The sequence below is a fragment of the Neovison vison genome, chromosome 2, assembly GCF_020171115.1.
Source record: "Neovison vison isolate M4711 chromosome 2, ASM_NN_V1, whole genome shotgun sequence".
NCBI lineage: Eukaryota > Metazoa > Chordata > Mammalia > Carnivora > Mustelidae > Neogale > Neogale vison.
In genome coordinates this window covers 229,700,387-229,988,744 of record NC_058092.1, presented here as the reverse complement: position 1 = coordinate 229,988,744, position 288,358 = coordinate 229,700,387, and the positions used below count along the sequence as shown (strand labels likewise).

General features: G+C 45.3%; 2 protein-coding genes across 5 annotated transcripts; one reads left to right on the top strand and one right to left on the bottom strand.

The window, feature by feature from the left end:
• Positions 1-142,593: 142,593 nt before the first annotated feature.
• PLPP4 (phospholipid phosphatase 4) lies at positions 142,594-262,563 on the bottom strand. 4 transcript variants are annotated; one of them, XM_044236689.1, is made up of 7 exons: positions 262,465-262,563; positions 218,268-218,376; positions 207,923-208,013; positions 202,934-202,997; positions 201,177-201,301; positions 152,847-153,017; positions 142,594-143,150 (listed from the first exon to the last, which is right to left on the bottom strand). In XM_044236689.1, exons 1-7 carry the CDS (start codon positions 262,518-262,520, stop codon positions 142,951-142,953), a joined length of 816 nt encoding a protein of 271 aa, XP_044092624.1. In that variant the 5' UTR covers positions 262,521-262,563; the 3' UTR covers positions 142,594-142,950. The 4 variants fall into 4 exon arrangements, with proteins under 4 accessions (XP_044092624.1, XP_044092626.1, XP_044092627.1 ...); XM_044236691.1 differs by lacking the exons at positions 201,177-201,301; positions 202,934-202,997; XM_044236692.1 differs by lacking the exons at positions 207,923-208,013; positions 218,268-218,376; positions 262,465-262,563 and having other exon boundaries at positions 201,177-201,266; positions 202,934-203,000.
• Positions 262,519-263,312, top strand: LOC122899298 (translation initiation factor IF-2-like). Its single transcript, XM_044236847.1, has 2 exons — positions 262,519-263,074; positions 263,221-263,312. Exons 1-2 carry the CDS (start codon positions 262,519-262,521, stop codon positions 263,310-263,312), a joined length of 648 nt encoding a protein of 215 aa, XP_044092782.1.
• Positions 263,313-288,358: the final 25,046 nt, after the last annotated feature.

The window sequence follows — 288,358 nt, the reverse complement described above, 5'->3', positions numbered from 1 at the left end:
TAACCTCCTGCACCAATGTTGACATGGCTACTTCTTTCCACTGTGAGAGGCATGGCTCATCTTCCCCTGGGTAGATGCTCAAGGTCGCAGTGAGCTGTCACTCAGGACAGTGGACAGCCCCCTTTCAGCTCCGACTGCCTGCAGGGAGAAGTTCAAGTCTGCCAATTTTGAACTCATGCTCTAGAGAGGAGGTATGGATGCTACAGAAACCTTACCTGTTCACCAAGTACTGTGAGCAACTACACTTGTTTCCCTGGGGTTGAGGAGACAGGGGACTTTCAGTTTTTGGGGTTTTCTGGGTTTTTTTTTTTTTTTAAAGATTTTATTTATTTATTTGACAGAGAGAAAGAGAGAGATCACAAGTAGGCAGAGGCAGGCAGAGAGAGAGGGGAAGCAGGCTCCCCACTGAGCAGAGAGCCCGATGCGGGGCTCGATTCCAGGACCCTGAGATCATGACCTGAGCTGAGGGCAGAGGCTTTAACCCACAGAGCCACCCAGGCGCCCCTGGGACTTTCAGTTTTAAAACCAGGACATGTTGGTTACTCTACTCCTCAGGGCCTCTGTTGGCCCCTCATGGTCAAGCTCTTCCCTCTTTTGGGCTGACATATCCATCAACCAGCTGTGTTTATTGAACCCTCCTTATGCTTCGAGTAAAGCACTAGGGGGCTGTACAAAGAAGGGGGATGGAGACTTCATTGCTGACTACACACTGTGTAGCCAGCCAATTCACACCCCAGGGTTACTTCTCGGGGAGGGGTCTAAGGGGGCGATGGCTCTCTCCTGTTCTCCTGCGTGTCTCCTGCCTGTATAGTAGACTCGTAGACTCCCTAGGGAAGCTTTTAAAACATAATGATTCCAATCTCATCCCCCTAGATTTTCTGATTCAGTCTGGGGTGAGGTGCTAAGCACTTTTATTTTCAAAAATTGCTTTTGGTCGATTCAGGATACTTTTTTTCTATGGATCCCTGATTAGACCTATAAGTTTCTCAATGCAAAATTCTAGACAGCCAATCCCACTGGCCTGTGAGAAAATTGGTTTGCGCAACTGACTTGCAAGGTGGGTTCCTTTGCATGGAGCAAGTGTGATGACAGCTTTGCCAATGAGGGACAAACCCACTGGTTTGTCTCAGGCAGTCTGGGTTTAAATGTCAGCCCTTGGCAAACTGCCCATCTCCCTTCCCACCACCAGGGAAAAAAGGAACCCTTGGTCCATCTGGCCCCTTGTTTAAGCAATCCCAGGGGAGCCCTTGTGGTCATTTTCGGATAATCTGGCTCGCTACCCCACACTCTTGTATGAAGAAGGGAAAACCGTGGAATACTCACCAAACACTCATGCCTTGAATAGAAGTTGGCAAACTGTGACAAATGCTCATGGGAATATAATCAATAATGTCAGACAGTTGATACCAAATGCCAAATGAACTATTTCCTCAATAAGCAATGGAGGAGTAAAGAAGTACAACTGAGTCCTTAGAGATGGGGTGGGCCCCGAAGGCTTCCTTGGGGAGGTGGAATGGAGAGGAGAGAGCAGGACTTGCTCAGAAGAGAACGGACTTCTCTGTTACCTCAGTCATTCATCTGGAGGAAAAAATAGCAGTGTCAGTTCATTTACATACCCTTGCATTTTAAGGCACTAACATTATCAGTGGCTTAGGAATTAAAAGTACAGGCCACTGAGATGAGTTACTTGGGTCCAAGCCTGGCTTCCTGGTTATGTAACCATAGTCATGATAGAGTCCTTCTCTGCAAAACTGGAATAATAATAACATCTGCCTAATACAATGGCTGTGATGGTGGTCATGGAACACACACAGAATGTGCAGTACTGGGCCTTGGGACATAATGTGTTCTCAATAAAGGCTGGTGCTGATTGTCACTTTTATTATTATTTTTAAAAGATTTTATTTATCCATTTGAGAGGGAGAGAGAGCACAGGTGAGGTGAAGGGCAGAAGGAGAAACAGACTGCCCACGGAGCATGGAGCCAGATGAGAAGCTGACCCCGGGACCCTGGGATCATGACCCGAGTAGAAGACAGATCCCCAACTGACTGAGCCACCCGGGTGCCCCTGTCACTTTCACTATTAATCAAAGTCCTGATCAGTTGCTCAAATTATTGGGATCACATGTCATCTCTCAAAATATTAAGGAAAGTTCTAAGAAAAGTGAAAACACTACTCACAGAGGATGGCTCTCCAATACTGGGGTGGGGACACAGCTGACATTGACCTTTAAGGCTTACCATGTTTTGAGAGTCATCAGCTTACCTTTAAATCTGTGTGCTCTCAAAGGATAATAGACTGATATCTTGGTGTGCTAAGGTGGCCACAGTTTCACAGTTTGGGTGGCTGAAATCACAGATATTTATTTTCCCACAGTTCTGAAAGTTAGAAGTTTAAGATCAAGGGGTTGGCAGGTTTGGTTTCTCCCAAGACCATTCTTGGCTTTCAGATGGCCATCTTCTCACCGTGTTCTCACATGCTCCTTCCCCTTCATGCATGCCCATCTGTGTCCTAATCTTTTCTTCTTATAAAAACACTCGTTGGATTGGATTGGGGCCCAGCCTTATAGCCTCATTTTAAGTGAATTACCTCTTAAAGACCCTGTCTTCAAAACAATTACACGATGAGAAGCTGAGTGTTAGAGTTTCAACATAGAGCTATGGGAGGACATAATCAACCCACAGCAGTTGAGTTCTAGTTTCTGCTCTACTTCTGCTAATACAGAACAGAAGGAGGTTCCAGTGGTTTTTATCATCCTCATAGGGAAGAGCCTGGAGTCCTTTAGGTACACACAACATATGGCTCCATGGGCCCCAGCGAGGCCGTCTAAGCATCCATGGGAGACGGAGGCCATCAACAGCCTTCAGCATAAACACAACCATCGTTTCCAAAGTGCTTCTCAGAAGTGGAAACGAGTTTTTAAATACAAATCTTTTGTCGAACATAGCCACTAATATATGTGGCCAATATTTCTCACTAATGGATGGGCTAAAAACAAAATTTATAGCCAGTCTTGAAATATGAGATATGTATGGTCTTTATAATTACCAGCGATTTAAAGCAGATCATTCCCTCAATTAGTAAATGGAGTTTTCACATCTTTTATCTGAAATTAAATAAAATGATGTTGATGATATTCAACCAAAATGAAAGGAAAAATACAGTATTTTTTTAAGAGACATTAGGGTGCACATGTATGTTTTTAACAGACTTTCTCTACTTTCATGTTGTAATAACCTAGGAAATTTTATAAGTTATTGGTGTCTGTGCTGTTCAAATGCAAAAGGAATCCCTAGTCAAAGTACCGAATTAATCAAAGTTTGTTCTTGTGGGCTCTTTTAGAAGTTTTTTTCTCTTCTTTCAAGTACTTGGATCTTCAAAATGTTTAATTGACATGGCTCTCTTCTTTGAGGAAGTACATGAAGCAAATTATATTCTTCTTAAATTTTTCTCCCCACTAATAGCCTGGAGTACATGCACGCACGTGCAAACACACACACACACACACACACACACACACACACACAGTTCCTCTATGAACCTTGGAAAGTTAAGTTTCAGTCCAGGATTATTTTGGAGATCCTCTCATGTTCTCCGGGCCTGAAAAGTCAGCACCAACAAAGACCAAATGGTGCAGGTTAGGTCTTTAGCTATTTCATTTTGCTTATTTTTGTTTTTCTTAAATATTTTATTTTATTTTATTTTGAGAAAGAGAGTGGGGTCAGGTGAGGGAGAGGGAGACAGAGAGAATCTCAAGCAGACTCTGTGTTGAGCACAGAGCCTGATGTGGGGCTCGATCCCAGGACCCTGAGCTGAAATCAAATCAAGAGTCAGACTCTTAATCAACTGAGTCTCTCAGGCGCCCCTCGTTTTACTTATGAAAAGTATTCATCATTGATTATTTGACTCTTCCATTTAATTATTTTTTTCTGGACTTGTATTTGAAGTGTTCTATTAACCAGAATTTAATTTGCTGTAATTTATGGCCAGCCATGAAGATTGGTGTCAAGAAAATAAAAAAAAAAAGCTTTTTGATAGACTTAATATATGTGGCTTTATTGAATTATAAGCTATAGATTACTCCTTAAAGCATGAATCTCCCCAGTAATGGGATGGCCATAAATAATTGTTGTGTTCATAAGAACAGTGATAACCCTTTCTTCTCATTTATATTCTGTAACTCACTTTATGCTATAACATCACTGAATACACACACACATACACACACACACACAGAGTAAAATGTTGTTGGGCTATTTAGTTAGGAACACCCCATTTTACTTGGCAAACACAATTCCAGTCTGATTGGCACGAGAGAAGCAGGAGAACGGGGTGAGGAGCGATGTGGGTTCTTGACCTTGGGACCAAGCCACGCTAGGAAGATGTGGTGATATCGCATCATTGCTGGTGAACTTTCAGGATCTCCAGATTCCGTGAACTTGTTGAATTTAGTGGGTCTGCAGTCACCGGTACAAGATGCCTGGGAAATAATGGAGTTTGTCAATCAGCTGCCTTCATTAAGGTCATTTGTCAGGAGAAAGACTGTACAGAGACGGGTTGAAGAAGGAGGAGTTTCCCAAGGGTGGTTCACTGGTAACAGGACAACGTCGTGGTCTCACACCTGGGCTTTGGAGTCAGGCAGATCGTGTTTGAGTCCTGGCTTTGTCACTTACCACCTTGATGGGATTAAAAGATGAGGCCGAAGCCACACAGACAATAAGTATCTACTGTGTAGGGTGAGGATAAAGGACACCCATTATTAGTGTCTGGCACATTCACTGATACAGCTACTATCGTCAGTGTCAGTTCTGAGCACAGCTCCATGGAAACTTCACTGTGGCTTGATATTACCAACATGGATGGAGGACTGAAGTCAACTGATTCGCGATCAACCTGACCTCTCTTGTCAAACTTCCACCTCCTTTTGTGCTGTGCAGATATGCTGAAGCACGAAGAACTGGAGAAGCTGTCTTTCACGAAATGCTTCAGAAAGCACAATTGCCCATGTGCACAAACTAAGCCTCCCGCTCTGATATTCACAGTCTGAAGAGCCTCACCTCTTGACTAAAGTAGCCCATCGGTGATTTACCTGGCCGGTGGCCACCTGCCGATCAATGCAGGGGTAAACACCTTTTCTCTGCTGCCCGCCATCTGAAGTCTACAAGAAATCTTGGTCTTCTATGGTTCGGTGAGCTCTGGATTTGGGGCCTCATCTCTGTCTTGGTCAGCCACTGAGAGAAAGCGTTTTTCTCTCCACCATGAGGAGTGACTAAAACAGGGAAACAAATTCCTTCTCTACCACACAGATGTCAGAAAGAATCTCAAGAGAGGAATGTAGAGAGCTGGGGACATTTGAGCCATAGGGCCCCCCAGCTTTCAACTTGGCAGGACCTCCTAACTTGGTCCTCCATGGAGCCCGCTGCAGTGCCTCAGTGGGCCCAGCAGAGGCTTCACACCTGCTTCTTTCTCCCTGCTGTGGGGTGGGTCCCCTACAGCCACTCCCACCATCTCAAGAGAGCCACCATGAAGAGCAAATGCTGATTATCTCTCTGGGTTCAGACAACCAGACAAGGTAGAGGCCACCTCTGTAGTAAAGGGGCTGCAGCTCACAGCTCTTGGCCTGGTTCCTGCTGAGGTTCAAGGGGCAGCTCTGGAACCCTACAGATTCTTCAAGGAGCTAGGCCTAGCTTCCTAGGCAGCTTTAGTGTCCCCAGCCCAGCTGTGCCTGCTATTCCTTCCTGTTCTGCCCCAAAGACCTTGCTGACTTGGTCTGCTGCTCTCTTTAGTGGGCTCCAAGTGGGATTTGGTTCTGGATCCTCCTGTACCTTGGTAGGTCACGTGGGAGCATGGCGTTTGGGGAAACTGAGAAAATGTCAACTTTTTATCATCTTTTCTTGGCAGTACACTTGTGTGTGCCATCGATCACACCAGGACAAGGGTGAGCAGCAGAAAGTCTCAGAGCAAGAGTGGGGGGATGGGAGGGTACCTTGCAGGATGCTTCTGACTGCAAGGAGCAGAATGTCAGAAAGCAGACTAGATGTGCTCTAACGAGGGCTGCCCCCCCATAATAAAAAGTTCTAAAAGTTGACTTTTAAAAATAGATTTATTTATTTATTTATTTGAGGGAGAGAGATAGAGAGAGAGAGAGAGAGAGAGCATGCATGAGTGGGAGGCATGAACAGAGAGGGAGAGAGAATCGTGAGCAGACTCCATGTTGAGTGCAGAGCCCCACGGTCCATCCCACAGCCCAGAGGCCACAACCAATGCTGAAACCAAGAGTCGGACACCCCACCAACTGTGCCGCCCAGGGGCCCCAAGGAGTTGATTTTTGGAGCTGGATCAACAACTCAGAGATATCTGGACACTGACTTGGTGCCTCTGCTCTTCTGTGAGTCCCAAAGTCCAAAAGCAAGAGTGAGGCTTCATCCTGAATCTCAGGGATGGAGAGCTTTCCAAGAAGACCCTCAGCATATTTCCTCTGAAGTCTCTAGACCAGACTAGGCCCCATGGCTTCCCGTGGATCAAGAGAAGCTAGAAAGTAAGTTTCTGGCATTTCTTGCTTCTGTCAATCATTGACACAGGCTTCAGCATTGGGGAGATATGGGAGGGTGGCTGTGGGAGCACCGTGCTTTTATTAATCTCCCACCCAGAAAACCTTAAAAAAATTTGAAATGCATATATTTTCAGGGCACCCTGGGTAGCACAGTCAGTCAAGCATATGCCTTCAGTTCAGGTCATGATCCCAGAGTCCCGGAATGGAGTCCTCATCAGGCTCCCTGCTCAATGGGGAGTCTGCTTCTCCCTCTACCCCTCACCCTGTTTGTGCTCTCTCTTTCTCAGTGAATAAAATCTTAAAAAAAAAAAAAGAAAATGCACACATTTTCTTCTCTTTACCCCCAATAGAGACAGTATGTATTAAATCATTCAGCACAGCCCTGCATGTATGAAAAGTCTGTGTTGAATGGGGGTTATATATGTGTACAAGAATTAGCTTCACTCTCAAAGCAGCAGCAAGATAACAACATAAATAAATGTTGGTAGAATATAAATGCCTTTATCCCCTTATTGAATCAGAGGATTAGGATCTGGGATCTGCTATTAATTTAAATGCCTTAGCAAATTAGTCATCACAGTGGTGAGAAACCCTAGTGTCTTTTCCTCATTCCTTTGATTCTCAGGCAAAAAGCCCAGCTTAAGATGGATATTTGTTGCTACCATATGTACCAGAAAATGCTTGAAAGGAAATATAGTAACATAGAAAATACTTCAAAGACTTTATAGGGCTTACCCCCTAATTAATGATACATAAGGTTGTCCAAGGGAAGAGAAAGAAACCTACTTCATGCCCATTTTACAGATGAACAAATTGAATCTCAGAGGACAAAAGTACTTAGCTTCAGAGCTAGCAAGCCAGTTTGCCTGGCTCCAAATACTGTATTATTATTTTTTTTAAATCACATCACTCAACAAAATCCAGCACTCTAAGGATTAACACAGATTTTCTTCAAATTCTCCAAGTGTGTAGGGAATGTTCTATTTTATGTAAATTATATTTTAAAATTAGATGCAGTAACACCTGCCGTTCGTGAATTTATTTTTTGTTTTGGTTTTGCCTGTGAGATGTAGTTTCCTATTTATGATCTATGCAAATTACAAAGGCATTTCAGTGCAAAGAAACTGTGTCTTGGTCTATATCATGGTGCCGGGACCATTCCCGCAGGCTCAGGCCTTGGCAGGTACCTTGGAACAAATAAGGACTCCGGGTGCGTGTCTGATGAGCGGCCGTGAGCCTCACACACCAGAAAGGAGGCGGACTCCAAGGAAACTAACTCATCTGAGAGGTGCAATTTTCACCTGGTAAACCAGGCATGAACGTGCTATGTAATAGCACCCGTCCTCTCGTGGCCGGGCGCAATTTGATAGCTCTTCTATCCGCCAAAGATTTCCAAGACTCAAAACATCTATCTATCACCCTTTCGCTTATTATTTCTGATGCAAGATGCATACAGTTGTTAATGAAATGTGTGATTTTTCTATGGAAAATTGTCTGGCTGTGCAGGCGAAAGCTTTTTTGAATGGGTGCCAATCTATTCCCTGTAAGTGAAATTTTCATCTCCCAGAATAATAGGGTTGTTCTGAGAAAGGCCCTCCTGTAGCACCTGTTTGAATTGCTTGGCTTTTCAAGATGAGAATCTGAGACAGTTCAAGGTGAAGGAATTGACATAGGAGCCCACACAAAGCTAGCAGTTAAATTGTCCTGTGATTATAACACAATTACTGGTTACCATTAACATACTGGAACTTGACGGTAGAAGGTTTTGATATGCGGAGAGAAGAAAGAAAATCTCATCTCTAATTCCTCCAGGCTTAAGTAATTATTTTGCAATGTTTTCCTTGGAACTTTTCCCCCCTATTTTTACTGGTGGGTTTTCTAAGACTCTCAATTCCCAGAATAGATTCTTACTTAGATACCAAATGCATTAAATATGAGGATATCTAGAGTAGCTACTAAAAAGCACTATAAATGGAATGATTTTGGTTTAGCAGTGTTGGATGTCTAAGCTTCTCTCCACCAGGTACAGGTGAGCTTTGGAAATTGCTTCTCCCAAATAAATTAAACCTAGTTGTGTGTTAGCATCTTGGCAGAACTTACTTTCGATGCAGAACTCTGTCGGGTCACTTATTTACTTGTGTTTCCACACTGGTGCCCTTCTCCCCCTCGAAAATGACTGGGTATGTACTGGGTCAGCACATAGACCCCGCTCAAGGGCACTGGGTCACAAGGCATCACTCAGAATCTGCATTACCTCTCTGAGCACACCACAATGATTGTGTCATTTTAGTCCCTTTCCAGACCCGAAGGAGGCTCCGTGGTGACCTTTTTCCAGATGGGGACCTGAGACACTGGGAGTAAGGGTTCAATGATCATAAGTATCTGGAAGCCAAGCCTTCTGACATGAGACTTGAGCTTCAGGATAAGGAGACCTGAGGTTGCCTTATTGAACCCCTCCCAGCAGAAGGTGGGCTAAGGGATGGTGGAAGTTCCCTGAATTAAGTGGGAGGCTAGATTGGATCATCTCTGATGTGCCTTCATCCTCTGAAAGCCCAAAATTCTATGTTCTCACCCCGTCTGACAAGCTCCAGTGCCAGGATGGTACATGGGCAAAGAGAAGTCAACAAATAAGATATTTGGTTCATAAAACTGGGACCCATGTGGACCTGTTCAGAGGAATTCCACGTTTGAAGAGCTGCAACCTTGTGGAGGATTTAATTTTAGTAGGGGGGGAAGGTCTCTCAGCCCATGCTGGTGGGCTCCCAGGGCGAAGTCCACAACAATACTTTGTAACTTTTTGTTTTCTTCCCTTCTCTGCCACCCAGCACCGAGGGCTTTCTTGCTCTCCTAAGCCATGGTGCCCTCCCGCTCATCCATTCAGGTCTGTCCCTGCAACTGTCCCCCCATCATGACCCATTTGACCAGTTGCATTTTTGCCTTTCGCATGAAGCTGTCTAGTCTCTCTTTGCATGGGTCTTGCTCTAAATCAGGCAGAGGTGCTGAGGACAAAAAAAAGCTGACTCGGCAGATTCTGGCATTGTTATTTATATGCAGGAAAAGATGGAGTCTGAAAATGTGCATGTTTCACAACTGTGTGTCCTCACACAGAAGGAAGCGTTGCTTCTTTATTCTGTGTCATGTACGAACTGTCCCATCCATGAGTGCCTGTGATACCCAAGACCAGTTCTCTTTAGAGGCCGTGCACCAACCCAAAGGCACGAGACTGCTTCCTCTCCACCTCTATGACTCCTTCCCGCTCCTTGACTTATGACTTCCCTATGACTCCTTGCTTTCCACTCCCAGTAGGTCTGCAGTGGCAGCCCACTCAGGGAAGCAGAAGGCACTTGTGAGCTTTGTGTGCAGAAGACCAGGGTCTGCAGAGAAGCTGAGTCTGTCCACACCACACTGGGGAGGGGAGGCTCTAGCTGCTTAGCTCCCGTGGCTGCAGGAGCGGGCTCTCCAAATCTTCATTAACCAAGGTATTAAGATAATGGGAAAATAATGACACACACAGGACAATTGCTTTCACTATAATGTAGGAATTAAATCAGAACATCTTTTTCCTTCCCCGCACCCCTGCCATGAAGTTCCGAGAAGATTCTTAGGGGGTTTAAGCTCGCTGGTGCTCTCTCTCTTTCTCCTCTCTCTCAGATGGAGGAATATTTAAATAAATCCCATGACTTCGGGTCACTATATCTAGTGCTTAGGACTTTATACATGTGGCAAGATCATCTGACTTTTCTTTCTGTCCCTTTTCCATGGATTTCCATCACCCCTGGCAGAGTTCCCAGGAGTCTCTGGCAAGACTGACGAAAAGGTGAGACACTTTTGAGGGGGGTGAGGGTGGGGCAGGTGGCAGGAAAGCACACCAGAGTTAAGCAGGTAGATTCATTTGTCCTCTAAAAGCTTTAGTTTGAAAATCAGAAGGAGCCGAGCTTCCGTCCACTCGGTGCCTGCCCAAGTCCTCTGTGGCAGGAACCCTAGAGTAGTGTTCAGACTCCAGACCCGACATCCGCTTCTGGTCCCCAACCAGGAACTCCAGGGTGAGCACAGCCCTCTGGTGACCGTGCTGGGAGACAGGGCAAGCAGGTTGCAAAGGAAAGGGGGCCCTGTTGCAGGGCTAGGGTCTCCATGAAGGATGGGGAAACTAAGTGTCTGCACTATCTTTGGACTCTTGGGAGGACAGTCAGCCAGCTCTGGGGCCGCATTTCAGATAAGACACCATACCCAGGGCCCTGCATAACATTAGCTAAGCATAACCATGTACAAGTGCTCAGTCATACAAAGTTTTCCTCCAACAAAATGCGAAACTAGAGGAGCAATGGTTTCCCTTCGAAGGGGCCGTGGGGATTACATGAATGCTTGGAAAGTCACACTGTTGGTGGCGGTCCTTATTTGATTTTGTTGATTGAGTCATGACTCTCTAATGGCAGCCCGGCCTCTGTTAGTTGACTGTGTGCCCCGTCGTGGATTGAATTGTACCCTCTCAAAAGTCATGTTCACGTCTTATCCCCTTTTGCCTGTGTATATGACCTTTTGGAAATAAGGTCTTGAGAGATAAAACCAAGTTAACATGCAGTCATACCAGATTAGGAATTCAGTGACTAGCGGCCTCATCCTGAGATGAGAGAAGGACACACCAGGAAGAAGGCCAGCTGGTGATGGAGGCAAAGATTGGGGCCGTGAAGACCCTCAAAGCTGGGAAGAGGCAAGGAAGGATCCTACCCTGAAGCCTTAGGGGGAATATGGCCCCACTGACATCTTGACCTCAGACGTCTGACCTCCTCAACGGTGAGGGAATAAAGTTCTGTTGGGCACATGTCAGTTTTACTGAACAAAGATTGATGAAAAGATATGCTTGAGAGAAAATAGGAAGTCATGGGATGAGCAGAGGGGTCTGGTCAGGACTCTTGGGTAGTACGGAAAATGTGAGAAGCTATGAAGTAAGTCCCTCGGGAGAAGCTACAAAGTAGGTCCTTCATGAGAGGCTACGAAGTGGCTCCTTCTTGAGCAGATTATGCTATGTGTTCACTGCAGGAGGGTCAGAGAGAGAGAGAGAGAGAGAAGGGAATTCCCTGAGTGTTAGGAGTGAGAGGGGCATCTTTTATTATCCACAACAACCACACCCGAGTTTATGTTACTGAGCAGACTCTTGGTGGGCTCCTAGAGCATGTTAGGGAGGGGTTTCTTGCCAGGAACCAACCATGTGACTAGACGGTGGGAACTTGCAGCCGTTAGTTACAGAGCGGGGAGAGGGGCTGGAGATGGAGTTAATCGCCATGGACAGTGATTTAATGAATCACACCCATGCCATGGAGCCTCCAGGAAACCTTCTAAATGATGGGAATTGGGGAGCTTCTCGGTTCGTAAACGCATGGAAATTCTGGAAGGGTGGCACACCCAGAGGGGACATGGAAGCTCCAAGCCCCTCCACGCTTTATCCTATGCATCTCTTCTGCCTGGTAGTTCCTATGCGGTTTCCTTTATAATAAACCAGCAGTAATCTCATTAGTACCTGTTAGTACTCCTGTTCTTATTTCCATTGTAGGGGCTCAAGATTGCAGATCTAATAAGGGACCTAGCCCAGGGTTTGTGACTCCAAATCTGTTATTCTCCTGCTGGTACCTCTTGAAATACTACCCCAACTCCCAATGGCTAACCCTCTCCTTCCACTGGACTGTGTCCGCTCAGTTCCACCAAAATCAGCGGCAAGATGGGACGAGCATGTGAGAGGTTGGTTCGGGAGATACCCGTGAAGAGCAGGGCCTGGGAGCGCCAGCAGGTCCCGAGGTAGGCCTGACACTTGTGAATGGGAGGGGAAAAGAAAGATGGGTGGCAGTCTTTAGCCCAAAACTGGTGTTCCCAGAGAGTTTCAGCGAGGCCAGGAGGAGTTCTCTAGCTCTGTACGTGTTATAGGAGCCAGGTACCTTGCAGGAACGTACTTGCCTCAGCGTCCCCGACATGCTCATTGGCATATAAAGTATAGCTTCCACAGACTTACAGCCACCTTCAGGGCCAGCAGCTGGGCCATCAGTTGACCTTGGTACCCACAAGAAGAGATCTGGGAGACCTTCCCTGGGCCGCTACGTTCTACTCTATAGAGAGACTAGAAAAGTGTCTTTACGGTATCCAACCTGGAGGCGCCTTTGAGAAGAGAACAGCAGGAAGGAAAGTGGATCTTTTCTGCAGGAGTAGGGGAGACCTCACAGTTCCCCAAGCCTGTGCAAGTCTGCAAAGGACCTCATCGGAAGGACAGAAGCCGCATCCCCGGACCCCACCCCCACCCCGCCGCCACCTGCCGGACACCCAGCCGGAGCTCATTTCTGTGGCCAGACTCGAGGCTGCAGCTTGGGAGAAACTCAGCTGTTCTGGTTTTCCTTCCTTGATGAAAATTTGGAAAGAAGAGCCCAGCTGAGCTGTTTCTTGTTTTCTCCCTGGGAATAGCCTTGAACAGGGGGGAAGGAAGAGACTGTGGACGAACTGAGAGCATCCACAGAAACGAATGACACTGATGGGGATGACATGAATCTCATTTCCAAAGCCAGACTTTGGAAAAGAGGAGTGGAACGCCCCCTGCATCTGCTTCCACCCCCGCCCCCGGCCCAGCCCTTTTACCTTGTCTTTGATTTCAGTTCCTCTGCTGACTCAGTCTCTGGAAGGTCGCAGACAGCATCCTGAGCACTGAGGAAACAGCCCTTCCCGGGGTGGCCTGTGTCCCCATGTCCTCCCACCCACAGCCACCTGGGTCCAGCCCTTTCCTGCCTGCCTTCTGCTTCTGGAGCGCTCCCTTCTGTCTCCTTCACTTGTCCTCTTCCTCTTCTCCCTGAATTTAGGGATTCTCAAGGCTGAGCACAGAGCCTTGTGTGAGCCTTGTGTGAGCTGTAACAATTATGCTTTAAAGTCCAAGAGGCTTGGGATTTTCTTCAAACTTCGGTCCTAGTACGTGGGACAGGGGACCCACAAGGCTGCGTCTGGCCAGGACTGTGAATAGGGACAGTCCCTTCAGAGCATGACATCCCCGTTTTGCCCCCAATCCCACCTGCTGCTTCACTCACCTGTGTGGCTGTCTGGTCCCTGGAGGCTTTTTGTTTCTCACCGTGGTCTTGCGGGTAACGTTGGGTTTCTCCTCCCTCATGCGCTGTCCCTTAACAGGATTCAGTCCCCAGGGACCTCACCCACGACGGGGTTCTCATTGACACTCGCCTTAAATCAAGGACTCACTTCCAGACCGGACTCCTCGTACAGCTCTGCTAACTCTCTCTTTGTGAAAAAGCTTCGGGTCACCCCCCCCACCTGGCAGCTGTGTTACAGCCTCCCCCGCTGGCCTTCAAAGCCGCCCCACCAGCACCTCGAGGCCTCTCTCCGCTTTTCTTTCTGTTTACCCTACCCTGCTCTCCGCAGTCCCCACGCCATGTAGGGGATGAGGAGTGGAGGGTCAGGGAGAGCACTGGGGTTTTGAACTTGAAGCCGAGTGGCGGAGGTAGAACCACATGAAGGGGGAAGGGGAGACTGGCGAGAGCCTCCCTGTACTTTGCTCATCACGCCGGCATCTAACTGGGAAGAGACCATTTTCTCTTGATTCTTTCTCTTGAGATTCCCCCTTGTTGCTTGTTTTTGCAATAGCTGCTGCCACAGAATGACCTAGATGCCCCCTTCCCAGTGTGCCTGAGCCACAGGCAGCCATTGGCCCTCAGGGCGCAATGTGGAAGGGGGACCCATGTTTCCAGCAGGGGCAGGACCCCTAAGAAGGCAGCCCCTTCTCTTCATCAAGCACCAACTCCAGCTTCTCTCTGAGGGTTCAGCCTCTCCCAGAAGGTGAAGCTCAAAGCCCCCTTTCTTTCCTGGGTCACGTGTGTAAATGCCTTTCAAACACTCAGCAACAGGGCACAGGGCTTTCCTGAGGGCGGCTGGGGAAGAGATGTTAAGTATTCATTTGCCTTTTTTGCGTTTATTTTAAAATAAATAACTCACCATGTTAGTGAAAATGGAAAGGAGAGAACTGGGTTAGGATCTGTGAACTTCCCTCTGCATGTCTCAGTTTCCCCACCAATGTGACGGGGGGAGCGTTGTGCCCCTCTCACAGGACCACATGAGTGAATATCTGTAGCACATTAGGAACAGTGCCTGGTGCATTGCGAGCACGGTAAGGTCAACAACTTACAGCTATTACTAGTACAACCATCACTATGGCACTGTGATTTTCTTGTTGTTCTTAAGAGGGAAAATAAGTCTGTCTCCTCCTCTTCCTCCTCCTCCTTCTCCTCCTGTCCTTCTTCCTCCTTGTCTCTCCCCTCTACAGCTAAAGCATCTTGGACTCTCAGGATTCCCCCAACCCCCACCCAGAGCTTCCTACCCCAGACTGCTCTGTCTCCCATTCCCTGCCAGGTCTCCAGCCCTAGGCTAGAAGTCTACTCCCTGTGGACTTGGCAAGACTGTTCCTGGGCCAGCACCAAGCTGCTCCAGGCAGGGAAGGACAAGATCTCTGCATCAAGATACCAGAAGCAACGTCAGTGACCATCGGGCGCCCTAGGGATGAAAGGCACAGTGTGAGTACCCTGCCAGAGAGGGTGCTGGGGATAAAACCATCATACAGTTCAGCAGTAAACAGAGGACCACAACCCACAGTGAGCCCTACCCCCACCCCAAGGAGACAATAGGAGTCCTTGAAGGAGACAGAGAAATAATGCCATGCCCCTCCAGCCTTCATGGTATGAATCTCCTGCCCCAGATTGCAAAGGCCCAGTGGCAACGGGAGGGTGTCCCCGGCCTCACCCCAGGCCTGGGCCTCCTGGAGAGCCCCCATGAGCATCCTTCTGTGTCCTGAGCATGTCTTTATGCAAGAGGGAAGAATGGGGCAGGCAGCCCATCTTTACTGGCTCCCCCCAGTTCTGTACCTTTGTTCTGATGCTCACCAGTAACCTCCTCTTGGGTGGTATGGGCCTTCCTTACATTTCCTCTTTTGAAGCTTTACTAGCTCAGTGTTAGAATTTCAGCCCCAGCTGTGAGGACACTGAGCATTAGGCACACACACAAAGATTAAAAAAAAAAAAAGAGAGCGCCTGCAAGATATAGCAAGGAGGAAAGATTCTGGGGCTAACCAAGGGAGCAAATTCAAATGAGGGCCTGTGACTCAAGATCAAAGATCAAAGAACCCAGGTTCCTGCTAGAGCCAAGATTCTTCCCAAACTTTGGGGAAGTGGAGCTCTGATACCCAAGGTAAGGCACACAGAGCATTTCTCAGGGAGGAAATGCAGGACTTCTGTGTATTGTGTACGTTTTGTGATTTTGCAGGGGATGGTCGGTGTGTGTTTAAATGTGCTCAAATCCAAACTCTCTGAGAGGACTGCAAGAGCTCAGCAGGGAGTTGAGCAGACTCAGACCCAGATCTGAGTTCCCATTCCAGTCCAACCACTTCCTTCCTGGTTGTGCCATCTTTGGACATTCAACTTTCTAAATGAGTGTTCCTTTAGTTGCAAAATGGGGATAATCCTCCCCTCACAGGATCTGAGGATGGTTTACTATGATGTGATGACATTTAACACAGTACTGCAAACACAGAAGACACCCAACAGACAGGACCATCATGTCCAGCTGCACAGGTTGTGCACTGTGCCAGGCTGAGGTGCCATTCACATTGTCTCTGAATAACCAACCTCCAGATGCCAGTTCCTTTCATCCCCTCTCCTCTAAATGACAGTTGATTAAAAAGAAAGAAAGAAAGAAAGAAAGAAAGAAAGAAAGAAAGAAAACAAACAGCCAGGGCATCTTTGTTGACTATACAAACAGCTCCCTTCCTTCACTTGACAAAAAAGTGAGTCCATTCATTCATCCACTCAATGTTCAATGAACACTTACTATGTGTGAGGCGTACTAGACTAGAGATATTTCTGCCTCATTTCTGTAGAGCTCACTTCTTCACACCATTTCCCCCTCTGTCCTTACCCAACAATGCAGCCAAACAGCTCTTTCCATCTAAGAACATGTTACTGGCTTCAAGGGTCCCTTCCAAAACTCTTGGTCTGTGCCTCTTCTCCAGACCTCACACCAACACCCCCCACTGTGTGCCTGGTCTATCAGTCATCAGGGAACAGTCCTCTGGTGAGGGTACTGGGAATTCAGCACTGAAGGACCCCAGCATCAGGACAGCCTGTGTATTCCACACTGCTCTTCTTCCCATCCCTCTCCTCAGAGCCTTGCCCCCTGCACTATACTCACATCTCCTCCAAAAGCTCTAGAGAGGTGCCTGCCATCAGCACCTTCCTTTTGGACATCCATCAAATACGTGAAAGTCAAAAATAAGTAATGTGTTTTGGAAGAGGTCTTCTATTCTCTGAGGGATAAACTATGAAATTTCTACCTAGACAAGCCTATGAGAACATTTTTATACACGCTTCGAAATCAGATATACGTTACTTTGCATCTTTGTCTCAAGGGTGGTGCACTTATAAGACCAATAATTGCTATTATTGATAGATATTAAGTTTTTCACTTCCACTTTTAAAGATTTTATTTATTTATTTGAGAGAGAGAGAGAGACAGGAGCAGAGATAGGGAGCAGAGAGGAGCAGGAGAAGCAGGCTCCCTGCTGAGCAGAGAGCTGGATGCGGAGCTCAATCCCAGGACCCTGAGATCACGACCTGAGCTGAAGGCAGATGCTTAACCTACCGAGCCCCCCAGGTGCCCCTAGGTAAAATTTTTAATGCCATAAATCACAACACTGATGTAGATAGTGCCCAAACCCAACCAGTGGTGGGCACACGGTGTCATCATGCTTGATCCTAGCCAGTCCTCTGTCAAACACTTGTGGTCTCTTACACAGCCATTAAAAAGGAAGAGCCATGCGTGTATGAAAACAGAAAAATCTGTACAATATGCTATTAAATTAAAAAATTGGTTGTAAAACAGTATCTATAATAAAATTCCATTTTAATTATATACCATCTATATATAATAAATAGCTCTATATATAATAAATAGGTATATAAAATAGCTCATATTTAATGAACACTTCCAAGGTACCAGGCACTGATTTAAGACTTTATACATATCTCCCTTGAACCTTCTAAAGAACTAGAAGGAAGCTACTGTTTTTATCCCAATTACGCTGATGAGACAAATTGAATCAAGTAAAGTGTAAGTGATTTCTCCAGATACCGAAGTCAGTAAGTAAGAGAGCTACCACACAAATCCAGTGATTCTGACTCTGTGGCCCTATGCCCTTCACCATCAGATTACACTCCACAAAGCCATAGAAAGGTTAAAGCAAGATATTAACAGTGGTTAGTTCTTAAAATGGGTCCTTTTCTTCTTTTAACTTATCTGGATTATAAATAATAAAAATAATATACATATCCAATGTATTTATACAATGACTGTCTCACATTGGAAAAAACAGCCATTCATGGTAATTGGAAAATCGTTTTCTCTGCCAATTGATTTCTGAGATGCATTGCAGAGCCCTTTGCCGCCCTGCTCATGGGCTTGTAATCTTTTTAAATATTCCAAGGTCTAATTGTTTAGTTGCTGAATGAAACCGATCCCTTCAAGAATCACTAATAAGCTTAATAACACCTTTCAAAAAAGAGCTGAATAACCAGTTAAATGAAATGACATAGGCAGGATTATCTGCTGTTATAAGTCAATTTTGATATTCTCAGACTTCCAAATGGGTTGTGCTTTTTCTGACTCTGGGGCAAACAAACATCTCCCACTTCCCAGTTTGTCAGCACAAAAGAAAATCATTGTCAAGCCCTACTTCCTCATATGTATTTCACTGGGAGATGTTAGAAAACATGCACTTTCAAACGCTGAACAGACACTTTTACAAAAGGTCATGCTGACCACTGGAAAATGAGCCAGTGTATATAACTCCATTCATCTCAGTGGTTCAATTAATCTTACAGTTTTTGAGTATTTGAAAGGTGGTGGAGGGGAGCAAAATCAATACGTTGCCTACAGCACCATTCATGCGACAGTGCAGGCTTCCTGGGATCCAAAGAAAATGACTAGCTTTGTGGGGAGACTTTATAGAATGTTTTCACTGGGGAGGTCTCTCCGGGGTCATTAACTAAGAGCCAGTCATCTCTCTTCATGCTTAGGGCTTTCATCTTGGGGTCAGGGCACCATCCTTGGGCAGGTTATAGTTGAAAACAGAGGCTTCTCATTTCCTGGTCCATAGCTTGAGCTCATTTTTCTTTAAAGTATATTGCTAGAGATAAAGAACTCTCGCATATCCGCAAACATGATGCTGGGACACAAAATCTCCATCCTAGTGATCACCCTCTTAATGTGGGTGGCGGCGGGGAGGGGCGTGGCTGGCTACCAGCTGGGCTTCCCAGGGCAGAAACCGGCACAGGCAGAACACCTGCCACCATGCACACCCTGCGGAACAGCCTCCACAGTCTGCCTGCTCTTGGCTGCCTGCAGGGCTGGGGGAGGGAGGGACCCCAGCGTTCATGACAGCAATCAGAGTGACCGTAACAATTTCCTACCGTGTGCCACATGCCAATAAGCTCTTTGCCCATGTTGTTTCATTAAATCCATCCCATCACCCCACGAAGCCGATTCCCCAATCACCCACATTGGTTCATGCGGGTATGGACGCTCCAAGAGGCAAAGTCATGGTCACTTAAAAGCTGCCTGTGAATTTTTATATTTCATGACTCTGGGCTACTTTGGGCTTCCTGAGTAGCAAGTGGAGTGTAAGTATATTAAAGGCCTCTCTCTTGCTTACTTCTTTTTGCCAAAGACGACAGAAGTGCTTAGAATGTTTCTCATATTTATGTTGGCTACAGAGTGTAAGTCTGAAGAGATTCTCTGAAGTAAGCGTTCTTTTTCTGCCTGTACTTGCTCTGTATGCCTGTAGGTATTATGAGATGCTTTACAGTAGGTATTATGAGTTGCTTTACAGTAACCATTCTGCTTTTCCATATTTTTTATGCTTGGTCCCTACAAACTTTTGTTTGGTTTGAATGCACACACGCATACACACACACCACTTAAAAGGACAGAGTATATTTTCTAAGACCTGCTATTTAAAGGCTATCAGACTTTCTGAGAAATCACTTTTTTTAGAGTATTTCAATGTGTGAATTATCATTTTTTTAAATTGGTTTCATGGGATCCACTTGTGTATGGTTTCACTTAATAAATCACAGGCATGAAGAAAAAGCATTAGGAGAGCATGTTATCCTTTGCCTGGGTCTCTCTCACAGTTTTGTGTTTTTTTTTAATTTAACTTATTTATTTGAAAGAGAGCAAGCACCAGAAGAGGGTGGCACCAGATGGAGAGGGAGAAACAGACTCCCAGGGAGCCTGGCATGGGGCTCCATCCCAGGACCCTGAGATCATGACCCAAGCCGAAGGCAGGTGCTAAACCAACGGAGCCACCCAGGCACACCTCTCTCCCAGTTTTGTTGAGACTCTTTGGGTTGCTAATATCAGATGCCCACTTCAAATTAGCTTAGACCCAGAGTGGAATTTATTGGAAGACACTGAGGCTGTGGCTCCTTAGGTCAAAGGAAAAGCCTAGGGAAGTTTAGGAAGAGGAGAAAGGTGGTAGGAGTCCATCCAGCCCAACTCTGTGGTCTTTTCTTCCAGAGCCTCATTGCCCAATCACTCAGCAATCTTTTCTCATTGGCATTGTGCCTTGATTTCACTTCCAGAGAAAGAGGAGCTGAGTAATCCAGTCTGAGTCAGGGGTCCAGTTCTGTTCCCACACCACCAATGGTCGGGAGAGCAGGGTGTCATTGTAGGACCATGACTGCTGGTGGCCCACACTGCACATTAGCCTATGAGTGTTTGTGTAGATGTTTATGGGTGTGTGACAAGGGGCACAGTGGTGGAGGGTATGACGCTCAGGGATCTGTGACTGAACTGACACCCCCAGATGTTTTCTCCACACACACTTTTGCTCCAGAGGGAGAGAGACTTCTGTTTTTCTTATATTTTAATAATATTGTTGCTGTTCACTTCCTGTCTCTGGACTTTGGTACCCAAACCAAGTTGCACAGATGGTACCTAAACGCCCTTTGAGCACTCATGATGCTTACCCATCACATGTCATCTGGTACTCAGGAGTTCATCTCAGTGGAAAATGCACCTGCTGGGGGGGGATGATAGGTTCCACTTAGAAACACCTACCGCCCTTTGTGATGGGACTGCCAAGAATCAATCATGTTCCAAATATGCTGCCCTCTGACACCAATTCAACAGGTTTTCATCTCTTTGGGAAGGGAATTTTCTTTTTCCTTGCTGTTTCATTAATGTTCATGAGCCTAAAGTGTGTGGTATGATCGCCCGCAGGCATGTGTCATGCCATCTTTGCTATAGTGAACTGCCCACCATTCACTAATCACTTGTACACAATGGGCTGGAGGGAGGTGAGACTCAGCCTTTGGCTGGGATCAGGGACTGAGAATTTGCCCTGGATCTGCTTTTAGTGCTGATGGAGACTTAGTCAAATAGTATTGACCATCAGGACTTTTCTCCCCTGATCTGTAAGGTGGTATCAGAATGCCCATCTTACCCAAGGCACTGGAAGAAGGCAGATGGATAACATGTGTGAATGTACTTTGGATATTATAAAGCTGTATGTAAATGTTAAGTATGGTCTCCATTTTAAAATCTGCAAGGGTGGTTCAACATTTGCAAATCAATCAATGTGATAGAACAAATCAATACGAGAAGAGAGAAGAACCACATGGTCCTCTCAATTGATTCAGAAAAAGCATTTGACAAAATAAAACATCCGTTCCTGATTAAAATGCTTCAAAGTATAGGGATAGAGGGAACAGTCCTCAACTTCATAAAATCGATCTATGAAAAACCCACAGTGAATATCATCCTCAACGAGGAAAAGCTGACAGGCTTCCCTTTGAGATCAGGAACACAACAAGGATGCCCACTCTCACCACTCTTGTTCAGCATAGTACTAGAAGTCCCAGCAACAGCAATCAGACTGCAAATCAGACAGCAAAGAGAAATAAAAGGTATTCAAACTGGCAATGATGAAGTCAAACCCTCTCTCTTCGCAGATGACATGATACTCTCTATGAAAAACCAAAAAGACTCCACCCCCAAACTACCAGAACTCATACAACAATTCAATAAAGTGGCAGGATACAAAATCAATGTACAGAAATCAGTTACTTTCTTATACAGAAAGGGAAATTAGAGAATCGATTCCATTTACTATAGCACCAAGAACCACAAGATACCTGGGAATAAACCTAACCAAAGAGGTAAAGGATCGGTACTCGAGGAACTGCAGAATACCCATGAAAGAAATTGAAGAAGACACAAAAAGATGGAAGACCATTCCATGCTCATGGATTGGAAGAACAAACATTGTTCAAATATCTATACTGCCTAGAGCAATCTATACTTTCAATGCCATTCCAATCAAAATTCCACTTGTATTTTTCAAAGAGCTGGAGAAAACAATCCTAAAATTTGTATGGAATCAGAAGAGACCCCGAATTGCTAAAGAAATGTTGAAAAAGAAAAACAAAACTGGTGGCATCATGTTGCCTGATTTCATGCTATATTACAAAGCTGTGATCACCAAGACAGCATGGAACTGGCACAAAAACAGACACATAGACCAGTGGAAGAGAGTAGAGAGCCCAGATATGGACCCTCAACTCTATGGTCAACTAGTCTTCGACAAAGCAGGAAAAATATACAGTGCAAGATAAGTCTCTTCAATAAATGGTGCTGGGAAAATTGGACAGCTATGTGTAGAAGAATGAAACTCTACCATTCTCTTACAGCATGCATAAAGATAAACTTGAAATGGATAAAGGAACTCAATGTGAGACAGGAATCCATCAGAATCCTAGAGGAGAACATAGGCACTAACCTTTTCGACATCGGCCACAGCAACTTCTTTCAAGATACGTCTCCAAAGGCAAAGGAAACAAAAGCGAAAATGAACTTTTGGGATTTCTTCAAGATCAAAAGCTTCTGCACAGCAAGGGAAACAGTCAACAAAACAAAGAGGCAACCCACGGAATGGGAAAAGATATTCGCAAATGACAGTACAGACAAAGGGCTGATATCCAAGATCTATGAAGAACTCCTCAAACGCAACACACACTAAAGAGATAATCATGTCCAAAAATGGGCAAAACTTGTGTTGGAGAGGATGTAGAGAAAGGGGAACCCTCTAACACTGTTGGTGGGAATGTAAGTTGGTGCAGCCACTTTGGAGAACAGTGTGGAGATTCCTTAAGACATTAAAAATAGAGCTTCCCTATGACCCTGCAATTGCACTACTGGATATTTACCCGAAAGATACAGAGGTAGTGAAAAGAAGGGCCATCTGTACCCCAATGTTCATAGCAGCAATGGCCACAGTTGCCAAACTGAGGAAAGAACCAAGATGCCCTTCAACGGACGAATGGATAAGGAAGATGTGGTCCATATATACAATGGGGTATTATGCCTCCATCAGAAAGGATGAATACCCAACTTTTGTATCAACGTGGATGGGACTGGAAGAGATTACACTGAGTGAAATAAATCAAGCAGAGACAATTATCATATGGTTTCACTTATTTGTGGAGCATAAGGAATAACATGGAGGACATGGGGAGATGGAGAGGAGAAGGGAGTTGGGGGAAATTGGAGGGGGGAGACGAGCCATGAGAGACTGTGGACTCAGAAACAAACTGAGGGTTTTGGAGGGGAGGGGAGTGGGAGGTTGGGTGAGCCTGGTGGTGGGTATTAAGGAGGGCATGTGTTGCATGGAGCACTGGGTGTGGTGCATAAACAATGAATTCTGGAACACTGAAAAGAAATTTTTAAAAAATAAAAATTAAAAATAAATAAATAAATAAAATCTGCCAACCCATGTTTCTTTTTTTTTTTTCATCACATATTATTTCCTTTCAGTGTTCCAGAATTCATTATTTATGCACCACACCCAGTGCTCCACGCAATACGTGCCAACTCCTATTTCTTAGATAGTTAAAGCACATGCATCCAAGCTTCCAATCAACCAGAGACCTTGCTTTCTCTGGGCCATGTGGCAGAGAAACAAAATCTGAATTATGTTGTTTGAACTGCTATTTCATTTTAGAAACTGTGGAGTCTCAAAAGAAAATAAATATTCTGTGATATTCACATCTGTACCCCTATGGGAGTAATTAGGAGAATCTCATAGGTAAAATTATACATAAAATATCTCCCAGGAGATCCATTTTTCTATGCAACCATTCCATAAAAAGGGGAATTGCTCCTATCCACACCCACGTTCACTCCCTGAAGACATAAAATCCTTGTAGTATTATCAGGGTTACTTAAGTGTTGTTGCAAATATAAATATTCCGTAGTTATCTAGGCTCTGAGGATTTATTATTTATACATGTAGGGTCATCTCAAATGCTTAGATACCATTCAGGAGAAGTAAATAATTTATTTTCCTGTAAAAATAGACTTAGACCTATAAAGGATCCTTCTCCCTCTAGAGATAATTCATTATCTCTTTATCCCTAAGGAAATTAACATTCTGGCTATAGGCTTCTCATGAATCCATTAGGGCTATGCCCATCTGCCCAGGACAGTCCCATCTCACAGCATGTCTGAATGACCACACAAATCTGCTTCCTAAGCCACACTGACTGGCATCTGGGATTTCAAAGACAGAACCATTGGCAGTATCAACAGCTACAGAGAAGTCAAAAAGAATCATAAAGGCCATTTGTTGAGAGAGAAGGTGGCTATTGGTAAGAATGGCAGAATGGCAGGGGAGAAGCCAGAAATGTAAGGACTTAAGGCAGGTTAGGAAGCTGGAAAAGTAGAAGCACAGAGATCCACCTGCTTGACAGATACATTAGCAGTGGAAGAAAGGAGAGGAATAGATCAAGGCCTCAAAGGAAGTCATGTATTTATTTTCTTAGTTACTTACAGTCAAAGCGTGTCATGTTTCATGACCACGGGGAAGGAGCGAATGAGATCTTACCAGCTGTAAGCTGTGCCATCTTGCTCAAGTGACTTGACTTTTCTGAGCCTGGAAAGTTTCTTCTGTAAAATAGAGATGATACCATATATTTTATTGGTAATGAAATAATTCATGAAATGCTTAGCTTCACATTGTGCAAGGCACCCATTAAGTGATGGATAAATAAGATGTTTATTAGCAAAAAGAAGGGGGAGGGAGAAAAAGACAGCCAAAGCACCAACAGAAGAAGAAAGAGGGGAAGGAGATGATAGTGGAGGAGATAGAAATGGACTCTCTGTCCCTTTGTGACCAGTATTTTTTTTTTTAAAGGGTAAATGGACATGCACATAGAGAGAGATGCTTTTGGGCAATGAGGTAGGAGGGGAAATCCTGATGGACATTTCCAGGCACCTCAGCAAAGGACACATGGTTTTTTTTTAGGAAACAATAACATGGAGGGGCAGTTAGGAGAGAGAGAAATGGGTCCAGGATTGCCCTAGTGAAACACTCATTAAGAGCTGAGCATGGAGAGCACCTGAGTGGCTCAGTCCACTGGGTGTCAGACTTCTGATTTCCAAAACCAGGTCATGATCTCAGGGTCATGGATTGAGCCCCATGTCTGGCTCCACGCTCACCGAGGAGTGTGCTTAAGATTCTCTCTCTGCCCCTCCCCCTGCTTGTGCAAGCACACACCCTTTCTCTCACTCCTCCTTCCCCCTTGAAGGGGGACACAGCAGTAGCAAGCGTTCCTAAGTGTTTCTTCTTCAGCGTTTTCTACCTTCCTGTGAGACTGAAAGAATTGATGTCCATTCTGTAGGCTCTTGTAAAACATTCTCAGCTCTTCTGAAGAAGGAGCTGTATAAAGGGGAATAATAGCACTAATGAATGTTGAAAGCCTTGCTGTATTCATGTAATGATATGCAGCCTAGAAACAGATCCCAGAGCCGGAGAAGCTTGGGTATGGGAGAGAAAAATGTAAACTTAATTGGAAAGCTCTCCCAGCCTCGTATCTGCTATGCACTATTTACTCTGTTTAGGGGCTTTCCTTGTAATTAGGTTATTAAAATGCAATCACTCTCCTTTTTTAGGCTACCTGAAGCAATATAATTTTTCTCAAGCAAAGCAGAAAGATAAAAGTCAAAATAAAATCATGGCTTTGCATAGCATGTAAAATACCTTTGAATGAATTTATCCATTTATTGAAGACATGTTTAGTGAGAACCTACTATGTGCTAGGTATTTTGCATTTAATGGAGCTATAACCCTCATGGTTTCCACAATCATAGATACACATAATCTTTAGAGGAAATTTCAATTCTGCATGCAATGGGAAATTAACATAAGCACGTTGTCTCCCTTCCTCAAACCCAACTTTGCAGATTTTAGAAAAAAAAGCCAAAGACCCGTGGATGTACCCCAGACTTAACATCAAAACCATGAATTATCCACAAGAAGACAGAAGGTGGTTGAGTCTCTGCGTGGAAGGAAAATGACAGCCTACATCAGAAGAAGCCGAGGGCCATGGGTGGGGGGCATGCTTGGCAGGACTGGCTGAGTAAACTTTACCTTTCCCCAACCCTGACCTCAGTGGACCACGGATCCTTGTTGATTCAGCCGCAAATCCCCTCCCTGACCCAATGCTCACCAGGGGCAATCAGGCAACTTTGGGAAGGAGCTAGAATCCCTTGGGATGATACATATAGGGAGGCTGGTCAGGCCCCAAGATGTCCCCTCACATCCCCCAGTCACAAAAGCAGGTAGAGAGTTTTTGGAAAAGAGAAGTTACCAAGGTTCTTTAAGGGGGAGAGTCTGGGGAGGTAGGGGTCAGGGGTGGGAGGCAGGAGCAGTAAGCCCACCGGGAGTGGTTGATTTTGAAGTGCAGGTTCAGAGCTGGGCCCGCTTGCAGTCCGCTCCCCATCCCATGAGCCAGTGCGTGCCTCTCTCTCAAGTACACAGGAGTCTCTACACCCGAGGGAAACATGCAGAATGGGGGTGCGGGGGTAGGGGTAATGAGACCTCTGCTCTCCACACACCTCCTGAGAGGCGAAACTGAGAAGCCTCTAGTGGAGAAATTGAAAATAAGCCCAATAAAGATCTTCAAACATTAAGGAGGCCTATCTGAAACGTGAAATAAGAGTGAGCCCTTATAAGTCAGAAACTGTGGGAGATCCTGGGCACGACAAATCAAAGTGTAGAAGTGGAAAACTCCATCGATGTGTCGAACTGCTGAATGGCTACTTCCAAAAAAGAGGATGACATTAGGAGAGAGAAATGAGGTGGAGGAAGTGTGGGGCAGTAAAGGAACTGGCAGGTTTTGTTTTTGTTTCAGGCAATGACGTCCTATTACACGGCCAGTGACAAGGGGAACAGGTATTCCAGGTGGGACCGCCAGGCCGGGCCGAGGTACCGTGGGAAGGATGAGAATGCGGGAATGCTCTTCTAGCGGGAGGAACGCCAGTGATAATAAAATGAAGAACCCCTAACCCCCAATAAGTTATAAAATAAAAATAATGCATTTTGGTAGGGGGGAGGGGAGCTGGGGTGAAGCGGGAGGTGGGCTGCTGTCTTCATAATCCTTGAAGTCCAGAAATATACCTCAGTCAAGTCCCTATAGAACATGCGATCATTCAGACTGTGACCCTTTGGATCAAAGAGCCCCCACTGGGACATCATTTCTAAAAATCCATGTTCAGTGTAAATCTTTTTCCCGATGGCTCCCCCCACCCCTTAAAATCTGACCATTCTGTTTTCAAGTCAGACCTTAGGGGTACCCAAATGCAAAATATAAAACACGTTTCTGGAATACTGTCTCTACCACTTCCCCCACCCCCAAAACCTCTCCCGGACCATTAGATTTTGGATTACAAACCGTCCTTGGGAAGTTTCCAGGCCTCTGGTGTTTCTGCGGCTGGCTCATTGAGTCAGTGGACGAGTCATTACCCAGAATGATAGAACTTCAACGTGGTCCTTACCCATCCTTTCTCCACAAGGGCTTTTATAGCAGCTTTTCATCTGCATTCAATTCACTGGTCCTCCCCTAATTAGCCCAAGTATTTCATTACTGGCCCCTGCCTGGTCGATTATCTGAGTACCGTGGTATCAATCAACGAGACATTTCCTCTGATTGAATCTGTAGGCTCACAGCCCTGGGATGTCACGGGGTCCTGTTCTGTCAGAAATATATTAAGGGGGTACGATTTACTGCCCGGTGGCCAGAGAGCTTCTTTCATTGTCATCAGCTTCTCCTTACGGTTGGTAAAAGATCCATCGGGATCCCTCCCACAGCGTGGACCTCCATGTGGGAAGGTATTCTGCAGTCCAGAGAGAGACAGACTCCCTGATGTCACCAGCCTCCAGGTGGTAACTTCAGGGCCCCTGTGGGAGAAGGTTTACCTACTAACAGGCTGGTGAGGGTCATGGGATATGTGAAGCATCTCCTGATGCTTTGGGTTAACTGAATTTAAGGATAGCTCTTTTGAGGGATCATGATTAGGCCTTGAAGTAACATTTCTCTATAGAAGTGACTTGGTCCGATTCCTAGAGACTTACATTTTTTGGTAGGAGCAGGAATGCAAAGAACTGAATCTTAAAAAACAGGCTCTCCCCCTGCCCCCACCACCATCACCAAATTGTGTTTCTCTGTTTTGGTAAATTTCTCTTCAGCTCAAGGTTGTAAGAACGTCTTTAACGATTCATTCAAATTTTACTGAGCGCCCATTGTATGCAAGGCCTAGGCTGGGCACTGGGGAGAAGTGGTAAAGCCGAGACAGCTAGCTGGGTTTGTTTACCTGAAGAAAGAACAGTAATGGAATTCTCTGGAGCTCTTCTAATATGTAAGGTCTTTGATTCTGACCATGCTTTGTATAAAAGGGTCAAAACAAAGCTGTAGTTTCTCTTGGAAAAAATTCTCTGAACAGATACAGGACTGAATTTCTGAGGATATGCTTTTTGCTTCTCTTATCCTATTACAACTAGAGAGTACCAGTAAGTGTTTAATGCAGACCCTGAATGGAATGTATTATTGCTCCCTCTTTTCCTCCGCAAAGGTACACACCCAAGAAAGAAACTGTAGTACTCTTTGAGGCATTCACTTTTCTATTTATCTTCTTGTTATGAACATATCTCTGTATTTAACTTTACAGGGAAAAGTATGTATGCAACAGCGGTTTGATTGCCCTTTTGTCTTTTCAAATTAGGTGAATGAGACTTTGATTAACAAATAACGTGGGATGCTCTTCCATCCTCTGGGGCGGTCGGGGGTGGGGTTAAGTTCTAACAGCAAGAAATCAAAGGCCACTTTCCAGGGGTCGAGCCAGCTCCAAGGACTAGCTCCCTGTTTGTAAGCCATGCAAGTTATCTTGAAGAACCTGCAGCTAGAATTTTAGGTACGTTTAAATGTCCCAAGCGCACCAATGGTGAGACTGTGAATGGATACATCCACTTTGGAAGACGGTCTGGCATTCCTGTTAAATTTGAGAACACACATACTTAATGATCCAGAAACTTTACCACCAAGACAAGTACCCCCAGAGAACCTGCTACCTGAGTACCCCAGAGTGCACGAGCAAGAATGAGCCCAGCAGCAAAATGTCAATAGCCTGAATGTCCATCAACCCAATGGTGGTAGAATGGGTCAGTTACCTCCCGTAATACTACAGCATCATGGAAATAGATTACAACTAGACACATCTGCATGAATGAATTTCACAGACAATATTGAGTGAAGGACACATCACGGAGACCATATGTAGTAGGACTCCGTTCATACGAAATTCTAAAACAAGAAAATTAAGCATATAGTCTAGAGATACACAGGTGCTAAAACTATAAAGAAGGTCAGGGAAATGATGACTATGAACATCAACATATCAACTGTGATTAGAAAAACAGTTGGGGGGTTAGGCAAAATCCTGTTTCTTGGTCTGGATAGCAGTAGCAAAATAGCAAAATAGCTTTTATGAGTATTAAACTGTAACTGTGAGGGCACCTGGTGGTTCAGTCAGTTCAGCATCTGACTCTTGATTTTGGCTGAGGTCATGATCTCAGGGTCCTGGAATGGAGCCCCGCCTCAGGCTCTGTGCTCAGCATGGTCTGCTTGTCTCTCTCTCTCTGCTCCTTTCCTCTGTCTCTCCCTCTCTCTCTCAAATGATTAATGAATAAAATCTTAAAGAAAATAAATAAACTGTCAGAGCTTCTCTACCACGATGTGCTCCTCTCTGCCCCAGATGTCTGAGTATCTCTGCACTGTCTTTCAGGGTCTGCTGCTGCATCGATCCGAGCCTCAGAAAGTAGAGCGATTCATTGATGATGCCCTCTCTGCCGTTAGCAGAGCACATTCCCTCTCCCAGAGTCAGTGCCTGTCCGTTGTGCCTAAACCTTCAGCATCTGCCAACACAGACCACAGCCACGGGCATATTCCAGGGACTGCTGACAAGGACTAGGGGGGCTTAGGACAGCACTTCTGGGGCAGCATAGGTTGGGGACAGTAACCACGTTTGTATTAAACTATGGACTCTGATTTCAAAACTCTGAGCCCAGAAATGGTGGGGAGTGGGGGGAAGAGTGAGGTCTGATTGAAGGAGAAGAGAGACTCTAGAATGTCAGAGGAGAGGCAGTCCCTCAGATCAAGCCCCACCTGTACGACCCTGACATTGCTAACTTCCCCAGGGTGATGAGACACATCAGAGCTAACGTGTTGGTGGGGTTACGTTAATGGAATTCATTTCCTTCACTGAACAAGTATAATTGATTTCGTGCTGGTGCCCAGAACAGATCCAGCCCTGCAGGTGGAGAGACTTAAATCAAAGGGAAAATCAAAGACAAAACACAGCCAGGTAAGCAGGTGCACCTTCTGAGGCATGGGATGAAATGTGGGCAGGGGTCAGGATGGGGGTGCACAGAGGTGGCGTGCCTCTACCGTGATGAAAGGGAATGTGGAGGGAGCATGGCTGTTTTGTTGGTCCACAGACACTTTGAACTCACTGTGGCCAAACCCTGAACCATCATCCTCTCCCTCAAATCCCTTTCCACCCTCTCCCAACCCAGGGTCACGCCTCCCCACCCTTCCACACAGAAAGCCCAAGCAGAAGCTGGGAGCCATGTACAGATGTGGCCTCTCACTCACCACCTGCTTCCATCACTGCCTGTGTTGGGCCGTTCGAGGACGGCCAGGGGAAGACAGCACTCTGCAGGACCAGGGGTTTGAACAAAAGGAGGCATCAAACAAAGAATAGCAGATGTCATGAAAACGTTACCTTTTCTTCAGGGAGAGACTCAGCGGAAGCCATAGCTTCAGGTCTGTGGACCAAGTAGACTTGCAAATACCGAACCTCACAATTAGGGTTGCCCATTTAGTCCTGGCAGAAGGGCAGGACATCGTGTGTCCAGGGGAGGGTGAAGGCATGGAGATGCCAAGAAGCTCTGGTGTTCTCAGTGGACCCACTCACTCCCCAGGGAGGAGGGCGGAGCTGCGCTGACTGAGTATGCCCAGTTATTCTTCCCGAAAATGCCAGGTCAATGCCACTAACTCCCGGAAGAAGGGATAGAACGCAAGAGGTATAAAAGTCCCCAAGTGTGCGTCGGGACAATTTCTTCCTCGCAGAAACCCAGAGGATAGAAGAGCCCAGTCCTTCTATTTTGTGACTGTCCTGAGCTTTGTCTACTCTTCGGCAAACCCACTGTTAGAACATTATCGCGTGGCTCTAGTCAGACTTTCTCTAATTCCTTGCTTGAATTATTGCTTCCTGCCCAAGCTGATCCCTGAATCCACATTGCGGGCTGACTAATCTTTATAAAAACCAACCCAGGCTCATCATTTCTACTTAAAATATGTCCATGGAAGTCTGCTTTCATGATCAAGCTCACAGCCATTATCCTGAGACATGAGGTTTTGTGTTATTTGCCAGCCTGCCCAGATTCCTTCTTGGACTCTTTGCCCACACGTACCCTTCATTCCCGCCGGCCCAAACTACTGGCAGTTCCTTAGACCAAGAGCCTTCCGTGTCCCCATCCCTCCTCCATCCCTCTGCCTGAAATGTCTCCTTTTCTCTTCTTTACCTGGTAACTCTTACTTAGCCTCAGAACAGAATCACTCCCACTAACTGTCACCCAGCCCCCTCCATCTGAATACATGTTGTCTATGCCCCACAACACCCTGTGCGCTCTCATGCAGGGCACAACCCCCTGGACTGCATGCTTTTTACTTGTTATTCTTTTCCTTGGACTGCAAACTCAAGGAGGACACTATTTATTTCTTGTGTAACAAGTACTAAGCCCCAAGTCTGCCACAGATGAGATGTGCAGAAAATGAACGATCAGATCATCTCTACAGGTCCTTCTTATTTTGATAGTCCATGGTTTAGTGAAGCCCTGCCATCCCAGAAGAGGAAGAGAACAACTAACAAGATGCCCAGGTGGAAAACAAGGGCAACTGGCACCCGTACATCCCTTTATCGTTGCCAGAACCTTTTTCATGGACTCCCTTACCAGTGCCCTCTGGGGTGAGTTTGCTTTCAACTCTGGAGCCATAGAAAAGGTAGAGAGAGCAATGGAGACACTGATGTCAATCACTTCAGCTTGCTGACAAAGGCACAAAGGCCGAGCTTCTTCAGTGAAGGGATGGCAACCAGGAGGAAGGGGAACAGGTGTCCCCAAGAACGTCTGAGTTCTCTGTGCTGAACTCAGGACACTCCAGCAGGATGCTGGACCCCACCCAAGATGCTCCTTATGGTGTCTCAGGACAGCCCTTGTATTGACCATGAGCCCCTTTCCCATGTGCTTCCAGTCAAGGTCCTTGACCCAAAGCCCACCCAGGTTCACCCATCTTTTCCTCAACATGGAGCTCTCTCAACCATGGGACTCTCGGGCCCTGATTACTGTGTGCATCATTTTCTTGTGACTTTCACTTCTCACGATAACATCAGTAACCTAGGAAGAGACCCGTGTGAGGAGGGTAACCAAGAGTGGGGGCTGACAAGGCCAGTTCAAGTGGGGTCTTCTGCTCTAGTGGCTTTTTCCACCCTGGATCACTCCCCAGTCTCCACCTCCTCGTCCTGTCTGTGTCTCCCCACCTCATGCTGACTTACATACACCTTCTGTTTCTACCAATAAACCACGAAGTACAAAATATCCCCAGTGCATTTACCTGTAGAAAATCTCTTACCAACACATAATATACACTTTACTCTCAGCCTTTAAAATCTGTATTTGCTGTAAAATCTGTAAATGCTGTATTTAATACAGCAAATTCTCTTTTCATCAACATTATGCACAATTCTGAACACACATGATCTCATTTAATCTGCTTCACAACCCACATTGTTTGTCTTACTATTATCCCCACATACAAATTTTTTAAAACTCAGGCTCTAACAGAGTACTGGCTTTGCTTAAAGTCTCCACGCTGGTTAGGAGTCAACGTGAAACGAGAAGAAAAACAACCCGAACAATAATTTGAGTAATGCTTCCTGTGGGCCAGGCCCACCCTTATTCTAGGCATTTGGGATATATCAGTAACCAAAACAGGTAATGTATAATATTGGTGAGAAGAGAATATATTGTAATAAAATATTGGAATCTAGAGGTTAAGAATCAAGTATATATAATGCATTTGGTAAGAGATCTTCTAAGTCTCACTCTAGAGGGAGAGAGAGACAAGAAACCAAGAAGTTGGGAGAGATTGAGAAGACAAGAAATAGAGCAGAATCAAGGGAGTCCGAGGTATGGGGCGGGGGGCGGAGGCAGGTGGTGATTTTAATGAGGGTGATCAGGGTGGGCTCATTGAGAAGGCAATCCTGGAGCAAGACCTTGTATTTCTGAAGGAAGAGTGTTCTAGTCAGAGGAGACAGTTGGTGTGCCTGGGACCTGAAGCTGGAACATGGCTGCCATGTTGGATGGAGACAGGAGGCCATGGGCTGGAGAGCATGGGCAAGGGCAGCAGATGAAGTTGGAGACGAGCTAGAGGTGCTGGAGGTGCTAGAATTAGTTTTACCTATCACGCAGAAGACATCAGAAGGATCTCTGTGCATTAAGAAATAGTTACTACACTTAAATAAAATATGGAGCCCAGGGTTTATCCTGGGCCACCGATCCATCCACATGAGAAAGTTAGGATGCCATTTCAATTCTAATTTCCACATCCCATTGGGTTCAAGTGATCTATGCACTGCAGATAAAGCACTAGTCACTTCTGAGTAACTTTTAATGAGCACGACCTAGAGTCGGCATATATATATATTTTTTCCTTACGGTGAAAAATCCATTTAAATCTTAAAGGATGAGTAGACCATATCTTAAAGCTTCCCCATCAGTCATTTGAATAGCTTTATTGGGACCTTCTGTTTTCTTCCCTGTGCACAAGTGATCTGAACCAATTTCTTCCTCTGTTGCAGAAGACAGGGAAACACAGTTTAATGGGGCCAGAAATTATAATTTTCTGTGACCTTCGTTAGAATTTCATTTCCCCCAGGGAAAGAGTTTGGAGGCACAAAACTTGCTTTATGATTGTGATAACAAACTGGCAGGAAGATTGTAGCTCCCAATGACAGCTGGAATGGAATGACGTTCATGGTATTTGGAGAGAAATGCCTACCAAGGTGCCCAGCCCCTGAAGGGAGAGATGACTGCAGATTCACCAGGAGCTGATGGCTGGGCGGAGAGGCTGCCTTCCGTTCCTTTCACTCTGTCGCCCAGACAGCCCTCATCCAGCCCCACGGAGGAAGTCCTAGATAAGCATTTGTACTCTTGGCGCATGGAGCTGTCACTCTCAGAATTGTCTTGCAAGTTCAAGAGGCTCCTAAACACGGATCAGATCACAGCACACAGACTCCAAGTCACTCTGTTGGAAAGGGAAGTGCATAGGACAATACCCAGGCGGGATAGATATAAAATTGTTTTTAATTTTGTATTGTTTTAAATATTTAATTTGTTTTGTTTTATATTGTTTTTTGTCTTGTTTTATATTGTTTGATTTGTTTTCTATTTTAAATTTTAAATTGTTTTCAATTTTAATTGTGTTCAAAGCTTACTCTCAGCTTCATTCTATGTAAAGGTGTCATCTTTCTTTCCAGGGGTATGAGCTTTGAATTTGGAAATCCCAGCTTTGCCTGGAGTATGGTTCCAACTTCTCTGTGGTTCTGTTTCCTCATTTTTACACCGCAGAGCTGTTGTGGACTTAAATGGGATAAAGTATGTAATGTGCCTAGTCAAGCATTTGGTACAGAGAAAAGGATCAGTGGCTGCTAGTGTTTTAAAAGGCTATTTAAAATCAGGTCTATGAAAATACATATCTTGAATAATTGTTAGTTAGCCTTTCTGAACCAAGAAATTATTCAAGATATGTATTTTATTGGTGATTTTTCCCTCTTAAGCTTTCTTTTTCCTACACATCAAAATCTAAAAGGTGGTATCACAAAGAGTGGTAATGAGGTACAGGGAGTATCTTATATTATATCAAAATCGCAATATAAACCATGAGCCCTTACTGCCCTGCCAAAGGGCAAACTTCTCATTTATAATCCAACAAGAGAATTAAGTATTTAGCAGCAAAGACCACATTGAACTTCTGTGCATGAATACTTTGTATTTGCAAACATTTTCTGATTTCCAAAGGGAAAAAGAGCAAGACATTTCAGCAGTAATTCTCGAAACTCTAAACAATATTTCTGAGCCAACGGGGTGTTTTTTTAGAATATATAGAGGATTCTTAATAACCGATAAGAAAAAAGACCAAAAAGCCTAATTAAAAAATAAACCAAAAAACTTCAAGTTCCCCACAAAAGATAGTTAATAAGAAAATAAAAGTTGCTCAATATCACTACTTATTAGGAAAAAACAATTAAAACCCTCAACTGGACAGGACTATACACACACCAGAATGGAAATTAAAAAGACAATACCAGGTGTTGTCACGGGCATAGTGCAATTGGAACATTTGTTGATACAGCTGTGTGATTTGGCCCAACCCCTCTGGAAAACTGTTTGGCATTTTATACTAAAGCTAAACATAACTTAGCTTAGATACCAAACTCTACCCAACTCCTAGGTATGTGTCCTAGAAAACTCAGAACATATGTTGATCAAAAAAACAAACCAAACCAAACAAACAAGAACAATGGTCCTCAATTGGAAACAATTCAATAGTCTTTTGACGGGAGGATGGAAAAATAAATGGTGGTACCTATATACTTGGGTGAAGAAGTCAGAATAGTGTTTCTCTTTCAGAGGTGAAAATGACTAAGAAGGCCTCAAGGCAGTTTTCTGGGATGATGGGAATATTCTATATCTTGAACCAAGTCATGGCTGCATGGTTGTAGCTACTCAAAGTCATCGAGTTGTACACTTAAAAATTGTATAACTTGGGGCACCTGGGTGGCTCAGTCAGTTAAGTGATTCTTGATTTCTGCTCAGGTCATGATCTCAGAGTCATGAGATGGAGCCCTGCATGGGGCTCTGTGCTGAATGTGGAGCCTGCTTAAGATTCTCTCTCTCTCTCTTCTTCTCACCTTTTCCCACCGCTGTGCACATACATGTGCTCATGCAATGCACTCTCTCAAAAAGAAAAAAAATTGTGTAACTTGCATCTCAGTTAAAAGAAAAAGGGGGGGGGGTTTAGGATGTGGAAGTGAAAAAAAAAGGGAAGGAGCTTCCCAGAGCTGAAAGCATGCAAGTGGAGCATGGAACATTATTATGATTATTGTAAAGATTTCTTTGCTTTAGGGCTTTAGGATGAAGAGATCTACATGCTTGGCTCCTCACCTTGGTAAACACATAGAGGTAATCTGGGTTGGAGCAGTGCTTCCAAAGCCACTGGTGTTAAGGCTGGGTGTTTCATGATGTAGAGTTCTGAGCAGGAAGTCTCTGTGATAGTCCAGTCCAGGGTTTCTTAGCCGCCACCATGTCGCTATTTTGGACCACAAAATTCCTCATGATGTAGGGCTGTCTGTGCACTAGAGGATGCTGGCCAGTATCACCCCTGCAGTCATAAGTCAGAATGCCTCTAGACATTGTCAAGCATGACCCTCCAACCAGGACTGGGGGCAAAACTGCCCTTCACTGAGGCGTAGGTCTAGAAGATCAATGACTCCTAGTTCACAGGACACACTTGGAGAGAAGCACACCAGAATCACCAAGAGAGCCTTTGAAAACTAAAGATACTACCCCTCTCTGAAATACAAGGTCAGCCAAATGAATCCTCAGTCCCCTTCTCTTATTGCTGAGGGTAGCATATGACACAATTGTAACCAATTAGATGTAAGTAGTAAGTTTTCTGGAGGTGCTTTTCTTTTTCTCTGCTGAAATATAGACATGATGGCTGGAGCTGCAGCAACGGTCTTGCAACCATGAAATTAAAACCAAGAGAATTCTAGACACTTTGGTGCTGATGTTGTTTGAGTGACTGGAGCCAGTGCCAGACACTGCCTACATTCAGACTTTCCAGTAAGTGGAACAATAAGTAAATACACTAGTGTTTGTTTGCATCATTCTGGCCAGGATTTTTGTTATTTGTAGTCAAAAGTATTTATGATCGTGTCACTTCCTTCAGAGTGTTTCCTTCATGTCCTTTACCACTGTGACCATAAGGATCCCTGAAGTGAGCCACCACTGCAGATGAAAATACAGCAGACTTTCCAGCAAAGGAAAAATGTTTGGTCTGGTTTGGAGACTCCTAACCCTGGCTGCAATCAGGATCTCCTAGGAAATTAAATAATAATAACAATAGTAGTAATAATAATAGCAATGCCCAGGCCCTGCCACAGACCGATTACCTGGCTGCTGAGGTTCCATGTCTTCTGTGCCCAGCATCTATAAGCTACATCTTCCCATCTGGATGTGTGGAAGGTACAGGAGAGGGTGAGGGCAGAAGCCCATTTTCCATGCCCCCAGCTCCACCTCTCATGACGCCCCAGCTTATCTGTGCTCTGGCCACACTGTTGCCTCCTCCTTGGTGGCCGGGTGACTTGTGGGCTTTACTGTACTCTTCTCCTTGGGGGTGTGATGGGGATCTCACTCCCCATCATCTTCTGCCGTACAGAACACAGAGAGTCAATGCTCAGGAACCGGGGACCACTGTGCGCATCAGTTATTACAAACACTGCCCTTAGCCCCGAGAAAGGTGTTCACAAAAGGAACCCCTGGGCACCAGTGATGATCCCATGAAACCTGACTACAGGGACCTGATTTCTGCACGCCAGTCGTGACGGCAGGAAAGCATGGTGGTTTGGGCAGGTCATGGCGTTCCTGACGTGAGCAGGGGTATAGCGATTCACAGAATAGACTGTGAGACTCCTTTTTGTCCTAGAACAAGCTACTCGAGCCTTCTAAGCCTCTCATGCTGAATGGGAATGATGGACAAGGTGAAGCACTGTGTGCCAGCGCCAGGCATGTAGGAAGTCCCGAGGGAGCTAGCACTCCAAAGGGGTGAAGAAAGGCATTCTCGGAAGGCACAAATCTTAGAGATGCCAATGGCTTGTGGCCCTCCAAAGGGCCACAGGACATAAAGAGATGTACAGTACATCCGTGGGATGAAAATTTCACAGGGAGGAGCAAGTAGGAAAATGCTGTCTTAAAAGATTCCTTAAAGGCTGGGAGGACTGATGGGGAAAGGGGCAAGCATGACTGGATCAGAGCATTTTGATGAATGGGCGGCTTCGTTCCCCTGCCATTCGGAGCCCCACATCCCACTCCCCCTCCCATGCGGGCCAAGTTCCAGGCAGCAGGCCAGGGCGCTGACTGTGTCTGGCTCCAGATTTCACTCTCGTTTTGTTTCTTGTTTCACAAACCAGTGACCCATGAACCAACAGAAAAGGCCTTTCCTTCAGTCCTGATGAATTGCAGCTTTTCTGGGATTTATTTCCAGCCCTCCACAACATCTTTAACTTTGTCTTCTATTAAGTTTTTTTTTAGCTTGCACACTTTTAATAGTTATTTTCTCCTGAAACTTCTTTTGATTGTTCTTCAAATGGCCTTTAAAAATCCCTACAAGTATTTCCTGTATATGGGGAGTGGACCCAGAGTGCTGTGGCACTGAGATTTTTCAACTCTTACTTCTCCCAGACACTCTAGCAATCAGGAGGAGGAGGAGGGTTGGGTGGTTTTAGAACTAAAAGCTTTTTCCAAAATGTGGCCCCCAGGAAAACCACCGGAGTCAGAAAGTACAAATCAAAATGATGCCCAAGAGTCATGAAGGGTAGATATACTATAGGGCAACACCTGTGCCCTTTCTATGGCAGGAATATGTCGATTTCAAACAGAGTTACAAACTCCCTGTCCCCAGCAGGGTCCCTGGAGTGCCTTGCAGTTTTCATGCTGGTGTGTGGCTTCATTTCTCTGTTTGTTGCCTTTCTTAGTACTTTTTCCGTGTACATAATAAATCACATTTATCCAAACCACTTCTCATCTCCCAGGCTCTGACTCATACCTCTTCAGGAAGATGTTAGCTATCTTCCCATGTGGGTGGATTTTTTTTTTTTTTGAAGATTTTATTTATTTATTTGACAGAGGGATAGAGAGAGAGCACAAGTAGGTAGAATGGCAGGCAGAGGGAGAGGGAGAAGCAGGCTTTCTGCTGATCAGAGAGCCTGATGCGGGGTTCGATCCCTGGACCCTGGGATCATGACCTGAGCCGAAGGCAGCCGCTTAACTGATGGAGTGACCCAGGTGCCCCTCCATGTGGGTGTTTTAAAATCCCGCATTAATTATAGTAATTCCTTCTCCCCATAAAAATAGGCACAGGCAGAAAGAAGTGAAAAGGTTTTTCTTTGTTGTTGTTGTTTTCGTCCTCCATAAAAAGCCTAAAGAAGTTTGTTATTTAACTACCAAATTAGCCAAGATTGAATATCATATTTTGGTTTTGTAGATTGCCTCAGTGCAAAAATGCCCAGCTGCTGAGGAAAAAGAGTCAATGAGATACATGTAGCCTGTCTACATTCTAATGAGCAAGGTCTCTTTGTCATCATTCAAGTCAAACACCAGAAATGGAGGGGGCACGATAGGACCATCAACCACGAACTCCGTCCTGGCCAGAGGGCCAAGTGGCAGAATACATGTTAAATTCTGGAGTGATGCTGTAAGTTCTTTATTCTTTATAGACCATATACGGACTGTTCTGAGAGATGCTCATCCCCCGTCCCCTGCAAACAATGGCTACTTTCAATTTAGCACCAGCAGTGTGTTAGGCTCTCTGTGGCCAAGCTCCTTGTATAAAGGATCACATTGTATCACACTCTCTGTAGGGCATGTGTACATTGTTACGATCTCTGCTTTCCGGATGAGGAAACGGAAGGTTGCAGAGTAAAGGCCTTGCAGGTAGACAGGGTGGGAAGGAGCTCTTAACCACAAAGCTACCACGTCTCAAAGTGCTGACTGCAGTCAATGGTTTGTTTTTAAAGGACAGGGCTGATGGGGATGGGGTTATGTTTTCTCCCTCTCTGGCCTCCCGCAAACCTTACCCTATCCCCCTGCTTTGGCACCCCCATGTAGCCAGGGAAAATGGCACAACCCTACTGGACAGATACCCACATCACTGGGCAGTGTTGAGCCCAAGCTTTGGGATCTCTGGTCTTCGGCCAGGCTTTCGCTTCTCGGATTCCCCTTCCAAGCCGCCTCCCAAGCTCCTGACGGCACTCTACTCTCTTCCTCCTCATTAAGAAAATAGAGATAATCAGGCAGAGCCTCCCAATCTGCTACTCTCTACCTGCCAACAAATTAGGGCGGCGGCCGTGGGCAAGGCAGCAAGACACAGTGGTTAGAGCCCCGTTCCCACCTCTGCCCCTGGGAGCCATGTTCCATCACTTGTGGTTATCTCATCCTGCAGAGTCCATCCATCCCCAAAATTCCTCACGGCATTCCCCATCCCTCCTCACTGCATGTCTGTAATTCAGGCCCTCACCCACTCCCGGCTGGACCAGGTCACCCGGAGCACACAGGTGTCCTGCCTCCAGCCTCTCCTTGCAGGACACCAAGCTATCTCAGCAACTCAGCTCTCTTCCCACCACGTCACTGCTTACACCCACGGTGGGCTCCTCATTCCATGCCAGACCTCAAACCTTGTAGACGTGACAGCGTCTTTCAGGGTCTGGCCAAGGCACCATATATGAACTCCTTCTGCAATCCCAGAGATGCTCTCTCTGTCCCTTGGTGGGGGAGGTGGGGTGGGGTTGGGGGTTCCTTCACTCTCTCTGGCCCTTGCCCACACCTTCCCTTTTGCCCTGTTCTGCTCTGTCTTCTAATTGGTAAAGTTCGGCCCCTCCCACGAGACCCAGTTTAATTAAACCGTCTTTGGCAGACAGGAAAGCAGTGCTAGAACAAGCTGATTTCTAGAAAGGGATGAGCTTTACGGGGACCCATGGATTTCAAAACAACTTCAAACACATACCACGTGAGAAAGGGGAATTGATTCTCTGGGAGAGGAAGTGTTTAGGAAGGCATCTAGATGAACTACTCCCAGTGCCAAGAAGGACCACTTTGATCACGGGGAAATCTCCACTCTGTCCACTAGATGGCGCATCTAAATTTCCAAGGCAACCTTCAGAGTGCACTTCTCTTAAAGCAGGTATTGTGACTAATTTTTTTTGTAGTGATCACAGTGTTGGTCCACACACCACTCGCTACAATGTAACCATGGGAGGCAAAAATCAGAGAGTAAATTCGTATATGCAGGGGTCAAGGATCCACATGATCATGATAAGATCTGAGACCAAAGTAGCCCCCTCCCCACCTCCTTCCCGCCCACTCCATCCCCTTGGGTCCTTAGGGGACACATTTCGCTTCTCAGTCACATAGACAAACAGCAGTCAGCCTGTGATATCCAAAGTTCATCCCATTTTTTCTAGCCAGTTCTAAGCAAGCAAATTGGAATCAGAAATGTGTGCGTGGCCCAGCTGCAGAGGAGGGCGTTGTGACGACATCCCTCCAGCTCCACTCTGAGCCCGTCCTCCACTCTGAGGGAGGACGGGCTCAGAGTGGAGTATTTACCCCAGAGTGGGTATTTACCCCATCCTAATTAGCAGTCCAAACCCTTCGCCTTTACAGAAGTCAATAAACTCTCAAAATGATACAAGCACCACTATTTTTACCGCAGGTTAGATGACATTTATGGAGCAACGCCCACAGGTGTTCCAACCCCAAAATCTTTTCGAGAGGTAATGAGACTGTTCCCTCAGAGGCAGAAACTCACACCCAGGAATTCTGGTCTGATTTTATCTTACTCCCTTCATTTTGTCTTAGGGCCTACGAGACTCTCATTGGAATTCACTCTTACCTTCGGCCTTAGCATGGACATAGAGGTGAGTATTTATTTGTGGTCGTTCTAAGAGGGAAAGGCAAGCATGGTCCACTGTAAGAACTTCACATATTCAATAAGCTAGGTTTGCAAACATCTGCCCCAAGACACTGGCAGTGGAATAGCCCCATGCAGTCAGTAGGATGTTGAAGGATATTCGTGGCTGAGACATTGATTTTCCTCAGTCATTTCTGGACGGAGTTAACCCTAAGGTCAGGCCATCGAGCCACTGTAATCCATAGACTTAGCTACCAATAATTATTTTTTTTTATGACTTAACTTAGATGTCATTTCTTCCAGGAAGTCTTCTGTATACCCCCTTCCTAGATAAAGGTTTCCTTAGTACAATGATATAGTACTCCACTTAACACAGTGGGTTATAATTATCTGTTTATGAAGTTGATTAGCCTCCTAAGGACAAAGATTGTGCATTTTTCCTCCTATAACCCAGCATAATGCCTGGATGTAGAAGGAAAGATAATAAGTGAATGGATGCATCATTCAATTAATGGATTTTAAAAACTACATTTTCTAGGGGAGAGGGATGGGGTCCCCATTTTTACGGTTTGGGACATTTTCCTTTTTTTCAAGCCTGATTTGTACACTAGTGGTTAAAGAAACCACTGGCTTCCATCTATGGGGCAAGAAATAACCAGGTGGTTTAGGCAGTTTAATAAAGAAACAACAATAAATAAATAAGTAAAAAAAAAATAAAAACCATCTGTGAGATCTTAAAACTTAATGATTTTTATATGACATTTGAATTTACAAAATGCCCTCAAATATGGTATTTCTTCCCTTCTCAAAACAATCCTATAGAATGGGTAAGATCAGGGTCATTTTTAAAGAAAGTGCAACTCAGAGAAGTTAACTGGCTTGAGTGAGTGAGAGCCGGAGTCAGGATAAGATCCAATTCCAAAGCCAGTATCTTTTCCATGACACGTTCAAGGTCATTGGCTTCCCTTCCCTTCAAGTCCTTGACCACAGACTGCTTGGCCAGTTTGGCTAGGATATCGACTGATTTGAGAACTTACTATGACAGTTCTGGGCAAATAAGTTCTACTCCTGGCTCAGCCATTTACTAGATGTTAGACCTTGATCAAGTCATGGAAATTTTGCCTAAGCCTTCAGTTTTTCTGAAGTTAGGAAAAAGGAGTAAAGTCAGGGTAAATATGTTTCTTGATACTCCAGTGGTTCGAGGGGCCAGCATGATTTTATCAACATCAGAGTGACAGTAAAAACTGCCATTCATTCTGTTCTGACCATGTGCCCTCACTGTTCTCAGCTCTTGATGTATGACAACTCATCGACTCCCACAACAAGACAAAGTAAAAAAGGAATATATTGTTCCCATTTTATAGATGCATAAACCAAGGTATAATAAGGTGATATAACTCAAACACAGTTACATATCTAGTTGGTGGAGGAGGAAGGATTAAAACTCAGTAGTTTAGCTTCAGAGTCTGTGTCCTATCGTATTAAGTAGATAGTCTGATGTTTGACACAGGAGGGCACAAGAATTATGACCATCATCATCATCATCATTATTGCTAAAGGCAATCTTACCAATTTATTGGGGAAGGGCATTAACTGCTCTCATATTCAGTGCAAAGGGAACCTAGAGCTCATTTCTTTGGAAAAATGAACACTCTGAGGGCTCCCTGGGGGCTCCCCTGGGGGCTGAGCCCCAGCTGAGTATGCCCAAGGCCAACGCCACAGTGCACAGTCCATGTAATAATTCCTGCCCCTGCTTGCAAAGCCATGCAAACAATTAGCTCATATCAAGCTGTTATTAAGAAGTTATTTTTGTAACAAAAATACTGTCTTCCTTTAATTTCTATGCAAATGCAAGGAAGCCAACACAAGTCTAGTTTATTTAAAGATGGTCTTGTAGAAACAAAAGCGAAAATGAACTTTTGGGACTTCATCAAAATCAAAAGCTTCTGCACAGCAAAGGAAACAGTCAACAAAACAAAAAGGCAACCCACAGAATGGGAGAAGATATTTGAAAATGACAGTACAGACAAAAGGTTGATATCCAGGATCTATAAAGAACTCCTGAAACTCAACACACACAAAACAGACAACCATATAAAAAAAATGGGCAGAAGATATGAACAGACACTTCTCCAATCAAGACATACAAATGGCTAACAGACACATGAAAAAATGTTCATCATCACTAGCCATCAGGGAGATTCAAATTAAAACCACATTGAGATATCACCTTACACCAGCTAGAATGGCCAAAATTAACAAGACAGGAAAAAACATGTGTTGGAGGGGATGTGGAGAAAGGGGAACCCTCTTACACTGTTAGTGGGAATTCAAGTTGGTGCAGCCTCTTTGAAGAACAGTGTGGAGATTCCTCAAGAAATTAAAAATAGAGCTTCCCTATGACCGTGCCATTGCACTACTGGGTATTTACCCCAAAGATACAGATGTAGTGAAAAGAAGGGTCATCTGTACCCCAATGTTTATAGCAGCAAAGGCCACGGTCGCCAAACTGTTGAAAGAACCAAGATGCCCTTCAACGGACGAATGGATAAGGAAGACGTGGTCCATATACACTATGGAGAATTATGCCTCCATCAGAAAGGATGAATACCCAACTTTTGTAGCAACATGGACAGGACTGGAAGAGATTATGCTGAGTGAAATCAGTCAAGCAGAGTCAATTATCACATGGTTTCACTTATTTGTGGAGCATAACAAATAGCATGGAGGACAAGGGGAGGTGGAGAGGAGAAGGGAGTTGAGGGAAATTAGAAGGGGAGGTGAACCCTGAGAGACTATGAACTCTGAAAAACAATCTGAGGGTTTTGAAGGGGCGGGGGGTGGGAGTTGGGGGGAACAAGGTAGTGGGTATTAGAGAGGGCACGGATTGCATGGAGCACTGGGTGTGGTGCAAAAACAATGAATACTGTTATGCTGAAAATAAATAAAAATAAATTTTTAAAAAAGATGGTCTTATAAGAATTTAATTCATCCCTTTGAAGAAGCTGCTGAAGAAAGGTACAGAGAGGATGAAGACTACTTGGAGGTGTTCTGAGCTCCTGATAAAGAAAGAGTAGCTTCTTTCTCCCTTTGAGTTCATCACTAAGCCCTCCTTTCCCCTTGACCAAGGGCAGTGCACACAAGCGATAACCAGGGACACTTGGAGATTATTTTTCAGGCATCTATCTGCATGACACAGTTACCATAAAGTAAATCCCAGCACATGCCTGATGGCCTCAGAATGTTAGAACTGTGGATACAATGACAGAGTGTGCTGGTGTTTTCAGTGCCCTGGAGTGGGGCTTCTTAAAACTAATGCGTAAAGAAACACCAAAGCACAATATTCTGAGAAGCAACATAGTAGAAACGAAAGATCACTGTCCTCGAGGGGCAGAAAACCCACGCCTGAGCCCAGCTCCACTCTTTGACTGTGTCCCTTGGACGAGTCATTAGCTTTCTGAAGCATCAGTGTCTTTCAGAAAACAGAAATTGCCTTGACCATTTCTTTGAGTTACTATTCATTTTGAAAAACATAAGACAGAGGTCAGGAGAGCTCTTGGCAAACTATAAAATGCTATTTGAATCTTAAGACTTTTTTTTTTTTCCATTCTTCATAGAAAAGGAGAGCTTCCTAATAAGAAATGTCAAAACACCTGGAGCGACCAGCACATTAATATTTGTATGAATTCTGCTGTCTCTTGCAAATATCCACTATTTCTTGTTATATTGATTGTACCGTAAACTTGAAATTACATTCAGTTTATGTCAGGCAAATTATAGTCAGTGACAAATATGTTGAGTAGAAAATTAAGTGATTTAATATTTACTCTGTAACAGATCTAAATCGGCAGCAAATAGCGTAAGGGCTGATTTAGGCTATTATGAGTTAGTAATGAAAAATGCTTCAATTCCTTTGTTGTAGTTCTGGGGGGAAAAATGACCTGCAAGCTTCTTAGGCGGGGAAAAAGGGAGTTTCCTAATGGCTTTTAATGGTTGGTCACTGTTGACTGATGCATTAAAAGTCAAGCTGTATTATGTGCATCAACTTTTATAAAAATTTGTTATATGGGATGATATGCAGAATCAGGAACTCCTTGGCTTCCCTTCTGAAATGCAAGGAGTCCAGGTTTATCGAGAGCAGGTGGGCACGAGATATTATGGATTCCTTCTTGCTCAGCAGCATGGTTTTTGTGGGAGATCAGCTGTGCTCTGGCGGAAATACCCATAGATTCTGAAAATAAACATGCATATGGGAAAACATGATCCATTGCAGATGAAGAGATTTATCGGCTTGCCTCTTGTGACCCATCTGGTAGCAAAATTAATGGCTGTTAAGAAGCTATAAATTTAGAAAAACCCTTTGTAGATGGGAATTCGTGTTTACCCATGCTGTATGTTAAGTGGCCTATGAAACAGCTGAACCATTGAGAAGCGTCCTCTCCTGAGCTAATTTGTACACAGTGGCCCTATTTATTTGGAAAGCCTCTTTACTTTCTAAAGAATATCCATTGCAAATACTCTAATAAACAAACAAAAAATACTACTTAGTCCCTGTAAGATGAACCAACTCCCATAGGACCAGCTCCTGGGAAAAGTTTAGAGGAAAGGGATTTATTTCCTATGTAATGGTTCTGAAAGGGGACCATCAGATTTGTCTCCCTCCTCAAATAAATTAAATGTGAAGGAATTTTTTAAAAATCTTAGGCAAAGAATAAGAACTTTTGGAACCTTTCTGTAAAGTATTTTCAATAGGCCATTTGGAGCCTTGCTTGGATTGACCCTCTGCAATAGGGCAAGAGGTTAGTTGAACTCTAGGTTTCCTTCCACCTCTGACATCCCACGATCCTATGAGGCCCAAAGATTTAAGTCCACCTGCCAAGTGCCAGCCTCCTAAACCCATGGGATTTAGGACAAGTTTCTGAAATTTATGTACTTGCTTATTTACTCACTTATTTATTATTTTTAAAATATTGTATGTGTTTATTTGATAGAGAGAGACACAGTGAGAGAGGGAAGCAGGGAGAGTGGGAGAGGGAGAAGCAGGCTTCCTGCTGAGCTCGATTCCAGGAACCTGGGATCGGGATCTGAGCCAAAGGCAGACTCTTAATGACTGAGCCATCCAGGCACCCCAGGTTCCACAAATTTAAATACCTTAATGGGCCAAGTAAGAACAGAAATGAATATTTAGATTAGATGGCAACTGTGGGGAACAGAGGAAGGCATGGCCCCTCTAAGGTGGGTTGAATTATGTCTCCCCAAATCCACATGTTGAAGTCCTAACCCCTAGTACCTGAGAATGCAATCTACTTGGAAACAGAGTTGTTGCTGATGTAATCAGTTAAGATGAGGTTCTACCAGGGTAGGGTGGGCCCCTAGTCCATATGACGTGTCTTTATAAAAAGAGGACATTTGGATACAGATAGGCACAGAGGTAGAATGCCATGAGAGGATGAAGGCAGAGATCAGGGTGATGGGTCTGCAAGCCAAGGAACACCAACAATTTCTAGTAAACCACCAGAAATCAAGCAAGGCTGGACCAGATTCTCCCTCCAGCCAACAGAAAGAAACAATCCTGCTGATATCTTGATCTCAGACTCCCAGCCTCTAAGAACAGAGATAATAAATTTCTTTTGTTTCAGCCGACCAGTGTGTGGAGCTGTGTGATGGCTGTCCTAGGAAACGAATACAGGTGACAACATCTCTTCAGCTCCAGCCCAAGCCTGTCATGTGACAAGTGCCAGTGCATGTCTTCCCGTTGTCTAAGAGAAGTCAGAAATAGGGGTTCTGTTCCATATAAAATCATCCAATTTAACAATGCTGGCAACAGATGCAGAAGACTTAAATGTACAATGAAAAGGCAAATATATCTGGTTCACAAGTTACCAGCTGAAAACCTCTGCTTTGAGGATTGCTGAATCTGCCCCAAGTTATCTTTTTCAGGATGGTTTCAGGAATCCTCTTAACATGCTCATACATCTCTACTTTGGGTTAAGGCCTGGGAAATCTCCCAGTATAATATTTGTGGGTTATTCAGTGTGCTAACACATAGAACCAAAATATTTTTTTTTTAATTTGGCTCTAGTTAGTGGGTTAGATTTGTTTCTTGTTTTCAAACGTCTGAGCATGGAAATCCTATCTTCAAAATTAATCTAATGAAACTCAAAAAACAAATTGGAGTCTTATCAGTATATATTATTTCATGCATTCAAACTTATGACATTATTTATTACAAAGGCTGTCAATGATAATAAAAAGACCCTTTGATTAATAAAAATGTCTGAAATGAGGATTTGTGTCGTCCTATAGGAATTTCATCATACAACCATTTAAATTCTGATTTGGTTTGCAAATCCTTGATTTGTAAAGATGAAATAGTTACAAAAGATGATGAAAACTTAAATGCTTCCCTTGAAAGCTTTGGATTGTTTTCAGTCTAACCGATTAAAAAGCTTAAAGGCAGAATAATAGGGGATTTTACCTGCTCGTACAATATCTCATACACAGAAATCAAAAGAGAAACACCAAACTTCCATTTCCACTAATAACAGCCAAAGTAAATGAGACAGACTCTCTTGCTGAGAACAATTTTAAAAAGTTGGACAAAATACTTTTTTTTTTTAAAGATTTTATTTATTTATTTATTTGACAGAGAGACATCACAAGTAGGCAGAGAGGCAGGCAGAGAGAGAGAGAGGAGGAAGCAGGCTCCCCGCTGAGCAGAGAGCCCGACGCGGGACTCAATCCCAGGACCCTAGATCATGACCTGAGCTGAAGGCAGCAGCTTAACCCACTGAGCCACCCAGGCACCCCGGACAAAATACTTTTTAAAACCTACTTGAAGGCAGGGGCGTCTGGGCGGCCCAGATGATTAAGCATATGCCTTTGGCTCAGGTCATGATCTCTGGGTCCTGGGATTGAGCCCCACATTGGGCTCCCTGCTCAGCAGGGTGTCTGCTTCTTCCCCTCACTCTGCATATAACAGTGGAGGACCCAAAAATGATATATTTATGCACTGAAAAAAATGAATTTCACCTTAGAATTCTATATGTAGGGAAAATATATTTCAAGAATAAAAATAATATAAAGACATTTTTAAAAAGATTTTTTAAAAATTTATTTGTAAAAGAGAGAGAGAGAGCACAGAGGGCGAAGGAGAAGCAAACTCCCTCCCTAAGCAGGGAGCCGATGTGGGGCTCACTTCCAGAACCCGGAGATCATGACCTGAGCTGAAGGCAGATGCTCAACAGACTAAGCCATCCAGGTGCCCCATAAAGACATTTTTAAACAAGCAAAACCTGAAAGAATTTGTCAGCAGATCTCCACTGAAAAGGACAGTGACTGCCAATGGAAGGTCAAAAGAAGCATAAAAGAAGGAAGTGCAGAGGAAGAGGTAAATATGTAGGCAGATTTAAATAAATATTAATTTTATAAAGGAAGATAATATTTTGAGGGATTTGAAATGAAGTTAAAATATATGCCAACAATGATATAAAAGACTAAACAGTAAAAGACTTTAGGTTAAAGGTATATGTTGAAATGCCTAGAGCACAGTTTGACTAAGTTTTCCGATAAGCAGCCAGATGGTAAATATGTTATAGACATTGTGAAACTCTGAGAGCCCCACACATGGTCTCTGTCACAATTACTCACTCTACCACTGTGGCGGGAAAGCGGGCATAGAAAATACCTGAATGAGTGAGTGTTCCAATAGAATTTTACTTAGAGTCAATAAATGAGAATTTCGTTTAATTTCTCCATGTCATGAATGTTACTCTTCTTACTCACAGGTTGTACAAAAACAGACGATGGGCTGGATTTTGCCCATGGGCCATCATTTGAAGGCTACTTCTCTAGGGTATCCTTTAAAATAATTGTTCACAAGTATATAACTGGCGAGCTAACAGGAGGGAAAATAGAACAATAAAAAACTCTTAATCAATCCAAAAGAAAGAAAAGTGAGAAAAGAGAGCATGAAACAGATGGGACAAATCACACTGAATACGATGGTAGACTTAAACCCAAATATATCTGGGGGCACCTGGGTGGCTCAGTGGGTTAAATCCTCTGCCTTCAGCTCAGGTCATGAACTCAGGGTCCTGGGATCGAGCCCCGCATCGGGCTCTCTGCTCAGCGGGGCGCCTGCTTTCTCCCTTCCTCCTCTCTCTCCCCGCCTGCCTGACTACTTGTGATCTCTCTGTCTCTGTCAAATAAATAAATAAATAAAAATCTTTAAAAAATAAAAAGCAAATTTATTTGTAAGTACTATTAAATAGAAGGGGATTAAATGATCTAATTAAAAGAGAAAGTCTGAAGCGAAAATAAACTTCTGGGACTTCATCAAAATCAAAAGCTTCTGCACAGCAAAGGAAACAGTCAACAAAACAAAGAGGCAACCCACGGAATGGGAGAAGATATTTGCAAATGACAGTACAGACAAAAGGTTGATATCCAGGATCTATAATGAACTCCTCAAACTCAACCCACACGAAACAGACAAACACATCAAAAAATGGGCAGAAGATATGAACAGACACTTCTCCAATCAAGACATACAAATGGCTATCAGACACATGAAAAAATGCTCATCATCATTAGCCCTCAGGGAGATTCAAATTAAAACCACATTGAGATATCACCTTACACCAGTTAGAATGGCCAAAATTAACAAAACAGGAAACAACATGTGTTGGAGAGGATGTGGAGAAAGGGGAACCCTCTTACACTGTTGGTGGGAATGCAAGTTGGTGCAGCCTCTTTGGAGAACAGTGTGGAGATTCCTCAAGAAATCAAAAATAGAGCTTCCCTACGACCCTGCAATTGCACTGCTGGGTATTTACCCCAAAGATACAGATGTCGTGAAAAGAAGGGCCATCTGTACCCCAATGTTTATAGCAGCAAAGGCCACAGTCGCCAAACTATGGAAAGAACCAAGATGCCCTTCAACGGATGAATGGATAAGGAAGATGTGGTCCATATACACTATGGAGTATTATGCCTCCATCAGAAAGGATGAATACCCAACTTTTGTAGCAACATGGACGGGACTGGAAGAGATTATGCTGAGTGAAATAAGTCAAGCAGAGAGAGTCAATTATCATATGGTTTCACTTATTTGTGGAGCATAACAAATAGCATGGAGGACAAGGGGCGTTAGAGCGGAGTAGGGAATTTGGGTAAATTGGAAGGGGAGGTGAACCATGAGAGACTATGGACTCTGAAAAACAGTCTGAGGGGTTTGAAGTGGCGGGGGGGGTGGGAGGTTGGGGTACCAGGTGGTGGGTATTATAGAGGGCACGGCTTGCATGGAGCACTGGGTGTGGTGAAAAAATAATGAATACTGTTTTTCTGAAAATAAATAAATTGGAAAAAAAAACTAGTGAAACATTACATTTAGTTTTAAAAATATATTATTTAGTGAAATGTAAAAAAAAAATAAAAAAAAATAAAAGAGAAAGTCTGTCAGACTAGACAGGAAGAAAAGCCAATAATGAGGGACAAGCGTAAATTATTGGTTTCCGAAAAGGATGAAAGTAAAAGATGTAATTTTTGAAAGATGTACTTTCAAACAGTACAAAAATAAAAAGCTGTATTCATATCAGATATGGCATACTTGAAAGCAAAAAAAATCACAATGATAAAGGGAGATATTTCATAATATTCTTCTTCAAGTCATCAGAAAGATCTAACTTTAATAATTTGCTTGTGCCTAATAGGATAAACTCATAAAATATAGAGCAAACTTTGATAGGGCATCAGAATGAAAGATAAATCCACAATTCCAGGGGAGAAATTAATATACCCCTTTTGGTTACTGATAGAACAAGCAGACAAAAATTCAGTAAAGATTTGGAAGACTTCGTAACTTCATCAGAAAACAAGATGAATGTACACATTTAGAAGATCACATGGAAAAATTGAAGAATGTATATTCTTTCAAACACACACAGAACATTTCTAAAAATTGCTACTAAGCTACACCATTAATCAAGTACCCACCAATTTCAAACAGTTTCAATCATATACTATGCTCTCTGATCAGAGTACAATTAAGATACAAATCTACAAATCAGTTATCAAATAGATAACTACAAAACGGTCATGTTTGAAATTTTTAAAGTACTCTTCTCAATAACCCACAGATGAAAGAAGAAATCCCAATGAAAATTACAAAATACTTCAGATTGTATAATAATTAAAAATGCATATAAAATTTGTAGGATAAAGTGATTGCTAGGCTCAGGGAATTTCATATTCCTAAACAGAGATATTATTAAAAACCAAGAAAATTTGAAAATCAGTAAGTTATATTTTTTGAAGATTTATTTATTTATTTATTTGAGAGAGCACAAGTTGGGGTGGGGAGAGGCAGAGGGAGAAGGACAAGCAGACTCCTCACTGAGGAGGGAGCCTGATGAGGGGATTAATCCCAGGACCCCGGGATCATGACCTGAGCTGAAGGCAGACACCTAACCAACTGAGCTACCCAGGTACCCTAATAAGTTCTATTTAGAAAAACAAAAATTAAAACTACAGAAGCATTACGTATAGCAGTTTTATAGGTAAACGTACACACATGTGTTACATAAACATGCTTATTTCCTTGCTCTGCCAGCTAAGAGAACTTAGAAGCAATTGAACCCCAGCAGCAACAAGCACACCTGGCTCCCAGACTTTGGTTTCTAATACCATTCTAAAATGAAAGGAACTAAGGGGTCCTTGAAGAAATGCTGATTCTAGTGCTGAGGCAAATATACAAGAGGAGCCTGGAGCATCCTGTAATGTCAAAATTTAAGGAAGGGCTAAAAAATAAAAAACCCCAAAAACCAAAAAACACAATGATGTCAAAGGGACACCAGGACCAGCGAAAGAGCTTTCAATGACCAGTGTAGAATGATGTGAGCATCAGAATAAAGGAATATCAGATTGTAACCCAAAGCATAAAATAAATACCCATGAGTCGGTACTGATATAAATGGTTGAATAAATAGACAAATAGGAGGGAATAGCCACATCTCACATGTAGGAGAATTTTGGACAATTTATGTAGTTACTCAAGCTTCAGGGAACATAATTCTTCACAGGGTGTGAAAATAGAGGAGAGTAACCTCACAGTGGAGGACCCTGATAAACATTTCCTCAGCCAGGCGATCAAGTTCATTGTCAACAGTGATAAGTCATGTTGGTAGTTTGTACCCTTGACATCATGTTATGAAAGAGGCACTTTACCTCTCTGGTCTCCATCTTATGATGCCCCATCCCCCTGAAGAGCTTCCAGAGTGCCCAGGGAAGAGAACACCGAGACTTATCCTCACTCTTCAGTGCCTTGGACTGGAAGGGACACATGCCATTTCCTCCTAGGGCCCATTGGCCAAACTTAGTCAGACGGTCCTAACCTACCTACACAGGACATCAGAAATGCCAGGGAACTCGTGGGGAAGCTGTTGCTTCTGCATCCTGCAGTTTGGGAGCAGATGTGAATCTTATACACGACCATCTTATGAAAATTGGCACATTCAAGCTAAATACAATAAGCTTAAATATTTAGGACTTCTAATCTCTCTTGGGGACAGTACTAAATCAGCCCAATAGATTTCTTTCCTCCACCAGGCTGCAAAATTTTTGCCTCTTCTTTACTTCATAGCCTCCTGGCAGTGATGTATGTCTTGCCACCAAGTAATGCTTGCCTGCAGGGGTATATGCCTAATGATGTAATTTGGAGCTTCAATTTTTATTCAAATTCTTATGTTCTGGTATTCTTCAGAGAGATCCTGAGAATTTTGAAATAGGATTGGTTTTCTTGGAAGCAAAAATCCAATTTTAAAACTGACTGAAGTCCAATGCTAAAATAAAGAATGTATATTGCCAATCAGCAAACAGCAAACATCACTATCATATTTCTGTAAGTTGCATTTTTTTAAAAAGTTAGAGGGTCATGGAGGGCTGAATTTCTAGTGTTGCAGCACCTTTTCAGAAATGGTGCTTCCTTCCCTTCCCATCTTCATATCTTTCTTTCAGAATAATACAGTCCAAAAGCCTGTTGGGTTGGGACCCCAAAAAAGGAAGATGTGCCTAGAGCACACAGTGGTTTCCAGGGCAGGTCTAGGGACCCTGTGAAGAAGGTGAAGTGGCAGGCTCCTGGAGGGAGGAGGGTGGCCCATGTGAGGAAGATGTAAGGCTCAGGACCTCATCTCCCTTTTAACCGCTACCTGGTCATAAGCAAGACACTTGCTCTGAGCCTTACCTTCTCTGCCAACAGAATGGATGACTGTCCAACTTGAAATTAACCAGCAACTAACACTATATGTTAACTAACTAGAATTAAAATTAAAACTTCAAAAAAAAAAAAAAAGCTAAAAAATACATAAACGTAATTTGAGAACTGCTGGGGGTAGAAAATGAGTACCGGCCTAGACGTGTGAGGTTCACACTATTTGGTGACCCCTCAGGAGCCCCAGAGGGCATCAGAGGGAAGACCAGGGCAGATTTCTGGCCGCCTACAACCCTGTTGTTCCAAAGAAGTTCCACTGTTCTGTGTTCTGTGGTTCAGAGGGATATTGACATGATTTTATATGACAGAAGTTTCCTTTGCTAAAAAATAAATAACATAAATAAAATTTGAAAGCCTACGTTTAAAAACAAAACAAAACAAGGTGACACAGTCGTTTTGTCTCTGGGGCTTTCGCTGTGATCTTTTCCTGAAATGTGTCACCACTAAGTGAACATTGCTGAGACCAAGCACAGGGTTTCTGTCTGTGCACAGGGACAATCAGGTAAGTTCATGACAGATCCGTATCAATGGCGTACACTTCCGCACGGCCTTGGGCAGACACTATTGATCACCAAAGGGAAGGTGCCGAAGAAGAGCAAATCGATTGAGCTGATGCCAGTGAAAAGAAGAGAGAAAATCAACTGAGGTGTCCAGAACACCGTAGACATCGCCAGCCTCCTGAGAACCTCACATCCGCCCTCGGATGCACGGACGCACATGCGCCCTACCGTAGGTGGAACAGTTAAAATCAACAGTTATCGATACGAACCTAGTTGAAAGTTAGGGAGAAAAAACAAAACAAAACAAAAAAAAAAACGCTATTAGAATTCAGGATGTTAACGGCTGGAAGTCGAACCAATCACAAAGTTGCAGCCACTAGAACTGAAATAAAAGGGCGCCTGGTGGCTCTGACGGTTAATGCTGACTCTTGATTTTGGCGCAGGTCATGGTCTCAGGGTTCTGGGATCAAGACCAGCACCAAGCTCCGCACTCAGCAGGGAGTCTGCTTGCACCTCTCCCTCAGCCCCTCCTCCCCCACACACTCTGTCTCTATCTCTGAAATAAAATAAAATCTTAAAAAAAAAAAAAAGAAAAGAAAAGAACTGAAGTAAGACTCCACACTCTTGTGCTGAGGTCCAGGAGCCCAATAGCTCCTGTTGTAACTGTACTAGGTGGGACTAGAGACCAGGGATCGGTCTTCCAGCCTGGTTCTCTCTTGACTGTGCTGCCCCCACCCTAAGAAGACTCATGGAGTGGGACCATCGGACTGTTTCAAGAACCTGGGTGAGAAAGCTTGGGCTGACGTCACAACTCAGAGTCAGAAACAAACAGTGGCCCAGATTCAAGTTTTTCTCTTTATTTTTCTCACTGCCAAATAAAAAAATCTGGACTTAGGCAAGGAGAGACTTAATTCAAAGACTATTGCAAAGGGCAGGGGTGCTGGTGCAGAAGGGAGCTATTGCAATAGTGAGACCTCTGACCAGGAGATCTACAGGCATCTCAGAGGGCAGCCAGAAAAGGGGTTTTTTTCCTCTTCTAGGGAGGAGTAAGCAAGTCTAGAAAGAAGCAGGTGTGGGGCAGTGGGGCAGTAGATCAGAGGTGAGCCTATCCCCCAGGAGGGACCATTTCAGAAGCCCTCAACAAGGGGGTCAGCTGTGACTTGGATCTAAGCCCTATGGAGAGGGAAGTTTCTGTGCAGTAAGCCTGTTCCAGAACACAAAGGAGGGGGAGGGGATTTCTTAACCACTGCCGTTTTCTGGGATCACGGTGGTCAGGTGCAGTCAGTGTCAGAGCCAAAGGCATTCACTAGTCCCTTCCTAATCACCAACTCTCGTTTTCCCACCCACAGCCCTCTCTAAAAAGTGTTTAAGAAAAGGAATTTATTTTGCAAGATTCCTCTTGAACCAAGTCTAAAAGTGAGCCAGGTGGCTGCAAGCGCCTCCAGATTAAGGAGGCAGGACACGGACTTCAAAGTATTGAGACCCAGGCCATCCTGTCCACCACTGCTTATAGCTGGCTATTTTAAAATCCCGTTTTTGGGGGGGGTTGTATTTTTTGTTTTTTTTCCAGGCTTCCCCTTTTCAGATGATCCCATGACAAAGCTAGTGGTAGAGTTTCCACAGAAGGCCATTTCTGTGGGACCTTAGCAGTCATCATCTACATTTGAGCTGGCATCGTCCCTCTCAAGTATTTTGTCTGCTTGTTTCAAACTCCCAGTTTCACAACTCTTATGAACCCCGATACCACCCCTCTCTCAATTTTTGTGAATTCTCAGGGACTTCTACCCCATGGCCATTTGCCCCTTCCCAAGCCCACCCGGGCTCTAAGCTTCATGCCTTTAAGGTTCCCATAAAAGTCTCACTTGCACGATGCATTGTGCAGGTCTAGTAACTTTCATGAAGTTACTAGAAGGGGACAACACAAATCACATAGCCTTCCCCCAGCTTGATGTCCCCCAGTTGGTTTACACCCAGATTTCTGTTTATTTTTTACTTTTTTAAAGATTTTACTTATTTGAGAGAGAGCGAGCATGTGAGAGAGAGAGGACACAAATGGTGGGGGGAGAAGGCAGAGGGAGAGCGATAAGTAGATTCCTCCCAGAGGAGGGAGCCTGTGGTGGGGCTTGAACCCAGGACCCTGGGATCATGACCATAGCCGAAGGCAGATGCTTAACCAACTGAGCTGCCCAGGCGCCCCTCTTTCTTACTTTTCAATCAAAAGCACTTGAAAGCTTATTTTCCCAAACAATTCATGGCCATACCAGCTTTATGGGGAGTTAGGTTAAGCCTGGCCAACTAATTGCACACATTTCCAAATACACACTGAGGCTTTGACCTTCAGAATGGTCCAGACCAGCAGCGACATCACTTGGGATCTTATACAAGTGCAGGTTTTCACCTACACCCCAGCACTACCCGATCAGAAAGGGCACATTAACAACAACCCCAGGTGATCACAGGCATATTAAAGTTTGAGAAGTGCTGGTCTAGAGTATGATGTAATCTGGATCAGCTCCTTGTACCTGGTGTAGTGGGTTGATTTGTGGCTCCTCCACCAACTTCCTGTTCACCTGGAATGCTGCACTATTACCTTATTAGGAATAAGGGTGTTTGCAGATGTAATTAAGGATCTTGAGATCATCCTATATTTAGGATGACCTTAAATCTAGCCAACGAGGTCTTTTTAGAAAAAGGAAAGGCACCCTTGAGCTGCAGAGCCGGGGGGGACTGCTGTGGCAGGTGGAGACTGGAATCATGATCTGTAAGCCAAAGGACCACAAAGGATTGCTAACTGTCTCCAGAGGTTAGCAGGGTCTGTGAAACAACAAGTCCTACAGACACCTTGCTTCGGGACTTCTTGCCTTCCAGAACTTTGAGTGGTAAATGTTTTTTTAAGGCACCCTGTTTGTGGTTTTTTGTTACAGTAGCTGCAGGAAACCCAGATCCCTGGCAAAACCTGGGGTTTAGCTGTATGTCTGCATCAGTTTTCTTTCCCCTGGGTGATAATGGTCCCCATTCTCATCAGTCCTGGGCTGATCCAAGCTTGGGGGTCTCCTGTAGGTGCACCAGACTTGTCACCTACTCTCCTGCCCAACTTGACCACTAGCTTTCTCTCCCAGAGCCCCTCCCACTTTCTGACACTTGTACTCTGTTTCTCCTCTTCCTCCTTGGCTCTTGGGTTACATCTCTCCCTCTGCTTCGGTGTTCTCTACCAGCCAGCTCTCACCTGCCCTGCATTTCCGTGTGGGTCTGTTAGAATCCGCCCCAGCCAGCTTCCTTTCTACGTTAGCTTTCCTGGGATGTTATCGTAGTTTTACAGAATCTCATTCACTCTTTTATGGATTAGAGTCTTTATCCGTCCTCCAGAAGATCTTACCAATTAGGCTGGAATGGGGCAATTCCTTGTAATACATTCCCCTTAACAGTCTCACCTCCAAATTTGGGTCAGAGAGAGGAGATCCTTTCTCTCTAGCACTTTCTGCTCCTGTAAGCAGGACTTGGGGAAACACACGAACACACACAGAGTAATTACAAAGTCCCCCTTCCGAGGTGAGCAGCAATCCATTTATTTGAATTACTTCTCTGCCATAGGAGTCATATTCATAGTGGAGTGAGCTAAAACCAGTTTTTAGCTCATTTGTATTCTTTTGTTGGAAGACAGTTTCTTGTTACCAAGACAACATCTTGTCTGGTCATATGAGTATTGCAGACAGGGCAAATTCACTCTCAAGATTAAGCAACTGAATATGGATTTATCCTAGTGTCTTGTGCTTAAAAATGCTCTTTGTTTTGGAGTTTATTGAAAAGTTCACTCTGTCATCTTGCTTCACTGAAAGTTCCATTTGATCTTGATGAATTGATCCTCTTATCAGAGAAAAATGTCCTTTTATATCTGCTAATATTCTTCTTCAAAGTTTGTTTAATCTAATATTAACAACCACACCAGCTTTCTTGGGCTTAATGTTTGCATAATATATTTTTCCAAATTTTAAAAGGAATTGAAATGTGTTTCTCATAAACAACATGTAACTGAGTCTTTCATTTTTTAATCCATTTGACAATTTCTGCTCTTTACCAAGTTTAGTTCATTTGCATTTAATGTAATTATTGATACTATTGAGTTTAAGCCGGCTATCTTGGGATTTGTTTTAATATGTATGTAATTCATTTGTAGATGGAATTTTTAAAATTTTTAAAAATTTTTTAAAGATTTTATTTATTTATTTGACAGAGATCACAAGTAGGCAGAGAGGCAGGCAGAGAGAATCCTTGTTGAGCAGAGAGCCTGATGTGGGGCTCGATCCCAGGACCCTGGGATTATGACCTGAGCCAAAGGCAGAGGCTTTAACCCACTAAGCCACCCAGTTGCCCCAAGATGGAGTTTTTAAAAAAGATTTTGTTTATTCCACTGTGTATTTTTTCCTGCTTTGTCAAAGATTAGTTTACCATAGAGTTGAGGGCTCACATCTGGGCTTTCTATTCTGTTCCATTGGTCTATGTGTCTGTTTTTGTGCCTGTACCATGCTGTCTTAATGATCACAGCTTTGTAATATAGCATGAAATCAGGCAACATGATGCCTCCAGCTTTGTTTTTCTTTTTCATCATTCCCTTGGCATTTTGGGGTCTTTCTGGTTCCATACAAATTTTAGAATTGTTTGTTCCAGCACTTTGAAAAATGCCATTGGTATTTTAATAGGGATTGCACTGAAAGTGTAAATTGCCTTGGGCAGGATTGACATTTTAACCATGTTTATTCCTCCAATCCATGAGCATGGCATGTTTTTCCATCTTTTTGTGTCATCTTCAACTTCTTTCATAAGTGTTCTGTAGTTTCTAGAGTATAGATGCTTTACCTCTTTGGTTAGGTTTACCCCTAGGTATCTTATGGTTTTTGTTGCTATTATGAATGGGATCAATTCCTTAATTTCTCTTTCTACAGTTATATTGTTAATGTATAGAAAAGCAACTGATTTCTGTGCATTGATTTTGTATCCTGCCACATTGCTAAATTGCTGTGTGAGTTCTAGTAATTTGGGGGTTGAGTCTTTTCAGTTTTCCACATAAAATATCATGTCATCTGCAAAAAGAGAGAGTTTGACTTCTTCTTTGCCAATTTGGATGTCTTTTACTATTTTTTGTTGTTGTTGTTGTCTGATTGCTGAGGCTAGGACTTCCAGCACTATGTTGAACAACAGTGGTGAGAGTGGGCATCCCTGTAATGTTCCTGACCTTAAGGGAAAAGATGTCAGCTTCTCCCCATTCATACTGATATTTGCTGTGGGCTTTTTACAGATTTTTTTATTGATGGTTTTTATGATATTGAGGAATGAAACTGGAATGTTCCCTTACACCATACACAAAGATAAACTCAAAAGGAATGAAAGATCTCAGTGTGAGGCAGGAATCCATCAAAATACTAGAGGAGAACATAGGCAGTAACCTCTTTGACATCATCCACAGTAACTTCTTTCAAGACACGTCTCCAAAGGTAAGGGAAACAAAAGCAAAAATAAACTTTTGGGACTTTATCAAGGTAAAAGTCTTCTGCACAGCAAAGGAAACAGTCAACAAAACTAAGAGGCAGCCCACGGAATGGGGGAAGATATTTGTAAATGACACTACAGATAAAGGGCTGATATCCAGGATCTATAAAGAACTTCTCAAACCCAACCCACAAAAAACAAATAACCCAGTTAAAAAATGGGCAGATGATATGAAGAGACACTTCTCCAAAGAAGACATACAAATGGCTAACAGACTCATGAAAAAATGCTCAACATCATTAGCCATCAGGGAAATACAAATCAAAACCACAACGAGATATCACCTTACACCAGTTAGAATGGCAAAAATTAACAAAACGGGAAAAAACAAATGTTGGCAAGGATGTGGAGAAAGGGGAGCCCTCTTACACGGGGTGGGAATGCCAGCTGGTACAGCCACTCTGGAAAACAGTATGGAGGATCCTCAAAATGTTAAGAATAGAGCTACCATATGACCCAGAAATTGCACTACTGGGTATTTACCCTGAAGTTACAGATACAGTGAAAAGAAGGGGCACCTGTACCCCAATGTTCATAGCAGCAATGTCCATAATAGCCAAACAGTGGAAAGAATGCAGATGTCCTTCAACAGATGAATGGATAAAGAAGATGTGGTCCATATATACAAAGGAATATTACTCAGCCATCAGAAATGATGAACACCCACCATTTGCATTGACTGGAGGGTATTATACTAAGTGAAGTAAGTCAAGCAGAGAAAGATAATTATCATATGGTTTCACTCATATGTGGAACATAAGCAATAGCACGGAGGACCATAGAGGATGGGAGGCAAATCTGAAGGGGGAGAGACTAGAGGGGGAGATGAACCATGAGAGACTATGGACCCCAAGAAACAAACAGGATTTCAGAGAGAAGGGAGGAGGGAGGGGGTAACAGGGTGATGGGTATTAAGGAGGGCACATGATGTGATGAGCATTGGGTGTTATATGTAACTAATGAATCATTGAACGCTACATCAAAAACTAATGACGACTATATAGTGACTAACTCAACATAATAAAAAAATAAATAAAATCAAGATTTTATTTATTTATTAGAGAGAGAGAGAGAGAGAGTGAGGAAGAGCACAAGCCAGGATAAGGGTAAAAGGAGTGGGAGAAGCAGGCTTCCTACTGAGTAGGGAGCCCAAGGCAAGACTTGATCCCAGGACCCTGGGATCATGACCTGTGCTGAAGGCACTTAAGCGACTGAACCATCTAGGCACACTATAGATGGGATTTTTTTTTAATGTATTTGGCTTCATTAAACATCACTGTAAACATCATATTAATTAGTAGACCTTGAAGAACCATAAAATCCAAGTTATAAAGGATCTTGAAGTCATTTAGTGTTACTTCAATTGGGAGAAGAAATACACATGGATATATCAAAGATGACAATTGAAATAAACCATCTCTCCTGATAAATTGTTCTCAAAAATCATGACAATGTGCTCCTAAATCTTTTTATTTTAAGTACTTTCTGGAGCCTTGGAACCCTCCAAATATAACAACACACCTTCTCTCATGGCCTTTTCCTACAACCCTAATTTGGATGAGATGATTACTTTCTCCACAGGCTCCTACCACTTTCTCTACCATTTCCTATTACTTAAAAACAAAACAAACAAAAAACCTCCAAGCATTCTGCATCTTCTATGTGCAGACACAGAGATGTGATAGAGGGGTGGAGACTTGGAGATGTTAAAACCCTGACCCTGGGCTTTGGAAATTCCAGATTAAATGAACTCTTAATTTATCGTATCAGACACTTGGCAAACTTCTTTCTTTGGTTTGAACTTAACTGTTTTCTTTTGAAACAAGCAAAGAGAAGGAAACTCCATGACACCAGGAGACCTAGAGAATTGCCAAAGGATTTTTCTGTTGTCCTCCCTCTTTTTCTTAATAAAAACACCTGAATACAATCACTAGAGATATTCACACAGGTTTCAGCCCTCTGATAGGAAGATTTTTTTCCCATGTCTCAGTAGAACTGGCCTTACTCATTACTTTAGGGGGCAGACAGAGGGTTGTACAGGTGCTACTGAACAGCATGGAACAAAGGACAGCTCTATTACCGCATCTGAGATGGTTAAAGGACATGTCCTGCTCCTTCTTTCCCAGCATAACTTTAGGGCAAAGATTTCTCCTAAGGGCTTTGCAAGCACCATGTGTTCCATTCGGTGCTGAGATGAGAAAGTCATACTTCAGGGCAAGGTGCACACAAGTCCTAGTGAGGCTTCCCTGAGAACTATACAGTAGCCACAGTTTACTATTTCAATTTGTCTCTCACTGGAATGAAAAACCCATCAACTTAACGAAGAGCATTGGGAGGACCATAAAGTGTAGCGACTGTGGGTCTCCTGGACCACTTGGGATTCGCTCTCGCTTCCCCAGAAATGGGAATGTCCGGCCTCGTTCATGGTTCTCTTCTGGAAGATGGTCATTTCCTTGTTCATGGACATTGGCTTCCAGTCTTTGGGTGATGTTGGAGGGTACTGGGGCTTTACAGTTCAGAGGGCACCCTCAAAGACACAAGTTAAGTCCTTTTCCTTGGACAGATGGAGTGTACTTGTAGGCCAGTCCCCTGAAGCCATGTGGCAATTCCACAGACCTTCTGGTAACTTACTTGAAAATGTCACTGAGGGGCTCCCGGCCCTGGTACCAGTCTGCAGAGTGCCGGCACATTCCTCGTGCAGCAAGACAGTCCTGTATATTTGCTTTCTCTTCTCCTAGAGTGATTCTTTCACAAATTCTCTGTATAATTAGAGGTTTCTCCCCCAGTTTAACATACACTGTCTTTGCTTTCTTTAGCGTTTTCTTGATTCAGTGAGATTCTTATATTAAAAAACAAAGTTTATCTGGACCCAAAAGATGTTTTCATGACATTGGTCATTTCATACTCTACTTCTGTTGGATTTGGATTGCCATTTCTTGCCCCCTTTTCTATGTCCCAGATTCCCAATTTCTTAAGGATTAAAGATCTCCCCTGAGGAATGCTAAATTGCCTGGAGTGTTTCCACCATGGAATCATAACTAGAATGTTACCTCTCTGAGGACTTGCAAAAACTGGAAACTTCAAGATTATGTAGTCTTTAGTCTCATATGCACAGGGATGGGATCCTGCTTGTTTATGCATCTTTCATGACCTCCTTGAATAATGTCAATGCTCACAAGTTTCCTGAAACAAATTAGTGTGACAACCTCCACACTAGTGTGACAATTCTCCATAAATGAGAATATTGAGAATATTGAGGTCCAAAAGATTGGCCGGCTTCATTCTGCGGATCAGTGATGGGCAAGCATGTTCAGTGTCCTCCCTGCTGATTCTGACTTTTACTCAAGACTTGGTTGCTGTTCTGCAGCCTGGAGAAGTCTCTACAGCTACCCCAAGTCTGCTGCTTTGCCCTTGAGATGAACTTCACAGGTTCTCCTAGAAGGAATATTTTCAGCCCTAAAATACAATATTTGCTAACCTATAAATGGTTTTTTGTCCTTTAAAATCATCTTTACTCCTTCCTACTAATTCAGCAAATACTCCATGAAAAGGGAATACCAAATCTCTGCCCTGTTTTGATTTTTTGACCTCTTACTGCCTGCCTTTTTGTGCCGCATACTAACAATTATTCTCCCAGGCCAGTGAACCCTGTTCCTTCTGGAAGAAAGAATGTGGTCTGCCTTCTGGTCAGCAACATGCCTCTTGTTCAGACTTTTTCTTCCAGAGTGACATCTCTCTTAGACAATCTCTGTGTCATCTCATTGCCTGCCAGCTGGCTTGCCACACCTGTCCAGCTAAAGGCTCTTATCAATCTTCATGCTTGTTTCCCCACAACGCTGTTCTGTGCTCTGACTTGGTCACAGCCCAACAAGCACCTGCTCCAAGGGCTTAGATCTTCCTGCCCTACTGCTCTCTGGGAGGCCAGGACCGTTTGGGAAGACAGGTTCATGTCATTAAGGCAGGAATTCTCCATCGTGGCCCAACTGACATATTGGGCCAGATCATTCTTTGTTGTGGAGGGCTGTCCTATACGTTGCAGGATGCTTACACACTAGATGCCAGAAGCACAAGCCCCCTCTAGCTGAGACCACCAAAAAATGTCCCCAGATATTGCCCAGTATCTCTTGGGGGCAATTCGTTCCTGGTTGAAAACTCTAGCTTTAAGGGACCATGTGAGCCATTCATTAAACCCAAATACAGAAGGCAGGGCCCTGTGATTTTCTACCTGTGGGGCAGTGGCTGGAAATGATGGCTGGAGTCCTGTCATAAGAATAAGGCTCTATGTTTCAGGACACCCACACTCAAATGTAAGCTAGCACTGTGGAAACGCCTGCGTATTTTCTCAAAAAACAAAAAAACCTCTTGTTAGTTCCTTCGTAGACACAGAAGCACATTGAAGAAGGCGGTATGACTCTGGCATAATGATAAGGTTTGCATTGATATGCTATATAGAGCGTAATAAAGCTTTCCACATTTATCAGCTCATTTTGGCTTCGATCTTCGAGGTACTAAAGGGAAAATTATGATGGTAATGATGATTATACTGCTTTGTTAAAATCATCCTCTGGCAACTCAATTCAGCCAGTTTTAAAGACTTCTCCACAGATATATCTTCTCATTGGACAAATTAAGGGCAAATACATATTTCCTTTGGTCAGAACCTATGCAAGATGGAAATAATTTCATGAAAACATTTGCAGAGTCTAGTAGGTTATATCCTGATTGTTTCTCACTCCCTCTCCTGTTTCCTACCCCAAATGGAAAAATTAATTCAATTATCTTTTATAGCTGGAGAACATCTCCTTAGCAGAGGATAGGCAAGAAATGGTTTCTGCTACTCCAGTTGCTTAAGAAGCATCCTGTACTCTTAATGCTTCTCGGTAACCAGTATACAAACAGCAAGGGACCCTGGCAGCCCAGCATTTCCAGTACTTCCTTAACATTCTCCTAGTTTTCCTGACCTTACAAGCTCATCCCTAATGCCCAGGACAGGTTCAATGTGTTCTTTCCCTCACTGTCTTAATCAGACCAAGTGATAGGCTTGACTGGATGCTTCTCACCCAGGAGGGGATGTTCATCACCACCATCTGTATTCCAAAATGGCTTATCTGTGGCCGGTGGGTCCATCAGAATTGTGGGAATGACAGACAGCTGTGAGCCATCAAGTTTTCTCTGGTTGTAGGAGCTATGCCTTTAGAAGAAATGGCTTGATTGGCAGGATGGATTGGTAAAGCCATAAGCGAATCATACTAGGGCCCAACTAAGCTTAAAACTATGCCTGAACAGCCATCAAAAGAAATGAAATCTTGCCATTTGCCACGACGTGGATGGAACTAGAGGATATCATGCTGAGCGAAATAAGTCAATCAGAGAAAGACAATTATTATATGGTCTCCCTGATATGAGGAATTTGAGAGGCAATGTGGGGGGTTGGGGGGTAGAGAAAGAAAATTGAACAATATGGGATGGGGAGGGAAACAAACCATAAGAGACTCTTAATCTCACAAAACAAACTGAGGGTTGCTGGGGGGAGGGGGGTATGGAGAGGGTGGTGGGGTTATGGACATTGGGGAGGGTATGTGCTCTGGTGAGTGCTGTGAAGTGTGTAAGTCTGACTACTCACAGACCTGTACCCTTGGGGCAAATAATACATTATATGTTAATAAAAAAATAAAAATTAAAAAAAACTATGCCTGAACATATTAATTGCTCATGCAATTTTGATAGGCATAGATTGAACACCTATAATTTGGTACTTGTCCAGTCAAGTTGGGCTGGCTGGTAGAGATTCAAGGACACCCAAGAGACGATGCTAAATATTTGATGGTCAGGGGAGGGGAGGAGTTATGTGAAAGATGTAGGAACCAGGAAACTGACACAAGGTTGCCCAGGATGGGGATGACCGTAGCCCAAAGCAGTGGGACTCTAGTGAACATGCAGTTTGTTGGCTCTTGATTCATTCTCACAGATTCTCGCTGTCCCCTCAACCCCTGACCCCAGAGTCCTGTCAACAACTTGTGGGGCAAACAGACACATCCCAACCATCCCATAGAACCACAAATCAAACTATAGAACAGTCACTATCCTCTACAGTGGACTCAGGATGGCGTGGAAAGTGGAGCTCGTGACATAATTGTCAGAACCTACTTTTGGAATTTGCAAAAAGTTCTAGCCTTAGGCATCCCAGAAATAAATTTTAAATCCCTTGTTGGACAGGAATCAGTTACGAATCCATTTCTTTCTTTTTAACAAAACTGAATTTGCAGACACCAGCTGTCCTAACATGGGGTTAATTTTCATTTCCTTTATTGTGTTCTCAACAAAGTGGCTATTAGGGGACTTTGGGTGACAATAATCCAGGCAGTTGCTCCACATGGTTTTAGAACTATAGGGATGCCCAGTCTCCAAGCCATTGCTGATCTATAGTGGGCCATCATAGCACACGTTGTACGGACAGAAATCGACTTGAAATTGACTCATCAGAGAGGCAAGAGGGTTTCCAGTGAAAGGAAATCAATACAGAGAGATCACAAAGATGCTGATCTAGGAACAGACAGTAAGTGAGGGGCTGCTTTCTTTGCACATCAGTCCAAGACAGAGGGACGTGGGTTCTTGGAGCTTCTGGAAGAAGGCACTTCTCATCAGTGCTTCCCATTAATCATGCTGCCAGCCGTCAGAGGCCCGACTGCAGCGGAGGAGCATGACATCCTCCCGCGTGAGATCCAGAGAACCTGGCATCTTAGGAATGTGCCCTCAGAGCTGCAATGCCAGCCGCGATCATCTTCCCCATTTACAAAGCCTGGTTTGGTTTACAGAGAGCACTCTGGAACACTCCATCATTTGAAATGTCATCTGGGGAGTTGGGCTTGATGGTGCTGTAGGTAAATGAATGGGCATCCTAAGGGGGGGATGGCGTGGGCTCTGTCTCTCTGGGGCAGAGTCACTGACAGCTAAAGCATCTGGAAGGTGGATGGATGAGACTCATTAGCAGCTTCTGCTCCAAGGCATAGCGTGGGAACAATTTGCCTGTTCTTTCCATCACTCTCTTCTGGAGGCCACTTTGTTTTTAGTTAAAAAATATTGTTCACAGGACAGGCGCTGGTGCTTCTCGGCATGGCTTTTTGAGGTCACCAGGTGAGGAAGGGAACAGCTGCACAGTGGGCTTCCTGACGTCAGCCCCCAGCAGTCTCCTTGCTCTGGAAGTAAGCAGCTCACAGGTGGATATTAACGCTCGTGGAGCCCGACGCCAGCTGCCACATGTGTATTTACAATCCAGCTGGCTCGCTGGGAGTCCTACCATGGAGGGAGGCAGGGCCCCTTTCCTGCCCACACTCCATCTGGCCTGCAGTCTGTGATGGGGTGTGAGTCCCTCATAAAGCAGGCAGGAAGGAGAGACGGACATTTCAGATCTGGGTCCAAGCCAGGCCTGGTGTGGTTGCCAGAGTGTCCCTGGGTCCCTTCTCCAGCAGCAGAGATGCAGAGGCCTCCAAGCACAGGACTTTGACCCTCGGGGGACAGCCACCCTGAGGGACATTTAGCCTAGCCTCCTGCATCTACTCCAAAAAAGAAGTGGGGGGGGGTGGAGATGAAAGTAGGTATCATAAGGCTATTTCTCTTCTTCTCTAATACATATGTTTAGCTGTTCTCATCTATTCATCTATTGGCTCACACAACTAAAGCAAGTTCACCATGGAAAAATTTTAAAGAAAAATACCAGTAGAGAAATCAAAAGAGAAAAAAAATGTGCTATCCTACTGCCTATAGAAAACACAAGTGGGGGCACCTGGGTGGCTCAGTCAGTGAAGCATCTGCCTTTGGCTCACGTCATGATCTCGGGGTCCTGGGATCAAGCCCCATGTGGGGCTCCCTGCTCTTCAGGGAGTCTGCTTCTCCCTCTCTGTCTGCCCCTCCCCCCACGTAAGCTCTCTTTCTCTCTTGCTCTCTCTCAAAGAAATAAAATCTTAAAAAAATATTTTAAAAAAGCACGACTGGATTTCCTTCCTGTCTTTTGTCTATGCGCATATTTATGTATCTCAGAAATCCTCTACCCGATACACGCTCATCTGACCCTGTTATTCACATTTTGTAAATCTTGGCCGTATTGCCATGTCATTAACTTTAGTGACCAGCATTACATGAAAACAGTACACAAAGTTGGGTGATATTTTGAGAGATTAATTTACATTTCTCCTCCCCAAATGCCTCCCTCCCATTCTTCCTACCCTCATTCTCTCCACTTTAAAGCAGAGAGTAAGCTCTGTGTTTCCCTGTCCCAGTAGGAGTCTACTGCCAGATAGAAACTGCCAGCAAAACGTCTCCTGTCCTGGGTTTTGTTTCTAAAAGTCTGAACTCAGGGAAGGGGTTGGTTCAGGCAAGTCTGGAAAACATCAGCTGAAAGGCTCGTCTTGGAGAGAAGCATGGAGAACAGAAGGGGTTGATGTGAAGAGGTCTCTGGTCCCTATGGGACAGGCCTCAGGAGGTGACTGGAGCTGGAAGGGGAAGGCGCTGACCATGGGTCCAGAAAAACAGGCTACAGAGATGGGCTTCCAGCTTTCCCCAAGAGACTGCATCCTGGGGTGGTCCAAGGTCAGTAGAGAGCTACCCCCACGCACCATCAAGGGGGCGTTTGTTCAGGACAGAGTATGTCCACCAGCCACTGCTATGAAATACAATTATGATCACTGCACCCCGCCTTCCACACTCTCCCCCAGCCATGACAGTGAAGATGGCATGAGCATCTCATCATGACCAGGAGGCAGGATCGGTGGTGCCATCAGAGGAACTAAGACCACTGGGACACCTGGGTGGCTTCATTGGTTAAGCATCTGCCTTCAGCTCGGGTCATGATCCCAGGGTCCTGGGATCAAGCCCTGCATTGGACTCTTGGACTTCCCACTCAGTGGAAAGCTTGCTTATCTCTCTCTCCCGACTCTTGCTCTGTCTCTGTCTCTCTGTCTCTCTCTCTCTCTCTGACAAATAAAATCTCCAAAAAAAAAAAAAAAAAGAACTGAGACCATTTTTCCCACCAGACCAGAAGTTTGGGAGACTTGAATCCAAAATTTCCAAAATTAGGAGGTGCTAGATTCCATAAAGGAATTGAGAATTCTTATAGAGCCGAGCTTAGGAAAAGTCAGTCTCCTTCCATGTGTTGAACCCATCCCGTTGGTGCTCAATAATGAAAACATTTTTAGTTTTTCCACCATTTGATCTTCTCAGTCTTAACTTTTTGTCAGATCATCAATTTGTTTATAAAATTTTATTGATTTTAGCTTTCTGATTTTTGGGGTCTAATTTTATATGTTTACTCTTATCATTTTGTACTTGTATCCAGGCTTCCTCTGTGCCAAGTGGGAGGTACAGGCATCTGGCAGCAAGAATGCAAGGTCTGCATCCCCTAAGCAAGTGAGCAAGGTCTTGTTCTCTCTCCAGCTGCTCCTGCAATGACCGTCCTGACCTCCTAGCAGAGACCATGCTCTCTGCCGGGAGGAAGAGAAGGGAAAAACACCTGAGCCACTGCTGAATCTGGCTGGCCCAGGCAAAGCTCAGATCAGAGTTCTCCCCCAAATTAACAAGTCCAGCCTTCCTCAGAACACATGGAACGTGTCAGAACAGTGGTGTTCTCTCACATTTCAAACTGTCTAGACTATTAACCAGGAAAGATATGATCGCAGGTACCCCCAGTCATCTCCCAGTCTGTTCTCTGAACTTACACGCAGCCAGACCAGAGGGTAGCAACACACTAATCACTGATCTCTGAAAGTGTCAGGTGGGGACAAATGTCCTTCCAGATAAGGGGGTCACAAGAGCCATCTTCTACTGAGAGATGCCCTGATGGGGGTAGAAGTCAGACTGTAGCGAGCTGGGGAGCCCATGGAGACTGAGGAAGCAAAGCCTCCCCTTTGGGGAAGATGAAGAGACAAGACAGAACTGCACCAGACCCAGTTCAAGAGAGGACTGATGTGGCACATGAGACCTTTGTGTTTCTAGGCTGAGAGCAGAAACACAGAAAGAAAGCCCGAAGCTTCCAGCAGGCGGGACGTCAGAGCAGCCAGGAAAGAGCTGGGCAGGTTGGAAGAAAGTGGAATCAAGAGACTCGTGAATCAGATTCACTCTTGTGTCTTCTTCATCTCGGTGGCTGCCAGTCTCTTGTGCTGCTTTCTCCTCCCCTGTGTGAATAGCATCATCATGAAGATGACAAAATAACATTTAAAAGTCAAAACAGAACCAGAAACCTATCTCTCCTCTCATTTTGGATTGCAGTGACACCAATTTGTACAAGTGTCAAAACTTTTTGAACTAAATACTTACTGCTGGTGCATTTTATTGTTTGTATCTTGATACAAAAATAAAAAAGAAACCCACCTCTCTTAGAAACTATAAAAAGATTAAGCAGGGGTTCTGTAGATAAAGATGTTTGCGGTATTTGGGGGGCAGTCAGAATTTCAAGGTTTGAAAGCAGGATTGAGAAATTGTTCTTATTTACTTATTTAAGAAGTAGGATTCTGAAAATACACATAGAAACTGGGAAATCACCATGAATACTGCCCTTACTGGTACACATTGGATGGAATCTCTCAGTCCATGCACTGGGCTGAAACAACGGACAGCTTGCATTTTGTGATCGATAATACTGATTATGAGAACTAACATTATTTACCATTTCCATAAGCCAGACTTTTTAGGAGTATCTTCTCCTTCTTCCCCACTATGAGTCTCTGAAGTAATGGCATCCTCCCCACCCCATTTTCCTAATAAGAACCTTGAAGCTTAGAACCCCTCTATTATTGGTCTGAGGAAAAGAGCAGACCCACAGTTCAAGTCCACCTCTGGCTGTGTCCAGAGACCAAGTCTTGAACCGCTGTCTAGCACTTAAAATCAAAAGCCTCTGACATCTTATTTTAAATGTAACTGAGTTAGAAATTGATCCGGATATTTAAAGAAACCAAGTAAGCAGTATCTGGGCTAAAATGAAACATTTTATGATGAGATGAGTCAGATCATCTGTTGTGTAAATTAATATTTTAGCATCTGTACATTTTCTTGTGATGAGATATGCCTGCATGGCCAGGGTTGAGGAGGCTCCGTGGTCTCCGTCCTCACCTAGAAGTTTTTCCTTAAGGAGCTGGGGATCCAACTACTCAGGAGGCAGGCCACTTCTTTTAAGAAACTTCACTAGAAAATCTACGCAATAACTTCTAGGTATATCCCATGAGTTAGGACTGTGGTGGCATCTCATCAGGGAAGTGGGCAAATGTCACTTTGGGGGAGAGTATATGTTGTCACTCTCAATTCAACCAGTGGCTACTGTGGCAGAAAGACACAGATAACCTTGACAGAAGTCCCTGCCAGAGAGAGAGAGGCAGCACATATAGGATACTAGAGACTAGACTCGGTAGGAGTCACCAGGACAAGACAGGCGGCAGGAAGTTCTGGGGTGTTCGGGCAGGAAGAATTCCTTCCTTGTCTCTTTCCCCTGGGTGCCAGTGCCAGTGCTGGAATGGCAGTCCTCGGCTGGCTCTGCCTGTCCTGGCATCACTCACGTGAGATGTCAGCAGCAAAATGAGTCCCAGTGCTCATCTCTGGATGAGGAGGCTGAGATGGACAGCACTTTGATGGAGCCACCAAAGTAGACAACACAAGGGTGGAAAGGGAGGATTCTCCCTCCTTCCAAAAACCCTCCATGGTGCTCTTAGAAAGGAAAAATGATGCTAAGTAGCCAGAAACCACAAAGAGTCACCCTTGCTGGGTACCCAGTTTGCTGGTGTGTTGGGGTTGGAGGGTGTGTACTTGTGTACTGTTACATGGGTGTGTCTGTTAGGGCAGAAGAGAAGGGGCCAGGACCCTACTCTTTTGGAGATTAACAGGATTGTAGCCCCTGCCCTGTGGTGCTGCTCAAAATGTGAGTTGAAATGGAGGGAATCCAGTTGAATTTAATGGAGGACTACTAATTTCAGAAGGGGACAAGCAAAAGTGTGGTCAGTGGACACTTGCATCAGAATTACAGCAGCAATAGCTTATTTAAAAACTTATTCATTCATTGAACAAATATGTATTGATTCCAGAGATGTGACCAGAATTTAAAAAAAAAAAAAAAAAAAGGAGTTGAGAACAAAATGGTAAACAAGGAACAGAACACATCATCCCTGACTTCTCAGAACATTGTTGAGTGAGGAAAACTGTGAAAATTTGAAAATTGCTATAATTAATAAAGTAAGTAAAGCAATGACACATGGTGATATTGTGAAAGCAGCAAATCCCAGCAGGACCACAAAGAACAGAAGTCTCCCAACTCCTTCCTGTTTTCTAGGCACCAGCTAAGTAAGCCCTTGAGTCCTTGTTAAGGCCCAGGGCAAGAATGACAAACTGACATCAGCTATCTCTCCTCTGTGGATACCTCAGAGTCAGTGTTCCTTTGATTTAGAAAACTAGAGGGACTTTTGCTTTAGCGTGACACACAAGTTTTGTTTCTTACCTCTTGCTCCCTAAATCCCACTAAACTCGCTAAAATTGTAGATATTAAGCCACAAGTTCCGAGAGATTAGGAGAGGAGAAAAATAGCTCTTACAAAATGTCCAAGTGTTTTCCAGAAGGTAAAACACAGATGAAATCATGAGCCTAAGGACAGGAAGTTGCGACCTCCATGTGCATTGCATTGAAGATGCACAGAGACAGGAGGTTACAGACCATATGAAAGTCAGGTCATCCTGAGAACCTTCAGGGAGTGGAACTTCATACCAGGGACTGTGGAAAGCAGAGGTAAGACTGGGAACCAAGAAAGGACGCCAACTATCTTTATAACAGAACAGTTGTCCCTTTCCCACCAACTCTTCCCATCATCCCACACCACCACAGCTGGACCTGCCTTCCTCCTAGAAAGTAGACTGTCCTGTAATTTAAGAAATGTGTCCAGAAATTTCCAAGATAAGGGACAATAGGAAGGAAGGAGTGAGACATGGGGATAAAAATAGGACAGAGATAGTTAAGTCAGAGTCTGCATTCTGAGCCTGGGAATGTCCGGGCCCCTTCCCAAATTCTGCTCTCATAAACGTAAAGCAAGACACACACTTCTCTAGGCAGAAGATCGGCATGTTCACTCAGGAAAATATTTCATGGTCCCAGAGAAAAGACCTAAACATACAAAGGTTCTGCATTCCCCACATTGGACCTGGCCAAGTAACCAGCCCCTCTACCCTGGCTCTAAGGCAGTCAGAGATCCAAACCAGTGTTTTTAGAGCTTAGCCCTTAAAAAACGGTGGACAAAGAAAAATCTGAGCAAGGCCTGCAACATGAAAAAAAAAAATCTAAAAAAAAAACAAAACCAATCTAAGAAAAAGGTGAATGGAGACAGACAAACAGAAGCAAAAGAAAGGTTTTTTAAAAGTAGTTATTACTATCCTCAAGAAGATGAAGATACTTTATTCATAAAACAAGAACATAATACTTTTCAAAAAGGACAAAGAGAATGTGAGATAAAGCTCTTAAAAATAACAAAGCTATTAACCTAAAGTTTAAACAAAATCTGAGAAAGGTTAGAAGATAATTTTGAAGAATTTACCCTGAGCTCACCTAGGAAAATAAAACAAAATGTGACTAACAGAAGGGATGGAAATGCAATTGAAAGATATATCTGTGAGAGACCAGGCAGTAGAATTTCGAAAATGAAAGGTCAGAGAAAGCAGAAAGAAATTATTAAGGAAATAACTCAAGAAAATTTCTTAGGACTATATTTGGGTCTTCAGATTGCAAAGGTCTAGTAAGGTATGCAGCCCAAGGACAGGCAGGACCCCCACACAAGGTGCATCATGATATACTAGATACTGAACACTAAAATAGAAGGAAAACCCTAAAAACTTCCAGGGGAAGGAAAAATAACACTTTGTATGCAAAGAAGCAGGAATTAGAAAGCTATCAAACTCTTCAGTAGAAAACTGGGTAGTAGAAAACCACAGGAAATTACTTTTAGAAGCAACAAAGGGAGATGATTGGACAACAAATGGAGAATGATCAATGGACATTGGAATAAGAACACAGAGAGCTACGGGAAGGTCACCAGGGAAAACTGGGACTGATAAGTATTATGGACTGAATGTGTCTCCTAAAAATTTCATAAAATCCTTCATAAAATTTCTTGAAATCTTTAATTCCTAGTGTGAGGGCATGAGGAGGTGGGGACTTTGCCAAGTGCTTAGGGCATGAGAGTGGGGCCCTCGTGAATGGGATTAGTGCCCTTATAAAAGGGTCCCCAGAAAGTGCTCCCTCCAGGTCTTTCCACCATGTGAAGACACAATAAAATTTGGCAGTTGGGGTGCCTGGGTGGCTCAGTTGGTTAAGCATCTGCCTTCGATTCCTGTCATGATCCCAGGGTCCCACTTCTCCCCTCAACAATGAATAAATTAAATTTTAAAAAAAGAAAGAAAAGGAAGTCTGTAGTCTATAAACTAGGAGATGGGTCTCACCAGAACCTGACCTTGCTGGCATGCGGATCACGGGCTTCCAGCTTCCAGCTGTTGTTTATAAGCCACTAGTCCCTGACACTTGGTTAAAGAAGCCCAAACAGTATTTTCAAAAAACAAGACAAATCCCGAACTTACTAGGAAATTAGCAATAGAATGATAGAAAACGATACAAATTACCCACTTCCAGAAAGACAAAACTCTGCACAAGGGAGAAAACGGTCATAGTGTATCACTTGGTACAGAAGTAAGCACTGTTCGTGGTCACAGTATAGACATCTTAAATATATGATTTTATCAGGAATTATAAATAACTTGATTGGGGCAACTGGAGTGGTGAATTGGGAGTGATGGTCCAAGAGCTAAATATCTCAACCACCACACCAAAAAGTAGGTACTGCCTAAAACTAGCAAATGAAGAAATAGTACTAGAAACATATTTGTTAGAAAAATGCAGATGAATATAAAAGAATATCGCTAGAATTGTTGAAAGTAGTTGCATCTAGGAGGAGAGCTTTGGAGACGGATGGTTGCGGGAGGGAGCTGGGGAAATATACTACATATAAATTCCGTGTATGTTTTACCACTAGTTAAAAAATGAACATTAACTTGAAAAAAAAAAGAGCGATGTGAAAAATTTTTACATCTGAATGCGTAATAAAATTCCCAAATGCCATTAAAATGCCTTGTAGGCTTAACGGTTTGAGAACTGTCTTCACCTGACAAAGACCACTGGTAAGTTTGAATTCAAGATTTTAAGCGGTCCTTGTAAAATGTCAACTTGCATTTTATTATGATCCCAACCAGCAAGAACCAGAGAATATAGCCGACCGCTGATTTCCCAAGTTGAAGCGGTAAAATCTAATTTTGCTAGTATTACGGACCACTTTACCAAGTGCACGATAACTGTGAAATGGTGATTTTATCTCATCCCCCCCAAACCAATTTCATTTTGTCCTATTCATACTTCTGGGTACAATTTAAAAGATCTTATAAACGGAATCACCCTGTACTATTTTCAGTGCCTATAAGGTTAAGAAAGAGGAGTATATACTTGATTCCTTTTATTTTATTTTTTGTTAGGAGAATGCTACACAATCGGAATGAGAATAGATTGAACATCAGTCCAGAGACTCATTTTCATAAGAAAGGTTATAATAGGCAGAAGAAATAGAGTAAAATTTACTCTGAGACGGTGCGATAGGAGGCTGACTCCTTCCTCAGGCTGCTTTGCTTTTGCCTTCTAGATGCCCTGGCCTGAAGGATCTTTTATGTAATTTAAACACATCCTCTGTTCTCAGAGCTGAGATAAACAATTTTGTATCTTCCATTTGCCAGCAAAGGGGAAGAGGGTCTGGATGGAAACGAGGTGAACATTTAGGCTGGGCAAACATAGAATTGCTCTGTTAGAAACACCTTCATCCAGAAAGATAAATTAATGTAACTCGTTTTGACAGCATCTTCTTGCACCAAATACATTTCAAAGCAGGGACAGGATAGGACACAAGCTCTGAAATCAAAATGCAGAGATATATTTGTATCAAAATTCTTTGTTTCTTCCACCCTCTGAAATAGGAAGCTGGTCCTGAGAACAGACCAGAAAGCCCTACCCCATGGAGGTGATGCAAATAGAAAAATCCACCATTTCACATTGGTATGCTGCTGCAGATTCCTTCTACACAGGTAGAAAGATCTATGTGGTAACCTGGACTCACCAGACAGAGGACCCTCCAGGTTATCAGCTCATGGTCCCATTTTCTGGGCTTTAATTAATGATTTGGAACTTTTTCTTTCCACTGGGGAAAGAACTTCATTAACTGAATATTCTAATGAAGTACACTAAAAGTTTTAATGACATTAAAATGAAACTTTTTATTGAAGACTATTTAATGCAACTAAAATACAACTGAAGACAAACTAAGGCTTTCTGAAAATAACTGGAAAACATTTATGGGGAAATATTTCCCAAGAGCAGGTGAGACCCACTGACAAAAAAGAAATACACCTTTCAGCAAAGTTTGAATGTCTTCATATGAACACAGTGAAAATGGAAATGATCATTTTTTAATTGCCATGATTTTAATTGTCATGAAAAAATGAACTGCTGAATTTGTTTAATTCAAGAGCTATTTGCCAGCTGAAAGTATTAAGTCTGTAGGCAGAAATCTCCATTTGGTTAAATTTTATTTTGGTTCTTACTGCTGAAAATATTGACTTTAAATTATACTACATCAAAGTTGATTAAAAACATCCATCAGTATTTCAGACAGGCATGTTGTGAATAGGTTTCTTTTTGGAAGGAGCTCACCCTTGAGCTTCAGGAGAAACACTGGCTCCCTTCTGTGGTAAAGCAGGGAGGACTGACAGCCCACTGACTATGGTGTCCCCCAGACCCGGGTTCCTGAGCACAAAATACCATGTGGTTGCCTGCCCTGCCTGCCCCACCTTATGGGGAAGGGCGTGCAGCCCACACACTGGAGCACTAGGATGAGGAGAGTGTTTCCAAAGGGGTGCCAGGAGGCAGGCAGGGGACAAAGATTCCAGCATATACCTGATGACGGGAAATGTCCTCCTTCCACTGTGCTCCACTGGTGACCTCTAACTTGAGTTAAGGAAGCTTCTTCCCCTTCCCACTTAATCCTAAGGCCCAGATGCCATTTTTGGGCGTAAAGGGATTTCTGCCCTCAGGTCTCTGTCCACCCACGTGTCCCTCCCAGCAGGCAACAGCTACTTGTTGTCTCTCTAACTGCCAGCCCTTCCAGCTTCAGAGAATCCTTGACCCAAAAGCTTTCTCCCCTCTCAGAGTCCTCTGGAACTAGGATACGTAGCCTTTGGCATTGTATAAACTGGGAGAAAGAGTCTTACAAACAGGAGGGATGAAAGTGAGACAAGATAGAAATCCACTTCACCACGTTCTGGGGCGGGGCTAGCTGATTGGACGGAGGAAATGGCTCTCATGAGCAAGTTTTGTTTCGGACTAAAGGCATTCACCCCATGGCCAAAGTAATCAGGAACCAGGGTCATGGTCAGCAATTGAAGAGCCAGTAAGGACCCAACCCCAAGGCATGGGAGACCACTTCCCGAGCATGCCTTGGGCTCATGGACATGGAGAGCATCCAAACCACCTGGGAATTTTCCTACCTAGTGATAAATTTTCTGAATCAATCCCAGCTTTTAGAACTGGAAGTCCTCAAGGTCCTCATTATTTTATGCTGCAAAAATGTAAGTGCCCACACAGCAAGAAATGAGCGAAGGGAACAAACTGGGAGGGAGGAAGACTGGGGCTTGGTGGTGAAGATAGCTAAGTGGTTAATACTACCGGGCTGAAGGGAGCTAGATACATTTAGAAACTGGGACACCTGTGTGTCCAGATCTCTTCTCAGAATGCAGAGGGCAGATGTGCATACAGAATACAGAATGAAGCCTCCTTTAGCCTCTGAGAGGCACTTGGGTCCAAGAGACAATGGAGTGGCTTACCCTACCGATCTTCATCCTCAACAGCCTCAGTAAGAACCCTCTCACCAAAGGGCATCTTCAAGAGCTCTCAACAAACCTGCAGGAAGTCAGCTGCCCCCTCCCCGCATGCTGAGATTTGCCTGATTACAATTTCCTTCCTTTCTTTTTTAAAGAAGTGTATCCAGTACATTAATATCCCAGAGAGAAAATGAGCATATTAGAGGCTATAAAAAGTACAGTAATAAAGAAATCTTCCAACTTTTCTTAAGTGTTTTCAAACTTATTTGAACATAGACTCTTGTATGTGCCATGTGCATAAAATCCCCATTAATACCCCACCTCTAGAGTACTGTGGTGTCCTGCCTAGGAGCAACTGCCTGGAGAGGGAGCCATCCATGTTGATACAAAGGCAGGGCTGGGCTCACTGTTGGTCACTATTAAGCCACGTTGGCTTACACCCCAGGCGTCATCCTGAGAATCACTGAGGCACAGAATCCCATACAAAGTACAATTCTAGCCCTAAACTGGTGCTTGGAGTCCATCTAACACAACTCAGAATTGTATAGATGAGAAAACCACCAGAATGAAAAAGCAAGTTGGTGGCTAAGGCAGGTATGAAATCTGGATCTCCCGAGTCTTAGTCAGGTGTCATTCTGACTGGTCTATTCTTTCTCTCACCGATCACCTACCTCTTGACAAGCTCGTTTGGGAGACCAGAAGTCTAGGTAACACTGGCCACATTTTCTGACTTCACCAGGCTCAATCTATTGCATTGCCTGAGATGCACGTCATCATTTCTCCCAAACAGCTCCACTTCCCCTTCCAGCCTACATCTTCTTCCCAGAGAATAGCACCACAATTCTTTCCGTGACTCACATATTGGGAACAAAGTGTCATCTGGGACCTGTCCCACCTCTAATTGGCACAAGATCATTTACTCACTGTGCCTCTCACATGACACATCTCCCCTCCAGACCCTGAGTCCTCGTCCTATCACTCAGCAGGGCCCTCATCCCCTGAGGTCAACAGTGATGGAAGGGACTTCTGTCCCTCTGCGTCAGTCCCTCCACTCCCCCAGCCACCCTGCACACTCTTACTGGAAGAGCTTTTTTTTTGGAAGATGTTATTTATTTATTTATTTGTCAGAAAGAGAAAGAGAGAGAAAACACACAAGAAGGCAGAGAGCCAGGCAGAGGCAGAGAGAGAGGCAGGCTCTCTGCCAAGTAAGGATCCTGATGCGGGACTCGATTCCAGGACCCTGAGATCATGACCTGAGCTGAAGGCAGTGGCCTAACCCACTGAGCCACCCAGGCGTCCCCGGAAGAAGCTTCTTAAGCAACATCTTCCCTCCCTGCTTCCTAAATGAAACCCATGCTGGTCCCAGTGAATCTATCCTCCACCTCCCGGCAAAACCTCCCATTTTCCATGTGTGGTGATGACTCTGCAAAAGAAAGACTCTGCCTTGATCAAGTTGGAATGGCCCAGAATTAGTAGAGAATTTCCCAAAGAGTGGGAGAAAGAGTCCACTCTCTGCAGGATACATTATTGGAGTTTTCAAAATCTCTGCTACCACCATTCCATGTAAAGACATGATGTGGCCAGCAGTCCCTGAGGCAGCCTCTCCCAACCTCTTGGTAAAAGACCAGGGAAAGCACAAGTGAAAAATGGAAACTTGTAACACACATTAAAAATGACAACAAAAACTGGCAGTCAATCTAACCGTAAGGATCTGAGAGAATTTCCTGCTATTTATAAGACATACAGAGATGAACGGATACCCACAATCAGAGCCGGCCTGTGCTCTGTGTTGCATTAAATGGAGAAAACTTACCAACCTTAAAAAAATATAGAGATATTTTCTTCTCTGCTGCAAGTGTAGAATTTTCTGTAATGACAGAAATGTTCTACAGTCTGTGCTGTCCAGCACACTAGCTACTTGGGACTACTGAGCACTGGAAGTGTGCCTAACATAAGGGAGGAATGGAATTCTTCATCTAATTCAAATGTAAGTTAATTGCATTTGAATTGTATCACCACATGTGGCCACTAAATGGGCAGCATAGATCTAGACCCATCAGAAAGTCTGGGGTCCTCTCCCTGGAGCAGACATCCCCGTCCTGCATAGTCAAGTGTGTCCCCTTTCCTGCGCTCAGCCTCAATATTCCTTATTTATGATCTAAGCATTAAAGGAAACTTCAAAAAAAAAATAGTAACAACAGGGCACAACATGTCAGAGAAAGGGAGGGAGAGGAAGAGGTGTTTGTATGCTGGGAATTATTTTTTTCTCTTGAATAAAGCATCGGGTTGGTTATAGACTGGAGCCCTGAGACCAAGGGATAATGGGAAACTCTAGGTCTTCCTGCCGTCTGTGCAAAGTGATAGAAGGCAAGTTATCAGAAAGGGAGAGATGAACAAGGGAAGCATAAAGTATGTTTTTTAGGGCAGTGAAACTGTTCTGTGGGAAAATATCATGGTGGACCCATGTCCTTATACATTTGTCCAAACCACAAAGTGCACAACATCAAGAGTGACCCTAAGGTCAACTGTGGTTTTTGGGTAATTATGTGTCAGTGTAGGTTGGTCAGTTGTAATAAATGTACCATCCTGTGGGGGAATATTGATCATGAGGGAGGCTGTGCCCGTGTGGTGGCATCCAGTATACCAGAAAGCTCTGTATGTTCCCCTCAATTTTGCTGTGAAGCTAAAACTCCTCTAAAAATGAAGGTGGTTGTTGTTTTTAATTCCACAGGCATCTAAAATAGGAAGACAAACCAAACTGTAGATTACCAAGAAAGGATTAAAAACTACGCTGTTGTGAGTTTTGTCCTCTATGATGCTAAAGGATGAAGTAACAACAAAAGACATGAGGGAACAAAACAAAACACTGTTTCCAAGGATTTTCCACACAGGTTGCTGCTTACGTGCAAAACTTACAGAAAGATCACAAAGTCAAGAGCAAAGAGAAAATACATCTTGGGTGCCTGTCTGGCTCAGTCAGTAGAGTGTGTGGCTCTTGATCTTGGGGTTGTGGTTTCAGGCCCCATCTGAGCTACAGGGATTATTTAAAAACAAATCTCTTTAAAAAGAAGAGAGAAAATACATCCTTACTTTTTTGGGAAAAAAGTACTTGAAGATGGACACAATTTCAAGCAAGAATGGAAAGTACTTAATATAGGGGAAATCTTGGAATAAAACTACCTGCAGAGAGTCTTAAAATTGGAAGTTGAGTAGAACTGCGAATCTGGTTACAAATGAAACTTTCAAATGCAGTTACTAAAAGGAAATGTAAAATTGTACATAACATAGATAATCAATCACAACATACATTAGTGGAGAACAGGAAGTAAGAAAGACAATCTAGTAAAAACATGCTAACTTCTCCATCTTACATAGAAGGGAACAAAAAGATATTTTTTTACAAAGAGTTTTACTTAAAGACCGAGAACACCTGCACGAGCAGAGGGGTAGGGGCAAAGGGAGAGAGAGAATCCCAAGCAGACTCCGTGTTAAATGCAGAGCCCAATATGGGGCTCCATCTCACAACCCCGATCAGGACCCGAGCCGAAATCAAGAGTTGGACACTTAACCAACTGAGCCACCCAGGTGCCCCAAAAGGATTATCTTTGGTATTTAAAGAACTGTAACTTAAAAAGGTCTTTTTAAAACATGATGGTAATGACCAATACTATTTAAATGAGACGGTAGACCCTGCAAATGACTACAGCTGATAAGAGGAAGGAAGCATGTCCATTTTTTCTCCCCTATGCTGCCTTTTTCTTCTGAATCTCTTTATTCTTGTCTTGTCTTCCACCAGTAGAATGTGAGCTCCTTGAAAAGACCGAGTTTGTTTTATTCACTGCTTATCTCTGGTACCTATAGAACCAAATATCTATTTATGTCTAAAGGTCTATATTTTTTGTATAGATAAAAGTATTTTTTTCCCTCTTGATTTCTTCCATTGGTTTAATTCTTAGTCTTTCTAAACCCTGAGAATTAAGGTCATTAAGATTTTATTCCAGTGCTTTTATGATTTCAATTTTTTTTAAAGATATTATTTATTTATTTGACAGAGAGAGATCACAAGTAGGCAGACAGGCAGGCAGAGAGAGAGAGGGGAAGCAGGCTCCCTGCTGAGCAGAGAGCCCAATGCGGGGCTTGATCCCAGGACCCTGAGATCATGACCTGAGTTGAAGGCAGAGGCTTAACCTATTGAGCCACCCAGGTGCCCCCTGATTTCAATTTTTAAAGATGTCATTCATTAACCCACCAAGAATGTGTTCTGCTGCCACACAGTAGAAGGTTAAAGTTTTCCAACAGCAAGTGCAAAATAATCATTTCTTCCCCACTGCTTTGAGATGCACTTTTTTGTGGCGGAGGGTGGTTGTACAACACATTACAGATATCAGAGACTTTTCCTTGGCTGTTTTTTCTATTCCATTACTCTGTTGATTTTTACAGAAGAGCTAGTATTAATTTTTACATATTTAAGTGTATGTTACTTGTAGGAAAGACAAGACCTAATCTGTTTCATTTTCATTTATAATGTTAAATAAAACATAGCAGTATTTATTTGCCGTGAACAAGTCCGAGGGCATGTAAATAACCAACAACAGGGGATGGTTAACAAGCTACATTCATGCAAGGGACAGTGGCGTGTTTGATCCATCAAGCAAATGCCTACCGCTGCATTGACACGCAGACTTCTGAACACACTTAACAGCAACACCACTCCCTGATCTGGAAATGACACAGTCCGCAGAGCAATGTTCTCACCCCGTGCCAGCTGCCGCCATGAGAGGGCCTTGGGATACATTTAAAAATCAGTTTCTGAAGAATTTTTAGTGACTTCGAAGAATGTGACATGATTAAGTACAAAAAAAAAAAAAATCAAGAGAGAAAACTAGAAACACAATGAGAGTCCAGTTCTGTTTTAAAATCTCCATACATATATATTTTAGACAGGGAGAGGGAGAGAAAGAAAAGAGGGGGTGGGGAGGAAGGGGCAAAGGAAGAGGAAGAGAATTTCAAGCAGGCTCCACGTTTAGCTCAGGGCCCAAAAGGGGCTTGATCTCACCACCCTGAGCTCATGACCCATGATCCAAAATCAAGAGTCAGATGCTCAACCAACTGAGCCATCCAGGCATCTTTCCATGTATTTTAAAGACTAAATGGAGAACCGAACAAAAGGTAAAGAAAATCCATAGTAATACAAAGGACTTTACTTTCGACTTCTCTGTAGTTTCCAAATTTTCTTCCATAAATTCTATTTTCATATGAACGAAGACACAGAAATCAAGAATCCAACAGTTGCAAATTTGCTGGTCTTTCCAGGACTGATCAATGGCATGGCCAGGTCTTCTGACTCCCCTTCCCATGATTAAACAATAATCCAGGCACTGCATAGCTGTCTCTGGATTAAATTTATTTGCTAGAGGCCAGAAGCCCCACTGTTTCCTCAATTATCTATCTTTCAAGATCCTGGTATCTGAGTTGGCTATAGAGAAGTCAGAAGCACTGCTCATCAGAGCCTTGACACAAAGAAAGGAAATCCCAAACTGGCACTTTGCAAAAAAAATCTCTAGTCTAAGTTTTGAGTTCTTTCCAAGGGCCATTTGCTAAGGTCAACCATAATTATAGGTCAATTTTAGCTACAGAATTGTAAAGATCATAAAGACAAGAAACTACTAAGATTGAACCTAAACCAAAAAAGAACACGAGAAGACACAATTTTTTATTAAGAATTTTAAAAGAGGAAAATCAAATAGGTACCTAGCCAATGTCAGGGGTAGATGATGGGGAAATGCCAGCAGGTGATTTTTTTTTTTTTCCATAAAAACAAATTACCTTGCCAGCAGACCTGTAATAGAATACCTTATGCAGTTTCATCTAGCATTTTTACATTTCTGCCAATCCTGATGTATACATATAAATACGAATAATGCATCCTAGTCCTTTTGAGTTAGTCTCCACAGCTACTCCTGAGCAGAAAATGCACTGAGGAATCAAACAGGACTTAATATTACACTGTGTCATGTTTATTCAGGCTTATTTAACATCAAACAAATCAAAGCTAATGGCTATAGCAAAATTAACATGCACGCACATGAATGGGTTAAAAATAAATGCCAATTCCCTGATTTGTAAACAGTGCTGCCCAGAGAATGAGCTGTTCCCACCCACCCTGCTGCCCTCCCAGTGAGATGCACAGAGCACTGCTCCAAGGTCAGGTCGGAGAGTGGCCAGCCTTGGCCGCGCCCCTCAGTCCCTCTGTTCTCATTGGTAGAATGGAGAGGACCACAGCTGTCCTGCAGACCTCACCTTGTACCTGGGGAAGGCCCTGTGAGGCCAGGGACCACGCCTGTGTGTTCAACACTCTGCACCCGACACCACCCTTAGGGCCTGCACATCATAGAGTTCAGTAAACAGCTGTCAGTGATGGCAGGAGATCAAGTCCAGGAATTATCTGGAGAAACGGTGAAACGCTTATTCAGATACCTGGTACAACACGGATCACTACCAGGGATATGAAGGAGACTGCAGGCTGGGCATTAGGTTAAGGGATTTATAGCTATTACTTCATTTAATACAACAACCCTCCGAGCTAGGTGTTATGTCGTCCCCGAGGTTTACAGACGAGGTAACTGCTGCTGCCCAGAGCACATGCGGGGGCGGGGCAAGGAGCACACATGAAGCTGGGGCCCAGGAGTGGGCAGCTCTCAGGCCCTTGTACTCAGCCCTCCTCCTCCCTACCCCTCACTTGGGGGGAGGGGCAGGTGGGGTTCCAAGGTTTGCACCTCATGCTTTCCCGACCTGGCTGTCCATTCACTCACTTGTTCGTTTATTCAAGGAACAGTGACCATCTCTCACACGGAGAGAGAAACATGCTAGACATCATGGGAAAGTAAAGACTCCTAATACACGGACTTTCCCCCAAGAAACTTACAGTCCCCAGTAGAGGAAATCAGCTGCACTGACATAAGAAATAAACAATACCTTGGCGGTTAATAACTGCATGGTGGCGGGTATCATATGCCCCATTATAACTGCCTCCTTACACACACAGTGGTGTCCTGATATTCAGAGAAGAGGATGGCCATGCAAGTCGGGTCATTTAGGAAATTTCCAGAAGGAGCATGGACCCAAGCTGGCCCTGGTTCTTTAATAGGGGTGTAAACTTGCTTTAGGAGGTGAGGGTAAAAGACACAGGAGGTTAGCAAAGGGATGCCTGTTATGCTGGGAAGAAAGATAACCAGGGTGCTAGGGGCAGGTGTGACCCTGAGCAAATTCTAACCCTTCCATCTTCATCCCCAGGATGGAGAGCGCCATTATGCCTTTCTCTTGAGTTGTGATAGGGGTGAAATGAGATAAATACCCTGCAGACCGATGAGCTCTGTGCTTGCTACAGTAACCATTCCATAAATGGTATTGATGCCAATTAATAATATAACACACTTAGGAGGGACAGAGAAAGAAAGAAAGAAAGAAAGAAAGAAAGAAAGAAAGAGAGGGAGGGAGAGGGAGGAAGAGAGAAAGAAAGAAAGATAGATAGGTAGGTTGTTTTGTGCTGAGCCAAATTCTCCAAAGGCAAAAGCTTTCCAAGGGGTGGGGGAGGGGGATGCAGGGAGGAATGAAGGGGGGAAACTCCCTATAGCTTTCCCACTTTCTTGCTAAAAAGGAATTATGTTAATTAAGCACGGAAAACAAACAGGAATTAGATTTTAAAATGCTGACTTCAACTCTTTCCAAGGCCAAGAGTAAAAATTGAAGTGCTTTTTACATCATTTTAAAATCATTTGTTGTAGAAAACAAATGAGTAACTTTTCTTAAATCAAAGCTTTGTTCTTGGCACAGTAATTTCTCTTAACAGTTTTCCTTACCAACTGAAATGGCTTATTAAAATTAAATAGAGAAAGAAACCATCATGTAACAGAAGAGTAGTAAATTTTAAGAGAACATGTTGGTGACAAATTAGAATGCATTTAGTGAGGAGATCTAGATCCCATGGCATACAAAACAGTTTTTAAGTTCAAGTGTCTAGTGTGAAAAGAGGTGGCTTTAGGGGACCATAAGCATCATTGTCCATAACTGAAAAGCTATCACACAGAAGGGGAAGGTGGTTTGTTCTGCCTTATCCCCAGGAAAAGGTATTAGATCAATTTTTTAAAAACTGAGACAGATTGGACTTAACATTTTCAAATAAAAAGAGCAAAATGAAGAAAATCAAAAAGTACCCCTCCCAACTTTCTAACAAATTCAGACCCATCGCTGGGTGCCATCATAGAGAGTAAAATGTCCTCAAAGGACACCGGTGACCAGCTGCCCATGACGTTCCTCCCTCCCCTCCCCCTCTGCCCTGCCCATCTGTTCTCTCAGGACAGCCAGACTGATCTCTCCAAGTGAAAATAGACGGCATATATGATGTGGGAAACAGAGGCAGAAGAAAAATTATTAAATTTCCTTACCTACTGACAAGCCCTTAAAACAGGCAGAGACTCTTCCCTAGGCACTCAACTACCCCCACCTTAAGGCTTTGCTAAGGGCAAAGGGCAGTCCTAGCCTGACCAACCCCCTACCCCCAGCCAGGATCCTGTAAGTGTACTATAACAGTTCCTTTGGAAACTTTATCTCTAAACCTCCAAGATCGTGCTGACAATCGTTCCCAAGCATATGGCCCACTGATAGACATCGAAAGGGTCTCACGAAAAGGTTTTATTACTGAATCACCTTTTCCCCAAACAATAGCTAGCCCCTCAAGGTCCTAGAAACCTTGCTTCCAAAATTCCTTAGGGACTTACACCATCCCTAATCCCCTCCCCGATTTACAAGTATCTAATAGACCACCCTTCACAACCTCGGGGGCAGCAGCTCTTCCTGCCCATGGGTCCTGTCCCCGTGCTTTAATAAACCACCATTTTGCACCAAAGGTGTCTCAGGAATTCTTTCTTGGCCATCGGCTCCGGACCTCACCCCACCGAACCTCACCTATATTCTAGAACTCCATCAATATAGGCACTTAAATATTTTAACCCAGTGTTTCACGAGCTTATCTTCACATGAGAATTACCTGACCATCTTTTAAAATCCCAGTTCCCAGGCAGGATTCCAGACCAATCCATCTCTGGGGGCAGATTTCAGAACTCAGCATTTTTAGAAGGTTCCAGTTTCCACGAATCTGTACCAAAGTTGAGACTCAGAGTTTTACTCCAAAGGCTCAAATCTTTCCATAGTTTAAGACCTTTGGAATAGCCCCCACCTGCCTCCCAGCTTCCTCTCCCGTCCTATCCTCCTTGCTCCCACTCACTTCCTTTCCGTCTCTCCATTCCCATCTCCCCTCTCCTGACCGGACACTGGCTCATGCATCTCCAGCTGCGGGAAGCATCCTTCCCTTCCCATCCAGACAACCCTGAGCTACAGCTCACTCTTCGGACCTTATCTTCAGAAGGTCTTTCGAGGTCCTCCACTCTAGACTGGCCCACCCCCCTTCCCACGTGTTACGATCTCAAAGCTCAGAAGGGCTTGACCTCAGAGCACAAGTCATGGTTTTTAATATAAACCTTGTTCGTGTAAGTATGTGATTAATGATTGAATCTCCCATTACCACGGAAGCTTTGGTGAGCGCTGGGGGGCAGCCAAACATGGTTTGTTCATTCTGAGTTTCTAGGACCTTGCGCAGGGCCTAGCATAGAGTAGAATGAATGAATTCATTGGGTGAATACATGAAGGAGTCCAGTCACATAATTTCTGCATCGTTTAGAAGGACATAATCTTTATGGTATAATCCTGCACTCAGGCATCGTTAGTCTTAAGGGCTCTGCCACTGGCGCCCCAGGGTAGTAGCTCTCCTAGCTCACTAGTGTCAGTGCCGCCATGGGCCGTACCACGGACCGTAAACCAAAGGGTTTACGAGCTCAGCCTTTGCTGAGACCAAGCGGATTCTTAGTCAGGACTTAGCTACTTCTTAGTAAATAGCGATTATAGACCAGTTGCTGATTTTCTCTGAATTTATGCATCACCTAAAGGCATTGTAAGGTTTAACTGAATTGCTTAACACAGTGCTTAGCACATGATAGGAGTTAGTATTAATAATGCTGCTGGGAATAACTATTATTTCCATGTTCTTCCCCTACTCGGGATCCTTCAAAGGCTCTCCCCTTGAGCACTGCACAGTAACTCAGCTGCCAGAGTGTCACATCCTCTGTCTTTGCTGCCCTCACCTTATAGCTTACACCCAAATCTACGGAGCTAGGGGACTAGATGGTTCTCTGCACCTTGGAAGCTTCCTCAGAGCTGATCCTTCCATCTGGAGCACCCTCCCATGACCCTCCTGCCCCTCACACTCCTCCCCTTGGAGGCTTGTCTTAGTGAAGCCTCCTGTTTTCCCCTAGGACGGATCCTTGTCCTTCATTCTGTCCCCACTAAGGCACCACCCACCCTTAGCAATGGTCACACCGGATTGTTTTAGTTTTGTTTTTTAGTCTTTGTTTTTGTTTTTAAAGATTTATTTATTTATTTGGGGATGGAGGAAGGGCAGAGAGGGAACAGACTCCCTGCTGAGTGGAAAGCCCAAGCAGGGGCATCACCTCTAGACTGGGAGATCATGACCTGAGCCGAAACCAAGAGTCAGATGCTTAACCAACTGAGCCACCCAAGCACCCCTGCATTTTTCTCATGTTCATGACTCTGTTTACCAACCAGACTGCAAGATCCCTAAGTCCAAGGGTCATCTCTATCCAGCTTTGTATCCAGAAGCCTTTGTGAAATCTTATCCTCTAGGCACTTGATAAGTATGTGTTGATGTAATGAATGCTCCTGATCTCGGGAACCAGAAAACAAAGATGCACATGGTTCTAGAGAAAGTAATTTTTCTCTCTGATATGTTTCATGATCCTTTCTGCAATGGTGTCCCAGCACCTGTAGGTGACGTGAAGAAGGTACTGGTACCAGCTGGAGCTTAGGAGCCTTGCAGCACATGTGCGTCCTGGCTCTGGCTAAGATTGGGGCTGAAGAACTGTGCCTCGGAGAACTTCTGGAGTCCTGATGGATCAGAGCAAATCTTCCAGATCTGGAGAAATAGCACAAAAGCTGTGCTTTTCTAGTGCATGGTCAACAGAGCACATCCAATCCTTGCAAGTGAATCACCACAGACAGCCAAGGCAGACCCAGGGGGAATAATTATATTCCTTTCCTGACATTACTTTTAAAATATCTCCTGTTGCAAATAATCGAATGGAATGAAGCTGCTTGGTTTTAGAGGCAGGTCTTCTAAAAGGCACTTTGAGAGAAAAACAGCAATTTTCAGACTTTTTCACTTGCATGCTGCTCAGAGGAAGGTCGCATAAAACCTGCCCCAGCATTTACAAATAAGAAAGAAATGGCTTTTTGGCCAGGACCCTAAGTCTGCAGGGTGAGGCTTCTAACTGTGCTCACCTCCTGATGGGCTTTGAGAAGGCCGTGTTCTAAGAACTCAAATGAACACAGAGTCATGGTTTGTTATTGTGTAGTTGTTCTAAAAGGATAATTTCCAGGTATTAAATCTATGTACAGATTTTAGTGATGGTAGCATTAAGATTCATTAAAGTTCAGTAATGGAACCAGCTCAGAGATGAGAATACACCAGCTCTAAAACAATCATCATCATCTCCCTGATATCATGTTATCAGGGCAGTGAGGACCTTTCCAGAGTGCCATAATTTGAAATATAGCCCACGTGCGTTTGTATTCCCTTTGGTACTTACCGGCTGGGAAGTACCAGAGGGCCTCTCTGGGTAAACAAATTCCATCCAACGTTATAGCCGCCACAAGCCCTTTCTAAAACCTTGGTCTTTTCATCCCTGCGCAGGCGCGGGTCTTCAACAAATCGGAGAAGGCTCTGCGTGGTAGAGCTCAGGGGTTTTCAAGCTAGAGATCGCCTCCGAATCACCAGGAAGACTTGTTAAAACAAGACTATTACAACCCCCACCGGAGTTTCTGATTTAGTGAGTAGAGTAGTGCCTGAGAATTTGCCTTTCTAGCAAGTTCTCAGGTGAGGACCACGGATGCCTTGCAATCTTCCCAGGTGATTCTGTAGCTGCTGCTCCAACTCGCAGACAACCACAGCTGGTGGGCACCTGGGTGGCTCAGTGGGCTGGAATCTGCCTTCAACTAAGGTTGTGATTCCCGGAGCCTGGCATGGAGCCTGCATTGGGCTCCCTTCTCAGCAAGGAGTCAGCTACTCCCTCTCCCTCTGTGCTTCTCCCTCCCCTCCACTTGTGCTCCCTCTCTCTCTATCAAATAAATAAAAAAAAATCTTTTTATTTTTAAAGATTTTATTTATTTAATTGACAGAGAGATAGAGATCACAAGTAGGCAGAGGCAGGCAGAGGGAGAGAGAGAGAAGCAGGCTCTCTGCCAAGCAGGGAGCCCAATGTGGGGCTCGATCCCAGTACTCTGAGATCATGACCTGAGCCGAAGGCAGAGGCTTTAACCACTGAGCCATCCAGGCGCCCCAAATAAATAAAATATCTTAAAGAAACAACAACAAAACCCCACAGCTGATACTCTGTGCATTAGAATCACTTGGGGATCTTTACCCTGGTAAACCTGAACTCCATCCCCGCATCTAATCTCACTGGGACTGAAGTAAAGTAAATCTAAAATTAAAGAGATACCAGAGCTTGTGACCACCATGTTTTCCAGGGCAGTTCCAAGGACATCTGAGTGCATCTACTCACTGGTCTTTTTTTAGCAGGCTAAGCCATGCCCTTACCAGGCCGTGCACGTCAAGAATAATGCCCTGCTCTCCAGAGGCTTATACTTTTTAGTAGGAATCTGTTGAATGACAGCAAACCTCTTCATTTCACAGGCCAAAAAGTAGTCTGTGTTTCTGCAGTACAGAGACACCAGCAACTTCAAGGCAAACCTCAGTTTTTTACGATACTCAGAGTAACTTTAGAGAATGGCTTATGGGAAGACTTTCAGAGACGTTGGTCGGCATGTGACTCGTGTGAGTTACCATTGCCCCCAAACGTGTAGATGTCCTTCTTTTCAAGTTTTCCAACAAATTTTCTCCTCCCGAAGTAATATAAGGCAGGTACACCATCTGTTTTGTTCCCCATATGTGTCAGATGCTCAAAAACCACTTCTTGACTCAATGAATTAGTCTTTGAGTCATCAAATCTGGCTTGCTGCCTGTTTTTCATACAGTCCAGTGGCAAAGAATGGTTATTACATTTTTAAACTGTTGGGGAAAAGAAAAAGAGTAATAGTATTTTGTGACTTGTAAAAATTATATGAAATTTAAATGTCAATGTCCATAAATAAAGTTTTATTGGAACATGGTCATCCTCAATTGGTTAGAATTGCCTATGGCTGCCTCCACACTACGTGGGTAAATTTGGTACATTAGAGCAAAACCTAAAATATTTATTATCTAGCCCTTTACAGAGAAAAGTCTGTAGATCTCTCATTTAGCCAATACATACCCATTATTTTTCCAGAAGAAACTTGTTTGTGTTTCACATTTTCAAAGAAATTAAACATTTTAAGAAGCTGCTTCTGAGCTGTGGCCAGAGAAAATTGCATTCCACACCCAAATATACGCAGCTGGGCATTGGGGGAAAAGCAAAAGCTTTAATGGAGTTATTAAAGTTGCAGCATAAGAAATAAAATTCTCCACAGAAATTCTTTTAAGCTCATGAAACTTGAGGGAAACAAAGAATTTAAGACCCTGTTTATTATTTGATTTCATAAAAATGCCTGGCGTGAAAGCAATTACCCATTCTAAATGCTTCAGCAGAGAAAAATATTCGCTTACTCCTCCCAGATTTGGGGAAAGGCAGAAATCAGCGAGTAGTGTCATAAATCTTTGAGAGGTCTGAACAAGCATCTTCTGAACGTTTTCAGACTTAACGAGAGCTAGACTTCAGCCCTGAAGAAATGAATCAGGGGACAGTTTCATCTTTTGTAAATCTCAGTTTCCATCTGGAGTCTTTCTTGCAGGGAGGGAAGTAAACATCCTCCTTTTTAAGAGCCGACAAGATCTTAATTGCCTGTTTGACCCTTTGCAGCTTTTCCCCAGAAGCAGAATTTAATGTATCCTGTTTTGATATTGATAGCATACACATGAATATTCCTTATAACATAAAATGAGGGGAGGTACATTAACACAGCTGAGTATTTGTAGTCTCTCTTTGGAGACAGAGAACGAGCTGTATTGCCAATCTATGTCCCCCAAATGACACTTCAACTTTTAAAGCTATATCAATAAAGATGATGGAAAATAATTAAATAAAGCCACTTATCATACAAATCAAGATAGAAATGGAGCCTTTGTTATTATATATATATATATATATATATATATATATATTTTTTTTTTTTTTTTTAAGGAGAGGGCAAGGTGCCTGGGTAGCTCAGTTGGTAAAATGTCTCTGATCTCAGCTCAGATCTTGATCTCAGGGTCATGAGTTCAAGCCCCACATTGAGCTCCACACTGGTCATGGAGCCTACTTAAAAAAAGAAAGAAAGAAAGAAAGAGAGATAAAAATAAGTAAATTAATTTTAAAAAAAAAGGAAAGGATTGCAGCATAGTGAGGACAACATAACCTAACATTCCGAGTTGGCTTGAGAAGGGTCTACTTGGAATCCATGTGTCCTACCCCAGATTACTGATAATGTGTTGGAGAACAGCTCTGTTTCTGCTACTTTTTTTTTTTAAGATTTTATTTATTTATTTGACAGAGAGAGATCACAAGTAGACAGAGAGGCAGGCGGGGGGGGGGGAAGCAGGCTCCCCGCTGAGCAAAGAGCCCGATGCGGGACTCGATCCCAGGACCCTGAGATCATGACCCGAGCCGAAGGCAGCGGCCCAACCCACTGAGCCACCCAGGCGCCCCTCTGTTTCTGTTTCTTTGGGGAAGGGACTATGACATGATTTGCACAATCTTCCTAGGAGCAAAATAGTGGTCCAGAGACAAACAATGCTTAAGGCAAAGGAGCAAGAACTAGAGAAGTCAGCTGAAGTCCTGTGGGATAATTTGCTGCAAATCATTGTCACAGCCAGATGGAGAAAGACATTTGGCTTATTTGGATGTGATAGAACCAAACGGGAATTATCAGAAAGTGATGAGAGGTGCCATAGCATGGTGCTTCAAAGCCTGTGCTCTGGAGTTAGATGGATTTGGGGTAGAATCTTTGTACCTCTTACCCACTGTACAGCCTTAGGCAAGTAATGTAACTTCATCCATGATATTGGGTTGGTATCTAACCCTGAGGGCAAGTGAGAATTATAAAAGATGGTGCTCATAGATGTTTAGCACTGAACTAATTTCATATAATTTTTACATGTCATTCCACAAACATTTATGACAGCCAGGATAATGCTGGTGACACAGTTACCATTCCAGGCTAGCGCCGGATGCAGTTTGGTAGGTGAGCTAGTCCTGTTTGGAAAGTAGAGACCACCTCACCTCTAAATCATTACAAATGAAGAACTGGGGAAGAAATTGGGGAAAGGGTTTACAAATAAAATTAGACTTATAACTTCAAAAGTAAATACTTGCAGTAGACTATTCTGAGGGACGAGAAAGAGGTTACAACATTAGATCAAGGATAGAGAATTCTGATTCTAGAAAGCCAGAACACATAAGGCTGTCTTAGGCATCCTGCGAGTGCAAGAGATAGAACAGCATCACTGGGGAGAGCAGAGGAGGCACAAAGCAATGCACGTCAAAAGCTCCATGGCTTGGTACAGAGAAGAGATGAGGAACAGACCAGAGAAGTGTTCTAACTGCCTTATTGGGGAGGCCTTGGGTTTGTTGGCATGAGTAGACCAGAATGGCTCTTGGAAACACCCACTGTCTTCATTCTTCCTGCAAACATCCCCAGTGGACATTCACTTATTTTTGTTCTTGGTTCTCTTTTTTTATGTTTCCATTTGGCCACAAGTAGGAAAACATTTTAAATATTTGAAGAAATGAGAAATGGAATTTTTGTTGGACCAAGGAATAACCAACCATGGAGATTAAAAAGGAAACTGTAAAAACCAGTGAAAAGTCAGCTTTTGGTTATATTACCTTTTACATTTTTCCTTCCCTCCTCTTAGGGAGCTATAGGAAACTTACTTCAGGAGCAAGGGAAGACCCTAGATGCGAAGCAGTCTGACCTCTTGTCTCTCCAACTCACAGAACCAACCCATTGCCACCTGCTCCCTTTTGTTAGGTCCTACACCATGGTGGGAAGCAGAACCATTTTGTTGTATAACCATAGGGGCCTGGGGACACCGGACTGGATAAGCCATTTCTGTGTCTCCCCTCTTTTCTTGAGTGATGACTCCAGTGTTATATTTCTGGCTTGTTTTCAATTATTTCTTTGGGCCAGTGAACACAATGGCAAGATTTCACCCTAGTCCCTGTGCTAGCTTAAGAAACAGGCTCTGAGGGGCACCTACGTGGCTCAGTCAATGGATCTTCCGACTCTTGATTTCAGCTCAGGTCATGATCTCAGGGCCATGGGATCGAGCCCCCCACTGGGTTCTAAGCATAGCTCAGAGTCTGCTTGTCCCTCTCTCTCTCTGCTCTGCAGCTCCCCACTCATGCTCTCTCTCTCTTTCTTTCTCAAGTAAATAAATAAAATATTAAACAAAAAGGGCTCCGAGCATCCCTTCCTTGGGAAGGTTGGAGTGGGAGGGGTAGGACTGGGACCAGGAAAGCTCAATCATTTACTAAACACCCATACACCTGCTGAGCTGGAAATGGCCCAGTTCATAGAAAGACTCAGGCTTATCCATATCCAAATGGAGATCACTAGACTATATAAGAGAGACTGAGAGTAGCTGAATGTCAAAGTATTTCCAACTGTCAAGTTCCTCCAAAGACTAAATGCCATGGGAAGGTGTTGGGGGGTGCTTTGGGAACTGGACGATAATGGGTATGGCAGAGACAAGGCACCCACAGAGCTAGGTTCGTTCTTCACTCACCCAATCTGGCCATTCTTGCAGCTTCTTTTCAGGGCTCTCACAACCGCAACTAAGTAAAGGTTGTGTTTATTAGTCATTAGGGAAATGTAAATTAAAACCACAATGAGAAGCCATGATGCACCTATTAGAATGGCTACCAGTGTAAAAACGGACTCTACCAAGTGTGGATAAGGATGTGGAGGAGCTAGACTTTCACGCTCTGCTGGTGGGGTATAAAAAAGGTACAACCACTTTGGAAAAGAGTTAAACAGTGTCTTCGAAAAGTATCCATAGACCCATCATGTGATTAAGCCATTCTCCTCCTCGGTATTTACCCAAGAGAAATGAAAGTGTATCTCTATACAAAGATTTGTGCATGAATGTTCATAGCAGCTTTGAAGTTTGACTTTGGCTAAAGTCATGGATGGCCTCAGTAAAAAAAAAATAAGGTAAATAAATCTCACATGAATCTAATAAATGTCACTACCAGGTATTTGACATCCAATTTTTTTTTTTTAAAGATTCCTCCTATGTATTTGAGAGCACGAGAGGGAGAGAGAACACATTTTGGGATAGTCAAAAACTAGGAACAATTTAAATGCCCACCCAAGGGGAAAGAATAAACAAATGTAGTATGTTCATGCAATGAAATACTCCTCAGCAACAAAAAGGACTAAATTATCAATATATTTAACAGCACTGATAACATTTGATACAATCATGCTGAGTGAAAGAAACCAGACAAAATAGAGTATATATTGTCTGACTCTACTTGGATAAAGTCCCCAAAAGTGCAAACTAATCTATAGTGACCAAAAAAAGAGACACGTGGTTGCTTGGGATGGGGAGGGGGAGGAATTACCAAGGGGAAAGAGGAAATGGTTGGAGGTGACAGATATGTTCAACGCCTTGATTGTGCTGATGGTGTCACACGTGTATACATGTGTAAAATTTTACCAAATTGAGCACTTTAAATGGGTGCAATTTATAGTGTGTCAATTATATGTCAATGATTTCTGGATTTTCTTCATTAAAAAATAATATTTATGTAATTATGTTCCCTGTCTGCCTTTCCTGGAAGCAAAAGCTTGTGGGTGGGACCTGGGGTGAACTAGTTCACTGATGTACCTACAACATCAAGTAGAATGCCTGGAATATAGTCAGCGTGAGAGAAATATTTGTTGAATAAATTAATGGATGAACTAGGGAAGGCAAGGATTTGATCTTACTACCTCAACTATTATCAAGTCCAAGTGATTGGTCCTAATGATTTTTTTAAGATTTATTATTATTATTTTCCTTTTTTTAGAGAGAGAGAGTGGGAGGGGAAGGGCAGAAGGAGATGGAGAAAGAGAATCTCAAGCAGATCCTCCCACTGAAACTGGGCCCAATGTGAGGCTTGATCCCACAACCCCACGATCATGAGCCCAGCCGAACAAGAGTCAGATACTTAACCAACTGAGCCACCCAGGTGCCCCAATCCTAAAGATCTGTAAAGAACCTAGTCAGTTATTCTCACTTGGGCACTAAGAGATGAATATTTTTTAAACAAGATTTTATTTATTTATTTGACAGAGATCACAAGTAGGCAGAGAGGCAGGCAGGGTGGGGGGTGGGGGGAAGCAGGCTCCCCACTGAGCAGAGAGGCTGATGTGGAACTTGATCCCAGGACCCTGAGATCATGAACTGAGCTGAAGGCAGCAGCTTAACCCACTGAGCCACCCGGGTGCCCAGAGATGAACATTTTTACAGCTCACGGCAAATACCTTATATGTTTGAAATCAAGGATGCTGATTTAAAAGGATGCTGTTTCTGATTCTGATCATAATATACTTAGCACAGAAAATTTGGGAGTACAGAATAATACAGGAACACTTTTTGAACTGGTGTGACCTTGTTTATTTTCCTGTAAGTGTCTTCTCTCTAATAAACATGGGACACCCTAATGCAAGCAATCATCCTGTCCACATGTTTCCTGACTCCATCATTGCCTCCAGCTACCCAGAGCCCTTGGACGTCTCTTTCATAAAGCATGACAGTCCTCCCCAGTGGGAGCTGTATTTATCTGACACTCTGATCATATGAGATATTTACTCCATCTTGTTTAGACTAGAAAGAGCCAAGATACTAGGGAATTTGATGAGCAGAAAAACTGTCTTGTTTTTGTGCTATAGCTTATAAACTTTTACAAAACAAACACTACACCCTTCTATGAGATTGCACACTTGGAAAGATCATCTGACTGATGATTGTGTCAATATGAACTCTACATCCCCAACACCCCAGATATATTTCATCCTGAGAGGCCGGGGAAATCTGGCCATAGAGTGTGGCTGACTTGTCTTACAGGGAGTCAAAGGTTACCTACTTTTGATTCCCAGAGCTTAGAGGGTGGTGCCCTTTGATTAGTCATTGGATGAAGCCACCATGTGGGGAATATTTATATTTTACTTTTTCCTCAGTTCAATAGCTATTTAGTGAATGCTTGTTTTCAAGGACTTTATTAGATGCTGTAGGGAATGTATGGGGTGAGCAGAAAATTCATGTGCTCTCAAAGAGCTTATCATTGAGCAAGACAGAAAACAAGCAAAAGGCACTATTTGCTTTTAAATAATGAAGTAGAGATTCTCAACCAGGAGGCTTCAGACTAACCTAAATATAGGGGGTGCCTTAAAATACCCAGGTACCAATCTTAGATCTAGTTGATCCAAATCTTTGGTTAAAGTCACCGATGGCCTCAATGCAAAAAATAAAGTGAATAAATCTAGCATGAATTTAATAAGTATGACTTCTGGGTATTTGACATCACGATTTTTTATTTATTTTGATTGTTTCTAAGATTTTATCTATTTATTTGAGAGAAAGAGTGCACACAAGCGCATGAGGGGAGGGGCAGAGGAAGAAGCAGACTCCCTGCTGAACAGGGAGCCTAATGTAGAGCTTGATCCCAGGACTCTGGGATCATGACCTGAGCCGAAGGCAGATGCTTAACCAACTGAGCCACCTGGCACCCCAACACCCCAATTTTTTAATTGGAATAAAATACACATTACATAAAATTTCCCATCTTAACCATTTGAGGGATGTAGTTAGTAACATGAAGTACATTCACCTGGCTGTGCCCCATGACCATCATCCACCCATAGGACTCTCCATCTTGTAAGAATGACTCCATCCCATTAAACAGGAACTCCTTCTATCCCCCTTTCCCCAGACTCTGGCAGCCACCGTTCCACTTTCTGTCACTATGAATGAGACTACTCTAGGCACCTCATAGGTCTTGGCAGTTTAAGGCTGCTCTACAAAAAATCCCCTAGACTGCCTGGCTTATCAACAACAGAAATTTATTTCTCAGATTTCTGGAGGCGAAAAGCCTGAGATTCTAGTGTGGGTATGGTCAGGTTCTGGTGAAGACCTTCTTTCTGGCTGCTGGCGGACTTCTCATGATACGCTCGCATGGCTGAAAGAGAGCTTCCTCGCTCTCTGGACTCTTACAGAGGCACTGACGCCATTTCACGAGGGATCTGCCATCATGACCTAATGAACTCCCAAAGGCCCCTCTCCAGATACAATCACACTGGGATTAGGGTTTCAAAATATGAATTTGGGAGAATGTGGGTGACTCAGTCATTGAAGCATCTGCGTTTGGCTCAGATCATGGTCTTGGGGACCTGGGATGGACCCTCATGCCCTTCTCCCTTTTGTTCAGCAGGGAGCCTGCTTCTCCCTCTCCCTCTGTAGCTCCACTTGTTAGTCCTTTCTCTCTCTCTTTTTTTCAAGTAAATAATAAATAAAATCTTAAAAAAAAATGTTTGAGTTTTGGGTGAACACAAACATTCAGTCTAGAACGTTATATACGTTGGGTCTCATAGTTGTAAGTGCCACAATTATTGTGGCTTAGATTTGTTCTTAAAGTCCTTTATTTATTTTTTATCTTCTGAGTGGATCTCAGTGTGGGGTTTGAACTCACAACCCCGAGGTCAAGACCTGAGCTGACATCAAAAGTTGGACACTGAGCCATCCAGGGACCCCTAAGAAATTCCCTTAAAAGGCAGGACAATACATACCTCCCTGGAGGAGATTGCAAACATACAGCTATAAGCTGAATGAACAGTTGAAAGCAACTATCCTAACACTATGTCACTGCGTTCTTGGGGCTGGGAATATATTTCCAGGGAAAGCAGGGTGCCCAGATTCCAAAAGTTCTTTACCTCAAGGACCTTAAAGAGAGGCAAAGACAAGGAGCTCAGGTAATTACCAAGACAACCTTTCTCAAAGAAGGAAGTGAGGAATTTAACTATGAATATATTTTTTAAGTAACAGTTCTCATCTCTAAGTTACATCATTAAAATGGATGGAATAAGTAAAAGTGTACTTAATTTTTCTTTTTATATTCGATCAAGTCAGAAGGCACTATTCCACTCTTGACTTTGATAATTATAGAAATTATAGCTTAAATAGTCTTTAAAAGACAAAAAACAAGAAGGACAACTTTCATTCCTACTAAAAAATAAAGGCAAACTGCAATGAAGATGCTCAAAAATAGAAAACCATGGTCATGACAAGAGGTAAAACCGAATAGAACTCTCCATCTAAAAATATCCCCCAAAGTACAGAACAAGAGATAACAGAATTATTTCAGCAATTGTAGATGATTTAGTGTCACCTTCACCTAAGAAAAACCAAGAACAAATGACGAGAAACTCACTGAGCCCATATGCCCAACACCTTCCCCCCCACCCCGTCACTTCTTCCTTCCCAGATGAAGCAATGGAGGAGGGTAAACTACCCTGTCCAGGGTAGGCTTGTAATGTAGGCAAATGGAGAAGGTTGCAAGTTCCCAGAGGCCTTTGTGCTGCTGGGGACTCTGCATGGGGAACCTTGAGATTACACAGAAATTCTACACCACACCATGAAGCGTGATCTCCCCCACAAAGACCAAAGTCCTTCCAGCACCTGGTAAATTCTGGAGGTAGTAAATGAAATTTTTGTAAGAAGCCAATAATCTGATGACGTGATTTGAGAAAGCAGAAACAGCATGCAGTCGCCTTGGCCAGAGGTTTGCAAATTAGGGTTGCACGAACAGGCCTGTCTGTAAATTTAAAATCAATCAGAAGAGTGTCGGTGAATGTGAGCAGGTGTGCTTTTTGTGGGTGCATGGGAGCGACTGTGACCAGCTGCGGTGTCATAAAGCTTGGGCATCGAGAGTGTATACACTGTGCACACATCAGATTCCTGAGATTCCAGGCACATGCAAGTTTCCCAGGGCCTGAAACTCACACAGTGTTTAAGAAAAAGAGGACAAAAAATATGATCATAAAGATGATTTGAAACGGGAAAAGGAATTACAGCAAATTTTAAATTTCACAAACACCACAGTCTCAATATCTAGGAAAAGAGCATGATAATTTTATTAATTAACTGCCTATCTTTTCCATTTTACCTATATTGCTCCTTTTTGTCCTTTTTTTTTTTTTGGCTAGTTACTCTCTAATCTCCTCTTCATGGAACAATGATGTTATAACATTTTCTACACAACAAATAGAATGAGAAATAGAAATAGACCTTTGGTCTAGCCCAGTTTATTAACATTTGCTTTTTATTTGCCAATCACAGAAATATTTCTTGTAGCTTTACAACTTAGCAGTAACATCATGCAATTTTTAGGATTGTTGTTAAGTTTGAATGAACTCCATCATGTTCCTTTTATATATTTGAGATGTACCATTTGGAAAAATTTCCCAGAGACCAGCCTCATCATGCAATTCAAGCTTCATTTCTCCACTTCTTACATAATTCTGTGCTGAAATACCAGATACCATGTCTCATGATTGCAGGTGAATTAACACAATCAATGACAAGAGCATTCCTAGAAGCCTTCTTACCTCCAGGAGGTGAACAATAATTTAACTTTAGGTAGATGTAACTGCAAACCACCAAAGGAAAAAAAAAAAAAAAAGAAAGAAAAGAAAAGAAAAAAAAATCCTGCTAACTACCAAACATTTCCTAAGTCACCAGTCCCTCGGCCAGATCCCAACCATGCCCACAGCCATTCCAACACCAAAGCCTTCAGGGTTAAGTGTGGTGCGTGGGAAGTTGGACTGGAAAGAGATAGTGGTCTTAACTGATTGCAAACAGCATATTTTACTTCTGCAAATTTTATTAAAAAGTTATGAACACATGAACACATTCCAGAGCTTTGGAAGCAGTGCCTGAGAGAGGAGACCCCTGCAGGTTAAGGTTCATTAGCTTTATAGGAAATCCACTTCTGCTACACTCAAATCCTGTCTTTGCCGCTCACTAGGGCCTTCCAACAAATTGCTTACCTACCCCATGACCTCAGCTGGAAAATGGGAAGAAAACATGGCTGCTTTCACCACCAGACTGAGTAATTTGTGGGAGATGATATGGTCTGCAAAGCCTGAAAGGTTTACTGTCTGCCCTTGACAGAAAGTTTGCCAACCCCTGCCTATTAAATGCCATTAGAAGGCCCTGATTACCAAGCTTCATCTCACTTCCCCACCTACAAGGTTGCAAAGCAGGTATGTTTCTCCCACTTGGTCGAAAAGCAAACTAAGATTCAAGGAAAGTCAGTGACTTGCCCCAGGTTCGAAGGACAGTGACGAGGCTCACCTCCAGTCTACAGGACTCCAGATTCCAGTGACCCCTCCATCACGCCACGCTGCCACTGAAGCGAACCAGGCAATGCTCAGGGTCTGTGGTTGGGAGGGGTGGGAAGAAGAAAACAGCTCCCTCCATCCACGTAGCTGGTTCCCATCTCCCTGGTGGGCAGTAATGCAAAGCTCCTGGAGTGGCTGGCTTGGCCTCCCATGGCAGTGTTGCCCGCCTCCCCGTTAGCAGCCTTGATCGCTGTAAACACACTATTTTATTTAAAGTGTGGTTTCAAACTGTGTGCTCGCAGGAGTGGAATATTCAAGTATAAAGAGTTTGATTACAAGTGTTTCTCAGATGATTTAAGTATTTAAGCCATTGTATCCATTGTAAAAGTTTATATTTTGAAAAAAAAAAAAAAAGCAAAAATAATTGGCTTCTTCTGTAAGCAGGGGCTCCTTTGAAGTCCATTGGTGGGGGGGAAAGGCCCCAGTAAGAAAGGGCCACATTTTGGTGACCAGATGGCCAGGCACTAGGAGCGGTTCTGGAAAGAAGGATGGCTTTCAGTGCCTGTTCCCAGAGAGAAATTCTCGGCTACCCCTAAGCCAGCAGGACAATCTGAGTTCCTCAGATCTCCAACACCCGCACTGGCCAAGGAATCCCCTACCCGGGGAGTGCTGTCATTTCCCTTCCTTCCCCCTTCCTCCTGTCCTCCATGGCCAGTTCAGAATTCAAGACAACCAAAGTAAACTGTGGACTGTGTGGCCGTGTTCTCAGCACAGGCGTCCTTTTCACCTCCATTTCTAAGGCGAGTCACTGAGAAGAGGGTCAAAGACTGGCAGAGGTGGACAGAATCCCAATTGTTTTACTACAGGTTTGTCCTGGAACCCACCTGACAAGAGACCCAGTGACAAGAGACCAGGAGACCAGGAGCACCTTCCCGGGAACATGAAAGAGGTGGAGGCCGCTTCATTTTTTTCTGTTTGGGGCACCCTTGGAGGGGTGTGGGGGTTGGCTATAGACCGAGGACGTCTCTGTGGTGAAAATGAACCCATCCGGGCTGGTTGATAGGGATGTGATCTTTATAGACACAAAACCTTTGAAGTTTCCCATTGATTGTGTTGATTTTTCTGTAGAACAAAGTAGAGGTAGTCGCGGTAAGAGAACGCGTGGGAACCAGTGGTGACAAGTTGAATCCCAGGTGCCCAGGACATCTAGACTGTCCCCTGGGGAGACTGGTGGGTCCGGGCAGAATGGGAACCTGACCTTACCCAGATGATGAAATTCTTCGTGCAAGGAAGGTACAGGAGCCCCCCACCCCCACCCCCAAGCCAGGGGGACTTGGCCATGTTTTCTACCCTTGTCCTCCCTCCCAAAAGGAGTCCCCACGGAGGTAAGGCCCTCAGGCAGGACTGGCAGGAGACAGTCCAGCCCTTCCTTCTCTTCCTCCATTCCCTAAAGGGCCACGACAGAGAGTGGTTGTAGGGTCCATGCCAGCCCAGGATGGGGAGTAAGGCATCTCTTGTCAGCACGGTCAGGGTCAGGGCATGTGGGAAGCCTCTCTTAGCCTAGTGCCTCGCCAACTAGTCTTAAATGCAGGTGCCTGGAAATGGAGCGCTGACATTCGGAAGCAGCTAGAAAATGCATTGCAGGAATTTAAGAAAACGGTGGTTGAAATCATCTTCATTGCCCACCGCTATTCTGGATGAGGGTTTTACAAAGCCGGTTCATCACACAGTATCTCGCAGTCCCCACTGTAATTCACAGCCTGGGTCGGCCTCCCTCCCACCGCGCTCCCTCCCACTCCTTCCCTGCACCGTTCCACTCCTTCTCAGCTCTGGTTCTTTGTCACTATTTGCTCATGAAATGACGCCCCAACGTAATAAAAGAACGTTCCTGCAATCTTCCTCTGGGCACACCCGTGAAGTGTAAAGAGCTCTCAACAGAGTGTCAGAAAACCTGAATTCTAAGCCCTATGACCTTGAGCAATTCACTTAACCTTTCAGGAATCCAATTAACTGGCATCAATATGGGAGTGGATTCTCTCTAGGATCTCTTGCAGCCCCCAAACCTATGGCCTTAAGTAGGGGAACAGAAATTGTCCACAAACAATAATGGCAAGGAAAACCGAAATTTATTCACGTGGAGCACTGAATGGACCATCGGGTACGAAGGGTCACTTAGGAGGAAGTATGCGCCCCCCGAGGCATCCATGAGCTATATGAATTATTATCTTGATAGCCTCCGAGGACAAATTCACACCACCATTCACCACCAAAACGATTAAACCAATTTAGAAATGTGCAAAGCTACAAGGGCAAACTTAATTTTGATAGAGAACAGGAAATTAGAGACTACACGCCCTCCACCCTGAAAAATGAAACAGATCTGGTTGTGAATTAACCTATTATTACTTATTATGAGGGGGGAGGCCAAAGAGTCTTGCTTCTAAGATACTGTAACGGTGTCTCATTTCCTGTTGGGGGTATGCATGGAAAGCTAATTCGTTCAGACTGATTTCTCCAGGGCTGTGTCACACTCAGCTTCTTCCTGCCTGGGTTACTTTTCTATGAGATTGAGATGAGGCTGTCATGTCTGCAGACTTACAGAGAAGAATGGCCCTAACCCATATGCCCACGGACCACTGAAACAGCAAGTCACGGGCTGATAAATGGGAAGGTTTATATAAAGTTTATGCCATGACTGAGCATTGCACTTGAAGATGCAAATGTCATGATAGATGTCAAACAGCTTTTCATCCTGAAATGTAGCATAGAAATGAGTTTAAACTCATCATCAGCTCAAAGCCCTTCTCACAGACCAAGAAACTCAAGTCCACGGAAGGGACAGATATGCGTGGAGTCACTAGGAAGAGAATGGCCGAGTCCCACCTGGACATTCGAGGCGAGCGGCAGGTGGCCAGACTCTGTCCGCTCTTTCTCTGTGTAAATCGTGTAAGAACATAGAGGGCAATTTACCTTTTTCATCAGCTTAAACGTGTTGACTTCAGAGTCTCAGAATGCTTTCTTTGTGATCCCAGTTTGTTTTGGAAGTTGCAAGTTAAATTCTAACAATTAAAACAAGTTAGAAAAGTAAAGGACTCATTTGCCGGAAATCTCATGAAAGGCGGAGTTCAGTCTAAGTGAAGTGTATGGCAGTTTTTATCTTATGATTAAAAGCTACCACTTTGGAGTATCTCTTTCATGCCAGGAGCCATAACTAACACGGCACAGCCTAACCTCCACGGGGTCCTCGCACAGACCCTCTGGACAGTTAGCAGTCCGATCCAAGCCCTCCAAGACCATAGCCTCCCACTGTCCTCTGCTCTCCGGGGTGACTGATATGGGCTGGGGCGCTGCCTCATTCCTGGGTGATGTCAGTGACCAAAGGAGGGACGCCTAGTTGGAGCCAAGCCACTGGTCCTCTGCCCCAGCTCTGAGGCAAAATAACACAAACAGGAAGCCAACCGGGGCCGAATCATTCCGAGGACAGGACCTTCAAGACAGTCACTGAGTTCCTGCTCCCAGACCCCTGGAGCTGGGCGTGGGTTTTGTTCTCCTGGGGGACTGTTTGTCTCACTATTCCTCCCAATGAATAGGGATCCCTACCCCATTCCTTCCTTTGTGTCACATTGTTTATTTGGTTTCTTTTACTTGTAAGCAAAGAATCCCAAACCATATCTCACTACACCATCACACAGAATGCCTTTGTTTTGCTTTTAAATACCAACCTTTATAACAAACCTTCTATAATCTATGCCGTCCCCATCTCTGCCTCCTTATGCACAACAATGAATACATCAAGATCCTGTATTAATGGGAGCATTTGGGGTGCCTTGAAATGAATGCAGAAGGCACAGTAAATTATGCCAATTTTTTGCTGAGCCCAAGACACAGAGTGGAAGATCTTCTAGGGGAGGGAATATTTGATTCTGTTTTTCTTTTCTGCTCAATCTCTAATATGAAACTCTCTGCTTTGCATCAGTCCTCTGGATCTCCTGGGGACCCCTGGACTCCCTGCTCTCAAGTCCTAGGCAGGTCTTCCCTTAACCCTTGTCCTCTCCCCCATCATCCTCTGTGCTCTCCAGCTGGTGCCAAGAATGATCTGCCTCCTTCCATCCACAGGGCCTCCATACTATTAACTTCTTTCTCATCAGGGTCTCCAGCCTCATTGATATACAGCTAAGGAGCCTGGCCTGGGCCCCAGAGGGTGGGGAGGTTGAGGGGTAGGAGGGGAGAAGCTCATGACTGATGCATGATTATTTTAGTATTGTGGACAGTGGCAGGGAGTTTGAGTAACAAATAAGAGGAAAGTTATGGAGGGTCCTTGAATGTCCTGTACCAGCCCTGGTGTCACTGGCCGAGCATGGGGCTCGGTCCTGGTTTACCCAGCCATCTCTGTGGACAGCTGAGTCCATTCACTTCCTGGGCTTTACACCCTTTTCCCGTAAGACTTTAGAAGCTGAGCTATCCCGGGGCTGCACAGCATTCAATATTCTCCTGCACGTGTGTGTGCATTCTCGCTCACGAATTCCTCTGGGTGGGCTGGAAGAGAACTTCAGAATCTGAAAAGAATGGGTTCCTTAGTCCGCAGAGCTCGCTCGTCTGGTGGGTCTGACTGCTTCATGGTACCTGTGGCCTGCCTCCACATGTACTTCATCCCTTCATCCCCATAAGAGGCAACCAAGTGGGCTCGTACCTGCTCCAGACCTTCGGGGAAACCCTGGGCCATGTGCCAGTCCCTGGACTGAGAAGGGAAGATGCAGAGTTTGATAAAACACAGTCCCTGACCTCCAGAACACCAAGACCAGGACCAAAGCTTGGCCAGTAAAGAGATCATTGCTTCTCTGTGGACCAAGTGCCATTCGAGAGGGGCATGTGGGGATTCTGTCCCATGGGCTTCGGAGAAGTAGAGGGGACTCTGGAAACACGGGACGATCCCTCCTTTTCTACTGCACCTGCCAGCGGCCAACTGTGCTGAGGGGAGAGCTACAACCCGCCACCGATTTCTAGCACTGTTCTGGGTTCATGCAAAATTCAGCCAAGATCTCAGCTCTTTGCCATTGTGATTACTTGGTCGATGCGTATTTATCAGTCACATCAACATGAACATCACTGGCTCTCCCTCTGAGAAGAGCCATGTGATGAGAGGCCTCATTTAGCTGCTGGGAACACGAGCCTGGCTTTCACGGCAAAGCATCCCCGGCTGCTCTGAAGGAGTCATTGGACCCAGTGAGGAACTGATGTGATGAACACCATTAACTGATTCATTTTCCCACTGCTACATTGGTTCCCTTTAGACGCCGGAGGCTAATGTTGAGTCTTGCCGTTCGATGCTATTTTCTGGTCCCTCACAGGCAGCTCACACGAAGACACTGGTCACACAGTTTCCTCAGTGAATCCACAGTGTAACGTTGGAAGAGATTGTGTGGCCTTTGCCTAAAAACGCAAGCCCCTGAATGAGGGGACAACTAGGCAGGGCCCCTCAATGGTCCCAGGCAGATCATACCGAGTTTCAACCTTCTCAGACTCCCCTTCTCTGTGTTAAAGTTCAGAAGAGTCCTGTTTTCCACAATACTCTGCTTGCTTGCTTTATTTATTTTGCCCCTAAAAATGGATGCTCTCTGCCTACCGTCCCTCTCCTTGTGCTTCCCTCGTCCAGATCTTCATACAACTGTCAGCGTAAGGTGAGTTCCCAACAGTGAAATGTAAGTTCCGCACAGAAGGGGTCTGCTTGGCTCCTCCCCCACCCCTGTCCCCAGCACTGCAGAGGGGCAAGGCCCAGGACAGGTCTGGACCAGACTGCTGCAGGAAAGAACCTTCTCCACTTTTCCACTTGAGCTCTCCGCTCTGTGGGGATGACTCCTGTCTCAAGTTCTCTCCTACACCGAGTCCCACATCTCAGCAGCTGGCCTGCGTTTCCCTCGGCTGCCTGCTCACACTCAATGCGATCGCAACAAACGGGCTTCTCTTTCTGTCCACACCAGCATCCCCACCGGACGCTCCTGGTCTGGCAGCAATGCCGCCATTCACCCGACCACTCGTGTACAAAGCCCCTGTGTGGGGCTGCCTCCTCACCTCCTTCTGTGGTCCTTCTTCCTTCTGCCTGTCCCTGAGCCTGCTTCCTTGTTCACTGCACAGTTGCCAGCCACCTTCCTTTTCTGGTCTATCCAGATCTCGTGGTCTAACTTGGAATCCCATTCCTCAGATGTACCCTGCAATGACAGCCCCTACCTGACGCGTCCTTTTCTAATCCATCGGTCACTCTTCCTCCAGATTACATTCCTCCAAAATACTACCTACGTCTGCTGCTTCTCTAACCTGATCAAGGCTCATCAGCTGCTCCCTAAGGCTGACTCTCTTGAACCTTGGCATTCAGGGACCTTCATGGTCACCCCTTCAAAATTTTGTCTAGTCTTACCTCCAGCAATCCCCAAGTAAGCACCTTCCTTCAATCTAACATTTTCTCCTGGACATGCCTTACGTCTTCCCTATTCTGGACTCGTGTCCTCTTTACCCCTTGCCTTGGGATTCCACTCAACTCTGTTCAGTGAAGCCTCACCCAGAGGTCAAGATCAGCCCAGATCACACCTCCCCCAAGAAACCTTCCCTTCCTGACCACAGCTCTCTCCCCCTCACCTGAGTTGCTATAGCTGTGTTCTCTGCACCATTGACTTGACCTTAGCATATAGTGCTCGGATCCTTAGTAATTTTGTCATGTGTCTTATCTCCCCAGCCAGCTTGTATACTCCTTTTGAACAGAGCTCACGGATCATGTTTTCTTACATTTCCTACAGCGGTTAAGCTGCTTGCTCCCCAAATCCAGGCCTTACACAGAGTAGGAACTCAGTGGATATTGGTTGATTTTAAAGGAAAATAAGACTTAAATAAATGAACATCTGGATAAGAATCAAACGATACACATCTAGGGAACAGCAGTTCCTTAAGGTATTTTTAAAGTGTTTTCCCTGAAAAAATTGGATACTTTGAACAGCACCAATATCCCATGTTAGATATGAAATAGGCAAGCTTACCTTAGGACGTTATTTCACTGTTACTAATTTCTAGAAGAAAGAAAATTAGAAAGCTCATTATATTCCAGTAATGAAAGTAGGTCATCTGAAAATCGATGTTAATTTTCTATATTTAAATCACCTCATTTCAGCAATAACATGGTAGACTTAGTAATAATGAAGGGTTCACAGCATAGCTCTTTTGTAGTGTTCGTGTTTTAAATCAACACAAAGGTGTTATTGTTTTATTCTGATTCAAATAGGTTAAACTACATCAGCTTTGGCGTTTAGGAACATTCTCCAATGTAGTTCTTGACTCTAAAGCCCTGGTTTGGTCCCCTCCCCTCCAACTTCCTTCCTCCTCTCCACCCCCAAGTTCATATGTAGAAGCCTAATCCCCAAGGTTATTGATTTAGGAGGTGGGGCTTGGGGGAGGGAAGTAGATCATGAGGGTGGATCCCTCACCAATGGGATTAGTGTCCTTATAAGAAGGGGCGGGAGAGAGCGTGCTTTCTCCCTCCGCTCTCTGCCACCGGAGGACGCAAGCAGACAGTCATCCGCAAACCAGAAAGCAGGCCATCATCACGCACCAGATCTACGAGCACCTTGATATCCTGGTCTTGGACTTCCTGGCCTCCAGAAGAGTGAGAAATAAATACTTGTTTGTAAAGTCCCCAACCTATGGTAAATTTTTACAGCAGCCTGAATTCAGACACTCCTCTGTCCCAAGCCTGTCCCCTCTGTGCCATCTACTTTCTGACAAATAGAGTCCCAGAGCTATGGCTAATAATCTACTGGGCTTAGGCCCAGGAACATATTTGTCAAAAATGTTCCTGTGGTGATTTTGAAGAGAAATAAGCATTGGGAATCTCCAATCTTCAGGCACAAGAAGGCTAAGTGGTCTCTAAGAGCCATGATGTGGCTTACGAGGCTCTGCCTTCCTCTGCCCACCAGTACAGCCTGAGGTAGACCACTCCTCTCTCTCTCTCATACACACACACACACACACACACACACACATATCTATGTCTTCTCTCACACCCCTGGGCCTCTGCACAGATGCTTCACCTGCCTGGGTCACCCCTTTCCACCTTGCCCATTCACCCAGTCCGTCTTCAGACACTTGATAAACACCACTTCCTCTGTAAAGCCTTCTGGAAAATTCTCCACCTGACTAGAGCCTTTGCTCCTCTGTATCACTGCTTCCCTGTGCACTATTCTAGTTGAACACCCTTCATTCATGCATGTATTCAATGAACATCAGGGAAGCACCAATTTTGTGCCAGGCCCTGCATGGGGACTGGTCATACAGAGGTAATGGAGGCACCATCTCTGGGACCAAGGAGCTTGGGGTCTCACTGGAGAGACCAACCAGAAAACCCAAGATGAGATTTTCAACTTTTAATGTCCTTCTGTCAGAGAGATCACGAGAGAGCAGCTCTTAGTCAGGTGCTGGGGTCAGAGTTTCCTCTTTGAAAAGCTGACTCTTTAACTGAGGTTTTGTATTATACTGTACTGGATCTTGTGTTTGTTTTCCTCAAGGCAAACACAGTCATACACTACAAAGAGTCAAACTTTTTTCAATATTTGTTGTGGAAAACGTAAGATCCTTCTCTTTTTCCACCCTTCCTCACTCATCTGAAGATGGCCACATCTATCCGCTTTAGCTGAGTGTTTTCGTTTTTATCTCCATGTCTTCAAATGCCATCTTGAATTGTTATCTTTTGATTTTTCGGCTTTGGGCATTTTTTTTTTATAGACATTGCCCTAGGGAAAATAAGACTTCACAGTCCCACTTCCCAGGTATGCTCCTTACATCTCCCAACTTCCCAAAGGAGTTTCATTGTGGTTTTGATTGGTTCAATAAACATTATGATTTGATAACATAGCTAACTCATAACGTCGTGTTTTTCCTGGAGTTGAATTATCCTTTTCTTTTTAAAAAGTCTGCAAAACATGCTCTATCCTTATCACTAACTGAAGACCAAATGGAAAATTGTCTAAACATCCTTTCCAAGAAGTCCAAATGCATTCAGTACTTTTTCAAGTTTATTTTGCTAAGGAAGCTCTCTCCCAGAGCCTTCAGCCATGCTCCAGGCTGACCTGGTGGCCCTGTGTGCCCAGCACCCAGCTATCACCCAGCTACATACTTCAGCACCCTCAGAGCCCCCTTCACCTCTCTCCTGCATTGAGTGCTGCTTTCTGTATCATGTCTTCCTCTTTTTTGATGTGTGGCCCCATTTTGGTAGACCACATTCTCCAATACCATCCTTCAAAATGTTCCTAGAGACTTTGCACATCTGGAAATGTCTTTATTCTAAAGTGACACTTGATTGATTATTTATGTTTAGCAGGTGTTTTCTTTTTTTTTTTTTCATTCTTTTTATTTCATTATGTTATGTTAGTCACCATATAGTACATCATTAGTTTTTGATGTAGTGCTCCAAGATTCATTATTTACGTACAACACCTAGTGCTCCATGCAACACATGCCCTCCTTAAAACCCATCACGGGGCTTACCCAGCCTCCAGCCCCCTCCCCTCTGAAACCCTCAGTTTCCCAGAGTCCATAGTCTCTCATGATTCGTCTCCCCCTCTGATTTCCCCCCTTCATTGTTCCCTTCCTTCTCCTAACATCCTCCATGCTATTCCTTATGTTCCACATATGAGTGAAGCCATATGATGATTGTTTTTCTCTGCTTGGCTTATTTCACTCAGCATAATCCCTTCCAGTTCCATTCATGTCAGTGCAAATGGTAGGTATTCATTCTTTCTGATGGGAGAGTAGTATTCCATTGGGTATATGGACCACATCTTCTTTATCCATTCATCTGCTGAAGGACATCTCAGCTCCTTCCAAAGTTTGGTTATTGTGGACATTGCTGCTCTGAACATTAGGGTGCATGTGCGCTTTTTCACTACATCTGAATCTTTGGGGCTAATACCTTCAAGGTGTATTGCAAAGCTGTGATCACCAAGACAATAAGGTATCAGCACAAAAACAGACACATAGACCAATGGAACAGAATAGAGACTCCAGAAATGGACCCTCAACTAACATTTGGCAAATCAGGAAAAAATATTTAATAGAAGAAAGTCTCTTCAATAAGTGGTGCTGGGAAAATTGGTCACCTACATATGGAAGGATAAAACTGGACCATTCTCTTATACCATACACAAAAATAAATGCAAAATGGATGAAAGACCTTAAAGTGAGACAGGAATCCATCAAAATTCTAGAGGAGAGCATAGGCAGTAACCTCTTTGACATCAGCCACAGCAATTTATTTCAAGACATATCTCCAAAGGCAAAGGAAACAAAAGCAAAAAATGAACTTTTGGGACTTTATCAAGATAAAAAGTTTCTGCACAGCAAAGGAAATAGTCAAAAAAAACTAAGACGCAGCCCACAGAATGGGAGAAGATATTTGTAAATGACATTACAGATAAAGGGCTGTTATCCAAGATCTATAAAGATCTTCTTAAACTCAACCCTCAAAAAAGCAAGTAACCTGTCAAAAAATGGGCAGAATACATGAACAGACACTTCTCCAAAAAAGACACACAAATGGCTCTCAGACCCATGAAAACATGTTCAACATCACTAGCCTTCAGGGAAATACAAATCAAAACCACAATGAGATACCACCTTACACCAGTTAGAGTGGCAAGAATTAACAAAACAGGAAACAAAAAATATTAGTGAGGATGTGGAGAAAGGGGAGCCCTCCTACACTTAGTGGGAGTGCCAGTTGGTACAGCCACTCTGGAAAACAGTATGGAGGATCCTCAAGATGTTAAGAATAAAGCTACCCTATAATCCAGCAATTACACTATTAGCAGGTGTTTTCATTTGGGATTCCCCTGGCAGCAAATCCTGAGATAAGTTATTGAGTGCAAGTAATTTATTTGGGAGATAATCCCAGGAGGCACCACGAGGGAATGGACACATAAGACAAGAAAAGGAAAGATACCTATACAGGTCACCATTGTGGACAACTGGACCTCTGTCCTGCTGGGACCCCAGGACACTATACAGAGCATGCCTAAGAGATGTCACATCTCAGGGAAAAGAAAGCCCATCAGCAGTTGAGAGCTGCCACTGAGGTAGAATAAGTAGTGGCCAAGGTCATGGAGACAGTCAATGACGGATTTTAGGAATGCTAACCTTGCTACCCACCCCAGACTCCTCTTCCCTGTTTTGTCTCAGTGTCTGAATGTAACTCATGAAAATTACTTCTGGACCATCACATCTCGAGAAGCCCCCTGGGAGTCTACAAAGATGCCCTCCCCTCTGGGATGACCCACTCAGAAACTGGCCTCTGCCAACATAGCCACGTGGCATCTACTGTACCAGCCCTCCAGACTGCAGCTGTGTCTCGGACCAGCCAGCGCTCTCAAAATGCAGTCCCTGGACTCGCGGCAGCAGTGGCACTTGGGGAATGTCAGGAAAGCAAATGATCAGACCCAGGCCACAGCTACTGAACCCAAAGCTCAGGAGGGGGAGTCCAGCAATGTGCGTTTCTACCAGTTCCCCAGGGGACTCTGGCCCACTTCAGTGCAAACACCGCTAGTCTGCAGTGTCTATCCCCGAAGGCACAGAGCACACGTTATATTTCCTTATGTCCTTCCACGTGCCTAGCTCTGTAGCTGTTCATATGTTCGTGCAATTAAATTTGATAAGTGACTTGAAGAGATTAAGATTAATCAGATAGAACGCTGAGAGAATAATTAAGCCACAAATCCCATATGTGTGTAAGCAAAGTAGGGAGGCGGGGCACATCTGTGGGGACAAGGACCTAGAAGGGCATGGGAGGAGCACTGGGGAGAGGAGGACAATACTAAGAGCAAACTCGGCCTGTTCACAAGTTTGCCTCTGATGCCCCAGAACACCTGTATGATTTTGGTTTGACCTCGTTAATAAAGTATGATGCAGATGGTGGGAAGAGCAAAAAAGAATTAAGCAATATGCGTTTTCTGTTTTCCCCCTGCTATCTTAGGAAGAAAGAACATGCATACATTTGTGCTCTAACAAACACCCAAAGACAAGGCAGCCATGCACACAGCTGGGCTCCCCAGCAGCTGCGGTCTGTGGGGTTTCCCACGGTGGCCTGCAAGACCCAGTCTTCCACACAGGCCACAGGCAGAAGGTGACCAGCACTCTGCTCCATTACCGTGTATCCTTAACATCTTTCAGCTGCCTGCGGGGACATATATTACTGACGGCCCCAGCAGGCAGCAGACCGAGCCAGACAGGAACACGTGAGAATAGGGCAAAGTTTCCTTTAAAGGGATGTAGGCTTGCAAAAGGTGTGCTGAAAATACTGGGACTGCCTGATCTGCTGTAGTAATGGGAGAAGCATTTATAACTGGGCATCTCAGCTCCCCCCAGTAGATACCCTTCTGAAGCCAGGGACACACAAACCACGGCACCTTCACTGTCCTACTGCAGAGAGAGAGGATTAACAGTGAGAATCAGGAGAGCTACAATTCAGTGAGCACACACGAACCACCAGGCACGGTGCTTACATACCCTGCTTCAATTTACCCTTATGAAGTCACAGGCTTGTTTGTAGATGGAGACCGTAGTCAAAGTCACAAGAACCAAAAGTGGAAAAATCCCCTGGATTTAATGTTGAAAGCTCAGGAAAGCCTTTTCCAAGCACTAGCTACGTGGAGAAGAAAGTAAGATACAGTTAAAGACCTCGGGGCTCTGGGGCCTGGCTTCAAATTCTGGCTCTGTGTCTCAGCCCTTCTGTACCTTGGTTTTCTTATCAGTAAAGCTGGATATGTCATATGGAAGTTTTGAGGATTAAGTGAGTCATATAAGGCACATAGGAAGCCCTCAGTGAAAAGCGACTACTGTTACGTGCACCTGAAATCTCGCATTCACATATATCCTTTGAATCTTGAAACAACTCTATGAAGTAGGTAACTTATCATCCCTATTTTGCTGATAAAGAAACAGGATTAGCTGGAGAGCAAGGCCAGATACCTTGTTCAAGACCACAGAGATGGAAGGAGCCAGGAAGGGGCGGTGAACTCGGGCCTTCAGACCTGCCAACCCACATTCCCAAATTAACCTGTTCCCACCTCAGCTCATAATCTCCCATATAAAGAACCTTATGCACAATCACATACCAAAGCAACAACAACAACAAGAAGAACAACAACAAGAAACAGACAAAAACCCCTGCTTTCAGAATGTATATGACCATGTTAATTCAGGTCCTCTGAGACACAGATGCCATAACCAGGATTAGCTGTGTAGAAGATTCTAGTGGGGGCAATGCCTAGAGAGGAAATAGGAATGGAGCCAGAGGAGGCTGAGAGAGCCCTCAAGTCTCTGGGGTGTAGAGGAGAAAAGTCCAAGGGGGCAGGGGAGGGAGAGTGTGAGACTGCAGACCCTTCTAGGAAAGATTTGCCAAGGCCCACGACAGGGAGCCCAAACTTCCTGCCACAGGACTCCGTGTCTCCCAGGAACTCCCATCAAGTTCAGCCACTGGCCAAGAGCACTGTGTGGGAAGCATTAGGCATCCAGGGTGATGGTCTTCAGCTGGGACCACCACCCATGAAGCTCCTCACTGTTGGTGATCTGAGGGGTGCATTTTCATGGCCGGCATCATTATCAACTGAAAGCGAAACTATCTGGCGAGAAATTTTGCAGGAAGGCCCTGAGCTCTGGCTGAGCCATGTTTTGAAGCCATGCTTTAGAAATTAAAAGTTAGTTACCTCAAAAGAGAAAAGCTCTCCACAACAAAAGCCTCTTCCTCCAGGGAGCCTTCCCAGGGAACACAGGCCAAAGCAGGTGCCTCGGAGTCCCCCCCCCCCCATCGGCCATCAGCTCTGCCCTGCAGTTCATTTTTTCCTGTCAGCCTCACCTCCTCACCTCCTCTGACTTAAAAAACCTGCGTATTCTCCCTTCTCTGAACTTCTTTTGTCCTTTTTGATGATGCCAGATTTGTTTCATCTTTTAAGAAAAATGTCCTGGTTCTCAAGGGACCCTCACTCTCCAGAGGGTGTTGTCAGATTCCTTGGCTGGGGGGAGGATTCACCAAAGAGGTTAAATACTGGGTGTTTTGTGAAGTCAGTGAAGGTTTTATTCTGCATGGTGCAAGCACGTTATCTCTACTCATTCCCACTCTGGGCCTCCCCTTCCTCATGCCCTCGGCACTGCGGCAGCTCGGAAGCGTAGTCAGGAGGGCAGGATGGAAGACGAATGGATGCTTCTAGGTGGGAGACGGATTCCGTGTGGTGTAGCCTATCCTGGTTATGGAAAACTGTCAAACAGAAGCATAAATCGATTTCCAGTGCCACAGTCTCTAGTAACTCAAGCTTACCACCTCAGCTTTCACTCAGTACTGTGAATTGTTATTTTATGTGGACTTGAACCTGGATCAGGTGGGCAAAACGGTATAAACAGCACGCTGTTACCTACCATTTGTCACAGAGGTCGTGCAAACGTCTCTTTCTGATCCAGTTCTTGTGGGTCTTTTGAATACAAGTTTCATGATTGCATAGAGCAATCCTCTGTTGCCAATCTCTGTTGCTTGACAGATATTGGGCAGACACCAGTTTTGTGCTCTTCCCTTCTCATTCTCTCTTCCTCATGATCCATTTAATAAGCCCAGAGAGCAATGGTCCAAAATGCTCTTGGGGAAATGTGCGTAGGGAGTAAATCATAATAACGTTATAATCTTGGGACAACCCAAATGTCCTCTTAACACTTAGATGTTAAAAAATAATGATAGAGGGACACCCGGGTGGCTCAGTCGGTTAAGCATCTGCCTTGGGCTCAGGTCCTGATCCCAGAGTTCTGGAATCGAGCCCGGCATTGGGCTCCCTGATCAGTGGGGAACCCACTACTCCCTCTCCCTCTGCCTCTCCACACTTGTGTTTGCTCTCTCTCTGTCTGACAAATAAATAAAATCTTTAAAAAATTAAAAATAATGCTAGATTCTTTAGTTGATCCATTTAATCATTCTTCCAACTCACACTGATTACCTGCTGTATGAGAAGCCTGGTTCTAAGCACTAGAGATCCAGCACCGAAGGAAACAGAAATTCCTACTGGCAGATTGCTTACACTGTCTTCTTCTTGTTGTTAAGCATATCTTTCTACATCCTGAGCATGAGCTGATTCTTGAATCTCTTTCAAGTCAAGACCAACTGGAACAAAACAAGTGAAGAGTCAACTTGATTTCCATTTTACAATGACAAGTTCTACTTCATCCACATTTTCATTTATATAGACCTATAATTTCAATAATAAAACAGCAAATACTGCTCTTCCTCAGTATCTTTTCAGGGTCAATAACTCTTCAATTACAGGAAGCCAAAGAATTGATAAAAGTTTTTTTTAAATATTTTTCCCTCATGTTTTTGGATAGGTTGACTATTCAAATTGTAGACTCAATTTTAGGTTAATTTCTAGTTGAGTTCACAGCAGAAAATCTAAGTATTAGTTTTTAAATGTTTTTGTTATTTTAACCTGCAATTTAGCAAAGGGCTTCTAGAAGTTTACAAAGATACATGAAGGAAAGAACTGAATGAGCTATCCTTGGAGGCCATAACTTTCAGGTTTTTCTTGGCTTTCCCAAATGAAATGTAGCCTTCTCACCAGAGGTAAAATCATTATAGTGGGGCAGGCATAAAGTTCAAAGATGTACAGAAAGAGGGGTTCAAACACTTTGTTCAGCAATATTTGTTAAAGTACCTCCTGATATAAACTTTTGCTATCACTTCCTGAAAAAGTATTTATTTTGTTTATGCAATGTCCAATTATGATTATGACTAATATCTGAACCAGGGTTTCTCAACCTCAGCACTATTGCTACCTGGAGCTAGATTTTTCCTGGTTGTGGGGCTGTGCTGTCTACTATAGGGTGTTTAGAGACCCTGGCCTCTACCCCTGGATGTCAGTAGAACCCCCACTATTCTCTCACCCCATCCTTCCATTGTGACAACAAAAAGGTTTCCAGGTACTGCCAAATGTCCCCTGGTGGAGGACCAAATCACTCCTGGTTGAGAACCATTGTTCTGAACAAAGACTATGACTCTTGTCTACTTGTTCTTTGCCACTGCATATCCTACTGGTACTTGGAAAACAAGACTGCCATGTGAAATTGGACAGGTCCTTCACTGCATGAAAGCACCCAGTCAAAGATGTAGGAAAGACCTGAAATCCAGTTCTTGCTCTGCTTGTCAAGCCAAAAGCCCTAGAATGAGGCTCTGTTCTGAAGAAAGGCCACTTTAGAATTCCCATGGAGGTGACTTGCAGACTAGCTTCTATTAGCAAATTAAAAAATGATAATCAGAGAATATCATAAAAATTGATAATGGCAGATGCTAAATTCATCTAGCCCAACTCCTTCAGTCTTACAGATTGGAGAACTGAGGTCCATGGACTATTCCAGAAAGATAACTGTGAGAAAATCCATCAATCTCTAATTTCGAAAGAAAACTAGAGATAAGAAGGATGAAGCTCTTGCTCTTTGGGGATCTTGACCATCAGATGGAAACATCTAGCATGTATTTGGAGAGGGGCCCTTTCATGGGCAGAGCAAGGAAGCACAATCCAAATTTCAGGCAAGTATAAGACAAAAAAGTAGGATTCTTCTCGGAAAGATATGGACTGGGCACAAGGAATGTCATGCCCTTGACCAGGCAGGAAATACCTCTGGAGAAGAAGGTGCTGATCTTGGCTGCTGCGCTCCATTCAAAAGTAAAGCCAGAGTCTGATTCACTCTATGGCCTTTGGGCTCATGCCCGGTGCATATTGTTAGAGAGCACAGGCACAGCAAAGCCCAACCCTGGACAGCAATATTGTTGATAGTGGAGACCTGGGGGCAGTGTAAGGGGGCAAACTGTCCAGGAGGACCGAGGGTATTCCAAGACGCTACAGTTTCAGTCTTCCTCACCCTCAGAGAGTTCTCTTCTCTCTACAGGAAAGCGTGGCTAAACATAACACTCCTCCTCTTCCAGATGATCCATACACCCGAGGAAGTAAGGTAAGCTATAACTTGTCTGCCCTGCCCGCCGGACTCACTAGCTGGAACACATCCCTTCCCAAGCAAGTGGGGTTTCTGGGTCTCTAAGCCCATGGACATCCTGAAACCTCAGCACATGGGTGTCTGTCCCAAGTGCATGTTGTTCTTCTTGCCTTTGCAGGTCAGCTTTGCCTTGTTCAAGCACTCAGCCCCTCTCACATCCCCTCAAGAATCCTGACCAAGCCCATGACAGGTCTAACAGAAGCTGTAGCAAAGGTCAGAAACACAAGCTCAGAGACAGTCACTGACACACTGCTTCCCCCTGGGCTTCTGGCTGCAACCCCACGGCCCTTAGCCTGGTACCCTCCTGCCGAGGGACCTCACAGTTTCCCTGATTCCTGTCTTTCCTGTTGCTCAGGGGCGATATCAAACATTTAGGAAGCAATTACAATGCATCAACTACTCAGAGCCAGCGCCTGGAGGCCCCCTACTGGGTCAGATGTTAATTTGCTGGTGGTGAATTACTTAGAGGTGCTGGGTCCTAGGGACTGTCCAGGCCGCAGAGGGACAGGGTGTAGGTCAGTGTTCTAGCCCTAGTGGGGTCTTCCTGGTAGATATCAGTCCCAAGTCTCTCCATTCTTCTGGGGAGTGCAATTGGACTCTGCCTGTCTCTTGCAAACTCACAGAGGCATCTGCAGCTTTCCTAAGGACCCGGGGGTACTTCGAGCTCTAGACAACCATCCACCCAAAGAGGGAGGTGATAGGGTCTAGAGATAACTCAGAACACGATTCCCTTGAAGTTTTCATTTCCACGGAACACCAGCTGGGGCACGTTTTCGGGAAGAGCCTCATAATATAACCCAAGTTGCTGACTCCCCTGTTCAGCTGCCCAGCTTCACAGACGTTTCTGCAGGGTCTGACTCTGTAACAATCCATAAGGCACCAACTACGCCAAAATTAAAGCATAAAAATCAATCTGGCAGTAGCACGCAGCTGGGGAGGGATTTATCTCCCGTGCTGTCCCCAGTGGGCCACAACCCTCCTCTGGCTGCCGTGGCATGTGGCAGAGGGCATTATGTCAGCAGCACGAAGCCCAGCATGTCCCTTGGGCTGTTACTTCCACGGCAGGGGTTTGGGAATTAGTCGCAGGCACTGCAGTGACTGTGACAGGGAAAAGCAGCTCGCAGGCTAAGTGTAGTTAGGCAAGAGACTCTGAGGATGGAATTCTGGGAACTCTCTAGTGCAGGTGTAAGATTTGGTACCCAGCCAGGGTAGGCGTGCAATTGAGCAGAACAGGCAGGAGCTCTGGGACCAGGAGAATGAAGGAAGAAAGTGATCCAGGCCAGAGGGGAGGCAGAACCCGCAGCATTTCAGACTAAGGTTTTCATTGGTAGAGACTGCCCATCAGATGTATTAATTTAATTAAATCTGCTTGGCATTTAAAACTGACTACATATCTACTTAACATGTGTGTGTGTAGATTATAACGTGAATTTCATCTTTAATGACTCCTGTTATTCTCTTAAAATTCCGAAATTAAATTAAAAGAAATCTTGGATATTGTTAAGGGGAAGTGATACACTGATTCTGTATTTGGCAGAAGTTTCTGCAGTGTGGACTGCCCTACGTAGATTTCTCTTTTACATGTGTTCAGTGGGGTCTCATCGAGGGGTGTGTCCACCTAGAACCTATGATGTGACCTTATTTGGGATCGTCTCACGGTAATTGAGGATCTCAAGATGAGACCATCTTGGATAAGGGTAAATCCTAAATCCAACGACAGGTATCCCACTAAGAGAAAAGAAAAGGAGAAAACACACTGAGAAGATGAGGTGAAGACAGAAGCAGAGAGTAGAGTGGTAAGTCTGCAAGCCAAGGAGAGCCACAGATTGCCGGCAGCCACCAGAAGCCAGGAGAAGGCACGGAATGAATTCTCCCCCAGAACCAACCTTGATTCAATACCTTGACTTCAGACTTCTGGTCTCCAGACTGTGAAAGAGAAAATTTCTGTTGTTTCCAACCACGCAGTTCATGAAACTTTGTTTTGGCCATCACAGGAAACTACTACACATTGTAACTGGTGACCAGGTTGGGGAATGGCATATAATGCTAGTTTGGGGGTCAGAATAACCTGGATTTGGATTTGAGTCATGCCTCTGTCATTTTCTATTTGTACAACTTCAGACAAATGATTTCTTAATGTTCCCTTCTGTGCAACCAGGTTAGTAAATACTATTTATTTCATGATGTTATCAGAATGAAATGAGATGCAGTGACAGAACACCTGGCACACAGAAAGTACTGGATAAATGTTACGTATTAGCATGACCTATTATTAGAAGTTAGTTGAACACCTAAGCTAATGACTAGTTAAGGGGAAGACGGGAAAGCACACAAGTAACTTTGAAGTAGGCATTCCAGAAAGAGACAACGCCTCCTCTTCTGAATATTTGGAAGAAGTGCCAAAGAGAGGCACTTGTATTTGAAAAGAGGAGAGAGAAGAGAGAATTGGGCTGTATTTGAAAAGAGGAGAGAGAAGAGAGAATTGGGCTAGGAAAGACGTGAAGGGAGGACTGGTTTTAAAATAAAATAAGTATTGCTATTTTGGAAGCTGAATGGGGGGTATTGCTCTGTGTTTGGGAGGAGGATGGAAATGGAGAGATGATTATTCCAGAGAGAGGGAGAAAAGCTGTAATTATAAAGGGGATGTGCATGCCCCACATGCTGGGTGATTTAATGAACATGCTTTAAGGAGGCAAGAGAAAGGAGAAGCCCAGGGAAGGATACGTCTCCTAAGTAGGATGCCTTCAGGTAAGAGAATGGGTACCTGTCTATCTCCTGGGCTGAAAGAGATGACAGGTCACAGATTTCTAGGCAATAGGGCAGAATGAGGGAAAGAGCAGTGCCTGGTACTTATGCTGGGCAGTTTAAAACACCCCCAAAGGGTACAGAACATGTCCATGGGGTCTCACCAAGACTGAGCTAGTCTGGGGGTGTGGCTTTGACAGCAGAGAAGATGGAATATGTTCTGGGAGAAAGAATAGGTTGAGCAAAGGTGATGGGTGCATTATAAAATGAAGGTGGTACAGGAGGGAGGAACAGGCATGCAGGGTGTGTACAGGGGAGCCACGGGAGAGAAAGGGGAGAGGGACGCGGGCACCTCTCACTCCTGAGCAAGGGGGTGCAATGAGCAATGCTCTGGAAGGTTACTCAGGCAGCTCTGGGTAGAATGAGTGGGAGAGGGAGGAGCTATGAGGATAGTGCTTTATTAAAAAGTTTAAATTAGTGCCAATATTTAAGAATCAATATATCTTACTTAAAAGCCAGACTACTGGCATCTCTTGCCGAATCAGAAGGTCTGACAGTTCCGGGCCCATATTCGGGTGTGGTCACAGATAGTTTGAGGCAAGGAGTTGCTAATGTTTCAGAAGCTCATACGCTCTTTGCCTGGCTCCACCTTACCCACCACTTCACTCATTTCCATGACCTGCTTAGGCCCTGCAAGCCGGACATAACGAAGGTAGATGTTACCCAGCAAAGGGTGATGTAATATGTTCCTGCCCTCTCTCTGCAAGAGCTAAGCTAAAATGCATCACTGATTCCATTGGTAATGTCACTTGAATCTTCTTTATCCTGAACTTTTTTTGTTTGTTTTGTCTACTAGTTTTACAAATTACTGAGAAAGTAGTGCTAAAATCTCCATCTGCAACTATGGACCAATCTGTTTCTCCAATCAGGTTTATGGGGCTTTGCTTAATGCATTTTTGAAATTTTGTTACTAAGTGTATACATATTTAAGATCAAAATATCTTCCAGAAAAAATCAACTCTTTCATCATTAGTCTAATACAAACACTCCAGCTTTCTTACAATTATTGTTTGTCTTTTACCTTGGACATTTATATTTATATTTCAAGAGAATTTCTTATAGAAAGTATGTAATTGAATCTTACTTTTTTCATCTCTGCTTTTTTCTTAAAAAATATTTTATTTATTTTTTGTCAGAGACAGAAAGAGCACAGGCAGGAGGGGTGGCAGACAGAGGGAGAAGAAGGTTCCTGCCCAGAAGTGGGGCTCATCCCAGGACCCTGGGATCATGACCTGAGCCGAAGGCAGACACTTAACCAACTGAATCACTCGGGTATTCCCATCTCTACTTTTTAATTGGAGTATTTATAACATCCACATTTAATGTGAGTATAGACATGGTTGTGTTTAAATCTGCATCTTGTTTTGTCTTCTCTTTGTCCCATGTGCTCTTTGGTCCTTGTTCCTGGTTTCCTGCCTACTTTTCTATTAATTGGATATTTTTAGCATTCATTTTTTAAATCTCCTCTAATAGCTTATTGACTCTCTTTTTTTTTAAGTGGCTGCTCAAGGATTTAAAATATGTGCCTATAATTAACCAGAGGCAACCCAAATAGCATTATAAAACTTCAGGTATAACCTAGGAGCTATGTAATTCCATCCCTCTAGCCCCTCTTCATTATATGTGCTATTATTATGCCATATTTTTTTCTTATACATGTTATAAATCCCATAATAAACAATAAATTTTCCTTTAAACAAAAGTAATTCAAAATGAGTCACAAATTTAAATGTAAAAATAAACCCAACTTTTAGGAGAAAATATGAGAGAAAAATTTTGCCACTTTAGAGAAAGCATAGTTTTCCTTCTGCTTCAATTTTTTTGAAGCAGAATGAAAACTTCCAGACTCTTTTTATGAAGCCAGCATTACCCTGATCCCCAAACCAGGCAAAGACCCCACCAAAAGGGAGAATTTCAGACCAATATCCCTGATGAATATGGTGCTAAGATTCTCAACAAGATCCTAGCTAATAGGATCCAACAGTACATTAAAAAGATTATTTACCATGACCAGGTGGGATTCATCCCTGGGTAGCAAGGGTGGTTCAACATTCACAAATCAATCATTGTGATAGAACAAATCAATAAGAGAAGAGAGAAGAACCACATGATCCTCTCAACTGATGCAGAAAAAGCATTTGACAAAATCCAGCATCTGTTCCTGATTAAAACGTTTCAAAGTATAGGGATAGAGGGAACATTCCTGAATCTCATCAAATCTATCTATGAAAGACCCACAGCAAATATCATCCTCAATGGGAAAAAGCTTGCAGCCTTCCCATTGAGATCAGGAACAAGACAAGGATGCCCACTTTCACCACTCTTGTTCAACATAGTATTAGAAGTCCTAGCAACAGCAATCAGACAACAGAGAGAAATAAAAGGTATCCAAATTGGTAATGAAGAAGTCAAACTCTCTCTCTTCGCAAATGACATGATTCTTTATATGGAAAACCCAAAAGACTCCACTCCCAAACTATAGAACTCATTCAGCAATTCAGTAATGTGGCAGGATACAAAATCAATGTACAGAAATCAGTTGCTTTCTTATACACTAACAATGAAAATACAGAAAGGGAAATTAGAGAATTGATTCCATTTACTATAGCACCAAGAACCATAAGATACCTGGGAATAAACCTAACCAAAGAGGTAAAGGATCTGTATTCGAGGAACTACAGAACACTCAAGAAAGAAATTGAAGAAGACACAAAAAGATGGAAGACCATTCCATGCTCATGGATCGGAAGAATAAGCATTGTTCAAATGTCTATACTGCCTAGAGCAATCTATACTTTCAATGCCATTCCAATCAAATTTCCACAGGCACTTTTCAAAGAGCTGGAGCAAACAATCCTAAAATTTGTATGGAATCAGAAGAGACCCCGAATTGCTAAGGAAATGTTGAAAAAGAAACAAAACTGGGGGCATCACGTTTCCTGATTTCCAGCTTTACTACAATGGTATGATCACCAAGACAGCATGGTACTGGCATAAGAACATAGACCAGTGGAACAGAGTAGAGAGCCCAGATGTGGACCCTCAACTCTACGGTCAAATAACCTTCGACAAAGCAGGAAAAAATATGCAGTGGGAAAAAAGACAGTCTCTTCAATAAATGGTGCTGGAAAATTGGACAGCTATGTGTAGAAGAATAGAGAAAGCAAAGTTTTCTTAGAATACAATATGTACCTATCATAAAGAACAAAAAATGATGAATTCACTTTATTAAAGTTTAAAACACTTATTCTTTGATAGACACTGTTTAAAATATGAAAAGGCAAACCACAGGCTGGGAGAGATAAATTGCAACATGTTGATATGAAAAAGGACACATAACCAAAATATATAAAGAACCCCTACAACCCAAGACAAATAACACAATTATAAATGGGCAAAATATTGAAAACAGAAACACATTTCACACATACAAATACATGCACGCACACATACACACACACACACACGAATGACCAATAAGTACACAGGAAAATGCTCAGTGTCATTAGCTATGATATTGAGGTACAAATTAATGCCCCATCTATATATAAAAACTCACCCACTACAATGGCTAAAATTTTACAAAGACTGACTATACTAAATGCTGCTGAGGTTGTGAATTAGTCCACAGAAGCGGAGAGCAAGAAACTAACTCTTTCAGTGTATTTTTGTCTTTTATCCAAATTTTTCTTCTCATAATTAGCAACTGCTTTTATCCCCATCAGACTCCTTGAGTATGAAGCTGCTCCTGTTTAGCGACCATCTGATGTGCTTGACATCTAATTAACTAAACATTTACAAAAAAAATTTCAGAAGCCAGCTGACAGCCCCTGCCTAGGAAGAGCCAAAGGCTGGGCTTGCTAGAAAGATAAAGAAAATCTGCTTAACTATGGCACAGGAGAATAATAAACAGTAGATACATTCCTTCCAGGGAGATGATGTGCCTATTTCTTTTTCAGTTCCCCTGGCCCTTGTAATATTGTCTCCATCCCAACCCCTTTAGTGATTTCAAAGCCAATGAATGAGAATTCACTGCGCAAATATTGAGCATCCTCAGAAGAAGAAACCTGGGAATTGTAGAAATGAGTTTTTGTCAGGATGGTACCTTGGTTTCTCTATCATTCCTGGGGAATTATGCCAGATTTCTTTTCTTTAATGGGCACATTAAAAAGTGACCCAACATTTAATAATGATGATTTACAAATTGCCGCCTAGCACAGCCTGCAGAAAGTGGCAGCCATTAGGTCCATAGAATATAGTGTGCCAAGAACAGGTGGGAGAAGGAAATGTTTTCCATCTGGATTTCTAAGTCGTAGTTTAGGAACTTAGATTTTGCTTAGCTTCATAAAAAATGGATGAATTGCGGAGCCATGCCATCGTTCCAAATGTTATTAAGCCATGTGTCCTGGAGTGTAAGTGCTTCTGCTGTGCCTCTTACTCATGTCATTGTGTGGGTGGCAGTGCTCTGGCCAACAGTGACCATGCGGAGTTTGGGGCTGAGCGACTTTTATAACCATCTCACTGGGTTCCAAGAGCTCTCCAGAGCTGACAGCGCACAGCTAATTAGAAAGGCAACTCAAGTTATTTACCAGATAATGAGGGGAAATGCCTGTGATTTAACTTTTACCTACTATCGTTCCCTGTGGAGTTTTTGAAGGGAAGTAATCACCTCCTCATTATGGCGAAGTGTGGCTTGGTGTGTGTTTTGTTGTTGCTGCCATAGTTTTTCCTCCTCTGAACTCTCCATGAGCCCAGGAGTTACTGTTCCCGGGTGGCTTGAGCTCCTTCAAGGTATTCCATTAAGATCACCATTAAGATTTCCAAAAGTCAAATGAACACAGACTCTCAGCTGTTAGCTCGTCTAATATTTTTTCCTAATGTATGAATTTCTTCATCAACACACACTCTATGTGTCTGGTCTCTGCTTTGCACAACTTCAGACAGGAGCTCACTACCTCACTTGGAAACCCATTTCTCCGTGAAGGAAATTTTTAAAACAGAACTGAAGTAGCTCTCCTCCTTTACTGGTTCTAATTCTTTCTTCTGCCATTCAAGAAACAAGTTTACTCCATTTCCATGATGGCTTCTGTGTCAGATGCTGCTCCCACCCCTTCAACCATCCCCCAAGACGTGTCAACCGCCAAGCATCCTCCGCTCCAGCCAAGGATACTGCAATGGAATTTTGACTCTGTTTCTTCTTCTTTTTCCCTCTTTTCCTGCTTTTCAGTTTTTCCTTCATTCTCCCTTCCTTCCTTTCCTCCTCCTTCCTTCCTACCTTCCTTCCCTCCTTTGTTTCTTTTTATCAAAAAACATATGCACTTGAGGGGCGCCTGGGTGGCTCAGTGGGTTAAGACGCTGCCTTCGGCTCAGGTCATGATCTCAGGGTCCTGGGATCGAGTCCCGCATTGGGCTCTCTGCTCAGCAGGGAGCCTGTTTCCCTCTCTCTCTCTCTCTGCCTGCCTCTCCATCTACTTGTGATTTCTCTCTGTCAAATAAATAAATAAAATCTTTAAAAAAAAAATATGCACTTGAAACACTGTTCAGAAACACAATCACAATCCTCCCTGTGGAAGTACTAGACCCAAATCTGCTCCACACAAGGGCAGCTCTCTTCCTAAAAACAGAATTTTAGGTCCTATTTACCCAAGGAATCATGCTTTGACATCTTGGTTTTTTCCAGAATGTCAATATCTATCAGATTCAGACCTCAACTTTTCATTACTCTATACATCATCTGAGCACAGATGGGCCTGAGAGTCAAGACACTTACTTGGCTCAATTCATATGACAAACTTCTTGGTCTACTGTAGCAACCGATAGAAGAAAAAGCCTTTCATGAAGATGAGGCCCTCTGATAAGTGTTCAAAGCCTCCCCATGACCATGCAATGTGAAGACATGGCCTCTGAGTGTACAGCCAGCTCAGTGACTCTCTTGCCCACTAAATCGTGGTGTTTCTCTTTTCATAACCAACAGCTGAGAGTCTAGAAGTTTCCCATCTGCTTGCAGAGGGATATGTCATTCATGAAATGAGGCAATTGTGACAACCCTTATGAAACACAATCATCGTAACTGTAAAAATAAATTACAAATGGTATTTGCCTGTCGTTATTACTTGCTATATTGATGGTGTGTTATCCGACTTTCTTCTTGTTTCTATGGAAAACAAACCACGAAGACCTCATTTTTCTCCTCCCGGTCACATCTAAGAGCGAGCGGATTTAAATGTATATTTGTCTACTTCTACCCACATATTTGGAGACATTGGACAGCCCGATCCCTACGCTTTACAAATTGACATGATGGGTATCAGTGACACGGTGAAACTGCGGCCCTGAGCCATAGGTCAGAAATGGCAGTTGCAGCCCAGCTGCACGGACACACTCTGGCTGATGAATGCGGGCGGTGGAATTCAAACTGGCATGCTGCTTTGCATTCCGCCTGCATCACCGGAGACAGAACAACAGTGTGCTAATGATGGCGAAAGTTGAAACACAAAGTCCCACTCCACAGGTTCCAAGCATCAGCTGGACGGTGGAGTGCCACGGCTAGCTAGCCCCAGGGCTGGAGGAGAGCAAGCCACGGACTGGGAGCAAATGAAACTCTTAAAACAACCTCAAGGCTCAGACTTCCACTGCAGAGAAGGGAGACCAGGGGTGCACTGCTGGGCATTGCACGGCTCGGATTCACTGTCATTGGCACTCGCTGAAAGCAGTGGCTATTTTGTTTAGACACATAAAGTGCAAAATGGAACCACCTGGATACAGAGGAAAGGTTCAAGGTTCGCTGGTTCAAGGAGCTGAAAGCCAGGGCCAGGGCTGGTTTCCTGCACAGCTGGGGGTGGGGAGCAGGTGATGTCATCCGTTTCCGCTCCCTCCTTCTTTTGGCTCTGATTTCCTGTGTGAGCTCCATCTACAAGCAGATGCCCTTCTTCTGCTGGTAAGATGCCTGTAGCCCCTCGAGTTTCCCATCTTATCCTCTCAGCGACCCCAAGCAATAAGGAGCTTCCTTTTCTGCGGTTCCCACAACAGTCCTGGAATTCAGCTGCTCTGATTGGTCCACCTCTCAGCCAATCACTTAGGTCGGAGGGATGTGATCTTCTGATTGGCACATGCTTCTCCTCTGACACTGAGGTGGGGCCAGCTCCACTTTTACCACTTGGACAGAGGAAAGAATGGGTAGTTGCCCCCACATTAAATGCTATCAGGGGGAAAGTGTGAAGGACAGAAAACAGAAGTAGATAGCCACATGGCGGTAACAAAATTGACTGAAGGGGCCGGGGTAGAGTTTATGCATGGCAAGGCGCTGCTATAGATAGCACTAAATGCTGCCTTCTTTTGCCATCATCCTCGGTGAACCCACACATTCTGGGGATTCTGTAGCTAGTTCGTGTTCTGCTCCTTCCAGCCACCATTTTGGTCATTGCCATTGCCAAAGTCCTGTAGCTTCCATCCTGGTCTTGTCGAGGATAAAAGCATGAGATTGTCCAAGACAGAAATGAATTTATCCTCATTGGTAGTCAAACGTCCTGAGGACGATCATGCTTAAAATGTACAGTGGTTGCCTTTATTCCTGGCAGCTCGCTAAGCTTCCATGTTTTCTTTATTGACTCTCAATAGTGAAACCACTGTTGTGGCTTATTTATAAAGTGAGTTTCCAATGTGAACTTGTAAAGTTATAGATGCTTTTCTGTTTCTTTCTGGTTTATTAGAAGCACCAGGGATTATCATTTTCTAAGTTTGTTGATTATGCTGATGCCTCTCCCAAGTGTTCTATTACTCTTCATACTAGACAACTGGGAGAGATTGTTCTGAAAGTCACCGAGAGCAGACAGGAGGCTTCTGGCTGGTGAATTCACTTAAGAGGCCAAGAGGAAATGTCTTCTCTCTAGAATCTGTTAGTCACTCCTACTGACTCATAATAATTCCGTCGCTGGGCAGAAGTTCCCTTGAGGCAGGTCCCTGCCATATGGCTGTTTCAACTGATGGAAGAATTCAGTGATGTTTATACAGCAAAGAGTTCTTGTGACTCCCAGGCAGCAGATCAGGGTCAAGTAAGAGAGACCAGTCTTGGCTAGTAGGCATAGCCCTGGCTGGCACTGCCAAAAGTGTCACTTTAACCTCCATACTCTTCTTTCTGACTACCCATTCCACTCCTCATCTAGCCATTCATTCCACAAACACCTGACTACAGATATCAGGGCATGAGTGAATAAGAGAGAGAACATGCAGTCTTCTCTGATCATATTCCTATGGTTTCACATGAGCCTGAAGGAAATCAAAATGTCACCTCAAAATGTGACTTTGGCATAAAAACTATTTAAGGCTGAAGACTATTAACAAAATTTAACCAGATAAATGGGAAGATCTAATTGGTTTTATTAATGGATGCATGAATCAGCAGTATCCCATCTAACAAGTAGGGAGGAGCTCTGTGGAGTTGTGCAAAATGGAAGTTTTTTTATAGGGAAGAGGATGGGACAAGAAGTTAATAGCAAAAGACTAGAAGGAATTTGATCAGGCGAGGTCACCTTCCCTTAGGGATAAAGGCAGGGGGTCTTATCAAATGCATTACCTCACCTTCGTTTGGGAAATGGACAGAGTCCATGTGACAGATTACCACGTTGGTGCTGACCAGAAAATTCCAGATTGATTGGCTTAAAATTCTACTACTGGAGAGGTTAAAACTGCAATTAAATCTTGGTTTTCTGTCCTGGGGATGAGTGACAACACCTTGGGCCTATAGCTTTGTTTTTAGCAAGGCAATTAAGACAAAGCAGTTACCAAAAGAAAGCTCTCTGCTCTTTCCTATCTCCCTAAAAGCAGGACATAAATTTACAAAGTGTCCCTTTCGCTGTCTCTCTCAGGAAGGGAGACAGCTTTAGACCATTATCAATGTGGAGATAATACCAGACAGAGGAATCTACATGACAAACTTCACTAGGGGTGCCTGGGTGGCTCAGTCAGTTAAATGTCTGACTCCTGATTTTGGCTCAGGTCATGATCTCTGGGTTGTGAGATCAAGCCTCCCACTGGACACTGAGCCTGCGTAAGATTCTCTCTCTCTCTCTCTCTCCTGCCCCCTGAAAAAGGAAAAAAAAAAACAAAACCTTTACTAGCGAGGCTTTATCTAACATTAGTTTTCCCTATGTTGAACTTCACAGTTTGTTGCCCTCAGAAGCCTAAAACCGCTTTCCTTTGTCCTGTCATTTCTCTATAAACTTACTTTTTGTTGAAGGTGCTATATATGCCTGGATTCTAAGCCATTTCTTTGAGCCACTCACCCCTGGGCACTCCCACGTACTACCTGTGCATTACACATGGTAATAAACTTGTTTACTCTTCTTACTTATTTACTCTTCTTTGTTACAGACTGCAGCTGAGAACCCGGAAGGGTGGAAGGGATTTTCCTTCACCCCTACATGCCTGAAAGTCACCTTGAGAGTTAAACAAGGCAGGTATCCATGCCAGCCTACAGGTAGGAAGACAAGGCTTGTCCAGGCTCACATTGCCATCTTGGACCCTCTAGCGCTTCAGGAATCCATCTCAGAGCGACTGAAGAGACTGTGGGTCTGCTCTGCAAATTCCCATCAGTCAAATGCCCACGCCAACAGACACCTAGAATTTATGCAGCCACCCTCTGGCAAACTTTCTTCTGTGAGTTTATGAACCACCTTCTTTGCTTTAAAGTCTTCCCTTTTCTTTTATTCTTCTTTTTCATTTCTTTGTCACTCACTCTTTGGGGCAATTATCATTGCTTACTGGAGATCTCAGTGTTCCGAAGGAGGAAAGATGTGCTTGTGAACTCTGTTGAGGTTACGGCGGTACACACAACCCAACCCTGCCCTATCTTCTCCCTGTCGTGACTCGGATTATTGGTTGGTCTTCTGTGAACCCCAGATCATTCTCTTTAAGCGTTAAGCCACTGCATTGTTAGTCCAGTTTGGAATCATGGCTTTTACCCAATGTTAGGCCCTATGTCCATGGGATTCAGAAAAGGACAGAGCTTCAGAAATCATCTGGTTCAAAGCTTCACTGTTGGTGGTCACTAATTCCTTTCTCTAAGAGTATTAAGAAATAGAAAAAAAAAAAAAAAGCCAGTATTTCTCAGGTACTTGTCAGGTGCCAAGCACTTTTTCAACATGCTTTCCACTCACTGTTTACTTAATTCTCAGAGTAACCCCCTCTGGTGAATACTGTCCTCATTGCCATTTTACAGATGGACAAACTGAGGGGAAGAGAGTCTAAGTAACTTATGCAAGGCCATGTTGTAGGGCTGGGGCATAAATCTGTGGGTTTGAGTCTGTGTTTGAGCAAACATCGCAATGATTCTAGAACTGTCTCTCTAACCCACCCACTCAGCTATATTTTTCCAACCAAACCAGCCTTGAGCTAACAAATATATGGGGAGTAAGGGACAATACTGAGAAGAGCGAAAAAATTACCCACCTACACAGTGCCGCTAAGCACACAACTTTCATCAAGGTCTGCGTAAGACTTGGAAATTACAAATTAAATGGACAAGACTTGTCAAGTTACTTTTATCTTCTTTAAATCTTTAATTTTGACTCAGGGCACCCACCCCAATTCTACCGGCCTGACTGGCTCAGTGAATGGGGGGCCGATCCCTACCTGGCATTCTGGAAAGGCTCGGGGGTCTTCCCTGGAGAACATTTGAGAGGGTCTCATTGTTGCTCCAATATCTGCCGACCCACTCACAGCCCAAACCCACATGATTACTCAGAAGCAGAAATTCTGCTGCTTTCTTGCCCCTCTTGCACGCATCAATCTTTGCTGAGGTTGAGGGCTCCCAGGCATAGGTGTCCCTCTCCTCTAGGCAGACCAACCAGCTAAACCTCCACTTGCCTCCTGCATTACCCAAAGGTCCTCTTCCCCCTACTAAACTCATCATGGTTCGTCGTCACCTCCCCCGTATGAGGAGCACAAGTGCAGGAATGTTTTGTGCTCAGATGCCTTCCCAGTGCCCAAGTCAGAGCTCGGCACACAGACTGCTGCCCCTTCCAGAAGGTCCTTCCTGCCTCTCTAACCCCATCCTCATAGTGACCTCAGGCCATCAAGAAAAGCAGGTTCTCAGAGGCTGGGGGAGAGAGGAACCTGGAAAATGGAATGGCAAAGGCACTCATTCTGTCTAGTTCTTCAGCAGCAAAGACAGAAACCAAAGTAGTATCTCAATAAATCGCCCCACCCTTCATGGACCAGCCAATGAGCATTTGGCACTGTTTACCCATCTTCTAGCCATTGGGGGAACAGATACATGTGTGAAGGTCATTTATAGCTTTCAAATGTCTTTCTGACTAAAATGACGAAGTTTGAGAGGTTCCTCTCTTCAGCCCCAGGATAATGAGACCATTCATACAGTTAAAGAGATTTTTACTCTCCACAGGGCTCTTTTGTTCCATACAAGAGCACAGCTTTCTGTGTGGGGGAGGCGGACGAGGGTCCCCACAGCCTGACAAGCGCAGCACCCATTAGCTCAGGCAGCCAGATAAAGTGACGAGAGAGAGAGAGAGAGAGAGAGGGAGAGAGAGCGCCACATCCGGAGGCAGACACACGCTGGCAGAAATGGGGAGAGAGGTGACAGAGTGTAGAAGTCACAGACACATGGCAACACACAGAGTCCCAGAAAAGGCACTTCTGAAGGACATGGAGACAGAGAAGGCACCGCTGAAAAGCAAACAGCAAGAGTTAGAACACAGCAGGCCTGCACGACCAGTTAGCTGTTCTGTCATTCCCCAAAGTTAACTAATTTTGCATTAAAGCAGTGGCCATGCCACTGAGGCAGCTTCGAAAAAATGATTTCATTTTATGGGCTGTCTTACAGCAAACCCGCTTCAAGGCTCAGCCACATGGAGAAAGAATCTATTTGCTCTGCCAGCACTGCCCAGACGCTCGGCCACCTGGTGCTTAGGACCCGCCTGCTCACAGCTCTTGGGCCCTGGATTAAAGCTGCGCTGGCATCTCCTTTCCTGACCTTTCCAACCAATGCCTCCTGCTGTGCAGGTATGTCTTAACCAACGGGCCTGCAGCTCCTTGTGTGGGACAGACAGCTTCTGGAAAGATCTCTGTAAATCAAATTCTTATAAATTATATGGGATTGGATTGGGGTGTTGCTTTATCAATCAGTGTGATGGTCAACACTTAGTTAAGGAAAGAAGGCTTTTGTCAAGTTAGTTGGTTTGCTTTAAGGTAAATAACCTCGTGTCTGGGTTTGGTTGCTATGTTTTTGGTTTTGGCCTCTGCCTCCACAGTCCAAAGGAAATCGCTTTGAACCTTCTGAAGCATGTTCAGAGAATAAGTATTCCAGAGCCTGTAGAAGGAAGGGCAGGAGATTTTATTTTATTCAGGAAGGACCCCGGGGAGCTATGGAGTCATTGAAATGATGCAGGACCAAGAATCAGGAATTCTCTTGCTTTTAGCTGTGCCACCTTGAGTGGGTAACCAAACTGTGATAAGCCAAGCTTATAGAGGTAACGGTGAAAAAAAAATAAGAAGTGCCCACTCATTAATTCAGAACCTACCAAGGACCCCTTCTGTGCCAGCCTGTGCCAGGCCATGGGGACAGACTGAGGAGACAGAGGAGATCCCTGCTCCCATGAGCGCCACCCTCTGGTGAGGGTAGAAAGGGGGACTAAATAAATATCTGTTCGCTAGGGCTGCCATAACCCAGACCACAATGCGAGTGCTCTAAATGATAGTCACGCATCGTCTCACACACAGTTCTGAAGCTGGAAGTCTCAGGTCAAGGTGTCAGCAGAGTTGGATCCTTCCAAGGGCTGGGAAGGAAGGATGTGTTGTTCTAGGCCTCTCTCCTCCGCCTGCCGATGACCCCCTCCACATGGCCTCCCCTCTGTGTATGTCTGTCTTAGCCTTCGTACAAGAAAGGACACTAGTCCTTAGATGAGGACCCACCCTAAGGACCTCATTTTGACATGATTACATCTGTAAAGACCTTGTCTCCAAACTCACGCTCTAAGGTCCTGGGGTTAGGACTTCAAAATACGTATTTTGAGGGACACAATTCAACTTATAAGAATATAAGGAACAATAAGGAACTATTTAAGAAAATAGGAACTAAATAAGGAACTAAATAGGAAAATACAGGAGAAAAATAAGTGTGTGTGTGGTAGAGTGGGGGATGGCTTGGGGAGGGGGCTCTGAGGAGGGGGCGTCGAACCGAGCCCTGAAGACAGAGCTGAGCCGGAAGGAGCTGAGGCAGAGCTGCGGGTGCAGAGGGCACACAAGGCAGAGGCAAGAAGCTGCCCGCCTCGTAGTGTCTGAAGAGAGAGGAAGCAGCATCTCAGGCAAAGGGGCGAGGAGACGGGCGATGAGGCCGGTGAATCAAAACTGGAAGTCAGAAACAAACGGCAACATGATGTTCTATAAAAGGTAAGTTTAAGGGAAAGCAGATCTGTGGTCACCAGGCACGAGGGGCAGGAAGAGGGCCATGGGGAGCAGAGGGACGAGAAGAAACTTCTGGGATGAGGAAGCTATTCTAGATCTTGATTGGGACGATTCCACAACTGTCTACAATGATCAAATTTGAACAAACAGCACACTTAATATCGGTGATGTTTCTTCCACGTAAATACTACCTAATGAAAGGGCACACACACACACACACACACACACACACACACACACACACGGGGGGGCGGGGCTCGAGCTCGGCTCCTGAGTGGGACGTGGCCGGGGGATGGAGCGGCGTCACCGTGGTTCGGGAGAGAGCGGCTTGCACTAAGGCGACAACAGCGCAGGCGGGAAGGAGGGGACGAGGGGTGTGTTTTGCGGGCAGGTCCGAGAGGACGGGCTGAGGATCTGAGGAAGGAAAGACAGCAGCAGGGGCGATGTCGGGGAGTCCGGCTTAGGCAGGGGAGCTGAGAGTGGTCCCCGGCACAGCAGCTGAGCCTCTGTGTTCACCTGCTCCCTCCCGAACCTCTGTGACCATGCCCGCAAAGTCACAGACCAGCCAGCCGCCCCTCCAAGAGAGCCGGAGAGGGGGACACAGCAGAAGAGAGGTCGCGCTCAGCCGTATCGTGCGCGCTCCAGGTTGGGATGGACCGCATCGGCCTGTCCTGCTCGGACACGCGCCCGCAGGGGGCTGCTGACGGGGACACTGGGGAGGCCGGAGCGCTGACCGGCTGGGCAGGCGGGAGGACACGCAGAATTGCCACAGGCCGGAAGTGTGTGTCGTGAGTACACGTGCCAGCTCGGGGGGTGGGTTTGAGGGGGAGAGTGCTGGGTTCAAATCCTCCCTTGCCGTGTGATACAGCTCAAGTTTCGGAACCTCCCTGTGCCTCCCAGTCCTCAGCAGCACACCGGCGGTGGCTTCAGTGCCTCCCCCACAAAGCTGTCCTACGTGTGCCTGAGAGGCTGTGAGGGCCCCCTGGGGCAGCCCTGGACACAGTGAGGGCTCAGGGAGCTAGTGTTACTGTGACTCTTCACCGCTCCGCTCCAAGGGCTTTCCAGCAGCCTGCTGTCTCAAGCCACTCCTGCCCCACCCCCCTGGTCACAAGGCCCCTGGTCACCTGTCGCGGAACCCTCCCGGACCACCCCCATCCCCATCTGGAGTTGGGAGTTTCCCTCCGGGCCCTGATGGCTGTCCTGCACTACAAGGATAGTCAGCGGCCAGAGGCACAAGGAAAGCAGGTCAGGCTTGTCTGAGGAGCAGTAATCACATAAAGGGACCATCTCGCGAGGGAGGAAAGCAGGACACCCCAGTCACAGTGCCACACAGATGTCACCAGCTGGATGGCCTTTCCTGAGTGCAGATTTTAGGCTGGACAAGACCCTGAACTTCTGTACTGAGGAACCACGGCTCAGCTCTTTGGGTAGGGAGACCCACCCCCTTCTTCCCCAGAGAACCTTCTTCCCCGCCTCTCCCTAGTCCTCTGCCCACGGCTGGCCCCTTTGGAAGTCCATTTGGCAATCTGGAGACTCCTGTGGAAAGAAAGCACTTGCTAGTCCCTCCTGTGGCCTCCAGGCCATCTCTGCTTCCTCTGCTCCTCCTGGAATCTGAGCGGTCTGTTCCCCAGGAGCCTGGCCCTTCCTCCTGAGGTGGGAGATGACAGATCCACAGCACAGAAACAACACTGTCCACGCTTCAGCAGAGCCACAAGGAGCACAGGCTCTGCGGTCACACAGGCCTGGATGCCAACACTTTCCTTTCATAAACTGTGTGACCTTGGCAGATGGTTTGCTTTCCCTGAGCCCCAGTTTGTTCATCTATAAAGTGGTAGAAATTGTATGAATGACCCTGTTATCACCCATTATACAGTATTCAAGTGCTCTTCAAAATCATGGCACCGGGTTCTTCAAGCAAAGGTAATATTTTAGGGTGCAACCTCTGGGCGAGGAGAGTTCAGGGTATAGAATTCATCTATCAAAGATTTTAAACAAAAATGGTCACCAGGTGAGAACGACATCTGATGCTCTTTTTCAGGAAAATCCAGTCATGTGGAACACCCCATGCCTCACACAACACAATGACAGAGCACAAAGGACAAGAGTAACGTACACTTATTGAGCACCTACTGTGTACCAAGCTGTGCGCTAAGTAAGACCTTTCTGTACACGCTTTCCTCATTTAATGCTGACAAAAACCCAATCTTACACATGAGAATACTGAGACTTCAAAGGGCTTTGTGACCTGTTCACGGAGCTTTTCGAGCTAGACTTGAACCCAAGCACAGCCCGGAGCCAACTCCTACCTGTTGTGTGCGTGGAACTTAATACAGTGTTGTGCTAGCACCTGTTCAAGTCTGCCTCAACAGGCAGCCGCTGCTTCGGTTTACATTTCCTCTGAGATGTCAGCAGTGAGCCACGAGTCCAAGTGTCCCTCCTGGGACCAGGTACAGATGTAGGGTAACACGGCAGGCCAGGATGACCAGCCGAAGATCAGAATGTTCTACCACGTCCGCTTCAGGTAGCAGCAGGCCCAGGTGAGGATTATTAAACCGCCGCACCTTCAGACAATCTCCAGTGTGTGGTGGAGGCAGGGAGGGGTGGAGGGGGGCATGCAAATGCACAGGAAAGGGGGTCTGACTCTCATTTTAAAATAAATCTGGGCCGCCACTTCATGACACTCCCCTTTTCTGACCTCTCTGCAGACACATCCACTCTCTAGCTCAAGGTTTTTCTTTGTACCTGGCACACAGGTACAAGCATGATTTTGCCAGAGTTGTTTCCATGTGAACCACAACATTCTGCGACCCTTACGAAGCTCCCAAGCCTTTGAGTCTTTCTGTAGCTTTTCTTAATTCCATGCTTTTCTCCAATAATTCCACCTGCTCCCCACCCCCCCCCATTCCGCTGCTTCCTCTTCCTAGGGTGGCAGGGGTCCTCCCTCCCCCTTCCTGACTCTTCTTTCCCTGGGCGGGGAGACAGGTCTCTCCCCACAGTCCCGATGCTGCCTTTACAGCGGGCTGGCCTTCCTCTCCCACTGCAGCGACATATGACTTACTGTGAGCCCCTCTTGGAGATACAAATTCTTATAAAAACCAACAGTGAAACTTACTATAATATTAACTCAAGCTTCTTAGGTGAGGATCTGGGCTCCCTAAGAGGATAAACTGTACCAGCTGGTGCCTATTGGTGGCAGCAGCCATCAGTAGAAGGCTCATACCTCAGGGCCTTAAGACTAGACGCCCGAAAAGCTCTCCTTATTTGCATTACAGTGATCCTATAGTCTTCAAGGGGTTCTATAATCCCAGACTGCTTGCTCAGAAACCCCAGGATTTCTGCAGCACAGCTGTCATGGTCCAGCTTCTTACCTTCTGGATTCCCAAGCCATCCTGCAAAGTCTCTCAAGGTTGCTGCTGTTCCCACCTTGCAGATGCAGGCAATGAGTTTCAACGAGATTGAAGACATTTGCTCCAGGGCTGCCTGGCCCCATTCTGAGTGCTTCCTACTCTCCCCGCAGCACCTGGAGGGGTGAGCATCTGTTGATGACTAAGCACAAGTATGCAGACAAAAGCAGGTGTCCAGAACCATAGTGTGGAAGGAGCCAAGGGCATATCCATGCCTGTGGTCTGTCACCAGTCCAGGGAGCTTTCTAGGACAGATCAAGATAAGACGCTGTACCAGAATAGCACGGTCATCCCCACCACACAACATTCATTGCATGAAGGTGTCTCTCATATTTTCCCTGGGAGAACTACTATTCCGGATTATCTGCAGAAATCCACCAGCAGTCATGAGCACATTGCAGCCAGAACTGGTGCCAAAAGGTGTCACTGAGAATGAAAATGGTCAGTGTCTTTAGTGCAGGACTTCTCAGAGCCTTTAATATGCTACTGTACATTTTAGATACTATGGGCAATTAAACCACCTGTATTACTGTGTTGTATTGCATTATACTGTATCATATCATATCATACTGTCCTGTATTATACTGTATCAGACTACACTATACTGCATTATACTCTACACTATACTGCATATTACACTGTAATGTACTATACTGTCATACTGTATTACATGGTATTGTATTATACTGTACTGTATTTAGTATGTATCATATCATACTGTATTTTCACAAAGCCAGACCAGTTCTGTGAAAGTCCCTTTGGGAAATGTCAGTATAATATCAGTTATCTCTTCTCTTTTTCTTCCCTCCCAAAAGAATTTTTCCTGGACTTCTAGAACTCAATCTTCTCTGCCCCCCAGATAGCAGCACCGGTATGAATCACCCTGAATTTTAACTCTAATAGAGATTGGATTCCTTTGCATTAGGATGGTGGTATTCACGGGTATCAAGGTCATTTTCAAATATATCAATATTTCTGCTTGATATATATCAATAGTTCTGCTTGATAATAGTGGGGTTACCATGTCCCCAAGCAAGAGGCATGATGAGAAGAACCAGCCCCTGCCCATCAAAGTTCTCAAAGCACAAATATACACATACAAGGGGAAAAAGACTCCTCAGAGAAGCACCACATCTTTAAAATTCATGGGAAATTTTACACTGAGATTAGCAATTCACTTTTTTAAACCTAGGAAATGCAGGGAGGCTTGTTTTGTTTTGCACCGGGGGTGGGGGAGGGGGCAGAGAGCAAGATCAAAGCATGACCTCAGCACTTCCTCCTTGTCTTCCTTGTCTTAGCTTGTGCTGGGTGTTCTGCTTGGTGCGCATGCACCAGAGTTTGGAACCACTCGCCACTAGAGACTTGGGGAATGTCCCAGTTTAGATTACCACCTGCCAGGAAGTCTCTGAAATTTCCAGCTGGAGTTTGCATGATGGACGGGCTCATCTTTGGAGAGCCCAGTTTGAAAGCCGGGAGTGGAACTTGAAGCCTGGTGTCATCAATAGGATCTCTGCAAACTCCTTGTAAACAGTCCCTCCAATTCTGGAGAGGGGTGACTAATGAAATGAAAATTCTTTAGAGGCAGTTTTGGTCATAAGCAATAAAAAGCAACTCTGGTAAGAAAAAAAAAAAAAGTGTTTCCGAGCACCCTACAGGCTGAAAATGGTTACTCTCCCTTCCAAGCTCCCCTTAAATCTAGGGGATTTAATTGCCATAAGTGCCATGTGACACAATTCTAGTCAATGTAGGCAAAGGGAATTTTTCTCAGCAGTGTTGGGAAACACTTTCTTCCTTCTAAAGAGAAGCTCATGAGAACATTTATCTTGTCACATGACTGGATTTCTTTCTTCCTACATCTGAGCATGACTGAATGGAGATGTGATTCTTGGGGATACTGTAGCCACTTTGTGATCATGAGGAGAGGATCACTGGCAAACTAGAGAGGATAGGAAGGACTGGGGGCCTTTGAGGCCACCTACCTCCCAGTTTCTTTCTTTCTTTTTTTTTTTAAAGATTTTATTTATTTATTTCACAGACAGAGATCACAAGTAGGCAGAGGCAGGCAGGGAGGGGGGCGGGGGGAAGCAGGCTCCCTGTGGAGCAGAGAGCCCGATGCAGTACCCTGGGATCATGACCTGAGCTGAAAGCAGAGGCTTTAACCCACTGAGCCACCCAGACGCCCCGCCAGTTTCTTTTTACAATATTAATAAACTCCTATTGGTCAAGCTGTTTTCAACTGGGTTTTTTATTATTTGCATCCTAAAGCATCTTAGTGGAAATAGCAATCTGATGTAAAACCAAGAATTTCTACATGAGAATGCAGATTCTTGACTTTTCTCGAAAAATCAGAAGATCTGGCAACACTGGGCTTGTCTTCCTACCTGGCAGCAACCCGGAACTAAAGAGAGCCAGTTCCTTTTACCTGGCATGCATGTGCTTGAGTTGTGCAAGGCTTCCTCCACTCCTGACTCCCGACCTCCTCCCTCAGGTCATTCCTCTGCTAGTCTCTGCAGGAGTCTGACCTGTGACTGCTGGTCTCTGAATTGATCTGAGCAGGTTCATTCAGTGAAGAAACATCTCAGGGACCACAGCTTCAGGGTGGGATCTGTTGGCAACACTGTGCCACCTACTTTGCCCCTGAGCCTGCATTAGGAGCCCTTCATGTCCAGAAGAGACTGGGGCAGACAGAAATGCCTCATTCGTGCACTATGGTGTTACTGAGCCTTCACATTCAAAGAGCACGAAATTAACATATATGGATTCACAAAATCACCCTTCTGTGAACGGACACAGTGATAATCTGTGCATAGCTTCATGCTATCACATCCTCTGTCACTTTATAATTTAATGAAAGCTTTGACATGGCCCATCAGAGGAATTTCTATTCAATTTTCAGCATTAATAATGCTCTGTTCTTTGTTACTTTTCAGAATACTTCCATTGATCTGTTAATATAAGTATTTATATTAAATTTACATTACGTGGCCCAGGATTTTAAGTCTTCAGTATGAAGTGTAACTCTTACCTTCCTCCTGCTTACTAAATAGAACTTTGGTAAGTATAGAATCAAATAAGTACTTGACCTACATCAGGTAGTTTTGATATTTTGTGTGTGTGTGTGTGTGTGTGTGTTTAAACAGTAGCAAAGGCTCCTTTTCCTGCATTTTTATTTTCAACTATTTTTGAAAATTATAAACATTTAGTTGAATCAGACTATTTAATTTTCTAATATTATATGAACTTGAGCTCTGGATTTCAAATCATGTCTTATAAATGGCTATGATTAAGCTCTTTAAATATATCACATCTGTTTTTGAAGTTGTTTATGGGTGTAACTGCTGTAATTTTTCGAAATCAAAAGTCTGACTTCAAATGAAAGCCAACTCAAGCCCTCTGTTCCCCCACCCCACAAGGGGAGGGTCTCCCCACAGCCCTGTGCTGAGCCCAGTTTGGAAGGACTGCAGCTGGGAGAGGGCCGCCCAGGGGCTCACTTCGCATGGTGGTGTGTGCACTCTAGGCCTGAGCTCGCAGTGTAGACAGCTGATCAGAACATCCTGGTGGTTCTCACTGGCACCCCCAGTCCAGAGCTGCCCAGGCAACAATCTATGTACAGCCACATGAGTCTTTCCAGAGACAGTCTGTGGCAGCAACTGCTGCAAGTCATCAAAGTGGTGCCCCTTGGCTGCAGGTCCAGGGACCTGGAGAATCACAGGTGTGTCTGCTGAGAACAGAATGAAGGGAAGGCTCACTGCCTTGGAAAGAACAAACTGGTCAAGGAGCAGCAGGCTGTGCTCTCAGACTGATGAGGGTTCTCGACAGGCTGAGCTAGAACAGGGCATTCCTGATTCTGTTCCTGTACTTTCTACAAGAACCTGGCTACCGTGCTGAAATGTCACTGGCCAGACTGGAGTGGGAAGGTGCCACTTTCTGAGGAAGACCTCTAGCAGAACCCTGCAAAACTCAGGTCCTAGAGGGGAAAACTCCTCCCTGGAGGCCACCTCTTACTGCCAGAGGTCACCCACTCCCTGCAAAGGATCCAGAGCCCCCTAGCCCTCAGAAAACCCCAGTGACCTCCTCTCCATCCTGGCCTCAGGCCCCTTTGTTTTCCCTGCATTTGCTGAAAGCCTCTGTGTGAACTCATTCGTCTCATTTCCTTCTGAATTCTAGGATTCAAAGGCTCTGGAAATACCAGGCAGGAGCCTCAAACTTCAGCTCCATTGCGGGAGCCTATGCCCTGGTAAGCTGACCTTCCAGCAAGATTCCAAAGCTTGGCGGCCGGAATGACCCACAGCTAGAGCTGGACCCGCTCCCCACCCCGGCCTCGGCGTCTCCGAATGACTTTGGCTGCCCTGGCCAGCCCACACCGTGTCTTCCAAGTGGGAGGTTTTATTAGGTTTTACGACCATGAAAACACAGGACGGTGGTGGTTACAGCGAACATTTCAGATAAAGGAACGGACCGCATCGCACCCGCCCTGTCTCTGCGGCCTCCTTCCCTAGGTCTCTCACAGATTCTCCCTGCGTCCCCCCTTTGCAATTTCGGGAAAGTTGAGAAGACACATTTAAAGTAGCAGGAATACCACCAGCAAAATGGAAGCAGAAGGAAAACTTGGAGAAACAACGGATGAGAAACACGCTACAGAAAAACCTCTTCTACTGCGTGAGGGTGCGGGGCGGGAGAGCATGCCCCGGGCTCAGCGTCCGTCCCCCGGAGACCCTGGTCATACGGGGCCTTCGGTGATGCCCTCCAGAGGCATGCTGGGCGCACTGTCAGCGGTGGGCCGCTCGTCCTTCTTCAGCGACGTCGGGACCCGGAGGCTGACGTAGGGTTTGTGACAAGCTGTGTTGGCCAGAGGGGGGTAGTGCTGTCTGTAGCAGATGTAGGCAAAAATGAGGCCAATGACTCCACCGACAAATGAATCTAGGCAGAAAGAGCAAAACGGGAGAAAAGTGTTATGACGCATTCAAATGTGGCCAGTTGCGTTTTCCAGAAAGCCCTCTGCTCACCTGCTGCAGTGAGTGGCTTGCTTGCTGGACCCCTTGAGAGACTAAAGCAAAGAGAAACCACGCTGGAGGTTTAGATCTTGGTGGCCTCTGCAGATCTTTCTATTTCAAGAACTTAAAGATTCCTTGAAAATGCTTCCTTGATTTGCTCTTAGGTCTTTAATATGGACCCAAACATCGCACGAACTCAGATTTGCATTCTTGGATGTTAAAACCACTTCTAGGTTCTGGAAGAAGTCCAGCCATGTCTATAGGATTGAGACACCCCGGTGGGGGGCTGTGCTTTCCTATCCTTCAGCAAGTTCCTGCTGGAGGCCAGCACTGCTGGAGAGCTACAGAAACCCACTGGGCGTGCGGTCTCTGCCTCGCGGTCAGTGATTTCTCAGGGAAGAAATACACTTCGGAGTCGCAAACGTCAGCATTTTATGGCGCACCAGGACTGGCAACTCAACACGTCTCTGCTGTGAGAATCCCAGTCCCTCCAGCATCTCATCAAGTTGGGGGGTTGAGAGGGTCAGGGAGATGGGGGCAGGAGGGGGCATCTGCAGCCAGAACAGGCCCCTCCACGGCGGGGCAGTGGGGGGCAGCCCCTTGCCCAAGCAGGCATTCGGCTGATGCCCAACAGAGACCACATCGGAGCAGTCCACGCCAGCAACCCTCACTTCCTGTGTGTGGATGTGCACATGTTGCCACTTTAAACTGCGTCTATGGGCTATTCTTGCCAGAAAGACCCTAGCACACTGGAAAACCTTCCCTAACAAAAGAAACTGGGGACTCCTTCGAAGATTTCTGCCAGGATGAACTGTCATTCTCCATTTGGGGTTTCTGCTTCCACATTTCTAATCCTGTTGGGCTGCACACACCTCTTAGAGGCAAATAGCATCATGGATTCCTGACTGAGGTCACAAGGCATAATTTTTCTTTTTTTTAATTTTATTTTATTTAAATCCAATTAATTAACATATAGCATATTACTAGTTTCAGAGGTGGAGCTCAGGGGTTCATCAGGCGCATATAACACCCAGTGCTCATCCATCAAGGGCCCTTCTGAGTCCCCATCCCCCAACCACCCCATCCCCCCCATCCCCCTCCCCTCCAGCAGCCCTGCTTGATTCCTAGAGTTAAGAGTCTCTTATAGTTTGTCTCCCTTTCTGATTTCATGTGATTTCACTCATATGTGGAATTTAAGAAACAAAACAGATCATGGGGAAGGGAGGGAAAAATAAAATTAAGACAAGGCATAATCAACAGGATTATACCAAGTTCCTCAAAAGGAGAAGCTCTTCACAGTGCCTGTGGCCAGCAGCCTATAAAAATAGTCCAGGACTCCAGGGTCTGAGGTCGGAGAGTTCCACTGCTGTTTTGATCTTTGTCTAACACCAGGGAGCAGCCCCATGGGGCAGTGATTTCTTATTCGAGTCTGCAGTGACCCACGGCACCTGCATTTGAGTCACCGACTTACTGAGCAGACCAAAGAACAAAGCCTACAAATAATGTCATTCGGCTGGCAAGTTTCTGGGGTAGGGCATCTCCTTAGGTGCACCACTGGCCATGGGACATAGAATCATCAGGAGCGAATGTTCTCCAGGCTTACTGGTGGAGCAGCACTCGAGGGCGAGGCGAGGGCCGCCCACGCTGCTTTCCCAGTGAACGGGAAGAGGGGGACGTGGTATCACAGGTCCACCAGAGTCACCAGAAATAACAAGGGCAACGCAAGGTCCAGGCAAGCTGCCTTCTTGGCTGGGTCATGTGGCACTTTGTTTATTACAAAGGTGGTGAACGAGATCCAAAAATTCACTTCCTTTAGGAGGGAGATGGTCATCAAGTGCCTCAAGTGGGCCACTGTTATGATGATGAAATCACTTTCACATCCTGTCTGGCCTGTGCTAACAGAAAAGCAGGCAGGGACAGGCAGGACGTTATTATGGGAAAAACAGCTTGGGATTGACTTTACCCTACATATGGCAGCATGGGACTGGAGAGTTCAAAAGGGGAAATCAATGGATCTCGGCGTCCCTGAAGGAGAAGATGCCGGTCTCCTTACTCAGCATCAGTGCTATTCCATTCCTCCCACGTCTGTGTTCCACATGGGTATCAGGTGTCTGGTGCGATGTCTGGCCCTCAGGCACGAGGCTGAACAACACAGATACCTCACAGTCCGAAGAGGCCAGATGGACCCTGACTAGTGACAGGCTTATCCATGAGCCACAGCCGTGATACACATCTCGAAGGAGAAGCGTGGGTCTGTGAGACCATCCAGAGGAACAGCCCGGGCTAGTCCCATCGGACTAGGTGAGTTTCATGGAGGGCACCGCCCCCTGCCCCCCAGACCAGCCCTGCAGGATGGCAGGTGTGAGCCAGGAGAAGTGAGAAGTGGAGACAGCAAGGATGCCTACAGTCTTCCAGGCAGAGGACAGAAGGAAGGGGCTTGGCAAATTTGGGAAACAGAAGGACCGACCATCTTTTACAAAGGTCTGGTGTCTTTATCATTCCGTAGGGCAGAAGTTGACCATCAGGTAGTCCGTGTACCCTCAAGCATGGACCAGGGACCCCGCTGTCTTTCTGGGAGACTGTACACACTTCTTAACCTACACCTACCACTCCGGGCTCACTTCCCCTTGATGGCCTCCCTCGTCTTTGCTTCCCAGAGCCCAGCAGTCATTACTCGGTAAACGTCCAGTGAGCCGGGACGCGTCGACCCGCACTGACGAGATGGAAGCCCTAAACCAGTGACATCACCAGCCACAAAAGGCCCCACACTGTGTGATCCCATGTACGTGCAGTGCCCAGAATAAGGAAATCCATGGAGAAAGGAAGAACGATTAGTGGTTGCCAGGGGCTGGGGCTGGGGTTGGGGTTTCTTTTGGGGTAAAGAACATTTCCTGGAATTAGATAGTGATGATGGTTGCACAGCTCTAAACATACTAAAAACCACAGAGTTGTGCACTTTAAAAGGGGTGAATTCTAAGTTACGAATTATACCTCAACAAAGGGGGGGAGCGGGAGACAACACTAGAGGGGCTCCAGTGGTAGTAGAAAGAGGCTTTGCATCAGGCAACGTGAATTTTAATCTTATTTATAAAATGGGCATGACCCCCTCCCCCTTCTCATGAGGTCAGAGGACAAGAGAGGATCCCACTGGGCTTGGCACAAACAAACAGAAAGGCTCTGAAGATGGGCTGTCAAGTCCCCTGGGGGAACACATCCCTCTCTGTCACCATGGTGACATCCAATATCACTGAGCCACCTTGACTTGGAAACGTGTATGCCTTGGGCTGTATGACCCAGAACACTACAGGAAAAATCCGCTCTGACAAACTCAACAAGCCCACATGAGAGTTTCTGTTCCTTTCATTCTACTACTAGAGAAGCTTCCTATTTTTGTGACTTTGAGCTTCTATGAAAGAATTTCCACAGCAGAGAGGATAGAAGATTTGGCTGGTGTACCGGGAGCGGGAAGGGCGGCCGCCATGTCTGTCTGTCCCAACACCATACATCCGGGGAGAGAATATGTCTGGGACACCAGCACCAGTGACATAATGACTGAATGAAGGCTTCAAGTCACATTTTTTTTCATTTTTGAAGGGAAAGAACTTGTAAAGGAAAGGTTAATTTTAATAGCACCCCAAAATTTTAATAAAACCAGTGTGAAGAAAGAAACATGATTTAGTAAGACTCATTCATTCATGCATTCCCTCATTCAACCTGTCGACTAGGCACCGTTAGGAGTTGAATTGTGTCTCCCCACCCTGTAAAAAAGATAAGTTGAAGTCCTAAGCCCTGTACTTCAGAACATGGCCTCATCTAGGTACAGACTCCGTACGGGGGTCATCGAGTTAAAATGATGCTGTGGGTGGGTTCTCATCTACTGGGACTGGTGTTCTTACAGAAGGATAAATTTGGACATAGGGACAGACCCCCACAGAAGGAAGATGGGAAAAAAAGCAAGTTAAACACGGGAGGTCGAGATCAGAATGATGCTGCCATAAGGCAGGGAACATCCGGGGTTACTAGAAGCTGGAGGAAACAGAGAAGGATCTTCTCCCTACAGGTGTCAGAGGAAGTGTGGCCCTTCTCACACCCTGACTTTGAACTTCCAGCCTCTAGAACTGTGAAACCATTTCTATTGTTCTAAGCCACCAGGTCTGGGGAACTTTTTATAAACCCTATGAAACGAACACAGGCACCCACTATGTGTCATGGCAACAAGAGTCAAAAATCCCTGCCCACATGAAGGCTGAACTCTAGTGCGGAGTTTCCCAACTACGCATCGCGTGAGCTACCGCCTCCGTGTTGTCCACGGCTGTTTGCACACGACTTCAGCCAAATCCTGGAGTTGCAACAGAGACCGTCCGGCTCACACAAAGTCCAAGATAGTTACTGTCTGACCCTTTGCAGAAAAAGCCTGCAGACTTCTCTTGTAGTGGATAAGGACAGACAATGATCAACACACCACAAACTACGCGGTTTGTTAGACGGAGATGCGTGAGCAAGATAAGCATGACAGGGAGCACGGGGAAAGCGCTGCGGTTCCAAGAGCGGTCATCACGAAATGTCCTCACCCAGAAGGGGACACTTGAGCCAAAGCTAGGAGGGGGAAGGGAACGAGGCCCACCTACAGAGGGAGTCGGATTCTAGAAATACCCTGAACAGAGAACCCACAAGAGACACCAGAGAAAATGAGAGGAAGTAGAGGGGAGAAGGATGGGAATGACGTGAAGCCTGGAGGTCATCAACGAGACTTGTGAGCAGCCAACTTCCCTCTTCCCTGGGGACCGAGCCACAGCGGAAGGCCAGGGCTAACCTGGAGGCCGAGAGGCAGAGGGCCTGACTCGTGCTCCTCTGGCCTGGCCCAAAGCGCCGTCCAGTGGGTTCTGAGGGAGGGGGCAGACAACCGGGGGTGGCCTCAGCCCTCCTGTGAGGGATGCCTGGGATAGGAAGGCAGAGGTGGGCAGACTCATAAGGCCGAGAGGCGAGAGGCTCCCAGAGCCTGAGCAACATTCCGCAGCTGATGCTGAACGTGAATACGGACCCTGCCACAGACGGCAGCCCACCGTGGAGTGAAAATGGGTTGAAATCAGTTCACTCCAGACCGAGAATATCTGTGGGAGAATATCAGTGTTTCTGTTTTACTCAAGGCGGTGGGATCTTGTTAGGAACAGAAATATAATTTCAAGGGCTCCTTTGCTTTGCTTTTCTTTTTTTTTTTAATTTAATTTAATTTTTCTTCCCAGTGTTCCAAAATTCATTGTTTATGCACCACACCCAGTGCCAAGGGCTCCTTTTCAAGTCACTTTGTTTAGAAAATCTAGAGACTGCTTCTGACAGACCAAGGAAACACCTGGTCAACAGAGTGTATCCCTCAACTCTGTGTGTGTGTGTGTGTGTGTGTGTGTGTGTGTGTTTAGCAGGGAAGGGGTAGCAGCCTCTTCCTGGCTCTTCCCAACCACCTCATCTGCAGGACTGATCATCTCCTGAAGTCTGGTAACTACACAAAAATTCATTTCAAATCACAAACCCTTCACAGCCCAGTCAGGGAAACATGGGGAAGGCAGTGGTAGCCCCCGAACACTTCAGCCCGGCCAAATATGGCGTCTGTGACGGCCACGGATACTTGCTAACCTCGGGCTGGGTGGGAACAAAGGACTGTTTCCTCACTTAAGACCCACTTTTCTGTATTACATTCAGAGGGGGGTGCTCTTTCTTAGAATGAAACACCACACAAGCACCCAGGACCACTTAAACAACATTATGATTCCAGAAACCAGTGTCAGTTGGAAGATTACTCCCAAATGTGGAGTCGCATGAGGAAAGCCTAGATCCAGATACAGGAATTTGAGGGGCAGAGTGAGCTCACGATTATGTCCACTCACATAACAAACAATACCTTCCTGCCACTCCTGTGATTTCTCACTGACTAGAAATCCTAAACCCACAAGCCTATGAGAGTTGAGGCAGAAGTAAGTTCAGTAAGAAGCTCTACTCTTTCTCTACATTTTTCTCCACACGTTTTTCTCAGCAGGGGAGTTCTTGAAAACACGTGGCTAATCACAAAGGTCAACCTCTTTTTTGAGGTGCTGGGCTTGGCAGTTAGCCTCACCCATGAAACCCTGTAGCTTCCACTTGACCTGAAAGGCAGCATATCACAAAGACATGGAGTCGCTCAGCCATGTACGGCCTCGGGACCCATCCATCTGGCTTTATTTCTGCCCAAGTCCTGCTAAATGCTTCACAGGCCTCTTCCTGCCATGGCCTGTGCCCTCCTTCTTCTCCACTTAATAAAACAACAGGCTTGTCTGTTTGGAGTGGAGCTGGGAAGGCAGAAAAGACGAGAAGGGTGTTGATAACAGAAAATAACCACGGCAATGGAAAGAGGGAGGCATTCGGGATTGTGGGCTATTTATTGGATAAGAATATATAATCGAGCCATTGGATGTACTTCTATATTAGACACAGTTGTGTAAGTGAAAATTGAAATGGAGTCATAAAAACCTCATAATATTAATGCTGTTAACTAAAGTCTATAATGAGAGGGATTTGGGTTTTGCTGACGCCTACGGGGCTCTGCGTGGATTCCCACCATGACCGGCAGCGCCTGCACACGGTCACTGGGCTCAGTCTGCAAAGGAAAACAATTTATTTCTCTCCATCAGGCATCCTGCCTCAAACGCACACCCACACTGCCCATCCCTTCTCCAAGCTGGAAATCTAAGAGGCCTCCCTCATGACTCCCTTAATGAGTGAGTGTTCAATGAATAAAATTCCCCGCTCGTTGGACACCGCCGCTTCTTACCATGTAATAAGGGGGAGCAGAGATGGCATTGAGTTGCACCTTCGATCAGGGCTTCTCAACCTCAGCATCAGCCATCCGGGGCCGGGGAGGTCTGCGCTGTGAGGGAGGCACTGTCTTGTACATTGTGAGAGGTTTAGCAGTAAACCCGGCCTCTCCCCACCAGGCTCCGGGAGCAACCACTACCACCACCAGCCCCCAGTTGTACAGACCAAAAAGATATCTGCAGATATTACCAAATGTCCCCTGGAGATATAGTCACCCCCTGCTGAGACCACGGGTGTCGACAGCGACAGACGGCCTCATAAAAGGGAATTCAGGTCAAATGAGCCAGACTCATTTCTGAGCCCATTAAAGAGTCCAAGGAAAAGCACGCATGCTCCTTTCCTGGCTGATTCGGGGGTTAAGAACTGAACAGACGACACCAGTGAACTGGTCTTTGGGCCACACCAGTGATCTAGAACACCCCATGTACATTCAGTTTTGCCTGTGGGAGTCTAGTATAGCTCAAGTCTGGCCCTAAACATCACCGAACATAAATTCTCTTGCTCTGCTTTCCTATCAGCCCACAGAGTGTTACTAGTCTCCCTCTACTGCTCCAAGCTCCTTTCTGTGTCAGCTGGAGAAGACAGGTCTCAAGCCCTGTTGCTAGCAGGCCTTCAAGGGCCCGGCTGCATCACGAGCCCACCATCTCCGGAAAGCCTGGGACTGTGAGTCTTCATCCTTTCCTGATGTACCAGCCCCAGCAAGGTAATGAGGGAAAACCAATCAGGACCACAAGTATTTAAGAGAGGCTGATCTCAGGTCTGAAGGTTTCAGGACAAGTTCACTCCACGACGGCCCTGACTGCCTTGTAAGATGCAGCAGCGCTCTATTCAAGGATGAACCCCTTCATCGTTTCACAGAGCCAAAGTGCCCAGATCAAAGCGCAAACCGGGGACTCACGGCTTACCAACAGACCACGTTCCAAAATCACGTCTGCCTCTAAATCAGTTGTTGGGGAAACACAACCCATCCTTCTCCAGAAACAATGCAGGAAGCAACAACAATGCCAATTTGCATTTGTGTAGTATGTTTTCACTCACAAGATACATTCGGATCCATGATTTCATTTGGTCTGTAAAGAAGCATGTGAAGTACTGGGGGGTGATTGTTCCCAAGCTCAGAAGAAACTTCAACTCACAAGGGATAAATGAAAAAGGCGTCCATAAGACACCAGCCAGCCCGCCCGGTTCTTCATGGAGAGATGCCCTCATCATCTGGGCAATAATGATTCTGTTGGAAACTAGTGCCGGGCGTGGTGGGTAGGCCTTGGGGCTGCTGGCTCGGCGACTCTGCCCCTGCCACCCTCCCCTGCTGGAGCTTTGTGTCATCTGGAGCTCCGTCCAAGTCGTAGTTCAAAGCAGATCGCAAGGGAGGGCACAGGGCTCAGCCTTATGGCTTCTAGTGACTGCCCGCCTCAGGAGGGCCTCAAGACCCTGATCCCTACTTGACCCATCCACCTGCGGAGACCATGCATCAGTCTCTCTCCTTACCCTGAAGCCTTGGCTCTTAGCTCAAAGATGCTACTAGAAGGGAGCCCAGAGCACAAGCTCCAGGAGGCTGGAGAGTGGAGCTGAGGCCAGGGAAGGAGCAGGAGAAGCTGGAGAAGAACCAGGAGGAGTGGGAGGCCCCAGAAAAGATGGGGAGATGATGTCCCCAGCTAGAAGCGCCCCTCACCTCTGGCCTCATCTGCTACATCACCACCCCTGGAATAAATCGCTGGGAAGAGGCCAGAAGTGTGCGGGAACACAAGGCAGCTGGCTGCAGAGACAGGAAAGGGGGAGGAGGAGAACCGCCTGCAGGCAGCAGGAAATGGCAAGGGAGAGGACGGGCAGACCACAGGCTGATGGGGAAAGTCATTCAGATCGCGGGAAACTGGATTTGGCACATGTATAATTCAGTCTGTCGGCTTAAAGTTGACACACTGGAGCTCTTCCCCATTCAGCTCTTCCCCGCTCAGCATTCATCAGAAATAACCGACTTGCATGTTAATGCAGACGCCTGGCCACCGCTCCAGATCCACCCCCGGAGCTGGCTTCCTGTGTCAGGGTGGCCTGGTCAAGGTGACCTGAGGCTCGCCCTGTGGGGAACGTGGCCCTCCATCCTGCGCTGCTGGGGGCGTGGAGTCCCACGGACGTCCCCTCTGGCCCTGCTCCCTGCTTGCCATGGCAGGTGCTGGAGACGGTCAGCTGGCTGTGAGCCGCGGCTTATCTCGCTGGGGGACAGGGCGTGCTGCAGTTTTATTCCGGCCCCGCATTTGTTGGCTGTTACTTTCCCTTGTCTCCGATATTCCAGGAGTCACGTACAGGTAAAACTCACAACGGCCTCCTAGCAGCGGCTCAGAACGCCACTGGCGTTGATCCCTGGGCTGGACCCGTCCTTTGGAAGCGCATCTGTGGTGAGAGATACGTTCTTGCATGACAGATGTGAGATGTGAAAGGAGCCAAAAACCACTTGGCACCAAGTCTAAAGACTGAGGCAAGTGATGGAGTAGGGTGATCGCAGTTGGGGCTGAGGCTCAGGGTATGCCTTCCTGCTGGAAGCTGGGCACAGAGGGAAAGGAGGGGCTTTCATGCTACCTCCAGTAAGGGCAGCAGGGAGGTCAGAGCTCACGCAAACAGGCAGGTTTTCTCTAAAACTGTATCTGTGGTTATTTCAACCTACACTGGTCTGGCAGTGGGCAGCTGGTTCTCCCTGAATGGGTACCTTTCTACACCCCTCCCTTCAGGAGAGTGTCAGATGACACCATGAGGACTAGGCAGGCCCTGGGCAGGGACTCACCTTGCCAGTGATGCTTGTAGTCACACATACGGGACAGGGCAATCATCATGGCGCAGTACAGGGGCAAGATGGCGGCACAGAGCCGCCAGCTCTTCCCCCGCCCACTCTCGGTGAAGCAGTGCAGCTTGCCAGCCAAGTAGAACGTCGTGAAGCCCAGGCCAGAAAAGGCAACTGCCAAAGAGAAACAGCAGGTGTTACACTAGCAGGTGGTAAGCGGCAGGGACACAGCATGTCCTGGGCATCCTGTCCGCCATCTTGCACACCCCAGGGCCACGGCATGCTGGCCAGGCACGGTCTAGGCCATCTGGGCTCTTGCTAGAACCACGCTGGTATGAAACTTTTAACAATGAGAATGACCTTCCAGGCTTGTGTCTGATCAAAATCTATTCTAGTTCATTCATTCATTCATTCATTCACTCAACAATGATTTAATGGGTAGCTACTGTGCATTAGACAGACGCTGCTCTAGGTGGGCGAATATCAAAGTGTGTCCAATGCTCTGTGTCAAGGGTCTCAGGGTCTGGTTGGAAGACACAGCCATGTGTAGAGAGGATTTCAATATAATGTGTTGGGTTCTATAAGAAAAAAGTGTGCACAGAATATAAGACTGTGATGACTCCTTAGATTTGAAGAGGGAGGGAAAGGGAGAGATTTGGGGCTTGGTGGCGCTCAATAAGATGGGTTCCGCATAACTGTGGAGCAGTGAGTTTGATGGAGAGGTTGGCATTGACGAATGCCTTGTTTTCTTCTAAAAATTATGGCTATTAATTTTTAGAATTGTAAAGACAACTCATGACTACACTAAATCTGTTTTTGAAAGCGTCGAGATCGGGTGTAGCTTGTGTAATTCCAAGACTTCTTACCCAGTCAGGTTTAGAACACAGCTGGAACTCAGTGAGATTTAAAGCAAGTTTTGTGTGGGTTTAGTCTTCCGTGGGTTTAGAGTGTCTGCAACCCTGGCTACCCATGGAGCAGGAAGGTGAAAACCTAAAAAAACCTAGGAAGCTTTACAAAATCCTCATAGCTTGTCTCGCTGCTGAACATTCTGCAGCTGCCGGTCTGCTGGTCTGGAGCACGTGTGTGAGTGTGAGTGTGTGAGAATGTATGTGTGTGGGAGTGTGTGTGTGTACATGTATAAGTGAGTGTGCACATGTGAATGTGTATAACTGTATATGTGTATGAGTGTGTATGTGTGTGCGTATATTTGAGTACGTGCATGTGTGTATATGTGAGTATGTGAGTATAGTGTGTGTCTGTATGTGTATGTGTGTGGGTATATGTGTATGTTTGAGGGTGTATGTGTGCATGCACGTGAGTGTGTGAGTACACATGAGCTGTATGTGTGAGCGTGTATATGTACGTGCGTGTATACGTACATGAATGTGCATGTCTGTCTAGGCAAGCATGTCTGTGTGCGTGTGTGTGTACGTAGGAGCATGTGTGTGCATATGCATATGTATACATGAGTGTGTGCGTGTGTGACTATGCATGCGTGTACTCCCCGAGTGCTTCCAGCGCCAGCCAGGGTTGAGCTCTGCACACTCGTAGAAGCTGCAGCCCCTGCCTCCTCTAGACACCAGCCTAATCAAAGCTTTCCTCTTGGAGAGAAAATCCCGCAGAGGGGCAGACTGCTTGGTAATCAGCCCCACAGGGACCTGGTAAGAACCGTCTTGCAAACACTCTGGATGCCAGGCCACCCGCGGCCTGGAGAGACTGCCGGAGCCCAAGCAGCAGCCTCAGCGTCCCCAAGTTAGGAACGGATAAAGAACGTCAGGCTGGCCCAGACCTGCGGAGTTCGACTCTGCATCTCGCAGGGTCCACGAGAGACCAGCGGGCACTCTCCAGTCTGCGGGCCTGCCCCAAACACACTCAGGCTCTTATAAGACTCCCCAAGAGGCCACCTCAGGGAAGTAATCCAAAAATATGGACATCTCTAGAAGATATCGCGGCCGAGTTATTTATAATCATAGAACAATGGAAGATGGGGAATGCAGAGGCACAGAGAAGCAAACTGTGATGTTTCCATTCAGGGGACTGTGACGCACCCAGGAAAACCACAGCTCACACGGCGCGACAGACCATCCTCACGGTACCATGTTAAGGGGAAAAAGCTGGACCTCAAATTGTAGGTTCAAGATAATCGTGGCCACAGCACGTAAAAATGGTTAAACTGTAGCTTTACCAAATTATCTCTGACAATGTATCTTTTTTTTTTTTTTTTTTTTTGAGAGAGAGAACAAGTGGGGTTGGGGAGGGCAAGGAGGAACGAGAAAAAATTCTTCAGCAGGCTCCACGCCCAGTGCCAGGTTGGATCCCACGGCCCTGAGATCATGACCTGAGGCTAAATCAAGAGTCAGACGCTTAACTGACGGAGCCGCCCAGGTGGCCCCCATCATGTGTCTTCTTAAAAGGGATCCCCCCACCCCCAGGCACAAACATGAGCTTAGGCCAAAGTAAGAATGTTTCCAACAACCAAGTTAAGGTAAGTGAAAGGGGTTGGTTTTTGCTTTTTTTTTTTTTTTTCTTTATAAACAATATTAAATCAGGTTTATCTCAGGAATAAAAATGAAGCACTTAAACATTTTTGAACAATGATTAGCACTTAAATAAACAGCAAAGCAGTGCCCATGCATATTAAATATTCCATTTAAAAGAAGACTATGTAAGGAGCTTCACTGTCCAGGCCTGTTTTACATTTTTGTTACGATGGAAGGTTTTTAAGTGACTTACGGGCACTCGAGAGTGGTCCCCTTTGGCCTCCATCCTAGCCAGCATGATGGGTTCTTAATTTCCCGTCCTTACCCATGTTGCTCTGCTTCTTCTATCCATTTACACCCTCCTCTGCAGTAGCAGAATGGGAGGGGGAGGCTGGACAGTTGGCTGTGGTGGGTACTGGCCTCATCCTGAATTCTTAAGGAGGAGTAATGGAATTCACTCAAACCAGACAGCTTAGCAAGTCTATCTGGCTAATTATGCTGAATGTGGGAGCATTAAAGAACTGTCCTGGGGCTGTGTAGGGTTATGGATGAAAGTCTCCAAGATTTCAATCAGAGAGGCAGCCTTAAGTGTTGCCAAACTGGCATCTCTTGGGAAAAGAAACACAACCAAAAAGAGGACGTCCACGAGTACAAGGCCGATGAGGGCAGGAATTTGTCTGCGTCCCCGTAAAACAAATTGATTCGGAGACTTTAGGACAGACAAGTCCTAGCTCAAGCAGCCACCTGAGCCTTGAGGCACAACACGGGCAAGGGAAGGGGCTGCTGAAACCCTCTAAGTTCAAGACCTGGGGCAGGTAGCTCAAGGCCAGGCCCTCAGGCTGCACTAGATCACTTCCTGGTCCCCCTGGAACTCGAATTTGACCAGCTTTGGCAGCCACAGGCTGGCACTCATTCTTTGGAGAACAGGTAAAAGGCACTCTCCCTCATGCCCTGGGACCCACGCCGCAGCCCTCCAAAGTGTGGGAGTGTCTGTTGCTTTGAAAAGAAGCAGGGACTCACAGGCATTTTTTTTATTATTAAATTAATTTATTTATTTTCAGCATAACAGTATTCATTATTTTTTCACCACACCCAGTGCTCCATGCAATCCGTGCCCTCTATAATACCCACTACCTGGTACCCCAACCTCCCATCCCCCGCCCCTTCAAAACCCTCAGATTGTTTTTCAGAGTCCACAATCTCTCATGGTTCACCTCCCCTTCCAATTTACCCCAACTCCCTTCTCCTCTCTAACTCCCCATGTCCTCCATGCTTTTTGTTATGCTCCACAAATAAGTGAAACCATATGATAATTGACTCTCTCTGTTTGACTTATTTCACTCAGCATGATCTCAAAAAATGGGCAGAAGATATGAACAGACACTTCTCCAATGAAAACATTCAAATGGCTCTCAGACACATGAAAAAATGTTCATCATCACTAGCCCTCAGGGAGATTCAAATTAAAACCACATTGAGATATCACCTTACACCAGTTAGAATGGCCAAAATTAACAAGACAGGAAAAAACATGTGTTGGAGGGGATGTGGAGGAAGGGGAACCCTCTTACACTGTTGGTGGGAATGCAAGTTGGTGCAGCCTCTTTGGAGAACAGTGTGGAGATTCCTCAAGAAATTAAAAATAGAACTTCCCTATGACCCTGCCATTGCACTCCTGGGTATTTACCGCAAAGATACAGATGGAGTGAAAAGAAGGGCCATCTGTACCCCAATGTTTATAGCAGCAGTGGCCATGGTCGCCAAACTATGGAAAGAACCAAGACGCCCTTCAATGGACGAATGGATAAGGAAGATGTGGTCTGCATACACTATGGAGTATGATGCCTCCATCAGAAAGGATGAATACCCAACTTTTGTAACAACATGGATGGGACTCGAAGAGATTATGCTGACTCACAAGCATTTTTAAAGGCTGGGTTCGACCGTCCAGATCCTGCGGGCACCCAGCAGCAGCTGCTTTTCTACATATTCTATTGGGCCTTTGGGCAACATTTTTAAAACAGCACTTTATGCCTTGACTTTTCTAGATGACACGACAGGCTCCAAATTCATGCTAAACCTCATGCTTGTTACTTTCTCAGTGACATTCACGGCAGCTGTTGAGCCAGCAGAATGTCCTTTGGCAAAGGGCTTTGGAGGCTCTGCCTTGTGGCCTGGAAGGCACATGGGAGCCACGGACACAATGGGCACTTTGCATTTCTGCTTTCCCCAATACTGTCCGAATTAGAACTAGCCTCTGCCAAACCGCACTGAATTCATAGGATCCCGCATTTTGTTTTGCCGCCTCCTCCCGGGGCAGGGAGGGCTGGGGGTTTGGGACCAGCCTATAATCTCCCAGGAGCCGTCCAGCTCTCGGATCCTGGGGCTCACTGGGACTCAGATTCGATTCAACTGGGAGAGAAAGAAAACAGGGAGGTCTTTAAAGAAAGTCTTTCCAAGGCGAGCCAAGCAACACCCTATTCTCTTATCAAAGAAACATGCACTTGAGACCCTGCAGAGCTGAAAAACCTTTTATGCTCATGTAGAACAGGTGAGACCCAGTTCATTCTGCCAGCCTCTCCCCTTAAACACAGCCCCCCCCCACCCTTCCAGCATGATTTAGAAACGGAACTGAGAGCAGAGCAGTCAAGGCAATGGATATTTCAGAAGATGGAGATCATAAAATAGGGGAAATGTGTTCCTATTGCGCTAACATCATGAACAACAGAAATATGATTAGAGCACTCCCAAGCCAGTGGGCAAGGGGGTGCTGGGATTCTAGCTGTCCCTGGGGCTCTAAATTTGTTCATTTGCTCTCCAAAGTTTGAAACACACACAAGCTCTCACAGTGATCTATGAGGAAGAGCATATGCCCCTTGCTTTCAGAGCCGGTAGCAGGTTGTCTGAACTAGAAACAGCTGATTGTAAATATTTATATGTTGATCTGGCTGTGAAAAGCAAAAATGTTCTTGGAGCCTGTAAACTAGGAAGCAGATGAAGGAGAATCATTTCCCCACCCTGTTTCTGGCACTTTCAGCCACACTCCTGGCACGGTCCTCAATGAGAGGAGATAAGTAAAGCATCACAATACAAACTCCTGGCCCAGGACATCTCAAGTCACCTCCCCTGTACAGGACTCTCTGCCTGCCTGGGGATTCTGAAAGGGAATCACCGGTTCTTCTCCCAGGCTTCATAGACCAATTGCCACAGGTTTATAACTCTCTCTTTGCAAAGAAAGTTCTATTTATGGAGCTAGCTTAGGTGAGATAACATGGTTTCCCTCCCCACCCATCCCCCTCATTGACTTTTAAAGCAAGATGAAGACTTTCGGACCCCAACGATTGCCAGAAATAAGAAAATTGGCACGCACAAACACAAAGATTTCAAAATAAAATGAGATAAGAATTGGGGGAACAGATTCTGCTTTCGTGTTGTGTTTTTCACTTTTGCTAATTTTAATGAATTTCCCCAGGCAAACTGATCATTCCTGGCACCAAAAATGGAATTGTACCCTGATGAGGTAATCTGTAAAAATTTTCCATTTTATGATGCTCAAACAGCTAGAATTTTCTTCTCCAAGAGGGAGAAGGGCAATACCAGATGGCTGAATAAATCTTAATACTGAAGGGGGTTTTGAGAACATGAGTGCATCTCTATAAGACTATCCAAAACCAGGACATGGGAATGAGCATGTCTGGTAGGTACCCGGACATTTCTCCTCACGGCTCTGTCAAGAACTGAATACATGACATCGGGCAAGTCACTTTCCCTCTCTGGGCCACAGTTTGGTCTGTAAATTGAGAGACTGAACCATGGGGGCCACCAAGTCATGCCCATGGAGGTCAGGCAGATAGGGAACAGGAGTAAAGTAACTGGTATTAGAGGCAACTTTTTGCAGCAGAAAACCCTTCTGGGTTTTTTATTATTCCACTATTGTTAGGCACTCAGATAAGAAACACTTCACTTTCTGAAAAAAAATCAATGGCTCATTTGTGATGGTAAATGATAACTAACACCTGACCCCACAGTGGGACAACAGCTGGGAGTGGGGAGGACCAGGGAGCACCTGCCTATTTAAAGATGCAGCCTTGCCATGTCCGATGTACCTGCATTCAAAAATGCAGCTGGTGTCTGCCACGTAGAAATGTGGGCTCTGTGGTCCTAGAAGTTTTGATCTTCTGCAAAGAAGGGAAATCCCACTGTGTGCGGTAAATGTCTCCGTTTTAACATATTAACAGATCATCAAAAATTAATACAGTACAGACCAAACGAAGCTTATCTATGAGCCAACAGGGCTGGATCTGTGGACTGCCAATTTGACAGGTCACCTGACCCCTCTCTTCCAGTGCCATCTGGTTAAATCCCCCCTGTGCCTGAGCTGAAAATTACAAGTCCATTTGTCCCTGCTCTCTACACTAAACCAAAGAAGCACTTGAGCTTGGGATGATTTTGTTTATCAATAGCAACAGCAAATTAAGTGACACAGGAGATTTGGGACTCAGGAATCCATTCAACAGCAGGGACTACGGACAGTCCCCAACTTAAAAGGGTACAGCTTACATTTTTTTTTCTTTTTCTTTTTTTTTTTTTTTTTTTACGTTATAATGGTGAGAAAGCAACATGCATTCAAAAGAAACCACACTTCAATTTCTGAATTTTGTCCCCTTTCCCATGTTTGTGACATGTGATACGATCCTTTCTCATGATGCTCAGCGACACAGGCCGCAGCCCCTGGTCAGCCCCATGATCCCCAGGGCAAACCACCAGCACACTTACAGCCATTCTGTTCTTCACTTTCAGATCGTTGTTCAGTAAGTCACAGGAGATATTCAATACTTGATTATAAAATAAGCCTTGTGTTAGATGTTTTTGACCAGCTGTATGAGCATGGTCAAGGTGGAGGGGCAGGCTAAGCTATGAAGTGTAGTAGCTTAGGTGTGTTAAATGCATTTCTCAACTTATGGTATTTTCAACTTACCATGGATTTATTGAGTTGTAACCCTATCAGAAGTTGAGAAAAATCTGTATTGTGTGCTGTTGGGGAGTGTGGGCTTTTGAGGTAAACCCGTGTAGACTCAGCTCTGCCACCTAACTCCCATAAAAGCTCACCCTCTTGGGGTCTCAGTTTCCTTATTTGTGCAATAGGGTTACTAGCACTTGCCTTAGAAAGTTATCTTGCAATTTAGTTCATGAGGAATTGTATAATGCTTTGCTTAGTTCTTGGCACCAAGTGATCATTGCCTAACCCATAGCCTTGGTTCCGTAAAGTTCCATTCTACAAGAAAAGCTTTCACAAAGTCTACTCTTGTAATCTGCAGTTCTCCAGTTATATAAGTGCATGCTTGCTCTGAGAGACTTCTAGAGCTAGTTATCAGGCTGATAAAATTCTTCAGCCCCCAAGACTCTTAGTAGATATAAAATGACCTTAGCCAGTAAAATGAACAGATTTGAAGACTCAGGGAGATGATTCAGGGGATATATCTTTCTGATCCCACTTTGCAGGATGCCTGAAGCTCTCAGATGAGAGGGTCAGAGAGCCAGGAGGCTGTGTGTGAGCTAAGTGACCCATCACAGAGCTTTTCTCCTAAGACTCCCTAGGAACAATCTTCATTGTGTCGGAACCTACTTTGATGTCCCTATGGCCCCCAATGTATTAATGTGACTAGTTTCTCCTCCATAGTTTTGCTGTCATAGTTTCTTAATTCACAGTTCAGTGTAGCCAAGATGCTTGTTCTGTTTTCTATGATAAGCTAGACTCATTAATACTCTAAGATATTGGTTAAGAGATTTTACTTTCAAAAAAAAAAAAAGATGAATGTAGATCGCTACAAATCCTAGGGAGTATGTGGATCTACAGTGCATCTGTAGCCTAAAACCATTCAGTGGAATTTAAGGAATGACAGCTATTTATTCTGTATAAAATTATCAATAGAAGATCATTAACATCGGGTTTCACTACCCAAACAGGGTTACAATTTCAAGGGTCAATTTTGATGAAACCCACAGAGCAGACTCAGTACCCACAGTGAGATTTTATTTATTTTATTTATTTTAAGATTTTATTTATTTATTAGACAGAGATCACAAGTAGGCAGAGAGGCAGGCAGAGAGGGAGGGGGGAAGCAGGCTTCCTGCTGGGCAGAGAGCCCGATGCAGGGCTCAATTCCAGGACTCTGAGATCATGAACTGAGCTGAAGGCAGAGGCTCAACCCACTGAGCCACCCAGGCGTCCCACCACAGTGATTTTTAAAAAGTGGCCTGCCTTCTCTCCAGTTTAGGAGGAATTAAATTGCTTCTGCTCAGATGAAGGAGGCAAAAAGTCTACTTTTTGGTGAAAGAAAGAGAATTGTCAAAATCCTTAAAATATTTTTAATCTTATATCAATCAATGATTCTTCTAAAGTTTCTTTTAAGGACAAGAGTTCATCACAATCAATATAATTCAATAACCCCAAAAGTATCAACTAATTCAACTAGACAAATGAAGGGAAAGGATTTAGGTCCTGATTTACCTTAATAGCATCTACACATAATTCCTTTCTTTGTTGGGACCTAGATCCCACTAGACCATAACCTCCATGAGGGCAGGAATACTATCTTCTTCACCCTTGGATCTGTACAGTCCTACAGTACAGTGATTGGCCCCAATAAATATGTGTTGAATGGAGGGAAGACTTAGCACAAAGGTATATTATTGTCACACATTCCTTCATTCACTGTCTCAACACCTATCTACCGATGGCCTCAAGGAACCTCGGACTTTGCTGGACCACAGTGATGGGAAGATGCATAAGACTCAGTTCTTGCCCTGGAGGAGTTTTGTCTGGAGGGGAAAACAAGGGTAGCTCCATGGAGGAAATAAAATTGGAGGCTGGCAGACAGACAGAAGGAAGGACTTCTGCAAAACCACCTCAGTTATCTGGGATCCAGGGGCTAATATCGTTCAACCCTGTCATTGAACTGCCTGTGAGTCTACGCATGGTCACAGTGGCTGTGTCAGCCTCAGGAAGAATGATTTACTCCAGTATTATCAGCCTTAAGATTTATTAAGAATTGGTGTGTTGGTGAGAAACTGAAAGCCATCTGTTGGACCGAAGGAGATTAGGTAGATCCTAAGAAGCTTGGGGAAGGCAGGCTGGGCCTGGGACTGTTGAAGCCAGCACCACCCGACTGTCTGCTCCAGAGGGATGGAGAGAACCACCTTGACCCACTACAGGAGGCCAGCTGGCCAGGCAGACCTGTTGGACACAACTCCAGAGATGCGACATGAATCGAGAACCTACAGCTGGTCAGAGATGGAGTGAAGATCTAAGCACAGGTGAGAAGAGTTCTGTAGCCCAGCTGGGTGCACTGATGTATGCGTCCTGACCCCCTACCTGCCACCTGTGTGACCCAGGGCAAGACGCTTAACTTCTAAAACTCAGGCTCACCATCTGTAAAACGGACAAGCCAGCAGCTGTCCAACAGAGTGATGATAAGAACCAATCACAGCGTGTCCACGATACGCTGGACAAACGGCATGGCAGGCACCAGGCTCTCGGTGATCGTCTGATCCCTTTCCCCCTCCCTCCTCCTTCCCACTCATGTTCTTTCTCAAAAGGATGCTGCCTCCCAAAGTGAATCTGCAAGTGTGGAAGAGGAAACGAAGCAGATGCACGTACCAAGATAACAAGGATGTGAACCCCGTGGCACCAGGAAGGCTCCATGACAAAGACAGTGTCTACATCCTCTGCTATTATATGACCCACACCAAGGACAGTGCCAAACAAGTGATGGGTGCTGGAAAAATACAAGTGAAGGAACACATTAATGAAAGGAAGGAACGGTAGGATAATACGGAAGCCCGATCAGGGGGCTCTATGCCAGCACAGTGTTGAGCATCCCTTCTCTGCCTAGCTAACTCTACTTACTCTTCAAGTCTTAGCTTAAATGTCACTTCCTCAAGGCCCTCCCTGGGGCCCCCCATTAGGTGTACTGGGCTCTTACTATACCTTCATAACACTTAACACCACACTCTTCTTTTTATGTGATTGCCTAGCATCTACCTTCCTTCTACCGGATTCTGAAGCTCTCTGCGGGCAGAGGCTGTGCTCCCTGTGCCTGCTCTCACTAGGTGCTCAGTAAGTGTGCACAGTGAATAAATGGCTGCAGTTCTGACAAGCGGGGAAGCTTTCACTAAAGAAGGAGGAGGCAAGGATGCACCCAGTGGTGGAGAAGGGATAGAGTCAGGCACTGGTTCAGAATAACATATGTGAGGGAGACAAGCTGGGGGGTTCATGCAATTCTTCCTTGCCATATCCCACCCTCCAGAAATATACATAGTCAGTCTCTCTTCGTCTCTCACACACACTTCCTACAAGGTTCTCCCTACAAGGATAACCCCAGAATCCTCCTAGAGCCTTCTGAACAGAAGTCCCTCTGTTCCCCAGGGACAGACAGGCACCCGCCCCCCCCCCCCCAGATATCTGGGCTAGATTCCAGGGCACAACGAGAGATGCTCACAGTGTTCTCAGATGAAGTGAAGCTATAGAAAGGGAAGCAACACAAGATTCCAAGTGTCTGAAAGGCAGACAGGTGGAGCGGTGTTTCAGTAAAGTAGAAAGGAGGGAAAGAGGACCCCAAGCTGACTTGAGCAGGTTCCAAGAATGTTCTGTCAGGACGACAAGACCATCAGGTGCGGAGGGACTCCATCCGCCAGGCACTGTGCTAGATTTCATTACTGGCCTTACTTCATCCTTGGGACAACACAGTGACATAGGTATTAGGCCCATTTTACGGATGAGAAATGGAGGCCCAGACAGGTCCAATTACTCACTGAAGGTTAATACAGCCCTTAAAATGGGTGAAATATTTCTTTTGATGGCGAGGGGCAGAGGAGAGGGAGAAAGACTCTTGAGCAGGCTCCACGCCCAGGGCAGAGCCCAATATAGGACTCAAACTCACAGCCCTGAGACCATGACCTGAGCCAAACTCAAGAGTTGGGTGATTAACCAACTGAGCCACCTGGGCACCTAGTAGTGAATTATTTCTACATGGAGCAAGAAATCACAATCTTCTTAGCATAACTACAGTTACAACACTGCTAACTGCCTATCTGTTTTGATACTCCCGGGAGGCATGTACATTTCAGGGTCACCACCAAAGCCCGAGGACACAGCATACTGCCTGGCAAGAAAAGTGATCAACACATGGTAACCAAATGAATATATAAATGGTAGAGACCATTTATTCATTTCACAAACTTAACGGGACTCTATCAAGTACTCCGGCAACAAGCCAAGGTCCTCGGGGTCAGGAAAATATTATGGCCATGAAAGGTCATGTCCTTCCTCCCCTATTTCTAGGCGGGAGATACTTAAACTTCCTGAGCCAGATGAGATTCCCATCCCATGACAGAAATGAGAGTATTGTCTTGTTTGAGAAAGAGCAATGGGGAAAAGGAAAAGGAACCAAAAAGCTCATAATTAGTGTGAAAGCAAATGTCAGAGACAGGAAACGCAAACAGAAGAGGGGGAGACTGGGAGCTCCTTGTGTAACCCCAGTCCTGCATCTTCAAATAGGATTCTGTTCTGAGAAAAAGAACCCACGACCAGCTCAGGCACGATGCACAAGAAGTGCGGGGGGAGCTCCAGTGGCTGGGAGGTGAGGGAATCTGGGGGAAGAAGGTGGCGGTCCCTTTGTTAGTCCTCAGAGGCACCATCCTGGGGACAGGTGAAACAACAGAGGAGGAGTAAGGATTTTTAAATGACAGAAGTCACTCTGGCTCCCCCATTCCTCCCCCCCCAACACACCCTACACTGTTTGATGACAAAGTCTTGTTAGGAGTCGTAAACGGTGCTCGTCACCCTAGACAGAGCTATGAACAGTCACCAAGATGGGAAGTGGTTTTGCATATCAGAACACCCTGACCTATAGAAGGTCTAAGTTGCCAAGACAACGTTGGCTTTTTTTTTTTTTTTTTACTGTGATTATATGCCACAATGATCTGAAACATAAATATAAAAATATGCCCTCAAAATGGGGGAATTACCTTTTTCCATAACACTATCAGGGGAGCTGATAAGAGCAGGGTCCAGCTTCAGATCAAGATAACATTTTAATGAAAAGTAATTTTATTTTGCCTCCAAAGCCCTTAGAGGAACATAAATTTGATGGTAAAATTTCAGTAGCAATGCATTCGCTGGAGAAACAACTAAAAAGGCAGTGGCCGTGACTATGCCCAGTGTGTTCATTGGATCAGCCTCTCCGTGGGGTGCATGAACTTCAGGAGAAGCCTTTGAAGTCTTAACGATGGCTACTGCCCAGCTATCTGTCAAGGACATGACCTTTTGTGAGTTGTTACACTACCTGCAGTTGTTGGGGAAAACTGCCTTCTAACCCACCCACAGCACTAGCCCGGATCAGGGATCTCAGCTCACACAAGAGGAGAAAATGTGAGATGATAGACTATGTATATATCGGTCTTTGCCCCTGGTTCTGGCACAGAGCTCCTAAAGCCCTTATAAACTCCCAGGTGATAAGCCCTAGGAGCATCTCTTGTTCTAGTGCGGTGGCTCTGGCTGGGTTCCTGGATGGGGGCTGGTCACCAGAAACACCAAGCCATTAAGAGAAGTTTGGGACCATCAGCTCCACCTGCCATTCTCCAGCAAGGAGAGAAGGGCTGGAAACAGAGCCGGTGACCGATCATGCCTACATGATCAAGCCTCCATGAAAATCCCCAAACTGTGGGGTTCAGGGAGCTCCCAGGCTGGTGAAGCTACCAGGAGGATGACCCCAAATCCATGCAGACAGAAGCTCCCGGGCCTTATCTCTGATCTCAGAAGACCTTCCTTAAGACAACATCCAAGTGGCAACTTGCTGTACACGGCAAACTGAATCCCACCTGCGGGGCTCAGAATCAACCCCAAATAGAAGAAAAGTAGAACTCCTCCAGGTGTTATACGATCTGGGTTCCGGGTCAGAGTGAGGACCCCACCAGCAGTCTTACTAGTTGCCAAATGGGGCCAATGATCTGTCTCACCCAAGTCTCAGAACACGATTTTTGTGTAAGTACTTGGTAAACAGAAATTCACCGTACAAAGGGAAGGTGGCGTTAGGGACGCTGGGGAAACCGATGAGAAACGCCAGAGCCGGCCTCAAACCCAGATCTGTCTGCTTCTCCGTCCGGGACGAGTCTCCTCCCCCAGCACAGAAAAGAGCTGACACGTCCCCAACCCAGGATTGCATTGCTGATGGAAGTAACTCAATGCTGAGTGAAATGCAAAAGCAAGCAGCAATCTTTTCCGCTTATCACTGAACTGACAGGCAGAGAAGAATTAATGAAAGCAAGTTCCCTCAAAAGGAAAGGAAAGCGTGGGTCTTAGATACAGGGGAACGGCCAAGTCAGACTGAGTGTGTTTACAGAAACCCGCAGACCTGGAGCCCCTGCCTTGAGGTCACCATGAGGCCCAGGGGTGAAGAGACACAAACCCAGGCTTAACCCAGCTGGTGAGTCTAACAGGAGACCCCAGAATAAAGCGTACTCAGAGTAAAGAAGGGGGAAACAATATCTCCATCTTTGCGCTGTGTGGAGACCTCACAACTGTGACACGCCTCTCGCAGGATTTGGGTGTCCAATTTGTGCTTCTTGTGCAGTCCCCACACAACGTAACGTGCAGAATTAAGTCTGGATGGACCCGGAGCAGGTAGTGATCTCTGGAAAAACTCCCCCTCAATCCAGACATAAAAAATATTCCCCCAAACAAAGTTTTAGGAAAAAATTAAAAGCCCAGTTAATGGGCGTCTGGATGGCTCAGTCAGTTAAGCACCTGACTCTTGATTCTGGCTCAGGCCCTGATCTCACGGTCGTGAGACTGAGCCCTGCACGGGGCTCCCCACTCAGTGGGCGTCTGCTTGAGATTCTCTCTCTCCCTTTTCCCCACCGCCTGCTCTCTCTGCCTCAAATAAATTAAAAAAATAAAATCTTCAAAAAAATTTAAAAAGCCAGAGTAAGAAAGCTCAAAACACAAAAGATTTCAGGGTATTTATAGGAAAAACAGACTCATAACAACTTCAGATATTATAAGGCATAGAATATAAAATAATTATTTGCAATGTGTTTAAGGAAATTATAGGGAAGCCAGGAAAAGCAGGACAAAGAACATGTACTATAAAAAAATAATAATGAAGCAGATTTTTTTAAAAGAACCAAATAGAATTCTATAAATAAAAAATAGAGTAATTGAACTTAAAAACTTGATAGATTAAATAAGCATGTGAGGCAATGCTGAATGGAGAATGAATAAGTTGGAGGACGGATTCAAATTTTTTCCAGAATGCAGTTAGAAGGCGGAGGTGGGGGTGGGGTGCAGAATTCGCAGGACAGGTTACATGATGTGGATAATACGGTGAGAAAATCGGACAGTGGCTCCAGAGCAGAGGAGATGATGATAGAAAATAGGGAGGAGCATCGTTCAAGAGACAGCGGCGGGAGCCTCTCAGAATATTGACAGACACAAACCTGAGATTTAGGGAGTCCGGTGAATCTTGTACAAGATATGTGAAAGGAAACCCATGCCAAGACACATAATCATGAAACTTTATGACACACAAGAAAAGCAAGATGGTAAAAGGACCCGGGATGGAAAAACACAGTATTAACAAAGGAGCAGCAGTAAGACTTACAACTGAACACCAAAAACACCAAAAAAAATTGAAGCAAGAGAACAGTGAAATACAATCATCCGAGTTCAGAGAGACAGTAACTGTCCAATTAGAACTCCACAGTAAAGCCATCTGCCAAGCGTGAGGTCAAACAAAAAAAAAATTTTAGAAAAATCAAAAACAAACAAGGCATTTATCCAAAAAAATAATAACAAAGAAGGAAGTGTAATGGCTCTGTTTGAGGCAGAAGGTGGACGGGCTGAGGTGGACAAGCAGGATGGTAAGCAGAAGTATTGGTCCACACATGGGTCACACGCACACAGGTTGTCTGCAGGTTACGTGCTCATGGATTATACACAGGTTACACGTGCATGGGTTGTACATGGCTCACATGCACCCAGGTTGTACATGGGTTACACGCTCATGGGTTCTAGAAGGGTTACACACACATGGGTTGGTGGTTCTGTTGGGGGAGAGAGAGAAAGAATCAAGGTCGAATGAAAACACTAGAGATCTACCAGGTAAGTGAGAATGCAATTGTCAGAGAAAAAGCACTCAGTGTCTCCGTACTAAATGTTCAGAAGGGAAAACCAAAGATATTAAATGACTCAAGACTTGGTTAACTATGTGTGTTAAACTAGAGAATTGATAGAACCTCTGAAGAAAAGAGGAAAATAATGAAATTATAACATAAAAATTGTACAGGAAGGAAGGAGAAAACACTATGTAATGAATGATATAAATAAACCCTAACATAGAAGTAATGACAACAGCTGTAATTAAAATTAGCTCCCCAGCTAAAAGTTAAAAAAATACATATATAAAACTCAGAGCACAGGCATAGGATAGGAAAAGATGTAAAAAGTAAATATTAACCAAGAGAAAGCTGATTTCAATGGTAAAGTCTGATACTGTTTATTATAAAAACAACTTTAGAGATAAAGACAGTCATGGCTTAATTATAAAGGTAGAAGAAGGTAGAATAGAAAATACAACAATTCTAAACTATGTTTGCACAGCATTTCAAAGTATACAAGCAAAAATATTCAAAATTATAAGACCCCAGAACTATGATATCTACTCTGAGGGTAGAACTTTCTAATGCACATTTTTGTAATTAATGAATTAAGCATAAACAGAAAAATTAGACACATGAGATCTGGCTAGCACAACAAGCTTGGACATAGGTACAGCTTTAGATCTGCAATTTTAAAATTTACATTCCTTTTTAAGCCATTTGAAATGACAACAGACCATAAGTTAAGCCATAAAGCTAGCCTCAAGATCGAAGGATTGGGAATTTTCAGATCCCATAATCCAATCACAGTGCAATTAAACTATAAATTGTTTAAAAAATATAACAAGAAAAATATCATATGTTCAGGATTTTTTTAAAAGCCCTTGTAATCAACTTATGAGTCATAGGAAAAAATGAAAATTAGAAAATTTTCAAAAGTAAATTTAAGGAGAACTATGTATTAAAACTTACAGAATGTAGCTCAGCAAAATTTATGGGAAAATTCACAGCCTAAGTCGCTTAAGTTAGAAAAGGAAGAAAGAACAGCAATGTGTGTAATTTTAACTCAGTAAGTTAAAAGAAAAAAGAGCAGAATAAAATGAAAGTTGCAAGTGGGAAATACTAAAGATAGCAACAGGAATAATGAAAAGTAAAGCAAACACATAGCACAGAGGCTCATAGGAAATGGGCATACTGGAAAGAGTAACAGATTAAACTCTGACAAGATAAACAAGAAAAGAATTCAGGATAGAAAGAGAAAGAAGGCACATATAGCCAATACAAAAACTAGTAATGCAGATATTACTTGAGAACAAGTGGATATTATGAAATACTTTGTATCAATACATTTGAAAGTTTCTGTGAAAGGACTAAGCTAATCTAAAAATACATACAAATTACCAAAAATATCTCAAGAAAAAAACAGGTAAAACACAAGAGCTTTATAACTGTAAATTGACTCAGTATTTTAAATTCTAGGACCAAATATTTTATGGACCTACCTGTCAGACATCCCAAAAGGAAATAAATCATCTTACACAGACTCTTTACAAAGAATTAAACATGAGGGAAAACTCATTTTATGAAGCTTAACTGTGCTATTCAGATCTTCTATATTTTCCCACTTATGTTTGACCTGTCAGTCACTGAAATAAAGAATAAGGTTTCCAACAATTTTGGTGGATTTTGTAGTTCCTTTCTTTCTTTTTTTTTTTTTTAAGATTGTATTTATTTATTTGACAGAGAGAGATCACAAGCAGGCAGAGAGGCAGGCAGAGAGAGAGGAGGAAGCAGGCTCCCTGCTGAGCAGAGAGCCTGATGTGGGCCTTGATCCCAGGACCCTGAGATCATGACCTGAGCCGAAGGCAGCGGCTTAACCCATTGAGCCACCCAGGTGCACCCTTTCTTTCTTTTTTGTACTCCAGTCTGCTTTTGGTAACAGTGATTACAAAACCAGACAACTGCGGTACCAGAAATGAGAATTATTAACCAATATCACTCAGAACGTATTTACAAATGTCTTTAACAGAATATTATCAACCAAATCAAGCATTAAGAAAAAAGGGGAACACAGCTTAACCAAAATGGGCTAATTACAAGAATTAACACTTGTTTCATATTTTAATAATTAATGACTATAAATCACCACATTAGCAAACTAAAGGAGAAAAACACACAACCTGATGTGCAAAATTCAAAACTCATTGCTAAAAATTAGAAATAAAAGGAACCTGATAAAATATGTCTACAAAAAGTCATATTTAGTAGTAAAATGTTTAAAACATCCCCTTTACATCAGTAATGGGACGTGGATGCTAGCTATCCCCACTTCTAAAACACTATAGGGAGCTCCTAGCTGGTGAATATAAAAGAATGAAATAAAAAAGGTTTAAGAATTGGAAAGGAAAAAATAAAACTGTCATTATTTGTAGGTAAATAGATTTTCTTTGTAGAAAACCCAAAATAATTTACATATAAGTAATCAGAATTACTAGGGGAGTTTGAAAGAATTTCTGCATTAAAATATCAATATACCAAAGTCAATTATATTCCTGGATAACAGAAAACAATCAGATAGAAAACATAATTTAAAAAATAAAATTTACAGTAGCAATATGAATATAACTATCTAAAATTAAGGTGCTAAATGATGTGGAAATAAAACTACTCACAGACATTAAGACTGAAATACACAATTATACCATGCACTTAGACAGGAAGGTATCACAGCTCCCCAACTGAACCACAGATTCAATAAAATGTCAATCAAGGTCTCAATTAGGATTTTCATGCAACTTGACCAGCTGATTCTAAAATGCATATGGAAGAGCAGACGGTTGAGAACAGCCAAAACACTACTGAAGAAGAACAAGGTCAGAGATGTGGTAGTCGATCCTCTAATTCTAGTGATTGAAGAATTATATTCCCCAACCCCCTTGAAATTAGATGTGGTCATGTGACTAGTTCTGCCAAAGACATGCAAGCAAAACTGACATGTGTCACTTCTAAGCATTTAAGACATGATCCTCCAAGATCTATTCTCCCTTGTGGGAGCACATAGTGAGATGACAACAGTGTCTGGGCCCCTAAGTGACTAAAGTTATACATGTCACATAAGCAAGACACAATTTTTTTTTTTTTAAGAGAGAGTGGGGTGGGGAGGGGCAGAGGGAAAGAGAGAGAGAATCTCAAGCAGGCTCCATATCCAGCACAGAGCCACACATGGGGCTCAGTCTCACAACCCTGAGATCTGACCTGAGCTGAAATCAAGAGTCACATGCTTAACTGACTGAGCACCCAGATGGCCCCAAGAAAATCTTCTTTAAAAAGTTTTAAGCCACCGAAATTTACACTCAAAAGACAGCCCAATCTGGCCCAACATGGGGATTTGCTCCACTAAATCTCACATTATTGTAATGCAGAGTGATTAGAACACTGTAGCATTGCTATAGAAATAAGCAAAAAAGATCCATGGGTCAGAACAGAGAGAGCCAAGGAAAAGACCCATCCTTTGTGTGGACAGGAAATATGGCACAGGCTGGGTTATAGATCAGTGTAAGTCACTAACTAGTGCTGGGAAAGATGGGTATCCATATGGAAAAAATAAAACTGAACCTCTATTGTAGAGCATACACCATACCCCGAAATCAATTCCAAATGGATTACAAACCTAAAAAAGACAACAAAATGGAAAGGCAGTTAGAAGTTAGTAGAGTCTTGAGGTTGGGAGATGTATTTTGATAAAAACACCACAAGTACTAATCATAAAGAAAGGACTGATAAAACTGACTGCATTTACTATTGAGCATCTGGTTCATCTAAAATCCTGCATTGGATACTGGCTTGACCACCAGTGAACACTGAAAATATCTGAAGATGGCTTGCATATGTCATGAGATGAACATGTACTCAAATGGAAAGGGAGACATTATTGACTGAATTTTCATTTTGAACACACACACACACAGACACACACACACACTGTCCAACCCAGAAGAATATGCACGAAGGTGTTTTAATGTTGCTGACTTCTGGGAAGTAGTAACTTTCCATTGTATGCATGTACTACTTCTATAATAACAAAACAATTATTACAATGAATGAATTAATAGAAGAATGAACACACAAATTAAATCTGGGGGGCAAAACCAAACAAATAAACAAAAAGATCATGAAAAAGGTAGGCACAGAGAAGAAGAAGAGGTTTAATGCCCAAATAACCAACAAAGAACTAATATCTAGAATATTTTTTCCAAAAAACCTGGAAGTCAGCAAAATAAAAGCAGGCAACCTAACTGAAAAATAGGCAAAATGCAGGAAGAGTAACATCTTATAAGACCTAAATCTAAATTCCATTAAACTTAGAGGAAAAGATGGTCCAGCTCAATCGTCATCAGGAAGATGACCAAGGCCCAGACCCCCGCCCCCATACATTCTGATGGCCCCAAGTGCAGACTAGGCTGTGGGCAGGAGAAACTCTCCTAACTTGCTGGTGAGATTATAAGAACAGTTTGGCATTATTTCTTAAACTCAGAAGATGAGCAAACGCCCAGAAATCTTACTGCCAGAAATATATCTAAGAGTTATTTTTGCAATAAGTACACCAGGAGTTCATAACAACACTGTTCATAATTGGTACAAATTGGAGATGACCCAAGTGTCCATTAACAGAATGATTTTTTTTTCCAAAAACTGAGGTATTCATGCCCTGGAATATTACACAGCAATGACAATGAATGAACATCTGCAATCTGCATTAATAAAGAAAAAAAATCTCAAAAACAATGATAAACAAAAGAAACAAATCACAAAAATGCATTCTATATGACCCCATTTATGTCAAGTTCAAGAATAGGCAAAACTAAGCAATAATGTTAGGGATGTGCATGCGTGTGTGTGCGCACGTGTGTGTGTGTGTGCATGTGTGCAAGACTATCTGGAAAAGAAATAACTTATTTTTAAAAATTCAAGATAATGGCAACAGTGGAAGAGAGAACAATAAGGCACCATGAAGGGTCCTACCAGAATTCTAAGAGTATTTTTCAATTCTATTTGGGGGTCACACGAGGGTCTGTTTTCTGTTATGATTTAATATTTATTAAAGCTATTACTTAATTTATTACTATTACTGTTGTAACTATTACTAAATTTAATATTATTACAAAACCATACAGATATGTTTTATTTGTGACTCTGTACATATATCTCACTGTTAACTAACCATCCCTATAAAACTAAGAAAATGATCTAGTCTAGAAACAAGTACAGATCAGACCAGATAGAGACAGCCACCAAACTATTTGCCATATATTGTGAACTATTCGGCCATTCATTTAGTCATCAAGTAAGTCGGCTACTTAAAAAAGGGACACCAAGTTCAAGTCCCCTGCCCTGGTCTCCTTTCACTGGAAAGCTTACCTATAAAAGCTCCATGACCACTGTGCAGGCACTGTGCACACCGGGGTACGGGTGTCAGCTTGAGTCACACACCAGGGAACCCAAAGTACTGGATTTGGTTTTAGGAAATGCTAAGTATCATAATAATGGAGACTTTAAATTGCAATTCTATGACAACAGTGATTTGCTAACTAGAAAACAGAAGCAATGCTCCTGAAGAAAAAGCAACAAAGGAAACCTACCCGAACATCGCCTCATTATTCAAGTGCAACCAACTCCAACTAATACTTAATTACAAGAGGCGTTCGGAGGCCGCCAGTAGAATAAGACATGGCATTCTCCCGAGGCACTTGATTGATTTCTCAGATTATAAAACCCAAGCCACTGAGAATTCTGAAAACATTGATTTAGCAAGAGAGAGCCCAGGGAGCACTCAAGGCTTGTAATGAGAATAAATACAGAATAAATGAAACTGGCCAGGTTGCCTGTTACAGATTTTACACTAGGACGTTTTTCAAGCTTCATTGCTACTTTATTTTTCTAATGTAACTATTTCTTGTGGGTGAACAGACAGACCTCATCCCTTTTCTCCTGTATATCCCAAAACACACAACTACAACTCTGTGCCTTTTGTTCCAGATCTACACAGGCTCAGAAATACGCTAAGTCAGGACGTGGATTGTTTATTTTCTTTGAAATTGATTAACAGTGAAGCATGCTCCTCAAACATGAACATTAAATATCTTGTTACAAAGTTTTCGAGGAAGAAAACAACTACTTTGTGCATACATGATCAATTGGAGATTTTTTTTCAGCTAACATCTTACATTCGATATAAGGTAGGTATGTATTGATGCAAAGTAACATCTAAGTGCCTGGGTTTGAATACTAGTTTCATTATTTACTATCTTTGGAAGCTTGAACAAGATACTTAACCCTATGGGTCTCACCTGCAAAATGGGTTTTATAAGAATATCTACCGTACTGGGTTTTCCTGAGGATTGACCAAGACAATGCATTTAGAACAATTCAGTGCATGACCAGAATACAGTAAATCCTCAAGAAATGGTAGCTGTATAGAGTCAGGAGAAAGCCTCTATGCTTAGTTCAATATCCTCCACAGCCAACTGAATTTCCCTGTGTCCCTTCTATTGCAAATGGCAAGCTTAAATTTTATACTCATATCCACACCATCTGATGTCCTACCCATGAAATTAGACCACAACCTGCACCCATAAACAGGTGCTTGGCCCAGAAAGAATTTAACAATTCTTTTCCCACTGCGATTTCCAAGATGAAAAAAGAGAATAATTACTCCCTAGACACTGAAAACCCTTACCTATGAGACTGAAAAGGACTTCGAGGAAACTTTGCTAAAACGTGGAAAACAAGAAAGGTGCCAGAAGCCTGATGACAAGGAAAGACTTTAATTTTTTCCTTACTATTTATATATTTATTTAGAGAGCAGGAGGGAGCATATGCAAACAAGGGGAGGGGCAGAGGGAGAGGGAGAGAGATCTCAAGCACAATCCACGTTGAGCACAGAGCCCGATGCACGGACCCTGAGATCATGACCTGAGCTGAAACCAAGAGTCAGACGCTTAACTGACTGCACCTGCCAGGTACCCCAGAAATACTTAATTTAAAAAAAAGTGGGGGGCTTAAAGAGAAAATTGGAATTCTGGAAATGAATGATGGAAACATCTGCTGTTGGTCTCTGGCAATATTCATAGCCCGGAGTGTGATCTCCTGACAGTGCTCACCATTTTCCCAAGGCAGAGAATAGAGAGAGTTAGTGTCACAAGCCCCTCGTCTACAGAAGCCAAGGATTGGGGTGATGCCCACCTCTACAGCCTGGTCGGTCTTCTGGAAGGCTCCTTCCTACACTGTCTTGACTTCTTTACTGGGCTTCGACACATAATTCGGTGCCTGGCACTCAGGAAGAACCGATACATGTCATTTGGGTGAATGAATGTCAATCTTGTCAAGGTCACCGCTGAAAGTGACAGACATACAACCCAAATTACATTCATTCATTCATTCATTCAAGCAGGCATGAAGCTAGTCAGACTTCCCAAATCCCATGCTTTCTGCCTTGCACAATGACACTCTCAGTGAGTCTAAATTTTAATGAGGTATGTTTGCCAAAATCTCACCTGAGAATTTTAAGAGTGAGCAAGAGGCTGGGGGTGGGGAGCAGTGGGAGGTGCTATTTTGGTAAATGACAAAAAAGCTAGGTTTTTCTTTTTTACTCTAGAAGCAAAACTAAGGGCTTTGCTATTTGGGTCCTGCTTCTTACGGTGGTTTGGGTTTATTTCTCCCTTACTGGTACTATTTTCCATTCCTTTCCACACCTACTTTCCAAATTTGGCACTCCGTTTAATCAACAGCTTCTGGGAGATTATCAGCGCTCTCAGAACTTTCTAAAGGCAGGCAAGAAGTCATATGCTGCCCAGAGTAGGTGGGCAGAGCCTGCGGCCATGCATCCAGATGAACAGGTGGGGAGGGAGAGTGGCCAAGTTGAGAGAGCAGCTCAGGCCATGTCAGATCTATCTCTCTACCTCCCTGTGATTCTCTAAGAGCTTCAGACCTCCACGGGCTTCAGGAGGTCTGAAACTTATTCTCAGGGATAGGCAATCTCACTGAAACAAAAAGTTGCTTAAAGTGAATCTACTCACAACAGAAGGTGACTTTTCATATTAAATAGTGCAGAAGAGTTTTACTGAGGTTCCAGCTCAAAAAAATTGAACTAAAACTTAGGAAAACTTTATCTATATTTAACACAGTTGGGTTACCATTGCAACGAAATGAATTTCTAGAACAAACAATAAATCAATTTTGGTTGTTTTTGACACAATGTAGAAAATAAGAGTGTGCAGCAATAGTGCCCATTCTGCCCTCCAAATCACCAGGAGGAATTTTCTGTTTGTTTGTTACAGAAATATCAGTAGTATTCATCATTTCCCCTCAATTCCATTTCATAATCCTTGGATATTCAAATTTGTCTCTTCTGAAGCAACTCTACTGGCCTCATCCTACTGGATTTGCCTCTTCTCGATCATTAAACTGGTCTCTTTGGTCCAGCAGTCCTGCAACATCACTGTCACTGACTTCATGAAATCCTGAATCTTTCTCAAGATGTGCAGTCTGCCTCCACCACCTACCTGCAATGTGCTGGCACCATACCGTCCTATTAAGACATCCGATAACCACTAAGAACCGAGCAGGGGTGGCAGGTTCCCACCAAGAGCATAGATTGTTTGAGAGCAGATTAATTTCAGTGGTTGATTCACTACTATAGCACATTGATGGCAGCTTCCCCATGAAGCCTCTTAATTGCAAAGAATCAATAATTTGGATGTTGAGAACCCCGATGTCCTTGCTCCGCTCAAATGCAGTGGGCTCAGTCTTCTTCCAATCATCAGAAGAAGAGAATTTAAGGGCCGGGGTCCCAGCTTCTTTTTATTGCAGCTTTTGAAGGCTTTTTCCTGTGTGGATTCCAGCAGCTGCTGCCCTAATCACTCAGCTCCTTGGAAGAGGAGAAATCAGCATAGCTGAGATACCTTTCCAATCACTGATGCGAGCCTACAGCTTTGGGGAAATGAGGCCCAGAGGTGAAAGCTCATTTGTGTTCTATTGTGCCAAAGTAGGTCATGGAGTCAGTCAGTTCAGCTGAAGAAGGAGGAGGAGGAAGAGGAGGGGCGGGGGGGGGAGGGGAGGAAAAGGAGGGAAGGAGGGGGAGGAGAAGGAAGAGAAAGAGGAGGGAGAGAGGGAGGAGGAAGAATAGGAGGAGGCAGCCACTGTTCCTTGTCAATTCAGTCAAATGGTCCATCTGGTCCACCAGTAGCTGCTTTCCTGGGAATGAGCATAAAGGGTGCATGTGTGATACAGGGAATTGATAAAGTTCCTGAATCTTCCCAAGACACTCTTTGATGAACAAGGTGATAGAATAAGGGGGCAAAATGTCAAAACCCTGCAATCCAGTCAGATTGCAATTTTCTACCCGGAGGAGGGACGACGACACGGTGCCCTGATTTTAGCGTCAGCCATTAGAGATGCTGTGATTCAATGAAAGGTCATGCAAGTGGCGGCGGCTGAATATCTGAATTTAGAAAAAAATTGACTTTATTCCCTATGATGACACAAGTTTTTGTCATTGAATAAGATCTTGGCCTGCAGGATTTAGAGAAATTGTGGACTCTACATGACACAGAAGCACGCACACACACATTTACTAGAAGTAATGATCACCACCACCACGTGGGGTTATGAGGTTGAGAGTTTTATCATGAAGCTCTTCAACAAATAGTTATTTAATTCCTGCTACATGCCTGACCAGGTGTCATGCTCAGCCCTGGGGAACAAAGAAACAGACTTGGTTCCTGGTCTTATGGAATCTAAAGATAAAAATAATTATAAACTGTGAACCGTTCGGAAAGGAACAAATAGGCTTTTGAAAGAGAGGAGGATGGATGGGGTCAGCAAAGGCACCTCTCTGTATAAATCTGGAAGATGAGACAGAGCTAGATATGCAAAGAGCATCAGAGAGAATGTCCACGGTAGGGAACAGCAGTGGAGCCCGAAAGGCAGAGTGGTTGACACAACCAGGGACGGTCAGGTCAGTGTGGCTGGAATAGGTCATGGCTTTAGATGAAGCTAGAGGGTTAGGCAGGAGATGGATTTGATTTTTTTTTTTTTTTCCTGACAGGGAGAGAGCTGGGCAGGGATGGGCAGAGGGAGAAGGAGAGAGAATCCCAAGCAGCTGAGCATGGAGATCAACACAGGGCTCAATCCCATGATCCTGAGATCACAACCTGAGCTGAAATCAAGAGTAGGATGCTTAACCGACTGAGCCACCCAGGCCCCCCATGGGCTAGATTTTTATAGGGCTTTGTGGCACACAGTTATTCTAACACTTTTTTAAAAAAAATATTTTCTTTATTTATTTGATAGAGAGAGACCACAAGTAGGCAAAGAGGCAGGCAGAGAGAGAGGGAAGAAGCAGGCTCCCTGCCGAGCAGAGAGCCTGATGCGGAGCTCGATCCCAGGACCCTGAGATCATGACCTGAGCTGAGGCAGAGGCTTTAACCCACTGAGCCACCCAGGCGCCCCATATTCTAACACTTTTGAAGAAAAAGAGTAATCACAAATCCATTGGTTGCTGTGAATGACCCGATGATGAGCAAAAGAAGACAGTAAGAGCCCACAGGTCTGAAACACTGTGTCAGCGGACAACAGTGACCTCAGGTGACCCTATTATTTTCCAATGTCATTTCAAATGCCACTTGAATGTAATCACAATTGATAGCCTGCTGGGTTTTCAAGTTAAAATAAATGCTATGGGAAAGGCTTCCTCAATGACCAAGCTGTTCCTAAATATCCTTGAGATTCACGAATATGTGGACAGTACATCTTGCATATCTGAAAATTTCTGCTTTTCGCCTTGCTTTCTTTCACTGAGATAAAATTTATACACAGTGAAACGCATAGATCTTCAATCCTGTGGGTAAAGAAACGCAGATAAGAACATAAGGAAAATCCCCCAAAGATACTCCCACCACTTCAAGTGAGTTCCTCCCCAGTCTCTGATGCCCCACTCAGAACAAACCTCTCTGATTTCTACTCCCTAGACCAGTCTGGACCGTTCTTGAACTTCTCGTTAACAGAATACTACAGCGGATACTCTTCTGTGTCCACTCCCTGGTCTCAGCGTAGCGTTTCTGAGGTGCACCTTGACTGCCATATTCACCAGGAGTTTCCTCTGTTCTCCTACTCATAGACACCTGCCTTGTTTCTGGCTTGGGCTGACTGGGAATAAAACTGCTGCAGCAATCGAAGTCCTTTCACAGACGTGTGGTTTTATTTCTCTTGGGTAAATATGTTAAAATGGACCTGCTGAGTCACAGGGTAACTATATGATTAATTTTATTTAAAAAAAGACTTCCAATTTACAGAGCAGTTACACCAGTTTCCACCAGCAATACGTGAGAGCTCTACTTGCATCGTCCACGCCAACATTTGGTGTTGCCGGTTCTTCTAAACTTAACCATTAGCTAATGGCTAAGAAGTGGTCTCTCACTGTGGTTTCAATTTACATTTTCCTAATAAGTGATTAACTGAGCACCTTTTCACATGCTTACTGACAGTCATACGCCTTTCTTTATGCAGTCTCTGTTCAAGCCGTTTGCCTGCATTTTTTATGAGGTTATCTTTTTATTATTGATCTATAGGAACTCTTTACATATTCTGGATATGAGTGCACAAGTCCTTTGCATGACATATGAATGGCAAGTATTTTTTTCCTTTTTTTTTTTTAAATTCCAAGTATTTTCTATCAGTCTGTGACTTGCTCTTTTCTTTTCATGATGATGTCTTCTGAAGAGCACAAATTTTAAATTTTGGTGAAGTTCAATTTATCATTTTTTAAAAAAGATTTTATCTATTTATTTGACAGAGAGAGAGCACAAGTGGGGGGCAGGAGAGGGAGGAGGATGCCACCCACTGAGCAGGGAGCCCCGTGTGGGGCTTAATCCCAAGACCCTGGGATCAGGACCTGAACCGAAGGCAGACATCTAACCATCTGAGACACCCAGGTGCCAAACCCTGTCATTGTTTTTATTATCGGTGTTTTTGTGTTTCTTCTAAGAAATTTTTTACTATACCAAAATACCAAAGATATTCTTCCACATTATCTTCTAGATGATTTATAGATTTAACTTCTATTATATGGTTCATATGAGTTAATTTTTACATATTATATGAGGTAGGAGTCAAGGTTAATTTATTTTTCATACTTTTTTCGGGCTTTCTAGTATCACTGATTTTAATCTTTCCTTTCACCACTAAGTTACCTTGGCATATTTGTCAGAAATAAATTGACCCGGGGTGCCTGGGTGGCTCAGATGGTTAAGGGTCTGCCTTCACCTTGGGTCATGATCCCAGGGTCCTGGGATCGAGCCCCACATCAGGTTCCCTGCTCAGTGCAGAGCCCTCTCCCTCTGCCTGCCACTCCCCCTGCTTATGCTTTCTCTCTGTGTGTCAAATAAATAAATAAAATCTTTAAATAAATAAATAAATTGATCATGTATGTGTGGATCTATTTCTTGGCTCCACTCCACTCCATTGACCTATGTACCTATCCTTAAGCCATACGAGCTTGATTACTACAGAGTTCTATGAAATCTTGAAATCAAGTTCTATTCACTATTTCAAATTTTTATCTGCTTTCTCAAAATTGTTTGGCTATTTTAGGCCCTTTGAGTTTTTTTCTAAATTGAACCCTATGGTTCAATTAAAAAAAAAAAACACCATATAGATTTTTCAATTTCTGTTAACTTTATTCTTGTGTTTTCATAAGCTGATGCTACTGTAAATGGTACTTTTTAAATCTGCACTTTCTAATTCTTTCTTGCTATTATGTAGAAATAAAGTTGATTTTTAGATTGGCCTTGTACCCATGATCTCTCAAAACTGCTTGTTAATTCTGTTTATGGATTTCCTAAGATTTTCTAAATAAATAGTACTGTCATCTGCAAATAAAAAGAACTATTTCTTCCTTGCTTTTTATTTTTTTCTTGCTTAAATGCACTGATTAGAACCCCCACCCACCTTTTAACAGATACAGTGACAATAGACAATCTCTTATGATAGTCACAATCCAAAAGGGAAAGTATTCAGTCTTCTTACTAGTAGGTATAAAGTTAACAGTAGGTTTTTCATAGATGTCTTTTTATCAAACTAAAGAAGTTCCATTTTCTTCCTAGTTCAATGAGAGCTTTTACCATGAAAGTGTTTTTCTACATCTATTGACGTTGATTACATAGTTTTCTCCAATATTTTGTTAACTTGGTGAATTGTAACAATCAAATTTTAATTTTTAAATCAACTTTACATTCCTAGGATAAACTCCAATTCTTTTGTATGCATTTCTGTACTTGTTAATTTATTAAGAGTTGTATGTCTATATTCGAGAGATATTGGTCTATAATTTTTTCTTCCCTAATATTTCTGTCATATGTTGTTATCAGGATTATTCTATAACTGTATTTGTATAGTCTCACAGAACTAGCTGGGAGGTGTTCTATCTTTTCAAAAGTTTTGTGGAAGCTTGATATTACTTCTTAAATGTTTGACTGCAAATTCCAAGGAAACTATCTGAGCCTAGAGATTTCTTTGTACTGAAAGACCCCGCGTATAGACCCCCCCCTCCCCCCCCCCCCCCCCCCCCCCGGCCATTGATTAACTAATCGCTTTCTTGCTTTTCTGTAATCACTTGGCTTCACCCTCCCCGTTAGACCCTTCCCCCAGTTGTTAATTACTTAATCGCTCTTTTGCTTTTCTGTAACCGCTTGGCTTTTAAGGCGTGACACTAGTCTCCTGTTTGAGCAAGATACCTTTTGCTAACAGCGGAGGCATAGGTAGGGGGGGGTCGCATAGTCACGTTAGTCACGTAGGCAGGGGGTCGCATAGTCCCGTTAGTCACGTAGGCAGGGGGTCGCATAGTCATGTAGGCAAGATACTTCTCTGCTGAGTAATAAGGCCCAACTCCTCCTCCCCACCTTTTTCTTCGCGCGGGAGTCCTCCAAAGCCAATCCGCAAACACCAAGTATGCCTTTTTCAAATGTTCAAATTGTCAGCCAATCAGCCCTGCCCCATCCAAAACTTATTTGTACCTATCTATAAAAATCCTGTACCACCCCAGCCTGGTGTGCTCAGCTGGCAGGAGCTGCTGACCACCCGCAGGCGCCTGCGCTTCAATAAAGAACCTCTTGCTGCTTGCATCCTGTGGCAGTGTTGAATTCTTGGGTGAGGGGATCCACGAGTCTTTCATTACAAAGGTTTTGAACTACATATTGTATTTTGGTTTCATCTCTATAAGTTCTGATAAGCAACAGTTTGCAAGGAATTTGACCACTCCACATGCATTGTTGAATTGTTGGTGGGCAACTGTCCACAAATGCCCTTATTATCTTGTTAATGTCCTCAGGCTATTTAAGAAGCACTCTGCTTTCTTTCCTGATATGGGTCATTTGCGTGTTCTATTAGCTCTTATCAGTCTTGCCAGGAGTTTATCAACTCTATAAATCTTAAGAAATAACAAGTAAGGGCAAGTCCAGTGGAACTGCAAGTCTTTGAACTCAAAGTTTTGGTACTCCAGACAACTGTTGAGGGGCGCCTGGGTGGCTCAGTGGGTTAAGCCTCGCCTTCGGCTCAGGTCATGATCCCAGAGTCCTGGGATGGAGCCCCGCATTGGTCTCTCTGCTCAGAGGGGAGCCTGCTTCCCCCTCTCTACCTACTTGGGATCTCTGTCTGTCAAATAAATAAATCAATCAATCTAAACAATCGTTGCCATGAAAACCAATCCCCAAATCTAACACCAATCATCTTGGCCCACATGCAGTCGTTATTCCTAAGAAATTCAACAGCACATGACTAAACCACATGAAAAGATTAGTACATTTTGAAAACTCAGTGATCTAATAGTCCTAACAATAATATGAAATATTATTATAGCTACTTCAAAGATGGGGAAACCGAAGCTTAGAGAAATTAGCCATTGCCAAAGTCACAAAAGCTATTTTGGATTCACACTCATGTCCTTCTGATTCCAACACCTGTGTACTTCCCACTTCAGCCTTAAAGTTGCCATGAGTTAATGACTCAGGATCATAGTACCAGCATTGGGCACCCTGCTCTGGAAAGGTTCCCCATGGAACTGGGATAAATGTAGATGGAAAAAGGAACATAAGAAGAAAAGATGTCCCTCGGTTTTTTCACATGGCCATGAAGGGACACGCCATACTGAACAAAATGCTATTGTTGGTGGAAATTACAGAAGCAACACTGTGGTTAAGTCTAAATGGTTGTAGCTCTTTTTCGACTTTTTGATAATCATTTCCTACTGGGTCTCTCCTCCAAATTACCATTTTTTAAAATAAATATAATCTCAACTTTCACTTCAAAAATTGTGTTTTTTTTTTTTTTTTTTTTTTTTTTTTTTTTTTTTTTTTTTTTTTCTCTCTCTTTTCCTCCTCCTCCATTGTTTTATAATAGGTCCTCATAGAGTGAGGCTTTGCCTTCTCATATCTAGACATTTCTTTGAAAACCATTTATTTTGTCTTGTTAAAAAAATACTAGGGATTAACTAAACACTATTTTCAGTATTGTTCTTATTGAGTGTCTTGTTTTAGACAATAGAGAAAAATAATTTTCCTTTCCATTATCTTTGCTTATCATTCCTAAAGATTGTCTTTACAAATGGCAGTTATTTCAGGAGTACCCATTTTAGGAAAATACATACTGTCTGGCTTCCCTGAACTCCAGGAAACTGGATACACATGTTAGTCCTATTCCCTGTAAACGGCTGCCGTTCATTTCACCTCTTACTCAATGCACAGAACAAATCATGCCATGCTAAAAACACAGAACGGTGCTTTCATGTTCTTTGCATCTGAATTTAAAATGGGCAACGGTTTTCTTGTGATCTCTCTAGCATTATCCACACGGCTGCTCTGCAAGAGAAACAAGGTGGATGATGATGGAGAAGTGAATGAGGGACTTCATCACCACAGCTGGCTTGCAGGAAGAGCTGGGAAAATGAGTCCGGCCTTGAAAGATGGGGCGGCAGGATGCGTACTCACTTTCTCAGCACTACTCTGTGCCAGGCAGGGGTGAAAGGGGAATATGGGAAGAGCCAGGAAGGCATGACTTGGAGGGGAAGACAGTGCGCCATTGGCTAGGGCAGCGGCTGTGGGGGCCTGAGACTGCTTGGCTGGAAGGGTACGTGCTGGAAAGGAGAGGGGCGTGCTCTCCCCCAAAGTGAGCAGGAGAGCGTGGTGGCTAATGTTGTGGGTCAACTTGACAGAATCACAGGGAGCCTTGATATCTGGCTGAACATTACTCGTGAGTACATCTGTGAGGCGGCTTCCGAACTAGCCCTCCCCAGCAGGGGCGGGGATCATCCAATCTGAGGGTCTGAGAGAACACAAGGTAGAGGAAGAGGGGACTCTCCTCTCTGGCTGACAGCTGGAGCGGGGACGTCCGTTCTCTCCTTCCCTCGGACCAGGCTGACACCATCAGAGCTCCTGGTTCTCAGGCCTTCCTGCTCAGACCAGACTGCACGTGGCCAGCTGTCCTACGTCTGCTGCGTGTAGACGGCAGATCGCGGGACCCCTCACACCCCATAATCACGTAAGCCAATCCTCATTATACATACACACTCTTGGTTCTGCTTCTCTGGAGAACCCTAATCAGAGAAGACACTTACACGGGTTCAAGCCAGGTTTGGGAAGATCCCCAGATGAAACTTCCCCAAGAAATTCTTAGAGAAATTGGTGAGTGACCGTGGGTGACACAGGTCCCCACGTTCTCAAGGCACTGCCTTGAGGAGCATTTAGTGCTTCCGGTGCCAGTATCGGGGAGGGAACAGAAGAAGAAGAAAGGCTGAGGAGAGCATTTGGGGGCTGGGGGAGGAGCAGCATCCAGGCCGATAGCTCCTTCTTGGGCAGGAATTAGAAATGAAACACTGGAGGACAGCCAAGCCTCTATCCAGACACCTTTATGCCACACAGCCCCTTCCAGGGCAGAGGGAGGGGAAGAGACAACATCCAGGGACCCACCTCTGGGTCTCAGGGGCCTTGCAGGCTCTGGCCCTTCCGACCACGGGAACTGGTAGGCTGACCACCCAGGCAGAGCACCCCGTGGCCAATAGCTGTGATGGTCGGTGGCAGGGTCACCTGAGCTCTGCCTTACCATCTACACACAAGCCCAGGGCTGCTCAGACAGGAAGGATCTGGAAGCTGATGGTGCTCCAGACACAGACCCCAGTCCCCTAGGTATCCCTGGGGCCTCCAGGTTTCTGCAACTCTGTGACATTACTCACTCAGCTCGCAGCAGGCACCCCTGGGGCCAGTGGGTCCCTGATCTCCTCCTCACGCCTGTCCCCAGCAAGGGGGCCCAGCCCTGAAGCCCACACCCACACTTGTCCCGTGTCCCAGAGATGCTGAAAGCTGTGGAGAGGCAAGCGAGCCTCTTCACCTCCTCCTACCGTTCATATCATCCGGGGACAAAATTCCTGTAGCAGCCTCACTTAAGATAAAAGTGTGCGGAGTGCCCCAGGAGAAGAAAAACTCCATCTGAGTGAGCATGGCATATGTACGAGAGAATTTTTGATGACTTTGGAAAATGAGGTCATCATTTACCAACAAGCAGGTGTCTGACTGTTCCAAATGACCGGGACAAGGAGGGAGCGGCATCAGTGGTCACGCGACTGTGGTTTTGTGGTGGCTGCCACCGCATGGAAAGCTTTTACTGGCCAGCTTCTCGGCACCAGTTGAGGAATGCATGTGCCTGCTGGATGCAGGAACTGACCAGACTTGCACAAAATCACTTCTTGCTGAGGTTCACACGGCTCCCCATCTTTGGCCAAAGCCCTTCAGGGGCACCTTCTTCCCTGGCGTGGGCAGCCAGCTCCTCTGCCACGGACTCGAGCCACCACCCCGTGCTGCTCCGAATCCCCCCTCCCAAGCAGACTGGGGGAGGCTCAGGGAACAGTGGTTCTCACGTTGCCTTTCAGTTTTGCGGACAACCGGCCCAGCGGGACCCAGAGGCTTCCTTTGCATCTCTAGCAACTGCCTTGATAAACTCTGTTACTCCCTTAGCAAATGGACTGATCATTCTCTTCCTGGGCTTTCTCCACCTCTAGTGAGCAACACAACAGAGGAAACAGTAATGACTTTCAACTCAACCGTCTAAGGTCAGGCAGTGACTCTGGCAGTTTGTGTCTGGGCCCATGGTGGCAGACCCACAGACACACCTCAGTCTGGGTGTCCCCACCTCTGTGACCTTTCTAGGTATGGGTTAACCGACGTTCTGGAAATGAACCTCCAGCAGGCCTCCCCACCTCCAAGCCCAAGGCTGGCAAGCCAGGGTGCCATGTTGTGCCGTGTCCCCTAGCCCAGCTCGAGAGAGGCTCTCCGAAGCACATGAGGGCTTTCAAGAATAGTTCAAAAATGGCACACCGCCATTCGTAAATGCAGACCATAATCTGGGAATGATTTTTTTTAATGTTTTACTTTCTTTTCAAAAATTGTAAGACACTGTGTTTTTGAAGCATGTAGATCTATACTTAGGATCAAATGAATACTGTAGGGGTAAACACCAGAATCAACACAAAAGGCCTACGTTGACTGAATTTATCACACGGCTCTCACAGCAACACGTATGCCAGGAAAGAGATCACACATCATGTAATCGTCAGACCCGTTCCTTGTGGTAGGGAAAAAACCTGGGAGGTGCATTTGCAGGTCCGGTCCGCCCCGGTCTGGTCCGGTCTGCCCCGGTCCGGTCCGGTCCGCCCCGGCCCGGTCCGGTCACGGCTGCCTTAGGAACCAACACATTCAAACGGACACCTGGTGTGGGGACAGGGGATTCCGTTTCTCCCCTGTTTTCTCATCTGCCAAAGGGGACAGAGACCAGACTTCTCCGATCTTCCCCAGAATCAGAGTTCAAGGAGGAATGGCAATAAAGGATCTCATTTCATGCCCCCCACACACACCTTGAAAGGTAGGAATTGGGACTCTATCTACAGATAAGTGAACTGAGACACACAGTCTTGAAATGATCCGCGCGACACTGTGGGGACTGGAGCCAGGCCAAACTCGGGTCTGTCGGGGTCTGAAAATCATTCTTCTCTACCATAGTCAATACAGAAATGCTGGACGTGCACGTGTTTATTTATGTGGAGCAATCCAATGATTACAAAAACAAATAGGCCATTTTCAGTGCCAGGCTAGCTCTTAAAATGGCACTCTTTTGACATCCAACAATATGTAGCTACAAACATATGGAGAGAGAGGAAATAAATGAATGCCCGGAACTCTGAGTGGGAATCCGAAAGTCATAAAATGATCCACACGTGCTGGCCCTCTTCCCTATCCCCAGCTGACTCATGGTCCTCTCCTCCACACGCATCGTGACAAGGGACAGGTGAGTTCAGGGTCTTTCCGGTAAGAAATGTTCTCAGCCCCTCTTCTCGGATCTTGCCCCACCCTTCCCCTAACATGGACTGTCCCAGACGCCTCTGATTATGTAAGAGACACCACTTTAATTGCCAGCTATTATATATTTTTCCTCCCAGTGTGTCAGGAGTGTAATTAAATGGCCTTTTGTTTAATGGCCAGTGCTGTCCACCGGAGCTATCAGGAATGGCTGTTGGGGATGCTCACGGCCCCGGAGCGCCCGGCCACAAGGGTAGGCTGCTCTCTGCCCTCTACCCCCTGTACCTGGTGTTGCATCTGCCGAAAGAGACTCGTTCTCCTCAGGGACACAAGTACCCTGTGGGCTCACAGAGGCCCTGGCCTTGAACTCCGCCACAACAGGGACTGGGTCTGTCTTACCCCCCCACTATCTCTTCCTGCACCATGCACAGGCCTGGCACGAACTCGGTGTCCAATCGTAGGCAGTAAATGACTGACTCACGATGGAAATGAGTGAATACTTTATAAAGCATTTAGAGAGTCCTGGAAGGTTTCCCTGAGATGTGGTGACAAAGTCCCCATTGTCACCTGTCACAGCAGCTAGGACAGCAGGTTCAACAGCAGGAGGAGACAAACCCTGGGGCCATGGCACCAAGCCGTGGGGAGGAACAGGGAGGAACAGGCGGCTGCTCATGAGGCTTTCCCACTCTAACCAGAGTCAGCAAATGCCTGTCACTTTTCTTTACCAGAAGGAAATAAATGGAAGCTTGTTTTAGTTGTAAGGTATGATAAGTAATACCCAGGCAAAATATATGAACATTGGACCAAAGCCCATATTCGTAAAGGACAGAAATATCCATATTTTTTACAAGGTTACTAATCACCATGGGATGTGGAGAGGTTCGGGCAAAGGCTCTCAAGAATATTCCCTTTTGGGGCGCCTGTGTGGCTCAGTCGATTAAGCCTCTGCCTTTGGCTCAGGTCATGATTTCAGGGTCCTGGAATCAAGCCCCGCATTGGGCTCTCTGCTCAGCAGGAGTCTGCTTCTCCCTCTCTCTCTCTGCCTGCCACTCCCCTTAGTAAGTTCTCTTTCTTTTTCTCCCTATCAAATAAACAAAATATTAAAAAAGAATATTCCCTCTTTCTTTTCTTCCTTCCTTCTCTCCTTCCTTCTTGATGAAATATTACAGAGATCCTCATAACTCAAAAACAAAGGGAAATAATCCTATGGAAAAGAACAAGCTGTAGCCTGAAACCGAGTCCATTTACTGGTAGAAACAGGCACAAAGAGGCTCCCAAAACACCTTTAACCTCTGAATGTCTACTTAATGAGGAAAAATAAAAATAAAAAAAGGAGTCGTGAGTGTCAGCACTCTGGACTAAAGTTAGCTTCTCTCCCCCCTCAACACGCACCCAAGTCCCCAGGTCCTGCTCAGGCTTCCAGACACCAGTGACACAAGTGGTCTTCCCAGTCATTAGCAAGATTCCCAGCTCCACCGGAGGAGGCGGACTACGACGACGAACTGGCTGCCATGCGAGGTGCTTCCCCACCTTTAGCCCCTTCCATCTCACAAGAATTTCTCTGGCAGAGAAGCTGAACCCTCTCAGAAAGCTGATGACACCAAGGGAGAACCACAGAGCCTCAAAAATCAAAGTAAGCTATGCCACCCTATCCCGCCCCTACCCCTTCATGTTCTACGAGTCAAGGGGAAAACTGAGCGGTCAAGGGTTTGCTGCTAGACTTCACAGCTGCGGGGCAGGACAGCTGAGCACCTGACCCTAACAGCTCAGGTCTCTCTCACTCTAAACAAAGGAAAGTGTGGGATATTCTGGGGACTTGGCATTGATGATGAATTTGGGATCTTGCTCACACATTTGTAGCATCTACGTGGGTTCCGTTAAAGCTTTATTCAGTTAAGACAATAGATTGGTTAGTTCAGTAACTATTTGGGGCACCAATCCTGAGCATTCACAGTGCTGGGCCCTGGGACACGTCAGTGCTGGAGAGGATTCAAGGCTCCTGCCCTCACGGAGCAGGAGGCGAGAAAAACAAGCAAACCACCAGGTTGAGTAGAGACACAACTAAGTGCTACAACAAAAAACGGTGGCTAGAGCATCTGGGGTGTTCGGGATGGCTGCTTTCGTAAGGCCACATAGAGGCTGAAACTCAAGAAGGTCATAGGAGTTAGCCAGGGTAATGTCTTCATTTCGGTTCCCTCAGGATGAGATCCTGAGCTGGATTCAAATGCAAGTTGTCAGTTAGGAAGATGATTCAAGAAAACACCAGTGGGGAAGAAAGACCCGGATGGGAAGGAAGCTATAGATGGATGACATTGGTAACACAGGTTACCACTCTGAGAGGCAGGAGCCCACCCCCACTGGGGCTCTAGGAGACAGTAAAATCCACCCTCTGGCTCTGGTCCACCTACGGGGCAAGGGAGCCAGGATAGTTTTACACCAGCGTGTGAGTCAGCGACTGAGGGCTGCTGGAGGGCACAGGTGCACGTTCCTTCCTGGCACACCCAGTCGCCTATAGGCAGAGAGAAGCAGGAGCTGGCGGCTGGGGACTGGATGGGTATGCATGGCACCGTGAGTGCTGGAGGAAGGTGGGCAGGCTTCTGACAGGGTCTGAGAAGTGAGAGCAGGGCACGTGCAAATGCCCAGAAAGGAAAGAATGTCTCATTTGGGGGGAGCTGTCAAAAGTTGGGGTCTAGGGGCACCTGGGGGGCTCAGTTGGTTGAGTGTTCAACCCTAGATTTTGGCTCAGATCATGATCTCAGGGTTGTGAGATGGAGCCCCGCATAGGGCCCCACATTCAGTGGGGAGTTTGCTTAAGATTCTCTCTCTCCCTCTGCCCCTCCCCCCTTCATGCTCTCTCTCTCTCTCTCTCAAATAAATAAATCTTAAAAAAAAAAAAAAAGGTTGGCTCTGAAGTCAGACACTCTGGGTATAAATGCCAGCCCTGTGACACGCAGGCTGTGTGGTGTGGAGGCCAATCATTTTCCTCCTCAGCCTCAGTTTCCTCATCTGCACAAGAGGTCAAATGAGAGAGCTGACCTCATAGCTATGTTGTGGGGATTCAACTGGATAAGTCCTTTAAAGCTGTTAATGCAGAACGTGACACATTTTGTGTGTTCATTAAATGACAGCTGTTTGCAGGCCATCCAAAGGACAGAGCAGCTAGACCACGGGAAGTGAGGCTGGGAGGGGGGTGAAGGATGTGAAACTGAAGAGGCTGCCAGGGCCGGAGCATCATCCAGACCTGGATTATTCTTTAGGTGCCTGGGAAGCCACTGAAGAGTTTGAAGCTCTGGGGTGTCCTGACATCATCTTTCTAGAATGTCATCCTCTTCAAAAGCTTGAAATGCTTTTCCTGCCTCCAGATTCCCAGAGCTGAATCCATTCCCAGAAGGAAGGTGCTATTTAGCACTAATTAGCAGACTCCAGAGACTGATGGGAGCAAAGAAGTGCTGGTTTGAATCATCTGAAGGCTGCCCAGACTTGGCTGGAGAATCATCCTGTTTCATTTTCCTTCGGCAGACTTCACTTCTTAATTAAGTTGGCTCCAGCTAACATTCAAATGACTTTGCATTTCCCAAGAAGATGCCAACAGAGGTAGGAGAGGCAGCCCCCAGACCCACTGGGAGACATAGGAAGCAAGACCGGAATGAAAACTTTGTTGTGGAAACCCCCACGGGAATAACTTACATATTTTTATGAGTTCTACCCAGAAGGGAAGAGAAAACACACTGGTAGTAAGGATATGCATGCTAGATGTGAATCTGAGAAGACACAAAGAAAAAGGCTGGTGGTTCTGAACCCAAAAGGTAATGTTTCCATGGCAGGGCCCCATCTAAGGAAGGGTATCCACTCAGAAATGCAACCATTTCCAGAGAAGGGGATTGTGGGACAGTGTGGGCTCATGATCAACTGGTTGATTGAATTCTTTCCTTTTTTCTTTCTTTCCCTTTCTCTTTGTCTCTTTCCATCCATACACACATATTTGAAAGATATCCATTACAGAGGACATGTGATGATTTGAATTTCTATTTTTGGAATCCAACTACCATCTTGAATGGTCTCTGGGCCCATATTCAGAAGACTGTGTTAAGAGTCAATGGTTTGATATAAAGATAAAAGGATCCCACACAAAAGAGGTGTCTATTGAATAATTCCTTTACAATTCAAGTCTATTCCCTCTCCAAGGGCTAAGAACAAGGTATCTATTATAAAATTCTTTTCACAGTTGATAGACCCAAGAGCCCTACACCTATAAGAAGTCATTACATAATATGGGAAGAGGTAGGATGAGGAACAGAGGACACTTCCTAATGATTAAAGAGTCAAAATACCAAGAATCCACAACAATCAATCTGTATGTGCCTATAAACAAGCCTCTTAAAAATACGAAGCAAAGCCCAGTAAAACTAGAAGAGGAAACAGATGACTCTATTGTCCTAGTTGAAGAGCTTCACACCATATTCTTAGTAACACTGAGAATTCTTAGAGAACACCGAGACAAAAAGAATAAAAGCAAGGATCAAAAATTTTCGAATGACACCATGGTAACTTAATGGACACATATGGAAGGACATACTTAACATGTGCACAAATAAATACGTTTTCAGGTGTGCATGGAAATTTCCTTAAGAAACAGTTTTCAGTAGGGAATAAAACAAATCTCAATAAATTTTAAAATACTCAACATGTTTTCTGTTCATAATAAAATGAAGTTAAGACTTAAACCATTAAGATAGCTAGAAAAGTCATTTGGAAAGTGAAAAAGTCATTTCTAAATAAAAAAAGGTCAAAGACAGAGTCAAAGATCAAAGAACAAAAAACAAGGGCAGTTAGAAAATATTTTGAATATAACAGCAATAAAAAATACAATACTCCAAATTGTGGGGGCACTGCTAACACAGAGCTTAAGGGAAATCTATAGCTGTAAATGCTTAAGTTAGAAAGGAAAAGTCTTAGGGCGCCTGGGTGGCTCAGTGGGTTGAGCCTCTGCCTTCGGCTCGGGTCATGATCCCAGGGTCCTGGGATGGAGCCCTGCATCGGCGGGCTCTCTGCTTGGCAGGGAGACTGCTTCCTCCTCTCTCTCTCTCTCTGCCTGCCTCTCTGCCTACTTGTGCTCTCTCTGTCAAATAAATAAATTTTTAAAAAATCTTAAAAAAAAAAAGAAAGGAAAGGAAAAGTCTTAAACAAGTATGATTTAAATTTCCAACTTAGGAAATTAGAAAATTATGAGAAAATTAAGCAAAAATTAAAAATAAGGAATAATACAAATAAGAGCCGAAATCAAAGATGTAAAAAAGAGACAAAACCAGAGAAAATAAACAAACAGAAAAGTTGGTTCTTTGGAAGGATTAATAAAATTGATAAGCCCACCATATAATTAATCAAGAAAAAAGTAGAGAAAATACAAATTACTATAACAGAAACGGAAGAGGGTTGTCAGCACTGCTCGTACAGACATCAAAAAAGTCAAGAGCAAAATACTATAAACAACCTTATCCTAATACATCCAACAACCTAGATGAAAGGTATAAGTTCCTTAAAAATGTGATTAAAACTGACCTAAGGTAATTCTACTTCTAGGATGGCAATGTGAGGACCTGTGAAACGGAAGAAAATTATTTTTAAAAAAACTTTTTAAGTCTCTGGATGGTCCCAAGAATATACAAAAACTAAATAAATATTTACTCAAGAAAATGCACTAAAACTCAGCAAGAACAGCAAGAATCTGTGGCATTTGAACCTGACCTGTTCCTTCCTCCTCACTCGAACCCTAGTATGATAGAAAACGCCACTCCAGGCAGGAACAGCCCAGAATATTTTTTATTGCTGTTATATTCAAAACAGGGCTCCCTCCTTCTCTTCCCTCAGCAATAAAAAGAAATTACTGGGGACTCCCGGGTGGCTCAGTGGGTAAAGCCTCTGCCTTCGGCTCAGCTCATGATCCCAGGGTCCTGGGATCGAGCCCCGCATCGGGCTCTCTGCTTGGCAGGGAGCCTGCTTCTCCTCCTCTCTCTCTCTGCCTGCCTCTCTGCCTACCTGTGATCTCTGTGTGTCAAATAAATAAATAAAATCTTAAAAAAAAAAAAAAGAAATTACTGATACTCCCGACAACCTGAGGAATTTCAAGACATTATATTGAGCAAAAGCTACCAGCCAAGAAAAGGACATACCACATGATTCCAATTATATAAAGTCTTAAAATAGGCAAAACAAATCAGAAGTTTAAAAACTAAAACAAAAACACAAAACCTGCAGCGGCTATCCTGAGGGAATGAGGATGGACTGAAAAGGGACGTAAACGAACTTTCTTTCTAGGTTTATGGAAATATTCTATATCGACGCAGGAATAGGGTTACATGACAGGTGCACCTGTCGGAACTGAATGGCGATGACTTAGTACTGTGATATTAATTTTACCTTAAATTACTAAAATAATTTCTTCCAAAGTATCATTAGTACTGAATGTGGTAGGAAACGGACAAAGAAAAGCAGAAAGCAAGAAGAGCAGGACCTCATACCAGGGCCGTGGGTGTTCAGTCAATTTGTCTTCTAAGGCTGAAATTTTGTAACATAAAAAGTGAAAAAAGAGGGGTGTCTGGATGGCTCAATCATTAAGCGTCTGCCTTTGGCTCGGATCATGATCCCAGGGTCCTGGGATCAAGCCCTGAATCAGGCTTCCTGCTCTGAGGGAGCCTCCTTCTCCCTCTCCCACTCCCCAGGCTTGTGTTCCCTCTCTCACTGTCTCTCTCTCTCTCTCTCTCTCTCTGTCAAATAAATAAAAATAAGATCTTTTTTTAAAAAAGCAAAAAAAGAAAGAAAGAAAGAAAAAGGCATTCAGCTTGTATCTAGCTTTTCCTCTTACCCTGTCTTTTTTTTTTTTTTTTTTTTTAAATAGAAATCAAATAGTGGGTCGAGTTTTAGGGGGAGAGTATTTTGAATTCATTAAACAGTGTCCATTTCTCAACCTATCTTATTCAGTCAGACTGGGACCTTGGAAAGGGGACAAATTTCACATGTGAGTGACTGACTTCTGCCACATGGCTACCTAATTCCCTGAGATGAGGGTTTCTCAGCCCAGACACTACTGACATCGGGACCAACATAAGTCTGTGTCATGGGGCCTGTGTCTAGCAGCACAGGTGACCTCTGTGTACTTAACGTTCTCGATCCACCCACCCCCCCCAAGCCCTGCCACCGACTTGTGAAAATTGCAACTTTCTTCAGACATTCCCGAAAGTCTCCCGGTGGGTAAAACTGTAAAGTTGATAACTCCCACCCAAACCAGGCATCCTCAACCAGGACAGCACTGTCCCCTGCCAAGGGGATAAAAACTGGCTCCTGGGGAGATGAAAAAGTCTTAGGGATTATCATTGCTGGTGGCCCCCCCAAAAAAGGGCCATGGTACATACACAGAATATTGGTGGCATTAAACTCTCACAGTAGAAAGGAGGAATTCGTGGGAGAAAGGTCTGAAACTAGGAGGAGGAGTAATAATGGAAAAGAGATTAAGAAACCTCTCCCATGACGAGGTCTAGCGTCCTACTAACAGCAATCATTCCCTCCCTGTGTCTAACATCCCCAGAGAAAGGGGAGTCTTCCTCTGCTTGAGAAAGATGTGGCAGATGAAGCCGTTACTTCCCAGAACCTTCGAGATTGCCTTCAAAGCTTGAGATGTAGGAGAATACAAATGTAGAAAAAAGCCATGAGGGGCTCTTGCTGGGTCTGAGGCTGTCCCTCGACATGCCGGAAGCTTTCCTTTAAGTTCTAATGGAAACCCCACAAGTTGAGCTGACCTCAGACACATGACCATGGGTCGGTCCTGGCCAGAACAATGACCTCAGCAGCCATGCCATTACAGACCGTTTCTAAAAGAAGATAAAGGGGACATTTTTCAAGTTTCTCATCTACTCAAACCCACCCAGCAAAACCCCTGGATGGCAATTCCAATCAGCTCAATGGTGCAAAAGAAATGAATCTTAGAATTTCCTGTTTTCCTTTTCCTGTGTCTTTATGCAAAGGCTCGCCTAACACTTGAAGAACCAGCTGGTTTATAATCCTGAATATTCATGCTTCGTGGAGTCACACCTGGCCAGTTAGCATACATGGGACCCTGAGATCATTTCGCAATCCATACTTAAAATGCATTCAGATTTGTTCAGGGAAAGCAAACTCCCAGACGTTCAGCCTGCAAAGACGCCATAGTGGGCACACTCCACTCTCAAGGACTCTATTATCAGAGTAACACCGAGGCTGATCGAGAACCTTCTGACGTGCGGTATCTCTGTAACTGAGGTATTTGAGCGTTTTGGTGGTGTTTCGGATTTTTAAATGTCAGAAGGAGGAAAGAACGACAGTGAGACAGCTAATTTTATGCGTCATCGGGGACAGGCCCTGGTGCCCAGTCGTTCTGTCAACATCCGTCTAGATGTCGCCGGGAAGGTACTTTTAGATGTGATGAACACTTCCAATCAGTGGACGTTAAGGACTTGCACTCACACTCCCCAGCTGGGCTGGGCCTTGCCCAATCAGTTGAAGGCCTTCAGAGAAAAGACTGAGGTTTCCCAAATAAAATTCTACCTCAAAAGACAGCAGCATGGAAATCCTGCCTGACTCTCCAGCCTACTGGCTGGCTCTGCCCACTTCAAACTCAAGACTACAATATTGCCCATTACCTGAGCTTCCAGCCCACGGGCTGACCCTACACATTTCAGACTGGCCAGCCCCCAAAACCATGCAAACCAATTCCTTAAAATAGCTGCTCCCTTTTCCTCCTCTCCTCTGGCCCCTCTACCCACACACACATACTCTTTGTCTGTTTCTCTGGAGAACCGTGACTGATGCAAACAGGACCACACATTCTATCTTAGATGAAGCTAGAAGCACCTGGAGTCCACACCACAATGAATGCCACGGTAAGCAGCTGGCAGAGAGGATACCTCCCAGAGCCAGAAAAGGTGAGTCTAAAGCCTGCAGAGGCTGGTGCCGATGGGAAGTGGGAGGTCCCTTATTCACCAGCAAGGGCCTGCAAAGCTCTGAGCCAGAGGCCCTGGGAACAGCAGATTGGGAGGGGAAGGCAGGGGATGGAGATGAGAACCAGGAGGGAAGTCTCTATTATGACCAGTCAAACTCTACACCCATCCTACAAACCAGGAAGGAAACTGCCACCTCCCTGATTCTTAAAGATAAAAGGTTAAACGATGTGAGGCTCTGCACTTTGGAAAAGCAGGCAAGTAGAGCCCAGGGCTGAGGAACAAGACAGAAGCGAGGGTGAAGGCTTAGTCCGCAAGGTGACCTACAAGAACCCCAGCCTCCCAGCCCAGCTTCCAGAATGCCAGGTGCAGGTCCACCTGCCAAGAGCCTAGGGAGCCTCCGCTGGGGAAAGAAATAACCTCAAAGAAAAGGCCAGATGCTAACACTCGGGGTCAACCAGTGAAAACCTGGCTCACTCCCCATTCATCCTTCAGTGAAGCTTAATTAATGAGCTCGACCCTGTTGGCTTAGTGCTTCCAGCTTAAATAAGAATCCCAGTAAGGTACATGACCGTGGAACTTCAGATGGCCAGAGACAGAGAGAAGATTCTAAGAGGTTCCAGAGAGAGAAAAATAAAATCAAGGAAAGGAATGCTACAAGGCTTCTCTCAAACACTCTCTAAATGAGAATCCTGAGCCACAATGATTTTTCTACCTAGAATTCTGCATCCAGCAAAAGAATGGAAAAAAAGACACTTCAAACGTAAGTATCTCAAAACATTGTAGCTCATATATCCTCTCCTGGGAAATGATAGGAGAAAGTGCTTTTCCTCCCAAAGCTCTTCCTGTCCCCTCCTTGGAATTCCTAGTCCCCAGTTCTGGACCACTGTGGTTACATAACCGGTATTCATCCTTGCCCTAAAGAGGACTTGGCCATGTCTGGCCGTCCTGCACCCTCCCGGACTACCAACCCCATACCTACAAGAGTAAATGCTCAAGAACATTTACTTTCTATTCTTCTCTCTGAAAGCTATCCTCTTTCTAGAATGTGAAATAATGCCCGATCAAAAAGCCCAAGACTGCAATGAAAGAAAATTCCCTTTTCAGAATATCCCTGCTTTAAAGCTATATTGCCTTTCTCTGCTTTAAATCCCAAGTTTCTGGGGGCACCTGGGTGGCTCAGTGGGTTGAGTGTCCGACTCTGGGTTTCGGCTCTGGTCATGACCTCAGGGTCATGAGATGAAGCCCTGTGTCAGGCTCTGCGCCCAGCAGGAAGCCTGCCCGAGATTCTCTCTCTCTCTCTCCCCCTCTGCTTCTCCCCCTGCTTATGCACACGCACACACACTCTCTCTGTCCAAAATAAATCTTCAAAAACAATAAAAAAATAAATCCCAAGTTTCTGGTAACTTCTTGGTTTCTGGAGGAAACCACTTGCTCTTTGAAACGGTGACTCCATTTTTCCTGCAAAGGAGGCCTGGGACTCCTTACGGAGCAAGTCCCACAAGATGGCCATTGGAGGGCTGGATGCCACGTGAGCACGTTAGTAGAGAGCTGTTTGGCTGCTTCTGGTCAATTAAGCACAAGATCTTCTGTTTCTAAAAGAAACCAGTGTTGGTTCTTAGGTTCAAAGAAAACCAACTTCTCTGCAGGGTGGTGTAGACATCGACTACCTTCCTGTCACCGGTTACCTACAAAGCAAGCCTGTGATTCTTGAGCATGAGGAATTCATCTTCGGAGATCCCATGGCCCAGAACGCCTGTGTCCACTCACTCCTGCGCAACCTACAAAGCTGATCTGACTGAAGGGAGAAGGAGTGTGTGTATCACCCCGGGGGTCCACTAAGGTCATCCCTCCGGGGTCCAGCACCTCCTCCAGGAGCCAAGAGTCATGCCAACCACTTCCTGGTAGCCACAAAATCCAAACAACAGCCCTGATGGCTTTTCTAAGTGGATGTGGCAGCTCCCTGTAAGGCAATCACTGACCTGTCACAACAAAGAAAGAGAACAGATAAAAATACTCTCGTCGAAGCCTAGAGGCTGGGTAGAATTCCATGTCTGCCAAGTAGTAAAAATCCATAACATTTTAAACAGTGTCTTAAGCAGAAGCTAGTAACAGCCTCTGTTCAAAAGCTGGTGGAGTACAGATGGGACATCAGCCATGCACTTGACGTGGCAGCTGGCAGGCAGCCCTCAGAGAACGCATCTGATAGGGAAGGTGTGAAGCACACCTTCCACAAGGAACCCTTCTGTGGGGCCTGGGCTCTACTGTCCAGGACCAGCAGTCTTCTGGGCTAAGTTACTCACACGACAGCTGTTTCCTGCCTGAGGTCAAATGCAGCACTGGACACTGAACTGTGCTAGTAGGCCTCAGTCACCCATCTAAAAGCCAGCGTTCAGGATTTCACTTCTTTCAGCTTTGAGCTTTGGAAGCCCCTTCAGGCTCGGCACTGAGCCTCTGGGAGGACAAAACATGCCCTAAGACAACAGAGAAATGCGGGAGCCCAGGAGTCTGAAATCAAGGTGTGGGCAGGGTCATGCTCCCTCTGAAGGCTCCAGGAGAGGATCCTTCCTTGCCCCTTCCAGCATCTGGTGGCTCCACGTTCCTTGGCTTGTGGCTGTACCATTCCAATCTCTACCCCCATCTTTATGTGGTCTTCTCACCTATGTCTCTGTGTCTCAAATATTCTTATGTCTTTCTCTAATGGGGACGTCTGTCATTGGATTTAGGGCCACCCTAAAACCGGGATGATCTCATCTTGAGGTCCTTAATTCAATTACACCTGAGAAGGTGATTCTCCAAATAAGGTCTCATTCACAGGTTCCGTGGGTTAGGACTCAGACATATCTTTAGGGGGAACATTATTCAACTCCCTATAGTCCAATAAACCAGACAAGAATATGAGTTATTTATTTACCTGAACATGGGATTCTTCATTGTATTTCATCACAGTAAGCCCTGAGACACTATCGAGTTAGAGGCTGGTAGGAAGGTCAACTAAGTGTCCTTGAACAAGTTACAGAGTCTGTCTGAGCTTCACTGTCCTTATGTGTAAAATGGGGATAACCCAACCTGGTGAGGCCATTGTACAGATTAACAGTCATTCACGTAGAGTGCTTGGCACCCCAATATCTTGTTGACAGGGCTCCAGTCTCTAAAGGCTCTGAGAAAAATATTCAACAAACACAGCAGGAAAAGGCATCCAAAGACTCTTTGATCAATCCACTTTCAGGAAATGTCTTACATACTTAGAAAAAAACAGACCAGATCAAGGAAACAGGCTTGCCAATGGCTGATAATGTCACACCAGTGAGAAATCAAGGACTTCAGGTCATAAGAACGGCCTCTCCCAAGTGGCTGCCTGTGGCCACAGTTTTCCAGTGATCCCAGGGTCACCAACCTAAATATACAGTGTGCCACTGCCTCGAGAGTCCCCAGAACACAAGCTGTGTCTTAGTCATCTCGGTGTCCCCAACACCTAGCACCACTGGCACCTCAGTCACCCAAAAAACATTGCTGGAATGAACCAGGACACTCCAGAACCTCAGCTCTGGTTACAGACAACGATACGGGTACGTACTGCTGATTTAAAGCAGCATCCTGAGTACTTCACATACACAGTGACCACATTAGATGGGATAATGCCCTACACGCCCTGGCACGGCAGCTGCTCCACATGTCAGCGACCAGCAGTCCTTCTCTTAACCCTCACCCCAGCCGGAATGGAGGCCTCATCGTTCCCATGGTACACCACAGGCGCTGAGGAAAGAGTGGGTAAGTAAGACCTGGCAGAGCAGGGTCTGTCACTACAAAGACCTGTGTCCTCTCCACTACACACCCTCCACCTGATCATAATATTTAGTCTTGGTTCTAAGGCTGGTCCCAGCCCACATATCTATAACCAGACTACATAGTGAGGCGTGCACCCACACACGTGTGTGTATTGTATGTGTATGTACATGTACACACACACAGTACCATCGCTGAAAGAATATGCCAGAGGGAACATGGAGCTGCAAAGCAAGTTCCCAGGGAACACAGTAAATTGCCCTGCCCTGTTAAGCTCCTGAATCATACTGCCAAAGGGCCAAGTGTCCCATGTCAGGCTCCACTGAGCTCACAGAAGCAACGTATACAATGTCTTGTAAACTCTATAGAGTCTCATCCCCAGGCTTATTACTTCCTGTTGAATTCGTGTTTCTAAGCCTACAGGGAAAAAACATGAAATGTGCTCAACACGCGTGTCCCAGCACTTTCCTCTCCACCGAAACTCCCAAGGGAAGTGGTCAGGAGACGTGACCAGGAATTAAAGGGCATCCCAGCCTCGGAACTTACAGGAGGAATGGATGCTGGGGAAGCTTTTACGGCCCTCGGACACCAGGTCAGGGTCACCCGTGCAGTGCATTTCCGAGTTCATCACTCCATCTGGAAAGCAGCGGTAAAAGAAATCGGGGCGAGGTCTACAAAAGACACCATGGACATTTTCAATATAAAATGCTGCCATCACAAAGGAACCCCCAGCTGACCCCCACCTTTCCCTGCTGCCCCCAGCTCCTCCTCCTGCCGTCCACACCAGTGCTCCCCTGGCACCACTCCAGACTCAGTGATCTTGGGGAAAGCTCAGGTTTCAGGGTCAGAAAGCTTTGAGTTGGAACTCTCACTCTGCCACATACTCATTTTCAGACCTTGGGAAGGTTCCATAGCCTCCCCTAGCCTCACCTTCCACATCTGTAAAAGGGGAGATGAATACCTGCCCCAAGGGGAGGTCGTGAGGGCTGGAGGAGAGGACTGATGGGAGGCACCTAAGCATGGTGCCAGCGGAGAAGGTAGTTCCTGCCTCCAGCGATAGCTCCCATTTAGCGGCTGCTTCCAGAAGCCCAGACTCCAGGCTCTTCAGGTCCCCACATCTTGAATTTGGATGGTCAATCGCCCCTCTTCAAATAGCGGGTCTCACCTAACCTCACTGAGACTGAGGACCCAACAGCTCAGCTCCATGGTACAGAGCGCATGGCCATGTAGGCTGGCCTCACTGGCCCAGGTCTGGGGACACAGACCTCATGGGGCGTGGGCAGAAGTTGGGCCCAAGGTTGAACCCCCTCCCGCAGGCACAGCTGGTACTTATGGAGCCACTACCAGGTACCACACACAGTGCCAAGCACGCACTGCCATCGTATTACGTGATTCTTATGCCAACCCCAGGACTTCCTTCATCTGGCATGTGCAAAAATGAAGGTTTAGAGAGATTACACTCCTGTCCAAGGTCATATCCAACCAGCAAGTGGAAAAGGCAAGCCTGCGCCCCAGTGATTGGATTCCTGCACTGACAAACTTTACCCCATGTTTTTCTGCCTTCCTCTGGTGGGGATTCTCACACAGATGGGTGATGGCCAATCCTTTCCCACTAATTCAGCTAATATTTGCTGAAGGCCAGCCATGGGCAAGGCTTTGATGGTACTGTAAACACACGGCCCCTTTTGTGCACATAGTGGGTCACACCAACTCTTTCCAGCCCTGAGATCTAGGCCTAATAATAATCTGTCAATATCAATAAAATATCAATGATCATTATCAAAAAATCTCTCAGAATTTCTGGTGTACTCTCTCCCCCCTACTTGGCTACTGTTTCTCCAAGTGTGGTTATTCACCTACTGAACCAGGACCCCAGAGCAGACAAGGCCTGGGAACTAGCATTTTATTGGGGCCCCAAGACAACTCTTAACACAGTAAGTTAGGAGAACACCACCGCCCCATGGGCAGGCACTGCCCAATTTGTAGCCACCTTCTGCCCCCTAGGTGTCTGGCTAGCACCCTCCCCCAGGCCGATAATCAGTAAATGCTGAGCTTCTGAGATGGGAGCTAACCTGTCCAAGGCCAACAGCCAAAGTCAGGCCTCAGATCCAGGTCTTTCTGACAGTTCATCTCTATAGAAATTAGCTCACTTCTGGAGCAGTCGAGGGAAAAGGCAAGATAAATGGAGAACAGAAATCATGTCCCGGGGGCAACCAGAAGTGTTCCTTAAGCCAAAGCTCAAAGGCCAATCCACAGAAGACCTTGAGAGTCTAAGCCACCCTTTGTTTCTTCCTGGAACTTACCTTCCCACTATTAACTTAATAGTGTTTGTGCAGACTCCATTCAGAGCAAGAGCCAAGGACACCGCTACAAAACAAAACCAACAGACAGAAGAATAACCAGCTGGCTCTCAAACCACAATCATCGTCATCAACATTATCATCGTCATCACTGTTACATCACCATACTATTCATTACGACTACGGACATATGAGCCAATAGTTTAAAAGACAGGGGGAAGTCTGAGTGGCGAGAGTAAAATACATTAAGGCAAGACTTTGGAGAATGGCTCATAAAATCCCAAGCTTCTAGGACACAAAATTTATCTATTCTCCTTGACTAAAATTTTTAATACTGGAAAGGAAACTATCCATTATGTTTCAGCCTGATACGAACAGATGTAATACTATAGGATGTCAAGTTTCTTTCACATGTTTTTACAAAACATAACTTTTTTAATTTGTTTCTGGCAACTTCTCAAACATAATTCTAATCAGAGAAGCTGCTGGACTCCTTTAGAGGAGGACATTCCCGCTCCACGATTATCTCTGTGTTGACCATCACCTGTTGACAGCTGTCCCTTTGTTACCAAACAAATCACCTTCTGAGAAGGCAAACAGTCCCAACACCTCCCTGGGTTCTGAGAAGGTTTGCCTAGGTGGTGCTTTTTGCCACCTGAGGCAGTAGGAACTTCTGGACTATGTTATTAGTCCATTATTATTATTATTATTATTATTAATTAATAATTATTCTGGACTATGTTATTAAAGCCTGGGGACTTTTTCTAAGTAGCTTGGAAGGACATTGTTGGATAAACTACAAATCATTCAAAGGGTACCTCACAAGTCTCTCCTATTTTATCAAAACTGCACTAAGGGTGAATCAATGTGATAGAAGGTCAAATGCCTTGCATAAAAACCTACAGATGCGCCATTCCAATGCTTTGTTCAATAACAAAGCACGTGAGCTACCATTTCCCTTTGGCAGCCATTGACTGTTCAACAGTAGCTGAGATTTATGTAAGAAAACAGAGGCGGAGAGATATTTCCAGGAAGGAGCTGCCTAGAGCAATGCATGGCCATTAAGGGAGACAAACGTGTTCTCTGAACAGAAAGTACCGCTCAATGGCCGCCACCGTCACCAAGGGCACAGGCCACAGAGACTGATACAAAACCTATCTGCTTTTAACAAGTCAAGGGAAACAGAGAGAACAGAGGGGCCAGTTCAAATGAATACCTTTGTCAAAAGGAAAACTAATCACCTAAGCGCGAGATGGGCCACAATGGGCCCTATCTGAGTGTGGCAAGAAGACGGATGGTGCGGGGAGAGCCAAGCAGGAGTCACAGCCCAGCACTGCCATTAACACACCAAGCAGGCAACTGGGACAGATAAACTGGAAACCAGTGTGTAGGAATTCAGAGAGATCTACTGATAGCATTCTGCATGCACAGACCCTTCCTTCTAAAATGCTGACCTTCCTTCTCTATAGCCAGCTCAGAGCGCCCCCTGAGAGGTCTCCTTTGCAGAGAGGAGGGAAAATGCCCTGGGCTTTCTTCACTGCCATATTCTCCCCAGAGCCAGGACAATTAACAGGCTGTGAGATCACCCAGCATGACTGGGGTCTTTTCCTGATAGAGCCGCTTTGGCGGGCTCACAACTGTGTTTTCCCCAGCAGGGCCGGCCTCCTTCTGATCCTGGTCCTAGCATGGCCTTCGCACAGAGGAGGTCTCTGGGAACAAGCCTCGCCAGCTGATCTCCCAATGCCCTTGGGGAACTTCACAGACTGCTACATCAATGCAGAACACCATATACATCCCCAGTCTCAGCACTGGGTTGGCTTTATTCTAGCAAAGAGCAGTTCTTTGAAAAGTTTCAAGTAACTGAGCTAGAAAACCTGTAGATGTGATGTAACTGCCAACAGCCAGCAACTTCACTCTCTGATCCAGAAGCCTGAAGGAGACAGAAAACAATGGGGATACTGATGGACAACATTTAGGATGAAAGTCCTCTCATCATTCTGGAAGTAAACCGAATGGATTATTTTCATCTGAATAGTACAACCCCTAGGGGACCGCTAAGGGGGCTCTCACTGAGAGCAGAGGGTAGGCTGAGACCAGATCAAAAGGCATGAAGGGCTGCCTGAGCAGGAAATGAACAGCCCTAATCAGGGCTGTTAATCAATTGTCGATTAACAATAAACCAGTGGGTCTCTTTCATAAAAGGCATGCTGACAACATCCCACAGCACTGTGGGTTTGAGAGAACAGGCAAACCGACAAACCAGGCTGTGTCCAATAAAGAAATTCAAAATAATGTGTCATGTGAGCTAGCCCACAAGTGGCCTGTATGGAGAACACTACTGGTCATACACATCCCAGAGGTTAGAGAGCTTTTGTTGTTACTTTGTTTGTTGTTGAGAATTTGGAGCTGCAGGATTTCTGTAACAGGAGACTCTGTTTTATCGACTGGCTGTTCGGCAGCTGAAATTCCTAAAAGCAGGATGCTGCACAGGCACAAGCCTCAGCTGTCTTATCTACAGCAGAAGCATGAAGGTGGCCACTGTGGACGTGTAGGTAAGAGGCAGTCTTGGGATTCAGGGACCTGAGCACCAAATCACTCTCACTGAGAAAGTCCTGAATTCTAGATCACATTGGAAATGCTACACCTGGTTTTCTGTCCTGACTTTTTAAAGATCAGTCCTTCACCCCCTACTTCTGAGGATTCCTAAAAGAAGTGATTTTAAGAAACAAAAAAGTCGTGTACAACAGGAGGCTCCCCAGGCAGGCTTTCATCTATTTAAGCAAACAGAACATCCAAAGACTCTACCCTTCTCTGTTAACATATACAAGGCAGGGTGTGGTGTGCAATTTTGAAATGTCATCTAAGGGAGATTTCGTGGAAAATGAAGAAGTCTAGAGAAGTAACTTACTGCCACAACAACACCCAACTCCAACAGCTGGCAGTAAATTATAACCCTAACCACAAATGACAGCTCTTACCCACAGTCAGATCATCTAGGGACTCCGAGCCAGGGAAACAACTAGAATAACAAGTGAGGTGAAGGGATTTCCAGGTCGGCTGAGAGAGCTGCCAAGCAGAACGTTGGAGACCCCACACGGATATTTATCCCACACTGCCCTGGCTGCTCGGGCTACATGGGGAGGGCACCTATGCCCTCCTTGGAAAACCTGACCTTTCTGTCACTTCGGCTGAGGGGAATCTGAGCATGTGATTGCCAAATCCCCAAACCACAGATAAGCAGCCTGGGTACGCACCTGACCCGAGGCAGGGCACCTACAAGCTGACCAGAGACTTGTGACTGTTGTGTCCAAGTGTGAAAAATGAGTCGAGCCAGAGGGTCTGCCTGGGAAGACTCATCTATGAGACAAAGAGCTACTTGGAGGTGGGTCCTGGAGATGATGGTTCTATGGGTGTGGGCCAGGAGCACCCACCCCTGCAAGCCCAAACCTCATAGAAACCAAAGGCAGGGGCAGGATTAGGCAGGATGTGTGATGGGAAGAGGGAAGGCATATTATAGAGAAGAGTGTGTCTCCACCCCCACTGGCCCAGCTCCCAACTCCAGTCCCCACGAAGCTCTTCTGTCCATTCTCCCCCCATTCTTGGGTATTTGGGAGATTGCTCATACAGTCCTATAACTAACCCCTAATTTATATGAGCTAATTGGAGAGTGATTCTGTTCTGTTCAGTTAGAGCCCAACCAAAGCCTGGTTATGTAAGAAATATTCCCTGTTCTGCTTCAGATCACAAATCCCCTTTGCTGCTCTGCATACCCCAGATGTTGCCCTTACCACCCCCACTCCTGTACCAAGAAAAGAGAAGACCATATTTTGCTACATTTCCATTTCCTCAAAGCCCAGTAATTTACAAACATACTCTTGGAGGTGGGAAATCTCATTTTCCAGATATATCTAACTGAATGAATGGTAAGTCTATACAATATGCCAAAAGTGGTTTATGTGAGGGTTTGGATAGTTTTTTTGAGATATCAAAAAAATAAACATAATTCAGTACTTCTAATGATCAGAAAGCTGAAAACCTGACTATTGGGTAGTTTATTTTGGTTACTAAGCAAGTGAATTAGCTTTGTTTTCTCTTAATACTGTCATTTACTCAGTCATTTAACTAATAGGAAGACCACAAAAATGTTTTTATCTTATTTTTTAAAAACATTTTTTCTTTAAGAATTTATTTATTTGACAGAGAGAAATACAGTGAGAGAGGGGAACACAAGCAGGGGGAATGGGAGAGGGCAAAAGAGGCTTCCCGCTGAGCAGGGAGCCCAAGGTGGGTCTCGATCCCAGGACCCTGGGATCATGACCTGAGCCAAAGGCAGAAGCTTAGGGACTGAGCCACCCAGGCGTCCCTGGTTTTTTCTTAAAAATGTCAAGCTCGTGTCATAGGCAGCTATGGCTTAGCTTGGAGAGAATTTCTAACAACGGTATCATAGTCAATGGCAAAGACTGTGGCACTCTTTATACAATAACAACTGCTTAACTGCCAAAATGCCTCCCCCCAAAAATGAGCTATGGGGCTTATTTCCAATTTCTATTATATTTTACATCTGCTTTTGACCTTTGTGCCTCTAGCCAATGATGACTGGTCAAGAAGTCTATAGTTGATTTCTGAATTGCCCGTCATATAGACTTATTAGCCACAGACGTGGGATTGGACAGTCAATGGCAACAGTTTCAGATTCTCTTTGCTTCATGGCTGAGAGCTACTCTGCTGCCGTGTCTGAGCATCACAGAGCTCAGAGGTACACTTGGACATTCACATTCAGCACAACGGACAGCGACAAGGCTGCAGCTAAAGGTAAGATGCTTGCTTTTGTGCATTGGCTTTTCTTAGGGTTAAAAGTTTATCTTTCCTTATTTCTCCCAAGCTTAATTTGACCAAGACAAAAATCAGTTGGGTGCAACAGAGATTTTTAAAATCTACTGATCTAATTAAGTCCAGCCCCATCCCCTAGAGCAGGAACTATGAATACTCTACCTAAGAAGGCTTCCTTAATTTCAGTCTTGTCTGTTCGCCGGATAATTTTCACCACACAAATAACAGCCAGGGGTGTGAGGAAAGAAATTGCCTGGAAAAAAATAACAAATAATCCCTTATGAGGACAGCAGTTTGCTATCAGAGGGCTGACTGATAATTAGTTCAAGTTAGTTTCATTCAGACTCACTAGTTGAATGATCTTACTGAACTCCTGACCTCAAACAAAGAAAGAGGATTTATATCTATAGTTAGAGACTCTGAAGACTTTAAAAAAAAGTTGGAGATCTGATTGCGGGTTATAATTGATTTGTAATTGCTGGGAGCCATGTTTAAAGTGGTGGCTTTTTAAACAGAAACGCATAACCTATAATCATGATGACTCAGCTTTGCCAGCAACCCCCTCACATCCTCCCCAGCAGAACAGTGCAAGAACCCTTGGCCTCGCATCCCCAGCTCTCTGGCAACATGGGAGTAAGGTGGATTTGCTTACAGTCAATTCATCCATTTCATCCATTTCTTTGGTGTTCTTTTGTTGAATTTCATTTCCTCCTCAAAGCAGAGTTTAATCCTTTTGCTTGCCACCTCTCTTCCTTTCCTCCCTCACCTTCCCTCCCCTGGCCCAAAGCACACAAAAGTGCAGTAAGTGTTTAATGAATCAAGCTGGCTGAATTCAGATGCAAGCAGCACTCATTACAGAACCCTCTATGAGGCAGGAACTGTGCTTGGGTAGCATCAGGTACTGGCATCTCTTAAATCCTCTGATGACTCTGTGAGTGTCTTTGCAGGTTTGGGGACTCAATGATGTGCCCAAGGACATAAAGCTGGTGAGTAGCAAGGCTAGGCTTTGGAGATCAGGTTTTCTGCCTGCCATATCTAGCCTTTATTCAGCATTCTACAATTAGTAAGTCACTTTTGACTTTCCAACAACCAAGAAAAAGGTATTTCAGTTACATCTTTATGACTATAACATCTCAGGATAACAGTATCAGAAGTGACTCGATATCTTGCAAATCCACAACTGGCCTAATAGCGGCAGGAAAGGTGCGGTATGGTAACCAATGCTCACACTTCTAGAAATCTCCACCTGTACTCAAATGCAATGCCACTTTGTGGAAAGGGGCTTTCTAATCAGACTAAGGCACCACTGGGAAACGCTTTTCTGTTACAAAAACAGAAATCACCCAAATGAACACAGTCTTTCAAAATGACTGGAGATGTGATACACACTTGCTACAACCAGATTGCCAGAGCTCAGCACATCCTGTGGTCTCCTCTTCAGGAACTATCTTTGGAGGCAGTTCATGAGACCTGAGAAAAGCCCTCTCCTTACTGGCCAGTCTCTTTCCCACCACAATGGTAGTCACCAGCTTGCTGAGCCTCCTGATCAGCTGTGGCCCTGATGAATCGGCTGTTTAAACACCAAATGGGCAAGTCCTATCACCATGGAGGGTATTTGGAAGAATACAAATCAAAGGGAAGCTTTAGAAGAGGAGAATCAGAACTGAAGCAGAGAATTTCCCCCAAAGGCAACTGGAAAAGACAAGACTCACTTGAGAATTAATAGTTCCGGCAAACACGGGCAAGCTCCCCTGAGTGCCTGGGTGGCTCTCACCCTCGAAGAACAGTCAGGCTTGTTACAATGTTGAGTCCCTCAAGTATACTCACAGGACATGTCTGGCAATCGACACTTTGTAACAAGCATCTCAAATGATGCTGGTGCTGGTGACTGAGAAACACTGCATCAGAGATTTGAATTACACATTCAGTGGTGGAAGAGTGATGACTGAAGCCCTTGCTTGCTGATGGCCAAAGTTATGGTTAAGGTCAAAAAAGCCCCCACCTCCTTGTTTCCTCTCACCTCAGGCATCCAGAGCAGGCCGCACACTCCCAAACAGGGGAAAGCAGCTCACTGAGCAGTGAACAGCTTGGCAATGACCTTACTGACAGTCAAAGATGAGAACCACGTGCGACTGAACGAAACATTCCAAGGCAATCCCAGATGACGTATTCTAAGGCTAGAGTGAATAAAACCCCAGAAAAGATATAAATTGGCAAGACTTTCCCTACCTCAGAGGCTGCCTACAGGAGATCATGAGCAGGAATATACCAGCCAAGAGGGGACAGAGACACCACAGGGGAGACCGACAGCTCCAGGCCCATAAAGAGGGGCTGGAGAAGGCACTACGGTTACCCAGTGGCTCCAAGCTGCAGCTTAGTGGCCGAGGGGATCTCCCTGAGCACTGCTCCCTGCCCCAGCTCCCCTGCTTCCACCAGATCCTCACTCTGATGGCCCAACCAGACTGCACTTCATTTCACCCAGTCTAGGATTTTCCTAGGTAGATTCATGTTGGTTTCTCTTCTAGAAGCACTGACAAATGGCTTCCTGGGCCAGGTGCTAGGCACCCAGAAGGGCCAGGGCTCCCCAGCTCATGAGCTCCCCGAGAGGGAATCCCTCAGACAAAGCTCCCACTCAGAAGGCCGCAGAAATCTCTGTGCATGACCACACGCCCGTCTTTCTCTCCTGCCATCATCCTAATGATGTTTGGGCTCCAGTCCCAATTCTTCTTCCCGAATACATAGCTGTCGTATCCTCAGACAGCATGGTCTTCAAATCAGCACAGACAGGGACATATCTACATTGACCATGAGCTCCCCTTTTTACTAATATTTTCCAACTAGAAGACAGGAGTTAAGAGATTAGCCCCAGAAGCCAACACATTAGGGAAACAACTTCCTTCTGGGCAAAAGCACCTCTGAATTGAATAAAAGAGAAATGAATCCTCCTTTCACCTGACAAACCAGATTGAATTACACCCGGTGTACCCCCCCCACAAATCCCAGTGTACCCCCCCCCACACAAATCCCGGTGTACCGCCCCCCCACACACAAATCCCACACAAGCGTTTAGAGGCCGCTTTCTGCCACCTGAGCCCATGAGGGGAAGATGGACACTGAGACAGGGAGGTGGGGAATGATTACTTCTACTTCCAAACAGATGTGGAGATGGAGGGAAAAAGGGGGCAGGAAAATTTCCCTGGTACAGTTCTCCCTCGGGTTAGTCTTTCCATGGCTTCAAAATTCTTTTGAAAATCCTGGGAATGAGCCCAGTGGAAAGACAGTGAATGGTTAGTGCTTATTAAATGGGACCTGAGAGAGAACAGAACAACCAGCCAATCACTGCTGTGGGGTGCAGGGGACAGTGGGAACTCTCTTCAGGCTTGAGTTTCCCTCACTAGTTACGAGAAAGGGGCTGCTCACTACACATACATAAGTCAGGCAACCTGGCTAACGTGCTCTGAAAACTTACGAAAGGCCATGGTCTGTTCTAGGCACCTGAGGCAAATATACACACTAATACATCCTTACTTGATGGATAGGAAGCTAAGGCACAGAGAGGTAAAACAACCTGCTGAAAGTCACACAGCTAATAAGTGGTAAAGTGAGGATTTGTACCTAGACTGTTTAAATGAAGCTCTGTGCTTTTATTTTTTTTAATGTTAAAAATAAGTCAGAGTTTTGTGGTTTTTTTAAAAAAGATTTTATTTATATATTTGACAGAGAAAAAGTGAGAAAGGGAACACAAGCTGGGGGCATAGGAGAGAGAGAAGCAGGCTTCCCACTGAGCATGAAGCCCATCGCGGGGCTTGGATGCCAGGACCTTGGGGTCACTACCTGAGCCAAGCACTGACTTCATGACTGAGCCACCAAGGCACCCCTAAGTTCTGTGCTTTGAACCATGGTGTTATAGCAGTTCTCACCTTAGAAGTAAGAAGCATTAATAAAACATGGTAAATGCCGTTTCTCTAGAAATGGGAGGAGGAAGTAAGTGGCTCATATCCAGGAACATAGATAAGCCACAGAAATGTCAGTGGCAGGTGTCACAGATTAAGCACCTACTACGTGTGAGGGGCCCCAACTCTTTTGAAGGAAACATTATTCTTGCACAGCCCACAAAACTTAGAACTCTGAACAATAAGTGAATTCCCGGAGGCATGCACGTGGTGGGCCCAGGAACTGGAGTCTTGAATCACAGGGATCGCCTAAGCCCAAATGCCTCACCTTGGCATGAGATGAGAAAACTGAGGCTGAGGTCATTCTTGCATTGAGAAACATTTTGTATTCTACGGACTGAGCGGGCTCTGAATGTGCCCAATCTCGTCTGATCTCGCAAGCTAAGCAGGGTCAGGCCTGGTTAGTACTTGGATGGGAGACTTCCTGGGAATACTGGGTGCTGTAGGCTTTTAAAAAAAAAAAATTGTAAGCTACTGATTAATTGTACTCCACACAGCCCACACGTCAGAATAACATATAAATCATCAGGCAGGATCCAGTACGCAGCTGGTTTTGCATGATGCTATGCAACGGGCTGAGAAGCCAGAGCTCTGCAGAGGGAAATGTAGGGAACAGACCCAGATTAAGGAAAGCCAGATTCAAGCTCCAGCCCTGACATTTACCAGCTTTCTGACCATCAGCAAGTCACTCTACCTCTTCCCCTCCGAGTCTTAGTTTCCTCATCCATAAGATGGGGTATAATGACATCCATAACAAATATTGTTGCTAAGATTTGAATTCACCAGCAGTTCCTGAATGCTTCTTATGTCCCAAACACTAAGCAAAGTGCTGTAAGTCTATCACCCCATTTGATGCTTTCAGCACCATAGGAGGGAGAGGCAAATGTTATTAAAGTCCCTTTCTATAGACAAGGAAGCTGAGGCACTGAGAGGGGAGGTCATTCTCCCAAGCCACAAAGCTACAAAGTTGATCTCAGGCCATCCACTCTGGAACCTGCCCACCCAGAGAGTCCAGCAGAGTTAGCCTCCAGGGAATGCTGGCTGTTGGCTACAATGTCATTATTTCCCAGGGGAAACTGAACAAATGACCCAAACCAGTAAAGAAGAACCAGGATCCTGAGACCAGACATTTGGGAACAAAGCGTTTTAAGTTCCAGCCCACTCTTCCCTTAGGTCTGAGCAGTCAGGGAGGAGGTCAGGGACAGGGAAGAGCCTCATCTGCCTGGTCTCTGCCACTCCCTACGTGACCGACATCTCCACCAAGGACCTGCCTGTGCATCGGCCAATGAAACCAACCCTGGAAGTGCTGTCAGTCCCCACCCAGGGCGCTGATGTGAGGCACAGTGCGGCCAGGATGCTTCTGGAAAATGACAAAGCCGGACTAGCACATCTGGAGTGGGAGGGGCATAAGTATATCAAGTACTTTTAACAACCAAAGGGGTCAAAGCCAGAGTGCCCTGATGTTAGGATGTTTGCTGGAGAAGAGCTTGTCACTGGGGTTCATTCATATCAAACAATGGGCGCAAAGTGCCTTAATTTCTGGCTTTTGACAGAAAGGTGTGCTGAAAAGTGCTTATAGAGACAACTCAGGATGAGCAGTGCAGACAGCTGAAAGGGCCTGCTGTGGGTAAACAATGACAGCCCATTGCAGAGAAAAGAGCTGTCTAAGACTTAACCAAAAAGTCTAAAAATTAAACTGTCTATCACAAGCCAGCTTTGTCTCTTTTCCTTTCCTCCTCCCCGCAAAATTGACTTTCTGTCTTCCTCAGAAGCATTCTCTACTAAAATAGGAAACCCTGTTATCAAATCAACACGATGTCAGTAACATCCTACAGAAGTAAATCTTCTGGACCTGCTGTGGCCAGGACAAAGGACAGGTCTTAGGTAGACTTGTTTTTTTAAGCCAAGGAGAGCAACTGGGAACACTGATCATTCCTTCAACTCACTACTTGAGTTCACCTGTTCCAGAGCCTGGCTGGGACCATCCAATCATGTCTGTGTCCCCCATGAGACAGGGAACCATCTACTGTTCAGCAGTGCTCCTCCAGCACCCAGCACCATGCTTAGCTCAGGCAGGTGCTTTCTAACTGTCGGTGGAATTAAGTAATAATTAACTAACCTGAAGCTGTCCAGAGTCTGCTTCTATCCCTGCCTTCCTCTGCCCCCTTTACACACAGATACACTAAACACACTCCTATTCACTGCGCCCACATGGCCCCTGCTCTCCCATGTCTGTGCCTTTACACACCAGCCCTTCTATGTGCAGTCCGCTACTCACCACCTCTCCACATCCCCTGAGTCCTCACGGAGACATCACAGCTGAATGGGTCTGTGAGGATCTGCCCTCTGGCAGCTGGCATTCAGATCTGGGTCTAGCAACTGGTGCTTGTATAACCTTGGACAAGTTGCTAAATCTCACTGCAGTTTCATTTTCTCCATTGAACTTATGGGATTACAAAAGTGCTGACCTCAACAGATGGTGAGAAGATTATCTGAGATGCCACTGCAAAGTGTCAAGCACAATTCCTGTATTCAAAAGATGTTAGATGTTGTTATTACTGCCGTGACGATGATGATGATGGTGGTGATGATGGTAGTGGTGGTGATGGTGATGATGGTGATGATGATGATGGTGATGATGGTGGTGATGGTGGTGATGATGGTGATGATGGTGATGATGATGATGGTGGTGATGGTGATGATGATGGTGATGATGGTGATGATGATGGTGGTGATGGTGGTGATGATGGTGGTGATGATGGTGATGATGATGATGATGATGGTGATGATGATGATGGTGGTGATGATGATGGTGATGGTGGTGGTGATGATGGTGATGATGGTGATGATGATGGTGGTGATGATGGTGGTGATGGTGATGATGGTGATGATGGTGATGATGGTGGTGATGACGGGGTGATGATGATGATGTTGATGGTGATGATAATGGTGGTGATGATGGGGTGATAGTGATGATGATGGTGATGACGGTGGTGATGATGGTGATGATAATGGTGGTGATGATGGGGTGATAGTGATGATGATGATGGTGATGAGGTAATGATGGCGGTGATGGTGATGACAGTTAAGGATGATGACATGGGTGATGGTGGTGGTGATGATGCTGATGAAGGTGATGGTAGTGGTGATGATGATGGTAAATGATGGTGATGATGATAATGATGATAGAGGTGATGGTGATGATGATGGTGATGATGATATGGGTAAGGGTGACAATGAGGCTCCCTATAAGTTTGAGCCTCTATCCCTTTCTAAATTCTGTTTTTCTTTAGTGCAATCTCCCCCAGGATACCCTCTAAGGATATCCCTAAAGAAACCCCCCATTCCGAGTTCTCATTTGACTTCCCATCACCTGAAGCTCCTATGGCTTTCCTAACCCACAGCAGGTTCCTGGAGTGTTCCCTGAATGTACAAAGACACAACTACTAAGACAGCAACAAAAAGTATTCTAAAAAGCAAAATCCAGCACAAAGTCTCCCTATACCAAAAAGAAGATTTCCAAAGATGATATGATAAACCCCACACACTCGGGAAAGAACCATGACATCTTTTGAATAAGGAAGCAGCCTTCCATAAAGACAGCTAATGGTCTGTGAACACCCAGGAAATGCTAATTCAAGACTGAGTATCTGTGAAAAGAAATCTCAGCCTGTCTCTCTGCTCAGCAGGAACCCAGAGTCATCAAGAGAAACAAACTCTCAGAATCAAGCAACCCAGCTACATTCAGTTTCCAGGCTGACATAGTCCTCTTCACTCAAAGTGCCAAAGACAGAACAAATGAAGGGGCTTCTGGGTGATATGATCACCATTCACTCTGCTTAACTCAATCCCCTACCATTGTGATCTGAACAAGCAGCTCCTCTAAAATGCACACATGTACACACACACACACACACACACACACACACTCACACACCCCTCCAGAGGCCTAATTTCCCAATCAAAAGACATCTGGATAATTACGAGCTGTCTTCCAATAACACTTTGGTTAAAAAGTTAAAAATGTTGCCTTTAGGGACGCCTGGGTGGCTCAGTTGGTTAAGCAGCTGCCTTCGGCTCAGGTCATGATCCCAGTGTCCTGGGATCGAGTCCCACATCGGGCTCCTTGCTCGGCAGGGAGCCTGCTTCTCCCTCTGCCTCTGCCTGCCATTCTTCTGCCTGTGCTCGCTCTCTCTCCCTCTCTCTGACAAATAAATAAAATCTTTAAAAAAAAAATGTTGCCTTTAAATTAAAACATTCCAACCAAAAGTAAAAGAGACCCCAGGACTTTTTTTATTATTAAGTAGCAAAACTTGAGCTTTCTAATGAAACCAACATAGTTATTAAAAAAATTACAAAAACATGTTTTATTACAGTCTTCCATAAATATCTGAAGGCTTTAAAGGATCAAAGCAAACAAATGATATTTTATATTAAACTTTTACTAAAATCCAGGAGAAAAAAAATCTAATTAATGCGGTGACAAAGTATTTTTCCTCTTTGTGTTACATGTATTATAAACGTATCTACTGCTTTCCTTGGGTTATAATGGAATTGTATTAAATCTTGTGACCCAATGAATGAAATGCATCAACTATTATTAACAAAACGAAAGGTTGAACTTATCTCATTAGGGGACTTGAGGGTAGGAATCAGGATTTGAGGCTGAATACACTTCTATTCTCTGAGAATCACAGCACTGAATAACTCCTTTACTGCCTTGGGTCCTCCACTGCCAACATGCAAATGCGCCCCCTCCTACTTGTGTCTGCAGCCAGAATTTTTGTGGCATTGGTATCTAGACTTCAAAACAATCCATTGTTCATAAATCTAGGACACAGGCATAAATTTCTCACCATATCCCACATGAACACTCATCTCCAAATTGTGTTTTATAGCACATAAAATGTGAAACCTGGGAGGAATATGGATAACTGGTAAGTAGGAGCTTCCCCCTTTCAAAACCATGGAGTAAACTAGTTAGACATACGCAAATTCCTTTATGTCTAGGATTTATAGAAGATTTGAGTTGGAGCAAAAATGGAAAAAGTCTAATTTTCATATTCAAGTGTTAGGTAATGCCCGAACTCTTCAATTTCCCTGAAATTTACAAAAACCCAGTTTAGTTTCCAGTGGAAAAGCAATTATTAAAGAGTAATTAAAGGGCACCTGGGTGGCTCAGTGGGTTAAAGTCTCTGCCTTCAGCTCAGGTCATGATCTCAGGGTCCTGGGATCGAGCCCCGCATAGGGCTCTCTGCTCATCAGGGAGCCTGTATCCCACCCCCCCTTCTCTGCCTGCCTCTCTGCCTACTTGTGATCTCTGTCTGTCAAATAAATAAATAAAATCTAAAAAAAAATTTTTTTTAAATAAAAAAATTTTTAAAAGTAATTAAAATACTACTTCAAAGCTGATGTAATGTTCTGGGCATTTCAGGATGTTTGCAGACACAAAGATCCTTCTAATCATCACCAATTAATAAGATTTCCTTACATAACATTGAAGGGATTTCTTTCAAAATGTCAAAAGATTCCTCGTGTGCCCTAAGAAATCTCTGGCCCCATCACTTACGTTCCCAGAGGCATGAGACACAATGGCTGGTCAGAAAGGATAAACTTCAAGCCAGACAGCTGGCCAACCAAAAGTCCCATTACTGTTCTGTAACAAAGAGGAGCTTAAATATTTCCTCTGCTACAGAAAGACCTAATGGCAATTCCCCAGGAGGCAATCAGCATCCGCAAGGAGTCCTGGACACTGCGCTCCTACCCTACAAGGCAGCTTCATGGCTGAGACCGGGCTCAGAGGTGGCTGCTTGGATCTGAATCCTGGCTCTGGCACTCACTAGCTGTGTGGATCTGGGCACGTTCCCTCCTTTCTCTGGGACACAATTCTGCACCTGCAAATGCGGCCAAGACTAACCACTTTCTCACTGGAATGATGGGTGGGATTCAATGAGATAATCTTCTCTCTCAAGCTCTCAGCAAAGGGGCCGGCACATCGGAAATGAAATATAAAAGGCCTTGATTGCCGAGGGGGTCTAGGTGAAGAGGTAAAAGTAAGGCCACTATATCCACCAGCTCTCTGGATGCCGGCCTATTTACTCTAGAGGCAGAAAGACACAAAACACTATCTTGGGACTGAGTCATACAAGGCAGTCTCATCCGTGGTTGCCTGACGAGCTAGAACCAGAAGAGCCATTCACAGGACCCTCGATGGTGCCTGAGTCTGGTAAAATCGAGTTTTATCCTAGAAGGAGATGGAGCAGGGAAATCGGTTTCTGGTCTGATTTTACCGTAAATACTTGGGAAACAACTCGGCCCAGCTCAGGTAAGTGGGTCCCTTCTCTTTCCAAAGTGGCAGGTCGACTACCAGTTCTCACATGGCCAAGCAGCGTCCGTCATGATCTGGACCTGAGTTTCATGTGACAGGCTGCTCCGCTCCTCTTTCTTCTGGAAAGCTCACAGTCTTCAGCAGGGGACAGAAGAGCAAAAACGGAAACCCATTTGGTTCATACTTGGAAGACTGGTCAAATCAGCCATGAAATCACGGTACTTACAAACATGAGGCGGGTAGGTATGTTGTCAGACTGCACCAAAGGATTTTTGTAGAGCCAGATCTCTTCTGGCTGGATGACTCTCTGGAATGGGTCCAAAAACTCCGTGAAACTGAAACAAAACAAAGACAGATGCGTGAGGGCTTGAGCGCTTATCTGTCACCTGTAGCTCCTGAGAAGGCCACGGCCACAGGCCCTCGGTGGAGAATCCAGCCTCTGGGGGAGGAGAAGGGAATAACAGGCTGCCCTGGGAGGGGAACATGGATTGAAAGAATTACTGAGACTCTGTAGAACCTTCTGTCAGCACCTGCCGCCAAAGCCCAATTCTGGGCATGAAAGAACAGCGGCAAAGCTGACATACAAAGACGGTAGAAGTCCGGACTTCAAAATGAACTAGGAGCCAAAGGGCAGAATAGGGGTGGGGGGTCTCAGAGCGGGGCAAGACCAGGCCAGCAGCGCAGCTCCGGGAAGGAAATGTGCTCAACACGGAGCAAAGGTGAAGGAGCGCCAGGAACCACGTTAAGAAGGAATTTGGGTAAATTGGAAGGGGAGGTGAACCATGAGAGACTATGGACTCTGAAAAACAGTCTGAGGGGTTTGAAGTGGCGGGGGGGTGGGAGGTTGGGGTACCAGGTGGTGGGTATTATAGAGGGCACGGCTTGCATGGAGCACTGGGTGTGGTGAAAAAATAATGAATACTGTTTTTCTGAAAATAAATAAATTGGGAAAAAAAAAAAAAAAAAAAGAATGAACCAAGGGCTCCTTCCCTCCCTTCCCCTGATGGTGCTGACACTTCTCCACCAGTAGGGGGCAGAGTGAGCAAGAAAAGCCTCCCAGAGAAGACTAGATTGGGCAGAAGGAACACAGAAAGGAAGGGAGGAAAAGAAAAGAGAAATGGGGAGGATTCTGGGGCTGCTGCCAAGAAACCAGACAGCATTATGTACCCACATCCTCCTCTCATGACCCTCCCAACCCCTCCCACACCCCAGGAGCCCACAACACCCAGGCGGAGGGAAAGCAAACACCACCAAGAGTAAAACAGGGCAAAAAGGGGGCCGGGGGGACAGAGCCCGCAGGGGTATGGTTTGCTTTGTCAGACTGACCCACCAGCCCAGTTCTCCAGCTGGCGAACTCAGTTCAGAATGGGGGTCCAACAGAGCCAGGCAGAGGCTGAATGTCTTTTCAGACCTAGTCTCAGAGGTCTTGTGTCATCTGGTGACGTGTGAGTCATTCGGTCAGCCCAGATTCAAGAGGGGAGTGGATGCCCCTTCTTGGCAGGGATACAGCAAGGTCCCACCAGAGAGAGGCTGCTTAAGATGACAGACTTGGGTTTAAAATAATGATATGCCAACCCCCAGCTGTCATCATTGCAATGGGCCCATCCTTGGTCTCCAAGCCTTCCCCACGCAGCTGGCCATACCACTGAGCACATCCCTCTTCACCCGGCTTGTCCCCCAGATGTTATTACCCTCTTGGCTATTTTTTAAAGCCTCATGTACCCAGCCTTTTGCACACTTCCACATCCCACCCCGAGGAGTTGCAGCCAGAACGCATCTATCAAGCAAATTATATCCTCCGGGAGCAGCAGAGCCAAGAAAGATAGATGTCCCTTCTCCAGCCACGCTCCAGCCACCAGTGTCTGCCTGCAAGAATCCAGACAGTGAGGCAGCTATGCAGAGGACTTGGGTCTCAGAAAGCAAACGAGGGCAGAGATGGGCCCGTGGTGAGATGGAAAGTTCTGGAGACGGTATAGGGTGGTTACCATGAAAGGACATCGCAGGCTTGGAAACCCCCTTCCACATGCTCTCTGGAGGTGGTCTGGATGCCAGGAAATGGAAACCCAGCTTTCAGGGCAGAAGTCTTGTACTTACGGAACAACCAGTCCCAGAGGGGCCAGAGAGCTGGCAACTCCAGCCGGCTGCCCCGTGGTGCCAATGCCGCTGACCTGTGGTCAACCTTTGATTCACAAGGGGCCAGGGCATCCACCTCACAGGCAAGAAACTTATGAAAAATGCAGAATCTTGGGACTTAGCCCAGATCTACTGAATCAGAATCTTCATTTTTAATAAAACCCCCAGGGGATGCACAGGAGCCCTAGAGTCAGACACACACAGCTCTCCGGCAGGAAATGGGGTGCTTCCCAGCTTTGGCCTTTTAAGAACCAAGTTAGCCAATTTTGCCCTATCCCCCCTCCTCCCGGGCTGTGACTTTCCGTGAGACTTTGTAAACTAAAAGCCTAGAAGAAACTTCATGTCATGGCTTAATTATGAAATCAGCATTCCCTCCATAAACAGCTGATAAACGTTAAAATAAATACAATGAAAACCAAATACTGCTATTAAATTCGACTTTGGCACTGTTGCCTGGGAGTCTCGCCTGCCCTCTCTTTGAAGGACCTCCAGAGCTTCCCCGCGAGGCAGCGAGGACGGAGGGACAAGTGAGGGAGACCAACGGCAGGTGCCCTCCCCATGAGTGTGGAAGTGGGGACACACCATCTGTCCTCTAAAATCACTTCACAAAGCCCATAAAATTCTCTCCAGCACTGCTGTGGTCATGGAAGCAGGTCAAAACATTTTGATGGGAAAAGAAAGGAGTTACTACTAAAGTAAACATGTAATTTTCTTTTGTGAAGATTCTAACTGCCCAAAGTCAGGTAACTTGCTGTTGGATGTGGATCCAAGTCATGCTTCTTTCATTTCTTGGCTGTTTGAATTTGACAATTATCTTTTTTTTTTAATTTTTTTATTTTTTATAAACATGTATTTTTATCCCCAGGGGTACAGGTCTGTGAATCGCCAGGTTTACACACTTCACAGCACTCACCAAAGCACCTACCCTCCCCAATGTCCATAACCCTACCCCCCTTCTCCCAACCCCCCTCCCCCCAGCAACCCTCAGTTTGTTTTGTGAGATTAAGAGTCACTTATGGCTTGTCTCCCTCCCAATCCCATCTTGTTTCATTTATTCTTCTCCTACCCACTTAAGCCCCCATGTTGCATCACCACTTCCTCATATCAGGGAGATCATATGATAGTTGTCTTTCTCCGCTTGACTTATTTCGCTAAGCATGATATGCTCTAGTTCCATTCATGTTGTCACAAATGGCAAGATTTCATTTCTTTTGATGGCTGCATAGTATTCCATTGTGTATATATACCACATCTTCTTGATCCATTCATCTGTTGATGGACATCTAGGTTCTTTCCATAGTTTGGCTATTGTGGACATTGCTGCTATAAACATTCGGGTGCACGTGCCCCTTTGGATCACTACGTTTGTATCTTTAGGGTAAATACCCAGTAGTGCAATTGCTGGGTCATAGGGCAGTTCTATTTTCAACATTTTGAGGAACCTCCATGCTGTTTTCCAGAGTGGTTGCACCAGCTTGCATTCCCACCAACAGTGTAGGAGGGTTCCCCTTTCTCCGCATCCTCGCCAGCATCTGTCATTTCCTGACTTGTTGATTTTAGCCATTCTGACTGGTGTGAGGTGATATCTCATTGTGGTTTTGATTTGTATTTCCCTGATGCCGAGTGATATGAGCACTTTTTCATGTGTCTGTTGGCCATCTGATGTCTTCTTTGCAGAAATGTCTGTTCATGTCCTCTGCCCATTTCTTGATTGGATTATTTGTTTTTTGGGTGTTGAGTTTGCTAAGTTCTTTATAGATTTTGGACACTAGTCCTTCTTAATCAAACTACATATCAATTCTTGGCAAAGGAGAACAGTGTTACTGTCTTCTCCCCAGTTTTCTGATAATGTGGTCTGAAGAAATTGGGAAACATACACTGTGAGGATTCAAAGATGTTACTCTAACTTTATACTGGGCAATTCTCTAATTAAGTATACGTTCTCCTTAGGCTGGGTTGCTATCTCCTCCCCACGCCTCCCTGTCTTTCTTTTTCTCTTGGTGGCCAGTCCTGTTTCCACAGCCCAACATGACTTCAAACAGCCTATGATATCTACTTATATAGGAAGGAGTGCTGTAGGGGACAGACAGCAGACCATCAACTCTGCCTACTGTTTACTCGCCCAGCAAACCCTTACTGAGTGCCTGTGATATGCCTGGTATTGCTCTATGAACCCTGGTGAACAAAACATATGTGGTCCCCGCTCTTGCAAAGATTATAGTCAGGGGACCCTAAGTGCCAACTGATTGGGGAATGAGATGTTGAAGTCTTCAGTTACAGGTACCAGAGTGCTGTCTACACAGATCGCCAGCCCACTCTGCTCTGAGGAGATGCCAGGTTAGGAGTGTTCCAGTAGTTTGACCCAAGAGAGAGCCTCTAGCCTAGAGCCACTTATAAGAACCTTGACCCCTGGAAATGTTATAAGATGTGTATCTATCACTGTTCACATAATGAATGTGCCAACAGATTTAGCCCAGAGTTAGGAAACCAGAAGAATGGCTCATCTTGACATCACACTAGCAAGGATTTAGTAATGCCTCTGTCCCCCATGCCTCTTCTAACCCAAAGTCAAGTTCTCAAAGGCCCAGAATCTCCCCATTATCTTCTAAAAGACTCCACAGACTTGCCAATGATCTTAAAGTCATGGATCTTGATAACATACCCTTTTCAAGAAAAGGTTAACACTTCAGTCACATACTAGACACAGATTTCTATCTCCTTTACTCCCAACCGAAAACAACACACAATTATACTGAAACACGAACTTAACCAGACCCTTAAACTTGGTGTAAATCCCTGCTTTGGCATTTGCCCACTGGATGGCTTGAGAAAAATCACTTAACCTCTCTGAGACTTCATATCCCTCCCCCCAAACCCTCCCAGGATGACCATACCTTCCAGGGCAGTAATAATATTGCTATCATTAGTGGTAAGAAAAGTTGGGGTCTGGCATGGTGTCTGGGGGCACTGGATGCCTCAACCAAATGCTCTTCCTGCAACGTGGGCATGAACAGTGCTGAGGACACACTGTGGGTCTGAGAAGGATACCCCTTCCCATGATTCCCTACCAGGGGGCATGAGGTTCCCTGCCCAGGGAAGAGAATCAGACAGGATGTCAACAACTACCACTCACCACAGGGCCATTCTGTGAGCCAACAAGGACCTGGGCAGTCACTTCTGAACCTTGCAACATGCAGGAGGGAAAATCAAGACTCATGAGAGAGAAATTTTCCAAGCAAGAACAAAGTAAAGCCCATTTTTAATTGGACTATTGATTTGTCCTCTCTAGTGGGCCTCTCTCGTGCAAGAGGGAAAACATGGACAAGTGGGCTTTGGATGTGGTCAGCAGACAGGCAGCTGCTACCGAGGGAGGAGGGGACTGGATTTACCATTAGTCCTGGGGCTGGGGTAAGATGAAGCTACAGAGAGAACATGCTGATAAATCATCTCTATGAGCCAGCAGGCCAGGGACGTGCCCCCAAACAGCCTTCTCCTGAGTCTGGTCACTGGCTGCCCCAAAGACACGAGTAACAATTTTTATAAAAATAGCTAGTTACCATATTCGAAGCCATTTTGCGCCATGCCCTTGACTGGATGCTTTCCAACGTTACTCATTTACTCTCCGTAAGAGCCCAGTGAGACAGCAACTGCTGTTATCCCCATTTTAGAGTTGGGGGAACTGAGGCCACAAGGAGAAGGGTCTCTTGCCTAAGTCATCACAGCTCCATGTGCCATGGAATGTCCACTATCGCACGTCCTCCTGAGCACACTCTGGAACTTTAAGGAAGGAACATGCAGATACATACACGCACACACACGCACACGCAGGCATTGCCCACCAGTGTAAAGACATCTGCAATTATTTTAGTGAGAGGTATCGTTTTCCACAATTAGAAATAGAGCCTTACTCTTGGGAAAGGCAACATGGGATCTCAGTTCTCAATCAGGGGGAAGACTGAGATCAGTTAGATGTTTGTCGTGAAGGAGGGAAGGGAAGAAATCACGAGAGACGTGAAGCCCCCGAGAAGTTGCTTCCGCCAGCACCTTCTTCCCAGCTCCTGGGGCAAGCAGGTGCCCCTGCACCAAAGCTACCTGCCACTCACCTGCCCTTGGGAGAATGTCACCCAGGAGACCAGCCTGGCCAGATGAGGAATGGCTCTCTCTTCTCTGCAGCGAGCCTCACGAAGGATAGAAGGCAGGCTGAGCGAGGGCGACGGCCACCGGGGCCGAGGCGCAGACAGAGCCTGGCTCCAACACTCATGCCCTTCCCCCTCCATGGGCACAGACTCTGGAGGGGCAGCCTGGGCTGGATTTCCACTCTCCCTTACTGGCTGCGTGACCTTGGACAAGGCACCTCCCTTCCTGGCCTTGGTCTCCTTACTCTGCCAGGTAATGCTGACAAGAACACCTATCTCAGGGGGCTTGGACAGATTCTAAACAGGGTGAAGATGTGAAGCTAGAAGGGCCCGGGCATATGCTGTTGGCCTGCGGGGGAAAGCCTGAAACTACAGCCCAATATCCCATCCTGCCCTGACAGCTGAAACCACAGGGACTTCAAACAGCCTGACCACAAGCTCCCTGCCCCCTCTGCTTCCTCAGGTAAGGTCCCCCCACCAAACAATCCTCCTTATCAAGAGACCAGGTGCAACTTCTGCTTATCCTGGAGTGTTGGGTTTTCAGCCCTTCCCAGCCCAGGAATAGGCCAATCACATCCTCCTGCAGGAACCGGGGACACCCCACGTTCTTGGTACTACAGAGCCCGCCTCCCACAGGCCCTGCTGGTTTGCTTCCCCGATCCTAGCCCTGCCCAGCCGGCGGCATCCTGCCTTCCTGCTGTGAGTATATGTGACCAGTAAACTCCGTCCATCTCTCTGTCCCATCTTCAGTGTCACATACAGCCACCCCCAAATCCCAGGGTAGGAATCCCTCCTCGTCAATGGGGTAAAGACAGGGTATCAGAGCACATACCTCTGGCCGAGGCCCTCCTGAACATTATGGGGTGAGACTGTGGTGGAAATATATGAGCCAAGCCTGGGAATGTCCTTGACCTACCCAGCTCCAGGAAGGACGACAACGGACCAAGAGGAGGCAGCATGAATATAACCAAGCCGCCGCCCCAAGACTCCCTGTTCAGGCCAGCTCTTCTTCAGCTTTTAGGAACACAGCCCTACCCTGCCTCCCCCACCTGTGGTCACCAGTACTGCGACCACAGACACCCGTGTGCCTCTGACGCATGAAGTACACGGCACCTCAAGGAACATTCTTCCCCAAATACGTATACTCTGACCCTAATCAAGTCTTTGGATCCAACTTCCAGAGTATAGGGGCAGGAGAACAAGTCAAATGCCCTCAAGCAAATAATTAGACAAGTCCTGGAATAAAGCTAGAAGGAATGTTCCAGACTACAAGAATCTGCAGAGACAAAACAACCAAATGTAACATATATTTGACTGGATCTTGGGTCAAAAAAGTAAAAAAGCCATAAAAAGAAATTTGGAGGGTAACTAAGGTAATAACAAGGACTGGACAAAACCAGGTATCAGGTGATCATCAGGGAATAGTACTAATTTCCTTCAGTGTCATAAGCACTTGGATATGGAGAAGAACGCCTTGTTTTTAGGAGATGCATTTAGGGAGCTTAGGATAATGATCTGTCAGCAACTTCCTCTCAAATAGCTCAGAAAATTGTACATAAAACATATAACTACAGAATAAAGCAAATAGCGTAAAATGTTAATTGCTCCATCTAGGGGGAGTGGATGGAAGATCGTTTTACTGTTTCAACTTTTCTGTATACTGGAAATTGGTCAGGACTAGAGGCTGGTATAGAGGGGTCCAGGAGCAGGAACCACCAAAGAGGGGACTAGCACAGAGGCAATATAGTAATGGAAATACAGTGTTAGCAGAGCTGGGGAGTTGAATATCTTCTGTTCTACCTTGGCCGCTTATGACCTGTGTGACTCTAGGCACAGAACACCTGCTCTCTGAGCCCTGGGTGCCTCTCTAGAAGTGCAGCTAACCATACCCCGCACACCACCCACCCCGCCCCACCTTCAGGGCCACACTGAGGAAGGAACAGTGAGGTCGTGCACAAGGGCCTCCACATAGAGCCCACTGTGCTGCGCTCAGCAGATGCCCCCTACCCAAGAGTCATCTTCTGTCACAACAGCATTTTCAAACCACAGCATGGAAAAAGCAGGACACCCAAACCCGCCTGCCACAGAGCAGGGGCGTACATGGAAGTCTATTTTGCAGAAGCACCATATTCAAAACTCTTCACATCACTCCGGAACTCCAAACATTTAATCCGCCGATTTCGGAAGTTTCCGCAGAGGGTGCCTCCCCTCTGGAAGTAAACAGAAGATGGAAAACATTTTAATTGTCTGAATTCAAACAGAAAATCCTGGTCTACACATACGCAGCCTGCAAAAGCGAATACATTGGGTCCAGCTGGGGCTTCATGACCTGGAGAAGTGGCTGAGGCCCCTCCCCATCTGTAAAATGAGCAGCACACTCACCTGAAATGTCGTGAGAATTGGGGTATCATAACTGGGGTCCATGAGAAGCAGTCAACGATTGGCATGAAGACTACTTATCACTGGAAAACTCCAGATTAAAAAAAAAATCCTAAAAACATGCATACCACATAAGAATGTTTGGCCCTTATCTGGGCCCTGATTCAAAGAAATCTGGTGTTTTTGGATCAGGGTTTACAAATGGTATGGTGCTCCAGAGGAGCTGGTTCAGTTTTGTTGTTGTTCTTGTTGTTTTAAGTTCTCATTGGTTGAGGTTTTCGAAGCATTGACGTATGAAATGATGTCATGTCTGGGCTTCGTTTTAAAATACTCCACCAATAGTGTGGGAGGGGGAAACGGATGAAATCAAAGTGCTGGTAACTGACGGAGGGTATTTGACAATTTCCACACCAAAAAAAAATTTTTTTATGATTTTGCTCATTGGCCCAAAAGATACTTACAAAATTAAGTGTTTTATCAACCAAAGCAACTGATGCTTTTGGAAAGCATCATTTCAGGTAAGTCTAACAACACAAAGAGTAATGAAAAAAACTCAGCAAGAAGAAAGGAGAGGCAAGGGAAGAGGTCACATCCTTCACAAAAGGAGGTTCCTTCCAAAACCTGCACCCCTAGACCTCAGCTTGAGGGGCCCCAAGCCCAAGGGAATGAGGAGTCCTCGCCCTGGCCCAGATGCTGCCCAGGCTGGATGTCAGGAAGCAGACTCTTAAAAACTAGGGTGGTGAGAGGTCAGTGACAGGGAGCCGTGGATGACAGGTGACTATGGGTAGAGCCAGGCCACGGAGCTTGGGACTCCAGGAAACCCATGGAATCTGCTTTCCACTGGCTGCATGCAGGGCTTCCTGGAGCTCAGAGTCCCCCCTCCCCCAGGAAAGCTCTCCCTCTGCAACGAACATCCTCTGAGCCAGACACATCTCCAAGCAGAAAATGTTGCCCACACGGTGTCTGAGCCATAGGCAAACAAAAGCCACTCCAAAAAAAAAAAAAACAATCAAACAACCTAGTAAAATAAGCAGGAGGGAAGCATATATTTCTTTGCTAACAGACTTCGTCTCCAGTTAAGCTCTGACTCCAGAATGCCCAGTGAAGCATTCGCTCCTGGATTAAATAAGTCTTCAGGAATGGAGCCAGAGCGTAAAGCACTCTGGAACATTCTCCCTACTTTGCATGGACCAGGCCACACTGAGCAGAACACTGGGGCAGAACAGAATGCCACTCCACACTCAGGACAAAACCCAGTGAAGACAGAACTTAATTTGAAGGGGCTTCTGGGCTGGAATTTTCATTCAGACACACCAGCCAGGGGCCCTTGGAGTGTCTCTGAGCTGTTCCTTCCTTCCAGCCTCATAGGACTTCCTCCTGGTGTCAGTCGGCAGCCGGCAGGGAGGCAGTAAGCCTTTCTTATCCAGGTCCTTGGCAGACAGCAGCAGAGCCCTGACTTGAACGAAGCCCCTGACCATGTTCTCCATGACCTGCTTGTCCACGTTCTAGACTAATCTTCAGCTGGGCTGCTAGGTGAGAGGAGGCACATGCGTGACACAAAACAGCCACAGATTGGAAGGCTAAGGGCTGTGGACAGCCACGATCTGAGGAAAGGCTGAGGGGCCAGGTCAGGATGGAGAGCATGTGGGGAGCATATGAGTCAAGACACTGGGGTACACCTGCCCTTGGCATGACGACCTGCTCGGCAGCTGAGGTCTGGGGAAGGCAGACGTTTCCCCTCTACCCTGAGGCATGGCCAAGCCTGTGGTTTTTAAGCAGATAAAGGATGTTCACGTTGGTCCCCAAAGCCTTTGGTTGTCTGTAGGCATCATTAAGTGTTTTCCTGACCACTTGCGCACAAACCCTCAAATCCTTAATGCAGAGTCAAATTGGCCTGTGGACTCGGGCTTGACCTTGCACAGTCACAGACACCCCCGTGCTGGGTTTCTGTGGCCCCAAAGACGGCCAGCTAGAATCAAGGACCTAGCAATCGCTGCCTGTTAGTATGACTCGGCTCTACGGCCGGGATCCATCTGCTCGCTTGAAACCATCCTAAGAGAAGGAGTGAGAACAGCTGGGTTATCACCGCTGCTGCAAAGATACAGCGGCTTCGGGCTGAGAGGAAGGGCCACAGCACAACACCAGCTCCAAGAGGGCACCAGGGATTCTTGTCCGCTTCTGATCAGAGCTGTAGCCCCGGGGCTTAGGGCAGTGCCTGGCATGCAGTAAGTGCTCAATAAACACATGTTGCATCAGGACTAAACAAACCCACGGCAGCTGTTTCGATAAAGACCCAATCTTCTGCCACACGGAATCCTCAGCCAGAGGCTGGCACCTGGCTGCCCTTGGACTGAAAGCAACTTATGGCTACATTTGGTCTGGGCAGCTCAGTGGTTTTTTTCTTTTCTTTTCTTTTCTTTTTTTAATGTATAATTCATGACCGATATTTAAAAACCAGGAGCTCTTGGGAGCCTGGGTGGCTCAGTGGGTTAAGCCGCTGCCTTCGGCTCAGGTCATGATCTCAGGGTCCTGGGATCGGGTCCCACATCGGGCTCTCTGCTCAGCAGGGGGCCTGCTTCCCCTTCTCTCTCTCTCTCTCTCTGCCTGCCTCTCTGTCTACTTGTGATCTCTCTCTGTCGAATAAATAAATAAAAATCTTTAAAAAAAAAAAACCAGGAGCTCTTACAGCAAAATCTGAATCTCTGGCTTCCAGTGAAGAATTTGATCTGGCAACATCAGGCCCACATCCCTCCAGGGCAACCCGCTGACGATGGAGTTAAGAAGGAGCTGCCCACTTGGGAGGGCAAAGCCTGCCCGGGGTCCAGCACCCACAGCTGCCCCCACTCATGCTGTGGCTGTGAATCCCCCAGCTCGACTACGCAATGTGACATCTGGGCTCATCTCTGTGGCTGCTATAGGCTGACTGCTAGCTGGGCCCCGAGTGGGGGTCACTTCACAGTCTCCAGAATCCCCCACGTTATGAGGCCAGAGCCCCCAGTGGACAAGTGTGTCCCTCTCTTCTCAGGGAGCCTGGATTTGTGGGGCGCTCATCTGTTGACTGGCTCGTTAGGACGAACAGGGCCCCAGCACTAGTGTGTTTAGCCGTCTCTATACCCCCACCAGCAGCATCAGCAACCGCTGCCCTCCCCTGCCGAAACACCAGTTTGCCTCGCTTTCTCCTCTGTCCCAAGCGACATCATGGCCCCAGCCGCTGGCACTGCTGAGAACTGGGTTTGATCCCACACAGACTGTCTGAATGGTTCCTAGTAACACAGTCAATGAGATGCTGTCTGCAGAGGCATCCAGACGGAAAGAAGGGGAGAGAGGAAGCGGAGCGAGAGAGGATGGGTCAGCTGATCGCTTTCTGAGTAGCTCCTACCTGCCAGGAGCCTGCTGGGCATGAGTTACACCTCCCCTCAATCACTCCTCACAATGAAAAAGTAGGCACTGCCGTCCCCATTGTCCAGAGAGGGAAACTGAGGCCCAGAGAGCCTCCTTGACCTGCCCAAGGGTATTCAGCAGGACAAGCAACAAGACTGAAACTCAAACTCAGGCATTCTAAGCGTGATCCTGGGCTACTTCCAAGGTCCCTGTTTCTGGAAGTATGGGCTAGAAGACACTGCTGTGGACACCAACCACGGAAGGCTACAGACAGCAGCACTGAGTGCCGGGAGCAGCAGACAGACCCAGAGTCTGCCAGCAGAACACAGGAATCAGCCTGGCTTTAGGTAGCAGCACACTGGACCAAGAATCAAAAGAGCTGATTTGCTTGTAATTGTAGGAAGATCTCTCTTATAGTGGCATTGCTTCTTTATCAATAAAGTGGAAATCTATTCACTTACTCATCCATTCGTTTGCAGTACAGCAAGGTAGTTAAATGAGAAGCACAGATTCTGAAATACATATACTTTGGTTTGACCTTGGCCAAATCACTCTATTTCTGTGTGCCTCAGTTTCTCATCTGGAAAAGAATTATTATCAATGAGATGACTGGCATAGAGGAAGCAGGCCCAATAAATGCTAGTTTTTACTCCCCCTTCATTCACTCGTGCATTCAACAAGCCTCGCCATCTTGCCTAAGGAGAAGGTTCTGTGACCCTACTCAAAGGGGCTAGAGTTGATCCTGGGCTCCTGGGCCACCATCCTCCTATGCTCTGATCCATCTCCCTGCCCACTTTCTCCTTCCCAAGTTTCCCTCCCTCCAGGCCCTCCCTGAATAATGTTGGCCCCAGGACTTGGGGCTCTTCTGTAGTGGGGACAACATGTATACCCAGGACCATGCCAGCCCAACTTGGTCTTTCCAAATTGACATCTTCGTCCCTAACAGCTGCACACCCAGGTGCACCGCAACATTAGTCACAATAGCCAAGATATGGGAAGAACCCTACGTGTCCAACAATGGATGAATGGATAGAAGATTTGGTATATATATATATATACACACAATGGAATACCACTCAGCCATAAGAGTGAGGACATCTGCCATTCGTGACAACATGGATGGACCTTGAGAGCATTATGCTAAGAGAAACAGGTCAGACAGAGAAAGACAAATACTGTATGATCTCATATGTGGAATCTAACAAGCCATGCTCACAGAAACAGAGACTAGAATGATGGTTAACAAGGGCTGGAGGTGGGGGGTGGAAGAAATGGGGAGACAGTGCTCAAGGGGTAGCAACGTCCAGCTACCAGATGAATAAGTTCTAGAGATCTAGTGTATAGCATGGTGATTATAGTTAATAATACTATATGCAGTTTTATCCGATAAAGCGAATAATACTATATTATATACTTGAAATGTACTAAGACAGATCTTAAATGTTCTTACCACAAAAAAAAAAAATACACTAATTATGTGACACAGTGCAGGTGCTAGCTAACACTACAGTGAAAATCATTTCTCAATATACAAATGTACCAGAGCAACATATTATACACCTTAAATTTATACACTGTTATGTGTCAATTATAGCTCAGTAAAGCTAGGAAAACACTGAGTATAAAGACCAAGGAATACTGGAAAAGGAGGTTAATAGTATACTGCTAAAGAAGTCAACTGTTGGGTGCCTGGGTGGCTCAGTGGGTTAAGCCCCTGCCTTCGGCTCAGGTCATGATCTCAGGGTCCTGGGATCGAGTCCCACATCGGGCTCTCTGCTCAGCGGGGAGCCTGCTTCCTCCTCTCTCTCTCTCTGCCTGCCTCTCTGCCTACTTGTGATCTCTCTCTGTCAAATAAATAAATAAAATCTTTTAAAAAAAAAAAAAAAGAAGTCAACTGTTGCTTCTCTGCCTTAAATGATTCCTAAGTCTTTGAGCTGGCTATTTTATGAGTGTTCTCATGCATCTTCACATGAATCAGTACCCAGTGCAGCGGGGCAATACTGCCAGTCAGACTGAGGGTTGCTGGAGGGGGGGATGGGTGGCTGGGGGATGGGCATGAAGGAGGGCACGTGATGGAATGAGCGCTGGGTGTTTTACGCAACGGATGAATCCCTAAAATCTACCTCTGAAACTAATAATTCCCTGTATGTTAAGTAAATTGGATTTAAAATTTAAAAAAGAAATGCAGCACACAGAAAAAGAAAAAGAATTCGAATGACTGCCTTGTAAAATTCCGCAGGTGCTTCTAAATCGCTCTACACTCTCAGCAGAAGAGACAGTACCTTCTCACCAGTGTATGTAACCGCTTTGTTCAAAAACATAACAACAAAACTTCCAGGCTGTTTCCAAAATATAACCAAGCAGAAACAGAAGGGGGATTCTCGCCATTCTCAACCTGTTGGGCAGCCAGCTGGCCTTATCGGAGAGGCTTCCCCAGATTCCACAGTCCTCACTGGAAGGTCTTAATTGGCTTTTGAGATTTTGCACAGCGCTGCAAATTTGGGTAATCGAGTTTGGGGAAAAGTGTAATCAAGCTGATTTATTCACAATTATCTCCCCCTATTATCCTCCTTGTTACCCCATTCTACAATTACTTGCCTGGAAAATTTTTATGTAATAGAGACATGCAGAGGAAGGCAGCCGATCCCCTGAATCCTACAGCAAGGGGGCTCGGCTCTTCCCGGGAAGCCCGGGCTCCTACAGGAGATGGACCTCAGCACAGGTGGTGTAAATGAGGCGCAAATGCCCAAGGAGCCTCTGCTCCAAAGCCAGAGGTCTTCGGACCCTACGTGCACTTGGAAACTCACAATCATTCTCTCTGGAAGAGAGAATGCCCCATCAGGTCAAGGTGCGTACACTGCCAACCACCACCAAGTGCATTCCAAAGTAAGGGCGCCTGGTTGCTCAGTCATTAAGCATCTGATTTTGGCTCAGGTCATGTTCCTGGGATCATGTTCATGTTCAGGTCAGGTCCTGGGATCGAGTCCCATGTCGGGCTCCCTGCTCAGCAGGAAGCCTGCTTCTCCCTGTCCCGCTCCCCCTGCTTATGTTCTCTCACTCAAGGTCTCCCTGTCAATTAAATAAATAAAATCTTAAAAAAAAAAAAAAACCCACAAACCCTCTGGAGTATGACTAACATTCCCTCCATTTTACGGAGGGTCAAACTGAGGCTCTCAGAGGCCACGCAGCATCCGTGCCGCCAGATCTGAGCCACCTCTGTGTGGCTTCAGAACCCGTGCCCATGCTCACCAGATGCTCCTGCCTCATCAAGGGAAAGGTTGGGACAGAGGGGTCTGTTCTCATCCAAGGGTCAGCTGCTCTTTTAAAGGAGGATTTGGGAAGAAGTGAGAAAACCTTAAAGAATCGGAAAGAAAGCCACTCACTGAGGGAAGCTGGTGGCACATCATGGTCGGAGGTTTTTGGCAATGCCGATCAGGAAGTCTACAGATGGAGGCCCTACTCTCCATGAGGCCACCAACATGCCTCCTAACCTTCCAGAGGGCACGTGTTTCTCTAAACCTCCATCTCTCCATGTGTAAAGTCCTTGGGTGGCCTCTAAGCAATACCACGGAACAACTTCTAGGGTTTGAAGAGCTTCTGATGTGAGTCCAGAACAGAGCAAGAAGGTCCTGGGGACGCTTCTCAACCCCAAGCTGCACATCACACTCACTCGAGAAACTTGTAAGAACACCCCTGGCCTGGCCCTGTCCCAGACCAACCCAAACTGAATCTCTGGGGAACCATGGTGTGTCCCTGCTCTGGAGCTGCTCTGCAGGGAAGAGACAGGCAGAAGGCAATGAGGAGCCCACGGGACACTTCTCCTTTCATTTCTGCTCCTTTCTCTTTTCTGTGTTTTTTATCTTTGATGTTGTCTTTACCTCTCAATCCGTAATAGTCCTTCTGAAAATGTGACAAGGAATCCAGCTTCCGGCACCAAAACACATGTGTGCTTGTGTTGCGTTCCACCCGTGAACCCTTCTGTTTTGCAGGGAGTCCTCTCTGAAGACCTCATTAGCCATGAGCTAAGCCGCACCGTGTCCCCAGGCTCTGCGCTGCCCCGTCCTGGGCTGAGATTGGCCTGGGCCAGCAGCAGGTCCCTAAGCTCTGGTTGCCATTCCCAGTGGGCAGCATCAAGAAGGGTTTGGATTTGGAAAGAGAGATGAAGGGACACACCCCAGCCCTGACCTCGGAGGCACAACCCGGAGCACGTGCGAAGAGTTTAATAAATGTCTGCGGAGCCCAAAGCAGCCCCGGGCATGGGAATTCAGAGTGAACGAGGCACAGTCCACATCCCCAGGGAGCCAGGGAGCGGGTGGGAGGGGCTGAAACCCAACCGTTTTAGTTTCCTTTTATTGTAACAAACGGTCACAAACTTAGTGGCTTTAACAACACCAGTTCTAGAAGTCAAAAGTGGGATGCGGGGGTGCCTGGGAAGCTCACTTGGTTCAGCCTCCCGACTCTTGGTTTCAGCTCAGGTCGTGATGTCAGGGTTGTGAGATCAAGCCCCAGGTCTAGCTCTGGGCTCCGTGTGGAATATCTTCAGAGTCTTTCTGTCTCACCCTCCATCCGTGACCCACCCCCCAACTTGTGAGTGTTCTCTCTCCCTTATTAATAATAAATAAATAAAATCGCCAAAAAAAAAAAAAAGTCTGTTGCATATCTCGCCGCTGGGCTTAGATGGACGAGTTAGCAGGGCTGCATTCCCTTCTGGAAGCTCAGAGGACAATCACTTCCTTGCCTTTCCCAGCTTCTAGAGGTCTTCCTCATTCTTTAACTCATGACCCCCTTCAATGTCACGGCCAGCAAGAGTAGGTCTGGAACTGTGCGCCCCGCACCTCTCTGGCTCCCTCTTCTGCCTCCTCTTCCTTCGGCTTCAAAGACCCGCATGATCAGATGGATCCCATCTGCTAACACTCCCCAACACCCAGTGACCTGATGAGTAGCCTTACCTACCTGTGGGACCTGAAATCCCTTTGCCACGTAAGGTAACACATCCACAGTTTCCAGGGATTATGCTGTGGACGTCCCTGCAGGACATGACTCTGCCACATGCTGGCCATTTACGGTGACCAACTGTGACGACGCATTGCGAGGTGAAGGGAACATCCCCGGTGCCCCTATTTTGTCGTTGCTGTTGACATGACATGCAAACATGAACAGGAAAAGAAGAGAGATGCAAAGAAAGTCCCCAAAATGATAACACAGGTGACCTCTGCCCAGTCACTGTGACACCACACTTGTCCACTTTCCTGTGTGACACTTACTACCACACCGATATCCGGGGACCGACCGCTGGGGTCTCGCCAGGCTGGAAGCTGCGTGAGCACAGTGCCCGTGTCTATGTCCCTCCACCCCAGGCCCCCATGGTGACCACGACACACTGGACAGGACTCACGCTGCCCCTGCACCTCCTGAGAGTGTCACACACGCCACGGCACTCAGTCTTCACGATCCCCACTGAGCTCGGCATTATTTTAAGCTCTGCTGTTTGCACCTGAGCAAAACTACTCCAGCCCACCTCGCTCAAAATGACCCTGGAGCCTGGGAAAGGTCGCTGACACTGTCGCCCCCCTCTGCTGATGGAAGACAGCACCGACTCCCTGTCCTGAACTCGAACAATATGTCTAATTTATCCCAACTCTCACCTGGATGAAGATGACGTGGAGCCCTAGCAGGGAGCGCTCCTCAGGGAAGGGGGGACACCCCTCTGCAGGCCAGGAGTCCGCCAAGCTGGGGGTAGGGGCACCGGGAACCAGGACAGTGAGGATGTGGTCAGGGACAGCGATGGGGAAGACGTGCTCCAACCCCGTCAGCGGGAACGGCAAGGACTTGGGAGCCATGTGCGTTCGCACTAGACCCTGAACTGTAACTTGAAGCTGTGATCCTGGGGCTGTCACTGGCCCCGCAGTGAGGACTAGCAGAGGTGAGGAGGGCCTCTGGCCCTCCCCCCAGGGTCTGGAATCCCCAGGCTGGCCAATCCACATCCCTCCGGGACTTGTGCTTCTCTCGCTTGATTCCGGCCACGTGGCCTCCCCCCGGGGCCCCTGAACTTGCCAAGATGCCCCCACATGGGGATTTTGTCCTTGCCATTTCCTCTACCTGGAACGTACCTCCCAGACACCTGCAAGGCTCGCCCTTCACTTGCTTCGCTGGGACGCTGGTGCTCAAGCAGCATCCTGTCAGCCCGGTGTTCTCGAACACTTCCACACGAAACAGCAGCACCCGCTGCGAACCCGTCCTCCCTCTCCTCCTCGCCTGCCTTTTTATCAACCGTTCGTCACCATCCAACAGACTATATTTTTATTTCTGTGCTTATTTTAGTCTTTCTCATTGGACTGGCACACAAGCTCGATGGGGGCAAAGACTTTCTCCGTCTGGTTGCTGCTATGTCTCCAGGACCCAGAGTTCTCACCTGGCGTCTAAGAGAGGAAAGAATCTGTTGGGGAATGGAAGTTCTCTGTCCACGAGTTCAAAATAAAAACAAAAACAAAACAACAAAGAAAACACTCATACATTTGCTGATATCCCCTCCAACAAATGGTCTGTAATCATAGTTCTGGCTATGAGAGAGAGTTGTGGAAAATGAGGTAGGTGTCCTTCACACACATACACACACACACACACACACACACACGCACACGCACATGCACCCCACAACTGGGAAGGCCAAGCATAGCCAGGCGAGGATGACAAGGGCACAGAGGCCTGGACACAGACCTGACCTGGGCTGCATGAGGTCAGGAGAGTTTGAGGATTTGATTCCGTCCTTCCCTCCACCCCCTCCAACCCTACAAGGCAGAAAAGCCCCCCAAGCACCACACACGTGGACGTCCGGAGTCAGCCGGTTTTCATGGAAAGGCTCAGCTCATCTAGACAACAGCTTTCTAACAACCTCGCCCATGGGCCACACACAGCTGAGAACCTGGAAGCAGACGGGAACGTGAGCCATCTTTTGTCAAGTGGGCCCCGGGGTCAAGTGCTCTACAGAACTGGAGACTAATTCCACATTTCACAGCTGAGGTTCAGAGAGTTTAAGTGATCGGTTGGCGATTCTGCAGCTAGTTAAGCGGCAGCAGGGACACTAACCCAGGGTTATCTGGCTTCGGGCCTGGGAGCTCTACCCATCACCCCACACCACCTCAAGGCCTGCAGAGGACAAGCGTCGTGTGTTAATGCAGATGAGCTGGGCCACTTGCCATCCTGGGAGAAGAGGGGAATCCAGCACCAGCCTCCCAGGATCATACACTGAGGCACTAGAGGGTCAGCTCCCCACCTGAAAACAGACAAAGGAGGCAGAAGGGGCCTCTACAAGGCAGGCACAAAGTCCCAGCCGCTGAAGTTCTGTAATTAAAGACATTGGAGGGGCTGTTACTAAACCCCAAGGCCGCAGAATCATAGCATCAGTGTCCCTTGGAGTAGGAGCAGATTTCAGTTATCAGGGGCTTACTAGCTGGCTTGGAAGAAGGTCTTCATGGGTCCCACACACACAGCAGGAGCACCAAACCCCACCCAGAGGCCGGGGGCACTGTGACACAAAATGTTTGGCAGCCAGGGAGAGCCCATGCAGGGTGTGCTGTTGATGTGGTGGCTGTTACGATCACTGGGTTTCAACCCCCCCTCCAGCACTCCGCTTTCACGGTTAATCGGTGAGGCCCACCAGGCAAGCGGCGGGACATGGCTGGAGAATGGCACCTGTTTTAAAGCTCTTTCATTCGAGGAACTGCATTGTCCTTTCTTTCTGACATCCCCGGTGAGGTCCTGGAACTCCCAGGATGGTCTACACTCTCCTTCCTTGGTGGTCCACACCTGGGCATGGTCTAGTTAAGCATCTACAATTCCATGCCCTGTTCCCCACAGCACAGGGTCTGCAAACCTGTCACTGGCAAGTGGGGTACAAGATCCAATGGCGTGAGGTCTAGAATCCTGCCCCGTACTCTGAGAGGGGTCATACCAACAATCAGAGCATCCACTGGGCATTTGCTGTGAGCCAATCATAGGGTCACTGCTCAGGGAGGAGCATCTAATAAGGCAGACAGAGGCCCTATGTGTCCTTGATGCAAAGCAGAAGATGGACAATCAGACAACAGCCACATGGTTTGGTGAGCATTATAATGGGGAGAAGGGGCGCTGTCCATCTTGCAGGTTCAGGGGAAGCTGCCCAGAGAAAGTCAGAGCTCAGTTGGGGGCTGGAAGCCAGTACAGTTTGAGAGAGGAAGGTGGGAGAGAGGAACCAGAAAAGTACTCCAGGAAAGAAGTGCTATGAGGAGATTTACCATCCTCCAGATCTCCAGGTCCTACTGCTCTCAATAGCATACAAGACATAATTAATTTTAAAAAGCATATGAGGCATAATTAATTTTAAAAATTAGCAGCTAGGAGGCCTGAAGTCCTTACTTGGTCTTCTGTACTCAAACTGCCTTTGAGCCAGGCCTCTCCCATTGCTGGCAGCTGCTGCTGGCCCTGCAGAAGGGAGCTGCAAGGCTTCACATGTAATCCTGTTAGGGTTTACCTTATTAGTTTCAGACCCATCATTCCTGCCAAGATTTTTATGAATCTTGATTCTATTATCCTACATATTAGACTTCCATCCCAGTTTTGTGTCATTCGCAAATTTGATAAGCCTGCTGTCTATGTCTTTATCCAAGTAGCTGATAAAACCCTGGACAGAGCAGGTCAGATTCAGAGTCCTGAGGCATGGGGCTTGACAGTGTCGCCCAACTGTGCCCCAGATGCACAGCCATTGCCTGTATTCTCTGGATGAGCTACTTGTTCAACCTCTAACTACTACAGTATCCAGATGATATATATAGTCTCCTGCTGTACTCCAGGGGAACACAAACCCAGTAACAAGAACTGTAGTATCTCACTCATGCAGAACACAACTATCAAGACCATTCCTAAGAACCAGTGAACAATTTAAAAAGCCTCTAGGCATGCCCCATACTCAGCCACTTAACCACAGGAGAGCTATTTAGACCTGAAACTAAACCTAGTCACTCTTACTTTACACACAGTTCTAATAAGATGACTATCTCCTTTCAAGGCCCTTTGCAGATTAGCAGCTGCAAATTATAGTAGAAACATCCCTTGCTTTAAGAAAACAGTGTCCATAGGCTTTATCATAGATAGAAAAACATGTAAACTATAAGAGAAAAACCACATTAATTAAAACCCTCTATTAGTGCATGAGAAAGGTGCCTTACACCTTAGTACACCAAAAAGAACCAGAGAACCACCTGAGGCCACTGGTCACCAGCAATAAATTATATTATGTTTGTCATCCTTTGTTTTAGAATAAAGGTAACAACTTTTTTTTTTAAAAAAAATGCATAATATGAGTTATTTGCAGTGTGAGGAAACATTTATTCCTTCTGCAAACTTGTCTTGCACCCCAAGATGCACAGGTAGGTTGGAAATGGAAGAGGGTTGGAAAGGCCTGGCCCAGTAGCAGTGACCCCAACAGGCAAGGTTCCTGTACTTACAGAGCTTACAACCTGCTGAGTGGGGACAGACAATAAACAAGGATGCCAATATATAATGGACAGCATCATTTCTGATTAAAATAAGTATATTCAAACACTAAAACAGGGGATATGATAATGCAATAGGGTGGGGGATGGGACACTGAACCAAATGTTCAGCAAAGGTTCCTCCAGCAAGGGACATTTGAGCAGAAAGGATGAGACGAACAAGACAGATTAGGCACTGCAAAGAGGAATGTCAATTGATATAACCTTTCTGCCCTTTGGCAGAAGTAGAGAAAAAACACGCTTTGTCCCAGAAATTCCTCATCCAGGGATAAAGTCTAAGAATATAATTAGGGATGTTCACAAAACACATAAGCCAGAAGATTCAACTCAGTGTTGTTCACATCAACCTGAACCCAGGAACAGCCTACTGATGTCCACCACCAGCAAGCTGACTGTATCAAATTATTTGCCTTAGTTTAATGGACTGTGTCGCAGCTGTAGGGAAAATACCCTTCTGAGTTCTTGGCTGGAACCCCTATGCCAAAAGACAGATTAACAACAAAAAGACAAAAAAGAGGTTATTAACATGTATCCTATAGTTTCACATGGGAGATACCCAAGGAAAAATGAGTAGCTCAAAGCTGTGCTTAGAACTCCAGCTTGTACAGCATCCTCTGTAAAGAACAATAAATTTTTGGAGAAATGAAAGGACAAAGGAAAAGAGTTTTTAGCACTTTCAAGGGCAGCAAACTGCGGGAAGGTCAGTATATGAGAGAAAACTAATGGCACATAAAAGTTAGTTGGTGGTTTGTTACGTGAATTTCTCCAATGCCATCTCCAAACTGATAGAGTCCAAGGCTGTCTCCAGTGACTAATTTATGACCTTCCTGGTACAGAAGGAAGGGGGGAAACTCTTGAAAATTTATGCCCCACTTTTAGGTAAAGAGGGGGAAGGCATGGAGCCTTCCTCATCTGTCTCAGCTGCCTTCGACTCAAAATAATCTTTATGTCAAAGTGGCATATTTTGGGGTGGTGTATCCTGCCAACCTTCACAGCTTTTACAAAAACAAGTTGAGGATGAATATTTATTAGCATAGAAAGGGCATAATGAGGGTATAATGCCAAATGGAAAAGTCAGGTTACAAAATTATATTTTAGACAAGGCAGAGTTTTTGTGCAGAAAAGTATTACGTGTTATGGCAGAGGAGAAGGAGGAAAAAAAAATAAACACTGAAAGAATACAAACCAAAATGTTAACTGTGGTTTTTCTCTGGCTAGTAGGATCATAAATAATTTCACTTTCCTCCTTTTTTCCTCTCCATATTATAGAAGTTTCCTGCACTGAGCTTATATTTATTTGGGTTATAATCGTAAAATATTGCTTATTGGAAATAAAAGGAAAAAATTCTAGCAAAGGTAACATTTTGAAATGCTGTGGTTCTAGAAGAGGTAAACTTTGGCTAAAAGATAACACAGCCATGTGAAAAAGCCCACGCCCTAGGAAGAGATGGGGAGTAACGGAGTGTTAAGTCTGCGCCTGAGGAAACGGGTCTGACCCCACTGAGGACCCCACACAAATAGGTTGTGGAGAGTCCACTCTGGACATGTGCCCTGCCAGGGATGGAGACCTGGCAGACTACAGTGTGTGTCCAGACATTTAATCAAACACACACACGGCCACACCATCGCACCATCACCTTTGCCATCTCCCTGCTTGGTGCTAGTCTGCACAGCCTCTAAATGACAGAGGCCAGCGGAAGCAGGTCAGAAGTCACCTTTCCTGAGGACCTGACAGAGCCACAAACCCACAGGGTATCTCACTACAGCATCTAGACTTTTCCTCACTGTATTTCTCCCTCAGGAGGAAAAGTAGTCCAACTTGAGTGCCCCATGGTCTCCCTAGACTTCTCCTTTGAGCTTCTCTGTACATCTAAAGGGCAAGCCTTGACCTCTGTCTTCCTGTATATAGGCCCAGGGGATCTCAACTGGAAGAGTTCCTTCCCACAATAGACATAGGTGCCAGCTGTAGTGAGGTGATTTCAGGAAAAGCTCAATATTACATGAGCACCTACTATGTGCCAGGCATGTATCAGGGGTGGGAGAGACAGTGATGAACACAAAAGTCAGAGCCCCCCTCTCAAGAAGCTCGCAATGGAATAGGACAAATGCTTTCATAACCCGAAGCCACACAGAGAAATGAGGCCTGGACTCATTTCTGTCTGACATTGATTTGTACTTAGGACTTGACTCACTCCAGAATGAGACCTGCTTTCCGACTTCCCTCTGTAGGCAGGGGCTCATGACTTCCCACAAAGCCAGCAGAAAAACCCAGGAGCCTGGTTTTAAAAACACCCCAGAAACAAAAAATTGACAATGGGAACACTTTTTTCTGGAGTACCACCTTCACAAAGTTCTGTTCGCTTCTTTTTTTCAAACTTGAAATAATTAAATTTAATCTAAAAAGTACTCAACTTACCTTCAGATTCTCCAAAGAGGAAGAAGAAAGCCCTCAGGCAGTAATTCTGAATGCTGACAAAGCAGTAGGGAAATTTTTTAAAACACTGTCCTCCTGTATTAATTCAAAGCAGGCAGCTCATATTCTTGAGAGGAAAATGAAAACCATGATTCATATTTGAGGCATCAAGTACACAGATAATTAATGAAGCTTCACCCAAGGCTCTTGATGCTCTTTATGTTGGCTTATTCTAAGGCAGAACTGTTTTCCAACATGGCCCACTGACATCCAGAGAGGAGCTCTACTTCTCTTCTCAAGAAAGAAAAAACAATTATGGTAGACTAAAACAGGTTTACCTTATAAACATGAGGCTCTCACAGACAAGATGAGGTCAAGGTGACCAGAGGACCCCTGGGAGAAATGCGCCCAAAGAGACATTTTTCTCTGAAGATGGGACCAGAAGCAGGGTGGGGAAATTTCTAGATTAATGCCTACCGCCATGATGATGATGGCTTACGTTTACAGCACGTGCCCTGCCTGCCACGCACCAGCCCGCCAGAATTTATTCCCTGACAGTTTTGGGTAGGTTCTATTTTTATCCCCACTTTGCAGATTCACAAACTGAGAAAGGAGAGACTGAAGGAATCCAAGCAGAGATGGAGACAGCATCTGATGTGCAGTCTGGCTCCAGATCCCGGGGATCCCTGACACGAGACTCCCCGGCCTCTGACCATGGATCTGTTACAACCAAGACCCCTGGCGGGCAGAGTGTCCAGGAGACCAATGTGCGGGTGGCTGCAGACGAAGCTATCACCCACCCAACCCCAGCAAGAGAGCGACAGAAACAACCAGCTACCCAAGCCAGGCAGACCTGAACCCATTCTACCTCCACCGCCTACTGGCAAATGAGCACAACAGATCACCAATCCCGCCCTGCCCTTCCCCACCTGCAAAAGGGGAGAGGTAACAGCTTTCACTTCATGCTGGTGTCCATAAGGACTAGATGAGCTAATTGCACACAAAGCCTGAGAACCTCACCCGGTTGCACTGTGAAAACGTAGGATTGTTATTACTGTATTTCTGTAAAGTCGTAAAGCTGCCCTTCTTTTAAATAATCCTATATTCTGACTATTCACTAATTTCCATAGAGACCTCTCCAGGTCATCCAAAACAGCGTTGTGGAACAATAATCGTTAGACGGTATTTTGCAAAACCGATTTGACAGTGAAAAATGTAGCCAATGAAATTATTGGGCTGTGCTGTTCTCCAGCTACCCCTGCTGAGTTTCTTTGCGAAAATAAAGATACTTTCTGATGTTGAATGATATAATTCTTAATATATTAATGAGGTCATTCTGATTTTAGGCGTGATTTTTCACTTTTTGGATTTTCTTAAAATGAATTAAATGTGCTTATGCTAAAAAAGACCCTCACCTGGCACAGAGGAAGCATCCAAAAAGAAAGATGCTATGACTCCTGGAGAAGCACTTCTAAGGGCAGCCCCCAAGGCTGGAGAGCCAGGAGTGAGGTCTGCCCAGAGGAGGGCACAGCTGGCCGGGGCAACGCTGCTGTCAGACATCCTCACTCCATTTGGTGTCCCATCTCTGAGCACTGCCATTCTTCCCACCCAAACCCCAACTCCACTGGACCCTCCCACCTCCTGGCCAGTCCCCCTGTAACGCCAATGCCCCAAGCCAGAAGGATCGGCCTTTCTGCGGCCCCACGGCCTGGTGAGGCAGGTGTGTGCTGTTCCCCGTCTCACGTTCTCGGGCCTGGGTCGGTAGGGGACACAACCAGTGCACATCTGAATCTGCCGGAGTAAAGGATGGGGGTGATTTCTACAGCATCTGAAGTGAGGGGAGTGCAGTCTCCGCCCCCGCGTGACCCACTGCTGCTCCCAGGATAAGGGAACAGGACCAAGGAAAGTGCTGCGTCACCATCCACAGATACTCCGTCCAAAGTGTAGGTATTCTCAGTGTGACGGGCATTGCCCGCCAGCTTTCAAAGCTGGACTTCACTAAAAACAAAGAACAAAAACAAAACAACAATAAAAAACACCTCCAGAAACAACTACCCCTGAACTTCAGGTTCATCCCTTGTCCTGATACTTAAGACAAAGTCCACAGGAAACTTTAGGTCACAGAAACCATGAGGAGAGGACAGACTTGAAGGCACAACTCACTTGTCACCTCACGTGCTCGGGAACTGTGGACATGTCTCTCCCACGTGTGTCACAGAAGTGTGATAAATTCAGAGGGGAATTGTCAACTGTCAGGACTTTTTTTCAGCTTTCCTGAGATCTAATGGACACTGCGTATGTGTAAGGGACACAGTGTGTTGTTTTGATACACTTACGTGCTACAGAATGATTATGCTCTAGTGTTAATTAACACCTCCATCATGGCACTGAACCATCATTTCTTTTTTGTGATGAGAAGACTGAAGGTTTACTCTCTTAGCTACCTTCAAATACATAATACAGTACTGTTAATTACAACCACTATGCCGTGCCTTGGGTTTCCAAAACTTACTCATCTGATACCTGGACGGTGGTAAGGAAACCAGTGTTGGCCAAAGGACTTCCTTTTGAGCAAGAGCTTGTTTTGATAAAAAGCAGCTCTCCTCTCCAGCTGCCCTCCAGAGGCTGTTTAGAAACACAGCTACAAGGATGCCTGGGTGGTTCAGTCGCTTCAGTGTCTGCTTTTGGCTCAGGTCATGATCCCAGGGTCCTGGAATCGAGTCCCGCATCAGGCTCCTTGCTCGGAGGGGGATCCTGCTTCTCCCTCTGCCTGCCGCTCCCCACTGCTTGTGCTCTCTCTCCTTCTCTCTGTCTCTGACAAATAAATGATCTTTTTAAAAAGAAAAAGGAAAAGAAATACAGCTGCATTCAAGGGATCCCAACAGGGTGGGGAATGGACCAGCCCGACTGTGCAGAACTGATGCTGCAGGAGCAGCACAGGAAGTCAGCCGCCCCAGCAGCCTGTGGCCAGGAGTCAAGAGAGTGAGGTTCTAGGCCAAGCTCTGCTCCTAAACCATAAGGAGGATCTGAGTAAGGCCATCTGGGAGACAATACAGAGGAAGATGGATGAGCAACGCCTAGAGCCCAGTCAGGTCAGACACTGGGTATAATATAATCCACTCTGTGGTGCCTTCTGGTAAAATGTCAATGTTCCATTTTCTCCCCTTCATGTCCGTGACTTCATGGGGGCTGCCAGGGTCATCTCATTATCAGAAAGCCACACTACCAATCCCTTCGCATCCCCTCTGCACCCAAATCTGCTGTGCATAGTTCCAGCTCCCAAAATACTCAATTTAAATTTTTCACAGAAAGCACTTTCATCTCACTGATTAGCAGTGTGACACTGGGCATGTTCTTTAACCTCTCTGAGCCTTGATTTTATCATCCAAAAATAAGAAGAATTGTAAATTTCTTTCTCACAGGGCTGTGTGAAGGCATAAGGAGTCCAAAGTGCCATAGCACACTACTCAGCATACAGTAAGTGCTCAATAAATACTAGTTGTTATCATCTTCATCACCCCCCAGAGCCAAACCACCCCAGCTGGCTACTTTCAGCAAATAATAAGAGCATCTTCTGTGTCAGGAAAAAAATCAAAGCAAGGCATCTATGTTTCATGTTATTTTTCACAAGTACGTGTTCATATTTTTAAAGTTTAATATGTTCTCCCTACATGACTGAAATCTTTTCATTGGTCCACAAAACTCAATTAAAGCACAACACATGGTACGTCTGGGTGGCTCAGTAATTAGGCGTCTGCCTTTGGCTCAGGCCATGATCTCAGGGTCCTGGGATCAAGCCCCACATCGGGCTCTTTGCTCAGCAAGAAGACTGCCTCTTCCTCTCCTACTCCCCCTGCTTGTATTCCCTCCCTCACTGTCTCTCTTTCTCTGTCAAATAAATAAAATCTTTACCAAAAAAAAAAAAAAAGCACAACACATTCAGGAACAAAATATTTCCATCATTAAGTGAAAAGATAAATGTGGGTCTTCTATATGACTCTGTCATCAGCATTTTATATATACATATTCATTCAGGGCTAATAGGTTCAGACAAGATAACACAGAAAAGCAAATTCTGAGCCAAGCCTTGGAAAATACCTGTAGGATTTTAGGTGGGCAAAGAAGAGGCCAGGTGAATGTTGACTCAGAAAACCACAAAAATATTCACGGGTAAAAGTAAGAATCAATGAATTTTTTATAAAAATATAATTTATGTATTAAAAAACATGAACATTGTATCCAAGAAAAATTTGCAAAATATTTTTAAAAGGACATCCAGCCTAAGATGGCTGATTGAACCCATTCATTTTGTCTCTCTTTCCTCTCAAAAAATACCACTGAAAAGAAAGAAAACCTAAAGAAATCCATAGCTGGTCTTATACCTTAAGGTGTAACAATCAGCAAAGCAAAAGAAGTTTGAAAGAAAAAGAAAAAGAAAGATAGAAAAAGAAAAAAGAAAAAGCAGATAGAAATAAAATACCAGACTTATGGACATTGGGGAGGGTATGTGCTTTTGGGTAAATTGGAAGGGGAGATGAACCATGAGAGACTATGGACTCTGAAAAACAATCTGAGGGGTTTGAAGTGGCAGGGGGGTGGGAGGTTGGGGTACCAGGTGGTGGGTATTATAGAGGGCACGGCTTGCATGGAGCACTGGGTGTGGTGAAAAAATAATGAATACTGTTTTTCTGAAAATAAATAAATTGGAAAAAAAATAAAAAATAAAAAATAAACAAAAAACAAACAAACAAACAAAAAAGAAATAAAATACCAGATAATACAACAAAGGTGAAACCTTCCTGAAAAGGAGTTTAGCCAGAAAAGGGAAACCTAAAATTCTGTGTACAAATTCCCTTTAAATTACTGGCTAACTCAGATATTGCAACATGTAAGACAAGACCCCAAAGACCCCATTGGGGCGTAACAGCCACAGTCTAAAAGTGAAGCAGAAATTTCAGCAGCTAGCCAGTCGCAGGAGATAGAGTTGGACTTGAAGTTTTTCCAAGTTAGACTTTCTACTGAAACCTCAGAAGAGCCAAAGTACAGTAATAAAAAGCACATCCCAGAACTAAAGGATGTACTGTAGGATCAAAGGCAAAACCAAGACAGACTTACACAAATATAGCCTAGAACCAAGGTTCTAAGGATGAAGGTGACCTAACAGTAGATCAACTTCCTATAAGAATAAAATCCAATAATCTTTAACAGATGGTAATGATCTAGTGTTCCTATGATCTATGATCCATAATGTCCAATAGGAAACAAAATATTACTACACATGCGAAGAAGGCAGTAAAGTATGACCCACACTCCATAGGAAAAAATATCAGAACCATAGATCACCTTGATGTTGGAATTAGCAGAAAGGGGCTTTCTATTATAAATATATTAAAGATAAATATATTAAATATATTAAAGATGAAGAGAATGGATGCATAAGAAGAAAACATCAACAAAAAAACTAACACTCTAAAAAAGAACCAAATAGAAATTCTGTAACTGAAAAAAAATGAACATCGGAAATAAAACATTCATTGCATGGGCTTGGCAGCAGAATAGACAGAGTAGAAAATAGAGAATAGGTGAATGTGATGATTAAGTCAGTAGAAATTAGCTTAAACTGAGCCACAGGGAAGAAAGAGATAAAAACAACAACAACAAAGATACAACACAGCATCCAAGACTTGTGGAGTAATAAAAGCTGTCTAACATCTGTATAACTGAAAAAAACCAAAAAGAAAGGAGAAAGAGATCAGGGCAGAAGAAGTATGTGAAGAAATAATGTCTTATAAATATTTAACTGATGAAAGACATCAAACCACTGCTCTGAGAAAGTCCAGGAAACCAAGCAGGAAATATACAATGAGACCAACCTAGACATACCATGGTCTAACTGCTAAAAACCAAAGATGAAGACAAACTCTTAAAAGCAGCCAACAAGAAAACCACATGATGTTCAGGAAAGCAACAATGACCATGACAGGTAACTTCTCATCAGAGATAATTGGAATCTACTAGACAATTCCAAAGCCATCTCTAAATTATTGAAAGAAAACTGTCAACCTAGAATTCTACATCTAACAAAGATATCTTTCAAATAAAAGACAATTCTAACAGAACAAAAGCCAAGAGAATTCATTTCATAGCATTTCTATGCCCTCCAAGAAAAGCTAAAGGAAGTTCTTCAGGCTGAAGGGATATAATCTTAAAGGAAAAGCCAAATCTGAGAGAAGTAATAAAGATCACTGGAAATGGTAAGTGTGTGGGTAAATATTTTTATATAATTTCTATAAAAGTATACAATTAAGATAAATGTTTTATGTGATTTATACATAGAAGCGAATTCTATGACAATGTATCAAAGGCATAAGGAAAAAATTGAAAATATGTTGTCATAAGACTTTTACATTGTACTTGAAATGGTGTAATACTAACTTAATAGTGATAGGTTAAAAAATGTATATTGTAATCTCTAGAGAAACTTAACATTTTTGAAGAGGTGTAGCTAAAAATACAATAAAGAAGTTAAAGAGAATATCAAAAAATGGGCAGAAGATATGAACAGACACTTCTCCAATGAAAACATACAAATGGCTATCAGACACATGAAAAAATGTTCATCATCACTAGCCATCAGGGAGATTCAAATTAAAACCACATTGAGATATCACCTTACACCAGTAGAATGGCCAAAATTAGCAAGACAGGAAACAACATGTGTTGGAGGGGATGTGGAGAAAGGGGAACCCTCTTACACTGTTGGTGGCAATGCAAGTTGGTGCAGACTCTTTGGAGAACAGTGTGGAGATTCCTCAAAAAATTAAAAATAGAACTTCCCTATGACCCTGCAATTGCACTCCTTGGTATTTACCCCAAAGATACAGATGTCGTGAAAAGAAGGGCCATCTGTACCCCAATGTTTATAGCAGCAATGGCCATGGTCACCAAACTGTGGAAAGAACCAAGATGCCCTTCAACAGACGAATGGATAAGGAAGATGTGGTCCATATACACTATGGAGTATTGTGCCTCCATCAGAAAGGATGAATACCCAACTTTTGTAGCAACATGGACGGGACTGGAAGAGATTATGCTGAGTGAAATAAGTCAAGCAGAGAGAGTCAATTATCATATGGTTTCTCTTATTTGTGGAGCATAACAAATAGCATGGAGGACATGGAGAGTTAGAGAGGAGAAGGGAGTTGGGGGAAATTGGAAGAGGAGGTGAACCATGAGAGACTATGAACTCTGAAAAACAATCTGAGGGGTTTGAAGTGGCGGGGGTTGGGAGGTTGGGGGAACCAGGTGGTGGGTATTATAGAGGGCACGGATTGCATGGAGCACTGGGTGTGGTGCAAAAATAATGAATACTGTTATGCTGAAAATAAATAAAAAATAAATTTAAAAAAGAAATCAGTGAAATCAAAAATAAGAAATCAAGAGAGGAAAATCAATGAAACTAAAAGTAATTCCAAAAAATTAATCAAATCAATAAGCCTCTAGCCACCCTCACTGAGAAAATAAGAGAACACAAATTAGTAATGTCAGAAATTAAAAAGGGAATGTCACTACAGATCCCATGGAAACTTAAAATGATAACAAAGGAATGTTACGAACAACTACAACTCTATGTTCACGAATTTGATAGCCTAGGTAAAGTGGACCAATTCTCTGAAACAATCTGCCAAAATTCACAAAAGAAGAAATAAAATTTCATTCTTGGAAGATGAAAAAAGTACTAGACATCTGTTGCAAAACAACGTGAATATCCTTAACACTCCTGAAATGTACACTTACAAATATTAAGACAGTCAATTTTGCTATGTGTTTGTTATCACAACTAAAAATTAAAATTAAAAAGAAATATATCACAAAAAAAAAAGTTAAATGGAATATTAACAAGTATTAACCTAAAAGAAAAGCAAAAAAAGAGACAAAAAGCTGATAGGGCAAATAGGAAACAAATAACAAACTGGTAAACTTAAACTCAACCATATCAATAATTGCATCAAATGTAAGTGGCTTAACCACTCCCATTAAATGGCAAAGATCAACCATATTGAATAAAATTAAAAGGTACAACTAAATGCTGTTTATAAGAGGGATGCATTCAAAACACAGACAGGTTACAAGTAAAAGGATAAGAAATATATTCTGTGCAGACATTAATCTCAAGAAATATAATGTAGCTATTAGATACAGGTATTAGATAAAGCGTTCTTCAAGATAAGGAATATTAACACAAAGATGAAAACTTCGTAATACTAAAAGGTTCATCAGAAGGAGATAAGATTTAAGAACACTAACCTGACATATAGATATAGGAATTCTGATCTCCAAATCACTAAAGGAAAAAAGGACAGCAAAGCAAACTTGAACTATTCAGCCAAAAGCAAGAAATCAGGGGGGAAAGAACAAGAGTACCACGAAAAGTAAACACAGAACAAGCTGGCAGCAATATGACAAAATATTAGTTATTTCCCCCAAAAATGTAAATGCTCTAACTACCTTAGGTTGAGAGGTAGCTTATCTTCGCATTAAAAAGACCAAATTAGGGGCATCTGGTTGGCTCAGTGGGTGGAACATGCCACTCTTGATCTCAGGGTCTTGAGTTTGAGGCCCATGTTGAGTGTAGAGATTACTTAACAAAGAAAAGACCAAATTAAGAAGAATGAATTCTTTAAAGTGAGAATACAGAGGATCTGAACAGTACAGTTAACTTGCTTTAATATATTTAGAGCTCTGTCACCACCAAACACAGACTATTATGTTCAAGCTGTATAAATTCACAAAAAATTGCCCACGTATATGACCACACAGGAAACCAGAACAAATTACAAAACACAGAAATTACAGAAGCCCCTCTCCCATATTGAAGAACAGGGAACTGAAGGACAGAGATAAAGGAACTTCGAAGTTCATGGAGACAGTAAACAGAAGGGTAGTGCTCAGCCATTGTTCATCAGATGAATGGATAAAGCAGATGTGATATATATATGATGGGACCTAATTTCAGCAATAAAATGCATGAAATCTTGCCATTTGCAATGATGTGAAAAGAACTAAAGGGTATTATGCTAATTGAAATAAGTCAGAGAAAGACAAATACCATATTATTTCACTCATAGGTGCAATTTAAGAAACAAAATAAATGAGCAAAGGAAAGAGAGAGAGAGAGAAAAAAACAAACCAAGAAACAGATTTTTAATTATAGAGAACAAACTGATGGTCACCAAAGGGGAGATGAGTGGGGGATGTAGTCACCTGACGGGGAGTCAGGAAGGCACTGGTCATGATGAGCACCAGGTCACTTATGCAGTTGTTGAAGTACTATGGTGTGCACCTGACCCAAACTGTATGATAACTACACTGGAATTAAAATTAAAACTTAATTGAAAAAAAGAAAAATTGCCAATACCAGAGTGAAAAGATAAAAATGTTGTATAAATATACATTACCAACATCCAGTATTGGCAAGGATGTCGAAAAACAGAATATAGGCGTGTATATATATCCCTTTGGACGGACAATTTGGCAGTGTCCAGCAGAATTTAAAATACACACGGCCTTTGACCAAGAAATTTCATTTGCAAAAGTCTATCACAGCGATATTTTAACAGGTGTGCTATGGAGTGTAAGCACAATCGTAACATTGTGTGCTGCAGGAAGAAATGAAAACACCTGCAAATTCCATGAATAGGTTAATATGATGAAACACTGCACAGCCAGTAAAAAGACTCAGGTAGATGTAAACTAAGTAAAAAATTTCAACTATAGATATAAAATGTGTTTTCAGTTTTTATTCCATTTTTATTTTATGTGTACTGATATTTTTATTGTATGTATATAGTAAGTAAAATATGTAATATATTCATATGTATATGAATTACAGCAAAGCACAACATGAATGAATCTCAGGTACGTGCCAAGCAAAATACTCACACAAAAGAGTACACACTGTTTAAAAATTTGACTTTAAAAAGTGAAAGGAGGGGCATCTGGCTGGCTCAGTCCATAGATCTCAAGGTCATGAGTTTGAGCCCCATGTGGAGCCCCATGTTACTTAAAAAAAGTTGTAAAAAAAATAAAATAAATCAAAATTAAAAGTCAAGGGAATGAACTGGCACAGAGGCGAAGCAGGTCTTTATGCTTTTGTATTGGTTCAACTTTCACAACTATTTTATAATTTAAAGAAAACGTGAACCTGAGGAGAAACATTCATTGCCAGCACACACACATGCACTTTTGTGCAATCCTTCCTAATATTTGTGCAAATCAAACATATTCCCCATAGATTTGATTCTGAGATTGATTCTCATATAGTACTTTTCCCTCTCAACGATCACACCGTAAAATGTTACCATGTTTCTTCTGATTCTCAAAATTATGTTAAATAGCATATAGTATTCTCTTATGTTCATAATTTATCAAACTATTCTTCAAGTATTGACCATTTGAGTTTTAATTTATTTTTGCTTGACAAATAGATGTGCTTTGTATGGGCTACAGCAATGAATATCTTCATACATGAGGATTTTTACATCAGTGCCTCAAGACATTTTTCTAAGAGCTCAAGTCAGAGGGCAGGGTACTTTCAGGGCTGTCCGTGCACGCAACACCACTCTCCTAACGGGTTATGTCCATTTACATCCTGCCTGCAGCCATCTGCTTCACCACAGTCTTGTACATCTGGATGCTACTCTTTACTTTCTGGTTTTCCTTTAGGTATTTCAGTTGCTGTTAAATACAGAAAGGTGGAGGGGCACCTGGGTGGCTCAGATGATTAAATGTCCAACTCTTGATTTCAGCTTAGGTTGTGATCTCGGGCCAGGTTGTGATCTTCAGCCCAGGTCGGGCTCCACGCTCAACACAGAGTCCGCTTGAGATTCTGTCTCTCCCTCTCCCTTTCTCTCTGCCCCTCTGCCCCCCATTCTTGTGGTCGTGCTCTTCCTCTCAAATAAATAAATCTTTTAAAAATACATAGAAAGGTTGACTTCAACACATTCCCACTTCAGATGTTTCTAAAGCAGTCCCCAGAGGATCACCCAGTGCCCTACGGAAGAATATTTCATTAGTTTCTTTCTCCCTCCACAACAGGAAACTCCTATATTGATTTTTCTGATAATGTATGAAAGTAATAAATGTTTACTGTAAAATAATGCGGACAATAAACAGTATGAAGAAAAAAGTAAATGTTATACAACCCATCTGCACAAAATAACCACCATTAAGATTTTGTTGTATATCTCTATAGCTTTTTCTCTTACAGATGTAAACACAAATTGATTTTATTACACTACCACGTTAAAGTAACATTATGCACACTTATGTAACCTACTTTTTATCACTTAACGACGGTGTATGGGTATCTTCCCACGCCAACAGATAGTTGCCTACCTCACTAATTCCAATGGTGATGCATTCTTTTGTCCTGGCACAATAAAAACCATGTGCTAGTCTATATGTAATGTTATTTTGTTCTTTTCAGATGCGTATTTTGCATTTCTATGGAAAGCACAGTTTTAAAGGCGCATTAGTTATTTGTATACTTGTTAGTTCCCTGTTAGTTCTGCTGCCCATTTTTCTTTTAAAGAGTTCTTCTCTTATTGATTGGTGAGAGTTTTTTGTATAGGAGGAGCATTAACTCTTCACTCTATAAATGAGGACAACAATATGGCCTTTTGGGAGGTTGTAAAGATTAAATCATCCAAGGCGTGACAAGGGCCTAGAGCAAAGTGGATATACAGGAAGTGTTAAAGCTTGTCTTCTCTCCTCCCTCTACAGCTGGAGATACAGCTCAATTAAAAGATACCTCCACATATAGATGTACTGGCCATGTCTTCTTCTCAATGATTTCTTGGAAGATTATTTAGAATGGTCCCCTGAAACTTCCTAAATCCTAGTTCAAGGCTCAACTCTCCTGTGGGGCTGCCAGTTGCATTCTTCTTATTATTATTTCATTGGGGGATTAGGGTATTTTTTGCATTGACCACCAACTCCACCTCCCCACAGGAAGGAAGATGGAGCAAGGGACAGAGATTGGCTTGAATACTTCCTAGGTGTCAGTTTTGTAGGAGACACCTGTCACGCATTGCATTATTTCAACGGTACAGCATCCCGGTGGGTGATACTCTTGTCCCCACTTTACAGATAAGAAGGCTAAGGCTCGTCTTTAGAATCAGCAGTCAGGAAATAATTCCCAAGCCCTCCTGTTGAGCCACGCTGCCCCCCCCCCGCCTACCAAGTGGGGACCCAGCCCTTGGCTCCCCCATGTCATTCACCAGACCCACCATGGACTCTCACAGAATAGCTGCTCGACAGATGGAGAGTAAAGCAGGATACAGACTACATCCCTATGTCAGAAGTAGATAAAGAAAGGCCAAATCCTTCATTAAAAACCTCAAATGAATAACCTAGCCTTTCCACGCCTAGGTATACACCCAACAGAAATTACAAAGTATGTTCACCCAAGAAACAGCAGCAGCATTACGCTTGCTAACCCAAGCCAACAAATAACCCAAGCGCCCATAAACAGTGAAAGAAGAAAGACGTACCATCATACCAGGAAAGGCTCTACAATGATCAGAATTAACAAGGTACAAGTGCAACACCGATAAACTTCTAAAACAGACTGAGCGCGACGGTCACACACAAGAGGTCACGCTGTATGATTCTACTTACACGGAGTTCAAAAATGATGTTCAAAGTCAGGGAGGTGGCGCCCCGGTGCGGGGGATGGGGCTTGATGGGTAAAGCGTATTCTGGGAAGCCATGCAATTATAAATCATGCATTTTTTTTCTTGTGTATATTATTTTTAGGTTGAGCTAAATGCAATTCCTCTTTTTGTAGGTCAAGACAGTCAAATATCAGCAACTGCATATGGTTCGAACCAACGCTTGAATAGAAATGTTTTTAAAACCCGCTGGTAAAAGAGAAAGGAAGCGTCTAGCACTGACTGGCAGACTGCTACCTTTCTGACAACCAACCTACATGCTCCTGCGGCTTCTGACCCTGTTTCTCGTTGCTTCGTCTTCAGTGGAGACAGAAAAACAACTCATCCCTCAGCTCTGCAGGATGGTTTCTCACAGTCATCCTGAAAGCTGGTGATGCAGCCATCCCTGGGCTCAGAGCTGCCTCCTGCTCACGAACATCTCCAAGCCCCTCGATACCTCTGTGCCTTTAGCGGATCAATGAGAACACACGGACAGGTCTGGGTCTGTGTGAGTCCAGCTCCTCGCCACGAACCAGGGCTCCTAGTCCATCCACGGAACACCAAGATTATATGTTTTAAGGAAATAACTATGACTAAGATGATTTTCATATTTAAAAACACTATCACAGAAAAACAAAAGTAGGGAGCTTTTATGAGCCTTGTGTGGGTCATAAAAGGCATAATCCTTATAACTAATTGAGATAACTTTACCCACAAGTTATGAAACTAATGCTCTCCTTTTTTGCCATGCTACAAGCATTTATCTCCCTGTGGCAAAACATCATCAATTCTCAGAATTCCGGGTTCAGCAGACTCACTTTACAGTGGCGAATAATATTTCAAACAGAAGGCTGCTTCATTTATCAGATGACAAGGCAGAAGCCTCCCCAGGGAGGGGAGAGGCACTCGGCACACTCAGCCCAGCACCAACTGGGGGTGGACAGGGTGTCTGATGGAAAAGTCCCTGCGCCGGGCTTCTCACAGAGCCCTGGGTGATGAACACAGACTCAGAAATAAAGGATAGGAATGCAGCATTTCCCTCCCCATGGCCCTAGGCAATTCTGCTAACACCCCTTCTGATTCAATGTCCTCAAATCACTGTTGTAAACAGCCGGCGATTGAAGTGACCAACGAGAAAGCACAGTGCTGAGGCCACCCCTTCGTTAAACAGCGAGCCAGCCACACTGCTCTTTGTGTGTGTGTGGGGGGGGGACGACCCATTGAATGAGCTCGTGGCAACTCACGTACATCACTGATGGGGGCAAAAGGAATCCCTTGAAACATATTTAAACAAGTTTATTATTTTATAGAAATCCTGCAGTAAATCATTTGAATCTTGAGTATCATTAACTGCCTATAGCATTTCTCTTCAGTGTACATTAAGGATTCATCTCAATAAAAAGGACAGTGGTCCGAACTACCATTTGCTGAGCACCTGTGATAAGCTGAACATGCCCTCATTTTAACACTCTCATTCATGGGTCCTGAGAGTCACAGGAGTGGGGAGAAGCATCTAATCTTTGTTCTGAGTACTGTCGCCACTTAGAGCATCTTATCTACTAATGTCCAGTGACGCTGAGTATGGTTCCCATTTCCCACATGAAGAAATTTTAGGGGCAACATGCTAATCACTGGGCACAGCCAAACTCCAAACATACACCTGCCTAGCTCCAAAGTCCGTGGGCTTCCCTCATCCCACTTAGCCTCAGTGACTCTTTGTTTCTAGAGAGCAAGCAAAACGTTCCGGGTATATTAGCCAGACAGAACAGACTTCTTTTCCAGTAGCTAATCAAGCCCCCATATCGTCATTAATATGAAATCTCCTTCTATCCCACAAAGCCCACGGCCAAGGGCATGGCTCTCCAGAGCCGCTGTCCCACAGCTCGCATGCTGCAGCTCTGTCATCGCAACACAGAGCTCCATGCTCGCCACCGTCAGAGAGGGACAATGACAGGCCACTACAGGATGTACGCTGCCTCGATGTGCACACGGCCCCACCTTACAGCAGGGGTTTGGGAAGGGTAGTCTTCTGTGTGGCCAGAAAGGAGAAAAGAACCAGAGGAGACCCTCCTACCACAAGAGGGTCTAGACTGCATGTTAGGAGATCCCGTATGTGATGGACAGAAGGAGCTGCTGTTAAAAATGCAGATTCCCAGGACGCCATCCCCAAATGCTGATTCAGTTCAGTGGGAACTGAGCCCCAGGCAATTCTGACGCAGGTGGTCAGCAAACCACACTGGAGGAGGCCTCGCCCTGCACCGAGGCTGATCGCTCGCAGGGCTGGATGACCACCAGAAATCGCGTGCAATCCAGAGGGCACTCAGGAGGCACCGACCACGTTCATGCCAAAGAAGGCCTGGCTGGGAGTACAAAGAAAACAACGAAGATAACAATAGAGCCCCAGCCCCTACCGACCAGCAGTCATGAGTCTGGAACCAGCCACGGAGGCGGCTGACCACAACCCAAGGCAGAAGACAACACAGGCCCCCAGTGGGGCACAGCGGCGGCGGCAGAGCGGGGGACTGTCACACAAGCAAACAGCCTCTGTACCGAAGGGAGCTATCGCTTTCCATCCTGGGCAAGCATCTGAGCACGAGGCTTGCTCGTTTCAAACCTCCCCGGACTCCCCAGTTACTGCTTCTAAGGGAATGTGCCCTTGCCCCCTCTCAGGGCACCCACATTCTCGTGGCAGACTCACCTCCTGCTACTCTTTTTTTTTTTTAATTAAATTTAAATTGAATTAAATTCCTCCTGCCACTCTTACCAACCACCTCCAAACCCACATTCTGTGCTGAGACCACACCTAGTGACCTGATCCCCACCCGAAATACGCCTCTAAACCCTGCCGCCTTGGCTCCCGGACACACTGTCCGCAGGGATGTCCATGGGCCAGGCCCTCCACACCTGCCACTCAATGCTCAAGACTCGGTGGGATGCCAGCTCTGGGCAGCCTTCCCTGGCCCCTGCCTCCTCCTTCTCTCCCTCCCGGGACTCATTACTCCCTCCCTCTCAATAAACTGAGCACTTTGTCCTACTACCACAACCGTCCCCGGCCTACAGCCCCAGACGGGACTCTGAGGGGTAATAATGAAAGTGTGCTCCCTTCTGCCAATATTCCAAAAACCTACCTGACAGCCAGTGCCCTCAAACAAACCACCTGGACCAGCAGAAGTGCCAGGTTTCCCTGGGTCTGTTCAATAAGTGTACCAACGAAGGGGAAGAAAATAACCAGCACAAGTACCCGCCCCCAGGAAAATGTTTGAAGGCAAAACTTTCAAAGCCAGTGATGACAGCAGGGAAAAGAGCAAACAGCGGCCCACTCTGTGCTCACCTGACCAACCTGCGAGCTCTGGGGAGGTCCCCCGCCCCTAGTCTTCCTTCTTCAAATATCCCCAGCACCCGGCACAGGCCCCCAACCCACGAAGGGCTCCAAGAAGGATGCAGGACTGATCTGAATTGAGGCAAACGCCGTTCATTCCCTGAGCAACCCAGTGTCCCAAGCAGACCCATAGCTCCAAGAGGGACATCCCAGCCGGGGAGTCACCCGGAACCCCAAAGGGGAGGAAGAGGGCAGGACTGAGGACCGCAGGAAATACAGATTCACGGGTGAAAGAGGTAGGCCACCTTCCCCCTCCATCTGCATTTCTGATGCAGCATTTCTCATGTTTCCAGAGCCCATTCAGCAGTGCTAGAAACAAAGGTTTTCCGGACAGACTGATGTCCTGGAGACAAAGGCCAACAGGTACACAAGCCTACTGGCCTACTCTCGGTTCTAAAGCCTACCATTTAGGCTCTGACTTGCAATTTTCTCTCCACATCTCGCCCTCTGGGCCCCAGAGACCTAAGGAAGACCTTTCAAAATCTGTAACTCTTAGGGAACAGGAACCTTCACCACCACCACCCCTCTTTGAAATATTGCCCTGAGACTCCAATGTGAGAACCAGAGTGACAGCCCTTTCCACACATCATTCCAGGGCATTCATTTGCTTCCCCGGGGACAACGGGTTGTAGAAGGAGACGGCTTCTAGAATGTGGTCACCTTTGCTCTAGTCCCGGAAGCCTGGTGCTAGACCCATTCCCTAACAGTGGCCGGCAGCCCAGGGACACGGGGCGGACCACCTGTTCAGACCCAGATTACACCTCCTGCCACTGAGTCTCTTCAGCCAAGCTACCTACCCTTGTAAACATTGGTTTACCTGTAAAGTGGGGAGAACATCTCAAGCGCAATGAGACCAGAGAAATCCCACAGAACGCCTTTTGCACAGTAAACCCGAGTGCCCCTCACTGGCAGTTATTTTTTCTGGAGCAGTAGAGTGAGGTGATGGAGTGTCCCGATGACACAGAAGGAGCACCTTTAGATCTCAGAGCTGCCCTTCTTAGTTCTGTGCCCGGGGTGGTTCCTCAGGCTGTCCTTCAACCTCTGCATGCATGAGCACAGCTGCCAATGTACCCTTCCATCGGGCATGTACAAGGATTCGGTGGTACGTGTGACTGGCTTCATGACAGCCTGGCACATACTAAGTCTTCAATAAACAGCACTTACATGCCAGCGAGGGCAGTGGGGGGAGGTGATGTACTCCAGTCCTAGGGCACCTGCCTGCGGGGCTGCTGGCTGACCTCCTCGGATCCACACCGTGCTGGCTCAGCAAGGTCCCAGGCTGGCTTCACATGTCCACCAAAGCTCCCAGGATCTCTGCTGGAGTCTTGGGTGGCAGCAGGACAGAGGCAGCTCCCTGGAGCTCCTGCTCGCTGCTCCGCCCACGGTCCACAAGAAAGAGCAAAGGGGTCTCCACGCCAGCTTCCGAGCACTAAATACAGCCTCAAAGCTACATGTTATACTTTGATTTTTCCTAAACACTGGGGTCCTCTAACCAATTTATTTCCTGTTAGGTTAAGCTTTATGTGCCAGCTCTGCTTTGCATTACCCGTTCCTAGTTTTCTTCTAGCGGCATGAATTTCTTAGGCAGGGCTGCCCAAAAGGCAGTGTGCACCTCTTGGATGATCTATGGGGTTTTCCTGGAGAGAATTCTCTTGGGACCCTGAATCACTGAACCTCAGCACTAAACCTGGTCTAGAGACAGAGAACTGGTTCCCTAAGGAAAAAGAAAAAGCATAAAGCCATATAACATATAACCTACAACCCAAGGGTCCAAAGCTGCATTTCATTAGAGCTAACTTTGAACCTAGGAGCAGGTGGGCATCAGCTGGTGGGATCCTGCTCTCACTCAAGGCAAATATAATCCAAGAACAAATATGTGCACAGGTGCCATTCCCCCAGAGGCATGAGTTAGGAGAGAAGCAAGGTATCTTTCCCCCCAAAAGATGATTCTCTTAACCTGAGAAATAGGGGACCTACGCCAAGCAGGAGCAGATAATGAATTTCTCAGCAGCAGCGAAAGTAGGTGCAGCTTGCCCAGAAATTTCTCCACCTACTCAGGTGAGGGCCTGCGCCCGAGATCACCACCTTCACGCGCGGAGTTGGGTACAAACCTTGGAATCTTGCCATCAGACCAGCACTGGCGAAAGGAACAATAAAACTTCCTCCAAAAGTCAGCCCCTGTCACCTCACCAGAGCTTATCTAAGAAAACAAAGGGTCATCTGTCTCTGTGAGCGTCCAGTCTGTCCTTCCGACGGTGGCTAGCGACTCGATGATAACAGCATCTAAACATCCAAGATTCCCACCCACCCAGGGAGTCTCCCACTGACACCAAAGCTGGTCTTCACAGGTCAAAGAGCCACACGTTGGACACACTGTTAATATGGCCAATTGATATGAAATCAGGGAATCATCCAAAAACACCATCAATGCCCAGGTGTTTCCCTTGGGGTGAGAGCAGATCCCCCATTAATTAATAAAAGGGGAAGTTTGGAAAAAAAGAATATAAACTGCCCGCCTGATTTTTACATAACATTCTTTGAGGAAGCAAAAAGCATGTAAAACAATAATTATCACATCTTCAAATCCACGACACAGACCATCATCTATTTGTAAACAGCTCATGAATGTTTTCGGGAATATGTGAAGGGAAATCTGTAAACAATATAAATATTTGCACACCATCGTGTCTTTTTTTTAATCTGACAATTCCCAGCAACAATCAAACCGGGCAACCTGCAAGCCTACCTCACTTTATTTTAGCATCACTCACACACACACTCCCCAAATAAATGCTAAATCCTACCGTGTACTAAACACTGTTTTATCATTTCTATCACATAATAATTTAATGGGATTTAGCCTAGCTGCCAACTGGAAACTGTCCCCATCTGATCACACGCTATCACTAGTTTTAACGTCTATTCCAAAGGTAGAAAAATCGAGGAGAAGGGAAAAGTGTTTTTTGTTTTGTTTTGTTGTTGTTTTCCCAACTGCATCAATACTCAACTGAAATTCTCATTCCTTTTTCCCACTGAATAACAGCAGTGTTTGGTCAGAAGCTGGGAGAGGGGGCCTGTTCGCATCTGAGGGAACTCACCATCCTTTATGATGCTGTGAATAAATACTCTGGATGAATTTGATCCCTAGGAAAGAAAAACATGCAAAAAAGGGTCTTTCTTTCCATGTGTATACCCTGGGCTGCAGGAACAGAAGTCAACTCACAGCCTCCCACCTGCCATCAATGACTCCAGATTGGGGCAGGAATCCAGAGAGGGGCCTCCTGTTTGGAACCGCTGCCTGGGCTTTTCAAAAGAAGACAGCGAGTCCAGAAAGTTCATGCAACTTTAATATTTACAGCGCTGTCAGAAAACAACCATGGGCAGATGGGGAAAGAGAACCTGACCAGCTAATGGAGGGTCAAGTGCAGGTCCGGCCCCTCTGTCACAAGAGCTCAAAGGGACTATGGAGTGGGTCTGAGCTGAGGCGTGATCAGGGTTTGCAGCTGAAAGGCAGAGACACGACCGCTCCCAGCCGCTTGGGCCCGGGAGGCCAGTGGGTAGCGGGTCCCTGGGGCGCCCTGGGGTTCAGACATCTCTGAAAGAGTCCGTGCCAGGGCCTCCTCCTCTTTCCAAGATCGCTATTTCCAGGTACCAGCCGCTCGGAGACAGGAGGGGCATCTCGCTGCTGTCCCCAAGATCCCCCGCCCGCACCCGAAGCGGACATGGGCTCCGCACTGAGCTCAGGGCGTAGGGAGCCGGTGGCTCGGGCTTCGGCCCCCGACTTCCGGAGCCCCCGCAGCAACAGTTTTCCAGCCGGAGAACTACCGCAAACGTCTCCTTGGAAAACGCTCACCTGAACCCTGGGGCACCAAAGCCAGGCACAGGTTAGGAGGCGGAGCCCGGCCCCGGGCACGGCGAGGGGCTATAGAAGAAGGGCCAGGAGGAAGGACTGCAAACGTCGGGCTCCGAAGATCGCACCCAAGGAGAAACTTCCCGAGGGCGCGAGCGGGGATGCGCGCCCGCTTCCAGGGAAGCAGCCCCGATTCCCCGGGCAGCTGGTGCGCAGCCCGCGACCGGCGCCGGCGAGGAGACCGAGCGGCGGCGGGTCCCGCTCCCTGGCGCGGTGGGGGTGGCGGGAGCGTGTCTTAGTCCGGCTTACTCGGGTCCCTCCGCGGCCCGGATCCCAGAAAGGGGATCATGAGGGTCCCGCAGGACACATCGCCGGCACTGGGCGGGGAGGACCCCTCGAATCCAGGCCCCGAGGGGACGCGGTGGCGCAAACAAAGTTGGGGCGCAGAAATGCTCGGTCCGTGGGTCCCCGCGCCCGCGCGCTCCCGCCCGCGGCGCGCCACTACTTACACGAAGACCCCGAAGAGCAGGGCTCGGACCCCGATCTCGATGGCCAGCTCCCGCATGGTGCGGCCGGAGCAGCTCCCGGGGCGGCGGCGGCGGTGGTGCTCTCGGCGGCTCTCGCAGCTCGACCGGCGCGGGCTCGCCAGACCCCGGGCGGCGAGGGAGGCGCGCTCCAGGCCGCGGGCGGGGGCGGGAGGCGGGCGCCGGGCGGGGGCGGGCGGGCGCTGGGGAGGGCTCAGCCCAAACCACCAGCCGCCGCGGGTCCCGGGGCTCGCGGACGCCGCGTCCGCCGCTCCCCGCCCCGCGGCCCGGCGCCGAGCTGGGGGCGCCCTGGGGACTCCCCGCGCCCTGGCGCCGAGCGCCGCCTCCGCGCCCTGGTCCGAGCCGTGCGCCCGCGGCCCCGGGATGGGAGGGGAAGCCCGGGGAAGCCCCACTGAAACCGCGGCGGCCGCCGCCTCCCCTGCGCGCTCCCCGGCTCCCCCGCCAGTGGGCGGCCCCTGCGCTCGGCTCTCGGGGCAGCGCGCTCGCTGGGTCCCCGCCTGCGGCTGCTCTGCGGCTCCAGGCTCGGCTTCCGACTCCCGCTCTCCGGCCCCGGGCTCCCGGCTACCGCCCGCACGTGGGCAGATGGGAGAGGCGCGCTAGGGGACTCCGGCCCAGGAAGCCCCGGCACCCTGCTGTACAGAGCTCCCTCCCTCCCGCTTTTTGCTCTTCCTACTCCTTTCCGACCTGAAATTCGTTTTCTCCCCCCCCCCCTTTCCCTAGGAAGTTCCCCTGAGAAGGCTCGCAGCTTCGTTTTGCCTCAGAACTGCCAGCCAGGCTCCACGCCCTGGCACACGGATTGGGGACAAAGGTGAGCCTGGCTCCTCGCCAAGCCACCAGCACCAGGCAGCCCCTGGGACGAGTTCTTCCGACCCCCACTCTCAGCATCTTGGGGCCGCTGCGCTGTGAAAATCAAAAAAAGAGACTGGCACAATCCCTGCCCATGACAGGCCATCCGGGTCGCTGGTCGCTGACACAGCATTCAGTCCTGAGCACCTGAGGCAGCTGAGGCTGCAGGTTAGACCCGGAGCGTTATCCTTGGGGTTCATAGTCAAAGGCCAGACCATCACCCCTGGCTGGTGGCCTGGGGGTCACTGCCTCAAGCCAGAGCCCAGAGGGAATTTGGCTTTATTTTCCCATCACCTGTCATGATTAAGTGTATTTCCTTAGGTTTACTAATTTAAACCAAATGGACACTCAAGATGCAAAGTTCAAACTAACCATTAATTTGTTCCTGGGGAGACCAGATTTCATGGGTTTTAGGAGAGACCTAGCCAGGAATTTGTGAGCAGGAGAAATGGAGTAGAGGGTAGTCCCTGGGAATGAGGAGCCGTATCTCAGTCTTGGACAAAAGGGGGAGTAGGTAGGGAGAAAGAAGACCTTCCAAGGAGGGTTCTTGCATCAGCAAAGGAGAGACAGACCCTACTTCCAAGGGGATGACAGACCCAAGCAAGTACCTAAGCCCAGACATCTCAGGGTCTAGGGACAGAGAAGCAGGCAGAGGAAAAGCAATCCCAGTTCTGTGTGGAGGGGACTTCATATCAAGACCAGAGGCAGGAACTGCATCTGATTTGCCCATCACTGGATACCCAAGGCCTGGCACACTGTTCTTGGTGAGTCTTCGGTGAATAAAATGAATGAATGCACTATATGCCTTATCTGAGGTGTCAGGTATGGGGGGAGTGAGAAGAACTTGGAGGGAGGAGGTGCGGTCCTGTCTCCTCTGTGTCTTGGGCCCGGCAACGTCCTGGATAGAAATGGAATCCCATCGGTTGGCAAAATGATGTAGGAGATGCCCTAGTCAACCCAGTAAACTCTGATGACCCAGAACGGAGACTGGCAGGTAGCCGTGCTCCAGGAGAGGATACTAACAAGAGCCCATGTTATTAAACATCAGCCAAGTGCAGCTGGTGCAATGCTGAGTGCTAGGTGCTAAAAATCATAATCCCTATCCTCCTCAAGAAGATCAGGAGCCAAAGAGTCATGAAGAAATGCCAAGGAACTATGCAAACCAGTCTTACCAAGTCCAAAGTAGTGCTTCAGAAAACTGGATCACTCAGAGGTCAGAAGTTAAGAGTCATTCCTTTGGTCTGAGACAGTCAGGGACCTAGCCTTGTAGAGGACAGTTGGTTCTTGTAAGCAGAGTAGGAAACACTAAAGGAGGAGATCCGGGGTGAGGGCAAGAGTGTAGATGCAGAAGGTTGGAAGGAGTGTGGAGGGCACAGCCAGTCCCCCTCCCTGGTGGAGCAGCGGGGCAAAGTGAGGGTAGGCTCATGGTGCAGTTAGTGGTAGTGTGCTGCTCACCGGAGTCCATCACCAAGATCACAGAATTCGAATCATTGTGCCACATTCTCTTTATCATTTGTGTTTGTATTTGAGACGCCTACAGAGGGAGTTTGAAAGGGCAAGTGATCTCACTGCTGTAGTCATTAAGAAGTGACTTTGAGGGACGCCTGGGTGGCTCAGTTGGTTGGACGACTGCCTTCGGCTCAGGGCGTGATCCTGGAGTCCCGGGATCGAGTCCCACATCGGGCTCCCAGCTCCATGGGGAGTCTGCTTCGCTCTCTGACCTTCTCCTCGCTCATGCTCTCTCTCACTGTCTCTCTCTCTCAAATAAATAAATAAAATCTAAAAAAAAAAAAAAAAAAAAAAAAAAAGAAGTGACTTTGAGGGCGTCTGGGTGGCTCAGTGGGTTCAGCCTCTGCCTTCAGCTCAGGTCATGATCTCAGGGTCCTGGGATCAAGTCCAGCATCAGGCTCTTTGGTCAGCGGGGAGCCTGCTTCCCCCTCTCTGTCTCTCTGCCTGCCTCTCTGCCTACTTGTGATATCTCTCTGTCAAATAAACAAATAAAATCTTTAAGAAGAAAAAAAAAAAAAGAAGTGACTTTGAAACACATACATCTAAAGAGGTGAGCAGTTCAACCTACTATCTGATGCCTGACTCTTTTCTATTGGTTCTTCCCACCTGTCTGCTCCAGCTGCACTGTACTGGCTTCCATCGCAGGTTCCTAGGTAGTTGGTAGTTTCAAGTTGGCTGTAAGAATCCCAGTGTTACATGCTCTCAGGATCAAATCTGGTGGGAACAACCTTGACCTTGACCCCAGCGCTCCCAGCAAAAGTGTCACCAAAGGTCATTGGCACCGCCCCACCAGAAGCAATCACGGTGGCCAGGGAATCATGATGGAGGGATGGTCTCAAGTGTGGGTCACAGGCTCGATCCCAAAGCTAGGAGTGGAAACTTCACACTAAGCCCCTGAGCTGGAATGGAACAGGTGGGCAACACACAGGGACTGATACTTTGGGGTAGGGAAATTGATGTGGAGCAAAGCAACAAAGGCCAGCACGCCCCCTTCCATGCCAGACACAGGCAGACTGAAGACCGCTCACACGCCCATGAGTTCCCGTCTAAGCCCAGGATCTTGCACCAGTGAATGAGTTATCCTGGGTACGCCTGCCTTTGTCAATACAGTTTTGCAGGACTGCCTTTAATCAAAGCCCTGATGTCACCTGAGGCTTGTCCTCTGCCACCCAATCTCTTCCCACTCCTTCCGTACTCCCATCAGCAGCTCTGTCATCTGCCCCAAGGATCTCCTTTTCCATTTACCAAAGCTGGCTTCAAGGGAAAGCTCTAGCCTTTTTCAATATATATAAGCCGGGATCCGTACACATGGTGGGCTATGCCTCATGGAAGAATTTATAATTTAAGGAAGGCCATTCTTAAAGGGCAGGCAGGTTCTCTCTCCAGTGAAAGGCAACTGAAGATGACATTCTTGGTGTCCCACATCCCACAGAGCAGGCAGCAACTTCCATGGGTTTGGAGGTGGTTGGCTCCAGCAGCCATACAGCTGTGGCTGCATGCCAAATACTAGAGCTCTCCAGAAGTGCCATGTTGCCACCCCAGCAGATAAATGAACTGACAAGGGAGAGAAGAAATGAAAGCAGGTCAGATAATATAGCAATCCAGCCAAAGCAGCCGGGTACCAGCTTAGCAGTTCCTGCTGGGTCTTCCTACAACTCCCATGGAATGTGATGTACCCTGGATAAGAGCGCTTCCAGCACTCTCGGAGATTCAAGCAGTCTGAGGGTCTCACTCAATCATAAGAAATAACATGAACGTGTCCATCCCTTGCCTAGACATAGTGAGGACCATAAGGGCCATGCCTGAGCCTGATCTTTGCAAAATCACATCAGGATGTAAACACTCAAATGACCACTGCTTCTGCCCCGACCCCCCACCCCCAATGCTTTTGTGACCACATACATTTTCAAAGTGCCACTCTGGGGAAACCTCTCATGTTTTATATTGAGCTTCTGAGCATGTCAAGAAAGTCCCCATCATCCCTCCATAATCCTGCTTCTGCTCTTGGATATTGGCTTAATCCTCAAACGGTGCCGTGCAGTACGATAATCCCATATTGGCCAGACTTTCAGCTATTTCCAAAATCCAAAGCCACCTTTGGAGAACACAACTTTGCAACAATGTCTTATAACCTCATTTCCATAAGTTACACTTTGTATCTCAATGACAGCTACCTAACTGCCCTAAGAGTGTGACATGGCTCGGGCAGCCAGCACAGTGACCCTCAGCTTTAGAGACCCACAGATCTGGGCTTTCCACTGTGGCTGCCTGGTACAGACTTGCTGATGGGCAGCCAGCACAGTGACCCTCAGCTTTGGAGACCCACAGATCTGGGCTTTCCACTGTGGCTGCCTGGTACAGACTTGCTGATGGGCAGCCAGCACAGTGACCCTCAGCTTTGGAGACCCACAGATCTGGGCTTTCCACTGTGGCTCCCTGGTACAGACTTGCTGACGTGCCTAAAACACCAAGGAGCCAAGAGGAATTTCAGGAGAAGTAATCAAGTTCAACCTGGTCCATGAATGTCTTCCTTAAGAGTTACTAAGTATCTGTCTTCTTGAACACCTCCAGGGATGTAGAACTCAGTCACCACTCATTCCATTTCTGGAGAGATCTGGTATTGTTTGTTGGAGGTGGAACAGCCTATATCCATAGGTCCAAATGGTGGTTTATGGACCACATGGAGTGAATTTAAGGCCTATTCCTTTACATTACAACAGCCCTTTAATTATTCTACAACTGGAAAGAGAAATGGAGACCCGGACATGGGGTGGGGTGAATGAGAGGAGAGACAGAGAAAGGTAAAGAGAGACAGAGAAGCTTCTCTTTTCCAAACTAAATATTCTCAGTTCCTTCACCTTTTCAAGTCGTAATATTTATAAGACCTTTGAGGATTTAGCTCTATAGATTTAACACTGAAATGTATTAAGCCAAATTCTACCTAATGAAAGAAAACTTTCCTGCTTCCAGGAAAGATATAAAGCACACTGAAAATGATTTAACCCCTCATGTCTTTAGACTAGTTGTAATTCTGTCTAAGGAGAAAAATGTGTGAATTAATGATGTTTTCAGAGGAAAAAATATTCCTTTACTTCTTAGAAGTTCTTAAGTTAAGAAGTTTCTTTCCTAGCAGGATTTTGTCTGTTATTTTCAAATTCATCATGTGAAAAGTCAGGATATCACTGCCTTTACTTCATCCAAAGACAACCCTCTGTGTGGGATCCCCTGCAGGATTCTCGCTGACAAAGATGCTGTGGCACAAACTGGGATCCTGGGATATTAATGCAAGAAAACAAATTGAAGATCAAGAAGCCTACACACCTAGGACAGAGTTGGTTCTGCTCCCTTGCTTCCACCAGGGAGTCAGGGTCAGGGCCAGGGGCAGGACCAGAACTCCAGTCTGTCCTTCATAGTCACGCCCCTTTGATGACATCCAGCTGCATCTTGGTTGAAATCGTCTTGTGGTTTTGATTTGTGTTTCTGCGATAGCAAGTAATGTTGAACACCTTCCCATGCATGTTTGCACCATTCTGCCATCTTCTTTGGGGAAGAACCTATGCACGTCTTTTGCCAATTTTTAAAAATTGGGTTTTCACTTGTGGTTATTGATTTGAAGCAACTTCCAATATATTCTGAACATTAGTCCCCTGTTAGTTACGCCCTTACAAATATATTCTCTCCATCTGTGCCTTAACTTTGCATTTTCTTAACAGTACCTTCTGCAAAGCACATATTAGTAATCATGATGGAGCCCAATTTATCGATTTCCTCTTTTATGGTTGTTACTTTTGTGTCCCAAGACATCTCTGCCTACTCCACATCTGTGAAGATTTTCTCCTATGTTCTCTTCTAGAAGCTTTGTGATATTAGCTTTTATATTTAGGTCTATATTCTGCCTTGAATTAATTTTTTGCACATGCCGTGAGTAGAGCTGAGGTTCCTCTTCCCCTTAGGACGTTCAGTGGCTCCCTTCTCACTTGGAAAGAATACTATCTTTGCACAATGGATTGCCTTGGAGGCTTTGTCGAGAAGTGGCGATTTGCGTGGGCTCCCCTTGATTCTTTTCATTTCCCCACCCATCTCTTCGGGGTCCTGCTCTGGGCTAGCCAAGCCCAAGGGATGTGCACAAATGTTCATAGCAGATTGACTCACTCTAACCAAACACTGAGAACAACGCACCTGCTCATTAGCAAGAGAATGGATAAATTACCGTGTGTTCACGCAATGGAATACTCACTATTCACTGATAAAAATGAAGGAGCTACTGATACATGCAAATACAGGAATCAATCTCAAAGGCATGATTTTGAGCAAAAGAAACCAGACATGAAAGAGAGCATACCATAGGATTCCATTTATAAGAGCTTCTAGAACACGCAAAACTGGGCCCTGGCAATAGAAGCAAACTGGTGTTTATCTCTATGTAGAGGCAAGAAAGTGGCACGAGGGGAATCTGCAGGTATTAGAAATAGTCTGTACTTCACTGAGATGCTGGATACAAGGGAGCACACATTCGTCAGCCTTCATCCAACTGTGCACTTTAAATCTGTGCATGTATTTCATTGTGTATACGTTACGGTTCGGTTTTTCTTTTCTTTTCTTCTCTTTTTATTTTTTTTTTTAAGAGGAAGAACAAAAGAAAACCAATAGGTCAGAGGATACGGAGGAAATACTCAGTGGGATCCCTCAAGCAAACCGGGCCAACTCCTTCATTCATCCGAGTATCCTGCCTGCTGCAGGGTCGGATACGTTCAGCAGAACCCGGGGCGCCTGGGTGGCTCAGTGGGTTAAGCCTCTGCCTTTGGCTTAGGTCATGGTCTCGGGGTCCTGGGATGGAGGCCCGCATAGGGCTCTCTGCTCAGCAAGGAGCCTGCTTCCTCCTCTCTCTCTGCCTGCCTCTGCCTAAATGTGATCTCTCTCTGTCAAATAAATAAAATCTTAAAAAACAAAACAAAACAAAAAACGCCATGGTGGTCTCTCAAAGACCAAAACTGCAGTGTTGCTTCTAGGAAATATCGGGAAGCTGCATCGATGCGCCTTGCACGGAGGCACACCGATCGCTGTAGAAGTTGTTGCCCCCACCGCTGACCTGATCGTACGGGTAAGCGCGGTATTTCCGGCCATTCTTTTGGGGAAAACTCTTCATTATTTTTCATTATGTTCAATTAGCCAGCATATAGTACAGCACTAGTTTTTGTCATAGTGTTCAACGATTCACTGGTTGCATGTAACACCCAGTGCTCACCCCAACACCTGCCCTCCTTAATACCCATCACCCGGTTACCCCATCCCCCCACCATCCTCCCTCCTGTAACCTTCATTTGTTTCTCAGAGTCTTTTCAAGCTCCTAGCCCTGATATCCAGAAATCTTCCTGCTGGTATCGTCACGGGCTGGCCGCCTGTCTACCTCCAGAGGAAGGCATGGACGGCTCCACACCAAGTCACCTTCATCCTCTCGTGTCAAGGGAAAGCACCCTATTCACCCTGTTCGGTCCTTTTCCCTCTGCACCACCTCTGCCTTGAGAGTGTTGCAAAAACAGGCACCCTGGGAAAGAAAAGTGCTCCCCTTTATGAGCAGGAGCTCCAGGCCATAACCGCTCTCCTGGGAATGGCGTCGGCTGTGGCGCCCAGTCAGCCAGGGCTGGGGGAGCAGGTGTCCGCACAGGATGCCTGCGGAGGTAGGCAGGGTCTCTGACCCTTATCAGTCCTTGCTGAAGGTTGTCATTTCACCTTCTAGCTTGACTTATGCAGCAATGAGGGTTTTCTTCTTCAAAGACCCCCTTTCAGGGACGCCTGGGTGGCTCGGTTGGTTAAGTGTCTGCCTTCGGCTCAGATCATGATCAAGCCCCACGTTGGGCTCCCTGCTCAGCCTGCTTTTCCCTCTCCCTCTGGCCCTTATCCCTGCTTGTGAGTTCGCTTCTTCTCTCTCAAATGAATAAATAAAATCTTAAAAAAAACAAAACAAAACAAAGATTGACTTTTGAAGAGCAAATTCTCCCAAGTGAACTCACACCTTAGGCTGAACAAAGATGTCTTCTCCTTATCAGTCTGCTGTTTACAGCACCCTGCCCCGTGCATGGACTCCTGGGACCCTCAGCACCAGCTCCTGTGGGAGATGTTTCATTGTTGTTATTGTTAGAGCCACTTTTTTTGAAGATGAAACTCAGGCAGTTGCATGACCCACCCAGACCACTGAGACAGTGAGGCACAGAGTAGAAGCCCAGGGCAAGCTTTCCCATAAGAGGTCAGTGCCCTTCGCCACATGACATGCCCCTGGCCCACACTTTCCAGTGGGGAGAGTGGACCTGGAACCCAGGACCAGTGCCTGGGGAAGGGAGGAAGGGTGCGTGGGATGGGGGATTGGGGCGTAAGTAGCAGGGATTGATGACAGGAAGGAAGGGGTGACCAATTCTGCATTCACTTGCCCCACAGGTTGGCTTATCTGTTCTCTGAGAACCTTGTGTATGCCAGGTTTTCAGAATATCCTTGTAGCTAAAACTACTTCAAGTCTTCAAGGTCAGCAGATGAATCAATTATGGTTTCTCTAGAAGTGATTGATAGGAAACCCCACTCAAGTGGACCCGGACGATAGTCTCGAGAGGGGAACTCTGTGATCAGGCTCAGCTTGATCAGGAACTCAAACAACGTATGAAGCCTTAGTGTCTCTGGCACTATCACGCAGAGCTACTTTTCTATTCTCTATCCTCAGATTCTTCTCTCCTGTGGCTCCAGCTTACAGCCTCTCAGCTTCAAGTTCAGCAGAGATAAAAGAGAAAGTGTATGTGTGTTTGTGTGTCTCAATAGCTCCCGCAAAAATCCTCACATTGGCTCTGATGGGACCAGTGTGGGTCACATGACCATTGTGGCTAAAGATCTGGGGTGTAATTGGGCTAATTAGGATAACTCTGGGTCATAGACCCATCTCTCAAACCAAAAGGATTGAAAGTGGAAAAGGAGTAAAGCCTTAAGCTAAAGTCCATTACTTTGGGTGAACAGATGTTGGGAAGGCAAATTTCAAATGCCCACCACACAAGATGCCCATCACATATATCTCACTGGAAGATGGTCATCATTAGCACAGGACTGTTCTTCCACTCCCTTGAAAAATAACTGGCACAGCGTAGCTTCTCTGTAAGTATCAGTATTTGTCGTGTGGAGTGACATATAAGTGAATGCAGCTTCAAGCATCAGGAGAGTCTGCTAACTACGGTATTACATGATTTTGTCTTGCTCATCTCTTCCTTCAGCCAACCCAGATTTTAGGGAAGAGTTGGGTCTACGACTACACCCAGCAGCTGCACCTGTCTCACCTGTCTGAACATCCATTTGCCCCTTGAGATTAAAGGAGACAACATGGTACTTTCTGTCATGGTACAGGTGACATCAATGAGTTTCATAAAGATATAGATATATATATAGATATATAGATATGCCCTTCATATATATCTGAGTGCATTTTGGAACCCAGCTTCTAAAAATTTCTTCCCACTCTCTATTCTCCCTCAAAGAAATTAAGGAGAGTCTACGGTAGGGAGAAAATGTGTTTAAAACTGTGATGGATGGACAGACAGACATGTCAACACAGTGGTCCCAAACAGCATGGGCCTCGGGATTTCCAGAGCTATGGCCCTGTATCTGTACAGTCTTTTCAGACATAGACCCAAAACTACTTCCTTCCTGAGAGTAAGGTCTGCCTTATTTGACGTTCTGCCAATTTCTCCACAGGTGACTCCCGAAGCTAGAAAGTTCCCTAATCATGATATATGTATAATGTTGGGATTGAAGTGATACATGAAACTCCCATAAATTGTTTGTAAAGTTTGGAATATGTGTTTCTTTTCCTATGAGGCTACAGCATTTTTAATCTCTCAGAAAGCTGGCATCTTGCCATCACAGGGATGCTGAGAACGCAGCTAACATGGAGGAAAGCAGAGGTAAGTTTTGGAAGAACCAAGCACCTCCACCATCTTATGAGGTCTCAAGACAAGCTCTGCCTAACATGGCTAGCACCTGGACTTCCCAGTTATGTGGGCCATCACCTTCCAGGTTTTGTTTATGACAGCTTTATTGGGATTTTTTTTTTTTTGTCATTGAGACCTGATTGAATCTTTATACCCATCACAGTGTGATGCCATGTGCCAAGGACCATTGGGGGATATGTGGAGGACACAGACGGTAGACAGGCCACCAGGGTTCCGTTAGGAAAGCAAGATCAACACCCACAAAGCAAGAAGCTAATGACTGGGACCTACATTAAATGGTACACATGGGGAAAATCATTGAAAGTGGTTATTCTGTCCATCCACGAGTCATAGAATAAAATCCCACTCCAGAGTGACTCCATCCCCCCATGGCCTCAAGTGATCATGTGCGTGATCAGGAATGGTCCGTGCAGGAAAGCAGAAGAGACTGATGTCACCAGCCCGAAGCTGGCCCCTACCCATTTTACCTGAACGTCATCTCCTTATTCAATTCACAGGTCTGTTTTCTAACTTTCCAGGACACAAGATGTTCTGACACTTGAGTAATAAGTGATATTCACAAGATGTTTTCCCCTTCTCCATGCAAAGGATGCTAATGAAAATGGGTGCCATGTCTCCCCTCTTCCCAACCTTTGTCCAAGTGGCAAGGTGACAGCCCTCCCTCCTTGTCAAGTTCCTCATCATTAGATCTAAACACAGACAACATCTTCAATATACACGGGGAAAAAACAACAGGGAGAGGCCCACAACCCAGGAGACTTGCTCTGGTTTTGTCCTGGTAAACAGAAACAGGCCTATGAAAGACCAAGGTCCCAGCTGTGTCACCAGGTAGGAGGGTCCTGTAATCACTAAGAGTCATCTCCAAAGCAGGGCCCTTGGGGACGGGGTGGCCACGGGGTGTTGGCCAGCACCAGTGACCACTGCCCTGGTGTTTCTATCGCAAACACTCACAGTCCCAAAGACTTATTGGCAATAGACAAAAATTGGGGGAGGTTGGACCTCTATGGGAGAAAGATGCTGTAGATTCTACATATCAAATGGCTTGTTCAAAAGAAAAAAAAAAAGGGAAAGAGAAGAGGATTGCACATGATTCTTCCCAGTTTTTACCGAGTCCTAACCTGCATGACTTCAACAAAAATGACACGCTGTTCCCAGGGGACAATGTCCCTCATTTTCAGCCTTTCCTCATTTGTGCCATTAGGAACAGTTAATAAATTCACAGAGGGAAGGAGAAGAGGACACGCTCTGCAATGAGGCCCATCAGGGGCATGGTTTTGACGAAGCCTTGGAATGGGACAGACCTGGGTTTGAAGCTCAGCTCTGTCCCTCCTTCACTGCGTGACCTTAGGCAAGTGACCTGACCTCTCTGTGCTTCGGTCTTTATAAAATGATTGTGGTCATCACAGCCGCCTCGTGCAGCCTTTGGGGCAGCGGGTGAGAAGAAGCACGTAGGTGCTGAGCACGGCGCGGGGCTCATGGTCAGTGCTGGGAGAATGGAGCGGCGTTTGCTGCAGATGGAAGGAGGCTGGGCTGCTGTCTCCACAGGCCGCCGGCCAAAGTGTGAGCGTCTCAAACCCGGCTCCGCTTCATGGGCTGCAGTCAAATGGGTGTGGGTTTAAAATACGTTTTAACCACTTTGAAAACTGTAATAAGAAAGTACACACACCTGCCTGAGTCACATGCTACATCTTAACACAGCCGGGGCTCCTGGGGGGCTCAGTGGGTTAAGCTGTGTGCGCCTTTGGGTCCAGTCGTGATCTTGGGGGTTCTGGGACAGAGCCCCATGACACTGGGCTCCCTGCTCAATGGAGACCCTGCTTCTCCCTCTCCCTCTGCCCCCTCCACCTTGTCCATGTTCTCTCTCATGCATGTTCTCGCTCTTTCAAATCTTAGAAAAAATAAAATAAATCTTAACACATCGGAGAAAACCAGTGTGTGAACTGCTGCAGCCACATAAGCTCCTTTTGATGCAAACTTTGGGGAAAACCCCGTCTTCCATCTGACCTGCGCAGGCAGGTGTCAGTGACTAGGAGTGCTGCACCCTGCCCTGGTCGTTTTACAAATTCTGGCCTCTGCACATTCCTTTGCACCAAATGCACCAACGAGGACACCACTGTCTGCCCCGTGCGTGCCCTAGTCACTTGGCAGCAGTCAGCTGGGCAGTGACAGGTGAATGCACAGGCATTCCCACCACGCAAACTGGACAGACATCTCATCAATGTAACCCTTGATGAGTAGGTTTCTCATTTTCCAGAAGGTTCCACCCCTTCTTGCTTGACTAAGACTTCTGGAGTGCAAGTGGTGTTGGTTCCAAACCTCCGGGTATTCCCACTGAAACCTGAAACTGGCCCCCACTCCTTGGAGGGCAGGACGAGCAGGAAGGAAGAGGCAGCACGTTTGAGAAGCAAAGGAACTTACATGCCAGCCACGTCTCGGGAGCTGGGAGAGGAGAAGCTCTCCAGACCGGCCCGCCAGAATCTTAAAAGTTTACCCAGAGGCCCAAACTGAGCTCAGTCACATGTGCCTTTTCTCTCAAGGCTGTGTTCTTGAAAATGGGCCCCACTGGGAGGGCAGCATGCAGAACACACCTTCCAACAACAGGAGAGGGGATGAGGAGCCTTCTCGATGTCCTGCTCTCCGGTGAACCTGAGGTCACATCCTCTCGATGACCTTCCCCAACAAGTCGTTATTAGATCTTGTTAATGACTCAGTTCTGAAAACAAGTACTACCTATCTCTCCTGCTTCTGGAAGTTTAGCTGAAGAACAAATACTGCGATTGCACAATGAGATCTTAAGGATTTATGTACTTATCTGAGAGAGAGAGAGCACGAGGGGGGGAGGAGCAGAGGCAGAGGGATATGCAGACCCAGCACTGAACCCAGAATCCAATGCAGGGCTCGACCTCACGACCCTGAGATCAAGACCTGAGCCAAAATCCAGACTTAGATGCTTTACTGACGGAGCCACCCAGGCCCCCACAGAGTGAGATCTTAAAAATCCCTTGTTAGCGTTTGTAACTATGCTTCCGTGCAGAAAGAGAATTTTGTCTGTCGTGCAATCCAAAAAACACACAGCGTGAGTGGGATGCTGAGGGGAAAATGAGGCAGCATCTAGCAGTCGTAACATCGTTAGTATGGGTTCCTCTAGAAGCCCACCCCAAGACAAGGGGCTGAGGGCATGCAGCTTATCTAGGAAGTGATCCCAGGAAGTCTGTGAGAAAGTGAGCACATGGGCTAGAACAGGGAGGACAGCCAATGCAAGGTCGACATCAAGCAGGTGACGCTACGGGCAGTCCTGTTGGGGACTCCGACACAGCTTGTCCCAGAGTTGTCCCCACCCCCACCTGGCCCGGGAGCCAGGGTTCTGCCATCTATCAGTTGGCATCACCCCTGGGACAGCAAGAGGGTACTTCTCGGCACTTCTGGCCTTTTCTGAGCTCTAGCCAAGCAGGCGACGACGGCCAGAGAGACATCAGCACTGGCTTGCAGGTGTCTGTAGCTGGAAGCCGGGAGACCCGTTACACAAGAGATGATGAGTAAGGAGGGGTCGGGGGGCTGGGGCAGTACCTGCTACTTCCCCCTCCACGAATTTTAATAATGGTTCTAGGTGCTAGGTGCTAGGTTCAAGGTGTCTAGGTGCTAGACACCTTGCCCACGACATCTCGTGGGATCCTCACGCCAACCTCACCCCTGATTTACAGATGAGAAGACTGAGGTGTACAGAGATCGAATGATGAGCCCCGCGAGGCCATCCCGTATGTCGTAGACCCAGCCCTCAAACCCGGAGCTAAGAGACTTGGGAAGCTCTGTCCTTGTCACTCCCCCAAATGTCAGTCATATTCATTCTCATGTACGATGTTCACTACTCAGTTACTCTGTTTTCTATCCCGTGGCAGATGAGACACAGAAAACACCCCACGCGTCAGGGGTCAGGGAGGTCAGGCAGGGGCAGCCCCGCTGTGGCCTGCTCGGCCTCCTGACGAAGGCCCCACTAAAGTAATCACGTGAAGCTTTAAAAGCTCCTCTTTTAGAAGGAACACGAGCATGTAATGTGGTTGCTGAAAGACTGCCAACAAGCACCCTGAGCAGCGTCCAAGTTCACGATCCGGAAGAGTCGATTTCCATGATCTGGATTATCCAGGCCCCGGCAGAGCTGGGGGAATGAGGGTCACTCGTTACGGAAGCTCTAAACCAGCTGAATGAGCTTAGAAGAGACATGGCTGAAGGCCCAAGGGGATGGTTTTGGGGAGGAAGCTGGTTCGCCTCTTGGATTAGCACAGCCACAGGCCAGGCAGAGGGCAGCTGGGGTGGGCCTGCAGCATCTCCGCTGCAGCGGCTGAGGCCAGTTTTTTTAGGGAGAGGCTGAGACCAGATTGAATCAAGAGGGAAGATGCATGAAGAGAAGGCACTTCTTTTTTGTCTTCGAAGCCCTTTTCAAAACCTGAATTTGAAAACAGCCCAGCCTCCTGGGAAGTGCTGCCTGGGGAGGGCGAGGCAGGGGCTTCTGTTGGCCAGTTTAAAGGGAGGAATGAGACCAAGGCACCCTGAAGGGGCCAAAACCAGAAGGAAATTCATCCTTTAAGGCAGGAGCTCTGGTCTGACCACCCACCACCGTTCTGGAGAGTTCTACAACTTTGAAAACGTTCCCTTCAAACGGAATAGGTTGACAACCATTCCTTTCCATCACAGCCTCGGAAACCAGGAGGCATAGAACACTATGATTCTCATCTGATTTCTTGCTCCTACAAATCCATTAGCAGGTGGGAGGGGGAAATCCCTACAGGTTGTTCAGAAACAACCCCACCTCCACCTCCATGATGCAGATCACTGCTACCTGGTGACTCTCATACCTACGACAGAATAAATCTATGGGACAGTTAAGCAGCAGATGCCTCCCCCTTGCACACCAAATACAATTCACCAGGAATTCCTTTCCACTCCACCATGGTTTAGCAGACCGCAAATACACACTCTGAGAAAGCGAAAACAACACACACACAGGGAGCGACATTTAACGCAAAAGACTGAAGCTGACAATAATATTATTGTCCCCATCCCCATTATTATTATTTTCTATGGTTTCAAATCCTGTGATGGAATTTTTTTTTCATGTAATAGAATTCTTGAAATTCATTCAATTGGGGGAAAAAAAAACACACCACTGACAGGATTTGTTAAGCGCCTACTTGCAGGGGAAAAGCTGAGAACTTCCAGCCTGAAGGACTTCATAAGAAAACTTGGCCCCAAGTGAAATTATGAAGAGCTTGGCCAAAAGGGTGTCAGCCCATCTCCTGATGAGTGTCTCTCCAGCAACGGACAGTCCCTTGCCAGCTCTGGAATACCAGACCAGACTCAGCAGAGGGAGGTAGAAGAGAGTCATCATTTTTTATTATTAAAACCCCCTGCTGGAAGGGAACAGCTCAGTGCTTAACTCATTGAAACTGCGCTGTGTATAATCATCGTCTTAAGTAATATCTTCTTTCATTAAGATATAAGTGTTTGTAAACTTAAGTGTAGAAGCATCTGGAAATTGCCATATGCTCAACTCACTGAAACAACAATGTGTGTGATCTACCTTTCAGGTAAAACCTTCTTTCCTTAAGATATATGTGTTTGTAAACATATGTGTTGAAAGATAGGAGAGAGCTTTGTGCTTAACTCATTAAAACTACAGTAAGTATAAAACATAAAAATAAAAAATAAAATCAGCTGCCGGACAACTGGTAGACCCACATTCAGAGCAATGGTATCCACAATAGCCAAGAGGTGAAAGGAAGCAAGTATCCACTCAGGGATGAATGAATAGGCAAAACGAGGTAAGATATTATTCAGCCTCAAAAAGAAGGAAATACTCACTCTACAGCGTGGATGAAAGCTAGAGGCCATGAAGTTAAATGAAATGAGCCAACACAAAAGGACTAAGTATTGGGGGACTCTACTCCGATGAGGTCCCTACACTAGTCAAATTGGTGGTGTCAGAGAGTAGAAAGGTGCTGCGGGGGACTGCGGAGGGGGGAAAGGGAAGGTAGTGTTTAATAGGTGTAGAGTCTCAGTGTGGGGAGATGAAAAGCTTCTGGAGTAGATGTTGTGATGACTGCACAGCTGTATGAATATACTTAATGCCACAGAACTGTGCGTGTAGGAAGAATCTAAGTAGTAAATGGTGTGTTATTTGTAGTTACCACAACAAAATTTAAAATCCCCTGTGGGAACAATTTAATCTCTTTACATCAACCCAAGAACCAAGCACAGCAACGATTCCCAGCATTCCCCAAAACTCATCTTGTTCACCATTCTAAATTTTATTTGCATACATTTGCATTCTCATTTGCATGCTCACCTCCTCTTTCCTGTAGCTGACTGGTGTACTTCCTTGACCACTGACTTTTTCTCAGTTGGAAGCCCCAGTGGAGCAGACTTTCCACTGGATGTAAGAAGAAAGGGGGAAAATTTAAAACAAAAACAGTTATAATATTCAAACGCTCTTGGCTTCCTACTTTAAAATTTTGGCATAGAAACTCATATTGGGCTGAACTTTTTAATATAGAATAATAAAAGCTCTGATTTTTTTTTTTTTAGTTAAAGATTTTAGGCACCCACAACTTCCTGTTAATAACCAATTTATATAATTCCTCATAATACAGAAGAAATTGAAAAGGTCAGTCAGAGAAAGGGACAATGTTTCAAAGTTCTCTAATGTTATAAATTCACTCTTTGTCTCAATGCCATCACCCATATCTAACTGTGGCATCTTTTTCACTTTTTTCCTTTCAAAGGGACTTTGGTGTCAGCAAAGAATTACACAGAAGATCCTAAAACAATAAAAGGGAAGGAATAGCTCCCTTTAAAAAGAGACAGAAACAAGATTTTCAAAAGCGTGCCCCATGAAGTACCTTTATCAGAATGACTAATGTGCTTATTGCAGAAACAAAGGCCCTACTGAATCAGAATTTCAGGGAATGCTGGCCCTGGGTCCGCTTTTTATTAAATAAGCCCCAGAGATAATTAAGTGAAGGCCTGACGGAGGCAAGATGGCGGGTAAGATGAAGCTCATTTGTGGTCTGGAGGATCTCATGTCCAGACTGTCCAGGTGTGGAGCAAACATGCCCCAACTCCCCGCTTCCAGTGTATGAGAGTCTCCCACTGGTTGGCTTTGAGGGGGACAATAGATCACTGCTCCCTCAGGACCCAGTTAATGAGGGCCAAAAACCCATGACCCAACCTAGCACTAGAGTTTCAGTTTGGGGAGATGGAAAGGTTCTGGAGAGGATGCTGGAGTCAACGGTCCTCCTTCAGCTTCTCTGACCTCGCCTCTATGGGGGTTGCCCTGACCAAAGCTGCTGCCCGTTCACACCCTGTTCAACCAGAGTCCCCATTCCAGGTCCACTGGAGTGTCTGGACTAGGGTGGGCCAACAGGTCTTCATCTTGAGTCTAAATATCAGGGGTTGTTTGTGGATACCTTGAAGGCTGTGGCCAGGGGAAGGCAGAGTCAGGACCGGCCTCCCTGGATTTGTAATATCTGACATGGGTTGAGAGGGGCAGGACAGACTCAGATTTCCAGTACCCCCTTCTCTGCTGCTGAATTGCTTTAAGACAATGCTTTTCATGCCTCTGTGAATTATTTGCTGATTTATGTAATTACAAATACTTATATAGCACTTTTGTGATCAAGACAATCTCCTAAGTGCTTTATAAATATTAATTCATTTCACCCTTATAACAACACTGAAGCTGAGACTATTTTTATCCTCATTTAGAACCAAAGCAACTGAAGCCCAGAGACGTTCAGAACTTTGCCCACAGTCACACAGCTGGTAAGTGGCAGTTCCAGTTCAAGCCACGGCAGTCTGTCACCATAACTGGCACCAAGCTATTTAAATACAGTATAGATGAGTTAATGGCAAAAGAAATTACATCCATAAAAACAGTGTATTAAATTCTGGTTACTGTGGCCTGTCCTCGGGCTTCTTCTCTCTTGGTTGCAGGATGAGATGAAGGAGCAGTTTTTGAAAGTGTTCAAGGAAATAGTAGAAAACTGGAGCTTCCACACTGACATCACCAGAACTGAAAGAGATTTGTAAAATAAGTAACTTTCTTACTTCGTGGATCAATGCTATTTAATGCCATAAAAGGTGCAATTAGGGTTCCTTTCAGGAAAAGAACCTATTGACAAATTTTTGCTTTGTGCTTAGCACACCCAGGCTAGGAGTAGCTAAGGGCAGGCTTTTTTCTTTTCCCCTCACAGTTTAAACCTCTTCTTGACAATCATGAGTGCTATTAACTCAGTGAAAAGACCTAAATTTTTTTTGTGCAAAATGATACCCCAGCCCTAGTCACATGATTGCGGAATCTCTACAAGTTGGGTCCAAACTGACAAAGTCCTTATAATCGAGTATTTCCGGTCAACACACAGTCATGGGCTGATATTGCCCTAGGACGATGGTTCTCAACACATGGTCTCCGGGCTAACAGGCTCAGCATCACCTGAGGACATGTGAGAAATGCACATGTTCGGGCCCACCCCAGATCTACTGAATCTAAAACTGTGGACTAGGGCCCAGTGTTCTGTGGCAAGCACTCTAGATTTGAGAAGACCGGACTAGAAAGGAACAGACAAACACAGTGCACACCACAGTAAAAACTGCATGTCCACTCCCCGCCATCAGTTAGCCTTCCAAGAGCCTACCTGAGACCAAATGCTGGCTCTGCAATTTACTGCCTATGGGGCCTTGGGCAAGTCACTGAACCTCTTGAAATCTCAGTTTCCACATCTGCAAAATGGGCATACTGAGATTAATCTCTTAGGTGTTACCTGGACTAAATGGGGAGAGTACACTTAGAACGCTGACCCGGGAAGAATGTTTAAGCTATGTCCACGCTGGTGCTATTCCTGCCATTGTCTTTATGGGTAGGGTAGCATTTGATAAGCAATATTTTATTTTATTTTTTAAATTACAGGTGAAGTTTTTTTTTAAGATTTTTTTAAGATTCTTAAGATTTTTTAAAAAGATTTATTAGCATGAGAGAGACAGAGAGAGAGTGAGCACAAGAGGGAATAGCAGGCAGAGAAAGAAGCAGACTTCCCACTGAGCAGGGAGCCAGAAGCAGATTCCGGGCTCAGTCCCAGGACCCTGGGATCATGACATGAGCCAAAGGCAGACGTGTAAGTGACTGAGCCACCCATGTGTCCTGATAAGCAATATTTTAAAAGGATTATGTCCGGGGCGCCTGGGTGGCTCAGTGGGTTAAAACCTCTGCTTTCGGCTCAGGTCATGATCCCAGGGTCCTAGGATCAAGCCCCGCATCGGGCTCCCTGCTCAGCAGAGGAGCCTGCTTTCCTTCCTCTCTCTCTGCCTGCCTCTCTGCCTACTTGTGATCTCTGTCTCTGTCAAATAATAAAAATTTTAAAATAAATAAATAAATAAATAAATAAAAAGGATTATGTCCTCAATAGGAATTCTAAGACAAAAAGAGTTATTCCAGTTCTACAGGTCAGAAGGTACCCAGGCAAAGGGTGTAGACCAAGTCCATCTTATTCAAAATATGTGTCTGCCTGGCCAAACCCCTCTTCTCATGGCCCTACTGTTATCCTAGAGCATCACTCCCTGGCTTTGAAGATCCCTAGAATGTAGAGATGACCCTTTCAATAGATACTTGCAGCCAGATCCTTCTCCAACTCTCTTTGAAGAGAGTGAGTGGGGGAGCCCATGGGGTAGGAAGGAGAACAGTTTGGACTGGGACAGGGATGAAGAAGGAGGATGGGACCCTTCCCAGGCAGACGCCCCTCTGCCTCCACCCACAACCTCCCCAAACTCCTCACCTTTGCTCTTCTGAGCCACCTTGATCTGACCTTTCAAACGTGCTACTCTCCTGTTCCTGGACACACACCTTTCCCTTATGTCCTCCCAAGCAGGCTGAAATTTTCCAGCCAAAACTGTACTAAAACCAAAGGAGAGAGAAAAGGTGGGAGAAAAAGGAAAATAAACATGATCGAATCAGAGAAAAAACTACAAACCCCAGAAAACCAGCTCAACAAGCTCACCAAGAACCTGCTGATTGGTTTCTTTCCATTAAAATGAACTCTCTGGGCTGCCTAAAGACAGATATCATCGACTGAAGAGAGCCCAGTTAATGGAAAGAGTCTTTTTCTATGTCATCTGAATTTCTGACCCAAACCACCATCACTGCATTTTTCTTCCAACTTGCTCCTTTGGGCTAAGTCAACCAGTGACAAGTAAAGTTGGGACACTTTGCACAGAGGTGACTGGAACCATATCTGAAGGATGAGAAAGATACATCAGACAAAGGACAATCATAACTAACCATAGCTGAGTACTATGTGCCAGGAACTATGCTGAGCATGGTACACCCATCACCTCCCTTAATCCTCACAACAAACTGACAAGGCAATGCTAATAAAATGGTTATTGTTAACAAGCACTCCCCACATGCCAAGCAGTGTCCTAGGCCCTTTACAGGTCTTCAGGAATTTAATTATTATTACAACTAGAAGGACTACTCAGTATTATGCCCATCTTTCAGATGAGGAAATTGAGACATAAAGAAATTCAGCATTGGGCCCAATAGCACACAGAGGTGAATGCAGAGGAGGGAGTCGAACCCTGAGACTCTGACTTGAAAATCCACCCTCCCAAGCCCTATGTTTCCAGGAAGAGGGAGCACGTAGGCCTGAAGATAAACAGTATCCAGGGACGGCCAGGAAGCAGGTATCAGCTAGAAGTTTCATTAAGTGCTAGGAAAATGTTGTGGTTTGGAGGCCAGGAAATTGATCTGCATTAGACAAAAAAGGGCTGGAACTTGAGGTCTGCTGCTGGTGCTGAAAAAGAACTCTGTCTCAGATGAGAAAAAAGAACTGAGGAGTGAAGAAGATGAGCTGTTCTACCCGGAGCACAAGAGTCCTGGTTGCAAAGAACAGAAAGCAAAGCTGGCTAACCTAATAAGTAGCTCTTTAGATGGATTATATCACATTGACAGAAAAGATAAAGAACCAGTCTCAGAAAGAAACAAAGAAAGAAATGCAAGAACAGATGAGAAAGAAGCAACAGAAAATATACTGCCACACCCAAAGGATGGTCTGGATTATCCTTGGACCCTCAAATGCACCTTGTCCCTCACCAAGCTACCATTGATTGAGAGTTACCTCAAAGTGTCCCTTCATCGGTGTGTCACAACTTCAGGGGAAGGTATCCAATTGGCTGAGTCTAGGCCAGGGACAAGCCCTCTTTCGACTTCTACATCTCTGGCAGAATCTTTTCTGCCACTGAGATTCACACAATGCCCTCCCTTCCCCTCCCAAATCCATAACACCCACAACAGCTGCTGAGGCCGCCTGGAACAAGCGTGCCACCGCGCCAGGTCAGCCGAGGTCCTGATGACCCGCTAGCCTGGGTGCCAAAGCATAAAAACAGCTAGCAAGGTATCCAGGTGAGCAGGGCACCAACAAGCCTCTTTCGGGGGATAGTTTAGCATTAAAGACATCTCCTCTTGAATCATCAGGGAAATGCAAATCAAAACCACAAGGAGCCTTACACCTGTCAGAATGGTGAGCATCAAAAAGACAAGAAATTACACACGTTGGCAAGAATGTGACGAAAGGGGAACCCTCGAGCTGGGGATGCAAATTGGCACAACCAATGGAGATGCAAATTGATGGAGGTTCCTCAAAATATTAAAATTGGAAATACCATACAATCCAGTAAATCCACTCCTGTATTTACCAAAAGTTAAAAAAGATATATCCACCCCTATGCTTAGTGCAGCATTATTTACAATAGCCAAGGTATGGAAGCAGCCCAAGTGCCTACTGATAGATGAATGGATACGGAAGAGGTGGTGTATATGCAAGGGAGTAAGACTCAGCCGTCGGAAGAAATCAGACTAGTCATTTGCACAACACAGATGGCCCTGGAGGGTATCATGCTAAGTAAAGTAAGTCAGACGGAGGAAGACAAACACTACATGACTTCACTCATATGTGGAATCAAAACAACAAGCCAACAAACCAACAGAAACAGAACCGTAAGTATAGAGAACGAACTGGTAGTTGCCAGAGAGGTGGGGGGTGGGAGAATGGGCCAAATGGACAAGGGCATATGGGAATTACAGGCTTCCAGTTATGGAAAAAATAAGTCACGAGACAAAAGGTACAACATAGGGAGTATAGTCCATGCATTGTTGCATCCAATGGTAACAGATGGGAGCTGTGCTCAGGGTGAACACTGAATAATGTAGAGTGGTCCAATCACTGTGTTGTACACCTGATACTAATGTCAATAATACTTAAAAAAAAAAAAGACATCCATTCTTGAAGTCTTTTTCCTTGGGGTCAGTGTCACCAGCCTTGTGTAAAGGCCTCCTCTACTCAGGAGGATTCTGAGAACTTGAGGTCCCAATCCCATCCAGATATGTAAGTGATGGCGGTCCTGCGGCCAGTAATGATGTTGAATGCTCCTGGAGGCTGGAAACTTCTCCACCTGGTAACTGCCTTGGGCATACCCTTCTTAGCATGACCAATGCTCAGGAGAACCACGCAGGAAAGTACGCTCAAGAGAGGGAAATTCATAACTGTCTGCTGACCTCCTATCCACAGTAGACATCACCATGAACATCGAATGTTTTTTCCATCTAAGCGAAAGATGGATCTGCATCCAAATGTCCCAGCCTACGCTGGTGCCAACCTGGAAATCTCACTGTGGAGTCTTGCGAGATGCACATTGCTAAGTTCCAGAAGTTCCCACTGTTGCAGAGTCCTGTTCCTGCATATTTCCAGCTTGACACTGGAGGATCACACAGTGAATCATGAAGCAGAACTCTATGCACATACAGGTGCCTAAGAAATTCAGCGGCTGAGAGGAAGGCATAACCGTGCACATGGTTGGGAGAGAACAATTACTGCCGTGAACGTAAACAAACAGCTGATTGGAGGGTACAACAAAAGGAAACTTTTAATGTGGAAGTTTAAAAACCTCCAGAAAATTATAAATGCAATCATTTGATTTAATTCTTTGCATTTGAGTAACTCTGCATGAGAAATACTTTTAAACATTTATAAAATTATGATGCTAAAATTAATGTTTAGCTGTTACAGAAATGCTTATAATCATCTGGCAATCGTGCATAATTAAATAGCAATTTCAAACGTTACTGGATCTGGCCCCATTCAGTGAAACTGTCAAAAGAGAACTTGTAAGAGTTGCTGGAGGAAACGTTTGTTGGCTGTAAGCCCTCTTGTGGTCACAAAGCACAGTACAACCAAGGACTTAACCACCCCTCCACCCCACCCCACCCCAAGACCCAGAGGAGTTGGGGTTCAGAGTCTTAAGGTGAAGCCTGACTCCTTCACCAGGCCAGAACTTCTGATTCTAAGGAAAATGCTGGGCAGTAAGCAAACACCCCTCTCTCTTTCTAGTGCCTTCAAGGACATTGGGACAGAGACCAAACCTCCCCACGCCGCCACTGTTACTGGGTAACAGCACGTTTGTGGAGCTTAAAGTTGCCCTGATGGATGGTATCTCTGATCTGAAAGAAAGCACCATCATTCACACAAAATGCTGAACCCGAGGCTCCAGGAGACACCGTGACTTGCCCAGGGTCTTTCCTTCCGACCTGATTTTAAATGTCTTCCCTGACCACCTTACATAAAGTCACACCACCACCCACCCATACCAGCTACTGTCAAACACTCCAACCTCTTGACCATCACTTCTCAAATGGGGGCAAATTATCCTGTCCATATCCTGGTCGTGTGTGTGCTCTATGTCTTCCATGCTGCAACAGAAAGTCTCAGGGGTCCAGATCTGTCCCTTTTACCTGTGGCCCTATAGGCTTGGTGCTCAATAGTATCTGTGGGACCATGGGTGATGGGACTGGTGAAGCATGTGGCTGAGACACAAGTCCAGATCAGTCCACTCCAGACTCACTGGAGAAACACATTCTCCCTTGGGGCTTCTGGGCTTGGTGCAAACTCCTGGGCCTCCCACTTGGACCAGCCTGAAGACCCCTCACACTCCGTGTTGAAAGGTTAAAGTCTACGTTTTGTCCAAAAAACACATTCCTCCACCATTACTTAGCAATTGGGATGGGAGGTACCACTCTCCAATCTGCTGCACAAGCAAAAACTCAGGATACCAGCATGACCTGTCTGCATTGGAACAGCCCCTTCCTCTCAGCCTTATCTACCAGACCCCAAGTCCTGAAACTTCCACCTCCCAGGGCACCCACCTAAATACCACCCCCTGCTTTTCAGCCCGGGCCACACCACCTTGCTCAGGTTGTCATCACGACTCATCTGCATCAGCGCAGAAGCCTGCCATCTGTCCAGCCCAGCTCCAGACTGCAGCCAGAAGGTGCTTCCAAAATGGCAGAGCCACTCCTGTCCCAGTCACTTGGAACCCTCTGGGGATTCCCGGTTGCTTTTAGCAGAAGGAACAAAATGGCTAATATGACCCCTTTGGTGGTCTGTATGATCTGGCCCCTGCTACTTCTCTATCCTCCTCTCTGTACCTGCTCTAGCTTTACAGACGTCCTTCCAGAGAGCGCCTCCCTGCCAGCCACAACAGTAGACCCTTCCAGGGAGATCATCTTTTTAAATTCTCTCAACACCTCTGCAAGGGAGATATTACCACTCTTTTTTTTTTTTTTTTTTTTTTACAGTTGAAGCAGGCTCAGAGAAGCCCAGGTGACTTGCTTAGGGTCCCAAGACCTCCTGGTTTGAAATTCCTCTCTCATTCTATCTCAGCCTGCTGCTCCCCACCCTCATGACTGTCATTGGCAATGTTTGTTAAGGACCTACTGTGTACAGAACACCATACAAGATGGATTCCAGGGCCCTCTCTCCACTGAGAAAGTCACAAAGCACTCTTGTTCACACATGGTTAGCAAAATGCTAACTGGAGCCTCCAGAAACTTGAATCCCCAGCATCCAGCACATAGTAGGTGCTCAATAAACATTTGTTAAGTGAGTGATTGTCCATGCTCTTGTCCCTGCTTCATGCCCCCTATCAGCAAGTACAGTTGGTTGTGTTTCTAGAGCCATCCATCTTGTAAAAGGTAAAGCATCAGAAAATTTGAGCTTTATTCATCTTTTCCTCTGGATCTTCAGGCTCCCATGGGTCTAGAAAAGTTTTGTTTGTTTTTTTTTTCATATCCCCAAGTAGAACACTGATCCCAACATCATGCAAGTCTTACCTGGCTGGCACATTCTACTGCGATGCCAATAAAAGCTGTGGGTGAAAATGCTAGATGTAAGTCACGCACAGATTTTGTCCCAACATTGCAAATGACAGGGTCTTTAGGTTTGATCTTTTTTGGAGTTGGAATATAGACCTGAGCTCCTGCAAAGCCCCAATAAGGCAATGGTTGCAGGGATGGGGGTGCAGAGGCAGCCCCCCAGTGGGAGGTACGTTCCAGGCAGCTGTTCATCCCGTTATAGGAGTTGTCCACAATGGTTGCCGTGGCAACCTTGCCCTTCAAATTTGGAAAGTTTCATGAGCAAGATCAC

Bases quoted from the DNA above. Each gene is read 5' to 3' on its own strand.
- LOC122899298 (XM_044236847.1), top strand. From the start codon at position 262,519: ATGGTGCGGCCGGAGCAGCTCCCGGGGCGGCGGCGGCGGTGGTGCTCT. The intron at 263,075-263,220 runs GTGGGCAGATGG...CCCTTTCCCTAG, and splicing joins CTCCCGGCTACCGCCCGCAC to GAAGTTCCCCTGAGAAGGCT.
- PLPP4 (XM_044236689.1), bottom strand. From the start codon at position 262,520: ATGCGGGAGCTGGCCATCGAGATCGGGGTCCGAGCCCTGCTCTTCGGG. The intron at 208,014-218,267 runs GTAAGTACCGTG...ATTTTTTTCCAG, and splicing joins TACCTACCCGCCTCATGTTT to GCAATTTCTTTCCTCACACC. The intron at 202,998-207,922 runs GTAGAGTATTCA...TTTGTTTTGTAG, and splicing joins AATTAAGGAAGCCTTCTTAG to CGGTGTCCTTGGCTCTTGCT.